At 42.0% G+C, this 288,358-nt stretch overlaps 3 protein-coding genes across 4 annotated transcripts; 2 read left to right on the top strand and 1 right to left on the bottom strand.

Annotated features, from left to right (window-relative positions):
- Nucleotides 1-11,088: 11,088 nt before the first annotated feature.
- On the top strand, nt 11,089-186,555 carry LOC146583786 (nuclear receptor ROR-alpha A-like). 2 transcript variants are annotated; one of them, XM_085277493.1, is made up of 12 exons: nt 11,089-11,420; nt 115,331-115,363; nt 155,417-155,502; nt 159,518-159,659; nt 161,221-161,477; nt 161,563-161,761; nt 173,370-173,491; nt 173,875-174,007; nt 174,196-174,303; nt 175,880-175,990; nt 176,146-176,258; nt 177,115-186,555. In XM_085277493.1, the coding sequence occupies exons 1-12, from the start codon at nt 11,270-11,272 to the stop codon at nt 177,277-177,279; spliced, it is 1,620 nt and encodes a 539-aa protein (XP_085133619.1). In that variant the 5' UTR covers nt 11,089-11,269; the 3' UTR covers nt 177,280-186,555. The 2 variants fall into 2 exon arrangements, with proteins under 2 accessions (XP_085133619.1, XP_085133627.1); XM_085277501.1 differs by lacking the exons at nt 11,089-11,420; nt 115,331-115,363 and adding an exon at nt 123,250-123,537.
- A 52,779-nt stretch (nt 186,556-239,334) lies between these two features.
- Nucleotides 239,335-241,029, top strand: LOC146583787 (uncharacterized). The gene is made up of 2 exons (XM_085281274.1): nt 239,335-240,613; nt 240,701-241,029. Exons 1-2 carry the CDS (start codon nt 239,335-239,337, stop codon nt 241,024-241,026), a joined length of 1,605 nt encoding a protein of 534 aa, XP_085137400.1. The 3' UTR covers nt 241,027-241,029.
- Nucleotides 241,030-277,987: 36,958 nt separating this feature from the next.
- LOC146583788 (uncharacterized) lies at nt 277,988-281,366 on the bottom strand. The gene is made up of 3 exons (XM_085255548.1): nt 280,331-281,366; nt 279,869-280,240; nt 277,988-277,995 (listed from the first exon to the last, which is right to left on the bottom strand). Exons 1-3 carry the CDS (start codon nt 281,364-281,366, stop codon nt 277,988-277,990), a joined length of 1,416 nt encoding a protein of 471 aa, XP_085111674.1.
- Between the last annotated feature and the right edge of the window lie 6,992 nt (nt 281,367-288,358).

A 288,358-nucleotide genomic window follows, 5' to 3' on the forward strand; every position in this document is an offset into this window, starting at 1 on the left:
GATATATTAAATCTCCAGTTTTTTCTTGGCGTAGTATTATTCTTGTGCATTAGTGTTAAAGATACAGGACCATGATCGCTGACAGCTATAGGGTGAATCTCAGTGTCTGAAATGTCGTTCAGCAGTGAGCTGCTGACCAAAAAATAATCCAGACGAGAGTAGGAGTGATGGACATGTGAGAAAAAAGTATATTCCTTACTGGTGGGGTGAAGGGAGCGCCATGCATCGCAAAGACCAAAGTCGCTCATATACTGTTTGATTATATTTATGGACTGCCAATTACGCTGAGTTCCCGCTGTATTGAGCCTATCCATGTCTTCATTTAGTCCAAGGTTGAGGTCGCCTCCAAGAACAAGTGTGCCATCTAAGTGTTCAGAGAGTGCACTGAAAAAACCATGAAAGAATGAGGGATCATCAACATTTGGACCATATACACTTGCAATACATAGCTTTTTATCAAGTATAGATAGTTTAATGATTAAGAATATGCCCTCTGGATCTATAACTGTATCGAGTACTGTGAAATTAATATTTTTATGTATTAAAATTGCTACTCCCCTTTGTCTAGAATTATAACAAGCTGAGAACACATTAGGAAACTCAGGTGTTTTAAGTTCATTCGAACCTCTAAGAGGTCTGTGGGTCTCTTGTAAAAGGACAACATCTGCCTGTAGTTTTTTGAGTTGGTTAAATATTTTTAACCTCTTTACTCTGGAGCCAGCTCCATTTATATTCCATGTAATGAACCTCAGTGTACCCATAGATGTTTGTGTATAACTAGGGATGTATGCTGTGTGCGTCGCTTAGACAGGTGGAGAGAATACGTCACTTGTTCATAAATAAAGAGAAGGAGAGAGAGAAAAAATGTGTGGCGAGATGCTCCCTGAGTCTGACTTTGTGTATGCATAATTACTAATATGAGTAGGCTTGGCTTAAGTGTGTGTATCCTAAACGACTGTGTGCGCTGTCTGACTGATGTAAATGTGCTGCCGTTGAGCGCATGGTGCGTATGTGTCGAAATAAAGGATGTTTGTGGATGAGTGTCGAAGCAGGTGATCGAGGCAGTGAAAGGAATAAAGAAAGAAACCAAGGACAGGGGTGAGCAGCATAAAACCAAGAGGGGGAAAAGAGAGGAGAAAAAAAATGAGAAGAAAAAAAAAAACAGAAACAAAACGTAAACATTCCAATTAAATCACTGACGGAGAGTGACGGTGTTAATTCTGCTATGAAATCACACTTTAAGATGCGATTTGATACTGGTAAGTTAAACAGATGTTAATGCAGATGTTAATGCAAGTTAGTGTGAGTGGATAGGGAAATGGTGCAGCTGATTCTTATCTGGTGTGAGGTTAATACAGCCACGGAGTGATGTCGGGGTCGCGGTGGAGCTGTCCGTCCACGTACAGCCGGTCCACAGCGATGACAGCGCGGGAGCCCTTCTGGATGAAGCCGCGTCGGATTGGAAAGAGGACCCTGCGTCGTTCCAAGATCTCTTTGGGGAACTGGTCGTTCACGCTGAAGTCCGTTCCTTTTAATTCCCTGCCGCGGCTTTTCACATGTTGCTTTTGTTTGAAGTGGCCGAATTTGGCCACGATAGGACGTGGTCTCCCGGCCGTAGCCCGAATGGGGCCGAGGCGATGTACCCGATCGAAGACGATGTTCTTCACAGTGTCCTCCGGCAGCTTCAGGTGGGTTTTGATGAAGCTTTTTACCGTGGTCTCCGCGTCCTCTCCAGCGGCTTCTGGAATACCAGAAAATACCAGATTATCACGCATGCTACGAGCTTGTAGATCGATAATGGTTTCTTTTATTTTTTTATTTTCTCTATTGAGCTGGGTAACATTATCTGTGAGACATTTCACCGACTCCCTTAGCGTGGCATTTTCAGCAGCAAGCGTTTCCACCTGCTGCTGGCTGTACTCCAGGGATTCTCGCAAGCATTTAAATTCTCGGTGAAGAATCTCCACCAAGGACAGCCTTGCGTCGAAACTGGACAATCGCTTGTCGATTGACTCCAGTATGTCGGCAATATCTTTGCCGGCTGGCGATGTTGAGCCGGGGGAATCTGCCGGGCGTTGTCTTTTCGACGATGGCGTCTCAGGTTTGGCCGGGGAAGCTGCACACTGGGTCTTCTTCATCACGAGATCCTGAAAGCACTGATCAATATAATCTTGGAGAGCCTCTAAACTCTCCTCGTTGTTCTCCAGGGTGTTGGAGATTATTTAGACAAATAGTGTTAGTTATAAGACAATTGATAAGTGTATTTGGTAATACTGAAGCTTAAATGAATTTGTTCAAATCTAAACTACCATTTGCTTTAATTTTCCGCCAAAATCTCCGGCGTCTGACGTCAGTTACAACATGAGTCGCTTACCTTGTCCGTCACTTCGTCACTTACCTCCCACACTGCTGATCCACCCATCTTGAGGAGTTTGCCCCCTCACATATACTAATGTGCCACAAACAGGACTTTAATATCACCAACCACTCCCATTTTATTACGGTGTATCCATATAAATGGCCCACCCTGTACAATAAATTAATGTAAAATTAAATAATAATACAAATACAAATCCCTTAAGGTGGTGCTGGAGAGGTGAATGTTGTTCAAGATAAAGACGATGTTGGATAATACCTCCAACCTACTGCATGACGTGCTGGCTAGCCACAGGAGCAGTGAGAAACTGTGAAACCTGTGGCCATCTCCCTGTACAACTCCTGCATCTAACACACTGTAAACACTGCAATAGCTACACCCTTTTTGCACACACTCTTTTCTACTCTGTCATATTCCTGTCAACATTCTTGATATTTGTCTGTGAAGGTTCTCAGTCATCCAGGTCATCGTAGTCGAAATGTGAACATTGGCATCCTCGAAAGAGTGTCCTTTATCCTTAAGATGCAGATGGACAGGACAAGACTAAGCAGTCCATCTGCATCTTAAGGATAAAGGACACTCTTTCAAGGATGTCAATGTTCACATTTTGGACAGAGAGGACAGATGGTTTGAAAGAGGAGTGAAAGAAGCCATCTATGTCCACTGTGAGCGACCATCTTTGAACAGAGGCGGTGGTTTACGACACCAACTCTCTGCCATCTATAATCCAGTTTTGAGATCCCTTCCCAGACGCCTTAACGCCCACTCACATCCTGGGCCATCTGACCTCAGGAATTCGCATGATAAGGTGGGGCCAGGTTTTCACAATGAACTCACCCGAAACTCTGGCTGATTGGGACCCACACCCAGTTTCACACCTTGGCTCAGGCGATTAGAGGATCATCAGGGGGTCCTTTTGTCCCTCTGTGGGGGGTCACTCCCACTAGGTTTATATCTGGGACTCTCCACCATTTGACCTTAGAACTGAAGAAGCTTCTCGGATGAGAGGTGAAACGTCTTCAAGTAACTTAAAGAAGTCCAGACGCTTTTCTTTGCAAGCTCCTTCGATTCTTGATATTTATTTATAATCACGTCTGTCAATCCTTGATATTTATTGAGTGACCTGTATATATTAGTGCTATTTCTTAAATTTCTTAAACCTGTAACATATTGTATTGTTGGTCTGTTTCTGTTATTTATACTGGAGCAACTGTAACCCACATAATTTCCTTAGGGATTAATAAAGTATGCAGCTTCTGAAATAATTATACACCTCTCTGCATTTAATTATTAATCTCTGTCTCTCTTCCACAGCAAGTCTTTGTCCAGTCTTCCTCCCCTCACACCAACCAATCACAGCAGATGGCCCCGCCCCTCCCTGAGCCTGGTTCTGCTGGAGGTTTCTTCCTGTTAAAAGGGAGTTTTTCCTTCCCATTGTCGCCAAAGTGCTTGCTCATAGGGGGTCATATGATTGTTGGGCTACCTTACAATATAAAGCACCTTGAGGCGACTGTAGTTGTGATTTGTTGCTTTATGAATAAAACTGAATTGAAACGAACAATTCTATTGTTTGTTTGTTTTTTTTTTCTTTATGAAAGGTATATTGAGGAATATCTACTTAGATTGAAGAATGCATTGAAAATCTCGTGTTTCACTCCACTAGTGAAAATCTCACAAAGTGCAAAAAAAAGAGATAAATCTTAAACAGGGGTTTTAATGCACAGCTCTTCATGCAGGGCCTGCCATTGTTTTATTATTGAATTGTAACAGAGCAGCTGTTAATCTGACAGTCAGATTTCTTTTTAAAGAAAAAAAAAATTCTGGCATTCCTGTAACGAAAGTGAATCATGTGCACACAGTATCTTCCTCTTATCTCCACATGAATCGCTAATAAAGTGTCACAATCATTTCATCACACCCGGCCCTGATGAAACAAACTACAAAGGCAAGTTTTAAAATTATAATGCCGTGCATTAGCGCTCACTGAATATTTTCTTTCATTTTAGCCAGATGCATTTTAATAAGACACACTGCATAAATTTGCATTTTCCGCAAACTCCTCTCACTCACTTTGTTGCAACGTGGACGGCATTTCAGGAAGTTAGTTGCAGTCGGGTTTTCAATGAAGACCCTCGCAAAGGAACATTGTTCAGTATTCAGCAAAACATTTAAGACAACACTGGTTAATGTGAGCGTAGTTTTTACTACTTTGACTGGACCGGACGACGGCGTGGCAGCCGCAAGACCGGACGAGGATGATGCTGCAGGCGACAGTGTGGAAACCGCAGGTGGAGGCGCTGCAGGCGATGATGATGGCTGGACGGGCTCCTCGGCCCCCGAGCGGAAGGAGGAGTCTGGAGCGGTTCCTCTGACCCCCCAGTGAAAACAGAAGGCTGCTGAACGGGCCCCTCGGACCCTCCAGTGGAGGCAGGCACAGGTGTGGGGACCTCTGGCAGGCACAGAGCAGGCTGGAGCTGCGCAGGGTGTTGACTCTCCTCAGCTGGCTTCTTAGCCTCCAGGGGTACAGAGTCAGCTGAGGGTTTAGGCCCAGGAGAGAGTAACTAACTCTAAGGGGCCCAGCTTTTGAGGGAACTTAACAGTTTTAATGGGTTTGTCACTCTGCTTAGAGTGAGTGGTAAAAAAAAAAAAAACAGTCCTTTACGGATGGTCTTACGATAGCTACCTGTACGGGAGAAGCAGGTGAAGACTGAACTGATGGCTGAGCTAATCTTTGAGCTGCAACCTGAGTAGGTGACTGACCTAGAGACCATGGAACAGGTAACCATGCTCAGGACGGAGCAGGAGACTGAGCTGCAGGAAACCGAGCTGATGACTGAGGTAATGGTTGAGGTAAAAATGGAGCTTCCGGCTGAAGTGGTGGTTTTGGTGGAAGCGGAGCGGTGGTTGAGTGGCTGACTGAGTTACAGCCCAGGTGGCTGACTGAGCTGATAACAAAAAGGGCAGCTGAGCTGTAGGCTGTAGGCTGCGCTGGTGACTGTGGTGGAAGTGGAATAGGTGGTGGTGTAGGTGCTCCTGAGTCTTCAGAACATTCACTAACCAGCTGGACCGGCTAAAAATTTACAAAACCAGTAGTGGCTGACACAAAATTAACAGGCTCACAGTAGACAGATTGTCCAGAAATAAATCCGGGCTTAGAAGGGGCAAAACAAATTGAGTCCTTAATTGAGCTTGCATTAGAATGCAAAACAGTCCCAGATGAAACAGTCTTAACTCCTGGCTCTGAAGGAACATGAGGAGCACAGTCTTTTGAACCCAGAGGGAAGTGATTATTCTCAAAATGAACACCGAGTTAGCTGGGTCCATTATCTGGTCGGGTCATTCTGTCAGGGTCTGTGTGCGGGCTGGCAGAACAGGACTTAAGGTGAACTTAAGCAGCTTTATTGCTGTGCACAAACTAAACTGAACTGGGAATATAAAACTAAACTAGCAGGCAGGAACACACACCAAAGGCCGACAGCAAGGAGACGTTGATAACACAACAGAGAGCAAGGAAAACACAGGGCTTATATACACGGGGAGTAATCAGGGAATGGGAAACAGGAGGGAGACACAGCTGGAAGAGATTAGGGCTAACGAGACAGGGGGGAGGTAAAACGGAACACACTGACATCAGACATGAACCTTCAAAGTAAAACAGGAAACGAGACAATTCACAATACACAGAATTGACACTTAACTAAAATGGACACATGGAAAACCTAAGAAATAGAAATCACATAGCAAAGAACTATACATCCATTCACTTCCGCTTATTCTTTCCCGGGTCGCAGGGGACGCGCCTATCCCAGCTGTAATGGGGCGAGAGGCGGGGTACACCCTGGATAGGTCACCAGTCTGTCACAGGGCTAACACACAGAGACAGACAACCATTCACACTCACATTTACACCTATGGGCAATTTGGATTAATCTATCCCCACAAACTACATTTCTTTGGAAGCCAGAGTAAACACCCACACAAACACCCCGGCTTGATGGTGGAATTGAACTCAGGACCTTTTTGCTGTGAGGTAACGGTGCTAACCACCGTTCCACCGTGGTTCCTCAAAGAACTAGAGCACTAGAAATACAGAGAAAGAAGCTTAAACACTAAGAGTGATAACAATGATAAAAACCAAATATCAAATCAGAACACAAGTCAGAAAAGCAAAGAAATTATAGAACAACAATAATAAACAAAACACTGGGTCATCGACCCAGGACCTCTAGAAAGGAACAGATCCTTTCAACACTATGGGGGAGTAACGCTAACATTCTGGAGCATTTCCTTAACTGCTCCCATGAATCCCATGGATCAGGCTCCTGATATTTGCATTGTTTACTAATATTCGTATGGAAACTTGTGCAAAAAGATTAGATCCCATGCAAATTACCATCAGATTTATGAAAATTGCAGCACAATTGCAAAAAGTGATTTTCAGTATTTGCCAAAAAAAAAAAAGATTGTTGGTATTTAAAAAACTGTAAATCACTTGTCGGCCTATAATCTGTGAAGAGAGAACTGAGCTTAAAAGTAAAGCTGATGATTTACACCCTTTGAACCGGTCACACAACAACTTGCCTTCAGCCTCAGGCTGCTCTTCATTTAGGGGTTTTGCTGAGGTGGGCTTTCTCCACCAGGGGGCAGTTTGCAGGGAAATGCATATCGTTTTTGTCAATGCAAACAAAACTACAAACAACCTAAGCCATACTGATGATGCTCAGTTTGTAAAGCACAAATAAATAATCTGTATTCAAAGAAAAACACTGGACGGGATACGATGCAATCAGCTGATGGTTTTAGTGGAATATGTAAAAAAAATCACAGTTTGTCCAAACTTCAGTTTGAACATTAGGAACTGCCAAAACAGATGCCAATATAGTATATTCTATAAAACAAACTGGTTGACAGCTCAGTTTTTAAGCTCTGTTAAGAACACATACACTGATACACATTTATTTATTTCAGTGTTCAAATAAAGTTTAAAAAAAGTTTTATTCTACAGTAACTTTAATTGTTTTGTTTTTAACCCAATTTCTTACACTCTATTACACACAAGACAAATGTAACTAAATCTGAATAAAAACGCTTTTTTAAAAACAGCTGTAGATTTTACTGTGATTTGAAAAGCTCTGTAGGACTGATGGGGCTCTGACACTTACGTTTACGTTTTGTACTCTTTCCCAAAAAGATTTTCTTTGTTGGTTAATTTGAGCCAAACGTTGCTCTGGACAGCAGACATGCCGGGTGTTAAACAGGCCTTGAGGCACAGTCACAGGTACCAGGACCAAAGCACGACTAATGCTGTCAACAGTGTCTCTTTATTTGCTGGAATTTGTTTTCAATGAACTATTTAGTGCAGGGGTGTCGAACTCCAGGCCTCGAGGGCCGGCGTGCTGCAGGTTTTAGATCTCACCCTGGGTCAACACACCTGAATGAAATGATTAGTTCATTACCAGACATGTTGAGGAGGTCATTTAGCCTTTAGATTTAAAGGCTGTGTTGGATCAAGGACACATCTAAAACCTGCAGGACACCGGCCCTCGAGGCCTGGAGTTGGACACCTGTGATTTAGTGAATCCGTGTGGATTACAGCGCACTGTGGTGGATCTTTTTCACATTATAAACAATCTTTGGCAGAGTTCAGAGTACAGACAGCTGTGTTGTGTGTTTATGAAGACTGTTTGACACACTGACCTTTACAACAACAACAGGCTTTTATTTTGTAGATGCTGCAGATGATCACGTCAACTTTTACACTAAGAAAGTCGCAATTACTGATATACATCTAATCTTTCACACTTGCACACTTTTTACTTCTATTTACAATCACAATGTTTCCCAGTTATTTAGTATTTCATAATGTTGCAGCACTAGTTAAAATGAAGCACATATGATTAAAGGAAACAACAGTTTGAAATGAAAAATAGCGATGTCCACATTTAAAGATCCATTCATCAAGTCCAACCTCCTCTCTGTATCAGCCTGTTTGACTCTTTTTTTAACTGAAGTTAATGCTGAACCTTAAAACCAATCATGAATCAGCTTTGGTACAATCTATGTATCTTGTTTCTAACGGGAGAACAGTCTGGCCTCTCTACATGACTTCAGTAAGGAGTTGATTGTTCTGAGTCAATGCTGAACCACAAGATCAATCAAATCTAAAAAAAACTGAGATGAAAAATACCACATATCCGTTCCCAAACTTTCACACTATGAATATTTCCCACGTTAAAGTCTCTCAGCGTCCATCTGCGGTGGGTCGAAACGAGCAGGGATCACGTTCTGGTCTGGAACAGTCTAATTCATGCAACACTAGAATCACTCAGTTCTTTATTACGTCCAGTGATTTCAATGCCGACAGGGTAAGGCTGACCAAATGGTTTAAATGTACAGTGTCTACTAACTATGGTCTTAATTATCATCAGTACAAGAATTGGTACAATAATTCCAAAATAATCTTATTTAACAGTTTGGGAAATGTTAAAATATGACCTATGGCTATATGGCAATAATACACTTTAAAGTTTACTCAAAATGTGCTTTTTGGAATTTTCTCCAGTGAATTATCACAAACGGGATCAAACGCAAAGGTCTGGTTTAAATTGTGACATGTGGTCATGTGATCATTTTAAAGCTTCTGCATAAAACTATCTATAGTCATTGTCACAGGAAAAAATTGGCATCAAAGATATCACAATTACCTCATGTGTCAAGTACATAATTTATAGGTGATTATACCAGATTAATGCTTAAAATTCAGAGCATCAGTACAATAATCCAGGAGGTTCACAAGAACTGCTGAATTGTTTCTTTATGAAGAGGAGTAAAATGTATGAATGTTCCTGAGGCTTTTCACTCTGGGCTAAAAAAGACTGTCAGCCGCTTTCGTCCTCTAAATAATCATAATATTCAGCTTTTTAAAAAAAATTCATCTGAACTAATTAGAGTGATGAAATCTGTAGTAATATCCTCCCTTTAAAGTCTTCCAGGCATTGTGAAGCTTTTGGCAGAAAGGAAATCAGTGATAGGAGAAGCTGACGATGATGAAAAGGCAAAGAGGGAGGCAGTAAGACAGCTGGAAGGGTTCACAGAGCGGAGCGAGGCTGCAGGAGGGTCTACAGACAGATGAAAGCCGTCTGTGTTCAATCATCACTATGACCCGGGTCAGGCGGCGTGCAGTAAATATCCAGTCTATGATATACTGTGCAACAATTCTACTTTTCAAAAGTTCATTTTGTTCACTTGTCAGGGAGACGCTGTTTAGTGGCCATGTTTTTGTCCATCCCGTCTACATGCACAGTACTTAGTAACTCCACAAAGAGAGACAGCAAATAAAATATATATGAGATGGACGGACAGAGTCAGCTGGTGATCGCTCTTTTGAAGATGGGATATGAGAAGGTGTGCTCCAGCTTCAGGAGTATCATACTCCTTAACCTCCTTTAGAAGGTCTATGCCACCGTACCAGTCTGCCTGTTTGTTGGATCTCCAATTCAAAGGGAACAATATGTTTTTGTCCCTGTTGTGGAAAACTGGAGCAGGTCTTTAACCTCTCATGGATACTAGATGGTGGGAGTTTGGTGGTCTTGAAGAAGGCAAATGATTGCATGCTGTGGTGTTCCTTCCTGAGTGGGGGGTATCGAGCACATTTTACAGCCTTTCTGTCACAGCTGCAGCCCGGTTTGATTTGCTGACAATCAGACTTGTGCCGACGAGCGTTAGAGTTTAGAGACAGGGCTGCTGTTTATCACAGATTCCATTTTTCAACTTTTATGGACAGAATTTTTTTGGCACGGCCAAAGAGTGAAGCTCTCTTGTTTGGTGGTAAAGTTTTGAAGGATAGGTTTTGCTTTTATCAAGTATGTATGACCCAAAAAAGGTCCCTCATTGCTCCATTGTAATGCAAGTGATAGGTAACAAACTGCAGTGATATGTTCTGCGCATCCCTGCGGTGGTGTAGATATATACATTTCATACATTTTGATTTGATTTTGATTTGATTTTATTGATTAGCATTCAAATTCAAATCTCAGTGAAAACAGTGGAAAAAAAAACAGTGAAAACAGAACAAAAATCTACCATAAAGAAAGAAAGCATGAGACAAGGCTAATCAAAAGGTATTGGCTGAAGCATTTGCTTATTACGCCAACCCTTTTCACAAAATATCTCGAAATATACGAAAAGGTTTTGAGTTAAATCAAGTGGAAAACTGCAGATTCTTGAGTGACAGTGGGAAGATAGTAAGACATGAAAGTAAGTCTTTCTTAAAGAGGGAGGCAGTAAGACAGCTGGAAGGGTTCACAGAGCGGAGTGAAAAGTGAAAAGTGAAAAGTCTTTCTCTTTTACAGTTTTGCAGCAATTTTGGTTGGATTGAACTGTTTGAGGGGTTCTGGCCCCTGAGTTGTACGCTTGACAGCATTGCTTTATAGCAATGAGGACCTTTACACGGATATTCATATGTGTTCACAGCAAGAACCTTTACTTTGGGTGCTATTTTACTGATAATGTGTCAGAAACTGACAGTCAGAAACTTTTACATGGTTCACACAGTGTGCAGGAGCCCAGCTGTCTTTGCAACAGAAACACTCCAACCTGCTCGCTACTTTGACAGCGCTCGCTTCGAGACTGCAGCCTGCCCATGTGTCAGCCTCCAGGGAGGGCAGCCGAGCTCTCTACAGCGCCGCCCTCCCTCTCTCTCAGCCCGGCTTCTTCTCCTCCAAACGGCGCTCCTAGTAGCGACCTGACGGCCGCTCAGCAGTCGCGCTTCTGCCGCTGTTCAAACACACCACCCCACCAGCCGTTCGTGGGGGTTTTGATATTTCAGTAGCAGGCACCAACCACAGGGGGAGATCCGGTTCGTTTCAGGGAGTTTTTGTTTTCGGTTGATGGATGGAGTCGTCCCCGCAGGATTCAGCCAGCGAGGCGAGCAGGAGCGGCTCCGAGCCCGCTACATCAGCGAGCCTGGAGACTCCGCACCTCACACCGCCCAGGACACACAGCTCCTGCGGCTCCAGCTCCTCCGGCTCCAGCTGCGGCAAAGGTAGGACTGCTAATTCTAAAATGATGATTATTGTTATTGATCTCGGCTACATCTGTCACAGCTGTGAGTGTGTTTGAGCTGCAGCAGCAACTTCAAACGGTTTGTGTAGCAGTTTGATGTGTTGGAGCGCAGACATCCACTGACACGTGCACATTAACACCTCTGTGTGAGAACATCACTTTGATGTGGACGGAAAATGTCATGTTGAGCTGAAGGCATTTTATTTAACTTTAATTAATAAATAATAAAATAATCGACTTAAAACGTGAAAGTGAATGAATGTCATACCCTTCCTGTTTGGCCGTTTTGCTATTTTTTTGTTCCAGTGAAAGGAAATCTTTTTTATAAGACTTCAGTTTTTAAGACAAACGTGTTCTCACTGTGTTAGCAGCTTATGTACACCTTTCATGTCAACAATCAGCCCGCTCCAAAAATGTTTTTTCTTTTTACAGGTCAGTAACAAAGAACATGAAGCTATTGAACAAAAGTAGAAATTGTTGATTCATAACAGGAACACAGTGATTTGTGGCTCTTTTGTGGGGTGGCTGTGGCTCAGGTGGCAGAGCAGGTGGTGCTTCACCTGGTGGTTCCATCGCCGTGTGTCCATCAGATATCTTGGGCTAACCCCATGTTTTGTCCATCAGTGTGTGAGTGTTTGACAGAAAGCATAGAAAAAAGTGCTGTGTGTCGTCAGAGTGGAAAAGCACCGTATCAGAACTGGTTCATTTGTTAAACCCTGCTGCTCCAGCTGTGTCATCCAGATTTGAAATTATGAGGCGCAAATGTCAATTCCTTGTCATTTAGAAAATGACAATTTTTGTTGAGAAACAACGATTTGCAAGTTGTTGCAACAGTACATTTAACAAAAGACTGAACTGGAGGCTGTTACAACATTTAAAAAAAGATCGTAAGAGATCTAAATGAGTAAGAAGTAGAGTCAAAGGGACACAAAGAGACTTGAAATAACCAAATAAAGTGACTTAAAATGATCACACAAAGTCTCATGACAAGTCCACATCGACTACAGAGACTTAAAACCCCCAAAACACAGAATCAACCACAAGGAGACTCAGTACAACCCCAGGGTCTGAAGACGGGCACAAAGAGACTCCAAACAACTCCAAAGAATCAGAAAACAGCCAAACATTCAACACAACCACAGAGATTTAAATCAGCGACAGTTAAAAGAACCACAGACTCAAAACAATCAAAGAAGGACTTAAAACGACCACGGAGTCTCAAAATAACCACGAAACAAATACTAAGAGGTTCAAAGTAACAGCTACAGTCTCACAACAGCTAAAACTACTACAAAGACTTTGAAAACAACCACAAATATATTGGTGGATATGTTTTGCAGCAGAATTATATTTTATAAGTTTTTATTATTTGATGGCCACCTAAACAGAGTGTCACGCTCTCACTTCCATGCAGTAATTAATACCAGTGAATGAAGCCATACGTCCCCTGTGAGCAGCTCACGGACCTGACGGCAGATTTTCCTGCTGCTCATTATTGGTATGCAGCCTGGAGAGAGAGAGGCGGTCAGATCGAACTTCATTGAGTTTCTCGGAGCAGAGTCGGTTACGTAACAGCTGTTTGAGGAGAAGGAGAAAAATCACAGTGAGTGTTTGAGCGGTGTTGAAATGGAGACGGGCAGATAGTGTGACTGTTTCTGAGACATGCAGTCAAAGCAGAGCCCTGAGGGGCAGAGTAAACAATGAAAGGTAAATAAAGCCAAATAAATAAAGCCAAGTCAATGGGTCAGATGCTGTGTTCAAGTTTGACTTGTAAAAACTGAGATGACTGTAGGGTGTGTGAATAAGAAAGGAAAGGTTCCCGTTGAGATGCAGAATTAGAGTCTTGATAAGGTGATGAAGCTGGTCCTCCATGAAAGAATAGCGACGGGTCCTCTCAGTGCTCAAAGTACAATTTGTCACTGAATGTCAATCCTGAAATCAGGGACTCGGGATTTCTGGGACTCGTCCCAGCCTGCTGTTCAATCCGAGCACATATTAATGGCTAAAAACTGGTGTGATAACATTTCACATTTGTTTTGTGAAATGAATAATCATGTTCAGGACACAATGTAGACATTTTCTCCTGAGCAGTGCTTACTGCATATTTTTTACATAAAAGGTTTTGCACAGAGTCTTGCTGGTACGCTAGTGCAGCTTTATCCACCCACAGCTCTGTGTGCATCAGTCAGTGTGTGGTGTACAGTAGGTCTTGGTGCAGCTCTCACTGCTTCAGCCTTCAGACACACCTCTGCCAGTGTGGGGAGAAAGAGAGCAATGAATGATTTATCCTACAGTAACTGGAGAACATAAGTAGGACCCGCTGAACAACAAATATAAACAAGTCATATCACATGAATACTTCTTCTCCTTTTTTAAAACATCTTAAAAATTCTGATGGTTTAAGATGTTTTAAGGCAGGGGTGTCCAACTCCAGGCCTCGAGGGCCGGTGTCCTGCAGGTTTTAGATGTGTCCTTGATCCAACACAGCTGATTCAAATGGCTAAATGACCTCCTAATCGTGTCTTGAAGTTCACCAGAGGCCTGGGAATGAACTAATCATCTGATGAAAACGGCGTTTTGTCTATCTTCACATCCACACTATTGTTTTTCATCCACACTGAAAATGCTTATGTTCCCGTACTGCGGATGTGTGAAACATAAGATGATTCAACCTGCCCTTTATTTACTTTCCGGCTCTGTGAAACGTCGCGGCAAAATGTCGAGGTGGAGTTGCTGCGAGTAACACTAGAGCACAAAGTTGCAAAAACGAGTGGGAATATAGACTCACTTTATATATATATAACAAAACAACTGCTGTACGATGCCGTCCGCCATCTTAGTTGAATTGGTCACATGACTGCACTACATGACTAAAATGCGTCATCGTTTTCGAAAGCCTCCGTTTTCGCCGTCCACACTGCGACATGAAAACAGTGTTTTCAAATGTATCCACTTTGGAGGGCGTTTTCAAAAAGCTCGGTTTTGCTTGACCAAAGACGCCGTCTCAGTGTGGATGGAAGGCCGAAACAGAGAGAGAAAGATGCGCTTTCAAACGTATTCGTGTGGACATGGCCTAAAGCCTTCAGGACACCGGCCCTCGAGGCCTGGAGTTGGACACTCCTGTTTTAACGTTTTTGGGCCTTTCAGCCATTACTGCTGGATAAGACAGTGAAGCAGACAGGAAAGGACGAAGAGAAAGTAAAGAGGTCAACATGCAGGAAGTGCATGTCTGTGGTGGCTTTGCAGCATATGGGTGCCTACTCAGCCTGGTAAGCGAAACTAGCGCTCAGTTCAAGATGTTTAATTTTTCTTCTTTTAAATACAAATTTACCTAAGCCTCTCTTGCTTAGGCTTGACTGAATGTCAGTGAAAGCCTGGAATAATTCAATAGCAACCATGCGGGATCACAACCAGAATCAGTGAGCACATTCTGGACGTACAGTCTCAGCGCCTTTCAACAGTACTTACAATAGACTGACACCTTGACTCCTCTGCGCTCACTTAATAGATACTGAATAGGCCATTAAAAGTGACTAGTGATTTTATCACTAGTCACTTCATGCACCACGGGTCCCTGATGATGAGATCATTTTACACTGTGTGTTATGTGTTTACTTTGTAATGTAAAGGTATGTAGACTTTTTAAAAGGCATCTTTAGGTTGAGATAAATCAATCTGGCAATTGCTGTCACGGTTTGAGACAATCATATGACCCCGTATGAGCAAGCACTTTGGCGAAAACTCCCTTTTAACAGGAAGTGCAGAGAGGTCTGTTAGGCTTGACTGGTACACCATAGATCTACACCATATTAAAAACCTAAAACTCAAAAGTTTAACTTCATTATGACAAAGATTCTTTGTGTGATTAAGCAAACTGTAAGCTTTCTTACAGAAGCTTTTCTTACAGCTTCTACGTTAACTCCCTCTGTAAATGTTCTTAGTGATTTATCCACAACAGGGTCTTTTGCCTCTTGTATTCAGAGGCAGAGTACACCATGGACATGTCACCAATACGACCCAGGGCTAACACAGAGTTACATCCACAGACTGACCAGGAACCTAATATGCATCTGTTTGGACTTTGAAAGAAGCTGTTGTACCTGTAGAGAACCCACATACCCACAGGGAGAACATGTAAACTCCACACAGAAAGGCCCGTGACGGTGCTGACCAATCAGAAATGTCCAGTGAATTGTTCATTTATCAACTAGACAGCTTGATTTGGAAACTGTAACTGCTAAACAGTGCTGAGTAACAGTTATAAAAACATGAATTTCACGGCTGCACAAACTTCCTGCATGGTCTGTAGCATGCAGCAGCACATTAATTGTGGTAGTCAGTGCAGCTCACTCCTGTAACTGACGCTTACATAATAACACATCAGTCATGAAATGGTGTGTTAGAGATGGATGATTAAAGCAACTGTGATTTTTAAGTTCGTTATGTGAAATGAATGAATGACTGTGTTAAATAATTTACATCACAATTGCCTGATTGTGGTTTTTGCTGTGTTATCGTGGCTCGTGAGGCGCTTTGACAGTCATTCTGTTCAGGATCCAGCCCCACCAGCGCTCTGCAGCAAAGCAGAATATCCATTCGTTTCATCAGCATGCAAAGAAGTCAAAATAACTGAAGCTGCTTTGGAAACCAAGAAGATATGGATATGAGTTTCTTTAATGTGCAAGTTATAATACAATGGAATAGAACTTTTGATCTAAAACAACAAGACTGGGTTTATTAAAAGTCACTTGAAATTTTACTTGAACCTGACCTTTGACCCCAGAGGTGCTGGTAAACAGACACAACTGCCTTGCAGCATATTTACACAAACACATTTGAGGTGTGACGGTTCATTTGGGCAGAGTGTTGTTACACTGACTGACACCAAGTTTGAGCTTCCACGGCAAAGTGTGAAGAGTTGCAGGGTTTTTATCATTTTCATTTCCTGTGTTGATGCTGATGTAGACTTCATGTCTGGCTTTCACTCCCTTGAAAGGACCTCACAATATTTATCATGCGTTACTAATTTTACAGGCTCTGTCTGTCATTTTTACATTTCTTAATAAGTAGTTTTCTTTTATTCTGAGCCTTTGGCATGGGGGTACAGTGATTAGCAGGAGTGGTTAGCAAGAAGGTCCTGGGTTTGAATCCAGGCTGGGGGCTTTCTGTGTGGAGCTTGCATGTTCTCCCAGCGTCTGTGTGTTTTCTCTCCGGGTACGCCGGCTTCCTTCCACAGTCGAAAAACATACATGGGGTTAAGTTAACTGGTGATTCCAAAATTGAGCACAAGTGTGAATGTAGGCATTAACGGTCGGACGTGGGTGAAGCCTGCCTCTTGCTCTGTGATACCTGGATTAGATTCCTGGCAATCCTGAAATAACTGGATGGATGTTTTAATAAATGGCAATCACACAAAATCTCAAAATCTAGTTGTAGAGCATGTATCTATGGAGCTCTATGGAGAACATGTTGTAGTGCTGCAGGAATGAGCTGTAAAAAAGTGTCGAGACACGCCTCATTTCACTGTATTTTGCTAAGAAAATTGCAAAAATGTGTCAGTATTTGTATGTATTGCAAACATGGAAATTCTGATGATCTTGAAAATCAATATTTGGTCTGACCACCTGTGTTCTTCGAACAGTCTGAACTCTTTGAAGCAAACGTTCCTGTAATATCTTTAATATCCTGTCCAGTTGACCCCACATTGCTTCAACAACGTTAAGTCTGGGCTCTGGGGAGGCCAACCCATGATAGTGTTTCTTTTTGTCTCCTTCTATCCAAGTATGCTTTTATATTGGCAGTATGTATAGGATCACCATCATGCTGAAAATACAGCTTTTGCCAATCAGGTGCTTTCCATCAGTTTTCAGGATTTCCCAAACTACTGCCTGAAACGCAGCTTCAGCCTGTAACAGACCTCCTGCTGTGATGTGCTCTCCTGACCTCCTCTGTGCATACTTGAGACATTTTGAACCAAAATTCAAATGTGGATTCTTTACTCCATAAACCTCGTTGACACTGATTTTCAGTCAGGTTCTTGTGGAACATGAAATACATCAGCTTAGTCTTCCTGTTTTCCTTCTTTACGAACAGCAGCTCCTCCACTGAGACCCTTTTTCATGTGAACAGCCGACAGACGGTCCTGTGTCAGGCCTTTGCTGAATTTCTTCCTATTCCTTAAGAACATGACTTTCAGGTATTGTTGATAGCTGTAGATCAGATTTTAGACCTGATACTGATAATTTGATGTAAATTATTGTAATGTTTTACAATACATCACTGTAACAAAGTCTGTAAAGATACTATTTAAAATGTTTTTGTTGTTAAGTTGTCTGATATTTTCAGTAGTTTGCCCTTGAGTTAGATGCCCTTTTAATGCTTGAGTCATGAGTCACATTCAGTGTTAAGTGGTTTAAAAATCTGAACTGGAAATTAGTGAGAATGCAGCCAATGTCAAGAATAAGAACATTGAAAGCCTGGAGAACTACTCCTCGAGACTAATACAAAAAAATACACAAAGGTCTGGCTGCTTGGAAGCAGAACATAAAGACTTGGGCAGTAAAGTAAGTTTAAACAGTTTTACACTTTGAGTCCCTCATCTCAAAGTCATTGTCTGTTGTTTCCTTTTTGTTTTTTTGAATGTCTGAAATTAAATCAGGATTTCTCCTACAAAATAAAACACACAAGCAAGTGCTCCTAAAATGTGAACCTATTTCTTTTTGGTGTGCAGTTTATCTGTATTTGTTTAGTGTTTGTAAAGTGCACTGAGCCCTGCAAATCATTCACAAGATCATACATTTGGCATTACTATTGAAAAAACATTAAAGCAATAACATATCCTTTAAAAAAAGAACAAATATAATAAAAATATCGACGATAATATTAGACGCTGTCAGATGTCCTTTGTGACCCCAAAGAGGATTTGTTTCTCCAGCTGAAAAAGTGAGTGTAATCCACTACTCTACGAGGCAATTAACAACAAACTGTCAAAATATTTAGAAAACAATGTCTGGAAAATATCAATTTTGGAACCAAATAAACTTTTAGAAGAAACAAGCAAATTTAAGAAGATTTATGAGGATTAAAATTAACTACATTTTCTCACTTTGTACATAAACTGTACAACATTAAAAAAAATGTGCCCAAAATATGGTTGGAATAAAAAAAATGAATTATAATCTTCAATGCCAAGTGAGTGTCCAAAAGTGTAAAGTGTTCAACTCATGTTTGAAAAAAGTTAATTTACGATTTGAAAAGGTCATAAAATGTTACGTATTGGTATAAACAAGGTGCTGCGAATCCAGAAAAGTAACTGAGCTGAAGCACATTTTTCTCATTTAAATCAATTCAAACAAAACGTATGCGTAGTTGAAATAGAAAGCACACACTGCTCAGTCGTACACTCTGGTGGCAGTACTGCTATTTCTGACGGTACTTGAAAGCAGCGGGCGTGTTACGTAACAGGTCTCTGGCAGAAGGGGCACAGAGCCAGAGCCTTCAGTGTGGGAGAGTGAAGGCTTTAAAAACCGAGCTGTGAAGAGCCTTAAAGCTGAACGCTAACTTTCTGACACTCATTTGGGAGAAGAGGAGCAGAGCTCTCATTCTGTGTCTTCTGTCACATTGATTTCACTTTGTTTTGATTTCACCAGCTTTTCTGTTTCCCTTATTTCTGATTACTTAATGTTGCCCCTATATGTTACATATCTCACTGTCTATCTGTTTTTCTGCTGCCTAGCCTGTCCTGTCTCCCCAATGTAAGTTTGTATATTGTATGTATTGTGTGTATGGTCGACTAGGTCTGTCGTTTCAGCTGCAGGCAACTGCAACTGACAAATAAAGCTGATCCTTATCCTTCACATTCATTGTGCTGTGTTTATGCTGTTTTCATGGCTCTTTTATTGGGATGTCAGAAGGTAGAGTGAGTCGCGCACCAATCAGAAGATCAGCGATTTGTTCGCTGGCTTTTCCGTCCTACATGTTAAAGTATGCTTGGGCAAGATGTTGAACCCCAAATTGCCCCTGATGCATTCGTGTGTGTCTTAATGTTAGAAAACTCACTTTGGTATAGGGAGGGGAAAAAGCTCGTGTAATCGGGTGCACACAGCTTGAGTGCTCAGTTAGAGTAGAAAAGTGCTAAACCAGTACCAGACCCTTTACTTGTTGTTAATAATGTTGTAGTGTCATACACTTTTTACCTTTTTACTTGTATGCGGTCTCACAAATGAACAAAAGTGCGTCACCCATTCATATTTTACTCATGGCCAAAGAGAATGCTGCGTTCACCTAAAGATGATAAAATAAAATGTATGTCACATGGATCCAAGTGGACCCTCGTCACGGGTGGGTAATGCAGACCAAGTGTGGGTGCCTGGTCTGAACTGACAAAAGCCTCTTCAGGTAACAACAATGACATATTTAACTACTTGATCAGAAGGTTGAGGGTTCGATTCCCCTGAGGTACCCCTGAGCAAGGTACCATCCCTACACACTGCTCCCCGGGCGCCCAATGGCTGCTTCACTGAGTGAATGGGTTAAATGCAGAGAGGAATCTCCCCACGGGGATCAATAAAGTACACATTATTATTATTGTCACAGACGTTCTGAAACTGCAGGTTTAAAATTCTTAGCCTTCCTCAAAAAGCTGGAGGCACACAAATAAGACCACATCTGTTCGTAGTTTTGTACTTCTGCAGTTGTTTTGTCCTCATATTTTCAGCATTTGTGTCCACAGAGCTTTGATGTCATCATGTCTTTGTCATTTTATCTTCTTTTTTCTCTCCCCTGTTGTCTTCTTTTCCTGTGGGACTGTGATGGACCGAGTTGAAAAAGCAGGAGGAGTCACAGGAATTATTAGAAAAATAGGGTTTTCATTTATTTAACCCCCAAAAATTATATTTACAAAAGTAATAAATGTTGAGCTCATAAGAGAGGTCAAAGAAACAAAACTCAACTCAGGCAAAGGACCGCAAACTTAACCATGCAAAGGACTACCCAATCAAACATGACTGACCTCAACATGAAATGATACACAGGGGTTTATATAATGGCTGATCAGACCACTATGACATACGAAGGGTAAATAAACAAAACACAATCGTAAACAACAAACAATGCAGTATAGTCTGGTTTGTTTATAAACTAAACACCAAAGAAGGAAATCAAAACTACTAAACCCTAAATTCAAATATTTAATTAAGTACAACTACTTTGTTTTTAAATTAAAGAAAACACACATTCTCCCCTTCAGCAGGAAGTGGTGGTGCGGTCCAATTATCCCTCTTTGCATTTAGTGGTTTCAAACCCTGTCCACCACCTTTTGTCTGGCAACTCCCAGGGATGATGGCAGGTAAGAGTAAAAGAATGCGAAAAGCAGCGGCGGCGGGGCAGGTGAAGCAACTCCAGAGGCCGAAGGGCAGCGGTGGCGGCCGGCCACGCGGCAAGCGGTGGCGGCGCCAGAGCAGGTCCGGAGGCCGACCATGCGGAAGGCAGCCCGGCGACGACCTTGTTCAGGGGGCCGCCCTAAAGACCTGGAAAGTATAGATGGCATGATACCACTTTTTTATGTCTGATACCAATATCATAAATTTGGATATCTGCCGATACCGCTATAAATCCGTGTGTTTTTTAATCAATAAAATGTTCTTTTTAAATATCTTGCTGCATTTTGTATAAGTTGATACTCAAGTTTAAAAAACAAAAGTAAACTAAATCTATTTTGTTATACCTGTATGCAAAAAATACACTGCAAAATACAAATACAAAAATATTTCATAGTTCAGCAAAACTGATCAATCTAAGAAACTTAAACCTGCACCATCCTCCCTGTTCTGGTATTTTAAAGAGTAAGCAACCTAACTAATAGGGTTGCCAACTCCCAGCAAAAAAAAAAAAAAAAAAAAAGGGAACCACCCCCCACCTCATGATGCTTAATCGACATAATCAACTGTAATTTAATGCACGTGTAAAAAAAAAAAAAAAAAAAAAGCACGGAAATCAATAATTTTTCTACAATAATTAAATAGATTCAACATCTTTCTTCAACAGAACTGCAGACTGCACAGATGGTATCTTCCCAAAGGAAAAAGTACTATAGCTTACTAGGGTATATTAGACTTAATAGTTACTATATACAATAATGGACTTCTATACATGTTACATCAGATGAAAACTTTGGGTGTAAGATTCGGATAATTATTTATTAAAAGTTATACATTTTAAATGAGAATAAGAAAGAAAAGTATGTCTTTGTGCCCCCTTTTCCCTGTTCATGCCGTATTGGCCCCCCTGGCTAAACTTTGCTAGATCTGCCCCTGCACAGTTACGTCAGCTACGTAGAAAAGGCTCCTGGTGTAGAAAGTAATATTAAATAAATTCTAACAACAGATTATCAAGCTTAAACGTGCTGCTGTTGTTCAGCCGCTGGTTTCCTCTATCTGGTGCAAAGTGGGCCAAAAACAAACAAGAGAGACGGGTGACAGAAAAGCCGATCAGCTGATCATTAATCAGTTTCATGATTGAAGTAGTAGCAGCAGAGGGAGGGAGAGAGAAGAGGCAGTCGCTCCCAGTATTCGCTGGGAAATGCTTTACAAGCATTCAGAGATGAAGTTACACACTTGCCTTACTTCTCTCTGGGATAACTTTCTCGGAGATGAAATGCTGGTTTGGCAGCGTGAAGCGAGGATCCAAATGCTCAACCAGACCGCCGACAGGTCTCGCATGCCACAGCCGCTCTATCACGAGACGCATACTCCTCCGACGTGCTAAGGTTATGAGCCGAGTTACGCCATGTCGCAAGTTTTGTAAGGTGCTTTTGTGATATTGAATGGATTGGACATCCGATCCAGTAATTTAAGTCAGTATCAGATCTATACCGATATGTAATATCGGATCCGTCCATCTCTCTTTTTTTTTTTTTTTTTTTTTTTTTTTTTTGTAAGCACGCACTTTATTTTAGTTTGTTATTACCGGGGAAATAGTTTGTACTTATTTTATTGTGTTAAGTACATTTCTTGGCAGCTGCAGTGTTTCAAATATACAATTTTGTGCACTGTTACTCTGGTGTGGTTCTTCCTTATTGATGTTTATGCCTTGGGCTCCTGACGATCCCAGATTCTCTGGTGTTGGCCTAGTGACAGTTTAGTTGTTCTTCTTTTTCTTTTTTTTTTGCCTGTCCCGTTTGGCTCTTTTGCCATCAGAATTGTTGTCTAAAGGCAAAGAAAGATGCCCAACGGATTTACTTGACCAAATTGACCATCCCAGCCTTGCCGTAATGGTCCATTTGATTCACCTTTTATTGTTTATTTTATTTTCACTTACTGAATACGGGACAGACTTGACTGCGGGAAAGAAGGGGAGAAAGAAAGAGGGAAAGAGAAACAGCTGAGAAGAGGGACGGGGGAGAAGGGCAAAAAACAAAAACCAACAGAATGGGCAGGGAAAAAAAATGCATATATCGATCACCTGGATCACCTGCTGAGAAAGAAAAAAGAAAACAAGCAGAAGAGAACAAGAGTAATAGAATAAACAACATCACAATGATATATGGGAATATGACAGTAAATACTAAATATTAAACATTATTGTGCAGCACATAAGATCAACAGAACACAGTGTGCTTTGAGGTAGGAGCCAAAAAGGGTGTCGTTTGTGGGTGTGATCACCCGTGTGTACACCTGTGAGCATGGACGCGCTTGGTTTTTTTTTTTTTTTTTTTTTTTTTAAAGGTTCCTTCATGTAATGATCTGCTAGAGGGTGTGGGGGGGGCCACAGCCCCGTCCTCCAGGGCATGAAGCAGGTATGGAGGAGATCAAAACTCCAGACAAGAGGTCCCCAGAACACAAGAGACCATGGAAGACCAACAGAGGGGCAGCCGCGCCACTGTCCCAGAAAGAGCTGAGGAGAGTCCCAGATGAGGGCTCACTCAGCAGCCGCGGAGCAGAAGCCAGGGGGGGTTGCAGTGACGCGCCCGTGAGCTCCGCCGGCAGCCAGCCGTGCCTGAGTGACCGAGCCCCAGGCCGAGAGGCCGGGGGCACCCCACCTCCGAAGTGGCCCGAGCGAGCCCCAGGCTCCAGGCCCCGATAAGCGGCAGCCAAGGAGTGAGCCGGGGTGTACCTGGATGCCCACCCCCAGACACAAAGAACCACCAATGCACCGATATCTGAGGGAGTCCGCCACTGGCAGGGGAAGTGGTGGTGGGGGGAGATAGACCTCCAAACCTTGGAGGGCCTGAGATGTCCCCAGAGAGGTGGCGTCTGATACCCAACCTGACATATAGACACAGACATACAGGCACACACAAATACAAACATCCATTCCCACCCTCGTCCATCTCTACTGGAAAGTGGCCAGCAAAGGCGAGGTGGTTCAGGCCGAACTGGATCGGACAGTGGTGTAGATGTGGCAGAGGCAGGACCAGGTGAGGCAGAGGCAGGACCAGGCGAGGCAGAGGCAGGACCAGGTGTGGAAGCCAGAGGCAGAGGCGCTGCAGGCGACGGCATGGAAGCCGCAGGTGGATGCGCTACAGGCTGGATAAGATCCCTTGGACCCTCCAGCAGAGACAGACGAAGGCTGAAGCAGCCCCTCGGACCCTCCAGCGGAGACAGATTGCTGAACGGGCCCCTCTGACCCTCCAGCGGACACGAGGAAGTGCTGGACGGCCTCTCCAGAACCCCCAGTGGATGAGGCAGACGGCGGCGTGGGAGCCACGGAGTGAATGATGGGCTCACCCGAGCTTTCAGCAGGAGCTGATGCAGGGCCAGAGGGTATTGGGACCCCTGGCCAAATGTGTAGCTGACCAGGTGGGTGAATGTGTAGCTGATTAGGAGACTGAACTGTTACAGGGGACAGAACTGAGGGCGACTGCACAGGGGACTGGACTGAGGGCGGCTGAGCTAATGGTTCAGGTGCAAATGGAGCTGCTGATGAAAGAGTTAATGGCTGAGCTACAGGGAGCCGAGCTGAGGACTGAGCTACGGGTAGCGGGGACACTGGTGACTGAACAGGTGGCGACTGAGCTGCTCACTGTAGTGATGGTTGGTGTGGACGTAGGACAGGTGGTGGTGTTGGTTCCTCTGAGTCTGCAATGACGATGAAGGGTGCAGGCACCTGCTGGACACCAGCCGCTCCCACCTGAGGAGTAGGTACATGTGCAGAGATCGGCTGGGTCCTGGTGGGCCTCACCTCAGGGGTTGGCACAGGTTTCGGCAGCGACTGGGAAGCTGCTGGCCCCCACCTGAGGAGCTGATACGGGTGCAGGGGCCAGCAGGGCCTCAGCCGGCCTGGAAACCGGAGCGGGGGCCAACTGGGACTCAGCCCTCCCCGCCTGAGAAACAGAGACAGGTGCAGGGGGATGCTGAGCCATAGCCGTCCCAAGAACTGGAGCACAAAGAGACAGAGGAGCTGGCTCAGAAAGACCATTCCCCGTGCGACAAATTCTCTGCTCAGAATGAGCAGATGAAAAACAGTCTCTTTGGTCCACAGGCTTAACATAAACAGTCTCAGACAGTATTACTCCCGGCTCAGAAGGAACAGGACCCAGACAGTCTTTTATGTCCTTTGGGCCAGTAGAAGTGGCCTCCATGGAAACTGTCTCACAGTTTACACTTTCAAAGATTACAGAACCTGAGTTAGCTGACCTAGACTTTAAAAACACTGGGTAAACAGATGCCGAGTTCACCTCAAAGTGAACAGCCTCAGAGGAAACTGTTTTTTTACCAGCAGAAGGGGCACTGGATTCTCTGTCTCTTTTCACGGCAGGACCTGAGGTTGCATGCTGAGTAGAGGCAGGAGACGAACAGTCTTTTATATTCACTAAACCAGAATTATCACACATGAAAGGCTGATTCTTTCTCCAGGCTGAGAGGGAGTAGGACAAACGCAGTTCTGTAACATAAAATTAGCCCCAGGAAGGGGAGTCTCGAGCTGAGCTGCCATGGAGACATTAACAGTCCCAGTAGCTACAACTAGTTGGGAAGGAGCAAAACAAAATGGGTTGTTAGACTCCACTGAGCTGGCACTGGTGTGAAAAACAGTCCCCAAACTTTCTGAACTGGAACCAACAGTCCCAAATGTAACGGCATCAACGTTTTCAGGCTCAGCAAGTGAAAAAAAAAAAGAGTCCCTCTCACTCACCACGTTTGGCGGCTCGGAGGTACTGGAAACCGGTCATGAAGAGGGGCGCCGGCGGCGTGTATGCTGCTTACCCCTGGAAGGGTGAGCTGGAGTGTCCTGGGACGTTATATTTGGTCTTCGAATGGCTGCAATCCAGGCCATCCGTCGGCTCTTTGTTACTTCGGAAACACAGCTTGAGCAATTTCTCTTCCACTACGGAATCCGATAAAAACCGATCTCTTTACCCGTCGGCTTCCCATGGCTGTCATGTCACCGGCTATTGCAGTGAAAAATACAACAGCTTCTTGCCATTCTTTGTGTTTCTTTTTATCGCTGTGTGACTGTTTTCTTGTGCCTGCGTGCGCTAGTACCGCTTGCCACTGGTACCTACAATCCTTTCCGGTTTTGACGTCACATTTTCGATCTCTATGAGTGAGGAGGGAAGACACGGGGAGCACAGCTGAGGACAATTATGCATAACAAGACAGGGAGGATATGTAACTGAAAATGCTAACCCAAGATGTGGACCTTAAACGTAACACAGGAAGAACACAGAGACACAGACAGGAGGGGAGAGAGAGAGAGCACGGGGAGAGCACAGACATCATGGGCTGGGGAAACATGGGATAGAACACGAGAACCAGGCACAGGAGCTCAGAACTATATGAAGACAAATACACAGAGGGAGACATAGGAGCAATTACACCAGGAAATCTGACAACAAATAGCTAAACATAACAACCTAGAGACTAAACCATTAAACTAACAAGGTGTACTCAAACCATAATACAAAATAACAAAACACAAAAACTGAAACCGCTGGGTCATAAGACCCAGGATTGATGTAAGGATGTACTGAGAATACAGATGCTGCTGGGCAGTGGTGGTCCTAGCCCTTTTGGCGCCCTGGGCAAACACTTCCTTTTCAACTTTTCTTGTCCATCTTCCATTGGTTTTAATTTTGCACTCCAGTATGAACACCCATCCCCCAACCCGAGGATCACCACAACATAACCTAATAGACCTACACCTTAGTTCACAGATTTACTGTGTTTAGGGTTTATTTCTGGGATTTCACACAACCCAGGATTCAAACCAAGAATACATAATGGGCTTGGATTTACATCATTATGAATGAAATGTGCTCTATTTCGAAGCAGCCGGCCCCTCCCCTTTCGACAGGTTGTGTGTGAAACTTTAAAACCTCAAACTGTAAAATATAAATTTTAAATTGTAATTGATCCCTTTATCCCAGTCCTAAAGTTATATTTATTTTCTTACTCTTCCTATATTTATAGTTTGTTTACTTTCACTGCTGTAACTGGAGCCTCGTCGTCTCGTCTCTCTATATACTGGACTGTATGTAGTGGAGATGACAATAAAGTTTACTTTGACTTCAGCAGCGAGCAGGCGCACCGAGGGCTCTCGCACTCACTTTTCGCGTATAGAATTTCGAAAAAACATCGGTGCAAATAATAAGTCTGTATCATGATGTCTGGTGTTTTCGTGTTTGTTTTGTTTTTATTTTGTTTTATTTTGCGAGTTGGTTATTAGATGCTACTCCAACCAGCCAGAGAACCCCCGCCCCGCCCTCTCCTCCCTGTGCCGCAAGCAGCAGGCGCACCTCGCAAACAGAGGGCGCCCTTACTCCCAGCAAATGGGCGATAGAAAACCGATGGGTGCCTATGCCATTCCCAATATGCGCTGGCTGACATCGGGGCAGCATGAGTACGAGCAATTTTTTTGTTTTTTTTTTGCCGATGCCTGTGATGCCGCCCCGGGCAACCGCCCGTTTCGCCCTTTATCAAAAACCGCTACTGCTGCTGGGAAAATTCACCAAGCACAGCAGCTTTGTGGTGATGACGCTGAAGTAGGCGACCACAGTAGTGTTACTGTACGTTTTCTTTTTATTTATTTTTGGATCAGTCAATCTTTTAAATGAGCCATGAGTTAAGCGTGATTCATGTCACAGAGTTTAGATTCACTTGTGTTTGCTATTTACAGTGAGGTCCATAATTATTTGGACAGAGCCATTTTTTTGAATGTTGGTTCTGTATATTACCGCAATCAATTTTAAATGAAATGACTCAGATGCAGTTGAAGTGCAAACTTTCAGCTTAATTTCAGTGGGTTGAACAAAAAGTTTGGATAAAAATGTGAGGAACTAAAGTATTTTCTTTAACACAACCCCTTTATTACAGGGGCTTAAAGTAATTGGACAAATTAACTAACTGAAAATAAAAGGTTAATTTCTAATAGTTGCTTGAAAGCTGTTTGCTGGCTTTGACAGCCTGAAGTCTTGAACTTGGACATCACCAGATGCTGGTTTCCTCCTTTTTAATGCTCTGCCAGGCCTTTACTGCAGTGGGTTTCACTTCCTGTTTGTTTGTGGGCCTTTCGGTCCAAAGTTTAGTCTTCAACAAGTAAAATGCTCAGTTGGGTTAAGATCAGGTTGTTTGCATTAATAAACTCCGGGGTTGCTTTGGCCGTATGTTGTGGCTCATTGTCCATCTGTATTATGAAACACCGGCTAATCAATCTGACTGCATTTAGCTGGATTTGAGCAGACAGTCTCTGAACACCTCAGAGTTCATTCATCTGTTTCTGTCCTGTGTGACATCATCAGTAAACATGAGTGTCCCAGTGTCACTGGCAGCCATGCATGCCCAAGCCATCACACTGCCGACACTGTATTTTACCGATGATGTGGTGTGCTTTGGATCATGAGCTGTTTCACGCCTTCTCCATACTTTATTCTTGCATCAGTCACGGAAGCAGTGGAGATAGTTCGTAAGAGATTACAGGATGACATGAGATCAGGAGATCACAGGCTGAGCCCAGTGGGAGTATTCCCCCAAAGAGGGACAAAGGACCCCCTGATGATCCTCTACCTAACGCCCAGTCACACCCTGGGCCACCTGACCTCAGGAAATCACATGATAGGGTGGGGCCAGGTTTCACAATGAGCTCATCCGAAACCCTGGCTGATTGTGACCCACACCCGTTTTCACACCTTGGCTCATGCGATTAGGTAAGATAAGATAAGATAGAACTTTATTAATCCCTCGGGTGGGTTCCTCTGGGAAATTCGATTTCCAAAAAGCACAGCACCGACAGAAGTTACAGAGTTACAGAATATTATATATATATATATATATATATATATATATATATATATATATATATATATTAAAAAAAACACCCAGCACGCCCCTGCGGGCGGTTTATCCTTCAAGCTCGGGTCCTCTACCAGAGGCCTGGGAGCTTGAGGGTCCTGCGCAGTATCTTAGCTGTTCCCAGGACTGCGCTCTTCTGGACAGAGATCTCCGATGTTGTTCCCGGGATCTGCTGGAGCCACTCGCCTAGCTTGGGAGTCACCGCACCTAGTGCTCCGATTACCACGGGGACCACCGTTACCTTCACCCTCCACATCCTCTCGAGCTCTTCTCTGAGCCCTTGGTATTTCTCCAGCTTCTCGTGTTCCTTCTTCCTGATATTGCTGTCATTCGGAACCGCTACATCGATCACTACGGCCGTCTTCTTCTGTTTGTCTACCACCACTATGTCCGGTTGGTTAGCCACCACCATTTTGTCCGTCTGTATCTGGAAGTCCCACAGGATCTTAGCTCGGTCATTCTCCACCACCCTTGGGGGCATCTCCCATTTTGACCTCGGGACTTCCAGGTTATACTCGGCACAGATGTTCCTGTACACTATGCCGGCCACTTGGTTATGGCGTTCCATGTATGCCTTGCCTGCTAGCATCTTGCACCCTGCTGTTATGTGCTGGATTGTCTCTGGGGCATCTTTACACAGCCTGCACCTGGGGTCTTGCCTGGTGTGATAGACCCCAGCCTCTATGGATCTTGTGCTCAGAGCTTGTTCTTGTGCTGCCATGATTAGTGCCTCTGTGCTGTCTTTCAGTCCAGCTTTGTCCAGCCACTGGTAGGATTTCTGGATATCAGCCACCTCCTCTATCTGCCGGTGGTACATACCGTGCAGGGGCCTGTCCTTCCATGATGGTTCCTCGTCTCCCTCCTCTTTCTTGGGTTTCTGCTGCCTGAGGTATTCACTGAGCACTCGGTCAGTTGGGGCCATCTTCCCAATGTATTCTTGGATGTTCCTTGTCTCATCCTGGACTGTGGTGCTGACACTCACCAGTCCCCGGCCCCCTTCCTTCCGCTTAGCGTACAGCCTCAGGGTGCTGGACTTGGGGTGAAACCCTCCATGCATGGTAAGGAGCTTTCTTGTCTTGATGTCAGTGGCTTCTATCTCCTCCTTTGGCCAGCCTATTACCCCAGCAGGGTACCTGATCACGGGCAGGGCGTACGTGTTGATGGCCCGGATCTTGTTCTTACCATTCAGCTGACTCCTCAGGACTTGCCTGACCCTCTGCAGGTACTTGGTGGTTGCAGCTTTTCTAGCGGCCTCTTCATGGTTCCCATTCGCCTGCGGGATCCCCAGGTACTTGTAACTGTCCTCTATGTCTGCAATGTTGCCTTCTGGTAGTTCAATCCCCTCAGTTCTGACTACCTTCCCTCTCTTTGAGATATATATATATATATATATATATATATATATATATATATATACACACACACACACATACACACACATATATAAATACAGAGACAAATATAAATAAAATATACGAAGGGGATAAATAGAATAAATAAAAATAAAAATAAAAATACAAGTGAATTGCACATTTCAAGTATGGTAGAGGCTCATCAGGGGGTCCTTTTGTCCCTCTTTAGGGGGAAACTCCCACTGGGCTTAAATCTGGGACTCTCCACCATTTGACTCTTAGAACTGAAGAAGCTTCTCGGATGAGAGGTGAAACGTCTTCAAGCAACTTAAAGAAGTCCAGACGCTTTTCTTTCCAAGCTCCTTAGACTACGATGACCTGGATGACTGAGAACCTTCACAGACAAAGCTGTAAATTGGCAGAATGTTTGTTCTCTTAAACATTTTCTTCAGCACTTTGAGCCATTTCATCCCTATTCAAACCAACCCATCCTTACTCCCAGGATCGCAAGCACTCTTAATTAATTATAAAGGGGATAAATACTCAGGGGACTTGATTGTATTCAAATTTCTCCCTTTGCTTGCCCCATTGGTGGTTTTCTGAAGGCCCTCTATGAGCTGTCCACAGAAAACCGTAATGGGGCACCAATGTGGGGTGAAGCAGTTTTGACCTTTCGGGTCTCCATGATGAACATCCTGCCCACACAGGCACACAGTAGGCATGGCCCATATCAGTATGTTTGTGGGACATTATTTAGGGAGATGTGACTGTTGTATATCACATATATTGTATATATATCAGACCACCTTTTCTAAGACAGTCTAATTTTTTTGATTGGATTTTTAAAAAATGGTATTATTTATTTTACGCGGGAATGTAATTTGTTATGAATTGAGTGATTCCAATTCCATCATCATATCACTTACAGTGGGGCAAAAAAGTATTTAGTCAGCCACCGATTGTGCAAGTTCCCCCACTTAAAATGATGACAGAGGTCAGTAATTTGCACCAGAGGTACACTTCAACTGTGAGAGACAGAATGTGAAAAAAAAATCCATGAATCCACATGGTAGGATTTGTAAAGAATTTATTCGTAAATCAGGGTGGAAAATAAGTATTTGGTCAATAACAAAAATACAACTCAATACTTTGTAACATAACCTTTGTTGGCAATAACAGAGGTCAAACGTTTACTATAGGTCTTTACCAGGTTTGCACACACAGTAGCTGGTATTTTGGCCCATTCCTCCATGCAGATCTTCTCGAGAGCAGTGATGTTTTGGGGCTGTCGCCGAGCAACACGGACTTTCAACTCCCGCCACAGATTTTCTATGGGGTTGAGGTCTGGAGACTGGCTAGGCCACTGCAGGACTTTCAAATGCTTCTTACGGAGCCACTCCTTTGTTGCCCGGGCGGTGTGTTTTGGATCATTGTCATGTTGGAAGACCCAGCCTCGTTTCATCTTCAAAGTTCTCACTGATGGAAGGAGGTTTTGGCTCAAAATCTCACGATACATGGCCCCATTCATTCTGTCCTTAACACGGATCAGTCGTCCTGTCCCCTTGGCAGAAAAACAGCCCCATAGCATGATGTTTCCACCCCCATGCTTCACAGTAGGTATGGTGTTCTTGGGATGCAACTCAGTATTCTTCTTCCTCCAAACACGACGAGTTGAGTTTATACCAAAAAGTTCTACTTTGGTTTCATCTGACCACATGACATTCTCCCAATCCTCTGCTGTATCATCCATGTGCTCTCTGGCAAACTTCAGACGGGCCTGGACATGCACTGGCTTCAGCAGCGGAACACGTCTGGCACTGCGGGATTTGATTCCCTGCCGTTGTAGTGTGTTACTGATGGTGACCTTTGTTACTTTGGTCCCAGCTCTCTGCAGGTCATTCACCAGGTCCCCCCGTGTGGTTCTGGGATCTTTGCTCACCGTTCTCATGATCATTTTGACCCCACGGGATGAGATCTTGCGTGGAGCCCCAGATCGAGGGAGCTTATCAGTGGTCTTGTATGTCTTCCATTTTCTGATGATTGCTCCCACAGTTGATTTTTTCACACCAAGCTGCTTGCCTATTGTAGATTCACTCTTCCCAGTCTGGTGCAGGTCTACAATACTTTTCCTGGTGTCCTTCGAAAGCTCTTTGGTCTTGGCCATGGCGGAGTTTGGAGTCTGACTGTTTGAGGCTGTGGACAGGTGTCTTTTATACAGATGATGAGTTCAAACAGGTGCCATTCATACAGGTAACGAGTGGGGGACAGAAAAGCTTCTTACAGAAGACGTTACAGGTCTGTGAGAGCCAGAGATTTTCCTTGTTTGAGGTGACCAAATACTTATTTTCCACCCTGATTTACGAATAAATGCTTTACAAATCCTACCATGTGAATTCATGGATTTTTTTTTCACATTCTGTATTATTCCGTATTGTTATTCGAATTCTCACTGTTTGTATTTTAAGTCTCTCACTGCTTTCTGCCACCCAAGAGTTAGGATCACAATATCACATCAGGAAATACTTTGTTCAATTGTTAATGAAGTTATGGGACTTGTGGCAGCTGTCTATGTAAATTGCACTTCCTTTCAGTTTGGAGACAAATGCTTCCACTGTGAGATTGTTACGGACATTTATGAAAGTGAAAACATGTATATAACTGTTTGACCGGTCAGTGAGACACAGCATCTGAAAGGAGAGGTTCTGAGGTCTAAGTGTGAGAGCTGCAGCTCTTATTCAATAGTAATGCTTCTGCAGGGGATGTCCGAAGCTTCATATGTGGGTGAAAATAAATGCATGAATATGTAAAATGATTTGGAGACCCAAGCTCGCAAAATACACATCTGCAATCTGAAAGCTGTTTCTCTCCTTATTAGTAAAGACAAGTGTAAAAATAAAGCCTGTGCTGGTTATTACTTCAGGTTGTAAGGACATTCATATCAGCAGCCTCTAACAATAGTTATTCTTAGTATTCTTCTTAGAAAGACAAAAATTCCTCTTTGCTTCCTTTGGCCTTGCCATCATGGAGTTATTACTTAGTAAATGTGGATGTCTTGTTTTTCAGTTCAGGTCCTGAATTTTACATTTTCAAGTAATCCCTGAAAAATGGATACATTTATTAATAGACAATATTATCTATTGTCCTAATATACATAACCCTTGACATTACCAGTGCTGAAGCTGGTGGTGCTAATGTGGGGATCATACTTTCCCAGCCAGCATTAAAGAACAAAAATAGAAGAAGACCTCACTGACATATTACAAAACAATAATATGATAAACTTTTCAGATTGGAGTGGTAAAGGAATCAAATATTTAGAACATATACTAGAAGGAACAGAATTTATTTCATTTGACAGACTAGTTACACAATATGGGATCAACAAGAAAAGATTTTTAGAATATCAACAAATTAAATCCATAGTAAAAAAGAAATTTAAACCGGGTCAAGTTGAACTACAAACACCACCAAGTGTGGTTCAATTTCTTACTCTTAAAACCCCCAAATTTCTATCCAAAATATACAGAATGCTTTCTAAAACAGATGAATCAATATCACTTCCTATTGCAGAATGGGAAGCGGATTTATCAGTTAACTTAGACCTAAACTTCTGGTCTCAGATTTGCTTAAAAACCTTTCATCTAATTAGAAATCCCAGTCTTCAATTAATTCAATACAAAATATTACATAGAGTGCACTATACAGGTCATCGGATGTTCAAGATGGGCTTTACGTCTACCAACAACTGCTCACACTGCCAAACCAATTCACCGGACAATTATATCCACGCTCTTTGGTTCTGTCCACCAGTTCAGAAGTTTTGGCGCGAGATATGTGAAGACTTATCGAAGTGTCTGAAATGTAACATTCCAACTTCCCCCTTAGTGTGTTTGTTGGGCAGCTTAGATAATGTCACTACAGAAAAGAATATCGCCCATATGGTTTTCACTGCCCTATGCATAGCCAAGAAAACAGTCCTCATGAACTGGAAAAATAAAAATAATCTTAATTCTAACCAATATAGAAATTATCTATTAGATTACATTAGTCTTGATACAGCCTCTGCCACCACATCAGATCAATTGCTCTGGGCTCCTTTGATCAGCTCCATCACCTAGTGGGGGTGGGGGGTCATAGTTTGGTCCCGCCTTCACTGTTGTGATTGGTGTGGGGGTAGGGACAGGCTTAGGGCGTCGGGGGGTTCCCCGGAGGCATCTTCCTTGGGGGGCTCAACCCAGGGTAGCGGTCATGTCCGGATAGGGGCTCTGTTGGCTCTCAGGTGACTGTTTCCTTGCGGCTGCGTGCAGCGGGGCTAGGGGAGGGTCTGTGCTGATGGACGTGGGTTACTGACCTGGTAGCCTGGCTGCCCCTGGGTGGGTCCGGGATGGGCGTGAGGTTCTGGGGGCGCTCCGTCTCTGGGCTGGGGCCCGGGCCGGGCCTCGGGGGCTTGGGTCCTGGTTGGTGTGTTGCCGGGGTTGTGGGCGGGTGGGTGCATGGGGGCCCAGCCCTGGAGCAGGGTGCCGCTGGTGCATCGAGCCACCTGGGGGGCTCTTCAACTGGTGGGGAAGATACAGGAGAGGTGGAGGAAGATCTCAGCCTGGGTGTTTATTGTCTTATGTAGTCTGGAAGAAGAGTGGATGGTGGGGTGGGTGCAGTTTTTTCTGTGGTGGGGTTGGGTGGACTGTCCTGGGCTCTGTGGGGCCGGGGGGCGCTGCTGCGCTGGGCCCCGGTCTGGATGGGCCTGGGCCCCCTTTCCCTGGTGGGTCCCGGAGTATGGGGGTGCCTACTGGAGTCAGCGGGGGAGCTGGCCCCAGGGAGGGGTCACTTGCCCCTCCCTTCCTTCCCTCCCCATCTCCAGCTGCCTCCCTCTTCCCGCTCCACCACAACCACCCACACATGCAGGACCTTGGAGTAGGGGTATGTCACCAGGGTGCAGAGGAGGCCACCCCCCCCCCGTCCCCGTCCCCTTCTGGCTGCCTCTGCCTCAATTTTATCCCACAACTTAGACATTCACATTACTCACTGGAGTGTGGGGCCTCCCTGCTGCTGCGGAGTCGGGGCGGTCTCCCTCCCCCCACCGCAGGGAAAAGGGTAACACCACCTGGGTCTGGGTGCAGTTCCCCCCCTCCAGGGGCAAGGGTACCTAGACCTGGGGCTTAGAGTACGCTTGGGGAGTGTGATCGTGTGTACAGCGTCTCTTTATGTCTGTCTCCACGTTGGTTGAGTGTGGAGTAAGTGTATATGAGAGCATGAGGGTGGGAATGGATGTTTGTATCTGTGTGTGCCTGTATGTCTGTGTCTATATGTCAGGTTGGGTGTCAGGCGCCACCTCTCTGGGGACATCTCCCCCTACCACCACTTCCCCTGCCAGTGGTGGACTCCCTCAGACATCGGTGCGTTGGTGGTTCTTTGTGTCTGGGGGTGGGCGTCCAGGTACACACCGGCTCACTCCTTGGCGGCCGCTTATCGGGGCCTGGAGCCTGGGGCTCGCTCGGGCCACTTCGGAGGTGGGGTGCCCCCGGCCTCTCGGCCTGGGGCTCGGTCACTCAGGCACGGCTGGCTGCCGGCGGAGCTCACGGGCGCGTCACTGCAACTCCGCCTGGCTTCTGCTCCGCGGCTGCTGAGTGAGCCCTCATCTGGGACTCTCCTCAGCTCTTTCTGGGACAGTGGCGCGGCTGCCCCTCTGTTGGTCTTCCTTGGTCTCTTGTGTTCTGGGGGCCTCTGGATGTCTGGAGTTTTGATCTCCTCCATACCTGCTTCATGCCCTGGAGGACGGGGCTGTGGCCCCCCACACCCTCTAGCAGATTATTACATGAAGGAACCTTTTAAAAAACAAAAAACAAGCGCGTCCATGCTCACAGGTGTACACACGGGTGATCACACCCACAAACTACACCCTTTTTGGCTCCTACCTCAAAGCACACTGTGTTCTGTTGATCTTATGTGCTGCACAATAATGTTTAATATTTAGTATTTACTGTCATATTCCCATATATCATTGTGATGTTGTTTATTCTATTACTCTTGTTCTCTTCTGCTTGTTTTCTTTTTTCTTTCTCAGCAGGTGACCCAGGTGATTGATATATGCATTTTTTTTTCTTCTTTTTTTTTTTTCTTTTCTGCTCATTCTGTTGGTTTTTGGTTTTTGCCCTTCTCCCCCGTCCCTCTTCTCAGCTGTTTCTCTTTCCCTCTTTCTTTCCCCCAGTCAATTCTGTCCCATATTCAGTAAGTGAAAATAAAATAAACAATAAAAGGTGAATCAAATGGACCATTACGGCAAGGCTGGGATGGTCAATTTGGTCAAGTAAATCCGTTGGGCATCTTTCTTTGCCTTTAGACAACAATTCTGATGGCAAAAGAGCCAAACTGGACAGGCAAAAAAAAAAAAAAAAGAAAAAAGAAAAAAAAAGAAGACCTCACTGTCAAGCAGGACAGTTTTGAATTAAAATGTCGCTCTGTAGCGATGTTGCGATGAGGTCGGGGGGACTGGATTTAAAGGTTTTAGTTTTCATTACCTTAATTCAATGTGGTTACTGAGAGGATGTCAGAGATAATTAACCTGCTGAGGAGAAGCTTCATGACCATCGCTCACTGCCTCAGATACTGTCAGCCTTTAATGATAAAATAATGAGCCTGATCTGTCTGAGTGATGGGCGACTGACAGCTGACAGAGCAGAAACACGTCACACCGCCGGCTAATCCCAGCTGCCTCTATGTTTTCATTAAAGTAAGTTTTACTGGTTAATGAATTGAATTAATTAAAATGTCACAATTGGGATGATTTCATTTTTGTCTTGCTGATAGCAGACTTAAACTAATTTGGAGCCTGTAGCAGTTTGATCTTTTTTTAGAACACAGAAAGTTCCATGTTGTCATTGCTTGGGTCAGGATTCACTGCCTGACTAAATTTAAAGGGCCCAGGCACTTTTACTTGACAGCTGATAAATCCTTATTGAACATTTGTGTATATAAACCTTTTATATTGGCTGTTATGGAATTATGTGAACATATAAAGATCTGCAAAAGAATTTTAAAGTTGCTTTGTTACAGGCAGGGGAAAATGAAGTTACCTTTACTCAGAATCTATAACTTTCATTGATGCTTATCATGGACACTAAAGGAAGTGATGATTTGTGACTCTGTTATTCTGAAAGCTGGGCACTGGGCAGTTATTTGGTACCTAACTTGCCCCGGAGCAGGCTGGGTGTGCAGCATCACCATCACGATATACTCTGACAAGAAGCAAATCACTTTTGTAAATGGCTTATGTCACACACTTTGTTCATAGCAGCAGACTTATGATTAAGTGTTTGTGGAAATATTTGCTCATGGAGGCGTTTTCATCCACTGCTGGTCAGACTGGTTGTGGGGTTTTTAAACTACAGTATGAAGAACACACACAGCGGCTGCAGTGGACACTGAATAGTTTTTAACACTCAGTTTCAACCCAGCTCTTGTATATTATACCTTTGCTCTTCTCCACCGCTGAGTGATAGATCAACAACAGCAGAAGCAGCAGTGGCCCACTCACTGCTTGCACCACACATTCTTGACACTGCCCCTGCCTAACAGCAGAGCCTGTCTGCAGGTAGACGGGCTGCGTGTAGCTGCCCACAGACTGCCGATATGCTAACTTGATATGTTTTGATATTTGTCATATTCATGCTCTAATTATTCATGATTTCATAAATGACAAAACCTTCAGCTGCAGATCTGTCATCATCAAATCCCAGTATGGAAGAAAATGCTGTTCTGGCATATTTGTGTATGGATTAGGAAATTACAACATTGTCCTCTTAATTTGCATTTCACACACCCAGAAATGTAATTCCCGGCTACACCTTGGCTAACATTTTTTTCCATAATAACAACAGGAACACAGATGTATAAAAGATGAATGTAGCTACTGCGATGTCACCCATTGTCTGTAGACTTTGTAATCTAAACCTTAAACTGCAGCACACACACATAAGTCTGAATTATTCTAAGAAACAGATTCATAAAATACTAGAATTTTACTCACCAAAACTTTGGCGCCTTCTTGGATCGGCTTTGTTGCCTTTGAAATCGAACTATTATAGTTGCCTTCCTAGTCGGATCGTGCAGACAGAGAAAAGCACAGATTTTTCCTGGTCGTATTTTACTCTGGTAAAATGAGTGGCTGTCTAGTGCAACTAAAAGGTAATAAGTGGTTAGTGCCTTAGTAGAGGTAAAGCCAAGAAGAAAGCTATCAGCTATCAGTCAGCTTCATGTGCTAACACAGCAGTCACACACCATGACGCTTTATCTGCTGTGATCAGGGAAAACTATCCACAGTGGCCCAAACCTGTTTTGTTTCAGGCTGCGAACATGATCTTTGTTGCTGTAAAGCCTTTTAACCTGGGACTGACTGACTTGCCTGCCTCAGGTGGCCATTAGAGGAATTGCAGGTTTTACCACTTTGCTTTATTTCCATCCCGTGAGGTTCCCACTTGGGCAGAGCACCTAACTTTCACTGTGGACCTACACTATTCTACTATGGGTGAATCATTACTCTGACTTTGTGCCGGCACATTAAAGACCGTTTGATGTCTGAAATGATTGAGTTGGACATTTGTATTTTTTACAGCTTTGACAGCTATCCTGCATTCCCACATTTCCCACAAATACCACATAAATGCAGTATTAATATTACTCTGATGTTTATGATGTGGGAGCATGTATGTGCTAATGTTAGGTGAAGTTTCCCCGTAGGATCACAGTGAACCATTGTTTAACCGATCAGCCGTTTTCTGCGAGGCATGTCAAACGCTGCCTTTGATGTCAGTGCATTTTTATATCCAGCACTGTAGGGTGGGGTTGGGGGGGGGGATGATTTGCATACAAAGCCTCCTCTTTGTTCTTGGACTGAGTGTGGAAAGAGTCATTGTCTTCATGAGTCAGAAGTGTTTATCTCAGTTGTTGGGTGGAGATTTGGCGTGACGTTTGGCAACGCCTGGAAGTAAAGACTGGGAATAATTCTGGAGCAGGATTAGTGTTGAAGACAGTCGTATTGTATGCTCGGATTGGTGCTGAATGTCTCACAGTGACGTAGAGAAGATGGCGTGCTAACGGTGCTGACAGAGGCAGCTGAGGCTCCTCTGACTGAAGCTGCGTAATAACGGCACTACTGAGTTAATAAATCACTTCGCCACATAAATGATTCCTGCTTTCCGATCCTATTTGTGTCTTAGGTGACCACCATTGGAGTTCTGCACATCTGTAATTCAAATATTTTATTCTAGGCTGCAGAGTGTTGTTTGAATAAGACTCTTGAACTCATTAGTACCATGAACAAGTCTAACTGGAAGCTCCATTAGTTTCAACTATGGAAGACCTTTTTGTAATGTACATCTGAACCTCTGCACAGTTTCATAGCTATGTTTTCTGACCCACTGTCAGATGATCTTAGGTGTGTGCGTGTGTGTGTGTGCATGTTTGTGTGTGTGTGTGTGTTTGTTGGTAGATCCCTGAAGACTCTGCAGCAAAGAGAAAAAAGAAAAATGTTTTTTGCTGTGTATCTCTGTTAGAAACCACCAGGGAGCAGCATGATGCAAAGATGTTTGTTTTTCTCACTGAGTTCAAAAGAAAGCGCTTCTATTACTCACACTGTCTCATCTGCAGTCTGTTCCAGCCATATGTTCAAGGTGACAAACTTATGATCCCCAGTGTCCGTGGCCGCTGAGGAGTGCCTGTCAATCCCGGCGTCTCGAAGTATTTCTAATCTTTACATTAGGTAACACTTTAAGCTGCAGCCGCTTCATCAACTGGTTGATGTTAATTTGTAGAACCTCTTATTAAACAGTGAATTTTACTGTTTTGCCATGAAACACAATGTTGTTGTAACCCAAATACACATGTCAGAAATTCCACAAACTGGGCTCTTTAAATCTTTTTTTTCTTGCAGCCTAGATTCCAGTTAATTTTCATTTCCTCTGGGAGGAGAACGTGGGGCTAAACCCATCAAAAAAAACAAACAAAAAAAAACACACACAAGGAAAATTTCCATGAAATTTTGTTACATAAGCGCAATGTAGAATATTACATTTAATGGAGACTGGTCAATTAAAATTTACTTGACTGGTACGCCCGTCATTTACAGGAAGCACTTTTCCTTAATAATTACTTCTTTGAGCAAATAAACATTTCTACATTTCAGTTGTATTTTAGTCAAAATCATCATTCCTCCTCATTAAACACTCATTAAAAACATCTTTTTCGAGTTTGTATTTCCTGATAAATTATGTAAATTTTCTCATTAACAGCTGAACCCAAAAACAAGAGTTTTTTTTCCATGACTCAACTCGGTTTTCCATTACAATGTAGTACCTCCTTATGTGCGTGGTGGTCAGTGTTGGGAAGGTTACTTTTAAAATGTATTTCACTACAGATTACAGAATACTTGCCCCAAAATGTATTTTGTAACATATTCTGTATACTTTGGATGTAGGGCTGTTCGATATAACGATATATATCGGATGATGATATAAAAACATCTATCGTTTCATTTTACGATATCGTTTGTTTCGTGGTGTCGCAAAATAAACTTACAGTTACAGCAATATTTTCTCATCGTTTTGATGGTCACTGTAGTGGCTATATTAATTTATTAAAGTTCTCTCTTTCTCTTATATTTAATATCACCACACTACGGACAACAAGCGCCTGTTTTTATGCGTTGTCGTTAGCAACAACGGCGGTAAAACCATTGCGTGTCCGCTTGTTTATTTTCCACATAAACCTTTCACAATAAAGCTCAAGATCCTGTTGAGACTTTTCAAAATAAACTAAATCACGTGAAAGAGGATGCAGAGTGTTTACGGATGAGAAGTAAAAAGGAGCCGCCAGGTGCTAAAAAATAAACCTTAGACTCAAACGTTAGAACAGGCTTTTCTCCGCAGCACGCCGTGTAATAAACACTCACAAAGAAAACGGCGGCCGTTACAACTTTTATCTAAAAATGTATCGTTTCATGCATCGGTTAAAACAACCCACCTCTGGCACTGGTGCCCTACCCTCAATTTTAAATGCATATAGACACTGAGGGTTTTGTGAGGAGCCGTGCTGCTCTCTGGCAGGAAGCACAATGCCCTCCTGTGTTTTAAATGCAGCAACACTACATATGAGCGGGCGGAGGAAGGTTTGGGATCTTCACTCACCCCCGTTCTGTTAGCCGTCGGGGCTGAGGGGCTGGGAGGAGGTGCGGGGCCTCCCTGCTACTGCAGATAAGGAGGTGGTCAGCTTTCCTCCACCCCAGAGAGAAGGGTTACATCTCCTGGGTCCGGGTACAGTTTGCCCCTCTGGGGCAGGGATACCCGGACCTGGGATATAGAGTATGTTTGGGGAGTGTGAATGTGTGTACAGTGTCTATTTGTGTCTGTCTCCACGTGTGAGTGCTGAGTATTTGTTTGTGTATATGGGGGTGGGAATGCACGTTTGTGTCTGCGTGCGCCTGTTCGTCTGTGTCTATATGTCAGCTTGGGTCTTAGACTCCACCTCTCTGGGAACATCTCAGGCTCTCCGAGGTATGGAAGCCTATCTCCCCTCACCACACTCCCTGCCGGTGGCTGATGCCCTTAGACGTTGGTGTGTTGGGGGTCCTTGGTGTCCGGGGCTGGGCGCTCATGTATGTACCGACTCACTCCTGGCGGCCGATTGGCGGGGCCTGGCGCCTGTGGCCTGGCTTTTATTATGTTGCTCTTTTTTGTTTGTTCTCTCTTCTGTTTTTTTTTCTTATCTCCATACAGGTGATCCAGGTGTCTTGTTTGTTTTTCTTGTTTTTTTCCCCCCTTTCTCACCATCTCTTCTCCCCTCTATTTTTCTTTCTCTCTCTCTCTCTTTCTTTCATTCTTTCTCCCTGTCCTATCCCCCAGTCATGTCTGTCCCGTCTGTAACAACCAAAAATCAAATCAAATAAATACATAATTATAATAAAGGTCAATCAAATGGACCAATATGGCAAGGCCACGATGATCCACTTGGCATCTTTCTTGGCCTTCAGACAACAATTCTGATGGCTAAAGATCCAAACGGGACAGGCAAAACACCCCCTCCAAAAAAACAAAAACACTTCCCGCAAGTCGAGCTGCCCGAGATTCAGAGAATTTACAGAAAATGTTAAATTTTTGTGATTTATATCGTTATTGGGACGGTAGATGTCTTATATCGGGATATGAGATTTTGGTCATATTGCACAGCCTTACTTTGGATTGCTTAATATATTGTCATGTCTTTTACTATTCCTTTGTGATTTATTACTTTTACTGAAGGTTACTCACCATACCAATACCAACTAGATGTTTAAATCTTAATATAAAATGAGTAACAGTAGGTGGACATTAGGTAAGGCTGCACGTTTTGCAGCGATCTCGTATAGAAAATTATTTCTGCATCAGTAATATGTTTTCTTTCTGTCTGTTAATAATCATGTTAATAATCATGTGGAACTGCATATGATTATTTGCAGCTAGCTTAAACAAATCTACTACATCATGTGTAATTTCCATTGCAAATATTAATCACAGTTAAATTAAGAGGGGATGGAGCTGTGATGTCATCAAGTACACTGCTGTTCCAATTGTGGAACAATCGCTACTTCTGTGTTCTAGTCTGAATTTATGAAGTCCGGACTAGCAAGAACGTGCTTACAAGCTTGTGAACATGAGTATTTAACAGTCTGCAGTCTGTGAACTAACTAGAGATGGACCGATCCGATATTACGTATTGGCATCGGTCCGATACTGACCTAAATTACTGGATTGGATATCGGAGAGAAATAAAAAATGTAATCGATCCATTAAATATCACAAAAGCACCTCACAAAACTTGCGACACGGCATAACTCGGCTCATAACCGTAGCACGTGGCAGCAGTATGCCTCACGTGATAGAGCGGCTGTGTGTATTTGTAGCCTCCCTACCAAACCAGCATTTCATCTCTGAGGAAGTTATCCCAGAGAGAAGTAAAGCAAGTGTGTAAGTTCATCTCTGAATGTTTGTAAAGAATTCCCGCGTTAAGCTTAACAACCGATATATGGAGCGACTGCCTCTCTCTCCCTCTCTTTCTCTCTCTCTCTCTCCTGCTGCTACTTCAATCGTGACACCATCAATGATCAGCTGATCGGCTTTTCTGTCGCCCGTCTCTCTTGTTTGTTTTTGGCCCACTTTGCACCAGAAAGAGGAAACCAGCGGCTGAATAACAGCAGCACGTTTAAGTTTGATAAGCTGTTGTTAGAATTTATTTAATATTACTTTCTACACCAGGATCTTTTTCTATGTAGCTGACGGCTGGTAACTGTGCAGGGGCGGATCTAGAAAGGTTTAGCCAGGGGGGCCGATAGGGCATGAACAGGGAAAAGGGGGCACAAAGACATACTTTTCTTTCTTATTCTCACTTAAAATGTCGAGCTTTTAATAAATAATTATCCGAATCTTACATCCAAAGTTTTAACCTGATGTAAAATGTATATAAGTCCATTACTGTATATAGTAACTGTTAAGTCTAATATACCCTAGTAAGCTATACTACTTTTTCCTTTGGGAAAGTACCATCTGTGGAGTCTGCAAATCTGTTGAAGAAAGATGTTGAATCTATTTAATTATTCTTGAAAAATAATTTATTTCTGGGCATTTTTTCCACACTGCATCAAATTAAAGTCGATTACGTCAATTAAGCATCATGAGGTGGAGGGTGGGGGGTTCCTTATTTTATTTTTTATTTTTTTTGCTGGGAGTTTGCAACCCTATTAGTTAGGTTGCTTAATATTTCTGCTAAGTACTCTTTAAAATACCAGAATAGGGAGGATGGTGCAGGTTTAAGTTTATTAGATTGATCAGTATTGTTGAACTATGAAATATTTTGTGTGCAGTGTATTTTTTGCATACAGGTATAACAGAATAGCTTTAGTGTTTTTGTTGTTTTTTTAACTTGAGTATGAACTTATACAAAAAGCAGCAAGATATTAAAAAAACAGTTTTATTGATTAAAAAACACACTGTATTGGATTCATATCGGTATTGGCCGATATCCAAATTTATGATATCGGTATCGGATATAAAAAAGTGGTATCGTGCCATCTCTAGAACTAACCTCAGCTAACACCAGCTAACAATGTTAGCTCGGTGGGGAGTAGCCTTCAGTAATAGTAATAAAAATCACACAGCAATAGTACATCGAAGATACTGAAGTTTCGTCCGTCCCATTCTTCTTATTAAGTGGTGTCGGAAACGCATTCCTGCCCGTGCACTGCTGCCTCTGGGTCCATGGTGTAACTGACGCCACCAACATTAGCAGGACGTTTACAATATTACATGTTTTGTTTGTGTTTCCAGCAATCAGAATCAGAGAAACTGTATTAATCCCAGATGGAAATTGAGTTGAAAAAGAATTAAAAGACTTAAAGTCCGCGGGTTGGACTCAAACCCGGGCCGGGTGCTCTCAGCCATGTGATATATGACTACATGCTCAGCCAACTGAGCTAAACCTGCAGCCGACTGCATTTAATCACCATAATTGGTGTATTAGTGTATTCTATTTATTTCAACAAAGTAACTGTATTCTGAATATCACCGATTTAAACAGTAACTGTAACGGAATACAGTTACACAGATTTTGTATTCTAAATACGTAACACCAATACATGTACTACGTTACTCCCCAACACTGGTGGTGTTTGTCATGTGTGTCTTGCGTATCCAAGCGTCCCAGGACACAGTTAATATAAGACACGGACGCTGAAATAAAGGTGGACATTGAGGCAAGAATATACCTGCTGGTCGATCCGTGGGTTTGCGTCAGACCTGGGGAACATGGCGTTGTTTTTTGTAGCCATTTCCATCTTTGCTGGGTTTCCAAAATGGTGGTTTTGACTTTAGTGAATGAGAGTGAATGAGACGCTCTCATGACTCACTGAGTGACGCTACTGACCAGCCAATCGGCGACATGCAGTCTGACGACGTCACATTTTAGTACCTGCTTAGAAGCCTAACAGGTACGAAAGCAGTAGCAGATAGTATGAGCTGATTAAAAACCCTGAAAACCATGGCGACCAGCGCCAAATCGATGCAGGTGGGTTAAAATTACACACTACAGGCTTAAATCACTGGGAATCTTTTTCAGTTTCTTCCTTTACTTGTTTAAACTGTAAACGGTTTTAGTTTGTATATACCTTACATCAGCGGTCCCCAACCTTTTTTGCGCCACGGAACGGTTTATGCCCGACAATATTTTCACGGAAAGGTGTCGCGGATAAATACAACAAAATAAAACTAGTACCGGTACCGAAAAAAAGATTTATTCATAACACACGTGAAAAGACCCAGGAAAACCGAGTTAACAATAAAAACGATAACAAAATAACGCTAAAAACCATACGTTTCACACCTGAGCCTCTACTCTCGCGGCCCGGTACCAAACGACTCACGGACCGGTACCGGTCCGAGGCCCGGGGGTTGGGGACCGCTGCCTTACATAACAAGTATGAGAAATTCTGAATTTTGTGCCTTTTTTTTTGCAGTGCTTTTGGTCTTTAGATTCATATTTTAATTGTAATTGGTGGACTGCCCCTTCAAAGGTACACGATGATTAATTTAATACGTAAAGGGTATTGTGAATTTATCAATTATCTGATCAAATGTCATTACCACTACAGTAATTTACAATTAATGTTGCTTTTCTCCACCTGCACAGTAAATAACCTGTAAACAGCCGATTAAGCATCCGTCTGCCTTTGGCTGTATTAACATTAAGCAGTCACAAGAAGACACTTTGGTCACATTTTGCATTCATGAAACAAAATGACTGACCTGCATGTGTCCTTGCTAACTCGTCTGTGGGAATCAGTTAAAGGGTTAAAGCAGCGAGGACCCAATCGCTGATCTCACCAGAGACATCTGTCTGTTTGATTTATATCACAGCACATACCTTCAGAGAGAGAAAGAGCTGAGGGCAAGATGCAACACACACGCGAGTACATGCACAGATGTACACGTCGCTCCCTGGGGGTCCCACAGCCTCGTGTCAGGCCGCAGTTAGTCTGTTCAGGACTAAGGACTAAGAAAACCAATTACTAGATTTTGGACAATAAAAAGAATGCTGCCTTCTTTACCTGTGAAACATGACTCATGCTTCAGAGCAAAGACACCTAACCTGACACAGCCATACTAGAATGACCGCAGCAGCTGAACCTCACTGCCCCCCGACAGCAAGATTCACAGATGATACAGAAACAGAGAAGCAGGGCTTTGATATTAGCAAAATCTGAACTGCCTATAAAAATATACCATGTGGTATATAAACTCTGAGAGCACATCCAGAATTAATTTATATTTTCATTTTAACCCTGAAAGCAATCTCAGTGTGTGAGGTTCTGGAAACATTTAAAAACTCAAAATTCTGTGATGTAAAATTGAAAACTATTTTAGATGCACTGTTTCTAAGTCAGGAATAAAGTAAATGTGTGGTATTGACCACTAATGTGTCCCTGAATTAAGATAATGTTTAGAGTTCCTCCATCTCGATAGCCTCCACGGCCAAAGAGCTTGCTTTTGACATGAACTGTTAGGAACACAGAAACATCTACTGCACTAGACTGGAACTCTGCTAACTTCTGCCAATCTTCAGGCAGTGGATCAAAGACGTGTCAGAGAGATATGAGACAGACAAAGCTCGCCCACATGGAAAAGATATATATAAATCTTATAAAGTTTGCATCTGTCTTGTGTGAAACTTGTATGAAAAGCATACAAGAGTGAAAACAGATATAAGATCCCTTGAAAAATATATAAATGAAACTTGTATGTTTTGGATACTTCCTAAAACAATATGTGAACGTAATGAGAAAGTGGCCACTTTCATGAGTAAATCATATAAGCCTTATATGATTCACTATATGAAGTAGGCCACATCTGATGCAAGTCTTTTATAAGTTTTTACTATTTCTTTTCCATATGGGCGTCTACATGTGCGGCACTTTCTCCTTTCAGAAAGAAAGTGTGGATGACACAGATAACCGGACCAGCACAAGGAAATAAGTGAGATTCTGGAATGTGGGTATATATTTATAAAGGCTCTGACACAGCAACGAGAGATAATAAGGCATAGGTAAACTCTACCAAGACAATAACCAGGGCTGGAAAAACGATCTAACCTTCAATAAAAAAGCAGGCAGTAATTGAAAAGCAGAAACAGAATCTAATGTGTACATTTGGTGCAGTGGCACACTATAAATCCAGTTAAAGCTCCCCAGCATTGTTTCATCTCTTCCTGGACTGTAGAGACTCCCAACCTCTGGCAGCCTGCAGCTCTTTAAAATGTAAAACTAAACCGCTCAGCTAAGATCAAAGCAGGTGTTTCCTGACAGCCTGATCTGATGTCAGCACACAGCTCACCCTGCTGCTGCTGCTCCAAACAAGCTGCGCTTGAGTTTTGAGGCCTCGTCACGCTCGTGACATCTCCTATGAAGAATAGAGTGAAGCGTCTGCAGCCACTGATGACAACATATGACTGCAATCGCATCTTTACAGGAGCCGTCATTGCACTCTGACACTGTAGCTCACAGGAATGCCATGTAAGAATCCCTGTGTGATCATTTAGTCCTCTTTAAATAAACTGGAGTGCATTCATTGTATTCTTTTCTGCAATAGTTCTTAGTAACAGTTGCGTAGCTGTGGCTCAGGAGGTAAAGTGGATTGTCTACTAATTGGAAGGTCAGTGGCTCGATCCCCAGCTTCTCTAGTCTGCATGTATCAATATCCAAGGGCTATCTTCGGGCAAGACACTGAACTGTGAGTTGCCCTCAATTGTAGCAGAGCTTAGAAAAATGTGAGTGTGAAGAAAAGCACTTTGACTGGTCAAATTGAGTATAAAAAGTGCTATATAAGTACCACTTTACCATTCTACAGTGAAAAGGCCAAAAGTAACTAAACTGGACTTTAAAAGCAGGATGTAAGGATCAAATATTACATTTCATGATCATGTTTATGTTCTTTAGGGAACATCTGATAGAAGATATAAACACCATGTATGAACTTTCCAGAAAATGTGTTTCTTTAAAAATGGATTTCATTGACCTTTAAATATAAATTAACTAAAAACTGAATGAACACTGGAGGATACATTGTGATTGGAGCTATTTTTAAACATAAAGCTTATTTAGGAATTCTCAGTACTCGCAAGTTGTAGCCTCACAAGTGCAACACAAGGGAAAGTAATTGGTGGGGTTTTTTGTTCACCGGACACTGCTCTTGTGTGAGGTTTCTTCTCCGTTGCAATAAGCTCCACTACTACCATTGCTTTATGTCAACACTGAGGGTGTTTTCACACCTGCGGGGTTTAGTCCATCTAAATCGAACTCTGGGTTATTTTCCCTCTTGGTGCAGTTCATTTGTGCAGATGTGAACACATTAATCACACTTGGGTGTGAACCAAAACAGCCACATTGAGATTCTTTCGAGGAGGTGTTCTTGGTGTGGTTCCAAATGAACTCCAGAGTGTGTCGTTTAAATGAACGTGATCCTACCTCGATTCAACCCAATAAGCAGGTATGTGTTGCAAATCTAAACTATTAAAACCTCCTGTCGCCACATATGCTTTGAATTCTAGCATGTAGCTAGAAAGATCTGTATGGGGTAGTAACTAGCTGTGATATGAATGCAAATTCTCCATGTTCTTCAACAGTCCACAATACTGCACCTTCTTTCTGTATTTACTTTTGTTCCTCCTGCCCCAGAAACATCTGGCCATTAAGCACATTTGTAGTGATGTGTTTTGATTTGTTTGAAGTTCACTTGGACTTTTCTTGATGTAAAAAAAACAAACAAACAAAAAACCACAGAGAAAACTACAAGTTTACAAACTCATCAACTGATTGGGGCCAGAATAAACTAACTGTAAATGTGAAATTGTCCTTATACACACTGGTAGAAATTCCATGGACTTTTGAAGATTCTTTCAGGGCTTTTTTATGGTGGCCCTGAGAGGCCAAACTGACTACAACTTATGAAAACACCAGCAATAAGAAAAATGCTGCAAAAGCACACAAAACACAACGGAAATAGTCAAAAGCAAACGGAAATAGGAAAAACCACAAAGGAAGTGTTTCTGGGGAGACAATAACCCGACGGACCAGTTGCAGGAACCCAAAACATGGTAGGGTAGGTGTGTTTTATCATGATTCATTTATCATGTTAAGATGATAGTTAGCCTAACACACTTACCTCTCATCTTTTCTTTCCTCACCAAACCGATAGATCCTCCACATTTTTGTCTCCCAGCACAATTCTTAGCATATTTTGGTTCCTGCAACTGGTCCGTCGGGTTATTGTCTCCCCAGAAACACTTCCCATGTGATTTTGGAAATCTGTTTTTTCCTATTTCTGTTTTCTTTTTTCCTTTTCCGTTGTGTTTTGTGAGCTTTTGCAGCGTTTTTCTTATTGCTGGTGTTTTTTTAAGTTGCAGTCTGTTTGGCTCTCAGGGCCACCGTACTTTTTGGTTTTTAAATGCTTCTTTAGCTTGTTTGATACAATGTTAGCACTAGTCAGATTAGACTTTCCTTTGACAAGAGTTTCATGATATATAATTTGCCATTGTATAAATGAATGAACAACTTATTCAAATGTTTTTTCCTCACATTTGAACATATCTCTCCTCAGTACAGCATTTAGAAACCATTTGGAAAAGGTGTCATGTCTTCAGTGTCTCTCAGCACCATGGACAGCTGCCGTCATAACCATTGAGTCATGATTGCTTATCAACCCAACAAAAAGTCTTGTTGCTTATTACAGGGGTGGTTTGACAAGTTTCTATGAATGTGTCACTGCTTTTTTCCCTGTCATTATAACTCAAGCATTAATCATAATAGTGATAATTCTAATTCTATTTTTAAACATGCCAAACATCTAGTTTACTCAGAAACTCCAGAGAGCAGCAGGGAGTCGTTTAGCTGAAAGTTGAATTATAACAATAGATCAGGTTAAACCTTTATAGCAGTTACTGAGCACTTTGCCTTGTTTTCTCAGTGCTCACACACCTGGTGAGAGGTTGATGCAGTGAACATTACTCACACTAAAGCACGGCGTGGCCTGCTTTCTGCTCTCTAAGCTTCAGGCCAAAACTGCAGAGATCACTTTGATCTACCGCTTTTGTGTCTTAGCTGATCAGGTACCTGCCGCTGGAGTCAACCAATCACTGTTTCCCTGCTGGGTGAGCGCAGCGCAGGAGGGCCTTTTTCATCTCCATCCTCTTATCCACTTCTAAAATATTTTCACATTTCACATCACCAAAACCGAGTTTATGTGGATTCTCAGTTGCCTACCACGTGTACAGGTGACAGCAGCCAGTATGATAAATTGACTGGTACCTTTATATCACTATTCATTAAATTTAATTCAGTTTTATTTACACAGCACCAAATCACATCAACAGTCGCCTCAAGGCGCTTTATATTGTAAGGCAGACCCTAAAATAATACATACAGAGAAAAACCCAACAATCATATGACCCCCTATGAGCAAGCACTTTGGCGACAGTGGGAAGGAAAAACTCCCTTTTAACAGGAAGAAACCTCCAGCAGAACCAGGCTCAGGGAGTGGCGGGGCCATCTGCTGCCACCAGTTGGGGTGAGAGAAGGAAGATAGGATAAAGACATGCTGTGGAAGAGAGACAGAGGTTAATAACAGATATGATTCAGTGCAGAGAGGTCTATTAACACATAGTGAGTGAAGAAGAAACATGCAATGCATCATGGGAATCCCCCGGCAGCCTACACCTATCCCATATGGAAAAGATATATATAAATCTTATAAAGTTTTTATCTGTCTTGTATGGAACTTGTATGAAAAGCATACAAGAGTGAAAACACATATAAGATCTCTTGAAAAATTATATAATGAAACTTGTATGTTTTGTATACTTACTAAAAAAATATATATGAAAGTAATGAGAAAGTGGCCACTTTCATGAGTAAATCATATATGTTTTTACTATTTCTTTTCCATATGGGATTGCAGCATAACTAAGGGAGGATTCAGGGTCACCTGATCCAGCCCTAACTATATGCTTTAGCAAAAAGGAAAGTTTGAAGTTTGCTCTTAAAAGTAGAGATTGTGTCTGTCTCCTGAATCCAAACTGGAAGCTGGTTCCACAGAAGAGGGGCCTGAAAACTGAAGGCTCTCCCTCCCATTCTACTTTTAAATACTCTAGGAACAACAAGTAGGCCTGCAGTGTGAGAGCGAAGTGCTCTAATAGGTCATTAAGATAAGATGGGGCCTGATTATTTAAGACCTTGTATGTGAAGAGCAGGATTTTGAATTCTAGATTTAACGGGAAGCCAATGAAGGGAAGCCAATACAGGAGACATCTGAAGGTTGGAGATTGGCCTATAATTAGCTAAGACTGCTGGGTCTAGAAGGCCTGTGGTACATAGCCGATTATTAGAGATAGGTTGATCATATTTAAGATTGAAGCATTAATTAATGGCAGGACTTCTTTGAGCAGTTTTGTAGGAATGGGGTCTAAAAGACACGTTGATGGTTTGGAGGAAGTAATTATTGAAGTTAACTCAGAAAGATCAATTGGAGAAAAAGAGTCTAAATGAATATCAATGGTACTGAAAGTAGCTGTAGATAATATTACATCTGTGGGATGATTATTGGTAATATTTTCTCTAATGATAAAAAATTTATTTGTGAAGAAGTTCATGAAGTCATTACTAGTTAACGTTAAAGGGATGGTTGGCTCAACAGTGCCTCTGACTGTTTGTCAGCCTGGCTACAGTGCTGAAGAGAAACCTGGGGTTGTTCTTATTTTCTTCAATCAGTGACGAATAAGATGTTCTGGCTTTGCAGAGGGCTTTCTTAAGAAGCAGCAAACTATTTCTCCAGGCTAGGGATACCGGTGCCAAACCGGTACTTTTGAAACGGTGCCGGTGCTTAAACGGTGCTCAAACCGGTGCTTAAAGAATGGAGAACACAAAATTGGTCCAAAAACCTCTCATGTTCAGCTGTTTTTTTTGTAAAAAGATAACAATGTTAGCCTTTTCTGCAGCTATGGGGCATATATGGTATCACTCTTGGCTGGAAGCAGTGCTTAATCAATGGAAAAAACACAAAGTTTGTCCAAAAACCTCTTATGTTTAACTGTTTCCCACTTTTTCTTTGGTCATTTTAGCCTTTTTGGCCAGGGTGAAGGCAGTATCTGCCATCAAACAAGAAGACAGCCGCATGTACAGTGGGGCAAAAAAGTATTTAGTCAGCCACCGATTGTGCAAGTTCCCCCACCTAAAATGATGACAGAGGTCAGTAATTTGCACCAGAGGTACACTTCAACTGTGAGAGACAGAATGTGAAAAAAAAAATCCATGAATCCACATGGTAGGATTTGTAAAGAATTTATTCGTAAATCAGGGTGGAAAATAAGTATTTGGTCAATAACAAAAATACAACTCAATACTTTGTAACATAACCTTTGTTGGCAATAACAGAGGTCAAACGTTTACTATAGGTCTTTACCAGGTTTGCACACACAGTAGCTGGTATTTTGGCCCATTCCTCCATGCAGATCTTCTCGAGAGCAGTGATGTTTTGGGGCTGTCGCCGAGCAACACGGACTTTCAACTCCCGCCACAGATTTTCTATGGGGTTGAGGTCTGGAGACTGGCTAGGCCACTCCAGGACTTTCAAATGCTTCTTACGGAGCCACTCCTTTGTTGCCCGGGCGGTGTGTTTTGGATCATTGTCATGTTGGAAGACCCAGCCTCGTTTCATCTTCAAAGTTCTCACTGATGGAAGGAGGTTTTGGCTCAAAATCTCACGATACATGGCCCCATTCATTCTGTCCTTAACACGGATCAGTCGTCCTGTCCCCTTGGCAGAAAAACAGCCCCATAGCATGATGTTTCCACCCCCATGCTTCACAGTAGGTATGGTGTTCTTGGGATGCAACTCAGTATTCTTCTTCCTCCAAACACGACGAGTTGAGTTTATACCAAAAAGTTCTACTTTGGTTTCATCTGACCACATGACATTCTCCCAATCCTCTGCTGTATCATCCATGTGCTCTCTGGCAAACTTCAGACGGGCCTGGACATGCACTGGCTTCAGCAGCGGAACACGTCTGGCACTGCGGGATTTGATTCCCTGCCGTTGTAGTGTGTTACTGATGGTGACCTTTGTTACTTTGGTCCCAGCTCTCTGCAGGTCATTCACCAGGTCCCCCCGTGTGGTTCTGGGATCTTTGCTCACCGTTCTCATGATCATTTTGACCCCACGGGATGAGATCTTGCGTGGAGCCCCAGATCGAGGGAGATTATCAGTGGTCTTGTATGTCTTCCATTTTCTGATGATTGCTCCCACAGTTGATTTTTTCACACCAAGCTGCTTGCCTATTGTAGATTCACTCTTCCCAGTCTGGTGCATGTCTACAATACTTTTCCTGGTGTCCTTCGAAAGCTCTTTGGTCTTGGCCATGGCGGAGTTTGGAGTCTGACTGTTTGAGGCTGTGGACAGGTGTCTTTTATACAGATGATGAGTTCAAACAGGTGCCATTCATACAGGTAACGAGTGGGGGACAGAAAAGCTTCTTACAGAAGACGTTACAGGTCTGTGAGAGCCAGAGATTTTCCTTGTTTGAGGTGACCAAATACTTATTTTCCACCCTGATTTACGAATAAATTCTTTACAAATCCTACCATGTGAATTCATGGATTTTTTTTTCACATTCGGTCTCTCACAGTTGAAGTGTACCTCTGGTGCAAATTACTGACCTCTGTCATCATTTTAAGTGGGGGAACTTGCACAATCGGTGGCTGACTAAATACTTTTTTGCCCCACTGTAGCTATGATGGTGTTTGCTAGTTCACCTTACATGCATTAATTTAATAACGTGGTTAGCCTACTCAACGTAAATTACACACAAACAACATTAAGCTACTCACGCAGAGAAGAACGGCTGCTGCTGCCATCATCACCCGTCATTCATTTCTGCTACACTGGCAGGGCTAGGGGCCAGGACTCTCCTCTTCGTGTTTTTGGGGGATGTTGCTCCGGGTCCGATAACTGGCAACCCACCCGCAGTAGATGTGCTCGGTGTGAGGTCTTGCAGCAAGCTATCAAATACGGCGCATTTTTCGGCTTAAAAAAAAAATGCTATGCGTCGCCAGGTGTTTCATCGGATTTGAGGTGTTACCTCCTTTGACAGTATCACAGTATCACCTTAAAGCACTTGTTGCAGGCTGCTGAGTTTGCATCTTTTGCTGTGAAGTACAGCCAGACTTTTGACCGCTTCGCCTTGGGCATTTTAATCTGTAGCTCTGCATAAAAGAACGTACGTACCTAGACCCGCCTACTATCCTCGGAAATGTAAAATGATTGGCTAGAATCTAAAGTGTATCACAGCTTAGGAAAAAAAAAGCACCGAAATAAAGCACCGAAATGTGGGCTGCTTTTCGGTCTGGTTACTACCGTTTATGTCAGAACCGGTGCCATCATGGCACCGGATACCGGTACCCATCCCTACTCCAGGCTAAATGATGATCCTCTAATTTTGTGACACGCCATTTCTGCTCTAGCTTATGAGTCATCTGCTTTAGGGTACGTGTTTGAGAATTATACCACGGAGTCAGGTACTTCTGATTTGAGGCCTTAGTTTTCACAGGAGCTACAGTATCCAGAGTCGTACGTAGTGAGGAAGCAAAATTATAAGCAAGATGATTGACCTCTGTTGGAATAGTGTTCAGGTAGCTGCCCTGCTCTGTGTTGGTACAGGGCATTGAAGATGATAACAGTGGGTGGATTATCTAAAAGCAAATGGTAAAATGGCCTGTATTTGTATAGCGCTTTAAAAGTGACACAGTTCACATCATTAAGTATCTTGGATATTTGGAATCAAGTGAGAATCCAGTACTGGAACTCATTCTACTGACCTTCTGGTTGGTAGATGACAAACTCTACCACCACTGTAGCTGTCTGATAGGCCATACAAGTCTCGAAAATCCACAAAACATGCTGGCTACATCCATCTTTTTTACTATTCTGTGATAACAAAGTGTGATATGACTGTAACCACAGTTACACTGTGTCACAGAGAGGGAGAAGAGAAGGTTCAGTGGGAGAAAGGCACAGAACATACAGGGGGAAAAGTAGATACATCATACTACTACGTGTATGGACAGCACTGTCCACATAATGTAATGATTTATGGTTTTGATAGTTTTTCCATTTTTTCTGTTCTATTTTGCACTCGGTTTTCAAGGCACTTGGCAGTTAGGTTTGGGTCAAGCATCTTGCAAAACTTGACACTTCTATGGATTCATGCAGTCTGACTGGCTAAGACTGAAAGAGGGGTTAAACCCTGATGCTCACTCTGTTTTACCTTTTCTCCTCTTTGGTTATTATTTGTTTTTATTCCCAAATTCCTGCAATTTTTCTTTAATATGTCTTTAATGACTGCTGGCATTTGGAGAAACATTATTTTTTGAAATGCTCTATTGGAACAACTTGTTTTGAGGGGAAACGTATCACACTTTAAGAAAGAAACAGGATTATAAATCTTTTTTTATTAGTACTTTGAAAGCCTAAATGAGTGCTGAAGCATCTGAGAGAAGTTTGTTTCCTCCATCAGGTCCCTCAATGGGGACTTTGCTCACCTTGACCCTGCTTGTGTTTGAGAATCTCTGTGAAGGACAGACGGCAGCCTTCTTATACTATGAAAGTGGGGCAAAGTTTTAACAGCTGTTGATTGATGAGGAAGTTTCTCCCATCTTTTACACTAGCAGGTCTGAGCTGGTATTCTTAGACTGACCTGATACACACACACACACACACACACACACACACACACACACACACACACACACACACACACAGTGCCGTCTTTGTGTAATCATTTTTCTGAAGGAGGTCGGTGTGTCTTTTTGCTGTGTCGTGATGGATCAACTTTTGATGCTTTATTTGTCTTTGGTAACTTTGAGCAAAGTTAACCGAAGTGAACGAAAGTGATGTCTCACATTGCTGGAGGAGTTTTTTTTTACTATTATTTTCATCTTCTTCTCTCTCGTTCACCTTGAGGAGCTTAGCAGCTTATCATAATGATTTACTTCTGTTTCCCAGATGAGATATTTAGGGAGAAAACCCGACATGCAGTCTCACATAATGATTGACAGCACAAAGTGAAAACAAGCCCAGGTGTTTTTTTAAAAGACGCCAGGGAACTTTTCTCCTCAGGTGACAGAACTTTGTGGAATATTAAAGAGTATTAAAAGCATTTTGATTTTATCAGAAGACAAAGTTAGATATTTTTACTTCTCTGCGTCTTAGAGTTAACAGACTAAGATCAATTTGTAACTGTCTGCGACCGTGTTCTCCAAAAGTGCTTAATGTACCTTTAAAGTAAAAATTTTGAGTTGTTTAAGGCACACATAAAAAAACATGAAAAGACCTAAGTGCATGGTGGAGTTACACAGTTTTTCATTATTGTTGGTGAGGGCTTCCTCACCTCTCCATGGACGATGCCATCACCATCACCCTTCATAGAGCACTGAGAACAGGAAGAGTTATTTGAGGATGCTCTTCATGGACTACAGCTCAGTGTTCAACACGATAATACCAGACATCCTCACCACTAATCCTGGATCCCTGTGTAGGGCTGCGTTCTCAGCCCCCTACGGTATGGCCTGTACACGTATGACTGTGCACCAACCCACCCAACCAACAGCATCATCAAGTATGCCAATAAAACCACCGTGGTTAGGCTCATATCTGTAACATACAGGGCGGAGGTAGAGAACTCATCCCACTGGTGCTCAGAAAATAACCTGAAACTGAACATCTTTAAAACAAATTATTATACTGGACTTCAGATTAGAGAACTGATAGAATCTGTCTCCACCTTAAGGTTTCTGGGCATCCACATCTCCGCTGAATTCACCAGGAACCACAACACCAACGCCCTGGTAAAGAAGGCCCAACCTTGGCTGCATTTCCTCCGAATCCTGAGGAAGAATAACCTGGACAAGAAACTGCTGCTGGCCTTCTACAGCTCCACAGCGTGCTCTCCTACTGCCTGGGTGTTTGCTACGCAGTTCGCTCTGTGTTGTGGCGTACTGATGATACCAAGTTTGTGCTCCATTGGATGATGAGAATCAAACTTTTAATAGATCTGTATGTGTTGGTTTATGGTACACATCAACATGTTAAATGTCCCCTATTGCTGATAGGAATCTCCCAGAAGGCTAATCTGTCATTTTTCCTATCCTCCCTGGTGAACTTTATATGCTGGTTCAACTAGTTTATGTGGTCATTATTCCACAGTGGACGGTTAACACAAGTGCTACACAAGTTTGAGCGATACACGTTGGACATCCTGGGCCTGAGCGAGGTAAGATGGACTGGAAGTGGGCGACAGTGACAAGAAGATCATACTTTACGCGGGACATGTCACCGATCACATTAAAGGTGTGGGATTAGCCCTATCGGAACGAGCGCCGGCCGCACTGGCCAATTGGTGACCAGGCTCTGAATGACTGATCGTGGCTAGATTTATTTCCGCCCATGCGAAAACCACAGTGATTCAAGTTTATGCTCCAACCGAGGACGCTGATGACGTGGACAAGGACGCCTTCTACGACGAGCTTCAAACGGTCCTGGACGAGGTGACCTCATTCATACTCATGGGCGACTTCAACACACAGATTGGACCTGATTGAGATGGCTTTGAGCAGGTGATTGGCCTGCATGGATCTGCCACAAACACCAACGACAATGGCCTGTGATTGATTAGCTTCTGTGCGGTGAACAATCTTTGCATCAGGAACTCATACTTTCGTCATAAGCAAATTCATAAGAAGACGTGGAGAAGCCCGGCTGATCAAACAGCAAATGAGATCGACTATGTTTGCATATCGAGGCGATGGAGGTCAGCTACTGCTGACGTTGTCACTTGGCGTGGCACGGATGTTGGCTCTGACCACTATCTTGTTATGGCAAAGATCCAGTTGCAGCTCAAACGAACAAGAGAAGATGCTTGCCGCGTGCGACCTTTCGACGTTGCCAAGCTCAAGGATTGCGATCTCTGCGACCAATATAGTGTCAAGATCTAAAATCGCTTTGCTGCCTTGGAAGAAGCCTAAGATCTGGAGGCGCACTGGAAGTGTCTTCAAACCGTCGTGGCGGCCAGCGCCAAGAATGCCATTGATCGGCGAAGAGGGACCTTCAAGGAACGTTGGATCAGAGATCGAACATGGCAGCTAGTCGATGAACGACGAAGAGCAAAAATTGCCTGGGAACAGACGACATCAGATGAACAACAGCAAGCCGCAGAGGAGCGGTACCGACGCCTCGATCGGCAGGTGAAGCAAAGCTGTTGAAGGGATGAATGCGAATGGGTCAAGCGGAAAGCAGACGGAGCACAGGAAGCTGCTGATCGGAACAATACGAGAACGCTATTCCGGATCGTGCACGATCTTACCGACACCTTTTCGGTGAGCACTGCTGATGGTGAGCACAAGGGTTCATGTAGAGGTCCACATGCCTGACTGTTTTTGGGAAAGAGGGCTTGGTGAAGAAGCACTGTACAACAAAAATAAGGTCAAGGCTTGAGCCTGAATGCACCACAACCCTCCTGTGGACTCATGATGAGCAAGATGGTGTTCCACAAACTGTGGCAGATTCAGTTGCTCTGGAGATAATGGCCAGAGTCCATATGGAGTAGGCCTTATTTCAATAGCCATTTTATTTGGTTAAATCTCTCTGAAGTGATGTTTTGTCTCCCTAACGTCAAGTTAACTTTATTCTACCCTTACCTAAAGTTAGCCCAATAACTCTAACTTCCACCCCTGTTTAAGACCCTCCATGGTTTAGGATTAGGTTTAATTGATTTTAACCAAACCTAATCCTAATACAATGTTAATCTAGCCTTATGCTAAACGTACCTAATACTTGGCAAGTGTATTCTGGTCTCCTCCCACTAACCCTTATTTGCATTTATGTGACTTGATTTTACAAAAAGGAGGCTGATCCTCCAAATTCTGACTGTGCTAACGGATTTATCCCCACAGTGTCAGTAATACAAGTGCTCACCAAGGGCAGTGCGTGTAAGTTATCTCGCAACCACACGTGTGAGCAGGAGGCTGGCATTTCCAACCCCATTTAAATTCCAATATCAGGTCTGTACAGCTTATCATTCACACCAGTCTGACAGCTGTTTTCTGTATGTTGTTTATTCACAGAAACTGTAATTAGACCAAGTTGTTTGGTCAGATGTCAAAAAAATGTGTCATTACACCACAAAAGTGTGTGAGTTTTTAGTGGTTTATAGCGACATTTAAATAATAAACTTTTTTTGGTTGAAAAATGTTTTACAAAATAAAAGCTTGTCCTCATTAATATTCTCAGTGTCACCTCTCCTCTGTCACCTCTCACTCCTGCAGAAATTAAACTCAGATTGGATGCTTGCCTCCCTGCTTGGTGGAGTAAATTAACTCGGGGAAATTGAATTTTTGGGGTCTGTAATATTTCTGGCCTATCAGTTGATGATTCGTATGTAGGATGGGTGGTGGGGTATCAACTTCAGCTATACAGCACCGGGAGAATCATTTGGTTCATTAACAGCCCAATATCACAGAGATTGTGATTAATCATTTAAAGGATAATGATAACCACTGACAACTATTTCATTCCACCCTAGTTATGTACTTCACTACAAAACACGCCCCGTCAGGCAGTGGAAGGTACTACAAGCAGGCTATATTTACATCATTGAAATGAGCTTAGAGGGAAATCTCAAAATCTCACATCATCTGTTGTTCTGTTCTTTATTTCTGTGTCTGTGCATGCGTCTGTGTGTGTTTTAAAGATTCTTCTTTCCTGTGCTTCCCATGTTCCCTCAGTCATTGTTTCAATGTTGTTGTCTGTATTAGTTTACTCGTGGTCTAGCCCAGCCACTTGGGGGCACGGGCATGGGGGGTGGTGGGAGTGGTCAGGCTCAGATAAATGTGGAGGGTTGTGTAAGGGAGAGGAAGATGAGAAGAGAAGGCAGTGAGAAGATGGAGGCAGTACTTTAAGAAATTCATGAATATAGAAAATGAAAGAGAGAGAGAGAAGGATGAAGGAGGAGGACAGTTAGTAAGAACAGCAGTCCCCAACCTTTTTTGTTAAACAGACCGGTTTATGTCCGACAATATTTTCATGGACCAGCCTTTAAGGTGTCACAGATAAATACAACAAAATAAAACCAGTACTTGTACCAAAAAAAGTTTTATTCATAATACATGGGAAAAGACCCAGGGAAACAGAGTTAAGGATAAAAATTATAAAAGAAAATAATGATTAAAAACCCTGAAAACCATAAATTTCACACCCGAGCCTCAACTCTCACAGGCCCGGACCAAACGACTCACGAACTGGTACTGGTCCATGGCCCGGGGGTTGGGGACCGCTGAGTAAGAAGGAAGTGAGAACAGCTATGAAGAAGATGAAGAGTGAAAAGGCAGGTAGTCCAGATGACATACCTGTGGAGGTATGGAAGTGTGGAGAATGAGAGGAATGCCTGAGGAACAGAGAAGGTGTACTTGTGCCGATTTTTAAAAACAAGAAGGATGTGCAGAGCTGTAGTAACTACAGAGGGATAAAGTTAACGAGGCATACCATGAAACTATGGGAAAGAGGTGTTGAAGCTATGAAAAACTATTTGCCCCCTTTGCTCTTATTTGTTTGCATATTTTTTGGAAATTACAAACACATTTTAATATCAAACAAAGAAGAAGCTATCTAAACCTAACCGCCCCTACTGTAGTAGAAGTCTAACTAATTGCTGTGCCAGCCTTACAGCAAGAACTGCAATCAAGCATTTGCGATGACTGGCTGTGACTCTTTAATATCAGTCAAGTCAAGTCAAGTCAAGTTTATTTATAAAGCACATTTAAAAACAACCAAGGCTGACCAAAGTGCTGTACAATAAAATACAAATATAAAATACAATAAAACACAAGTACATAAAACACCTCACTGATAAAACAATAAATTAAAACAGTAAGTTAAACCTTGCTAAAAGCCAATGAGAAGAGGTGAGTTTTAAGAGCAGTTTTAAAAGTTCCTAGGCTTGTGGAGAATCTGATGTGAGGAGATAAACTGTTCCACAGTCTGGGTGCAGCCACAGCAAAAGCCCTCTCTCCCCTAGTCTTTAGTCTGTACCTGGGAACATCTAAAAGCATCAGGTCTGCTGACCTCAAAGATCTCCTGGGGCGGTAAATGCTAAGAAGCTCTGCCAGGTAAGGAGGTGCAGTACCGTTAAGAACCTTAAAAACCAACAGTAAAATTTTAAAATCAATCCTAAAAGCAACTGGGAGCCAGTGGAGAGAGCAGAGGACCGGAGTGATGTGGTCTCTCTTTTTGGAACCGGTCAGCATGCGAGCAGCAGCGTTCTGCACCAGTTGGAGGCGATGCAGACAGGAATGATCTAAACCAGCATAAAGGGAGTTACAGTAGTCCAGCCGTGATGTAATAAAAGCATGGACCACCCTTTCTAGATCGTTCCTGCACAGGTAGGACTTGACTTTAGCTAAAATCCATAGATGATAAAAATCAGAATCAGAATCAGAATACTTTATTCATCCCGAGGGAAATTAGGGGTTACAGCAGGCAGCACGCTAATGGTGCATGCGCACTCACAAAGGAACCTTCTGACCAACTTTACACAAACATCACATTGGGCAGACATGTCAGAAGGTAGGCTGTTAGGAAAAAAACAACGAAAATACACTACATGAGGTAAGAGGAGGAGAAAAAAAACTCCACTCAGACTGAGCTCCTAGTGGGAGAACAGTTTGATAAAGAAAAAACACCTCAGCACAAAAGCACATGACTATCAATACACCATAGAAACACGAGACAAGCAACAGGGGCGGGTAAAGGGTAAGAGAGAGCCGGCGTAGACAGCGCATCCGGTCCTGCAGCATCTGTGCTGGTCCAGTTGACTGCTATCATCCCCGGTAGGGCACAAGCATCGAAGGCGTTGGAAAGGAAAAGATCCCTTGACTACGGAGCTGATTTGTTTATCAAATTTAAAAATATCACTGTGAAGGAATATTGGCCCACTCTTCCTCAGAGAATTGTTTTAATTCAGCCTCGTTGGAGAATCTTTTGTCATAGCCGAGCACAAATACTGTTTTGCTTGAAGGCTCTAACTCTGACACCAGGATGGGTTTAGCGGACCTTTCTCCACCCTTTGGGTGGATCAGGGACCTCCCACACTTCAGCCAGACCAACCGCACCTCAAAATGGACAAGATTAGAAATGAGTACATCAGAGGACCGGCTCAGATTGAGTGCTTTGGAGGAAGTTAGAAGGAAAATTCCTCAACAAAGGAAACACAAATTAAGATTTTTGCCTATTAAACAAATTTCAGCTGCTCCCACATTCACTGTTGGTTGCCACACTGGATGGATCCACATGTTTAATTTAGAAGTTTGTTTGGTTTTTTTTGTTTTTTTTACATCGGATGCTCATCCTGACGCATCCTTCTCATGGTGTCTCCTAGTCTTAAACCACGGGGCTTTCACTTATTAGGTGACTGTGTGTGTAAATCACTACATTATGGAGTCATTATTCCACAAAGGAAACAACCTTGTGTTATAATTTATCATTAATTTAAATTCATCATTTATTGACTGAAAAATGATCATTTCTGTTAAATGCATCAAGCCAGTATTTGCAGATTTACACACTGTCATAGATCAGGTTAGCTTTAGATCAAGTCTGGGGTTAACATTATGTAAATTAAAGGAAAATGAAAAGGAGAGGAAATTAATTTTTCCTTACTTTCCTCAGTCTAACTCTAAGCTCTCATTCATCTTGTCTCATTTGAAAAGGAAATCTTATTTCTTCCTCCCTGCTTAACTGGAAAGGATGCTTTGCTCATCCATGCTACCTAATTCAAATCCTTCCTATTTAATTCCTTCTTAAGTAGGAAAACTTCTTGCTTCCTGAACTTAAAAGGCTGTTTTTCCCTCTGATTTTTTTCCTTTTTCTACTCATACCCAAATCTTCCTTTCTGCTGCCTCGCAGTACATTTCCCATTGCACTACTGTTTTTACGTCCTACATTAGAGGCTTTCTTTCATTCTTCTATGTTCTCATAGTATATTACTTAGCTTCTTTCTCTTCCTAGCAGAGAATCTCCTGCCTGTGTATTAATGTTAAAGGCTTTTTGTCTTTGTCATTTGTGTCTTTTCACACCAACTGTTTATGACACTGTGTTAATGTCATACTGTAGAAAGAAAATTCATGGACATGAAATGTGTAATTTTAGAGCATCGCAATTCTCAGTGTGAACATTTCCTCTCTTTCCTCAGTTTGTTTGTAGTATTATATTTATTGGCAGCAGATTCAAAATTCTTTACCATTCACATAAAGAAAATGAAAAAGTATTAATGAGAGATACACAAAGGTACACAAAGACTAACATTTTTAAGGTGTGCTACGTCAACAAAAGAGCATTCTGAGGTTTAGCAACAAACACTTATGTGGTACAGGACAGACGTCCCGGCTACAGATGTCATCATGAGAATCTGCAACTTTGAAGAGATCAGAACTTTTAAAAAGCTTTCATTTTCTAAGACAAGTGAACAAAACCTTGGTCTCTTTACCTTCCACATAGACTTTGTGTAGTGTTCTGTTGCAGAGTGTAGCAACTCTGATTAAACACCAAGCTAAACCTTTGTCAATGAATACAGGAGTCCGAGTAGAGTTGACCTTTTACTCTCAGAATCTTCATTTGACAAGCGGTGAAAACTGTAGATGAAAAGAAATACAGAATAGAAAAAATGACCATGTTTACATAAATATTGCATTACGAAAGAACTCAAAATATGACTTTACATCTTCGTATTAGCTTGAGCAACAGTAATGATCATCAAAACGAATGCCTTTTTTAACACGTACAAATCGACTTTCATGAACTACAAATAAAATGTAGTTTTTAACAACTACTGCTATTCATACTTTCTTAACACCTTCATCATGAAATATATACACTTAAAGCGTTGCCTGAACAATGTTCCCAAGTGGATCGCTGTGGATAAGCCTCAGAGAATGACCACATGTCACTCTCCCTCTTAGAGCAACCACGAAGAGGAAGTAAACAGGAAATGAACCAATACAGGTAACTCACCAGGAAGTGAGGTTATTAGCAAGTTCACCTTCAAAATAAAATCTTCTTACTTAACATTTTTTTTAAACCCTTTTACTGTTCTTTCTAATTTAAATACATACAAATGAATTATTTTAAAGATAAATGACATAAATGTCTTTGAGGCATCACACTGCATGGATTAGTCCCAGTGTGTGCGCTCGAGCTAAACGTTATCACTGTCTTGAAACTATGATGTGATAAGTGAGATATTGATGGGAAATGCATTTCCCTACCTAATGTCAGTACGGACATATCATCCACAATTTAGTCTTACTGTGAGCGTACCCTGCTTTATCCTTCATTTTTCACACTAAAGAGGACTGTAGTAGCCCTTCAGATGCAATATTGTTCTGTAATTTCTCTTCCATTAAATTTCAGCTGTGAATAATTCAAATTGTAATACTCAAACACAGCTTTCTGTTCTCCACAAACTGAAGTTCTGATTTTATTAACTAAATACGTAGAAGCCCATATGTTGTTAAAATCTCTGCAGTGTGCAGCCATCTTTCTACTAGCAAAGGCACATCTTTCATAAACTCATGTTCCAGTGCATTTACAAGGAAGCTGCTTTCACTTACACCCTTGTATGTACGTAGTTTAATTGATGTAAAAAGATAACAGGTAGATAACAAAGTTTGAATCCTAATTTCACATTGACCTCTGCTTTATGCTGTCATTTGGCATCTGAGTGGTTGTTATTTGTTTCATTTGGTGACTCGATCCCGACAGTTCCAGATATTCCTGTTCAGTGTGAAGAGTATGAATGCCTACAAAGAAATGCAGACAAAGATTCCTCCTGATCTTATTTTCATGATGGTTAAAACCAGGAGTGGCTGCATACATACTTGAATACTGGGCCAATACTTTTTCATAGCACTGTAGCTTCAACAGTTCTTTCCCGTAGCTTCATGATATACCTCGTTACAGCTCTGTACATCCTCCTTGTTCTTAAAGACATGATGGTGTTTGATTTGTTATCCTGGCTCTCACCTTCTGACAGAGAGGTGGGCAGAGGGCCACCTTTTTACATTCTCAGTCTGCTAGGAGCAGATGGAGGAGGAGACACTGTCACCTCCTCTCAGTCATACATACTGAGGTGACAGAGCCAGAGCAGATTATTCTCCACGGAATCACACTTTTCCCACACTGAACACACAACACTGCACACTGGGTTTGTTATAGATTGGAAATTAGAAGGACGTTTATAAAGCATAGTCAAATAAGCCACTCACCAAGGTTGAGTTGCAGGTGGTTGATGTGTCTGGGTTTATGTGGGTTTGTGTGTGTCTTTTTGTCTTGTTTCCCTTCCTTGTGTTTCTTCCATGTTTCCACGTCTATCATGTTTATCCTACGTTTCCCCAGTCCGTCATGTGTTTCATGCCCTATTGTTACAGTCTACGTCTCATATGTTCCTGTTTTATTCTGACAGTCTCAATGTGTTTAGTTTTGCTTCCTCTGTCTTGTTGTGTCTAATTTGTCTCAGCTGTGTTCCCCATGTTTTCTGTTCCCTCCTCAGTCCTCCTGTATTTAAGCTTTCTGTTTCCCTTTGTCCAGCGTTTCATTCTCCCTCATTCCCCGCCGTGTGTTCTGCCTCCCTGCCTGTTTACTTTTTTATATATATATTCCAAGTTTAGTTAATAAAGTTGTATTTTTGAGTTCATTTTCACCTCCATGAGTCTGTGTTTGGGTCCTCTCCTGCCTGCTTCACATGGCCAGTTCATGACAGATGAAGTGATTTATGAAAAACAAAATGAGTTAGATTTGGGAGCACAAGCTTTAATGTTATTGTCAGATACTTAATTCATCCACTTCAAAAGGAAATAAATGCAAATATGGGCCTGGACTCTTTTGAAGTTTTCAAGGGGGCCCTTCAAAACTTCAATGAGGTATTTGTTGTAAAAACGTTGGTTTTGTAACAAGTGTCTTCTGTGAAACCTGCCAACAGAGTATATTTTATTCTGAAAAGAACAGAGAAACAGTGAGACGGTCCACAGGTCGTGCGTTTTCCTCTCTTACCAACCTTACCAACATCAGACTAAAGTGGAATAGAAACCGATATAAAGTCAAATAATATAAACAAAATCACAAAAAATCATAATTCATGTGTGATTTTATTACTTATGGGAGGTGCCACCTTGTGGCATAACTTGAGCACTTACACTACTCTCAATCTGTCAGAAGATCAGAAAATTAAGGCCTTTATTTAACGAAATTACACACAAAAACTCTACAAAACATACAAAAATGAATTACAAAATGCAACCACATATCACATGGTATCACTTGTCCCCTCCTTGATTTGTTTCCCACAGCAGGTTCAGGATTTCTGGCCTTTGGTGCTTATGTCTTGTAGGCTTGAACATGGACAGATCATGATTTCTCTAATGGGAATCAGCTGTGTTTGATTTGTCTGACTGGTGTTTGAACAGAAGTGTTTTGGCCTTTGATTTCTCTCTGACAGTTTAGAGCTGCAGAGGCAGCTGATGAACCAAATGCTGTGTTCAGGCTCCAGAAACAGCTTTGTACTGTTGGTCTGTGATGTCAGGCTGATGAAATCTTGATGTAACAGGAACCCTCAGAGCTGTTTCTAAAGTATACAATAAACACCATCAAGACAACACATGCAGTACACACCGAGGGGCCCACATGTCTGAGATCACTAATAGGTCCGTTTTTCCTTGTTTGGAATTCAATACAAATGATCATGTCGGTGATTTGAGTAACATGTTGATCATCTGAGAAACTCAGGATTTGTTTGTGCTCATTAGTGGCAAACGTCATCTGTAAAAAATGTCATTCTGCTCTTCTGATGGTGTGTGCTCGTTAATAAGGAGCTGTTGATACAAATACACATTAGCCAAAAAAATGGATCTGTAGGAACATTTGCTATCTGTGTTAAACAAAACCTTTACAAAGCTTATTGTATTTCCATTGACTGGGTTCAGGGTGACTTAAGCCTATCCCAGTTGTCGTAGAGTCTTATGTACTCCCCGGCAGGTTGCCAATATATCACACAGCTAACACAGACAGACAACCATGCATGTGGTTTGAACCCGCTTGCTGTGAGGCATTAGTGTTACCACCACCCTCTGGTTGCAAAGATAAGTTCAACTATATAGAAGAAAATGAAAAGGAGGCTATTTACCTTTCCCAATTAGTTTAAGTTCTTGCAATACAGCATGTCGTAAGACCTGGATCTGGTAATCTTTAATTAATTTAATTAATCTTTAGTTTAAAATCCACGATGAATCAGGTTATGCTGTAGTCTACCTTCTGATTACAAGTCAGGATTAGACATTAGTAACCAACAGGTGACTTCACAGTGGCTGCCATCTTTTCTAATCAGTCCATGCAAGTGATACATAACTCAGTGTCTTGTGTCTCTTATACAGTCCAGGAGAAGGATCCTATAAACGGTGCTGCCTTCAGGGTTATTCTGTAAATGTCATCTGATTTGGTTTAATGCATCACTGATAATTACATCAGATGAGCCTTTAGATGCATCTTCTGTTTCACTTTCACTTTACTCTTCATTGTCCTTCAAACATTGATTTTACATTGCAAACACTTTTGATAAATGAAACCAGTCAGAACAAAGTGTGCGTGTGAGAGCGTGTGAGTGCATGCATGTGCGGACAGATTTTGGGCTACAAAGCAGTAAACCAGGGACGGACTGTTAAAATGAAGTGAAAACTGTTTGGTTTTACTCCTGGTGGATTTAGAAGATGGGGTAACATTCAGGTGATGGGAAGCCTTTGGAATACAAATGGGAGTGAGTGCAGTGTCCCCTATAGAATACTAACACTAACGCTGTGCTTACTCGTATAATATGTGAGCAGAAATGCAAGTCTTTATTTGAATTTTTCCCCCAAAGTCAAGCTGTTTGAGTCAGCTTAGTGTCAGTCCATTTACGGGACACACACTTTAGCTGTTGGCTGTACTAAACCAAAAGATAAGCCATTAATTTTAGGCTTTGTTGAAATTGTAGGTGAGATTTTAAGGGGTCTTAGAAAGAATCCCTCCCAGGGACTCTGGTGTTGACCTGATTGATTCTTGGGTAATTTAGCAGGTACATATCAGCAGGTATTGCCTGCAGTTGCAAAAAGCAAAAACTTCTGTTTAGCAAGAGAACAGATGGTGTCACTTTCACTAGCTGTGCTGTTGAGTGTTGGAAAGAGCACTTTGAAGAACTCCTGAATCTAAGGGACTTGTTTTCTATGAAGAAGAATTTGTCAATGTCTGTTTTGTTGACTCTGTGAGGGTTTGTAATTGTTGTGTAATTGTTTAATTGAACATGGTGCTATGGCCACAACGTGTGTCTCTTAGCCCTGTACACTGGGAAAAGCTGTGCCAATACAATCGAATAGCATCAGACTTGTTATTGGGCAGTGGGCTTCAACAAGGCCTCCTCTGTTTACTTTGCGAGTGTGTATGATTCTGTATCAATCATTCAGTACTCAATAATGATAAGTAATCAAAGTCAAATTCTGACAACATTTGTCTTTAAGTTAATCAACTAAACGACAGCAAGCGATTCAGTTGTGTTAACTTTTTGAGGTCTGCCAACATTTTGGTGTTTACGTGTTATTAAAAGCAAGAAGCTGGCTTTTATTCTAAGAATGACAAACACAGTCTTACAGTGTGGCTTAGAGTCTGGTCATACGTGAAGAAGTAGCATCCACCATTTCCTCAGATTTCATAGTGACCAATCTTCTATTCACTTTCTCGAATGTGTAAGTGCTGGTCTTGTTCTTAAAGTTAGACAACTTTGTGTGTCACAGTGATCTCTTCTTTGGTTCAAGTGTTTTTCTAGTTATTTTCCTGTTGTTCTCGGTCTGCGTCTTAAATAACCAGAGTTCTTGAAGAACACCAGCCCCCTCCTTTTGTGTCTGTCTCAATCATCGGCCTCCTGTGGTGGCAGAGCAAACAGCCTGTTCCTTCATTAGCCGGCTGTTGCTCTCCCGCAGGCTGAACTTCACCCTGAACTGAGAATGAGGAATAGAGCACGAGCTAATCAGACTGTTTGGGATCTCCCACCGTCTGTACATCCACGTCATCAGTCACAGGGCTTTATATGTTTAATGTTACAAACCTCCTATTATTTTTTACTGTTACGTCACTTCAGGTAAGAGGTAAATGTAAGAACCTTTATGCAAGCAGGCAACTGAACATGACACACAATCACAATCAACACCCAGTGTTTAAGAAACATTAATGTTACAATTCTTAGAGAATACAGTTTTCAGTTTTTAAACAGCATCAGAATGACAGAATGATTATTTCCTGTTCCCTGATTTCTAAGACTTGAGAAAACATTTAAAACAAAACAAAATATATTATGATTATTTTATAGGGGTGGGGTAATCACCAATGTCAACCTCAGAGGGTATCTTGTACTTCAAATTCTGTCAGATATCTTGATTCACTGGCTGTGGAAATACTGAACTGAGATACAATTACCGTATTTTCCGCACTCAAAAATCTGTCAAAAAATGTTTTAGTATGACTTTGGTAAGCTACGAAGCCGCACCTCTTGATGGATTGTCGGAGCATTACAGCTACCGTAGTCAGGAGCCTCGCGGAGTAATCTGGGTCCTAAAATCCGTCGTCTTCAGGTCCCAAAGTCAAACGAACACTGCTGCATCACTGAGAGTTAAACTGTCTAAATTCTTTCATCTTTAATAAAATGATCAGCGTTGCTGCTTTACCAGGTGTAACAATTAATTTTAACGTCCAGGCATCCATGAAAACAGGATTTATTAAATTTAATGGAGTTAGAAGTTAGCAGGAAGTTCGCTCGCTAGCTTCCACCTAAACATGATATAACATGTTCTGACTGAGAGATTTCTGAAAAAATGAAAACGTACAGCTCTGCTATCACTTCCAACATAAATGAAGACAGAAAACTAAACAGCAGTGACATTTGTAGGGTTACTGAAGTTGGGCTAGCTGGTATATAATGATGTGGTACGTGATTGCTAGCGACACAGCTATGTTAGCATAACATAGACTTAGACTTACTTCCTCCTACGCCGGGCGGCGCATCAGGCAGCTGATGATCTCCATCGATGTCGGTCAGCAGCGACTGCTTCAGCTTCATCCCAGGCAATGTCGACAGTTCTTAGATCATCCATAAACGTTCGACGCCATGTGATCTTTGGTCGGCCTTGCTTTCGCTTGCCAGTGCGTGGGAGCCATGCAATGGCAATCTTGGCTGGGTGATAAGGGGGTAGACGTAAAATTTGGCCCGCAAAGCCGAAGCGCCTTTCTGCAACAACAACATCACTTAGCATAACATAAACACAGTGAAGCTGGAGGATGAATGCTATCTTTTTTCCACTCGATAAAAGTTAACGTGAGGGTTCCCGATGGACAAATGCAGTCGCATGGCAGGATGCTGTAAACGGACCAAACTTCAGTCAGGAGAACAACTGAGATAATCCATCCACAATACGAGGTTAGTCATTAATATACTGCAACAACATGGGAATAGAGCAGCTGCAGAGAATTCAGAATTAATGAATCAATGGTACGGAGGAAGAAAAAAGAATGAGTTAAGTAAAGTTTGACTTATCTGACTGTTTTGTTTCGCTTTATGTGCCTTATAATCCGAAAAATACGGTACCCTTTTTCAGAGATCAACAAAATCAACATGAGTTTATGAGGTTTGAGGGGTAGCTAAATGTAATCTTAGTTTGTGACCTTGCACTAAATTGTGGGCATGTCATATTAAAATGAACTGCTTGCATCTGTGTTTAGAAAAGGGCACAACTTTTGTGAGTCATCTAACAACACTTGTCAGCATTATTTGGGGTCTGCATTCACATGCTGTTTTGCCCCATTTGCACCCATAAATCTGTTGTCTCTTGTGACCATCAAGAAAATAAAAGAAAAATAAAAAAAATCTTTCAAAGAAACCAAGAACTGTTGAGCATCTAGAATCATCTCTTGTCAGTGTCGGTGTGGAGAGACAGAAGAGATTACCCAAATGCAGGACTTGCAGGCAGATTGAGGATGTGGATGGTGTTTATTATAAGCACATAATTTGAGTGAAACTGAATGACTGGCTGACTGAACGGAAGCGGGAAACACACACGTGGATTAGACAATGACAAGACAATGAACTGGAGGAAACTTAAATACACAGCTGAACTAAATGTAACTCATGACACAGGAAGTGGAACAGAACATAATGCACAGAGAGAAAAGGCTAACACAATAAAACAGGAAACACATGGAAAATAAATAGAGGCAAAGTCTGAACTGAAAACACTGGGTCAACGGCCCAGGAACCCTGACATCTCTCAGTCAAGAATGGGACACTGAGATGTGTGCGACCATCAAACTCAACATGACCTTATTTTTTTGTTAACACCAGCTGTGTTGGGTAAGTTACTTTAAATTAGTAACTTAGTTACATTACTAGTTACTTCTATCAAAAGTAACTCAGTTACTTCAAGTTACTCGTTACTTTCAAAGTAACTAGTTACTAGGGAAAGTAACTTTGGTTTTACTCAGAATTCTCTTGTTAATGTGTTGCTTCTGTAACTGGATACCCAGCCAGTCTGTCAGTCTTCTTGCTTACTTGCCACAAGTGCACTGTGCCACCTACCAATAGAAAGGAAAAGATAATGTGCATATTTCCACGAGAGAAATCCCACGCCTGGACCGTCATTGACCGCCGCCATGATTCTAGCCTACGTCACAGCGTCATGTGTGCTTTTTACATCCAACACGAAAACTGCAGTTGTGGTGCTTTGATTGTACTCAGAACTCTGAAATTCTGCCTTCTGAGTAGGAAGATGTAGGTAACACCAGACTGCAGATGAGCTGCATACAGGGCTGGACTGGGACAAAAAATCGGCCCGGGCGTTTTGACTAGAGACCGGCCTGCCATTATAGGAAAAATCATAAAGCCTTTGAATGAAAACAAACACTGTTGTGACAGTGATGTACACTGTTCTGATGGTATATATGCATCAATCTATCAATCGTTTGCTGTAAGATTCAGATAATTATTTATTAAAAGCGAGACATTTTAAATGAGAATAAGAAAAAAGTATTTCTTTGTGCCCCCCTCTCCCTGTTAATGTCCTACCTGCCCCCCTGGCAACACTTTGCTAGACCCGCCCCTGCACAGTTACCAGCTGTCAGCTACCTAAAAAAGGATCCTGGTGTTATTTGTCTCTCAGAAACAGTTCATAACTTCCCTTCAACTCATTCATGTCACCTAAAAGGTAAACCTGTTTCTCCATCACCTGTTCAGCTCTGATGATTCAGTAAGGACATCTGGTTTCATCTTTATGTTTCCCTCTCACCACATATCCAAACCAACATCATGACCAGCAGCTTTACAGCTGTGGCTCCAGCAAACATCAGCTGATACTAGAAATTAATATTAAATAAATTCTAACAACAGCTGATCAAGCTTAAACGTGCTGCTGTTGTTTAACGCGACATCCGCTGGTTTCCTCTTTCTGGCGCAAAGTGAGCGATAAACAAAAAAGAGAGACGATCAGCTGATCATTGATCAGTTTCATGATTGAAGTAGCAACAGGAGAGGGAGGGGGAGAGAATGAGAGAAGAAGAGGCAGCTGACAGCAAAGACACAGAATAACTCCAGCTTTGTGTCTTTTCATTGTAGCTGAAGTCCGGGACAAACTGTGTTCCTTTTTACCTCAATACGAAATGCGTAATATTTTCTCTGAAAACAGAACGATTTCGTTTTTTAGGGGACGGTTGGCAACTCTACTAATTAACCTTATGAACAAAATAAAGTTCAGCATCAGTAACATCATAGCACCCACCCAGCTGTATAGAAACTCCGTCATGCTAGCTAGGACGCAGTATGAAAAAGTCAGCATAACGAATATAAACTCCACCTAAACTTGGTTTATATCTTACTGTCACGGTTTGCTCTGAGGATCCACTCGCAGGACTCCGGAGTGTGTCGTAACAGAGACAGTTTATTCACAAAAATCTTCACAAGTGTATTTACAGGCAGTGCGAGGACAGTGCTATATACAAGATGTGCGAGGACGGGTTCCAGGGCTCCAGGGAAAACAAGGGGATCACACACACGCTCACGCAAACCTCTCTCCGCTAGTAACCAGCCAGCTCTTACACGCTCCACACGGGGACGGGTCCGGGGAATCTAGAACAGAGAGACAAATGTTACTTTCTGAGGCGGAAGTGTGGGGAAACTAGGGCTCGACGTGTACTGACAGGAGTCTTCACAACAATCCAGCGTTGAACAGCTGATCTCCTCCTTCTGATATACCAGCTGGTCTGATGAGGCCCAGGTGTGCATGATCCGGGAGGGCGTGGGCCGAGGGCGTGAACCCGCCATGAGTCCCGCCCCGGCAAAACAGGGGAGGGGGAGAGAGATTGCTGATCAGTGCCTTGCCGACCCCGCAGGTCGTGACACTGACCCAGATAGACTGCAGGTCATAACGTCTTACCTGAAGGTCAGTTCACCTGACACTCGGACCGGCGGCCGCTTCGGGTCTCTCCTCTTGCCTCCCCTTTCCTTCATCCACCTGCTGGCCTCCAACACTTGCTAATGTTACTGAATCCGTGGAAGCTCCGCGATGCCACCACACAAAGTAACGAATAATGAGCCTATCTAAATCCTAGTAACGAGTAACGTGTTCCTGATTTTGGCATAATAACTAGTTACCATGCTCGTTACCACAATAATAACGTAGTTACTGTAATGCGTTACTTAATAACGCGTTAGTCCCAACACTGAACACCAGTAACAAGTTTTGTCATGTTTTCGATGTTCTATTGTGAATGAAATATTGGCTTATGAGATTAGAAAATTTATACAGCCTCTCCACTGGATTGGATTTTAAATACACACAAGTCAGACTACACTTTTAATGATATACAGAAATGCACAATAGTTCACACACATTAAAAAATATAAATAAAATCTGAAGTAAAACCCCCATAGATCAGAGCTTGTTGAAAGAGAACACACTGCTCTCTGTGTGTTTTCAAGTGTGTGTGTGTGTGTGTGTGTGTGTGTGTGTGTGTGATAGATGTAGTGTGGAGCCTCAGGTAATAATAGCCATGATGGATTCTCACCTGGCTCGGCAAGCTGCGGCTCACTCGAGGAAGATAAAGATGCCCTGCAGCCCCGAAGCTCCTCCCGGCTGCTTTGCTTCGAGTCGAGCACGAGCCCAGGGAGATATTAATGACATCCCTGCAAAGTCCCAATTTCCAGCAAGCCTCCCTGATTCCCATCACACCATTGGTCACTGGCTAACAATACTTTTAGTCTGGTAAGAGCATCAATCTGGGCTGTACCAACTGAGGCGGTTAAATCCACAGGGAAACCATGTAGAGGTGTGCGTGTGAGTAATTAAGGAGAAATAACATCAACATGTTGGATGTTGCATTAGTTTCTGCCGTGCAACAGTAGCAGTTTCACTGCATCATGACACGGCAACAAAGTCTCTGCTGAAACAATAAATCAGTTAATAGAGTAACAAAATTATTTTGGATACAAGTTTTGGACATTTGTCCAAAATCAAAGGAAGGCACCTTGATAGAAACCACTTAGGCTACGTTCACACTGCAGGCAAAAGCGCATCAAATCTGTTTTTTTTGACCCTATGCGATCCATATCCGATCATGGTATGACAGTGTGAACGGCACAAATCCGATATTTTCAAATCCAATCTGGGTCACTTTCGTATGTGGTACTGAATCAGATACATATCCGATGTTTTAGAAAGCGACTGCTGTTTGAACGGTCATGTCGCATTAAATCCGTCTTTTACGTCACTGACACAAGACAGACGCTAATTATCAGCGCAGGAGAAGCACCCAATAAGACATCGCAAATGCTTCCTGGCCATCCAGTGTAGATGTCAGTGAAACTGTTGGGAAGACAGCGTGAACATTTTATTTGTACTGTATAATCGGCAGATTCTGACAGAAATCTGCAACTATCCTTTGAAGCACCGCTCCTCTCTAAAACAGCAATAAGGATAATTATTAGGTTATTTACATTATTATGTAAATAACAAAATAACTTAAAGCAAAAATTGGGAAACGTAAAGTCCGAAGTCTTTATATTAAGGGCCATCAGTCAAACAATACTGTTTGCTCTAAACAGAGCGCGTGGTGTGTGACGTCTGCTTTTGCGCATGCGGGCCGTTTTGAGCGTTCACACTAGAGCACGTTTGCTGTCGCATTTTATCTGTAGTGTGAACAAGCTGACAAAAAAATCGGATTTGATATAAAAAAAATCGGAATTGAGCATTAAGATCTGCAGTGTGAACGTAGCCTTAAACACTCCCTAAATGGACCAGAATATGACAACGTGCCATTTAAATATTTATGCTGCCTGTTTGTCCTGTGTCAATTGTCTCTCTCTTGTATCTTGCTGCACCCTACCTGGACACCTTCAGTCCTAACTGAACAATTGCCCAAAGTGTTATTTCTTTGAACTTGCTTAACGTTTAAAAGATGGAGTATAAAAATTAAATACCTCAAATAAGTTTTGTAGTGATGATCAAAACATTTACTATTAGCTGAAAATGAGCAATAGTGGAGAAAATATGTTACTTTAGATCTCTTTTACTTTGATGTGGTTCTGACTGATGACTGTTTTTAGATTTAACTGTTCAACCATGCAAGCCCATGATTCACACATTAGCAAAGGTTCTCAAATACAACAATCTTTTTTGGTCCTGTCAGAAGGTTAACGTAAGCTTCGGGCACTTTTGTTTTTAAAATTATCCATAGTCTTTTCTCTGGAGTCTATCGTAGCTACTATATGGCAAGAGGGGGGTACACTCTACACAAATTGCCCATCTGACATATGTCTAACACAGAGAGAGACAACCATTCACATTTATGGGCAATTTAGACCCCCAATTAACCCCTACAAATTGCATGTGCTTTGACTGTGGGAGGGAGAGAAACCGCACAGACACAAGAGAACAAAGAGAACAAGCAGCACTGAGTTCAACTCCATCACCTGACTTTGTATGCAAACTCTGCATACAAAGTCAGGTGATGGAGTTGAACTCAGTGCTGCTGTGCTGCCCTTGGTTTTTATTTTTATTTTTGAAAATGACATTAAAGCCAAATATTCTTAAATGGCTCAGAGAAAAGGATTCATTTGATGGATTACTGATCAGTTCATCACTGAATCCAAAATGCTGCAGGAGGAGTCTTGACGGGGACTAGAAAGAGAGAACAGATTTCTCCTGTATTGGCTTCCCTTCATTGGCTCCCTGTTAAATCCAGAATCTAATTTTAAATCCTGCTCCTCACGTAGATCATCTTAAATAATCAGGCCCCATCTTATCTCAGTGACCTCATAGTACTGTATCACCCCAATAGTGCACTTAGACTGGTTTACTTGTGGTTCCTAGAGTATTTAAAAGTAGAATGGGAGGCAGAGTCTTGAGTTTTCAGGCCCCTCTTCTGTGGAACCAGCTTCCAGTTTGGATTCAGGAGACAGACACTATCTCTACTTTTAAGACTTTTAAAACCTTCCTTTTTGCTAAAGCATATAGTTAGGGCTGGACCAGGTGACCCTGAATCCTCCCTTAGTTATACTGCAATAGACGTAGGCTGCCGGGGGTTCCCATGATGCACTGGGTGTTTCTTCTTTAATCACCTGTTTTCTTTTTCTTTTCTCTCTCTGTCTTAAGACCATTTAGCATTAATCATCACTTTTGCCCCGTCTCCTTCCACTCAGCACCACCTGGTCAACACAGATGGATGAGCCTTGTTGGGCCAGAGATTTCTTCCTGTTAAATGGGAGTTTTTCCTTCCCACTGTTGCCAAGTGTTTCCTCATAGGAGTCATCTCATTGCTCTCTATTATTGTAGGGTTTTTACTTTACAATATAAAGCAACTTGAGGCAGCTGTTGTGATCTGGCACTATATAAATGAAACTGAATGGAATTGAAGTAAAACTTTAATGCTTTGATGGTACTCCTGTACTCTAACAGTGGTCCAAGAAAGGACAAACCACATTCACACTAAGGAAATCGCTGTAGCAAGTGTAGCCCACAGTGGATCCATTTCATAACATATCATAGGGTACCTCTGGTTTTGTCAGTTGTAGATCTTGTTTTTTTTTTTTTTGTTTTTTTTGTTTTTTTTGCCTGTCCAGTTTGGCTCTTTTGCCATCAGAATTGTTGTCTAAAGGCAAAGAAAGATGCCCAACGGATTTACTTTACCAAATTGACCATCCCAGCCTTGCCGTAATGGTCCATTTGATTCACCTTTTATTGTTTGTTTTATTTTCACTTACTGAATACGGGACAGACTTGACTGGGGGAAAGAAGGGGAGAAAGAAAGAGGGAAAGAGAAACAGCTGAGAAGAGGGACGGGGGAGAAGGGCAAAAAACATAAACCAACAGAACGGGCAGAGAAAAAAAAAAATTAAAAAAATTCATATATCAATCACCTGGATCACCTGCTGAGAAAGAAAAAAGAAAACAAGCAGAAGAGAACAAGAGTAATAGAATAAACAACATCACAATGATATATGGGAATATGACAGTAAATACTAAATATTAAACATTATTGTGCAGCACATAAGATCAACAGAACACAGTGTGCTTTGAGGTAGGAGCCAAAAAGGGTGTAGTTTGTGGGTGTGATCACCCGTGTGTATACCTGTGAGCATGGACGCGCTTGTTTTTTGTTTTTTTAAAAAGGTTCCTTCATGTAATGATCTGCTAGAGGGTGTGGGGGGGCACAGCCCCGTCCTCCAGGGCATGAAGCAGGTATGGAGGAGATCAAAACTCCAGACATCCAGAGGCCCCCAGAACACAAGAGACCAAGGAAGACCAACAGAGGGGCAGCCGCGCCACTGTCCCAGAAAGAGCTGAGGAGAGTCCCAGATGAGGGCTCACTCAGCAGCTGCGGAGCAGAAGCCAGGGGGAGTTGCAGTGACGCGCCCGTGAGCTCCGCCGGCAGCCAGCCGTGCCTGAGTGACCGAGCCCCAGGCCGAGAGGCCGGGGATACCCCACCTCCGAAGTGGCCCGAGCGAGCCCCAGGCTCTAGGCCCCAATAAGCGGCCGCCAAGGAGTGAGCCGGTGTGTACCTGGACGCCCACCCCCAGACACAAAGAACCACAAACGCACCGATGTCTGAGGGAGTCCGCCACTGGCAGGGGAAGTGGTGGTAGGAGGAGATAGGCCTCCAAACCTTGGAGGGCCTGAGATGTCCCCAGAGAGGTGGCGTCTGATACCCAACCTGACATATAGACACAGAAATACAGGCACACACATATACAAACATCCATTCCCACCCTCATGCTCTCATATGCACTTACTCCACACTCAACCAACGTGGAGACAGACATAAAGAGACGCTGTACACACGATCACACTCCCCAAGCGTACTCTACAAACCGGGTGTAGGTACCCTTGCCCCTGGAGGGGGGAGCTGCACCCAGACCCAGGTGGTGCTACCCTTTTCCCTGCGGTGGGGAGAGGCAGACCGCCTCGACTCCGCAGCAGCAGGAAGGCTCCACACTCCAGACCGCAGTCGGACGGCCAACTCCTCCTCCTAGCCCCCCCGCTCCAGCAGGCCGCAGAGAATGGGGGTGAGAGAAGACTCCAAACCTCCCTCCACCCGCTCATTGTAGTGTTGATGCATGTGTGTTCTAAGGTGCATTTAAAACCCAGGAGGTCATGGAGCTACCTGCCAGAGAGCAGCAGGTAAGCGCATGGTCCCTCCTGCTAGCCCTCAATGTCTACATGTATTTAAAATTGAGAGGTGGGCAACGACGCCAGGGGTGGGGTGTACACCCTGATGGTACTTTGGATTCCGTGTATCGTGGCCACCCCCAAGATCCTATATGTATGTGTAATGAGAGTGTGAGTAATGTGAATGTCTAAGTTGTGGGATAAAATTGAGGCAGAGGCAGCCAGAAGGGGACAGAGGGGGGGGGGGGGGGGGGGGGTAGCCTCCTCTGCACCCTGGTGACATACCCCTACTCCAAGGTCCTGCATGTGTGGGTGGTTGTGGTGGAGCGGGAAGGGGGAGGCAGCTGGAGATGGGGAGGGAAGGAAGGGAGGGGCAAGTGACCCCTCCCTGGGGCCAGCTCCTCCGCTGACCCCAGTAGGCACCCCCATACTCCGCGACCCGCCAGGGAAAGGGGGCCCAGGCCCATCCAGACCGGGGCCCAGTGCAGCAGCGCCTCCCGGCCCCACAGAGCCCGGGACAGTCCACCCAACCCCACCACAGAGAAAACTGCACCCACCCCACCACCTCCTCTTCAGTTGTAGATCTTGGGTGGTTGGAGCCATTTGAGTAATATGTAATAGCACTGTAGGCGTGACATATATATAAACTACTTACAAAAGAGTGCGTGTCACAGTAAAGACAGAGGTTAGAAACTAAAAGTGCAACAATAATGAACAGTCCAATAAGTTATGTTGCTTTGCAGAGATCTTGTTCTGGGGCAGCAGCAAGGACTTTAGATCCATTTTTCTTGGCATAGCCAGCAGCGCCACAGCCTGCGGCCTTTGCAGGGCAACAAAGATATTTCAGGTGTTGTATGACTCTCCTCGGGGACCAGCAAGCCTGCCTCTTTCTGTCTCTGCTGTCCTGCTTTTAGCTCCCGTGATTTATTCAGTCTCTCCACAGCTGCTTTCACTGCTGCCGTTCAGATGAGAGTCGACTGAACCATCGGGATGAATGAACAGCTGTTACACCTGCTTGCTGTTTTACTCACACACACACAAGTTTCTTTCAGGCTAAAGGAAAAAGGCACTGTGAGCTTTTATAATTGTATGCTTTAAAAAACTGAAAACCATTTAAGATTCAAAATAGCTAGAATGTAAAGAAATGAAAACTTAAAAGAGTGTAAAGCATCAAATGGAGTGCCCTTTGTTGTGAGTGCAGACCCCTCTGAAACCCTAACCTGCCTATAAATGCATCTACACATCAGATCGACGCACTCCACAACTATCGTGGTTGGCCTGTTCAGCACCGTCGATTTCTCCCGTGCACGTCTGGGCAGCTAACCGCCACACGGATTTATCAGCAAGAACATAACAATCATTGTCTCAAAGTAAGAGAAAATAATGATCTCATCAATATAAGGACTCATAAATATCAGCAAATTCCTGGAGGGACAATGCTGAAACCTGACATGATGAAAGTTGTGAGACTAAAAAGTTTGCACCTGAAATAACCCGTGACCATGTAGATTACATAGATTTTGTTGTGGGTTCTACAAAAATCAGGTGTCAGTGTGGAGAGGGTCATTTTAGGTATATAAAGGAAGTTGTCAGCAAATGTAACCACTTAACCCTCTCAAGGCAGGCGTTGCAGATTTGCAACAGTTAAAAACTAACAACCTGATTACCCCACATACATATTTTATTAGTTTTTTTTACTCAGAAGTACCACTGCAGGACTTGGCTGTGCATTAGCAACAAAAAGTTTAATTTGAGCCTGAGAGGGTTAAATCAATTAAAGTGTCAGTGTGTGTTATAAAATAAGGGTCTTTACTGAAAAGTGAAAAAGTCGGTTTAAGTGTTGAAAGAGGACAAAGTGTATCTTTAAGTATATGAGGTTATGAGGTTTTTACAAACTTAGAGGTTTAAAGTAAAGTAAAAGTCAACTTACTGCATTCATCCAAACATCCACAGTGCCCTCACTTTCTACATGGAAACTAAGCTTACTGGCAATTTTATTTGTGTAGCACTTTTCATTATACCTAAACTCAGTGTGCTTAACACAGAAGATAAAAGCCTGTGGAGGTTTTACAATGCCTAAAAAGAAGTGAAAACATACAAATAAAATACAGAAATGACACAGGTGTAGCTGATCCCAGGTCAGCAGGCAGCTTGTTCCAAAGTGTTTGGCACACTGAGGAGCAACACGTGAAGAAGCATGCTGACTTGGCTAAGAGCTAAGCTATTAGCTATAATCCATCCATCCATCCATCTTCATCCGCTTTATCCGAGGCCGGGTCGCGGGGGCAGCAGCCTAAGCAAAGAGGCCCAGACCTCCCTCTCCCCAGCCACCTCCTCCAGCTTATTCGGGGGAACACCAAGGCGTTCCCAGGCCAGCCGAGAGATATAATCTCTCCAGCATGTCCTGGGTCTGCCCTGGGGCCTCCTCCAGGTGGGACATGCCTGGAACACCTCACCCAGGGGGCATCACCCGATGAAGCCAACAGAACCACATCATCCGCAAAAATCAGAGATGAGATTCTGAGGCCACCAAAGCGAAAGCTCTCCGCCACTTGGCTGCGCCTAGAAATCCTGTCTATAAAAATTATGAACAGAACCGGTGACAAAGGGCAGCCCTGGCGGAGCCCATCACCCACCGGGAACGAGTCCGACTTATTGCTGGCAATGCAAACCAAGCTCTTGCAACGGTTGTATAAGGTTCGAATGGCCCGTAGCAATGGGCCAGACACCCCATAATCCCGCAACACCTCCCACAGGACACTAGAGATGGACCGATCCGATATTACGTATCGGTATCGGTCCGATACTGACCTAAATTACTGGATCGGATATCGGAGAAAAATAAAAAATGTAATCCGATCCATTAAATATCACGAAAGCACCTCACAAAACTTGCAACACGCCGTAACTCACCTCAGAACGTTAGCACGTCGGAGCAGTATGCATCACGTGATAGAGCGGCTGTGGCATGCGGGACCTGTCGGTGGTCTGGATAGCATGTGGAGCTTCGCTAGCAACCCGGCATTTCATCTCCGACAAAGTTATCCCCGAGAGAAGTAAAGCAAGTGTGTAAGTCCATCTCTGAATGTTTGTAAAGCATTCCTGCGTTAAGCTTACCAAACGATATATGGAGCGACTGCCTCTTCTTGCTGCTACTTCAATCATGAAACTGCTTAATGATCAGCTGATCGGCTTTTCTGTCGCGAGTCTGTCTCTCTGGTTTGTTTTTGGCCCACTTTGCACCAGAAAGAGGAAACCAGCAGCTGAACAACAGCAGCACGTTTAAGCTTGATCAGCTGTTGTTAGAATTTATTTATTATTACTTTCTACACCAGGATCTTTTTCTACGTAGCTGACGGCTGGTAACTGCAGGGGCGGATCTAGCAAAGTTTAGCCAGGGGGGCCAATAGGGCATTAACAGGGAAAAGGGGGCACAAAGACATACTTTTCTTTCTTATTCTCATTTAAAATGTCTCGCTTTTAATAAATAATTATCCGAATCTTACACCCAAAGTTTTAATTTGATGTAAAATGAATAGAAGTCAATTACTGTATATAGTGACTATTAAGTCTAATATATATACCCTAGTAAGCTATAGTACTTTTTCCTTTGGGAAGGTACCATCTGTGCAGTCTGCAATTTTGTTGAAGAAAGATGTTGAATCTATTTAATATTTCTTGAAAAATAATTTATTTCTGGGCATTTTTTCCACACTGCATCAAATTAAAGTCGATTACGTCAATTAAGCATCATGAGGTGGAGGGTGGGGGGTTCCTTATTTTTTAATTTTTTATTTTTTTTGCTGGGAGTTTGCAACCCTATTAGTTAGGTTGCTTAATATTTACGCTAAGTACTCTTTAAAATACCAGAATAGGGAGGATGGTGCAGGTTTAAGTTTATTAGATTGATCAGTATTGCTGAACTATGAAATTTATTTTTTTTTGCCTACAGGTATAACAGAATAGCTTTAGTGTAGTTGTTGTTTTAAACTTGAGTATGAACTTATACAAAATGCAGCAAGATATTTAAAAAAAACAGTTTTGTTGATTAAAAAACACTATATCGGATTCATATCGGTATCGGCAGATATCCAAATTTATGATATCGGTATCGGTATCGGACATAAAAAAGTGGTATCGTGCCATCTCTACAGGACACCCCGAGGTACACGGTTGAATGCCTTCTCCAAGTCCACAAAACACATGTAGACTGGTTGGGCAAACTCCCATGCACCCTCAAGGATAAAGAGCTGGTCCAGTGTTCCGTGACCAGGACGAAAACCGCATTGTTCCTCCGAGGTTCGACTAGTGGACGAACTCTCCTTTCCAACACCCTGGCATAGACTTTACCAGGGAGGCTGAGGAGTGTGATCCCCCTGTAGTTGGAACACACCCTCCGGTCCCCCTTCTTAAAGATGGGGACCACCACCCCGGTCTGCCAGTCCACGGGTACTGCCCCTGATCTCCACGCAACATTGCAGAGGCGTGTCAACCAGGACAGCCCTACAATGTCCAGAGCCTTCAGGAACTCGAGGCGGACCTCATCAACACCAGGGGCTCTGCCACCAAGGAGTTGTTTAACTGCCTCAGTGACCTCGCCCCCGGAAATTGGCGGGTCATTCCCCTCATCCCCAGACTCTGCTTCCTCCTCGGAAGACGTGTCAGTGGGATTAAGGAGGTCCTTAAAGTATTCCTTCCACCATCTGGCAATTTTCTCAGTAGACGTCAGCAGCGCTCCGCCAGCGCTATACATAGTGCAGGTAGAGCACCACTTTCCCCTCCTGAGACGCCTGAAGGTTCGCCAGAATCTCTTCGAGGCAGTCCGAAAGTCTTTTTCCATGGCCTCGCCGAACTCCTCCCACACCCGAGTTTTTGCTTCAGCCACTGCCCGAGCCGCATTCCGCTTGGCCTGTCGATACCTGTCGGCTGCCTCTGGAGTCCCACAGGCTAACCACGCCCAATAGGACTCCTTCTTCAGCCTGGTGGCTCCCTTCACCTCGGGTGTCCACCATTTTGTTTGGGGATTACCACCACGGCAGGCACCAACCACCTTGCGGCCGCAGCTCAGTGCAGCAGCTTCGGCATGTTTAGCGTCTCGCTAAACATGGTCCATTCGGACTCAATGTCCCCAGTCTCCCTCGGAATGCTGTTGAAGCTCTGCCGGAGGTGTGCGTTGAAGATCTCGCGGACTGGGGCCTCTGCTAGACGTTCCCAGCACACCCTCACTATGCGTTTAGGTGCACCAGGCCTGTCCAGCGTCCTCGCCTGCCCCTCTCTTTACCCGAGTGTCCAGAACATATGGTCGCAGGTCTGGTGATACGATTACAAAATCGATCATCGACCTACGGCCTAGAGCGTCCTGGTGCCACGTGCACTTATGGACACTCTTATGTTCAAACAAGGTGTTCGTTATGGCAAAACTGTGATTAGCACAGAAGTCCAATAACAAAGCACCGCTCGGGTTCAGATCAGGGAGGCCGTACCTCCCAATCACGCCCCTCCAGGTCTCGCTGTCGTTACCCACGTGAGCATTGAAGTCTCCCAGCAGGACAACAGAGTCTCCAGGTGGAGCACCTTCCAGCACCCCCCCCCCCCCCCCCCCCCCCCCCAGGGACTCTAAGAAGGCTGGATACTCCGAACTGCCACTCGGCGCATAAGCGCATTAGAATACCCACCCCAGCCCGCCGCCTCTCACCAGGGGCAACTCCAGACTGAGAATGAGTCCAGCCCCTCTCCAGGAGACTGGTTCCAGAGCCCAAGCAATGCGTAGAGGTGAGCCCGACCATATCTAGCCGGTGACTCCCAAGCTAGGCGAGTGGCTCCAGCAGATCCCAGGAACAACATCGGAGATCTCTGTCCAGAAGAGCGCAGTCCTAGGAACAGCTAAGATATACTGCAGTAAATGACGTCCATATGGAAGAATACTGATCGCTCCAATGCAGTATTACAGTATTGGATTAACCACTTCACACCACAGATACCTCGTGTAATCACATATTATGACTGCATCAAATTATACCTTGCACTAAGGAAATACTGAGGATTTTAGCCCAGAATCACCACATTCTTAAAAGCATCTGGTGTTTGAAGAAACCTTTTTTTCCACATGAACTGACTTTAATATTCAAAGATTTTTAACTGTAAATTTCCAACTTTAGTGCAGGACACTCTCATCTCTCTCTAACCCCCTCTGCTTGCTGTATAACGATGTTTTTTACTCCAACAATATTTTCATTCACCTCTCATTCAAATAAAAACGAACATGTCCTTCATCTTTATTAATTCCATCTGGTTTTTCCCATTCCTTACTCTCCCATCACATCCTTTCTACTTTCCTCTGTCTCCAGATTTCTCTCAGCTCCCATTTCAGCATCTATTTCAGTCGCCCTGCAGCAAGGATTTGGATAAAAGGATTAACTTATCGTCTACCAGTTTAGGGCTCTTAAACTCAGCCTGACGGCCCCCCTGAAAATTGAAAAGATGGAAGCCATTCAATACATGTTAAATTCATTTCCCCTGTTTATTACACTGAAGGATTTTGGTGTCTAAAGCTGGAAGAGTTTGGAGGCAAGAAAGATGAAGAAATCGAAGCAGCAAATGTTCATCTGTAGAAATATGAGCAGGCAGCTCAGTATTCTGTTTTTTCCCTAAAATTATGGGTTGTTTGATAATCGTGAAAGGGGCCCGACTCCATAAAATTTTAATCATAATTAGGTGGAGAGCAGATTTGAGCCAAAAATGAGAAAAAACTGAAGTGAACAGTCACCTTAGATTCATCAGTTGCACAAATCACATCTTTCTTTGTCCAGTAACATGAAGATGACCACTTAGAATAAAATAATACTGTGTGATTGTCATGACTGTGTGCAGGCAGGCAGGGAGGAAGGACCCAAAATGCAGGACTCGGAGGCAGACGTAAACTCAAAACACTCAGCTTTATTGCTGGGCAGTAATACAACATAAACTTAACTAAACTAAGAATACACCTGATGTTGCTCAGGTGTGTCACTGCCCACTGAGCTTGCTGCTAAAACAGCTACAAATGTGTATTTATATATGTAAATGATTATTTACAGCACCAAACAAACAAGCTAAACCCACAAACACAGACACACACACACACACACACACACAGGGACGCAACCATGAAGCTGCAGCCCATTACCATCACCCACTCTATTCCCAGCAGATGTCAGTCTTACATAATGACTCTCTGATGTAACACTGACCACACACACAGAGCATGTGTTCACTGGTGAGTTAACACAATGATTTCAGGAACGAGCACAGCCATAACACCTGAAAACATCAGGTAATTGCTACACCGTTTGGTTTGATGGAGTAGAAAATCTTTAGGTGTTTCAACATAATGGATACAATTCTTACTCCTGTTTTAATGAATTAGAAAAACTTTTGCATACTTTAGCATTCCATGTTCATCTTTTTTGCTTTGACTTTATTTTAGCTGCTTTCTGGAGATTCACCTGGATTATTGACAAGTTTTATGTCACAACTTCTATTTTTGGGCAAAACCTCATGTACTTGTTTCGTATTTGTGGGTTTAGGTCACAGGTTAACGGATGAGTAAGCTTCTAGGATGAGAGGTGAAACGTCTTCAAGCAACTTAAAGAAGTCCAGATGCTTTTCTTTCCAAGCTCCTTTGACTACGATGACCTGGATGACTGAGAACCTTCACAGACATGTCACAGGTTAACATGAATAACATGACAAAAGGTGAAGCTCCATGGTGTCCCTCGACACACGTGAACAAACAGGGCATGAACCTAACTTAAAAACAATCAAAGGACACATCAAATAAATGTTAGCCAAACATTAAAGCACTTAGTATGATTGTTTGTTCAAGAGTTGATTTTGATCACTTTGTTTTGGGGGTTTGCCCTTTACAAAGTGTGTTGGTTGTCATAAATCATAACTGTGGTCATGTTAATAGTAAAGATACCACTCGAAAGCTAGGAGCTCAGTCTGTGGGGATAAGTATATAATATGTTGCCAGACAGCTTACAGTAACTACTATTTTTCAGTCTATTACAACGGTCATAAGGTGAGACATAACATAGACAGGTAACCATGAGAGATATACTGAACAGCAGTCAGCGTGTGATTCTTTCACCTCGTGCACTTTGTGCTCCTTTGCAATGCAAGATAAGATTTATATTGCAGATAAAAGTTGAGGGAGGTGTTGTTTCTGCAGTTGGTGTTGATTTAGTCAATGACATTATAAGAATGTCAAATTTACATGGCTCCATACACCACTATACTTTTAAATAAGTTGGTGTTAACCTTGTGAGATGAAAATTGGCCTTTTGATTTATGTCAGTCCCATCTGTCATAAGGTAAGGGCAAAGTACTGCACAGGACAGAGCCCATTGCAGAGAGTGGGTGAGAAGTGTTACAGCTGAAGTTTAGGATTTAGATTATTTCAGTGCAGATCATAAAAATGTAATATATATTATAATTACTAATAAAAAGAGCACATCAAACAAAATAATATCCAACAAATGTAAATAATTAAATTCTTCTAACATCAAAGAATGTTAAAGTAGATAAGGTGTGGTTTTACTTACACCAAAAAAGCTGGGACCAAAAAATAAAAAACACATTGAAATGTATTAATTATTGTCAGTGTAGAACAAAAAAAGTTGATTACCAGCAGCTGTGCACAGCGGTGCTCCTCAGGTCTGAAACCCGTCCGATTTAGATTCTCTGGACTCTTATCAGTGCTGCACAGTTTACGCCTGCTGCTCTGCATAGACATTCTCATCCATCGGCTCTCGCTAGCTCTGCCTCGTGTGTTAGTAGTGTTCATATTAAAATGTGTATAGAAATGAATCTGAGTTGCTAAATTAATAAAGATTTTTTAGGAAAAGTCATGAAATACGAGATGATGGGGTTTACATCAATTTTAAAAAAAGGTCAAAGTTTGCAGGCTCACGTTTTGGCTGAGCGCAGGAACCTTATGTATGTCTTATACTTACAAGTACAGTTTGTACATTCACATCACAGTGAAAGGTATTACTATTATTACTACTATTATTATTAGTAAAGCACTTATATCACAGAGAAAACTGCTATCAGGAAAACTGTATATCTGGGATAATGATATCTACATATTTGTTACATGTATTAATGTTTGATGAAATTACATTACATATTATTTTTATAGCACCAAATCACAACAACAGTCACCTCAGTGCGTTTTATATTGCGATGTAAAGATGCTACAATAATGCAGAGAAAACATGAAAGAGCAAAGGAAGCTGTCAAGTAAAAATATTTAAATCTGCTTTGAAATCTCTTCAGATGAATTGATATTTGTTTAAAGACTGGTTAAAGGGTTTACTTTGTAGTTTGTAACTTTTTTAAACTTCCACAAATGTTTGGACCTGTCTGATTTGTCGCCACAGGTTTCAGAGACAAGCAGAACAACAATCAGTGTGTGAGTCTTTTCCCTCATGCACTTTGTGTTGTTTTGCAATGCAAGATAAAATTGCTGATAAGAGCTGAGTTGGTTTCTGTAGTTGGTGACAGCTCACTAACATCACCAACACAGCAAGTAGTTCTCTGCCATCTGTACACTCCGTTACATGTTCCATATGTATGGGGAATGACCCCCCCCCCCAACCATCAAATCATCTGATTGGCTCTGGAGCCTTGTGTTGTGGATTGGTGAATGTCTCGTTCACTTTTGGCATACAGCTTCATGTCATCCGTGTACAGGAGGTGGCTGATGCCTGCTCCGTTCCGTAGTCGGTATCCGTAGCCAGTCTTGTCAATGACCTCACTGAGGGGGTTCAGGCCTATGCAGAGAAGCAGTAAAGAAAGGGCACCTCCTTGGTGGTGACATAGTATATGCTTGAAGTTGGCCTCTAGTGTTGTTGATCCCACTGAGTTCCTGATGAAACACTGACTGTGGCACATGTTTTTTCGCTTCTTTCATCTCTTTTTATGTCTTTTTATGCCATCTTTTTATTCCCTGGTGATTAATACATGAACAGGACTGCCTTTCATGTGTCTGACTGTTTAGGCTCAAATCAGTTTGATGTTTGAAGCCCGGCAGTGAGGTAAAGTAAAAACTGTCCTCAAATGTTAAATCAAAAGTAACAAGCCTGTTTCAAAACTGTAAGGAGTAGAAAGTGCAGATATGTGTTTTAAGATGTGGGGAGTAAAAGTAACATTTTTCATTTTAAAACTTCTCAAGTAAAGTTTATTTATGTACAGTAACTAAGTATTTATACTTACTTTCCACCTCTGAAAATGAGCATGGGAGATCCCTTAAAATGCACCTGACAGAAACATTAGATTGTGCTCATCATCCTAAGACAGATACTCAACACACTGAAATGAGTCACAATCACAAAATCAAACCTTTGCTTTCGCATAGTTATCTTGTAAACACAAAATGTCTTTCTGAGAATCACAGTGGAATGATATATTTAAAAAAAAAAACGCTGATAAACAACATTGGGTTTATTGCAAATGTGGAGGGCATGAACATATAGAAGAACAAAGAGAGATGGAATCTCACACAGGCATGTATGCAGCTGGAGTATCGTCAGTCCCTGAGCATCTCATCTATCTGCACAACGGAACAGCTAGTGCAGATAACATACACTGCACTGTCACAGAGCTGTTTACCCCCGAGGCCTCCCAACACGCAAACACACACACATGCACATAGATCTTGTCAAAAACCTAGTAGCTTTAGCATGTCACTTGTCTAAAAGGCAGATCTATTTACATATTAAGCTCAGTGTTTTCTGGAGTTCTTGAAACAGCCCTTCTTTTAACAATGCAACTAAATGAAAAATGCATGTTCCAAGTTACATTCAATGCCCTTGCATTATTGTTCAGTCATGCCTTTCTGCATTTTCAATCAAATTTGTTGACTAGCTAACCCCACCCATCACATAAAACCACACTTTTCCACACATTTGCAAAGAATGCGGCTGAGGTCTAATTTATTCATTTAACCCTCGCTCCCTCCTCTTGATCTCACAAGTGAAGAATGTGTGGGTGGAAGTAAACAATCCTGCAACAACACTATTTACGACAACTGCAAAAGCTAGTGGGAGGCGAATAATACAGCAAAAATGACATTTTCACTGTTTTTCTATCTGCTCAGAGTGCACTGTCTGAGCAAGGCTGGATAATAATTGGTATTCTAATTTGAGCAAGCACTTCCAAATGAAATTGAAATCCTTCAATAGTTTTATGGCCAGGTGGCTAGAGAGAGAGAGAGGGAACGTGGACCCAAACGCGAAGGCAGGAATTACTTGTCACTAGTTTATTGTGTATTTACAGTAATGGTGATGTGGTGTGAATCTGGGAGCTCTGGTCCAGCCATGCAAGTGATTAGGGTCTCTGGGAACAGACACTCCAACACAGGAAAGAACAGTTAATGATCAGAGGTAAGAGGATCAGAAAACTAAGTGGGTGTGGTGAGTGGCTTACTTGAATCTGCAGGGAAGTGGACGTGAGTGGAGGAAATCTAAGTGAGTGTCCAGGATAAAGCTACTTCCAACCTGATTTCCAGATGAAACTGAAACCGGTGGGCTAGAGTGAACTGGCTTGATCTGTGAGATGGGGAATGTAGGATGAATGCGAAGAGCTGTAGGTAATTTGAGTTTAACGGCTAGTGGGCTCATGACTGTCTCAATCTCAAAAGTGCCTATGTAACAGGGTGCGAGCTTGCGTGACAGTGCTTTAAGGGGCACATCGTCGATGGCAAGCCAAACCCTTCAACCTGGTTCATACCTAGGGGTAGGCGTCTGGCACTGGTCATCATAATGATGCTGCCAGCAAAGCCTCCCGGGCATGCACCCAGATTTGTTGTGTGCATTCCATATGGTGTTGCACCTAAGGAACACCTAGGTCCAACTCATTTTCCAGGAATAGTGGTGGTTGGCATCCAAGAGCCAGAGGAGGTGAGTGAATTCTGGGTGTATTCCACCCAAGAGGTGTGAGGACCAGGTGTCTGGGTTATGGGAGGTGACACTTCGGAGGATGGTCTAAAGCTCTTGATTTAACCTTTCTGTTCGACCATTGTTTTGGGCGTGGAAACCAGAACCTAAACTAACCTTGGCACCAATCGAGGTGCAGAAGGTCTTCCAGGTCTGAGAAGGGGCCACAGTCAGAGATTATTTTTAGTCAAATTCCATGGAGCCTGAAAATATTATGGACAAGGTTAGCTGTTTTTACTGGCCAGTTCCACAATGCTTGAAAACCAGCAAGCATTGCAACAGGAATACCCTGCACCCACCCAATTCCCCGTAGAAAGCATCAGGTGCGAGAGAAACTGGGTCACGGAAAATGGGCTCATCAGGAACGGCTGCGGGAAAACTGAGCAGCTGGCTAGGGTTTCCCCTTGCTTATCACTAATGAGTTTACATTGATTAACTGTAACGTTCACTCTTGTTGGCCTATTACAGTGCCCTGTTTGGTGAGTGCATTCGGGATTGTGTCTGCTGGGTCCATAGTGGCCAGTCCGTACTGTTAGTGCTGGGTGGCCAGAGAGAGAGAACGTGGACTCAAATGCAAAATACAGTGCGGAGGCAGGAATTGCTTTTCATTGGTTTATTGTGTATTTACAATAATGGTGACTTGGCGTGACGGACTGGTGGAGAAGTGGTGGAGACGCTGATCTAAAATACACCTCCTGCTGATTGCCGGTAACGAAACGCAGAGTTTGCTACAAAGAGCGACTTTCCCGTCTGACTTCAAATAGATCATCACACACACATCCACACGGAATTTCAGTTTTATTTGACTTATACAAGAACTTAGAAACTGTTACTACATCCTTCTGAGCTGTTGCAGTGTAGTCTGATTGTTGTGCTAGCATTATAACTCTAAACTATAATCTGATTATAAATGTGGTTGTGAGAATAATTTGTACAGAAAAGACTGAAATGGCTTCTGGGTATAAAAGGTGAAGACAAAGTGCCTAAAGCTTGTAGCTTTTCTCTGGCAGGGGCCGACTCTTGCACAGCTTGCATAGAAATTTTTGGGAAAACAGCCCTCAGCTCTTTTGATCGTTTCAATTCAATTCAATTTTGTTTATGCAGCGCCAAATCACAACAACAGTTGCCTCAAGGCACTTTATATTGTAAGGTAGACCCTACAATAATACATACAGAAAAAAACCCAACAATCATATGACCCCCTATGAGCAAGCACTTTGGTGACAGTGGGAAGGAAAAACTCCCTTTTAACAGGAAGAAACTTCCAGCAGAACCAGGCTCAGAGAGGGGCGGGGCCATCTGCCGTGATTGGTTGGGGTGAGAGAAGGAAGACAGGATAAAGACATACTTCAAGCTTGAAAGGTTTCGAAAAGTCTGGAGCAACAAGAACAGGTGAACTCGACAGAAGACCTTTTGCACATTCAAAAGCATGTTGACACTCAGGACTCCAAATGAATGGTACCTTCGGGCTGCACAGGTTTGTCAGTGGTGTTACGACTTCAGAAAAATTCCTACAGAAACACCTGTAGTAACCAACCATCCCCAGAAATCTACGCAGCTCACGGCATGTTGTTGGCACAGGAAAGTTAAGAATGGCATTAACCTTTGCACTGATAGGGCGAACCTTGCCCTGCCCAACTTCCTTTCCAAGGTAGGTCACTGTAGCCTTACCAAACTCGCATTTAGCCAAGTTGAGGGTCAAGGAAGCATCAGCTAAACGCTTGAACACAGTGGTTAAAGTGTCGACATGCTCTGACCAGTTGGAAGAATAGATGACCACATCATCAAGATAAACATTACAGTTCGCCACACCAGATAATACAGTTGACATTAACCTCTGAAAGGTAGCAGGAGCATTTCTCATTCCAAATGCCATGACTGTATATTGTAAAAAGTGATCAAGTGTTACGAAAGCTGAGATTTCTGATGCTCTTTCTGTCAGAGGTACTTGCCAATAACCTTTAAGAAGATCAAGCTTACTCACATAAGCAGCAGATCCGACGCTGTCAACAGTCCTCAATACGGGGCAGTGGGAAGGAATCAGGTGCTGTTACTGCATTTACCTTGCGGAAATCTGTGCAAAAGCGAGGTGTTCCATCTGATTTTGGCATAACCAGGCACGGAGAACTCCATGGACTATAGCTTGGGATAGCCAATCCATGCTTCAGAAGGTAGTCTACTTCTGTGTTCATCATTTCCCTTTTCGCCATATTCACACGGTAAGCATGCTGCTTAATAGGCACTGCATTCCCAACATCAATGTCGTGCTCTATTACAGTAGTACGGGAAGGCATGTCCCCAAAGAGTGTTAAATGAATGTTGACGAACCTTTCAATGTCCAACTGTTGCTCACGGGTCAAGTGGGACAGATATATAGACAACTGGGACAGTACCTCAGAATTAAGCATTCTGGCATTCTGGTAGCTGGCATCACAAAGTTTGAGCCCGTCTTCATCTAAACTTGACCTCAATCCTGAGGAAGAGTTCAACAAGAGAGTTTCTGGAGATGAGACTTGCTCTGACGGAGATGCCACAGGCTTATCTGCAGTGCCACAGAAAGAGTCAGCTCTAGAATGAAAGGATTTGAGCATATTGAGATGGCACAAGCGTGTTTTACGCTTCCTATCTGGTGTTTTAATCACATAGTCAGTGTCATTTACTTTCTTATCCACCTGATATGGTCCACAGAAGCGGGCAGACAATGCAGAGCTAGCAGTTGGTAGAAGAACCAAAACCTTGTCACCTGGATTGAAAGATCGAGGAACGGCTTTCTTATCATACCAACTCTTCATCTTCCCCTGAGCAGAGGAGAGGGCTTCTGCAGCTGCCAACCTGGCCTTATGGAGGCGCTCTCTGAACTGTGAAACATAATCCAAAACATTAGTTTTCACAACATGATCTGTTGACAAGAACTGTTCTTTCAACAACTTCAAAGGTCCCCGAACAGAATGACCAAACACTAGTTCATTTGGGCTAAACCCAAGGGACTCTTGCTTAGCTTCACGCATGGCAAACACCATCAGGGGTACTCCCTCATCCCACTCTTTTCCAGTATCCAAGCAGTATTTCTGCAAAGTTGCCTTGAGTGTCTGATGCCAGCGCTCTAATGCTCCTTGAGACTCCGGATGGTATGCACTTGACACAACATGCTTAATCCCCAGAGTCTGCATGACCTGCTTGAAAAGTTTAGACAGAAAGTTAGTTCCTTGGTCTGTCTGGACTACTTTTGGTAAACCAAAAGTAGTGAAGAACTTTGTCAAAACTTTAATCACCAAAGGTGCAGTTATTCTCCTGAGTGGGACAGCTTCTGGAAAACGAGTCGAAGTACACATTGCAGTCAGTAAAAACTGATTACCATTCTTTGTCTTGGGCAATGGACCAACACAGTCCACAATGACCCGTTCAAAAGGTTCACCAAGTACTGGTATAGGATGAAGAGGAGCTATAGGAACTGTCTGGTTTGGCTTTCCTGCAATCTGACATGTTTTACAAGTGCGGCAAAACTCAACTACATCAGCCTTCAATCCTGGCCAAAAGAAATGGTTGAGTATCTTGTTGTACGTTTTTGTAACTCCCAAATGACCAGACAGGGGGTGCTCATGTGCAAGGGAGACTACGTAGTGACGATACTCAAGAGGCACAACAATCTGATAAGTAGTGCTCCAGTCACAGTCATCAGAACAGCTTCCCTCTACGTCCGCTGTTAAACTTGGGTGGGCAGTCCACTTGCGCATCAAGACCCCATCTTCCAAGAAAGAAGCCTTTTTATTTCCTGTTTCAGAAAGAGAAGTAAAGCATTTAGTCAATGAGGGATCAGACTTCTGAGCAGCAACAAGGCTTTCACGTGTGACTGGCAAGTCTAACTGTGGGAGATGGAGATCCTTCCACTTCTCAGTAGTATCCTTTGAACCACTTTTAAGATCAATCAGGGTTTGCAAATCATCTGTAGCCAGAGCCTGAGCCAACGAAGAGTCTGACAAATCAATTTCTGCAGCTTTACGTCTTGCTTGAGCCCCGGTGAGAACACAAGCAGGAAAAACAGATGGAAAACATGTTGCTAGGTCGTTGCTCTTCAAGTTTGATTCTAGATCATTTGTTACTTCGGGAACAGGTTGCACTTTTCCACCAGCAATATCATTTCCCAAAATAAACTGCACCCCTTTTATGGGCAATGAGGGGCGTACTGCCACAGAGAAGATGCCATTAACCAACTTTGATTTGGTGTACATAATGCAAAGGAGCTTCAACATAGCCCATTTCAACTCCTTGAATCAGAATACTACCATGACAAGAGGAATGGTCACTCAGGGGTAATACATCAGATAAAATCACAGATCGTGACCCTCCCGTATCTCTGAGTATTCGAATGGGTTTTTCATCCTCAGGCTTCCCAGTCAATGACACAGTGCCATCTAAGAGGAAGGGTTTGAAGCAGGGATCAACTCCTTCACATTGATCCCTTCTCTCAGCACAGATGGTTTTAATTAAGCCTACTCCTTTTGGTGACTGGTTCTTGCGCTTCAAAGCGGGACATTCAACAACAACATGACCAAGTTTATGACAATAGAAACATTCCCTTTCAGTCCTTGGAGCAAAAGTCTGTCGTGGGCTTGAAGGATCCTTTCGTGGGGGAGGTTCTCTGGTGGTAACTTCACGTTTCTGCACAAAAACAGTTTTATGAGTCAGCACAAATTCATGAGCTATCACAGCTGCTTCTTTCAAAGTGGAAACCTTCTGTTCATTAAGGTGTACAACAATGCGTTCTGGCAGGCCATTTTTGAACTCTTCCAGCAGTATCAGTTCACGTAAGGAGTTGTAGTCAGGAACTTTACTTGCTGTTATCCATCTATCAAAAAGAGTAGCTTTTTCACGAGCAAACTCTACAAAAGTCTGATTTGCTGTTCTTTTGTGATTGCGAAAGCGTTGCCTATACGCTTCGGGAACAAGTTCATAAGCAGCAAGGATAGCAGACTTCACTACATCATATTTCAAACTTTCTTCCAAAGACAAAGCAGAACAGACTTCTTGTGCTTTGCCTACCAATTTGCACTGAAGAAGCAATGGCCAAACTTCTCTCGGCCAGTGCAATGACGCCGCAACACGTTCAAACACATTGAAATATGTATCAACTTCTGATTCACGAAATGGAGGTACCAACACAATGTTTTTACTCACATTGAAACCACCTGGGTTTACATGGGAGGAGGTTGTTTCATCAACAGATGAATTTGCAGAACTAGGTTGAGTAGTACTTCCTGAAGTCTGTGCCTGCAACTCCAACTGACGCAGTCTGACCTCCCTTTCAATCTGCAACTCCAGCTCCAACCTTTTCAGCTTTAACACCTTTTCTGTCTCTGTTTCCAACTCCAACCTGCAAAGTTCCAACTCTGCCTGACGAGCTTGGGCTTTATCCTGAGCCTCCAATTGTAATTTAGCCAAACGTACCGTGAGTAATACTTCTTGTCTTGAACGAGGAGAAGATGGAGTAGCAAAAGAAGGTGAGCCATTAGTGCTTAACTTTTCCACCGTTTGTTGCTCCCCAGCAGCAGGGTTTTGCCCTTCTTCCTTTAACACAGCAGGCTTCACTCCTTCATTAGGGGACCTGTCAAGAGGAACTGGCAAACGAGGTGATTTAGAAACAGGAAGCAGGCCTTCTTCTACAAGTTTGTTTGAAACAGCAGTTTTCAAGTCCTCTTTCACCATTTGCCTTGATACATTTAACTCAAAGTGTGCTGCTATAGCAAACAAATCATGTTTTCTACATACATTTAGCTCCTCCCAAGAAGGATTACTCAAAAATGCACTCAAAGTGAAAACACCAGTTGCCATACTAACTACCTCTGCCAAATACATCAGCAGAAACAAACTCCAAACCTTCACCATCCACAAATGGATTAACCAGGACTTTTATCCCGGACGAGCCGCCAATTTATGTTACGTCCCCTGGCTAGTCTAGGGGGTTGAAGGGACGAACATAAATGTGGATAGAAAAGGAGGAGCCAAGATGGTAATTCTAAAAGGTTTATTTAATACTGGTGATGGGATGTGGGTTCAGACCGAGGTGGGTTCAGGGAGAGCCAAGGCCAACATAACAAACAAAACATCCCTGACGTAGAAATAAAAGAAACTTACCTAACTCCAAAGAAACAAAATATACAACCTATAACCATAACCTACCTAACAACACATAAACAGGAGAAAACAGGGTGTCAAAACAAAAGGCAGCTCTCCCCTACAAGCAGTCTGAACATGAAACAACAATGCTCACACAAAATACAAAGGCATGCAAGCCTGGACAAGTATGGCAACCAAAATGGCCAGAGGGCACAGAAGCACAGCTCCACAGGCCTTAAGTAGTGCTCTGCTGATTACCAATTAGCCGGACTCTGCGCAACATCCAATCAGGACAGAGGAGGTGGAGCCTGGACAAAACAAAGGGTTAATAGGGAGAAGAGACATCCTCCTGGGGGATGTAACAAGGAGTATCGCCTGTTAACGCCTCTACACTCAGAGAATTTTGTGAAAAATTCATCCATAGAAAACACACTGTGAAAAAAAAAGTTGAAGTTTATGGCGTCATTTTTGTGCCTCTGTTCTGTAAAAAAAATTTGCAAGTACAAATGTTGCATTTTGAGGAGAAAATTATTTTGAAAGAAGAAACGTTTAATTTGAGAACAAATTTCATTGCTGCGTGCAAGAAATATATTTCAGTGTTTGCTATTATCCACATACACACACTATAATAGCACCTCTTGCTCAGATCTTTGCTCTGTGTGCTCACAGACATCTGCAGACCTGCTCTCACTGTGTCGCTCGCTCACAACATCTCTGCTCCGTGCACGCTCAACTCTCTGTACACCGTTGTAAGTGTGCCACAAAACCAAACAATCACAGACTTGGATGCAAAAATTCTGATTGGCCGTTTTTGGTCTCCAATCAGATCGCTAGCTACTGCATTCAGGAAACACGGTCAAGAATGTAGCTAAATCCATTTTCGGTTAGTATGTTTAATTATTTTATTTTTAAATATATAATTTTTTAAGTCCATTGTTGGTTTTAATCTAGTTTAAACCAAACCACTCCACTGGATTTAGCTACATTCATCTGAACAAATATATGCTGAAAATGTATCCTGTTTTTTTGCAGGTTGTGTTAACAGCTGCATTAAGAAATTTTACGTGTCCGGTATGTTAAGGCCTTAAGGGTCTGCTTTAGACCAGGACTAACTTCTAAGCCACCGTGGCATAGCAACACTCGGGCCATATGCCAATATATCACTTCAGTTTCAAAGGGTGGAAGGATTTTTGTCTAATTTGATCTAACAATAGTGTACAGATTGCCTTTATACCAGGGGTGGGCAATGCCAGGCCCCGAGGGCCTGCAGGTTTTACATCTCACCTTGGGTCAACACACCTGAATCACATGATTAGTTCATTACCAGGCCTCTGGAGAACTTCAGGACATGTTGAGGAGTTAATTTAGCCATTTAAATCAGCTGTGTTGGTTCAAGGACACATCTAAAACCTGCAGGGGCACCGGCCCTCGGGGCCTGGAATTGCCCACCCCTGCTATATACCCACTGAGTTCCAAACACAATAACCAACTAAATATGTCAAGTCTAATTACCATGAATTCTCCTTGTGCAGATCCAGTAGCATTTGAACTGAGGATATTCTCCTGCAAAGCTTTGGTGACCCTTACATCCATTATCAAATCGATTATTCGAATATATAGATTTAACATACAAAATGTGTCTATTTATAGTCAAGAGAGCATTAAAGCGACAGCCATATATTATCTGACCTTCTAAATCAGTCACTGAAGCTGCATAGGCTCCATACTGTCATGTTTGTCATGTGTAGGGCTGTCTGCTTATGTCTGAACAGCTTTCAATCAGATCATCCATCAGGTACATATGGGGGCCTTGAAGGCATGAGTGGGATATCGTATGTATGTGTGTGTGCATATGTGAGCTTGGAGACGGGCACAGAAGGCTGAGCAGCATGCTTCTCTCTCAGAATGAAACCATCTATTTAATATATTTAATAAGCATGGGAGGAAGTGGTTATGGTGTGTGAGTTGAGGAGACCAAGAGGCTCTGTAGGTATGTTATGCTGTATTTTTGTGTCATCAGTTCTGGACAGATACAAGCTAAAAATGAATGTGTCTTCTAGCAGGTGTGCATCAATACCTCACACATATCAAAAGGTTTTGACACACTATTTTTTTTTGTCTAACAACCAGAAAAGGCACATCTAAGCATTACTGTTCAGCCAACTAATGTGTCAATATTTCCCCCTTTGTGTCAGGATGACAAAAGAGGAAATCTTTATTGAAAAACCAATTGATATGTTTCAACTTTTTCCAATGGTGGGCCTCAAAGATCCTCCACTTCTTTTAAGGGTTCTTCACATGTTCTGGGTTCTGTTGCCATGCTAATGTCTCCCCCACATCAGTTCCACAGTGTTTTGTTTTTCCACTGTTGTGTTGTATTCAGTTTTCTGTTTGGTTTTCTTCAGTGTGTCTTTTCATAGCATTTTTCTATTTGCTGGTGTTCGTGTAGGTTTTAATATGTTTGAAATCTAAGGGCCACTGTTGCCTACATCACACAATTTTTGAACATTTATCTAGCAACTGATATCAGTGAATCACATCTTATTATTCAAGCAGCTCAAACCTCAAATAGTTCCAAGAGGCGGCTCCTGGTGTCCAAATAGGTCTGTATCATCAGGTAGAATAGAAAAATGGCCCCTTCTACCATACATTATGGTTTTATTGAACACATTTTTTTCCCATAAATTTATGGGTTGCTACCTTGAAGTGTAAATTATGGCACCCATTGTACTTGAATCAGTACCACTAAAGTTGCCGCTCTAGTTCCCCTATGTTTAAACAGCTAACTCAACCGATCTCGGCACCTGACTGTGCCTCCCTGAGCCTGGTTCTGTCGGAGGCTTCTTCCTGTTAAAAGTGAGCTTTTCCTTCCCGCTGTCACCAAAGTGCTTGCACATGGGGGTCATCTGACTTTTTTTTTTTGGGGGGGGGGGGGTTGTTAGTTTTCTTTGTATTATTGTACTTCTATTTACAATATGAAGCACCTTCAGGCAACTGTATACATATAATTGATTTGAATTGAAAGGCTGCAGTGGCGTTGAACTGAGCCCACCGCAAAACACTTCCTGTTTGTCATTCCCCCTCATTCTCTCTCTCTACGGTCTTTCCAAAAATCAATAAAGAAAAAATAAAGGCTTAAACTCATAAAGTTAAAAAATTAAGCAAAAATGTTATTGGCCAATGAGTGTGCAGTGTAAGTAGAAACTTGGAGGATTTATTTTTTACAAGCTGCAATGGCCCATTCACACACAAACTCATACAGCACTGTATTCTAAGCACTTTCTAACTATACTGCATGTGCTCACACTCCTCCTTTGGGGTTCAGTGTCTTACCCAAGAAACCGAGGGTCTGTGCATGCATGGTGTCACAGACCCTCGCTTTCTCCTTCGTAAACATGCCTTGCTTATAATGTCAGCTCGGAATAGCTGGAATATATTTTAACACCATGACGTTCCAGGCTATAATCTAGTGTGTACAACTATCTTGTAAAATGCTTCTAATACAGTCATCATTCCCTTAATTATTTAATCCATTCACACAGAATTAGTCTCAATACTTAGAACAAATATGCTGATTCCAAATGATGTCCTACACCAGTCTACTGCACTCACACACGTCTCTGTTTGTCAGCATCAGCGCTGCCTTCATGAGAGTATTCCGAACATTCCAAGACTCCAAATGTGGAAGTTTAGCAGATATGTAGTGCCAGGCTCTTTCTAGTGATGGCATGTGTTACGCAGTGTTCAGATGTGCACAATAAATAAAAAAAATATGCCGTAGGAAAATAAAATGATTAATAATGGTTGCCATGCCATAAATCTATTGTAAACAATAGCTTTCCCTTATGTCTCTGACCCCCGATTACATCAATGCTGAAAATATTGCACGAACTGAGACGACTGCCTTTGTGACTTTTATGAAAAATTAAACAGGTTTTATTTTTGAGACGTGTTAAACAGCTGCTAGATGAAAGAAGAGCGTCTCATGTCTGAGTGATTTTTAGCTCAGCCCCATATACAAAGTCCTCGAACTACATGAACACCAAAACTTCCCTCTGTTAGTGCAAAACTGCTGAACGATTTCCTGATTTTGAATGAATTGTTCCGACTATTCTGTACTGAGACTGTTTAAGATGTTTTAGTCAGGTAACAAGCATGTCGAATAAAACAGAGCTGTGACTATAAGCGACCACAGACAACTTTCTAATCATGTGTGACGGCTGCTTTGGTTGATTGGTGGCACTCGCCTGGGTTGTGTACCTGCGTCGGAGCAGCTTCAGTTGCAACAGCAGAGTGTCAGTTGTGTTTGGCTGCTGGTGATAAGCCGCTGCTCTTTCATGTGAGGCTGTGTGAGGTGGCAGTGAACGTTACTGCGGTTAAACAGGAAACAACTACCACAAGCTATGTGGGCCTGTGAGTGTGTTTGTACACTCATTATACTTTTGTCATTTATAGACTTTGTACATCTTCAGCTCAGGGAACTTTAGAGTGTATGTGGGCACGTTAACTGATCACAAATTATGTTGCCAAACTATTGTACTTTACTAATGTTTTGAGCAACCCCATATTGCTTTATATAATCCTGGGAAAATGAGAAATATGTGCTGCAATTTATTGAAACGTGCAAACGTAAAGGGAAATCCATTATATAAGGCAAAAACAGAATTTTTACATTTCCGAATAGCTTGAAAGTCAATATTTGGTGTGACCACCTTTATTCTTCAACACAGTCTGAACTCTCGGGTCTTCTTCAAAGACATTTAACCTCCTAGGACCTGGCGTCCACATATGTGGACATCACATTTTGGGTTGTCTAAACCAAAATACAAAACTTTGCTCTACAAGGGCCTGATATCCCCTTACGACGACACTATACTGACACTGTTCTATTGACATTTTAAACAAATATCCTCATATGTGCATCTCATTCTTGTCAGAAACAAAAATCAGGTAAAAAAAAAAAAATCTGGCAATTCTTTGTTTTTACATTCATCAGGTCCCAACATGCCTAAATATCAAAGAGAAATTAAAAATGCATGCCATGGAAGAGTTCGGGTCTTAGGAGGTTAAAACACCAAAGCTGGACGATGGCTGCATTTGGTCCTGTTCTCTGTCACGTTGATCTCAAACTGCTTGAATAATGTTGAAGTCCAAGTTCTCAGGAGGCCAATCCATGGCTCATTGTGTTACACTGTATGTATTATTATCCAGGTATGCTTTTACTGCTTGGCAGTGTGTTTGGATCTAAATGGTACTTTTGTGCATTCATAATTCCAATTTTTACAATTTTCCCAACACTACTGGCTAAATCTGCCCCAATCCATGACAAAAAGGTGGTACACAAATAGAAAATGAAGTTATGATTATCATTTACTGAAGTTGTGTGTTTTATCTGTTTTATTTCTCTGTGTGGTGACTGGTCAGTAGGTGTTTGTTATCAGGTGCCAAATGAAAACTGTTGATGGAAAATTAACATCAAGTGAATCAGCAGCAGTGAAAATATTTGGAACCAGAAGTCTCTTTTGTTAATTAGAAATGTAATTTTAAAAAGTTTTGGTGGGTTACAAGATATTTTCAGGAAACACAGTCGACCGTGGCAACACATTTGGATGCTTGACTCTGACCAGAAAAGTGAGTCACTGCCATGAATCCTTGTTACCTCAAACTTAAAAGTCGTGTTGACAGCCTGGTACAGAAAGCGGTTTGTGCTTCTAAGGAAAGCTTCTCACTTCAGTTCCTCACAATCATCTTAGTGAAGTGAGACGTGTGGTTCCTGTGATTGACATTACAGCAGGTGGACCTGTTTGTGTCAGGTGTTGGACCTGTTTGTGTTATTGGTACCTTTTAGAACATTTATATTAATATTATCTAACAGATAACATGACTTGCTTTTGTATTTTTTTAAATTTAGCGTTAATTGACAGAATGTCTGCACGTTGCATGTGTACAATTTATGAAATAAAAATGAATAAATTTAAAAAAAAAAACACTCAGACTGAGGCTTCAGAAACCAGCGGGTAATGTCATGGCTCCCATTCAAGGAGCTGCAGTTTTCAGCACTTGAGCCTGATATTTTCCAGAACGCACTTTTTGGCTGCTTGTCAGACAACGTTAATGTGTTGCCTTTTCTTTGCTGACCGACATTACTAAAACAAAAGAGTAGTTAAGCTTTATGTGGGTCCTGTAAGCAACTGCTACACAGACCTGCTGCTTACAGAAATAAAGGTTTTACAACAAACTGTCCCAATTTAACCTTGGATAATGACTGAGGACACGTCACAGTGGAGAGTCTGTGGTGCAAATTTAAGAAACATTTGCGTTTAATTAAATTATGTGAAGTAAATCTGGGCCGTTGATGATGTCATAGTGACGCCATCAGCCTCGCTTTGAACTTAGAGACAAACAGTGCATAACAGGAAGTGGATTGGGAAAGACTTGGGTGTGTAGCACTGCACATCCATGATCTGAGTTGAATTCTGGGAAGTGTTTAACCCACGACAGGGAGAAACTTCTGGATTTGTGCTCTGCTGCTTTAATTTGGACTTTTCTGCTTTCAGTCAGCAGCGATTCTGCTGTTGAGATGCACTTTGAAAACTACAAAGGACATGGCTCTTTATCTTTCATGTCATCTAAAATGAACTTTAAATCCACAGACATACATGTTATCATAGTGTTGTGGGTACTGCCTCCCTGCTCAGTGTTGGCAGGTAAAATATGAAAACTCATGTTAAAAATATGGCTGCATGAGTCATTAATATCCTTCGCAGACTGATTTATCCTTTTTTTCAACATGAGGCGGTTTTATTTTAATCATCTTTGTTTGTTTCATTTCAGGTGATATTTTGGCGGAAGCTTTACTTCCTCTTGTCATTTTTAAGCAAGTCACTGAAAGTTCACACACATCTCTAATCCTTAAATCACATTTTATCACCACCATCTTAAACCCTCATTTCATTTGATGCTGCGGGCGACTGAAGGCAGCGAAAGAAAGGGTGTTTCTTCTTCTTTCTTTTTGTTGTGAGCTCCCTGATGAGTGGCGGTGAAATGACTTTGGTGGCTGCTGCTAATGCGCTATAATTGGTACGAGGAGCCACTCGCTCTGAACAATTATATGATGCAGGAGCTGCAATCTCTGTTGAGAGAGACAGAAACAGATTCCCTTCATCTTTGGTGTGTCAGCCTGCCGTGTTTTACATCCTTCAGAGCTTTAAAACAGATTTCAGACACGGCGTAGCAGCTCTGACTGCGGTGTTTGACAGCACAGGTTGTACCTGCTGCAGCCTGGAGGGGTAAATTTGACTTTTTTGTGTGTCAGATATATTTGTGTCAGATATATTTTGGAGGAAGACGAACTGTCAGCTAGTCGACTGTAAGCTGACACAGTGACCTGACATGTCAGCTTACAGCTTACAGGTTTTCTTTAGGTTATTAAATTGTCTCAAACACAGTCTGGTTAAGATCGTGTTTTGAAGGTGCCCTGCGGAGTTTTCCTGTAGACAAAGTTATTTTTACTTTACACCCACAAAACCCACTTTGATGACGAAGAAAATAGCATTTTCAAAACTCCCTCATACACTTATAAGATGCTTACTTGTGTACAATTTTCACAAAATATAATGAAATGAAAATATATTTGTTTATTATCTAGCTGTCTTTATTTTATCAAAAAACAAGGCAAACAATTGAGGCAGCAAAAACATTGGTAACTGTGTTTTTGCCTATCCCTAAGTAACTATTTATGTAGCACCAAATCACCACAACAGTCACTACTTTATATTCTAAAAAGGCTAAAAAAGGTACAGAACCCCCCCCCCCCTTCCCCCCAAAATCAGATGAGCTTCTGAGTAAACACTCGGTGACAATGGGAAGGAAAAACTCCCTTTTAACAGGAAAAAACCTCCAGGGGAAAGAGCCAGAGTCAAGGAGGGGTGGGGCCATCTGCTGCAATTGGTTAGAGGTTAGAGGAGGGAGACAAAAGGCATGCTGTGGAAGAGAGACAGAGGTTAATAATAACTAATGATTAAATGCAAAGTGGTGTATAAACCCATAGTAGTGGAAAGAGGTGAGTGAAGAAGAAACACTCTCTGCACTTAAAAGTAGAGATAGTGTCTTTCTCCTGAATCCAAACTGGAAGGCTGGAAAACTGAAGGCTCTGCCTCCCATTCTAATTTTAAATATGCTATTAGCACCGGTAAGCCCACAGTCTGAGAGGGAAGTGCTCTATCGACATGATATGGTACTGTAAGGTCATTAAGATAAAACTGGACCTGATTATTCAAGAAGGATTTAACAGGGTGCCGGTGAAGACATTATTATAAAGCCTCATTGGCTACTTCACAAGGTAATTCTTCCCAAACAATAAGAGAATGGTCTGAAAAAAGAAAATGGCCAATGAGCAGCACTTCTCTGACTGAAAATTTCTGTCCATAAAACAGGACAGAGACATTGTTAGATTGCTTTGAGTTGATTGGAAGGCAGCAGTAAGTCAAACAACCGTCTCTGAATGAACAACACACTGAACACTGAAGCAGATGGGCTGCAGCAGCAGAAGACCACACTGGGTGCCAAACCTGTCAGCAAAGAACGGGAACAATTCACGTGAAAGATTGGAAGAACAATGATACCTGTGCTGATGAGCCTTGATTTCTGATGTGATATTTGGATGGCAGGTTTTAATAATGTGGTCTAAACAACACGAAGCCATTGTGTTATCATGCTGATCTCTAGAGATTTTCTCCAGCACCTTGTTGAATCAATGCCAGGAAGCATAATGGTTGTTCTAATGGTAGAAAGGAGAAACCCAGTACTGGCAAGATGTACCCAATGAAGTGGTTGATGAGTAAATGTTTAGAAATCTTGTTGCTTTAATCACATATTTAAGAATTTAATACTTCGCTGCTAATAAATGACAGTAAAGTATGTGTCAGGGGCAACATGGGTGAGGCAGGTTGAAGACCATGACAGAGCTATCCATCCATCCATCCACCCATCCATCCATCCATCCATCCATCCATCCATCCATCCATCCATCCATCCATCCATCCATCCATCCACCCATCTTCTTCCGCTTATCTGAGGCCGGGTCGCGGGGGCAGCAGCCCAAGCTGAGAAGCCCAGACCTCCCACTCCCCAGCCACCTCCTCCAGCTTATCTGGGGAACACCAAGGCGTGGGACATGCCCAGAACACCTCGCTCAGGAGGCTCAATGTGGAGGAGCAGTGGTCTACTCTGAGCCCCTCCTGGATGGCTGAACTCCTCACCCTATCTCTAAGGGAGAGGTCAGCCACCCTTCGGAGGAAGCCCATTTCTGCCACTTGAATCCGTGATCTCATTCTTTCAGTCACCACCCACAGCTCATGACCATAGGTGAGGTTAGGGATTGACCAGTAAATTGAGAGCTTCGCTTTTACACTCAGCTCTTCATGACAACGGCATCACAGCAGCAGCAGCAGCACCAATCTGTCTGTCGATCTCACGCTCCCTTCTCCTGTCGCTCGTGAACAAGACCCCGAGATACTTAAACGCCTCCACTTGGGGCAGGAACTCGTCCCGACCTGGAGTGGGCACTTTTCTGGCTGAAGACCGTGGCCTCAGATTTGGAGGTGCCGATTCTCATTCCCACCGCTTCACACTCGGCTGCGAACCGTTCCAGTGCGAGCTGGAGGCCATCACCCGATGAAGCCAACAGAACCACACCATCCGCGAAAAGCAGAGATGTCTCCTGGCTTCATGACGGAGCCAGAAGGACAATAAAGAGAGAGAATTAATATCGGTATGTTTGCGGTCTTGCCAGTTTCCTAACTAATTCAGAAATATTATTGACTTTCCTTTTGGTCATCTGTCAGCTTCATTGAAGCCACGAGGCTACAAACACAGGTTTGTGATGCATTTTGAATGTGCAGGTTTTGAACATAAATAGAAATCTTGCTAATACAGATCTGAACAGTTAAAATGAGTGAATATGACTTAAGAGATCACTGAGGGGTTACAGTCACCGATAAAGCATCATCGGTGATGCTTTGCAGGGTAAGAGATGCGCTGGAATGTTCTGGAATGTGTTGTTTGTGGCCAGAGACTTTCAGTCAAATGTTGGTTTTAGACCAAACTTCATCACAGTCCAGCTCAAAAAATATCCAGTGAAATGAAAGCATTGACTGGTGGGAATAGAATCAAAGTATTCTTGTTTGTGTTGTTAGTAAAGCTACTCTTGCTTATGAGGCTTCTGGTTGAGTAGATTGTTGTCAGAGCATTTTTAAAAATATTTTTCTCCTGCAGTTTTGAGCCTCAGCTCATTGTGAGCAAATGTTTCCCTGCTTCATCCATCAGAGCCCTGAGGGATCCTCTCACTCTGTCGCCAGCTTTTCTTCTTAAAACCTCGTCTGTCCACTGGGGCATCCAGCTGGAAGAAGCTTCTACGTCCCTCATGTGTTTCCTTATGTCGCCGCTTTCTGCTCAGCTCTACAGATGAATTATGGAGGAGAGCGAGATGACAGAAACACGCCAGTACTGAGTGCATACTCTATGTTTGATTAGATTCATTTAACTGTTTATTTTAATGCTTTTTGTTTGCTTTATTTTTCCAAAGCTCACATATTATTCCTGTCCGCCTCAGCCTCTGAAGGACTGCCGGGCATGCCGGTAAAACACAAAGAAAAACGTCTATTTGACAAAATCTATAATAATTCTGGAAAGGTGTGGTTGTCACTTACAGGTTTCAAGTTGTTCTTGTTGTTACATCATTCTGCAGCACACGAATCAAAAGTAGATAATCCTTTGTTTAGTTATAGTCGACCTTCAGAAGAAAATTTGCCATCTTTTCTTCTGGAAAACAACATTTTTAAAGTCATTTTTGTGTCCTGGATGATATCAAATAATATTTTGGAGGGTTACTCAGGCAAAATGACACATTTAGGGGGTCACTGGGGGACAGATAATAAAACAAAAGAGGGTTTTAATTCTGTTTTTCACTCCTTCATGATTTCTTAGACCTTCCTCTGTAAGTTAAACACAACAATAAGTTTAACATTGTGTCAGCTGTGGGGTTTGCATTGGTTTTGTGCCAGCTGGCTTTTGTACTCGCGTGCTTACAGAGAGCGTGACTGTGACCTTAATGTTGTCCATAATGATTCCCTGGCTGTCTTCTTTCTGCTAACAGGCAGTCAGAGTCGACTCCTCTCCTCTGTAAAGCTTTGAATATTTCAGCAGTGAGCTGCAGGTTTTGGGTCAGTGTGTCAGTGTGTGATCCACTGTGACAGACTGCAAAAAGACTGAAAGAGGAAGAGGGAGGAGCAGTCTGAGCAGACTGAAGAGGTGGAGAATGCCAGTCACTGAGGGAATCACTGGCTGTTCTTCACAAGCATGCACCAGTGTTGCAGACAGATGTTTATATGTATTTGTCAAACCAGACTCGTGTAATTGTGACAGCTGCAAACCTGTTGTTTCCACAGCTCAGGCTGGGCTGGACAGAAACTCTAATACATCGAGCCCAGTGTACTCCTAAAGCCTTAGAAAGTACGTTATCCTAGTTATTCCTAATGTTTACTAAATCCTTCTGATCCAGATTCTGCTGGATAACAGGCCAAAATCAACACTTTGTCACCAGAGTGTTCATACTGAAGAGTCTTGGAAAAGAAAATGAACATTAATCATCCTCAGAGAAAGCTAGAAAATGGCTACAGAGTAGCACAAATCATCCACAAAGACAGAAAAAAATGATTTGACTTCAAAAAGGTTAGTTAGAGAGGACAAAATAACTTCTGAAATACAAATTTAATTCAATTTTAGTTTGATTACATATGTCATCAATTCACAGCAACAACAAGGTGCTATATATTGCAAGTTTTAAGACCCTACAGTGTTATTGTACCAATAACATCACGAATCGAAAAGACCCACAAAATAGTTCAAAAAGAAATAAATGATCCAAAAATTGACAAAATCAGAAAGACAACAGAAATACACCAATCGTCAAAAAGAGGTATCAGTTTATCCCCATCAGGGTCATCTGGAGCCTATCACAGCAACCACAGGGTGAGAGGGAGGGTACACCTTGGGTAAGGCTAACACAGAGAGGCAACAGTGCTAACCACCATGCTGCCAAAGAGACAAATCAACTTCAATAAAGTTAAATGCAACTGGCTAAAACAAAGCCCAAGTAATCCACCAGGAGATACAAAGTAAATACAAAGTGGTCAAAAAAGAGCTACAATGTCAACAACAGGCTACGAGTGGAAATCAGTCTGACCGCGGCCCATGCCCCCCCCCCCGTCCCTCTGCTTTCCTGTCTGTCTTCACTGTATGATCCGATAAAGCACAAAAATAAAACAAATACACACAATGTCCACCAAGAGACACACAAGAGATTAATTACACAACAACAAAAAAAGACACTGACAAGTTCACACAGCTGTTGTGTTTTTCTCAGGTTGTTGTGTTGCTCTGTGTAAATGTGTCGCTCTTACAGCCTAAAATGTTTTGGTTGGAGCTTCTCCTCTTCCTGCAGCCAGAGTTGAAAGGCCACAGCTAATGAATATTCTAACTTGACCCAGATTCTGTGATAAAGCCTTGTAGGTGCTTGAGGACAGCAGTTATTGCACGTCTTTGAAATATGAAGTTGTGTGCCGGGTGTGTATTTGTGTTGGTGTGCAGACAGGATTAATTTTCGGAGGAAGTCAAAGGTCACTGTAGATAAACGACGACAACTGCTGGAAACGGAGTAAGTGTATTTCTGCTGATGAGGCATTTTCTGGCCACATTAAATCAAGTTGTGTTCCAGGCCAGGGTTTGATGATCAATGAAATCATCTGAATCATTTGTTTTCACATTTCCTCGCCTTTCTCTTTTCTTTTCTTTTCTTTTTTCCCTTGCTGCGTACATGACTTTGTGCACATTCAGGTTTGCTCAGTAATACCACAGCATTGGTTCTGACTAATCTGATAGGAAGCAGATTGGATGGAGAGGATGTAAACTTTATTTGTGAGTGTTATCAGCCGCCATCAGGAGCAAACTCGTGTACATCACTGTATACTGATGCTACTGTTGTTTGAGAACCACATTATTCTAGGGCTTAACCTAGAATAAATAATGTCTTTAAGATCAAACTGACAATGAGCAGTTTGGGAACTACTCATGAGCAGAGATGGGCAGTAACGCGTTACTTGTAACTTGTTACTGTAATCTGATTACTTTTTCAGGTAACGAGTAAAGTAAGGGATTACTATTGCAAAAACTGTAATTAGATTACCGTTACTTTCCCGTAGGAACGCTGCGTTACTGCGTTACTAAAACCGTGAATTTTTTGCGAGAACATCTCATGACAGTGACATAAGCGAGTGCGACGTTCGTGACAACAGTGGATCATATATCGAGTGCGGGAGAGAGTATGAGTGTGCAGCGTTTAAAGCGTGGAAGTACTGACCTTACTTTGAGTTTGATTCCATAAAAAGTGACAAAAACATTAGTGTCCGCTGTGCGTGGGAAGAAAACTTCTTTTTACAGCGAAAAAAACCCCTAAACTTCCAAGCAAGCACCGAGTAGCTACCACGTAATGGGAAACTCACAGAGAAACTCGTGGATTCTTCCACTGACCGCTGCGGCACACCTGCACCAGGGTAAACCTCTGCCTACGCCACTCCTGCTTTACAGGTGAAAATAGAGCAACAGGACCACTAGTCTTTGATGTTATTTATTTTCTGCTGTGTTTTACTTGCATCTATTTGAAAGACTGAGTGTAAACACAAAATATATATATATATTTTATGTGCTGGAATGTGCAGAAAATAAGTTTAAATGTTAAACAAATTTCTTCCAGTCAGAGAATGTTGCATATAATTAAATTTTTGCTTGATGCATAAAGTTAAAAGATTAAAACTAATAAAACAAGTTTTAAAAAGAGACTTTTCCATTTGATTACATTTTGTATGATGGACTATGCAGAAAAAGTAGAATTGGGCTGAAAGAGCCATTGCTTTATCACCTATTCAGGTTGTAAATATTTTTTTTAAAAAGTAACTAAGTAACTAAGTAATTAATTACTTTTGAAAATAAGTAATCAGTAAAGTAACGGGATTACTTTTTGGGGAAGTAATCGGTAATTAGACTTGACAAGGGGAGACAGCAGACGGGGGAGAACGAGCAACTATGGAGCACAGACAGAAACCAAAAGAACAGAATTGATAAATAATATGAAAATCAAAGTTCAATAATAATGTAAAACTGAAAACTGTGGGTCGACAACCCAGGCACCCTATCAACCACTAAATGTGTCCACACTCCTGTCCAATCCTAACTGAGACAGGATTTAGAAGTATTTAAGTCAGAAGTTGGGTTATAAACCTTCCCGTCACATGTAGTGAGTCTGTTTGAAATGCCAATGGTCCCCATGGCTACTAATGTTTGGGTGCACAGAGGGGTACATAAAGTAGCTCATTGTACACACTTTCTGCCATAAAGTCAAAACAACGGCTTTTGAAGAGTAGTGAAAAATTTGACCCAGAAACAAAAACGAAGCCTTTTACCCTCCTAATGCTCATCTGGAGTACAGGCCTCCACACACAGTGTGAAAAAACAATGTGAAAAATTTCACATTTTTCAGATGTGAACTTGTCATGTAATGTATATACACACTGAAAGCTTTGTGTTCTTGTGAAAGATTTGCCCTCAAAAAGCAGCAGGGAGAATTTTATGGTTTGATCCAGGAACTGAATCTTTTCAGGAGGTTAGTGGGGCAGTTTGGGCTCACGTTGGCAGAGTTGGGACTACATCCGTGGACTCTGAAATCCTTTCAGAGAGCCGACGAACCAGGAGCAGGGTCTGGATGTGTGCCTGAGGTAACACAGTATTCTTTTAGTGTTTCCATATGATTGTATTTTCAGTCCCAGAGCCTATTTTAACCAGTTCACACTGTGTTCACAATGCATTGTGAAATGCAGTGATTAATTTGTCAAAGCTGTTGTTTTGCATACAAAAAAAGTTTGAGCCCGTCCCCAAAAATAAATGTTAAATTATGTGGTTGCTGTGAACATTAAGAATAGGTGAGTCTGAAAAATATTTTGAACACCAGAAATATTCATGTAAATCTTAGGCATCCAGTATAAAGAGTACATACGGCCTTGTAATTTTCTGAAAATGCAGCTTTTCTGTTGTTCCAATGTTAGTAATCACTGTAAAAAAAAAAAAAAATGAATAAAGCTAAATAAGCCGAACTCTACTTATGCTAGGTGGGGGTTAAAAGGATCTTACTGTAAAACATCCACGATAATGGAGTTGAATGAATATGGTTAATTCTCTCAATGAAATATTTTAAGATTGGTTGGATACGTTCAGACAAGCGGAGAGACGGTGGAGTCTGAGTGGCAGTTGGGAATGTGGCAGGAGGACCGTGAGTGCCCAGGAAAAACTGTTTAAAAATGTCAGCTATCAATGGTTGTCACTATGGTAACTACATTCATTTTTATATACAGTCTATGCTCTGATGCACACAAAGCCACCAGAGTTTCACCACAATCTCAAACAAACAGGAGGCAAGTTAAATGACAATACAGACGTCCGGGTGTAAATTTTGCTTGTAAAGAACCAATCTGAATACTCTGAATTTCCCCACGGCTGGATGTGGAAAGGTGACTTCTCTCTAAAAGGAGTCAGTTTTCTCCTTTCGCTTTTAATAAGCTGTCAAGGTTGTTGCACTCTTTATTTTAAACTGTTCTCTGGTAGATTAAGGACAAACTGCTGTCAGTCTCAATCACAAAGACACTATTTCCCACTTTAACACCACAGCATCATTTTTGCCCTTCAGGAAGTAGCTGGAGGTAAAACAACAATTTAAAACTGATATCTCATTGCTGAAGATGGTAGCGGCACTTTTTCTTCCAGTGTTCATGAAAATAAATGTGAACAGGACGGAGTAATGACATTGTCCACTGCTCTTAAATCCCTGAGGTACTCCTGCTTCAGAATGACTGTTTTTCCTCAGCCCCATTAGTTTTTCAGCTTTACAACAGTATTATTGTCTGTCTGAAGAAAGGTTTGTGTAAACCATGGGTGCATTCCCCCCGAAAAAAACAAAGATAGCAGAAACAGACGTATCTGGTATAAAAACCTGCTGTTTGAACTTTGTCCAGAACATAAAATCTGAAAAACCAAAACCAAACATCTACATGGTTTTAAAGGCTTCTTTATACGCCCTTAGGTGACTGCAAGGACTGAACAAGGAGAGTCAGGGCTGTGTGCACACCTCCACAGGCTGTGCTGGACAGTGATTGACTGTCCTGTTGTGTTGTGTGCATGTGTGATGGTAGACGACCAGATGGCTGATGGGAGGACTTGACATTAGAGGTGAACTGTTCCTGCGCTGAATGAAAAAATATGCATAGCACACACACATTTGTACCTATAATTTTGAAGTTTGATTTTAAACATTTACTTGCAGCACAAACGCTCAGAGAACCACCACAATGCTTTTTCCCTCCGCCATGATGAACCCAGCCACACCGAGTGTTTCACGTCTTTGTGTTATGATGGATCAACACATACACAGGAAAACTCAAGAAAAGCACAGTTTACACTATGATTTCATCTGTCATAGAAGTTGTTTTACTGAGCCATCCATCCACCCTGACTTCCTCTAGCCTGACACTATTTGTTTTAGAAGACAGTCCTGAGAAACTCACACATTGTGAAGGTGAAACAATTTTAAATAATTACAGTTTGATCAACAGAAAAAAGGCTGGTTTCCAAGCAGATATATATATAAAAAAAATACAGTATTGTGCAAAAGTTTTAGGCAGGTGTGAAAAATGCTGTAAACAAAGAACGCTTTCAGAAATATAAATGATTGTTTATTGGCCCCAAATGTATTCTGGACAACCACCCCAAACACCCAGCCAATGTCATTAAGAACTATCTTCAGTGTAAAGAAGAAGAAGAAGTACTGGTTCAGTTCAACTTTAAAGTGTTAAAAGAAAAAACATCTTAAAAAAGCAGGTTACCTTTGTAAATTATTATAATAAAATTATTTAAGCTCTCACAAACATTTTGTAATCTAGGCTGAATATTCTAAAAATGTCGTAAATCCACCTCAACCCTTTCCTGTCACTACTGATATACACATACACACTAGTGTACACACACGTACACACACGACACAGTCACTGCAGTGACCTCGTCCAGATGGGCAACGCGAGCCTATCAGAGGGTCGAGTCACTGTGGCCCCAGAGCGTCTCCAACCACCACCCCGTCACTCCCACAGCCCTCTGGAGGAAGCTAGAGTATGAAGAGCTGTTGCAGCTTTGCATCATTCTGCTGCTGAGTGTCCACATTTACCCCAAAATAATGAGCCTCACTTTATGTTTGATGACACACTGAAATGCCTGTGGAAACTCAAAGGCCATTTCTTTCTTGGTTGTTATGGGTGTTCACTGTTCTTTGTGAGCCTCAAACCTCCATGGCAGCAGCAGATGTAATTATAAACAAATTTATAGACTGTCAATTACCTCATGGTTGAAGGGCTGACAATGCAGTTAGGGAGGGGAAAAATTGTGGACCACCATCAAACTTTGGGTTTACTCACATTTAAAAAAAAAATGAACCTATATTCTTACTGAGATAAAAATTCAGTTCCTAGATCAGCCTAAATTCATTCTAACTAAAAAGTAAATACAAAGTTAACGTGACCGGACACAGCAGGGTGGTGAATGAGTTCAGGCTTCGGTGGAACAGTTAAAGCCAGAATAGTAAAGGTATAGGATATGCTTTCAGGTTATAGTGTCATGGTTAATAAGTCAGTATTGTACAGAAATGTACAACTAGTTGTAGGAAAGCCACCGCCGTAGACAGACTCCCGCAGAAGTGATCTGTAGGGGATGGTGGATCTGTCACATCAGCTTCATAAATGTGGATGTGTATTTCAGCTTTGGGAAACTATAGGAGGTAAACATTTGATTTGGGTTTGTTTTTTCATTTTATTGGCAAAGTATGAAACTTTCCCAAACACACTCTGTTCTCTCTAACATTCTGTGGAGTGACGTCTATGGGAAGAACAAAAATTCCCAGCAAAAATCCACAAGATGAGATACTTACACTTGCTCTTGCATCGACAGTGAGCTAATAGTCTCTCATTCTACTTTCATTAGCAACAATAGCTACCACAATGCTGTGCACAACACAGACTCCAATGCAAAAACCACCAGAGACAAAAACATGAGATTGGAAAATCTGGATCTGTTCATTTGAAAAAAGGGGAAAAGCAACACTTTATCTCTGTTGTGTCTTTCAGGTTTGTCGGCAGCTGTGAAGAAGACACACTCATGTGAGTTCTGTTTTTGCATCACTGTGTATTGGTTGGTAAAACTGTTTTATCTAGAAGTTGTATTAATAACACGAATGCTCCTCGTTTTTAGGCACACTGGAGAGTGTTGAAGAATAGGTGAGACTAATCAGTAAGAACAAGACAGCAAATGTAAAACTAAATCCAAAGCATGAGGGCCAAAAGACTATCAAAATTTTTGCATGAATAGATTTCCTTTGTTTGCAATCTGGCCGCTGTCCCCTGAACTAAGATTCTGAGGGTAGGTGGTCTAAGTCGATTCACTCGATGAGTTTTTAATGAAGTTTCCATTCACTGTGGAACACTGAACGTGTTTCCCCCACAACATTATAAGCAGTTTTTACTGTAAAACATGCAAGCACTGTGAGAGTGAAGGATAGATGAGGACAAATGTGTGACAGGGGACTTCTGCTAGAGTGGAGTCTCTCTCATTAGAGCTGATAAGGCTGGATAATGAATGTGAGATCCTCCTGCAGTCGTCTGTGCGTGGGACTGTCGGAGGGAGGAACGCTGATCCTCCAGGCGCTGCCCAAACAGCTCCTAACATGCTGCTGTGAATCTACTGACTGGGCCTGATGAGGGGAGGTGGAGAGCTCCGACATCGGCTGAGCGGCTTTTCCAAGCATAAATCATTCCCGTGTTCTGCCAATTTGGAGGAAGAATGAAACTCCTGCTGCACCTCAGTTTCCTCTCTCTGCTGGCAGGAGACACTCTCGCCTACAGCACTCTGATATTTACTCAGCATGGCTGTTTTCAGGAAGCTTAATCGTTTTCACTGATGCTCCACAGCTCAGTTGGGATTTGTTTTATGAAGCTGAGTGGGATGGTGGGTGAGGTGCCCTGTAAATATATCTTTAGCTTTATTTTATGAGGGAGGTTCTCTGTCACTGCACAGATTTGCTGAGACAACATGAGAGGAGGAGAGACACTTAAACACCACACTGCTGTGTTAGAGGGGATATTGCTGCAGGTCAACTGGAGGCATTTTGTAAAGTTCCTATAAGCTATGACCTAAAGGTAGGTGCTTTGTGAGACTTACTCATAGGTTCAGGTTGTTATTTCGAACTGTGTAAGTGGTTAGTGCTTGAAAAAGGGAAATCCTACAACGATCAGAGTGCTATCCAAAATAGTTTCCTCAGGCACTGATATTCTGTAGGAGTTTGAAGATTGGTCTTAGCTGAATGATTAGATGGAACGGACTGTTGTGGTACTTTTCACCACTGAGTGCCTACAGCACTTCTACGTTACAAGCCACATTTACCCATTTATACATGGAGCATCTCGCTCATGGATATTTCAACATGCAACTGTGGAACTCCCCTTTCTGTCAGTGGAAATGAAGTTTAACTCAACAATGTATCCCTATGAACATATTGGAGATAATTTATCTGAATTTTAGGAGAGGGACCAAACCTCTATACATGCCCCTACCGGTTCTCTATCTTTATTTCATTGGATTCTCTTTCAGGCAATCCAAGAAACCAAAACTCTCTGAACAACATGTCAGGTGCTTCAGAGAGACCAAACTCCACCGGTCATCCTTGGGAACCTCATAGCACTTTTTCTCACCGCTCGGCAATCCGGTTGGCTACATCCATCTTTCCGTACATCAGAACTCCTCTCTTCACTCCATCCAGATATAAAGTGACTTTTACCCAAAAAGCCGACACATGTCAACGCTGACTCAGACAGCATGCCGTTCCTATGTTCCAGGAAGGTCTCATAAAAGTATTCTTCTGATGAGGATCAAGACTGGACTGTAGCTCGGATACTAAAAGAGAGAGGCATTTTTTTTCATTGTTGTTCTACCTTTGTAGCTTCTTAACACTCACATATCTAAAAGTCAGTTGACCAGAAGCAAATATAAAACTTCCAACAGCAGCTGCTGTGCGCCTTGCAGCTTGACCCACCCACCAGCACCATGTAGCATAGACAAGCTCTGGTAACAGAAAAAGAAGCATCCCATCACTGTTCCATGCAGCCGCCCCCTACCACAATTTCATGCGCTGCTGGAAATCAGTCACTACTTCCATGCTCTGCTGCCCCTCCATTGCTGTTTATCTTGGATAGGCACTAGGAAGCCAGTTTTTCTGTTTTCTATCCCTGCTTCGCCAAAGTGGAGAAGCAAACCTTTCCATCGCTGGGATGGCAGTTTTGCTGTTTTCAATGCCTGCTTCACAAAGTGCAGAACCAACACTTTTGGCACTGGGATGCCAGGTGCTGTCTTCTCTATCCCTTGTTCACAAAATGCAGAAGCAAGTTTTTCAACCACTGGGATGCCACCTCCTCTCTTCTCTATGCTTCATTATCAAAATGTAGCAGCAAACCTTTCTGGCACCGGGTTGCCAGCTTCTCTACAACCTATCCTATCTATTATTTGCAAAAAACAACAATAAACATTACTGGCACCGGGTTGCCAGTTTACTGCTCTACTATCCCTTCTCTGCAATATGCAACAGCAAACTTTTCTGGCACTGGGATGCCAGTTTTTCACCATACGTAGTAGTATGAAGGTAGGTCCTTCATATTTTCCAGAGCTGTCCACCGGACCAGATTGGAGTCTTTGGTGGTCCATTTTTGGTGTGGTCTATGTCCTGTTTTGGTTTGGTAAATGTCTTTGCTCATGGGTTCCTCTCTTGATGGTTTCCACCTTTGTCTTGTCTCCATTGGTGTCTGTTTTCCCTCCTTTGTGATTGCCTGTCCCTCCCTCATTGCTTTCATTTGTGGACAGTGTGCCCTGGGTGTGTCAATAGGTATGTTTCTCCCATTGTCTAATGGCCATTCATCTGTTTTTCCTCCCATGCTAACAGTGTATGTATCTGAGTTCATCCTCTTCTGCTTAGTTTGGTTTTGTATGTTTCTCATATGGACTCTGGGTTTTTAACTTGTGTTGCTTAATTTAATAATCTTCCTTTTAAAGACTTTAGGAACTTCTTTGAAAAAAAGTGCTGAGCAGAATTTTGGATACACAATCCATCCATTGCCTGAAAATGTTCAAAAGAGCTTATTTGTGATATCTTCAAAGGCATGGCTTTTTTTTTTCTAGTACCCCCTTAAATGTTCAGTGGTGTTGAAGTTGGGTAACTGTGTATGAAAGTCTATGACTAGCAGGACTCCTTGGTCGTCTTTGGTCTTCAAGTAGTTCTCAGATCTTTGAGGTTTGTTTTGGCTCATTATCTGGCTGTAGTATGAATTTTTCTCCATAAAGATGAAAACTGTTGGTGGTTATCCAAAGCTAAAAGTGAAGGTGGACCTTTCATAACAGTTAATTGGAGTAATAGGTTCTTATTTTTGACAATTCTGCATCTGATTATCTGAACAAGCCTTTAATAATAACAATAAAATGATAATAATTAATAAACTTTTACAAGGGTGATGCATTTCAGAAACTCCATTTCTATATTTATGCGATGGGAAAAACAGATCTTTTACACTGTTTTCCTTGTCCCTTCATCTCCTTGCTTGGCATCAGACTGTGTGCTCTGTTAATGTTTGTAACTGTTCCCGACATCTCTGTAGGGTTATATCCAAACCTGTTGCTTTGGCATTAAAGTGCTTGACATGGGTTTGCCGTCACCCCGCCGAGTGGGCGGGTAGCATGGTCGCCAATATTTGGGAACATGATTAGAATTAGAATTGGAATTAGAATTCAACTTTATTGTCATTGCACATGCACAGGTACAAGGCAACGAAATGCAGTTTGCATCTATCCAGAAGTGCTTTAGTGATATAGATATATTACAATATATATTAGCAATAATATAGATATGTGAGTATATTACAGAAATGGGTCTATTATGTTATAATGTACACGGTATGAAGTATGTTGTGAATATTCTATAACTATAAGTATGTACAGGCTGTAGTGAGTACAAGCTATGTACAGGCTATGAACAGGATATAAATATGAAAAACTATACAGAATATGAAATAAATAACTTTACAGAATCTGAGATATACAGCTATACAGAAATGGGAACTATGCAAGTTGTAAACAGTTGTAGGATTAAAGATTATCGAATGTACAGAATGATTATTTACACAGAGCTATATAGTAGTGCAGTTAAGATAAGTGAGGGTGTAGATAGTTTCTACAGAGGCTATATAAAGTGCTAGTGGTTGTGAGTGGTGGTTCAGTCCATGTTATTATTGTGTGTTTGAGGGTACAGTTGTCCATTGTGGGTGTGTGTATGTTCAGTCCATGAGTTTAACGTGGGTCAGATGTCAGGAGGCAGAGTTCAGGAGTCTGACAGCTGTGGGGAAGAAGCTGTTCCGGTACCTGGTGGTCTTAGTCCGGAGGCTCCTGTGGCGCCTCCCAGAGGGCAGGAGGGTGAAGAGTCCATGTGATGGGTGACTGGGGTCTTTGATGATTTTCCCAGCCCTTTTCAGACACCACTTCCTGTAGATGTCTTTTATGGCAGGAAGTGGTGCTCCGGCGATGCGCTGGGCAGTTTTCACGACCCTCTGCAACGCCTTCCGGTCCGAGGCAGAGCAGTTCCCGTACCAGACTGTTATACAGTTGGTCAGGATGCTCTCGATGGTGCAGTGATAGAAGTTCACCAGGATGTCTGAGGACAGGTGGTTCTTCCTCAGAGTCCTCAAGAAGAAGAGGCGCTGGTGAGCCTTCTTGACCAGCTTGGAGCAGTTGGTCGTCCAGGTGAGATCCTCGGAGATGTGAACTCCCAGGAACTTGAAGCTGCTCACACGCTCCACAGCCGTCCCCTTAATGTGGATGGGTGGATGTGGGTCAGCATTCCTCCTGTAGTCCATGATGAGCTCCTTGGTCTTCTCGGTGTTAAGCAGCAGGTTGTTTCTGTCGCACCACTCAGCCAGACGATCCACCTCCTCCCTGTAGGCGGCCTCATCGTGGTGTCATCTGCAAACTTAATGATGGTGTTGGAACCATCAGCAGGTCTGCAGTCGTGGGTGAAGAGAGAGTAGAGGAAAGGGCTCATCACACAGCCTTGTGGTACACGGTTCATTGTGATTGTAGATGAGCAGCGGTTATCCAGCCGGACATGTTGGGGGCGGTTGGTCAGGAAGTCCAGTAACCATTTGCAGATGAGGGAACTGATACCCAGGTCTGTCAGTTTCCTGATGAGTTGTGAGGGGTGGGTTGTATTGAATGCTGAACTGAAGTCTATAAAAAGCATCTGGCGTAGGTGTTGTTATTGTCCAGGTGTGAGAGGACAGAGTGCAGTGCGATGGAGACTGCATCCTCTGTGCTCCTGTTCTGGCGGTATGTGAATTGGTGGGGGTCCAGGGTGGGGGGGAGACAGGATTTGAAGTGTGCTAGGACCAGCTGCTCTAAGCACTTAGATGATCACTGGAGATTGAGACAACGTAGGAAAAACTGATTCTAACTCATCCGAGGATTTACAAGATATTTAGAAGACTTGATGGTTAGAGGTTTTAGTTTTCTGAAAACCTGTGAACATGATAACTTAAGAGACCTCCTAAGATTTTGAAATTGAGAACATAATGTTTGAATCTCAGGAGATCAAATTTTATGAAAATCTTGTGAATGTGAGGCAGAACTAGCAATAACTTAATTAAGAAAATCTCAACATTCATGTCAGTTTTATTGTGAATGTGTGTGTAATCTATGAACCAGTTTTTGCCATATAAGACATGCTAGTCCTTTGTTCTCTGCACTCCAAACCCGGGTTTGGTGGATATCTTTAGACTCGTGCTGCTGGAGGCCTGGATGTAACTGGCTGACAGATTTCTGCTGAAGCTGCGTCTCTCAGCGGTTTCTTGCTGCGTCGTCCTCTGTTATCTTCCTCTTTGCTTAGTTTTTGCTGTTCGTTCTGTCTGTCTTTGCATTGTGCTCTCTTCCTTCCTTTTCATGTCTCTCCTACCTCTTGTTTCTTTGAACTGTTTGTTTTGTCAACCACAGCGATGGAGGGCAGCAGCACGACACCACATGACTGTGTGCTTTTTTTCTTTGTCACATTCCTCTGCGTCTCTCCTGAAAGGGAAAAGTGTTTTTTTTTCAGTACAGCAATACAACTCTAAATCCAACTCCAACTGAACACGAACTCCACCATTTTTTCTGCTAATCACTTTCAGGGCTTTTGTGCCTTTATTGTCATTTTCTTATTTTATTTTTACGTTTTTTCTTTGTGTTATTTCCTGTCTCTATTATGTCATTTTTCACATGGTTGTGGACAATTAAGTCATTTTTTTTTTATGTCTGTTTGTTTCAAATGCAAAACTGTGATTGGGTGTTGTTTTGTGTTTATTTGACATAATCTTGCTATTTTTAGGCATTATTGTGCATCTCATTTGTCTCTTTGTGATGTATCTGTGTCTGCACCGCTGCAGATCTCATGCCAGGGTTTCATTACCAAAAACTATCTGAACTAATTGACCTGCGACATGACAGTTTTTTTTTTCTTTTTAAATTATGGGGCACAGTGATAGTGAAGAATGTTGTTTTCTTCAATTTGACCTAACAATAGCAGTGCCATCTCGCTGCTATAATGACCAAAATGCAAAGATAGCACAATAATGAGAAAGCCTGTTTAATAACTTATTGTCACAGAGAGAACCAGTCAAACATCTTTGGCATGTGGTAAAAAGTGAAACTGGCAGCATTAATCTGCAGCTGACAAATTGGTAGAAATGATGCACCACGGTTATGTTGACATCTCAAAGAAAACTTTCCAACGTCTCAGTTAGAGTCGAGGCTGTTTGAGAGGAAAGAGAAACCCCATTTCATTTTAGCTGTTGCTTTTAAGAGATCTGATAAACTTCCCGTCTAAATGAAACCTTCTGCCTCACCAGGAAGCCAAATGGAGGAAAATACATAACTATAAATAAAAGAAACCAAAAAATGTTCTTATTTTTATTTTATTTTATTTATGTGTAAGAGACTGCTGCATTTTGTAGTAATTTTGTGTTCATGCTGATTTGTGTGTGTGAGGTGGAGAGGAGGGGAATGATGCAACACCAAAAATGACTTAAAAATACAGTCGGTGTAGAATATGGCTTCCTTCTGCAGAGTGTTTCTCGAGTGTTTGTTTCCATACACTCTCCTGTTTAAATGTCCAACTGTACAGCATTAACAAGCATGTTTGTACTGCAACAAATTTTGGAATCGTTGACGTTGGAATCAGTCTGGATTACCTCACTGACGTTACTGTTTAGTATCTTAGATTGCAACATTATAATTATAATATTGATCAGGACCATAATGCCATTACTTTACCAGCGAATAACTGGTAAGGTCAAATAAAAACTGTTCTAAAAGTATGACTGGAGGCATTTAAAAGCATCTCTTCTTGAGATTTTATTTTTTCTTTGCTGGATCAGCACCTCACAGGTGGTACAGCACTACTAGGCTGCCTGACTACGGTCTACCTGATATTGCTGGTGTTGTTCATGCGTCATCATAATGTTTGTCCAGGATCAACATTGCAACTGGCCTCTCACCTTGTTGCGATGCCATATCTTTGGAATGTGGAAGAAGGAGGAAAAAAATGTCTTTGTTTATGTAAAACGCTCTTCTGGAACAAGTGCTCAGCATTTCAGGGTTTAAAAAATAATTATTATTAGGTATTATCAAGTTATGTTTGCTATTAACCAAATTTAGGTTACTCATGTTCTTTTGCTAGTAATAGTTTTTCATAGCATTAGCTAACTTCTTGGCTAATGCTAACTGCTTATACAATGTGATTGGTCAGTTGCAATGTTGATCCTGGACAAACATCATGATGATGATGTAAGAACAACACCAAAAGTTGACTGACATGAATGTTGCAGATTGGTCATTTTGTTGATTTTGTGTCCCTCTGTGGTACTTTGTGTTTCTTTGGTGTCATTCTGTGTTCCTTCTCATCAGTGGTTCATATTTTTGTGTTGGGTTTTTTTTGTTGTTGTGTGGTTTTATATAATTTTGAGATTGTGCGCTCACGGTGTTTTAAAAGTGTCCTCTCATTGGCTGACAGCTGTGTCAATAAGAGGTGCAGGTAAGTGATGGGGCGGGGCCAGAACGATGACGTTGCAGTCACATGTATCCTCATGCTGTGCCGAGCAGCCGGAGGATGACAGTGCTGATAGAGCTGCCGCTGGTCTCACACAGGGAGCTGTGTTACTGTTTTCTCCACGAGCCTGGATTATAACTATGTATTTTGTCATTACTGCCATGAAAGGTGAGTGTAAAAGGTGTGTGTGTGTGTCATTTTACTTTGGGTTTAGAGTTTTCTTTCAGCGCTTCAACATGATTGTTGGTCCACGGAGAAGCTCCACTCTGCTTTTTGTTTTGTATGGTTTCCCTGGTTTGTGTGCGCTCATCCTCACCGAGCTGTCAGCGCTACTCTACATGTGTTGTTGTGTCTGATAACTGTTGGAGCGCAGAAACACGACACCCTCACTGATCGTGGAAATGCTATTTTGGGAAATGTGAGTCAAGTTAGTGGGACTTTAAAGTATGGGAGGTGGAGGATGAGGCGGACAGCAGACGGGGTGTCTGTGAAAGTTGACGATACGGTCTTGAGATGCGCTCCGTGTAAATGAAAGTTGTGGGGACGAGGATTAACTATTTCTTTTTTAAAGCTTGTGGCATTGCTCCAGGTTTCGTCATGTGCTTTTGTGTGTGGAGCTCTTTGCTCCACATCGAAATGGAAAAGAAAATCGAGGTGTGGGCAGGGGCGGACTACAAGACGGTGTGTTCCTGGGCAGTCGCGCATAAAAGCCCCCCAAACCAACTTAGACTTGCTGAATGTGCACGTTCTCCTCAGTTAGATAAAAATGGGACAGAGTTAAAAAGCTCCACTACATTTGTGGCTCTGTCTCATGACCAAAGCCCAAGTTTATGTATGCAGTATACATTCTGAAACATTTGGACGGCTGATGAGCATGCTGGGAAATCCACTGCTTGTATTTCCTTTGTGTTTTTGTCAAGAACTGAAAGGCTGTTCCGACTTATATGTTGAAAATATGCAGTCATATGTATGTATGTATGTGTGGACTTGTGTGTGGTTGATTTATATAGAAATTAGTCCAGTGGAAACAGTTATTGATTGAGTAACTCTATGAATGAGTGTGCTTGTTTGGTACAATCCCCTGTCCACTCAGCCTGTGAGGACCTGTGGTTCATGGGCTTCTCTCATTTGTTCCATGCTTACAGACTTTACACTTGTCTTCAGGTTACAATAGCAAGGCTCAATCTGTAGCTGAGTAGTCGATTCATTGTGAGCTTGTAGCATAAACTTATGTTAAATGTGTCCATTCGCCTGACCTCTGACTGCAGTTGTTGTCCATGGTACTGATCAGAAGCTGGAAAAATGCTGTTGGTGTTATTGATTATTGCTATAAGATATTATTTTTCAGTTTCTGTGTGTGTGTGTGTGTGTGTGTGTGGATGCGTGAGAGAGAGAGAGAGAGTGAGTGAGTTAGCAATAAGGTCTCAAAACAATGATCTGCCCTGGGGTTGATCACATGATCACAGACGTGTGGCACGCTCCGGTCTCATTTGACATATTACAGGGTTGTTTTTGTTGCATTTGTAGCAGTCAGTCATCTAATTTAATATAATTTATCAAAACTGTGGTTTGGGTTTTTTTCCTTTTAGGTCTTTGCTTTATTTCTTGTGTAGAGATGCAACAATGCTTATATGTTGACATTACACACCGCATAAAAAGGAAGTGCCTTAAACCTGCATTCTGTTTAATGGTTACTGGAAGGGCAAACCCTGTGGTTGCACTTTTGGGTGTATAGAGGTTTATGGGAAATGGACCTTCAGCTCCCTTGCTCTGTGTGTTTCGGGTCTCAGTGAATCAAAAATGAAGTGCACTTTGTAAATTACTTTGGTCTTCTGAATGCAGAGTGAAATATCTTGCCACAGGCTTCAGCACTTTTACTGTGGTAAAAGTTTTCCCATCAAATACAAACACTGGAGGTCTGGCTGATCACTTCTTCCCCACTGAGAGCGAGACCTAGAAGTGCACTGCCCTTTGTAAGGAGATTTGTGGGGTAAATTCCCTGAAGGGTTGTTGAACTGGAAGTGCAAACTCAGGTCTTTCATAATCTTTTAAAAAGCCTCTATCTGCAGAGTTCATCTAGAGTTTAGCTTCAAGCTAAATTTTTAAATCCAGCTGTTGATGTCACTGTGATGCGTCGCCGCTTCTGATACGAGGCCAGACTGTCATGTTTAATGTGTCTGCAATAAGTCATAAAGACACGATTATTTAATTGAGTTCAAACTGTCAGTGCTTTAGTCTGCCCAGCAGATTCAAAACCGTCATTTTTCTTTATTTCATGAACGATTTGAAACACATGCTTACATTTAGCTCATCATTCATTTAGCCAACACCCAGGTGCTTCTCCTTTAGTAAGAAACTTTACAGCTGTTCAAGTTGATTTGTATTTTCTTGAAAATTGCAAAGTGTGTGTGTGTCTGTGGTTTAATGCTGTCTGTTCCAGATTCCCAATCTGTGAAAAAACACTGCAGGAGGCATTTAGCCAGCCTGTTATGTCAGAGGATTACAACAGCCAGGAGATTATTTAACTGTTTCTTAGGGGGAGGGGGAGCGTGGTGACATCACTGGTGACATTGTGATCAAAAAGTGCGCGCAGTTGTTTACATAAACAGAAAAGACAGAAAAAAGTAAGAATATTTGAAACAGTTTAGAAATATTGTCGATTATGGCAGAAAGCATTTTTAAATTCTGCACAATAATTCTAATCTCAGCGATTTAAAAAAAAAAAAAAAAAAAGAGAAAAAAAAGAAGATGCTTGGGCTCGCTGATTTTACAAAAGGGCTCCAGTGGATGGATCCGCATGTTGATTTCCTTGAACTTCAAATATAAATTATGATATAAAATAACAAAGTGCTGTCTGGTATTTGGAGCTCGATGTGACTCTTAGCCCTTTCCCACTAGTGCCCACTAGGATCGGCGTTGCTCGACCCGAGTCAGTTTTTAAGGTTTTCAATTCAATTTTATTTATATAGCGCCAAATCACAACATAAGTCGCCTCAAGGCGCTTCATAGATACAGAGAAAAACCCAACAATCATATGAGCCCCTATGAGCAAGCACTTTGGCAACAGTGGGAAGGAAAAACTCCCTTTTAACCTCCCTGCCGGAGTAAACCTCCGGCAGAACCAGGCTCAGGGAGGGGCGGGGCCATCTGCTGCGACCGGTTGGGGTGAGAGAAGGAAGACAGGATAAAGACATGCTGTGGAAGAGAGACAGAGGTTAATAACAGATATAATTCAATGCAGAGAGGTCTATTAATACATAGTGAGTGAGAAAGGTGACTGGAAAGGAAAAACTCAATGCATCATGGGAATCCCCCGGCAGCCTACACCTATTGCAGCATAACTAAGGGAGGATTCAGGGTCACCTGGTCCAGCCCTAACTATATGCTTTAGCAAAAAGGAAAGTTTTAAGCCTAATCTTGAAAGTAGAGATTGTGTCTGTCTCCTGAATCCAAACTGGAAGCTGGTTCCACAGAAGAGGGGCCTGAAAACTGAAGGCTCTCCCTCCCATTCTACTTTTAAATACTCTAGGAACAACAAGTAGGCCTGCAGAGCGAGAGCGAAGTGCTCTAATAGGGTGATATGGTACTACAAGCTCATTAAGATAAGATGGGGCCTGATTATTTAAGACCTTGTATGTGAGGAGCAGGATTTTGAATTCAATTCTGGATTTAACAGGAAGCCAATGAAGGGAAGCCAAAACCATTAAGTGGTAGTACCTGGTGCCGGTTCCTTTTTAAGAACCTACTCGCCGGAGTTCCATGCGCTTGGAAAACCATGATCGCAACAGACTGCATGCCACCGATTGGCTAGTCACTGATGTCACTGTGAGTTGTGAGAGCAACTCCTTCAAGAAAATCAAAACCACCATTTTTGAAAAACAATGATGGCAATAATTGAAAAAACAACATGTGTCTGACGCACATAAGGTGGGACTCAATTGTAATGGAAAATGACAGAGACTGAGACCGAGTACTAGCAGAAAAGGGCTGTGTGAGAATAACCGTGGTTCCCCGGTGTTGTGTATCCTACACTGCCTATGTCAGCAGGTCCAATTGTGGCCTGTACCCGGCTCAGGCTACACATCTCAGGAAACCCGTGCTGTACGCACGCAGGGAGTGATTTAGAGCTGCGACCAAGGTGACAGACCCTTCGTGATCCAGAACAGAAGACTTTTAATGGCTTTTAGTTCCTCTTAATAGATCTTGTTGGCCAAAGGCCTTTTTGTTTTCAGTCATCTTTTTCTGTTGGAAGCCAGAATGGAAATTTCAGTTCAGTTCCATTAATTCAGCAGCCGTAGCTCCAAGTGCACATCAGATGAAATTACATGGAGCTGATGACATCATTGTTTCTGAACCAGCAACGTTTTACACAAACTCGTTAGCAACATTTTGTGAATGCATTGCATGACTGTGCCGCATGTGCTGCACACTCAAACTGTCTCTGCATTCATTTGTGTTTATAAATATCTCCCAACATGTGCAGGATACAGTAGCTATTAAAATACCTACAGGACAGCGCTGGCTATCTAAACCTCACAGATATCCAGGATTTATCCATGAGCACATGATAGTCTTTTAGGAAATATCTGTTGACATATCACACTCTGTCAGCTGTCATTTATAAATCAGCATGCTACAACTGACCAGGAACTCTGCTCTGCGCTGTATGAATCACTGCCTCTAGCAGAATATAGGACTGTAGTTTTTCAGGAGTGCGATAATCATAAGTAACCATAAGTTACTGTCCATTACAGTTTGGCCTTATATATAAATGGCAGCTGCCTGTTTTATATTTCCTGTAGGAAGTAGTTTTTTTTTTTCTTAAGACACAGAATGGATTCATCCAGCTTTCTGATGGATCCAAGTCTGGCCTGGATTTTACACTCTGCATTTAGTAGCAGCTTTCCCCCCCCAAACAACTAAGCTGGTCACAGTAAATGATAAAACGCCACACAAAAACAAAACACGTTTTGTAAAAATAAATTCCTCAGTAAAGCAGAATGTAAAACCACGCATGCATTTCAACAGAAGACAAAGAAGGAGGCCCTTTTATTAACCACCAAACAAACCTTGACACATTTCTGAGGCTGAGCGGCGTCTGCTCGGCCCTCCTCTCTCCCGCTGCTTTGATCCAGTGTCTGAGAAATGCTATTTTTTTCTTTCTTTAGAGCTCAGTTTCTGATAATTTATCCATTAGGGATTTGTTTTGCTCAGGCTTTAGCATTTTTGGAGTAAACAGCAGTGGCTCTTGTGATATTCTTTCTTGCTCATTAGCCTTCACTTAGTGCTGCTATCTTGCTAATTACACATTATACTGTGGTATCTGTACAGTAAGCAAATGCAGCATCCCGAGGGAAAACTCTGGAAGTTCATCTGGATTCCTGGTTCAAAGTGAAAGTAAGATATTTGTTGTGTACTGATAAATAAAGTAAAAAAGCAGTGCAGCGTTAGAGTGAAACAAAAAAAGGCAGGAGGTGTGGGAAAAAAGACAAAAAGATAATGAAAAAAATAAAGAAAAATGAAATCTTCTTTCATGTTTATTTATTACTAAACTCTTCATTTTAATCATTCATTTTTGTATGTTTTCCCCCCATTGTTAAAATTCTTCCATGTTTTTAGTTATTTAAGATAAGATAAGATAAGATAAGATAACCTTTATTAGTCCCACACTTGGGAAATTTGTTTTGTCACAGCAGGAAGTGGACAGTGCAAAAGTTATGAGGCAAAAATTAGAATACAATAAGAATAAATACAGTACACAACTGTACAGAATAGAATAAAATAAAATACTATATACAGTAGAATAAAATAAAATAAATATACAATAAGATAAAAATAGAATACAAATACAAATACTATATACAACTGAGTAAAAAATTTGGGCATTATTTCACATGGTTCCCTTTTCTTTGTTTTCAAAAAAAAGGTTAAATATCTTTTTTCTTCATTGTGTCTGCATGACAGTGGCAGACACCGGGTCATTGTGGCTTCTCACATGCAGAAATGTGGCTTCTGTCGGTTCATTTAAGCCCCCTGTATGAACCAGTGCAGTCCAAATCAGCAGTGAGGTCTTTGAAACAGAAATATGGATGGTTACGCATGTGGAGGTGAAGCAGAGACTCACGGTTTGGCGATTAGTGTGCCGACCTGCTAGAGAGGTGACTAATCGAACCACCAACTGTGGCTGATGAACAAGCTGCTGCTTCATCTGCTCACAGCCTGAATGGGTGTGTTGGTGCTCCATGTGTGGCACCATATGTCTGCCGTTTTTACATCGACTCTGAAAATTTGGAAGCTGGACGAGGAGATTAAAGAACGGAGCCTGTTAGCAACATCTGAGCAAGAGCAGTTGAGGCGAGATCTTGGGTCCTCCTGGGAGTGAGCATGGCCTTTGCAGTGTGGTGAACTGAGGACTAAACTCACGCTGGCAGCAGCAGCGTTTCATCTGTCACTCACTTAATACAGTGATTCAGTTTTGCAAGCTAAATCACAGAGGACAGAATTTTTAACTTCATATATCAGCCAGAGGCCAGCTGAGAAAAGTGTCCTATGATATGCTCAACAGCATAATGAGCAATGGGAGGGATCTGCACCGGAAAGCTGACACAAATCCGAAAAAAAAATCTTATTTTGAAGGATATTTAGGCATGCAGACTGGAGAAGCAAGGGGTCAAACAACCACCAACCCTCCCATTAGTAGATGACCTGCTCTGCCCACCCAGACTCAAAGTGCTGAAACCTATTTTAGGGACATGTTCCACATCTTGGATCAGCGTCACAATAACAGCCTGGCCTATGAGACAGCTGGTGAGGGAAAGACAAAGTCTGGAAAGGTCTGGGGCTGGCTCCTTAGCAGTGACCAACCTTTTGAAGGAAAGGTGAGTAAATCAGTTGTCCGTAGTGTGTTTGTCTCAGATGAATAACAAATACAAAGACATTACCCTAAAAGTTCCGTCCATGTACACTCATATTACTGTTAATTTACCTGGGTCATCCAGCCAAGTCCACATGTGGGAGATGCAGATAACTACGACTGAGCTGAAAGCCTTCAGTGTCCAAATCAGGATTAATTTTTCAATGAGAAAAAGAGATGCCAACATTATTCATTATCCCTCAATTAGAATTATTATCACTAATCACCACTCGTCTAGCCCTGACACGGGGACAGGGATACATAACCACGTGACCAACATTTCTTTGATCAGGCTGTTGGAAAAGTCAAACATCTGGAATTAGTCTGTGGTCTGGAAAAATAAGTACTATTGTATTTTTGCCTTTAGCATTTTCTTTTTCATAGATTCAACTAGAGCTGGGCGATATGAGATTTTTTCATATCACGATATGTTTTTTTCATTTCAGGCGATAACGATATCTATCACGATATAAGCCAAATAACTATATTTGTAAGATTTAAATGTGCCGTTGCTCACAAGTAAAATGTGAAATAATCAGCAGCTTGTTTTTATTTAAATATTTATTTCCCATAATAAGTTCAACAGGGTAGATGTACTTAAGGAACATGAGACTTTTTCAGATACAGTGGGGCAAAAAAGTATTTAGTCAGCCACCGATTGTGCAAGTTCCCCCACCTAAAATGATGACAGAGGTCAGTAATTTGCACCAGAGGTACACTTCAACTGTGAGAGACAGAATGTGAAAAAAAAATCCATGAATCCACATGGTAGGATTTGTAAAGAATTTATTCGTAAATCAGGGTGGAAAATAAGTATTTGGTCAATAACAAAAATACAACTCAATACTTTATAACATAACCTTTGTTGGAAATAACAGAGGTCAAACATTTACTATAGGTCTTTACCAGGTTTGCACACACAGTAGCTGGTATTTTGGCCCATTCCTCCATGCAGATCTTCTTGAGAGCAGTGATGTTTTGGGGCTGTCGCCAAGCAACACGGACTTTCAACTCCCGCCACAGATTGTCTATGGGGTTGAGGTCTGGAGACTGGCTAGGCCACTCCAGGACTTTCAAATGCTTCTTACGGAGCCACTCCTTTGTTGCCCGGGTGGTGTGTTTTGGATCATTGTCATGTTGGAAGACCCAGCCTCGTTTCATCTTCAAAGTTCTCACTGATGGAAGGAGGTTTTGGCTCAAAATCTCACGATACATGGCCCCATTCATTCTGTCCTTAACACGGATCAGTCGTCCTGTCCCCTTGGCAGAAAAACAGCCCCATAGCATGATGTTTCCACCCCCATGCTTCACAGTAGGTATGGTGTTCTTGGGACGCAACTCAGTATTCTTCTTCCTCCAAACACGACGAGTTGAGTTTATACCAAAAAGTTCTACTTTGGTTTCATCTGACCACATGACATTCTCCCAATCCTCTGCTGTATCATCCATGTGCTCTCTGGCAAACTTCAGACGGGCCTGGACATGCACTGGCTTCAGCAGCGGAACACGTCTGGCACTGCGGGATTTGATTCCCTGCCGTTGTAGTGTGTTACTGATGGTGACCTTTGTTACTTTGGTCCCAGCTCTCTGCAGGTCATTCACCAGGTCCCCCCGTGTGGTTCTGGGATCTTTGCTCACCGTTCTCATGATCATTTTGACCCCACGGGATGAGATCTTGCGTGGAGCCCCAGATCGAGGGAGATTATCAGTGGTCTTGTATGTCTTCCATTTTCTGATGATTGCTCCCACAGTTGATTTCTTCACACCAAGCTGCTTGCCTATTGTAGATTCACTCTTCCCAGTCTGGTGCAGGTCTACAATACTTTTCCTGGTGTCCTTCGAAAGCTCTTTGGTCTTGGCCATGGCGGAGTTTGGAGTCTGACTGTTTGAAGCTGTGGACAGGTGTCTTTTATACAGATGATGAGTTCAAACAGGTGCCATTCATACAGGTAACGAGTGGGGGACAGAAAAGCTTCTTACAGAAGATGTTACAGGTCTGTGAGAGCCAGAGATTTTCCTTGTTTGAGGTGACCAAATACTTATTTTCCACCCTAATTTACGAATAAATTCTTTACAAATCCTACCATGTGAATTCATGGATTTTTTTTTTCACATTCTGTCTCTCACAGTTGAAGTGTACCTCTGGTGCAAATTACTGACCTCTGTCATCATTTTAAGTGGGGGAACTTGCACAATCGGTGGCTGACTAAATACTTTTTTGCCCCACTGTAAATAAAGGCAAATATTGCAAACTACACAAAAGGCAGCCGCTAAAGCGTTTAAGTTTCAAAATAGAACAAACGAAACAGACTAAATTGTCAATTCCACTTAGAAACAAAATATTAATTCTAAAAACAAATCTTAGTTTGTTTTACAGAAGAACAGACAAAACTGACTAACTTTTGTCAATATCAAATAAACTGAGAACTAAAAGGAAATTCTCAATCTCTCCTTGTTGTATAGCTTAGCTTTTCAAACAGTTTTAACAGTTACTTTAGTCTGACAAAAGCCGAATGACGAATTAGCGCTTCCAGTCAGAGACTGAGGCTACGTCCACACGTACACGGGTATTTTTGAAAACGGAGATTTTACGTTTTCGTTTTAAAAAATAATCCCGTCCACACATAAAGGCAGAAATGAAGGAAAACGCTGCTATGAACATGCCAAAGCAGCAGGTGGCGCTAGATTCCTAACCGTGCAGAAATATTGGCCAATCAGAAGTCTAGAAGCCTCGGTGGGAAAAAGTAAACAAAGCTGGGGCATAGAAGCAGAACCGAGTCGTATGTGTGGAGGGACAGTAACTGTGTGTATATGTAAGCATTTAAACACTGCAGAGAGTAGAATTAACAGTAACAGTATTGTAGAAATTCATTTCACCGAAACAATAACGTGGCGCACAGTGTGACGCATGCACCAGTTTATTGTATTTCCAGACTTGCTTTCGGCACAATTTACAGTGCACGCTACTCTGTTTTTTGTCAGACTTGAAATAGCCGAAATACCTTCACACTACGGAACTTCTATGGCTCTTCCGTTCGACAATCTCTCCGGCATTGGAACCATCATCTGTTTTCTCTTCGGTCACGCTCGGTTGATTTTTCTAGTCGGCACACTCATTTCCTCCATTACGCGCTGGCTCCATTACCCGCTGGCTGCTTCCCAAACAAACACACGTGCGGCTTGGCACTTGTGCTGTACGTAACAAGTCACGCGACGTGACGCTGCGGCTGTGATTGGTTCGGCTCTGCGCTACTTAATTTGGATTGGCTGACCTTTTTTTTTTTTTTTTTTTTTTTTTTTTTTTTTTAAGAGGACAAGAGCGGCGAGGTCTATCACGATAGCTTAATTTCTCTATCGAGTAAAAGTTATATCGCGATACATATCGTTATCGTTCTATCGCCCAGCTCTAGATTCAACTAAAGAAATGTCAACAAATTGTTTTTTTGACAACCTGAAAGTGCCTAAAGATGCATTTTAATGTATTTTGCATGATTATTTCCTATGTGTAGGCACAACATGGGTTCATCTCTTGAATTACACCCAGCAAGAAGATCATTATGAACACCTGACTAATGCTGTGTTTGGTCCCCCTTTTGCTGCTATTAACAGCTCTGACCCATCAAACCATGGACTCCACTAGTCCATGGTTCTCATGCTCAGATGCCCATTGTTGGCTCGTTTGGTAGTCCACAGGGTCAGCGTGAGCATCCTGCTTTGTTTGTTGCTACGCAGCGCCATACGTAATAATCTGTGATGCACATCAGTGAGCTTTGGCCGCTTATGACTCTGGTTCACCATTGTTCCTTTCTCTGATGACTTTAGATAGATCCTGACCACTGCGGACCAGGAACACCCCACCAGAGCAGCATCTTCGGAAATGCTCTCACCGACTCATCTAGCCATTAATATTTGGCCCCTGTTGAAGGCGCTCAAGTCCTTACGCCTGCCTGTTTTTGGTGATTCTACACATCAACTTTGAGGACCAAATGTTCACTTGCTCTCTAGAAGTGCCACCATGACGAGACGATCAGTGTTATTTACTTCACCTTTCAGTGATCACCTGATCGGTGGACATGAGTTTTTGTTCTTTGGTAGCTTAGCAAATAAAAATTGCTCTTATTGTTGAGATAAAAGGACTGGATTGAAAATGATGAAGATGACATCATAATTGGTCTTTAAGTAGTGGAAATTCATATGTTGAGTGGTACGCAAGTTTATCCTTGTTCCAAGTGGTCTTTTTACTATGTTATATTAAAAACCACCAATGCAAGCAAGTTATTCATCAAGTAACTTAAAAATATGTAGAAGATCATGCAAAATGTATAATATGAAGAACAGTGCTGGGTACATGTTAGGGCCACTGAAGGTAGGAAAAAATAAGAGTCAAAATTTTTTATGTTAAAGTGGCAGATATGTGAAAAAAAAACTTCTCTGTACAACAACCCAAGCACAACGCTTTAAATATGAGTCAGCAACAACCTTGGCATCGTTATTTGTTTTTGATGCCTCCATCCAACAACGGAAATCATCAATGCATCCAGGAATCCCTATACCATAAGGTTTATCCTAAGAGTCCATCTGCCAAATAGCATATGGAACTTTAGTGCTGTTGCCTAAGATGTTGACCTCTTTGAGTCTCCACACTGTGGGGATCAGTTGCTTTAATAATCAGTCAGATTGTGTCCTGTGGTACCACAAGTCCCATTCGAATAGCTCAAAGGTGTAACCAGTAATATCCTTGCATCTGTTCATTGTGCTTTTGTTCTTGTCTGCTCTTTTCTTTTGGATAGACCCAGGTCACAACAGCATCTCTGCAAAGTCTGCATGCTTATGATAATATGATGTTTGTGATTTTAGCTGAGAATCATTTCTTTGTTGCTAAACCCAATTCAAAAGCATAATTTAATTAGGTCAACGTTGGCATGGTGCATGGCAAACCTGATGCCCAAAGTGATGAGTTTCCTTAACCAAAAAACACTGTTTTCCGAGTTATCCATTACAAATCTGCCACGTTTTTCTCACAACTTTGAAACTTCAGTATCAAAGATTTTCCTTCCATCATTGAGCTTCATATGCCGTCGTAGTTCATTAGAAGATTAGACACATGGATTAATGTGGGAATATTAAAGTACACAACTGTAGAAGAGCTTACATCACCTTCACTTTGGCCATTTAGTGAGGAAAAGCTGCTAATTTCAGTCTTTCAGCACCTCCAACATGATCATTTTCTGCTTTTTTTTCTGTTTTTATTTTTTAAATTAAATTGCTGTAAACTGATTGTATATAGGTCCAGGGCTAAGCAATGAAAAAGCATCATCTTGGGTTCTGTGAAATTTTGATGGTCTGACATTGTAATGATGTAAAAAAAAAAAAGAGCAAGAAAATGTAACAAATAGTAATAATAGCAGTTGGTGGAAATAAATCCCAGAATGATCAGGATGAAATAGCCTTTATGTGACCTGGGGTTTAAATAAAATTAAGGAGTGATAATTATCATGATATTGATTTTTACCCTGCAGCTTAAGTTGACCTTTGGTTTTGATAAGTAAGCTGTGACAACGTGCCACCCCCACCTTCTTCTTCTCACTCTTTACATCAGTAACCCTCGGAGGAAATTGTTTTAATGACTCATCAGCTGTCATAGATGCAGCCATAAACTTTCACAAAGCTTTAATGTTTGTCAGCGTCTGCTCACGCTTCTGCTGTGAAAACACCCGTCAACCTGCAGAGCATGTGGCGAAGCCTCTGTTTGTGAATCGGTTTAAGCAGTACAGAGTTAGACCTGTGTATGAAGCTCCCTCAGAGAGAGCTCAGCTTCTGCTTCACCCTTTTTCTACCTTTCATCTTTTCTGCTCCTCTCAGATAAAACAGTGTTCATGGTCTCTGTCATCCTTAGTGCAGTCTAAGTGAGTAGATATTTCTGACAACATTTCACCAAAATAAAATGGTGAAATGTTGTCAGAAAGGTGGAAGGAGGAGGACGAGGTCTGACTCCTAACACTCGCAACAGCAACAAATGAATTGAGAGACCAACATTTGTCCATTTCTAAACAATCTTCCAATGGGATGATGATCAAGGATTAGGATTGTGTTGATGGTGATGAAATCTGGGATCCATTATGTTTAAAGTGGTAGCCATGTTTTCCTAATAATGGAAGAAGTCAGGACTGACTGTGTTATTCAGATCTAAATCTGCCTGACTATGGTTTCATGTCAGCAAGCATTGACACAGATGTGTTTGGGCAAGTTCATGTGGTGTTTGTGTACTCTTTGAAATGAATTTGAGTGCATGAGACAATTATACTGATCTGTCGTCACCTCAAAACAGGAGAAACCAGAAAAGTCATGTTTCTGTCTTGTTTTGATTTTGGAAGTCCAAGTACTGTATTTATGAAGAAATGCTATTCAGCTGTTTGTTTTACTGAATGTCCTGTTCCTGCTCAAACACAGTGGTGTTTTTGAGTAGCTTATCTGCTCGGCAAATTAATTAAGAACTTTTAGATACCTTCTTATTTCATAGTATAATCTTCACGTGCTTCACCCGAAGCCCACTTTCTGTGTACTCACTACCTAACTTATAGGCAAAGTATTCACTCACTGTGTCTTTACTGTTTCGCTAGCTTAGCTTAGCTCATAGCCGACTCGCTAGCAGCATGGTCTCTTCACCTGTCCCTCCTGCACTTTCCTGCTCATTGTGTCAGATGTTTAGTTACTCCTTGGCCTCCTTTAGCAGTAATGATACTTGTAACAAATGTATCATTTTTGCAGCTCTGGAGGCCAGGATTACTGAATTGGAGACTCGGCTTCGCACCCTTCATTCACCCCTAGCTAGCCAGGCCCCTGTAGCTGGTACAGCCGAAGATGGAGTAGGCCCCGCTAGCTGTTCCCTGGCAGACCCCAAGCAGCTGGGGAAAGAGGGCCGCTGGGTGACGGTGAGGAGGAAGCATAGTTTTAAACAGAAGCCCCAGGTACACGACCAACCTGTTCATGTGTCTAACCGTTTTTCCCCACTCGGTGACACACCCGCTGGGGGTCAAACTCTGGTAATTGGTGATTCTGTTCTCAGACATGTGACGCTAGAGACAACGGCAACCATAGTCAATTGTCTTCCTGTAGTTTTCTCTGGTCCCCTCCCCAATCAGACCAGGAGTGACATGTTTAGCCGCATGTTCTCCTTAAATTGCTGGCTGTCTGAGTGGTGTCCAAGACACGATGTGGGCTTCATAGATAAGTGGCAAACCTTCTGGAGGAAACCTGGTCTTTAGGGGTGCAACGATACACAAAATTCACGGTTCGGTTCGGTTCGATACTTTGGTGTCACGGTTCGATATTTTTTCGATACAAAATAAAATGTTCATGCCTTTTTAATTTGTCATTTATTAAAATTATAAATATATATTTTAACTCAAAAGTACAGTTTTTAAATTTAACCCTAACCCTTGTGCGTGTTTTTTATTTTGACAGCGAATGCGCACCTGCGGACCACTTATCTGCACCCCTGGTTATTTAGCTCATCATATCGCAACCACAGAAATTATTTTGTCCATGAAACCATAAAGCTGCACTTTCTTTTTGCCTTATAGTCTGATTTGTCATAACTTTTCCGTTTTGCGGTAAGCTTTTCTTTGGCTGTCACTTCTTCACCCTGACCTGTCTTATTTGGCTCAGCAGAACTAAAATATATATACTGCTGCTTTTACACACGCACTCACATAAGCTCAGCGATTCTCTGCGCGATCAACCTCTCACATGTTTAAGCTTGCTGCAGGAGATTTCACTTGTCATGTTTGCATAGTAAGCTAACGATTGATAAGACGATGTCAGAGGAATTGGTGCACAAATTATCATCACTCACCAATCAGTGCTGTCGCTCTCTATACACAGTTCACGCGATTGCAAAGTGAAAGCAAAAAAACAAGCGCAAATTCAAACGCGATTTCAATATGTCACATATTGACAGTGGCTCACCGATGCCAATGACATAATTACCCAGCTACATTTCCGAAAGAATTCAAAAGCATTGACATATATTTTTCCTTCCTACAATAGCCGGACGGGCAGGGCAGAGATAGATTTTGGTAGCCCGACTGGAAAAATCGCTAGCCCCAGGACATCGGGCTAGCGATTTTGCGAGCCCTGTATCTGATTGAGAAATCACTCATCTTTGGAAAAGAGTTTATTACAGAGAAATGGCTCTTTCCAAAATAAAAGCTATACTATCCGCTTCTTCTGGGCTATATTCTCAGCAGCATATTAAACATATCAAGTCCCCATAAGGAGAATCATGTGCTAACGGCTGTCTAAATGACTCGGGTAAAGTTTGTAGCATGCATGCTTGTTGTTTTTGTCTTTGCACTAGGATGATGTCGGTGTAAATGTGCAGTCATATTCGTTGTGTTCCCACTAGTGCTTTCAGGTTAACCTCGTTAAAATGACCTTAACGCCACAACACGGCAAATCTCCGTTAACGAGCTACCCCGATCGCCCTGTGCATGGGGCTAGACGGCCAACACGTTAACGAGCTAACTGCGCTAACACACTAGCTCCCACCCATGTAATTGAGCATTGCGTGGCACATGCAACATACTGTTTTACTTTAGTCCATGACGTGCTTACCTTCAGGGTCATACGTCACATGAAAACCAAAATAATTCCAAACGCCAGATCTGAATGAGGGTGGGAGAGGTTCAACTTGCCATGTTGCAAGGAGAGCTTAACTTCTGTCTCGCTAGCTTGCCCTGCGCTCTTCCTTCTGACTATGCTGTCTGTGTGGAGCGCTCAGTGGATCTGCGCTCGACAGTGCAGCCTAGGCGGAGTAGTCGAACGCAGATTCACTGAGCGCTCAACACTGACAGCATCGTCAGAAGGAAAGTTGATAAAATAAATTACAAATGTTGTATTGTTCGATACATATGCGTACTGAACCGAAAGCACTGTATCGAACGGTTCAATATTGATACGAATATCGTTGCACCCCTACTGGTCTTGTTAGGAGAGACGGCATCCATCCCACTTTGGATGGAGCAGCTTTCATTTCTAGAAATATGGACAAATTTATTAAACCCCCCCAAAATATGACTATCCAGAGTTGGGACCAGGAAGCAGAGTTGCAGTCTTACACACCTCTCTGCAGCTCCTGTTACCCCCCCCCCCCCCCCCCCCCCAAAACCCATATCCATGGAGACTGTGTCAGCTCCCAAACAGACAAAAAACAAACTAAAAACCAGCAACAAACAACTTAAACATTAAAAAATCACAAAGAAAGAACAATACAGTATCCACATCTGAACCAAAGAGTAAAACAGTGAAATGTGGATTATTAAATATTAGGTCTCTCTCCTCCATGTCTCTGTTAGTACATGACTTAGTAATTGATCAACAAATCGATTTACTCTGGTTGCAGCAGGATGGTTATGTTAGTTTAAATGAATCAACACCCCCGAGTCATTCTAACTACCAGAAGTCTCGAAGCACAGGCCGAAGGGGGGGTGTGGCAGCAATTTTTCACACCAGCCTATTAATCAACCAAAGATCCACACAGACTTTTAATTCATTTTAAAGCCTGATGCTTAGCCCTGTCCACCCCAGCTGTGAAACTCAGAAACCAGTCTTACTTAGTTATCATCTATTGTCCACCTGGGCCTGTCTGATTTCTGAGACTTTTTATCTGATTTAGTGCTCAGCTCAGATAAAATAATTATTGTGGGTGATTTTTAACATCCATGTAGATGCTAAAAATGACAGCCTCAACATGGCATTTAATCTGTTATTAGACTCAATTGGCTTCTCTCAAAATGTAAAAGAACCCACCCACCACTTTAATCACACTCTAGATCTTGTTTTAACATATGGCATAGAAACTGAACATTTAACAGTGTTTCTCTCCTGGCTGATCATTTCCTGATAACATTTACATTTACAATAATTGATAACACAGCAGTGGAGAGTAGACTTTATCACAGTAGATGTCTTTCTGAAAGCGCTGTAACTAAGTTTAAGAATATAATCCGCCCACTGTTATCATCTTCAATGCCCTGTACCAACATAGAGCAGAGCAGCTATCTGAACGCTACTCCAACAGAGGTTGATCATCTTGTTAATAATTTTACCTCCTCACTACGTACAACTCTGGATACTGTAGCTCCGGTGAAAACTAAGGCCTCAAATCAGAAGTACCTGACTCCGTGGTATAATTCTCAAACATGTAGCCTAAAGCAGATGACTCATAAGCTGGAGAGGAAATGGTGTCACAAATTTAGAGGATCATCATTTAGCCTGGAGAAATAGTTTGTTGCTTTATAAGAAAGCCCTCCGCAAAGCCAGAACATCTTACTATTCGTCACTGATTGAAGAAAATAAGAACAACCCCAGGTTTCTCTTCAGCACTGTAGCCAGGCTGACAAAAAGTCAGAGCTCTGTCGAGCCAACCATCCCTTTAACGTTAACTAGTAATGACTTCATGAACTTCTTCACAAATAACATTTTAATCATTAGAGAAAAAAGGACTCATAGTCATCCCACAGGAAACTGCTCAAAGAAGTCCTGCCATTAATTAATGCTTCAATCTTAAATATGAGCAACCTATCTCTAATAATCGGCTATGTACCACAGGCCTTCAAGCTGGCTGTAGTTAAACCTTTACTTAAAAAGTATCTCTAGACCCAGCAGTCTTAGCTAATTATAGGCCAATCTCCAACCTTCCTTTCATATCAAAAATCCTTGAAAGAGTAGTTGTCAAACAGCTAACAGATCATCTGCAGAGGAATGGCTTATTTGAAGAGTTTCAGTCAGTTTCAGAGCTCATCACAACACAGAAACATCTTTAGTAAAGGTTACAAATGATCTTCTTATGGCCTTTGACAGTGGACTCATCTCTGTGCTTGTCCTGCTAGACCTCAGTGCAGCGTTCAATACTGTCGACCATAATATCTCCAATTTGTGCATGTAAATGGAGAGTCCTATTCGCACACAGAGGTTAATTATGGAGTTCCACAGGGTTCAGTGCTAGGACCAATTCTGTTTACATTATACATGCTTACCTTAGGCAGCATCATTAGAAGACATAGCATACATTTTCACTGCTATGCAGATGACACCCAGCTCTATCTGTCCATGAAGCCAGATAACACACACCAATTAGTTAAACTGCAGGAATGTCTTAAAGACATAAAGACCTGGATGGCCACTAACTTTCTGCTTATTAATTCAGATCAAACTGAGGTTATTGTACTCGGCCCTGAAAATCTTAGAAATATGGTATCTAACCAGATTCTTCCTCTGGATAGCATTACCTTGGCCTCCAGTAACACTGTGAGGAACCTTGGAGTCATTTTTGACCAGGATATGTCCTTCAATGCACATATTAAACAAATATTTAAGACTGCTTTCTTCAGTTTGCACAACATCTCTAAAATTAGAAATATCCTGTCTCAGAGTGACGCTGAAAAACTAGTTCATGCATTTATTACTTCCAGGCTGGACTACTGTAATTCATTATTATCTGGATGTCCTAAAAACTCCCTGAAAAACCTTCAGTGAATCCAAAATGCTGTAGCAAGAGTCCTGACAGGGACTAGAAAGAGAGAGCATATTTCTCCTGTATTGGCTTCCCTTCATTGGCTCCCTGTCAAATTCAGAATTCAAAATCCTGCTCCTCACATACAATGTCTTATTTTTTTATTTTTTCGCCTGTCCCGTTTGGCTCTTTTGCCATCAGAATTGTTGTCTAAAGGCAAAGAAAGATGCCCAACGGATTTACTTTGACAAATTGACCATCCCAGCCTTGCCGTGATGGTCCATTTGATTCACCTTTTATTGTTTGTTTTATTTTCACTTACTGAATACGGGACAGACTTTACTGGGGGAAAGAAGGGGAGAAAGAAAGAGGAAAAGAGAAACAGCTGAGAAGAGGGACGGGGGAGAAGGGCAAAAGACAAAAACCAACAGAATGGGCAGCAAAAAAAAAAAAAAAAAAATTCATATATCAATCACCTGGATCACCTGCTGAGAAAGAAAAAAGAAAACAAGCAGAAGAGAACAAGAGTAATAGAATAAACAACATCACAATGATATATGGGAATATGACAGTAAATACTAAATATTAAACATTATTGTGCAGCACATAAGATCAACAGAACACAGTGTGCTTTGAGGTAGGAGCCAAAAAGGGTGTAGTTTGTGGGTGTGATCACCCGTGTGTACACCTGTGAGCATGGACGCGCTTGTTTTTTTAAAAGGTTCCTTCATGTAATGATCTGCTAGAGGGTGTGGGGGGGCCACAGCCCCGTCCTCCAGGGCATGAAGCAGGTATGGAGGAGATCAAAACTCCAGACATCCAGAGGCCCCAAGAACACAAGAGACCAAGGAAGACCAACAGAGGGGCAGCCGCGCCACTGTCCCAGAAAGAGCTGAGGAGAGTCCCAGATGAGGGCTCACTCAGCAGCCGCGGAGCAGAAGCCAGGGGAAGTTGCAGTGATGCGCCCGTGAGCTCCGCCGGCAGCCAGCCGTGCCTGAGTGACCGAGCCCCAGGCCGAGAGGCCGGGGGCACCCCACCTCCGAAGTGGCCCGACCGAGCCCCAGGCTCCAGGCCCCGATAAGCGGCCGCCAAGGAGTGAACTGGTGTGTACCTGGACGCCCATCCCCGGACACAAAGAACCACCAACGCACCGATGTCTGAGGGAGTCCGCCACTGGCAGGGGAAGTGGTGGAAGGGGGAGATAGGCCTCCAAACCTTGGAGGGCCTAAGATGTCCCCAGAGAGGTGGCGCCTGACACCCAACCTGACATATAGACACAGACATACAGGCACACACATATACAAACATCCGTTCCCACCCTCATGCTCTCATATGCACTTACTCCACACTCAACCAACGTGGAGACAGACATAAAGAGACGCTGTACACACGATCACACTCCCCAAGCGTACTCTACAAACCGGGTCTAGGTACCCTTGCCCCTGGAGGGGGGAACTGCACCCAGACCCAGGTGGTGTTACCCTTTTCCCTGCGGTGGGGGGAGGCAGACCGCCCCGACTCGGCAGCAGCAGGGAGGCCCCACACTCCAGACCGCAGTCGGATGGCCAACTCCTCCTCCCAGCCCCCCCGCTCCAGCAGGCCGCAGAGAATGGGGGTGAGAGAAGACTCCAAACCTCCCTCCACCCGCTCATTGTAGTGTTGATGCATGTGTGTTCTAAGGTGCATTTAAAACCCAGGAGGGCATGGAGCTACCTGCCAGAGAGCAGCAGGTAAACGCATGGTCCCTCCTGCTAGCCCTCAATGTCTACGTGTATTTAAAATTGAGAGGTGGGCGACGACGCCAGGGGTGAGGTGTACACCCTGATACTTTGGATTCCGTGTATTGTGCCCACCCCAAGATCCTATATGTATGTGTAATGAGAGTGTGAGTAATGTGAATGTCTAAGTTGTGGGATAAAATTGAGGCAGAGGCAGCCAGAAGGGAACAGAGAGGGGGGGGGGGGGGTAGCCTCCTCTGCACCCTGGTGACATACCCCTACTCCAAGGTCCTGCATGTGTGGGTGGTTGTGGTGGAGCAGGAAGAGGGAGGCAGCTGGAGATGAGGAGGGAAGGAAGGGAGGGGCAAGTGACCCCTCCCTGGGGCCAGCTCCCCCGCTGACCCCAGTAGGCACCCCCATACTCCGCGACCCGCCAGGGAAAGGGGGCCCAGGCCCATCCAGACCGGGGCCCAGTGCAGCAGCGCCTCCCGGCCCCACAGAGCCCGGGACAGTCCACCCAACCCCACCACAGAGAAAACTGCACCCACCCCACCATCCACTCATCTTCCAGACTACATAAGACAATAAACACCCAGGCTGAGATCTTCCTCCACCTCTCCTGTATCTCCCCCTCCTGCAGAGAGAGCTCCTGAAGAGAGGAAAGCTCCTGCAAGATGTGACAATCTCCCCCACCAGTTGAAGAGCCCCCCAGGTGGCTCGATGCACCGGCGGCACCCTGCTCCAGGACTGGGCCCCCATGCACCCACCCGCCCACAACCCCGGCAACACACCAACCAGGACCCAAGCCCCCGAGGCCCGGCCCGGGCCCCAGCCCAGAGACGGAGCGCCCCCAGAACCTCACGCCCATCCCGGACCCACCCAGGGGCAGCCAGGCTACCAGGTCAGTAACTCACGTCTGACAGCACAGACCCTCCCCTAGCCCCGCTGCACGCAGCCGCGAGGAAACAGTCACCTGAGAGCCAACAGAGCCCCTAACCGGACATGACCGCTACCCCGGGTTGAGCCCCCCAAGGAAGATGCCTCCGGGGAACCCCCCGACGCCCTAAGCCTGTCCCTACCCCCACACCAATCACAACAGTGAAGGCGGGACCAAACTATGACCCCCCCACCCCCACTAGGTGATGGAGCTGATCAAAGGGGCCCAGAGCAATTGATCTGATGTGGTGGCAGAGGCTGTATCAAGACTAATGTAATCTAATAGATAATTTCTATATTGGTTAGAATTAAGATTATTTTTATTTTTCCAGTTCATGAGGACTGTTTTCTTGGCTATGCATAGGGCAGTGAAAACCATATGGGCGATATTCTTTTCTGAATTTACATTATCTAAGCTGCCCAACAAACACACTAAGGGGGAAGTTGGAATGTTACATTTCAGACACTTTGATAAGTCTTCACATATCTCGCGCCAAAACTTCTGAACTGGTGGACAGAACCAAAGAGCATGGATATAATTGTCCGGTGAATTGGTTTGGCAGTGTGAGCAGTTGTTGGTAGACGTAAAGCCCATCTTGTGTCTTAAATAATCAGGCCCCATCTTATCTTAATGACCTTGTAGTACCATATCACCCTATTAGAGCACTTCGTTCTCACACTGCAGGCTTACTTATTGTTCCTAGAGTATTTAAAAGTAGAATGGGAGGGAGAGCCTTCAGTTTTCTGGCCCCTCTTCTGTGGAACCAGCTTCCAGTTTGGATTTTGGAGACAGACACTAGGGCTAGGCGATATGGCCTAAAATCCATATCGCGGTATAATTTGAAGCATGTATGGTAACGATATATATCGCGATATATTCTTCTCTTCTCTGTAACGTATTTTACACACTATAAGGCACACTTAAATTCCTTTAATTTTCTCAAAAATTGACAATGCGCCTTCTGTGAATTCTGGTTGTGCTCACTGACCTCGAACCAATTTTATGTAGTACACAGGTGCAGAAATTTGTCAAAAATGTTTTAGTCTGACTTTGCTAAGCTACGAAGCCGCACCGCTTGATGGATTCCCGGAGCATTACAGCTGCCGTAGCAAGGAGCCTCGCGGAGTAATCAGGGTCCAAAACTCAGTCTGCTTCAGGTCCCAAACGAACACTGCGGCATCACTGAGAGTTACAAACTTTCTAAATTCTTTCATCTTTAATAAAATGATTAGTGTTGCTGCTTTACCAGGTGTAACAATTCAGTTTCACATCCAGGCATCCATAAAAACAGAATTTATTAGATGTAACAGAGTTAGAAGTTAGCAGGAAGTTAGCTCGCTAGTTTCCACCTAAACATGATATAGCATATTCTGACTGAGAGATTTCTGAAAAAAATTAAAAAGTACAGCTCTGCTATCACTTCCAACATAAATGAAGATGGAAAACTAAACAGCAGTGACGTTCGTAAGGTTACTGAAGTTCGGCTAGCTGGTTTAAAATGATGTGCTACGTGATTGCTAGCAAAACAGCTATGTTAGCATAACATTAGCACAGTGAAGTTGAAGGATGGCCGCTAACCTTTTTCCACTCGATAAAAATTAACGTGAGGGTTTTTGGTGGTTAGGGACAAATGCAATTGCATGGCAGGATGCTGTAAATGGACCAAACTTCAGTCAGGAGAACAACTGAGATAATCCATCCACAATACAAGGTTAGTCATTAGTATACTGCAACAACATGGGAATAGAGCAGCTGCGAGAGAATTCAGCGGTTAAGGAATCAATGGTACGGAAGTGGAGGAAGCACAGTTTTCGGCTTTCCCCATCTTCCAAAAGTGCTTTGTCTCTTTGCTATTACTGTCGCCCGGCATAATTGGCAGATGATGTTGTTGCTAGCTGCTGCAATGCTTTCGACCAAAACGGGCGCAACTTGATGACACTATCAACATGCGCTATCGTGGTATTGTCAAAATCTCTACAGTTGGCCAAATTTATATCGTTTATACCGCCCACCCCTAACAGACACTATCTCTACTTTTAAGATAAGGCTTCAAACTTTGCTTTTTGCTAAAGCATATAGTTAGGGCTGGACCAGGTGACCCTGAATCCTCCCTTAGTTATGCTGCAATAGGTGTAGGCTGCCGGGGGATTCCCATGATGCATTGAGTTTTTCCTTTCCAGTCACCTTTCTCACTCACTATGTGTTAACAGACCTCTCTGCATTGAATCATATCTGTTATTAATCTCTGTCTCTCTTCCACAGCATGTCTTTATCCTGTCTTCCTTCTCTCACCCCAACCGGTCGCAGCAGATGGCCCCGCCCCTCCCTGAGCCTGGTTCTGCCGGAGGTTTCTTCCTGTTAAAAGGGAGTTTTTCCTTCCCACTGTCGCCAAAGTGTTTGCTCATAGGCGGTCATGTGATTGTTGGGTTTTTCTCTGTATTTATTATTGTACGATCTACTGTACAATATAAAGTGCTTTGAGGCGACTGTTGTTGTGATTTGGCACTATATAAATAAAACTAGGGCTGCTCAATTAATCGCATTTTAATCACGATTACGATCTGGGCTTTCAACGATCATTAAAAATGACTGAGCCGATTATTAGCCCCTCCCTCATTTATCCGCGACACTTTAAAGGCCGGTCCGTGAAAATATTGTCGGGCATAAACCGGTCCGTGGCGCAAAAAAGGTTTGAGACCGCTAATTAAGAGGACCCGAGGGAAGCTCGGAAAGCTAAGCAGAAGTTATTTGGAGAGGAGAGTGACTGCCGTTGGTTGAAAAGAGAGGTAAAAAAAACTTCAGTGGTGTTGCACACTATTTTATATTATTTTTTAAAGTCATTATTCAATACATTGTTATTGTTAACCCTTTAAAGCTGGTCAGAGCAGCACGCTCCATTTTGTGTAACTATTTTTAAATCCCTGTAGAACCTGAACCGTCTAAGCTAGCGCAATAATTTGTTTTGCATATGAAACCAGAGGAGTTGTACTTGCATCTTATGCCATCAGCTTGTCCTAGGTCATGGTTTCCTTCCACATAAAGCTTTGCAAAAATTGCATAAAAAGCGCTTGCAGGAACAAAAACATAATATTCCAGAAACACTCTTTGCCGATCCGATCAGCTGTTCGTAACACTTCTGTTAAGTCTAATTGTTGAATGTTGCCATTGTGTTTCTTAAATTTGTACAGTCTTAGTTCAAGCAGTAGGATCAAAGCCATTCCTTTGATCCTGACCACCTCTCCAACCACTCTAAGCTGGGGGAGGTTTTATTGTAGATACATCCTATCTGAAAGATCTGTTTCTTTTGATGTAAACTTCCTGGGTTTACGACCCTTTGGTCAGCAGGAGGTCTGACACACACACACACACATTCTCACATAAAACACACACACACACACACACACACACACACACACACACACACACACACACACACACACTCTTACAGAAGTTCACACATATACATAAAATGCTTTGTCTTAGAACCAAGGGGGCGTGGCTTTGTTCTGACGTGTTTTGTGTGAACTGTCTCTCAATAAAAGGTAGCAGGAGGAGGTCAGATCTGGGGGTCATTTTCGTGGTGGACACAGACGAGGCCTCCCTTGCGCAAATAATCGATCGATCGACTGTCTTGTTTTCTTCATGATGAACAAGTCTCTAGAATTAGCGGGGCTTGTGGAAACACAGACCCAACATTTATTTGGTCCTTCGAGCCGGAGCCGAACGCATCCACCGAGGAGAGGGAGAGGACGCCACCGCAACGTCTGGGATGATTGACGTAAAGCCCTGGTGTTTCACTTTGCTTTGTCACCAGGCCGGGAAGTTTGCGCCTGACCTCCTCTCGGGATGGATGACGATTGACGGGATCCAGAGACTCTTCCCATGAACGTAAACAAACAGTGAGTACAGAAGGCCTTAGAGAGCAGCTACGTGACCCTGCGTTGACTGCAGGTACGGGAGCGCGCTAGCCGCGTGAGAGAGACGCAGGCTTCTCCGCCGTGTGGGGCGTAGAGATAACCTAGGTTCGGTGACTCCGCCGTGAAGAGAGTCCGGAATCTCCGCCATTTGGGGCGTTAGAGAGTGTCCGAAGGTTGAATTCTCCGCCATATGGGGCGTTTGAGAGTTTTCAACAGAGAGCGCTAGCTGTGTGTGCAGACGCAAGCGATAGGCCTATGTTGTGTGTGTGTGCGGGCCAGACGTGGTCTGCATGAGTGTGGCTGATTGTTGTCTTGTAATGGGGAATAAAATGTGTAAGTCTGCCTTAGAAGGGGATGTAAAATTTATGGAGAAATTTTCACCGGGCAGCACGCAGTATGTAGGTTGTTGGTGTGAAAAATATGGATTTGAAGGGACATTAGTGGAAGTTAAGTGTAAAATGCTTGTAGAAAGAATAGCTGTAAGTGTAGCAGGTAAAACAGGGAAAGCGAAGCAGAGGAAGGAGTTGCAGTTAGCAGTTGCTAAGTTGTGGCTGTAGCAGGCTCAAAGATCTGTTTCTTTTGATGTAAACTTCCTGGGTTTACGACCCTTTGGTCAGCAGGAGGTCTGACACACACACACACACTCACACATTCTCACATAAAACACACACACACACACACACACACACACACACACACACACACACACACACACTCTTACAGAAGTTCACACATGTACATAAAATGCTTTGTCTTAGAACCAAGGGGGCGTGGCTTTGTTCTGACGTGTTTTGTGTGAACTGTCTCTCAATAAAAGGTAGCAGGAGGAGGTCAGATCCTGGGGGTCATTTTCGTGGTGGACACAGACGAGGCCTCCCTTGCGCAAATAATCGATCGATCGACTGTCTTGTTTTTTTCATGATGAATAAGTCTCTAGAATTAGCGGGGCTTGTGGAAACACAGACCCAACAACTTCCTACAGTGAAACAGACGTCAGCGTGAACTATCGCATGTCCGCCATTTCCTGGCCGAAACCGGAAGTGACACCATTTTGTGGAAAATGTAGTTTTTTACTTGTAGGCCTTAAAAGCCTATACTGGTCATCTTTGACTTTTCTGAATAGTTTCTGGGAAGCTTAGAACTCGAATTGCATTGCTGGAAATAGTTTATTTTGATGCACATGCTGTTTTCTTTGCTAATTTGCATCAAAGGATTGTTTTTTCGTTTTTCCTGCAGTATATAAAAATTGGTGTATCTCCAAAATAAAACTATGAAGACACTCAAAATAAATTTCCTGTTGTTGTAAACTATTTTTTGCAACTTTTTTGTATTTAAAATTTTGAGGGATAAGCCTCTTAAATTTCTCCAAGTAGAAATATATGTAAAAAAAAAAACAAAAACGATTTTCAATTCTTTTGTAGTTTATTGCACTTTTTTGCAAGTAATGTAGTTACTATATACTTAATGCATATATATTATTAAAATATGGGCTATAACAGTTGTATAGCAACTTGAAATGCTCCCACAAATGGCACTACAACATGTAACAAAAAAAATATATGCTCTGGCGGACTTGGTTCTATAGTAGGTCTTAAAGGGTTAAATAAATATCGTCAAATAATCGAGATCTCAATTTCAGTGAAAATAATCGTGATTATCATTTTTGCCATAATCGAGCAGCCCTAAATAAAACTGAATTGAATTGAGTTGTTTGTAGAACTCTGCTTAAAGAAAAAAAAATCACGTAGACTCGAATAAAAAGCCTTGAGGACATGTTCGTGGACAGTTATATTGCAGTCCGAGTCATCATTTGTTCATCATTTGTAATGCAGGTGGTTTTTCATTAAGCTGTTGTCACATTTTGGTACATTTTGACCCCTTATATTACCTGTACTCATTTATTGTAACTCAGATATATTGGTGCCACCCTTAGGCTCTGATTCATTCAGTGTGTAGCTGACTTCGCTAGCTTGCCAAACATGGTTTGCCAGCTAACATGATCATGGCAGATAATCGGTGTTATCAATGGTGTTGATATTAAGCAAAAATAGGTAGTATAAGCGAACAGTCGCTTTCTCAAATAATAACGAAGAGCAGTGTTAGCCAAATTATTTGTGCAGCATGTATCTGGTAACTAGTCACAGTGTAAATAGGAGACACTTTTATGTGGATGAGTGTCTCCTATGTGAACATAAGGTAGAACACTGCGAGGCTTAACCTTAGCCGAGGCTCAGAAAATGCAGATGTGCCACATTCGGTCCAACTATTCCTTTCTCTTTGAGAGCTTTCTGTAATCTGTTGTGATACCCTTTCAGGTCTGTTTGGCCCTTTTCCATCCCCATGTAGCCCTCCCCTCAATGATATTTCCCAGCATTGCGAGTTAGATCTGTTATAAAACCTTTACCTGTGAAATTTGACCCTGTAAATATTATCAGTGCTTTATTTAATTTTGCTATGAGCAATGCTGCCACATGTTTTAAACATTTAATCAGTATTGCAAGTTAAAAAAAGCAACCCTTCTGCATAGCATTATAATAATTAGCTTTTAATTTGTCCTACTTGCCTCTAATCCCAGCTGTACGGACAGAGTGGTGTTAATCTAGAAAAAGTGAAGATGGAAATGATTAATTAGCTCAGCCGTGATTCAGACTGAATATTCATCAGGATCACTGGTCCTGCCTGTTATATGCTTCGAGTTATGTGTTTTCTAAATGCATTGTATATTTGAAAGCACATCATACCTCCTGTAGAGTTGGCTCTCTCTGACTAAACGTAGCGAAGTTCAGTTATTAAAACCAGCGAGTCACATGACAAGTGTTTGTTTTTGTTTTTTACAAAAGTGTCTCGATGGACTTTAAACACTTAAAGTACAAACAGCTTGCAGTGTCGTGTGGTCACAGAGTAACATCTTGTTCACACTCCACTGATGCGTCTGCTCACGCTAACCACTACTTTATGAGCTGCTGAGTTTACCACATATAACATCTGGTTTGAGGGCTTCCTGTGCATTTCCAAGGACTTGAGAAGCGCTACCTTTGGGCTTCTAAGAATCATGTGGTTGGTGTACTGTTCGGGGGAGCGCTGACAGCTGTATGCACTCTGAGCTGAAGCTGGTGATCGGGTGTGATCAATGGGTGGTAAGCCCATCCATTGAACTGTGGGTTTTGAGATTGTCCCTTTCTATGGTGACCTTACCACACTGATTGTGTTTGTGCTGGATTTGATTTGTATTAAGATGATGAAGGATGAATGCTGCTCATAAAAGTTATCTTAATACATAACTGAGAACTTTCCAGCACTTTCCAGGTCTGTAGAAAGACAAAACCTCTGTGGACTTAGCAGTACAGTAAAGGAAATATGACATGTGTGTGAACACATTAAGTTTCACCCCTGTTTTAATACCATTAGATGGGCAATGAAGTTGTTGTTTCTGTCAGCCTTCAATTCCACCTGCATCAACCCAAACCTAACCACATTGTTTATTTGGCCTGTAATCAATTTGATTTATGTAGCGCCAAAGCAAAAACAACAGTCACCTCAAGGCGCTTAATATTGTAAAGACCTTACAAGACCTTAAATAGGGAAACCCCCAAAATAGACAACTCCCTGTGAGTAAGGATTTTGGTGACAGTGGGAAGGAAAATCTTCCTTTTAACAGGAAGAAACCTGCAGCAGAACCAGTTTCAGGGAGGGGCGGGGCGGGGTGGGGCCGGGCTGGGCCATCTGCCACGACCAGTTGTGTATTGAGGGGAGGGACAAAAAGACATGCTGCAGAGGACAACCAGGGATTAATAATAATTCTTAATGAATTACAGAGTGGTGTAGAAACACATGGTCAGTGAAAAAGGAAGGCTCAGTGCATCATGGGAATCCCCTAGCAGCCTGGGCCTATTGTACCATAATTAAGGGAGGATTCAGGGTCACCTGATCTATAAGCTGAACGATATGCTTTACCAAAAAGGAAAGTCTTTATCCAAACTGGAAGCTGGTTCCACAGAAGAGGGGCCTGAAAACTGAAGGCTCTGCCTCCCATTCTACTTTTAAATACTCTAGGAACAACAAGTAAGCCTGCAGTAAGAGAGCGAAGTGCTCTAATAGGGTGATATGGTACTACAAGGTCATTAAGATAAGATGGGGCCTGATTATTTAAGACCTTGTATGTGAGGAGCAGGATTTTGAATTCTGGATTTAACAGGAAGGCAGTGTGGGAGAAATGTGCTCTCTCTTTCTAGTCCCTCTCAGTAATCACTGCCAGGCTAAAGGTCTGTGGTGCGTAGTCGACTCATAAAGATTGAAGCAATAATTAATGGTAGGACTTCATTAAAGTAAAAATGGTTTTAAAAAATAACCACTGTAACATTCTTTCTGTGCTGCTTTCTGTTTTATATTGCTTAAATTGAAAAACCTGCATATACATGCTGGGTTTACAAAGGATATAAATCTCATTTATCAATGAATACACACTCGTGCAGATTATAAAATCATTTTAAATACATTTAAACTCTTCTACTAACAAATTAAAATGTGTCATTTGCATTTTAAATATTTGCATGGAGTCTTTGTTTTGTTTTGTTTTTCTGTGGAAATGACCAAACTGTCCAAACCCCACTTGTCCTCTGAGTGGCTTCTGCTTAGGAGGGTTGTTGGAGATTTTCCTAATCTGAGTCCCGCTGTGGTCGACTGGGTTCAGCAGCGATCGTGCAGCCCTTCATTCACTGGGTCAGGTGGCCAGTCATTCTGTAAGGGAGGGGCGAGAGACTGCAGCGCCATACAGGTGTAAAGTGAGGGAGCAGAGTGAAGTCACGCCATACAAGCTGGGTGTCGTGTGTGCGCGTGTGTCACTGGAAGGAACTAACAAATATGCAACAGCTTTATTGATGTTGTTTTATGGTCATTTTTGTGTTTGTTTCTTTGTACTGAACTGACTATTATGGGGTTGTTCAAGCAAAACAAGACGTTTGAAGAGGTCGCCTCAGTAAATATGCAAAACTGTACATATCAATTAAGAATTCATGTTTTTTTTAATTGATTGAAATATAATAAAAATAATGTTTCTTGCACTCCTAGTTTCATTCACCTAGTGAGGCATTCTTTATGCCTTTTATTAATTTTGGGGTTTATGATAAGTAAATAAATCTGTCTTTTTTATTATTTCAAATAAATTCAGGGTGAAGAAGAAGCTGATCAAAATACTTAAACCAAACCTGATGGTTTCCATCTTCTATAATTGTAGTCTAATAATTGTACAAAGGCGGTTCTTCTCTGCGTCTTGTTTGTTGTGTCTCTACGTGAAGAAAGCTTGTGATTGTGTGTGTGTGTGTGTGTGTGTGTGTGTGTGTGTGTGTGTGTGTGTGTATGTGTGTGCTAATGTGACTGCTCACTTACATAACTTTGCTCTGCTAAAAATAGCATCTCAGAGCTGAGCTGTCACTCTGTTCCAAAGTGCTGGGAGTATAAATACATGCAGTGAGTGAGTTTTCAGCTGTGCTGCTGTCTGAAAGATGAGCTCCTACAGTTTAATCAGTGCTGCATGTACCTGCTCTCTACAGTAACCTGTAAAATGCTTAAGAACTCCTCACCTAATATTAGGGGCTAATTTTGGCAGGAGCCTGAGTGATATTAGACAACATTTGCCAATATTTTTGTATTGGTAAATTGCCAGTAAGTGAAAGAAGTAAAGAACAGACAAGAGAAACACCCTTCAACCCTTCAAAGCTCCTCCAGAGGGCGCTCTGTAACTAACTCTGTAACTTCCTTGTTAGCAGCTGGTGTTTGGCACAAATACATCCAGCCGAGCCCAGCAGAGTGAGACGAAATGTTTAAAATACATTATCATAGTTCGGACTACACATTACAAATGTTCAGAAAATCTGTTTGTTTGATTTGTCCCAGAGGATATTGAGTTAATATAAAAATATCGCAGAGTTACATCCACCAAACGCAGATTATTCAGCACAGTGATTACCAAGCATATGGGCTCAAAATGTGGTCATAAATATTTTGTACTTGAAAATCGGTTTTGTACTTGTAAAAAAGATTTGTATGTGTAAAAAAAATTTGTGCGTGCGTAAAAAAGATTTGTGTGTGTGTAAAAAGCGCCCCTCCGAGAGCCAAACCCATCTGTTCTCTGATTGGATTGTTACATTTGTGATTGACATGACATTCACCAATCAGATGAAAGGAAGAAAAATAGGGTCAAAATTCGTAGTTGTAACTTGCAGGGTTTTTTTTGGCGAAGTCCACACACAAATCTTTTTTACACATACAAATCTTTTTTACACATACAAATCTTTTTTTTACACATACAAATCTTTTTTACACACACACAAATCTTTTTTACACATACAAATCTTTTTTACGCACGCACAAAATTTTTTTACGCACGCAGAAATCTTTTTTACACATACAAATCTTTTTTACACATACAAATCTTTTTTACGCACGCAAATTTTTTTTACACATACAAATCTTTTTTTACAAGTACAAACATTTTGAGCCCATACAAGCACACTGTCCTGATTACTGCAGAGAGCGCGCACTGTTCTACACCCGGATGGACAGATGAGTTGACTCCAGCATTTTACATGGAGATTTTCAAAGTCTCCTTTAGCTTTTGTAAATGGTGGCACCTCTTTCTTTTTTCCAGCTGTGACCACAGAAGCTTAAGGCTTGTGTTTGCTAAGGTCTTACAATCTTTCATATGAAGCTAATTGGGACTATTTTTTTTGTCCTGAATTTCTTCCAGTAATGCGGTTCTGCACTAGATCTGATTCCCAGGGGTTGCATGATGTTGCTGTGGCAGTAAATCACACTGGTACATTTTGTTGTTATTGTGTCTGGTTTCGACATTGTAACAGCTGGACAACTTTGAAATTAAACATTTCATATACCGCATGTAACAAGGTGTAGTGACAGTTGGACGGTTAAGTGGGGACCAGTGGAAAACGCCTTTATTTGCACATAGATGAAACCTACATGACAAACTGTGATATATCAGCTGTTCTGATGTTCTGTGTGTGACCTACTGTCTTTATTTTCCCACTGCAGCTCAGATTGAAATAATCCCCTGTAAGATTTGTGGAGATAAATCATCAGGGATCCACTACGGGGTCATCACCTGTGAAGGCTGTAAGGTAAGCTCCTCCTCCCTCCCGTTGTCTGCTAAAGTCAATTTGAGCGTGTTATAACCTCAGTTAAACCCAACTCTAAAATACAGTAAAGGGTCCAAAATGTATGGCCTCCTTCACATCGTCCAAAGTTATCCAATGAGTCAGTTTGGATTCTGGCCCCCGGTGCTCATGTTTGATGTCCCTGCTTTAAATGATAAGCCTTTCCAAGTCGTTCAATCACAGACAGATCTTTGTTACATCTGTGCAACAATTAATGTTTGAGAATAGTTTGCACTTTGAACCCTCCGTATTTTGTCTTTTTTTCTTTAACCAGGAAAAGGCCTCTGCAATCATCCATCGCTGGCGTTTTTATGTGGCACAGCTCACCAGTGCATTTATTGTGATGTTAAACCAGTTTTCATTTGAGTTTAAAGTAGTTACATGTATTGCAATATGATTTTATACCCATACCTGACCAGGCACGTTTGTATGTTTCGTACAGAATTTGGTCTGAAACATCAGTCACGAGCATCGGGCTCTAAACCATATTCTACCTGGTGAGAGCGGTTCTGTGAACAGGCAGGTGTGTTCAGCCACAGCAGCTGCTGATGTGACAGCTGGAGGCTTATTTCACAGCCAGTATGCAGCTGAAGCAGCCTCCAAACAAACCACAACATCTGCACTAAGTCGCACGTTAGATGTAAATGATCTGCTGCTAATATGACATAATGATATTACATAATGTCATCTGAGAGAAATCAATGTTTTCCCTTTAAAGTTACTACTGTTCCCTTGAGCTTGACACAGAGTGGCATCATTTGTTAATTTAACTATAATTTGAATTACAGACATTTTTATATTTTATAATTTTGATGCATTTCCATTCAGATCTATACAGGCTATATTGGCTCTATGAGAAGAAGGGTTATAGGCCATCTGTGATGCATCTATAAACTAGTGTGATCAGGAAACGTGAACAGGTACTATAAACGTACCGGGGATATGGTGATCGTGGGCTGAACCCCAGTTTGCTTCATGTATTTCTTCACACTTTCAAAGTGCTGTGAATGTTTCCTTTTCACTACATGGTGCTGAAGGTAATGTTGACTTTTATTCTATAACTATGATGCTGACATCTCTAAAGCATTCTCACACATGTTTTATGTGGTTCCCACATTTCTTGAGGTAAAATGCAATAAAATAGAAAAGAACAGAACAGAATAGGACTTTATTGTCATCGTGCATATACAATGAAATTCTGCTTTTTTTCCCCCATCAGGTTGATAAACAGTTAACAGCTTCTTTGTGCTCTACATGGCACATGGTCTCCAGTCTTTGCCTTGTGATTACATTCACATTTCTGCATTGCCTGTTATATATTCACTGACTGCTTGTGAGAGTGAGCTGCTGACAAGCAGACTGAAGCTAGCAGAAATAACTTTCATGTGTTTGTCATCTGATAGCCTTTGCGCTCCTTGGTTTACCAATTTCTCTGTATATGCTAATAGGCCAGTCTGCCATTACTCTGTAAAATGGCTCATACAGAGGTACACGGGTGGATACGGTTTGTTTGTTGTTGTTACTGTTGTTGGACATCCAATGAACACTATATTGTGAAGCATTTGCTCATCTGCCTTCACACAGTGACATTCATTTCTTAACCCAAAGAGTTTAACGGGATGTGCCTCATCCTTTGCAGCTGTAACAGCTTCAACTCTTCTGGAAAAGCTTTCCACCATGTTTATGGGAATTTTTGAACATTCTTCTGGAATCGAAAGGAGGAATGCTACATCAGGTTAGACACTGATGTAGCATGACAAGGCCTGGCCCTGGCTCACAGTCTGCGCTCATCCCAAAAGTTGAGGTCAGGACTCTGTGCAGGCCAGTCAAGTTCTTCTTTGTTTATGTCTTCATGGACCTTGCTTTGTGTACTTGTACACAGTCATGTTGGAACAGGAAGGGGCCGTCCCCACACTTCTCTAACAATTGTCTAACTTGGATGTCTTGGCCAAGATATCGTCATCATCAGTGATGATGTCAACCCCAGCCTCAGCTCCAGTTCCAGCTCCAAAGCCTAATCCTTTGCTTAAAAAAAAAAAAAAGCATAGGGTTGAAAAAACAACAAATTAATATTAAAGATGAATTTAAAAAATAGGGTTAGGATTAGGATGACTCTAAATCAACCAGTGGCCATTAGTTGGAGCCTGGAAGCGGCAACTTTAAGCTGAGTTTTGACAAGATAACTGGCTTTGATGAAGAGGAGCCGTGGCTCTTAATATGATTGGAGACTGATGAGACCACCTTGGCTTCACATACTTCCATATTTCAACCAGACCGTGCTCTGTGTATGTTTCAGAGAGTGAAATGTAGTGTTGTGTGAACAAGTGTTTTAAGTCTAGGAATGTTAGATTAGTAACTTTGTACATATTACAAATATTCTAACTATATTGTAAATACTAAAAAGCAGTCCTAGGGAGGCAGTTTAGAGGCCTGTAATTTAGTTCAGTTTTTATGCTGGTAGGTTAGTTAGTTTTGTTCTATTTTATATTTCTACAAAATCTCACAGTAGCTCCAGTCCTTGTGTGGAAGTCACATTTGCGTTGTGCTCTGGACTCCAGAGTGCAACACAAGACAACCCCCTGTACCCTAGACAGTCCCCCAGACTCTGATGATAGTCTAAAGCATTTGTCTCTTTGGTCATTGCAGTCTGGATTAGTTTATCATTGCAGAAAAATGTAAAAAAAAAACGTTTCTTTTTCTCAAATTGAATTTTTTCTTATTACTTTTTGTTATGAAGAATATTTTTGTCATTCATTACACGTGTTTGTGAAAGACTTGATTTTATCTATGTTTTTCAGTATGTTTGTTAAAAGATAACAATGTTAGCCTTTTCTGCAGCTATAGGGGATTTATTGCATCACTCTTGGCTGGAAGCAGTGCTTAATCAATGGGGGGGGGAAAACACCAACTTTGTCCAAAAACCTCTCATGTTTAGCTGTTTCCCACTTTTTCTTTGGTCATTTTAGCCTTTTTGGCCAGGGTGAAGGGAGCATCTGCCATCAAACAAGAAGACAGCCGCATGTAACTACAGTATGACGGTATTTGCTAGTTCACCTTAAGTGCATTAATTTAATAACTTGGTTAGCCTACTCAACGTAAATTACACACGAACAACATTAAGCTACTGACCCAGAGAAGAACGGCTGCTGCTGCCATTATCATCCGTCATCATTTCTGCTACACTGGCAGAGCTAGGGGTCAGGACTCTACTCTTCGGGTTCTTGGGGGATGTTGCTAACTCCGGGACCGATAACAGGCACCACACCGGCAGTAGATGTGCACGGTGTGAGGTCTATCAAATATGGCGCATTTCTCAGCTTTTAAAAAAAACGCTATGCATCGCCAGGTGTTTCATCAGATTCGAGGAGTTACCTCCTTTGCACAGTATCACCTTAAAGCATTTGTTGCAGGCTGCTGAGTTTGCATCTTTTGCTGTTAAGTACAGCCAGACTTTTGACTGCTTCGCCTTGGGCATTTTTAATCTGTAGCTCTGCATAAAAGAACGTACGTACCTGGGCCCGCCTACTATCCTTGGAAAGGTAAAATGATTGGCTAGAATCCAAAGTGTATGACACCTCAGGAAAAAAAAAGCACCAAAATAAAGCACCGAAATGTGCGCTGCTTTTCGGTCTGGTTACTACCGTTGATGTCAGAACCGGTGCCATCATGGCACCGGATACCGGTGCCCATCCCTAATGGTAAGTGATAGTGGGGCTGTGCATCCTTCAGGAAATCCATTTTGAATTGTAGCTCCATGAGTGCACTGAAGATGCCAAAAGATTGTAAAGCAAAGAGTAACCAGATTTGATGTTTTTATACTGGGGGAAGGTCTCACAGTGACGCACATTTCATCCTTTGCCTCTATGATCTCCAACATGAGCACAAACATGAAGGCTTGACTGTTGTTTCAGTGATCAATCATAGAGATATTTTGGTATGAAAACAATGATTTTAATAGAACTCTTTCGTGCTCTCTCAGGGTTTCTTCAGGCGTAGTCAGCAGAGTAACGCCACCTACTCGTGTCCTCGCCAGAAAAACTGTCTGATCGACCGAACGAGCCGAAACCGCTGCCAGCACTGCCGTCTGCAGAAATGTCTCGCTGTGGGCATGTCCCGAGACGGTAAGGCAAACACATGCACAGCAGATCTACACGTTACGAACATATCGAACCCACCTCTATGTCCAGAATAACCCTGAAGTACAACAACTGTGTGCTGTATGTGTATGTTAACCCTAACCCTGACTCTGATCCAGTTAATTCATAAAATGTAAATGAAAAATGTATATTTGATATAGTGATGCAATGATAACAAATTTTTCAAATCTATACTATACCGATACTTGGATCTGAGTACTTACCAATACTTCTACTACACACACACACACAAAAATGCAATGAATTGGAAGACAGTTTTATTTTATTCTCTAAAATAATAATAAAAATGACCACAAAAATAAAGTTTCAAGTGAAAAATAAGCACTTCTGTTAAATTATTGAATTACAAGTGTCCACATTGTAATTCAACAAAATATCAGTGAACTATTTGGCTCTGTCTCCAGCTTTCAGAATAATAAATAAACACTTCTGTTTGGAATAAAATCAATAAGTCGTCGCTTTTCCAAAACCTGAGTTAAAGTTGGCTGTTCTGGTCTTGCGTTAGCCTTAGCGAACTCGGTGCATGATGTGTCCTCAGATCTTTTATTAAACTGCTTGTATTGAACGATTCCCTCCCCTGGACACCTTACCGGCCTTGCTTCTGTCATCTTCACATATTATAGGTAAGTCCACACGGCTGACCTTTTGTTTAGCATAGCTACAGCAGCCTCCAGTTTTCTTTTTTTTATCTGGACCCGCCAGCCTCACTCGCCTAACCCTGCTCTTGTTTAGCACGACATGTCCCCCCAGCGGCCAATCTAAAAAATTGCAACAGAAATGACAAGCCACCCTCTGACTCATGAAATAAGTTGGCATCGGTTAACTTTACAAGTATGAGTACACACACATTATACCGTACCGGCCTGATACCCGATACCAATATTGGTATCAGTGCATCCCTATTTTGATATCATATAGATTTTTTATGTTGTTATTACATGAAAAAACTTTCGTTTTAGACTAGAAAAGCACTACATATGAACCAGTGTAGGATATGATATAGTTTCAGTGTCTGTGTAATTTCTTTCTGTTTTCTACAATGAGATGTTCTGTAATGTTGGACTCATGTCTGCAGCATAAAGGTGTAGATTTGCAGACGGCTGTTCGATCAAAGATGCCACTCCCCTAACTTCAATATTTAGGTGAATGAGAAATTTCAAACAATCCCATCTAGAATATTACTCAAGGCTGACACTATCCACAGTTAACATGGGCGTCTGTTGGGACTGACTTGCTCTCACGAGGTCTCTGCTGGATTGTAACGGGTGAAGTGTATGAAATCCTACGTTTCTGTCAGCTTGGTGATCTAGTATGAAGGCAGATAAGGAGGCTAATCAATGTCAGCTCTACTTGAACACTGGTGGTGAGTCTTGTTAAGCGAATGAGTGCTCCGCCTCTGAAACCATAACGGCTAGCTTTCACTTTGGCTGAACTGTCACAGAAATCAGCATGTTTTTGTTTCATTGTTCCCAGGTCTTTATTCTCTGTCAGGTGGCTAACTGAAATCCTTTCCTTCTCTCCTCAGCTGTAAAGTTTGGTCGCATGTCTAAAAAGCAGCGGGACAGTTTGTACGCGGAGGTGCAGAAGCACCGCCTCCAGCAGCAGCAGCAACAAGGTCACCACCTCTTGTCCCATCCCAGCCTCGGCAGCCCGAGTCCAGTCGAGTCCGAGTCGCTGTCCTCTCACTACACCCTGTCCTCCACCGGCCTCACAGAGCTACCTGATGAGGGGGGACATTACGTGGAACAGAACTCGCCTGAAGGCGGATCTTTGTCATCTAAGGTTTGTTGTCTCTATTTTCAGGACAGTTTATAAACTCAACGATATTTCCTGTGTTTTCTACGTCAATCTTTTCCTCCACAAACAGGGAGACTCTGCAGGAGGAGGGGAAGGAGGTGGTGGGGGGTTCTACTTGGATATCCAGCCGTCTCCGGATCAATCCGGACTTGATATTAATGGCATCAAACCAGAGCCCCTGTGCGACTATGGATCCAGTAACGGCTTTTTTCCATATTGCTCCTTCAGCAACAGAGACGTGCCACCCACGGTGCCCATGGCTGAGCTCGGTGAGTGGAGGGCTCAGGAGAGTGAGATGTTTGTGCACATTTTACTGGAGTTTGTCTGTAACCTGCCTCTTTAGCTCCTTTCAGACCTGCTTCCTTTACTTAAACTTGTCTGGCTTTTCCATTAAAGTCATCGATGTGGCTCAGTAGGCACCTATCGAAGGATGGATGGGGTAATCGTCAACAAACATGCTTTACATAAATACAATCAAACCATAATTTCTTCCTTTTTTTAGGTCAGCTGTCAGTCAGTTTGTGTTCCTCCAGATTAAAATAATTAAAAACACTGAAACTAACGTAAAAATAAACATTTAGAGAACAAATTCTAACAAACTCTGTACCTGAAAAATATTGTCAATTGTCTGTTACGTATAGCAAAAAAACAGGAGGCAACACACCAAGGAAGGAGCACAGGACTTGTATCGATGGCTTTTTCATGAGATAGAGCTGGAAAGGTTGTGCAGCAGGTTGGGATGATTAAGCAAGGAGATGGAAATGTACCAAAGAGTCAAGAGGGAGTGTTGAGAAGATGAACGGAGCTGATGGAAGACGGTGGAGGATGGATGGAGGGCAGTTAGTGAATCAGGAAGTGTAGGTGGAAGAAAGAAGAAGAATGAAGTGGAAAGGCAGTTGAACCAGGTGACGTATAGGGGTGGGCTTTAATAATCGATTCATCGATTAAAATCGATTCTGGCTTGGATAACGTGAAATCGATTCATTAAAATCCTGAATTGATTTTTTTAATATAAATGTATTTTGCCCGAAATTCCAGAATCTCAGGTGAAACGTCACAAAATTTTGACAACCACCAAACAGCTAAAACAGTAAATGAGAGCAGGTACACGGATTCTGCACAAAGACGTGAACACAAAGCGCGGACTCGCGGATCAGAATCAGTGAGATGTCGCCTTTCTCACCCGACGGCATGGACACGGTCGGGGCTGAAAGCCGACAGCTGGCTGATTCTGATGTTTCGGCGGGTCCGCGCTTTGTGTTCACGCCCTTTATGCGCTGATTCTGAAGCTGTTAGTTTTATCTCCCAATATTGACCAAATATTGACCGAACCAGCAGCAAAAGAAGAGCCAAACTGCGCTTCACATAAACATCGTCATGAATTTTGCTGTTTTGCTTCCACCACACTTCATGCACAGCTCTCTCTCTCTCTCTCTCTCTCTCTCTATCCCCGAAATCTGTTTTCTGCATTATTCGCTTGCTTGTTACGCACAAGACTACCCTTATTTACCCTCATTTTATGTTTTTTTTCCTTTTACTTACTTACGAAAAGAAAACCTAATTTCTGCCTTTCAATAGGCTTCTGAACAAATTTAAACTTTTTAAAATGATGCAAAATGCAAAACGCTCAGCAGTGACTCTAATGAAACCGCTGTAACTTCAGAGGTAATGTTCATATGTTGATTAATGGTTTTCTTTCGTTTTTGATGTACTGTGGAATATTGTTATAAAATCCCAGGCCAGGAAAATCACCTTCATGTTTTTCTGTGTTTTATCTTCAGCTACTTTGACACAATGGCATCTGCTGTGACGCTCACACCTTTGATAAAGTCTGGAAAGTGTCAGCTTCCTTTTTATAGATACAAAAATATGTAAATGGAAAAATTTCCCAGATTCGAATCGATTCAGGACCTTGTGAATCGAATCGATTCTAGAAATCAGTGACGATACCCAGTGGACCTCAAAGATGTGGGAGGAGTTGTTGAAGCTAAATTAAATCTCTTCACCCCCTTTTAACCATGTTTGCTTTGCTGATGGAGAAGGTTAGGAGTTGCACTTTGTGGATCTAGAGGAAGTGTGTTACTGTATGAGGAGGTCTACGTATGGTAGACTGGTGCATGACATGTATGATTTTTACCAATATCAAAACCCACTTTATCAGACGAAGGGCACACCTGAAAAGAAGTGGAGAGGAGTTATTTGCATTGTTTTAATCCTACACAGCTGCTCAGCAGCTGGAGATTCAGTTTCATGTTTATTTCCATTACGGCCTCTCAACATGAATTTAAAAAAAAAAGTCCTCCACCTCTGACTGTGCAGTGCTGAGAACAAGACAAAATAAATACAGTAATAAAAAGACTCATCATTTGGTCGAATGTTGTCGGCAGCTGCACAAAGATGAGGAAATATCTTGAAATACGTGAAGCAAAAAGAAAAGAAGGGGAGAGATGGAACGAGAGGCTACAAAGGGAGTCAGACAAAGAAAGAGAGAGAGAGAAGTGAGGGGCAAACGGAGACAGAAAGGTGGTTTAAAATAGCAGGAGGTTGGAAACTCATCTTCAGAGCTCATTAAAATCTCTGTGTGGTAATTAGCTGTCTGTTAATTAGGGCCAATTGGGACGTGGCAGGGCGCTCGTTGGGGGAAATCTTTTTTTTTTTTTCTTTTTTTTTGGTCCTGTGAGATTTTGTGATTCACTCTTTATTGTAATAACCCCCACCCTCATCCAGTGTGAGTCTTTGTTATGTGACTGTGTTTTGTTTTTTGTTTTTTACCGTGTATTGAGTTGTTTTGGTTTCTAGTGTTTTATTTGTGCTTATGATAAGCAACAGCACAGCGGGACAGTCTGTACGTGTGTTTATTCTGGGTTTGAGTTGCATTCACAAACATTTTGTCAACAGTTTTAGATTTTACAGTAAAAAGTTCAACATACAGCTGGGAGTTCAGGATATTAGTGTTGGCTTGATGTAGAAGGAGGTTTGTGATTGGAATTATCATCACTTAAACATGGACTGGCCTTCATTTTGGTCACAGTTAAAGACGGGCTGGGCTAATATCATAAACAGTTTCACTCTTCATGTTATCTCAGTGGTTTCCAAAGTGTGTGCCGCTCTGACAGGTGGGGCACAAGTTACCTGGCAGAGAAGTTATGCAGAACTAATGTTTAACATCGAATCATGTTTACGGCGGAACAAAGAAATTTGTGGCAGTTACGTTAAAAATAATATGCGCATCCGCGTGCGTAAGTTGACAGCCGCAATAAAGAAGTGTAGTGAAAAGTGCAAACATGTGGTCGGGTCTGTCGTGCATCGTTTGCAGTGGTGCTGAAACCCAGGACTGGGGCACGAGTGACCACGTGTTCGCACTTCTTTATTGCGGCTGTCAACTTACACACGCGGCTACAGCGTACACACGTCATCATCATCAACAACAACAACAGGACCCAGTTCATTCTGTTTTAAGCCGGCGAGGCGTGATTGGGGATGCCGCTCAGGTGGGTCCGCCTCCCCTGCAGCCACGCTGCAGTCAAACACAAGCTGACTGCAGCCACTAACAGTGAATAATATTAAACTCTCACTAAATTATGTATTTTTCATCTCTGCTCACAAGTTTCTAGATTTCTTTTTTTATAAGACTAAGACTGGACTGTAGTTTTCCCATGTTTGGCGTTCACGTTCTGTTTAACTGGTTGCTTTTTTGAAGATGTGCTGCGGACGAATGAAGCAGTCGTGTGCAGCGGTCCCCAACCTAAAATCCACAGACCGGTTTAATGTCAGACACTGTTTGCATGGACTGGCTATTAAGGTGTCGCAGATAAATACAACAAAATAAAATGATACGACCGAGACAAAAACTGTGGTGTTTTGTAAATATAATAATAAATGCAAATTCACGGGAAAGACCCAGGGAACTCCAGTTAACGATAAAAACCCTGAAAATCATCAATTTCACACCCGCGCCTCAACTCTCGCTTCCCGGTACCAAACGACTCACGGACTGGTACCGGTCCATGACCCGGGGGTTGGGGACCGCTGGTCTAGTGACAAAAGTTAAATAGTTGTTTGAAATAAAAGTTGTTTATTTAAAACAGAAATGACTGTAAGATTCATTGTGAATGAGTTTATCATGTAAATAAAGTTGCAGCTTGGCTTTTCTGTCATTGTTTGTTTAGATGGGGGTGAAAATGTTTTTTCCTGTCCTGAGAGAACCACTGGTCTGGGAGTAGGGTTGGTTTTTGGTGACAATCTCAACTTTTTATAGAATTTTCTCCCCTTTCACACTCTCATGCTTCATGTGATGTGGTTCAAATGAAACCCAACCCTGAGCCTAGTTATGCTGCTGGGCGAGGTTACCTTTTCGAAGCACACTGTCTGAGGCCACTTGACATGGCAACATATCAGAGCAATGGCACTTGCTAGGATCCAATATTGAGACTAATCTGATGTAAAATATTGTACGTGACAGCTTCTTAAAGTTATTGTGCGCCTCGCTACAGCGTATTCGTTTATGCTCCTGCCACCCATGGAATTAAGGAAAACTGGGAACTGCACTCAATTCAATGCATTTCAATTCAATTTTATTTATATAGCGCCAAATCACAACAAAAGTCGCCTCAAGGCGCTTCATAGATACAGAGGAAAAACCCAACAATCATATGACCCCCTATGAGCAAGCACTTTGGCGACAGTGGGAAGGAAAAACTCCCTTTTAACAGGAAGAAACCTCTGGCAGAACCAGGCTCAGGGAGGGGCGGGGCCATCTGCTGCGATTGGTTGGGGTGAGAGAAGGAAGACAGGATAAAGACATGCTGTGGAAGAGAGACAGAGATTAATAACAGATATGATTCAATGCAGAGAGGTCTGTTAATACATAGTGAGTGAGAAAGGTGACTGGAAAGGAAAAACTCAATGCATCATGAGAATCCCCCAGCAGCCTACGTCTATTGCAGCATAATTAAGGGAGGATTCAGGGTCACCTGGTCCAGCCCTAACTATATGCTTTAGCAAAAAGGAAAGTTTTAAGCCTAATCTTGAAAGTAGAGATAGTGTCTGTCTCCCGAATCCAAACTGGAAGCTGGTTCCACAGAAGAGGGGCCTGAAAACTGAAGGCTCTGCCTCCCATTCTACTTTTAAATACTCTAGGAACAACAAGTAGGCCTGCAGAGCGAGAGCGAAGTGCTCTAATAGGGTGATATGGTACTACAAGGTCATTAAGATAAGATGGGGCCTCAGGGCTCTAGAGTGCGACCAATTTGGTCGCAAATGCGACCAAATTTTTCAGTGGTGCGACTAAAAATAAATATTTGGTCGCACAGGTGCGACCAACTGTTCCGGTAACAAAAAAAAGATCTCTGTAACTCTCCGTGTGGTCAACAACAGACACACATTATGCCCCTATCGTGGACTAAACCAATCAGAGATAGTCAGGGGCGGGACCTCTCTGATTGGCCGTGGTCCAGTTGAAAGTGCAGGTGGAAGAGAGAGGTGAGTAGCTTGAATAAAGCGATATCAATTCATTAACGGATTCCACACAAAGACCTAAACACGGAGCGGACCCAACACATCAGAATCAGCTTCGTCTTTCTCGGCTTTCTCACCCGAAGGCCCGAACACGGACACGCTGTCGGAGCTTAGCGATTCTTCGGGTCCGCGCTGTGTTTACGTCTTTTTGCGCTGATTCTGAGCTGCAGGTTTTGTCTCTCCAACCAAAATTCACCGAGCCTGCAGCAAAAGAAGCAGCAAACTGCGCTTCACATTTGATCAATGTCGTCATGAATTCCCTCTGACTTTTGCTGTTTTGCTTCCACCACGATAAAAATCACACTTCCTGCACAGCTCTCTCTCTCTCTGTACTTCAGGAACAGTTTCCCGTCTCAAATCTGTTTTCTGCATTATTCATTCGCTTATTACCCACCAGTCTAGCGTTGTTTACAGCGCTTTTTCTTTTTTCACTTAAATGACCTCGGACAAGAAAGCCTAATTTCTGCTGTTCAATACTGAAGAAATTTAAATTTCTTAAAATTATGCAAAATTGCACAATATTTTTAAGGTTATCTGCTATAAAAAGCCAGACCAGGAAAATCTCCTTCATGTTTTCCTGTGTTTTATTCTCAGTTACTTTCACACAAAGGCATCTGCTGTGATTTTCACAATTCTGATGAAGTCTCATGTGTATCAGTACTGATAAATGATCAGAATTATAATATTTCTGACTGTCTGAGGCTAAATTGAATCAAATCAGGACTTTGAGAACCGGAATTGAATGGATTATAGAAATCAGTGATGATACTCAGCCCTAGTGAGCAGCCTAGGCCTGAGAGAAGTGGATGTACTGTAGCTGTGGGTAATAAGAAAAGATGAAAAGAACTATTGATAACTTTTTTGTTAAGTTAAGGCCTGATCTGTCTGAAATTCATAGCCAGTGCTCTGACACGGTGCCATCAATATTTGAATGCTGAAAAAGCACAGTGTATCCAGAAAACACATTATATGCTGCAGTAAATGCACTGCCCAAGTGTCCCCTCTCCCCACGGCCTTTCAGCAGCAGACAGCAGCAAACAGGTCGTCAGAGGAGGCCAAGATGATGATTAAGTTTTTAACATTTTCTACAATATTGACAAAGCACTTTAAGCACAAGTTTGTTAGTTAATAATTTAGAAATTAATATTGTCTGTATGGACTTCCCCCCCCCCAAAGAAAGTGCACATGTAAAACTGCGGTGTTAAGCGATGCGGTTGAAAAATTTGAGTGCGCCTAACTTTTGTGCCGGTACGCCTAACTTTTTAAAGTTAGGCGTACCGGTGCGCCCATGTCAAAAAGTTAGTCTAGAGCCCTGGGCCTGATTATTTAAGACCTTGTATGTGAGGAGCAGGATTTTGAATTCAGGCACTCAGAGATGGTTCAAGGGTCAAGGTTCTTTATTTGTCACATGCATAGTTATACAAGTATAACACACAGTGAAATGTAGCCTGACACGCTCCTTGACATGTGCAAAAATTGGGGGGGGGGTGTAGAGGAAGAACATATATATATATATATATATATATATATATATATATATATATATATATATATATATATATATATATATATATATATATGTATATATATATATGTATATATATATGTGTATATATATGTATATATATGTGTATATATATATGTATATATATATGTGTATATATATGTGTATATATATATGTATATATATATGTATATATATATATGTATATATATATATGTATATATATATATATATATATATATATATATGTATATATGTATATGTATATATGTATATATGTATATGTATATATGTATATATATATATATATATATATATATGTGTATATGTGTATATGTGTATATATGTATATGTATATATGTATATATGTATATGTATATATGTATATATATATATATATGTATATGTGTGTATATGTGTATATATGTGTATATATGTATATATGTATATATATATATATATATATATATATATATATATATATGTATGTATGTATATGTGTGTGTGTGTATATGTGTGTGTGTGTATATGTATATATATATATATATATATATATATATATATATATATATATATATATATATATATATATATATAAAATGGGAGTGGTAAACTAGTCTGGAATCCACAGATGACTGTCCTGTCGCGTGGGAGAGCGGTGTGGGTGCTCCGCAGTGGATCTGCGCTCGACAGTGCAGCCTAGGCGGAGTAGTCGAACACAGATAAAGCAGCTGGATAGCGTAGTGGTTAGACTACACGCCTTTGGAACAGAGGATCGCAAGTTCGAGGAACCAGGGCACCCTGACGAAAAGTGGGCTACTGGAACAAGAAGGCATCGGTGGGCAAGAGACGAAAACAGGGCGTTGTTGGAATGCTACTATGCAAGTAACCCCGGCGGAAGGGGCTACATGAATAGGATGAGGGACCTATGGATTCTTCGATACCCAACATCCACAATGACGGCGAAACAACTAGTAGCTCAGTGTTCCAACATTCGAAAGAAGGGACTGCTCTCACAGCTAGAGATTGACGAGGTACAACACAAATGCTACGGCAAGGAGGAGTCAGGACGCCAGGTCAGGGGGGAGATATCATCACCCCCACCCGAGATTGGGTACATAGCCCCAAGTGCGATAGGAGAAGGATCGTTGAGTGTGAGAGGAACTGACCTGAAAAATAGGATCATGGCCAAGCTTGAAACCTGGATCCCCCGTAGCCGGTTACCAAGATTACGTGAAGTTCCCTCAGAAGGTCTGCTAGATGATGTTAATGCAGCACTACGGGCAATACCTACAACCACGATTACCGACACTAACAAGCTGATCTACAATACGGCAACAGTGATCAGTGAGATGCTTGGCTACAAGTTGAACAGCGACAAGGGGCAGTACCCTCCATGGAGAAGGAGGCTAGAGGGCAAGATCAAAGTAGCACGGAGGGAGGTTAGCCAACTAACGGAGTTGCAGAAAGGTGCGACAAATAAGGTGCCTAAGAAATACAGCAAGCTGTCCATACCTGAGGCCTTGGAAACTGCCAAGCAAAGACTCACAGCCTTGGCCAGCCGCTTGAGGAGGTACACCAGAGAGATAGAAGGCAGGAGAATAAACCAGCTGTTCTCCACAGAACCAGCAAAGGTGTACTCTCAGTGGCAAGGGAACAATAAGAGAACAGCACCACCAAGGCTGGAGACGGAGCAATACTGGAAGAGCATATGGGAGAAGGATGCAACCCATAACGGCAATGCTCAGTGGCTAGAGGATCTGAGGGCTGACCACAGCGACCTCCCTGAACAGGGTCCAGTAACCATCACAGTGGCAGATATCCAAGAAAGGGTCTCCAGTATGAAGAGTTGGACAGCACCAGGGCCCGACATGGTTCACGCCTACTGGCTGAAGAAGCTGACTGCACTCCACGAGCGTCTGGCAGCACAAATGAACCAGCTGCTAGTTAACGAGAGACACCCGGAATGGCTAACTGAAGGCCGGACGGTCCTGATCCCCAAGGACCCCAAGAAGGGACCGGTCCCCTCCAACTACCGACCAATAACCTGCCTCAGTACTACATGGAAGCTCCTGTCAGGCATCATATCGGCTAAGATGAACAGGCACATGGGTCAATACATGAGCGGGACACAGAAAGGAATTGGCAAGAATACCAGAGGCGCAAAACACCAGCTACTGGTAGACAGAACAATCAGCCGAGACTGCAAGACCAGACTGACCAACCTGTGCACTGCCTGGATTGATTACAAGAAGGCCTATGACTCAATGCCCCACAGCTGGATACTGGAATGCCTAGAATTGTACAAGATCAATGGGACCCTAAGAGCCTTCATCAGGAACTCAATGGGGATGTGGCGTACAACACTAGAGGCCAACTCCAAGCCCATAGCACAAGTCACCATCAAGTGCGGGATCTACCAAGGAGATGCTCTGTCCCCACTGCTGTTCTGCATAGGCCTGAACCCCCTCAGTGAGATCATTAACAAGACTGGCTACGGATACCGACTACGGAACGGAGCAGTTGTCAGCCACCTCCTGTACATGGATGACATCAAGCTGTATGCCAAGAGTGAACGAGACATCGATTCACTGATCCACACTACCAGGCTATACAGCAATGACATTGGAATGTCGTTCGGACTGGAGAAGTGTAGTCGGATGGTATCAAAGAGAGGGAAGGTAGTCAGAACTGAGGGGATTGAACTACCAGAAGGCAACATTGCAGACATAGAGGACAGTTACAAGTACTTGGGGATCCCACAGGCGAATGGGAACCATGAAGAGGCCGCTAGAAAAACTGCAACCACCAAGTACCTGCAGAGGGTCAGGCAAGTCCTGAGGAGTCAGCTGAATGGTAAGAACAAGATCCGGGCCATCAACACGTACGCCCTGCCCGTGATCAGGTACCCTGCTGGGGTAATAGGCTGGCCAAAGGAGGAGATAGAAGCCACTGACATAAAGACAAGAAAGCTCCTTACCATGCATGGAGGGTTTCACCCCAAATCCAGCACCCTGAGGCTGTACGCTAAGCGGAAGGAAGGGGGCCGGGGACTGGTGAGTGTCAGCACCACAGTCCAGGATGAGACAACGAACATCCAAGAATACATTAGGAAGATGGCCCCAACTGACCGAGTGCTCAGTGAATACCTCAGGCAGCAGAAACCCAAGAAAGAGGAGGGAGACGAGGAACCATCATGGAAGGACAGGCCCCTGCACGGTATGTACCACCGGCAGATAGAGGAGGTGGCTGATATCCAGCAATCCTACCAGTGGCTGGACAAAGCTGGACTGAAAGACAGCACAGAGGCACTAATCATGGCAGCACAAGAACAAGCTCTGAGCACAAGATCCATAGAGGCTGGGGTCTATCACACCAGGCAAGACCCCAGGTGCAGGCTGTGTAAAGATGCCCCAGAGACAATCCAGCACATAACAGCAGGGTGCAAGATGCTAGCAGGCAAGGCATACATGGAACGCCATAACCAAGTGGCCGGCATAGTGTACAGGAACATCTGTGCTGAGTATAACCTGGAAGTCCCGAGGTCAAAATGGGAGATGCCCCCAAGGGTGGTGGAGAATGACCGAGCTAAGATCCTGTGGGACTTCCAGATACAGACGGACAAAATGGTGGTGGCTAACCAACCGGACATAGTGGTGGTAGACAAACAGAAGAAGATGGCCGTAGTGATCGATGTAGCGGTTCCGAATGACAGCAATATCAGGAAGAAGGAACACGAGAAGCTGGAGAAATACCAAGGGCTCAGAGAAGAGCTCGAGAGGATGTGGAGGGTGAAGGTAACGGTGGTCCCCGTGGTAATCGGAGCACTAGGTGCGGTGACTCCCAAGCTAGGCGAGTGGCTCCAGCAGATCCCGGGAACAACATCGGAGATCTCTGTCCAGAAGAGCGCAGTCCTGGGAACAGCTAAGATACTGCGCAGGACCCTCAAGCTCCCAGGCCTCTGGTAGAGGACCCGAGCTTGAAGGATAAACCGCCCGCAGGGGCGTGCTGGGTGTTTTTTATATATATATATGTATATGTGTATATATATATATGTATATGTGTGTGTATATATATGTATATATATATATATATATATATATGTATATATATATATGTATATGTGTATATGTATATATATATATGTATATGTATATATGTATATATATATGTATATGTGTATATGTATATATATATGTATATGTGTATATATATATATATATATATATATGTATATGTGTATATATATATATATATATGTATATGTGTATATATATATATATATGTATATGTGTATATATATATATATATATATATGTGTATATATATGTGTGTGGCAATTGGCCAGCCAGTGACATCACTGTAGTCATGAGAGCCACTCCTTCACAAGAATCAAACCCACCAACGAGGGAAGTGGCTGCATACAAACTTCCTTTACCCCGAGTCTGACAACAGCTGAGCAGCAGGTATACCATCACCTTGTGTTATGATGATGTCACGGGCCTTGCTGTAACAACCCCACCCACAGTGAGGTGGTATTCAATCATAATGGAAAAGGACCAAAATTAGAGTCCATGCGAGTTGAAATGAGGAGGTGCTAATGGAAAAGAGGCTCGAGTTCTTCCTCATTGTGTTGGTATATTTGTAAACTCTAAAAACCAAAAGTCCTTTCTGAGTGAGAAATGTAAAACTTGACCTTGTCAGAGGTTGATCGTGTCTTGTTTACAGGTTTCCAGACTTTTCTTTTAGACTTGTTGTCTCTCACACTCGAGTCTCCCGTGACTTTGCAGGAATCCGAGTAGGCCTAAAATTTGTGAGCAGCTTTACGTTCAGCTACTGCGTTTGCTTTGTTTCAGATTACTTGGCCCAGATCGTCTCCAAGTCTCACCTGGAGACATGTCAGTACCTCAGGGAGGAGCTGCAGCAGATGAGCTGGCAGAGCTTCCTTCAGGATGAGGTGGAAAGCTACCAGAGCAAGGTGTGCTTCAATATGTCCACCCATGAATCCGTAAAGCCAAAAGCCTAGCGTCAGGTGATGGTGGCAGCAGGATAAGCGGGGTAGTTTATCCATTTGTCTCCTCAGTACCTTTATTTAGGTCCCCCTGGAGAATCCTGCTGCGGTCCCTTTAGATATAAAATAATTTAGCATGTTCTTAACTCCGCGCAGAAAACATCCAAAACACATCTGAACTGGATTCTTTGACCTACATCTAGGGGAAGCAGTAATACTTTGCTCCAGTAATATTTTTTTTATTTTAAGCCCATTTATATTTTCTAGAGACGGTTAGATGTTCTACTTTGACAAATTCTTAATTCTCTTTTGTTGAGCTTGTTAAACTCTTGCTGCTCTGGTGTGCGCAGCCTCAGGAGGTGATGTGGCAGCTCTGTGCTGTGAAGATCACAGAGGCCATTCAGTATGTGGTGGAGTTTGCTAAACGTATCGACGGCTTCATGGATCTGTGCCAGAATGACCAGATCGTACTGCTGAAAGCTGGTGAGAGCACAGATTGGATTCATTTTCATTTCGCTTTTTTTAAACTTGTGAAAAGCACAACAACGACGTCGCAATAATCCAGATAAGGAAATCCCAGCAAGTAGATTTAATGCCCCGGGTGTTTTCAGCTGGAGGAGCCTTTCCTCTCAGTTTGTGTGTCCTCAGCATCTCCTCGTTTTCTCTGCCAGGCTCTCTGGAGGTCGTCTTTCTACGAATGTGCCGAGTGTTTGACTCGCAGAACAACACTGTCTTCTTCGATGGGAAGTTTGCAGGTCCTGAAGTCTTCAAAGCTTTAGGTGAGCAAAGTTCATTTTCTACTGAGGTGTCATAGGGTTTTTATCATCGATAAAACCCCTACATAAGCTCCAATTATAAATTAAAACCCCAAATTTATAAATTTAGGGTTAAAATAAATTAAAAGTATGAATTAAAAGTATAGATATTTGTGTGGGCAGTGCTACTTTCTAACAGCTGATAATAATCTGCTAATGTAGAAAGTCTGGTCGGATCTACTTATAACTGAGATGTGTCAAAACTCTACAGGTGTGCACCTATAGCACAGTCAGCTGACTGGACACAGTCACTCAAACTACTTCTATTTCTAAATATGAGGATTTTATAAGTGCCAGTGCAGCTCACAGGTCTGGGCTGGTATCCACACACATTCTGAGAATCCTTTCAGAGAGTTTCTAATGTGGGGCACGGAGGTGCAGTGGTTAGCACTGCCACCTCACAGCAAGACCAAGTGAATAGTTCAAAAAGTCAGCCGTCTCTCCAACCTCCCCTCCATCTCTAACTGTCTGCAGGTGGAGAAGGAACATCCTCTGAGGTTTAAACACTGCAGATATTCTTCTTCCTCCAGTACTGTTACACTTGGTTCTTCTGCCATTTTTTCCTCTCCTAAAGAAACTCTTAAGCCTCCTAAAAGTCTCCCTAGCCCCTCCTAACGGTTTTTCACTTCAGGAACTCTCTTAAGGGCTCAGACGCTTTGTGAATAACTTTTATCTCTACCAAGATTCAGTGCTAACTTTCAGGGGAAATATTTTCTTGGAATTTCATCACTACAGGCTTCTCTTAGTACTTGGAAGCTTTATCTGTTCCTGTATTGATTCCTGAGAGTCGGGTGGGGTCGTGTAACGCAGAAACAGAGTTGGAAAAAAGCCTCAGGTGTGCAAAAGCTGGTGCTTTCCTTGTTTTTCACTGATGAAAGGGGTTTGTAAGGTTGGACACATGTGGACCAGGTGGCTTGTTTGGTTCAGGTTCCTGGTTTTCATGTGTGGAAAAGTTGGTGTAGCATGGGACCTGAGCAATGGAAATGTGACATTACTTCCTGTATTACTCTGAGCAGGGTTACTGCTCAGAGTAATACAGGAAGTAATGTCACATTTCCATCAGGTTTTCTTCCTGATTTTTCATCCTTTCCTGTGTGCCCTCTGAACAGAGTGGAATCAGATGCCTGCTTTTCTTTCTTTCTCAGACTAAAGTTTGAACACTCGTGCAGCTGCTTTGACTTGCAGCCTGCCACAGAGGAAGACCGTGCCTCCAAATCACATGTCCTCCTTCTCTTTAGTGCTTCTCTTTGACTGAAGATGCGTCTTTTTAACATTTAACTACTCCAAACATCTCAAGATGCATCAGAAAAGAAGCCACCCCAAAAAAAGTAACAGGGAACGTTTGGCTGCTTCTTTGGATCATCGATCACAAAAGCACAGGAATGATGTCGCAGTTCTTGTCTGTTGGATTGTCTTAAATAATAAAATATGTGTTGATGTGATAATTACATTTTCTACAACGCTACTGATGCAATCTGACGTTTCTGTTGGCCTCTGTAAGTCACTGAGCATGTTTCCGGTGTTTTCCGTGTTCTCCCAGGCTGTGATGATTTCATCACGGCGGTGTTCGACTTTGCTAAGAGCATGTGCTCGCTGCACCTATCAGAGGACGAGCTTGCTCTCTTCTCAGCGTTCATTCTGCTTTCTGCAGGTACGTCCTTCCTTCACCATCTGATCAGATGTTCTACACTGACTTGTTGAGTTAAATAACTGTGTGTGTGTGTGTGTGTGTGTGTGTGTGTGTGTGTGTGTGTGTGTGTGTGTGTGTGTGTGTGTGTGTGTGTGTGTGTGTGTGTGTGTGTGTAGATCGGTCGTGGCTGCAGGAGAAGCTGCAGGTGGAGAAGCTGCAGCAGAAGACTCAGCTTGCTCTGCAACATGTGCTGCAGAAGAACCAGAGAGAGGACGAAGTCCTGAACAAGGTACCCGTGGTGCATGCAAACCTCTGTGTGTGTGTGTGTGTGTGTGTGTGTGTGACACACACAGAGTACATGAATGGAGCGTAAACATGCAGACGGGAACTAAACTAAAAATTATACTCAAATTTGAGCCACACAGACTTTTCTGAAAAGTTCGAGCTTAACATCCGAAAAAGTGCTTAACTATTTTTTTCAGCATTTTACTAAAACAGTTAATTTGAAAATGAATAGATAACAATGATAACTAAACATTTAAATATGATTTTGATTAAAGTCTTTGAGCAGACTGTTAGATTCATAATTACAGAAACATACACAGTGATGTCTGCAATGAACGCACTGTATTGTGCTTGTCGATGTACTTGTCAACTCAGAAACAGTTTGACGCACAACTGAAAGTTGTTGTGGTTATCAGTATTCTTTTGTTGCACCAATGAGTTGGTTGTAGATGCAAAAAATCATAATAATGTGCTGGCAGAGAAAACTAACCAAAAACATGGTAAATATAATCCAACAGGGCATGCCTAATGGAGAAATAGCTCTTTGCTGCCCTGTTGTGGACAAGTGTGGAAGTACAACTGTATAACTCATATTTCTCCACTGAGCACCAGTGAAGTTAAGGGTGTAAGAATACTCATGAGACTGTGTATGGTAGACTCTTTGTGATCACATTACACATTATTCTAAAGAGCTAAACATTAATTTATTCCCACTTCCTTTCTTCGTCTTTTTCTTCTTCTTCTTCTTTTTTTCACTTCTCCGCTTCTATCCTAATTTCTCTTTATTGTCTCCTCTTTTCTATTCTTGTTTCCTTGTCTCCTCCCTTTCCTTGCCTCTTTCTTCTCATTTCTCCCATCAGCTCAGATGTGAGGCGTCAGCGTTGCGTTCGCTGTGCAGTCGACACACTGAGAAGCTGTGCACGTTCAGAGCCGTTTACCCGGACATCGTTCGATCGCACTTCCCTCCTCTTTATAAGGAGCTGTTCGGTGCTGACCTCGAACTGACCCTGCAGAACAGCGACTGAACTGTCACTGGCACCAAAGCCGGTGTATCCAGACAGATTGCGCCCAGTTTCCATAGACACTGCGGACGGGGCGGCGTCCTACACAGCCGAAGATGGCGACTGTGCAGCTGCTGTACTTCATCTCCTGGACACCTGACACAGACACAAAGAAACCCGAGTTCATCTTCTCCTCAGTTTGTTTTTCCTCCTCCTCGTCCTCCTCTCGTGTCTGTGAGTTTGCTCTGAGGAGTCAGGTGGTCTCATTAGCCCACGTCATGTATCCAGGCTTCTGAACCTGGATCAGACTCACCTCTAACAGTACTCACACTGATACTTGTTTTTTGTTTCGTTTACCTGATTGTTAAAGCTTTGAGTTTCCTGCGTTTGTTGGAGAGAATGATGTTGGATCCATTGACTTGTCCACAGACAGTTTTACTTTATGATCAAAAGATTAAAAGGTAGCAAAAATAATTTCCTAATTTTAATTTGCAAAGTAAAATTGTTCTTATCCTTTGTGAGAGTGAGTGCATATGAAAAGCACCACATTCACACAGCTGCTTCTACAACTTTGGATACTTTGTGGAAATGTTATGTTACATTGATCATAGTCTCAGCTGATATTAGCAAAATGATCAAATAATCCCAACGTCCTCTTGACTTCTATCCAGTGACATCAGTTGCAACATTTTCAGTGCTATTTACTGAAAATACTGTATGAGTCATTGCTCAGATACATAGCACAGCACCACAGCCGTGATCTCCAGTTCCAAAGTGACAAAAACTGCATTTCCTTTAATCACCACTTGATGCTAGCTCTGAAAGTGAGTCGGTGCATAGAGACTCCTATGTTGGAATGCCAAACTTACAAAACAATACAAACATTTATTTTGGAATCTGTAGTTTTTTAACTCATCCATTTAGCTTAAAGTCATTCAATTCAATTTTATTTATACAGCGCCAAAGAAGTCGCTTCAAGGCGCTTTATATTGTACAGTAGACCCTACAATAATAGATACAGAGAAAAAAACGAACAATCAAATGACCCCCTATGAGCAAGCACTTTGGCAACAGTGGGAAGGAAAAACTCTCTTTTAACAGGAAGAAACCTCCGGCAGAACCAGGCTTAGGGAGGGGCGGGGCAATCTGCTGTGATTGGTTGGGGCAAGAGAAGGAAGACAGGATAGAGACATGCTGTGGAAGAGAGCCAGAGCTTAATAACAGGTATGATTCAGTGCAGAGAGGTCTATTAACACAAGTCCCATGATGCATTGAAGAAACACCCAGTGCATCATGGGGATCCCCCAGCAGCCTATGCCTATGACAGCATAACTAAGGGAGGACTCAGGGTCACATGATCCAGCCCTAAATATATCCTATTGTCATGGCTGCTTAATTGATGGCTGTCTGCCTTTATTGAAATTATGTGACAACTGGTATGTGCTGCTGTGAGTTGCAGACTGTACAAGCTCTGTGCTTTGTTTTTGGTGAGTGAAATTATAGTCATTTATACGTCTATTACTAACTAGCAGATAGCACATGTGTTTCTGTGCATTGCATTCATAGCAGCTTGCTAACCAAGCTTTCTACCATCAGCTCATACCTCATACTCAGCAAATATTGTGACATCCATCATCAAAAAAAAAAAAAAAGGTTCAAAAACGATGGGTAGTCGTCCATCTTTTATATACAGTCTATTAGGCCCACTAAGGAAATATCAAATCAATAACTGAGAAAAGAAGAAAACTCAAATGAATCCATGTGTTAAATTAAAGCTGTTCCTGTTTCTGCAGTGGTCTGGGACCAGTCTGCGTTCGTTTCCAGTCTCTATGAGGCATACAGTGCAAAATCTGGTTCTGTTTGTGTGCCATGATGTTCGTACTGCCATCAAAGCAACTCGGTGGTTGTTCACAACACTTTCGATGAGCTCTTCTCCTTTGTACCAGGGTGCCGTGTTCTGGTGTACATGTGTGGCCCCCTGTGTATGCAAACCTTTTATTTTATGTTATTTTTAGCACAAGCTGTCTGCCGTGTCGAAGAGTTGTAGAGCTTTCACATCATGTTGTATCTGCCCTCTGTGACTGTCATTAACTCTGTCCTAACTTTCACTGCAGGGCCCAGGGTGTAGCTGATGAAATAACACAGGATAAATACAGATTCTGCTTCATCAGTCACCATTTCTTTCAATTTACCTGAAGATGAGTTGTTTTTTGTTTTTAAATCTGATTTGATGAGTAATAAACTACTGTGCAGTGCTGTCAGCAAGATTATATTGAGGCCTCATCCCTTCTGAGGCATCAAATCCCCAAAGTTCTCTGTTTTAGATGTTAATGTTGTGTCTTTTCTTGTAGCCAAGGAGACAAACTAAATAGTAAACATGATGAAGACAGCTGATTAATTTTACCCAATATAACGAATGATTTTTATCGGTTAAATTGTGTGTAATTAAAACACCCATGCGACAGGTCCTCCTCCCTTCAGCAGCAGAGATTTAACAGCCATAGAATCAGTCTCTATGATTTCACCGTGACCCCCATCCTCCCTCGCATTCATCCAGCCTCCTCCTCCTCAGCTGCCCATCTGTTGCATGTGTCCCGGCACCTCCTGCAGATATTCACAGCAGTAAATCTTTAGCACCACCTGGTGGCTGTGACACTGAGCTGTATATTTTACTTTGTGTGTGCTTAAAAGCTTTTTACTCTGTTAGATGCTGGAAAAAGAATGCAACATTTAAACTTTTCCCTTTCCTGTAAAACAAGAATATGCAGCAAGCCTCCACTCAGATTAGCAGACACACTTTACAAATTACACAGAGGATTACAAAAGTAAAAACAAAGAAACAATTAAACATGTGTTATCCCTCCTGTATTTCCAAAAGAAAAATCATGTTAACATGATTAGAATTCAATATAATAAGAGCAATACTACAAAAAACAAGCTTTGAGGAGCAATACTGACCCTGCCTCATAGGAAGAAACAACAACTATGCAGTGTGAAGAAAGGGATGTGTTGCACTAAAGGCAGTCTCTCCACTGCCTAGAGTGTGTGTGTGTGTGTGTGTGTGTGTGTGTGTGTGTGTGTGTGTGTGTCCACCCCTGTTTGTGGAATTTTTACCCACGTGCAGCATCAGAACAGAAGAAAGTCACAGTGAATGAATCCATGAGACTTGCTGTCAAACGTCTGTTTGGTTGTTTTTGTGCCTCTTAGGCAGCAAAAACACACCAGTCACAGGTCCCAGACTGTGGAAGTGAGCTCCTCTGAATCTTAATAAAAAAAAAAAAAACACAACGCATGGCTTCAGACTTGAGAAAGTCACAGATAGTGTTGGGTCTGTGTTTCCACAAGCCCCACTAGTTTAGAGACTTATTCTCGTTAACGACAAAAACAAGACGAACATCTTTTACTTGCTAGCAAGGGAGGCCCCAGCCGGTGTCTCAGAAAGTACTCTGAATCCTTTTTTTTTTTTTTTTTTTTTTTTGCCCGTCCCGTTTGGCTCTTTTGCCATCAGAATTCTTTCTTCGTCTAAAGGTGAAGAAAGATGCCCAACGGATTTACTTTACCAAATGGACCGTCCCAGCCTTGCCGTAATGGTCTATTTGATTCACCTTTTTTTTTAATTGTTTATTTTATTTTCACTTGCTAAATACGGGACAGATTTGACTGGGGAAAAGAAAGAGGGAAAGAAAAACAGCGGGGAAGAGGGACGGGGATAAAGGGCAAAAAACAACAAAATAAGCGGACAAAAAATCCATCTATCAATCACCTGGATCACCTGTTGAGAAAGAAAAAAGAGAAAACAAGCAGAAGAAAAAAAAAGAGCAACATAATAAACAACATCAGGATGATATATGTGAATATAACAGTAAATACTAAATATTAAACATTACTGTGCAGCACGTAAGATCGACAGCGCACAGTGTGCTTTGAGGTAGGAGCCAAAAAGGGTGTAGTTTGTGTTTGTGAGCACCCGTGTGTACAGCCTGTGAGCAAAACTCCAGACATCCAGAACACAAGAGGCCAAGGAAGACCAACAGAGGGGCAGCCGCGCCACTATCCCAGAAAGACCTGAGGAAAGCCCCAGATGAGGGGTCAGTCAGCAGCCGCGGAGCCAAAGCCAGGGGGGGTTGCAGTGACGTGCCCGTGAGCTCCGCCTGCAACCAACTGTGCCAGAGTGACCGAGCTCCAGGCCGAGAGGCTGAGGGCACCCCACCCCCGAAGTGAGAATCATTGAGAATAAATAATTTATTTTTGGTAAGACCATCATTTTTATAGCGGCAACCCTTCCCATGAGTGATATGGGTAGACATTTCCATCTAGCCAGATCGCCTTCTACCTTCTTTAAAAGTGGGATATGGTTTAATTTAGTTAGATCTGCAAGCTTGGGAGAAACATTAATACCTAAATATTTTATATTTCCCGATTGTGGTAGTGTTGAAGAAGAATTATGGAGGGAGAAATTAATCGGGAGGACTGTAGATTTTGACCAGTTAATTGAGTAATCTGATATTCTTGCAAAAGAGTTTATCAATTCAATCACCCCAGAGATATTGGTTTGTGAGTTTTGGAGAAAAAGTAACACATCATCCACATAAAGGCTGATTTTATGTTCCACATTATTTGTGGTGAATACAACGTTTTATAGAAATTCCTGAAAATGTTGTTTATTTGTTTCGGGTCATATACTGTGTTCCCAGATGAATCTTGAACAGCACATACAGTTGTTTTTTCTTTATTTATTTTTGGCTGGTGTGCTAGAAATTGACCGGATTTATTACCATGTTTGTAACTTTGTAAGCTACGTACTAAGAATTCTGTTTTTTTATTTTTATTTTATCAATTATCTCATTTAATTCTAGTTTTGTTTTGCGTATTTTGTTCAATGTTTCCTGATCTTGGTGGGACGCGTAGGCTTTTTCTAAGGATTTGATGCTTTTTTTCTAATTCCTGAATATTCTCTGAATCCTACCACAAAATGACCCCGGCGACGGCCTCCGCTTGCTGCCTTTTATTGGGAAGACAGTTCACACAATACACATCACAGCAAAGCAACGCCCACCATAACCCCCCAAAAATGGTTCTAAGACAAGGCACTATGTGTGTGTATGTGTAAACATCTGTATGCATGTGAGAGTGTGTGTGTGTGTGTGTGTTTGAGTGAGTGTGTGAGAAGTTGTGTCTCTATGTATGCATGACTTCCTGCTCACCAAAAGGATCATAAAAGCAGGAAGCAACATCACAAGAAACAGATCTTTCAGATAGAATGTATCTGCAATAAAAGCCTCTCCAGCCAGTGGTCAGAGACAAAGGAATGTCTTGATCCTATAGATTGAACTCAGACCTTACAAATTTAAGAAGCACAATGACAACATTCAACAATTAGACTTTACAGATAGCATTACACCAAAGAGTAGAAGTTAACAAAACTAGTGATTTTACTTTGGAAATGGGATGATTCAACAGTCTCGTTTGATCTAATGATAATTCTTTCTCTTTTTGTTGTAAGTTCATTGTATATAAATATTCTTATTTACATATTAAAAGAAATGTTCTGTGATACATACACAAGATACTGGCAAGCGAAAAAATCCAGGTTTCAGTCTCTGTGATCAAAGTCACAGTGCATGTGCCTGTTCAGGATGGATGTGCAGGATTGTTCAACATCCTTCACTCTCTTCCTCCAGAGTCGAGCTCTACGCCCACATCACTGATCTATGATTAGTTACATGTCAGAGGGTTAATTATATTTTTAGTAATGACCTAGTAAAACTAAATTTTGACCTTATTTGAAAGAAAACTACCTGGATGATGATCATCACTGGATAATCTGCTGGGTGGTAGGGTCGTCTGTATGTTTTGTGCTGTAATTTAAAGAAATGTATACATTTATAGAAGGCTGAAACAATGTAGAGATGCAGAATCATACATCGTTTTTATTACCTGCACCACCTCCCAGGTGGCTCAGTCTGTGGCCGTTCCTGGTTGATTCTTTGTCAAGTGTGTCATCGAAACATCTAAAAACTGAGATTAATGCTGATACTTCAAATTTAATTTGCAATCTTTACACAAAGTCTGATATTTTTGTAGCTCAGGATGCTTTTCTGTTAAAACAGGATGTGTTTGTGTTGGTTACTTTCGTTGGTTACATTTTCAGAATGTACCTGCTTTACCTGCTGGTCAAGTTTTATTGTAAAAGCACATTACAGACGATTGAATTTGGTTAATGGGTCACAAAGCTTGCAGGTTTCGCCACCTGCAGACTCAACTCTATCATAGTCCTAATCATATCAGTCCACCTATGTTGGCTGCCATCCCTATTACCATTGTACATTCTGCTTCATCTCATCACGTCTCAGTCTTTAGCCCAGTAACAGTATTTCTATACCTAACTTTAGCCATAAATTATGTAAAGCAATAATGTAAATCTTGCCATTTTATGCTTTGTCTATTGGTTAGAGTACAAAAAACCATGTCAATGCAAATTTTAATTGATAAGTTAGGAGCAGGCCTAGATAGACTCCACTGTGGACACAGGAGCTAACGGTGAAGCAGTGCTTTCGTTATCTGGTTGTTAAGTGATGACGTATTAACCCTGCTTCCAGGTCCAAGCTCCTACTACGTTCATCAAGGGTCTTGCCTTTTTAACGTGTTGTGTTACTTTGTATCTTGTTTTATTTAATATAAAAAAGCCACTAATAACCCGTAGTCATTGTGAGCTTCTGTGGGGTTGTTTTTTTTTTTTTGTTTTTTGTTTTTTTTTTAGTGCTATTCATGTGCAGCACCTTTTTATGCTCATATTTAAAAATTTTACTATAGCCCATGTTCTCACAGCTTGCCAGAAAGCAATTATTATTAAGAAATAGGTGTTTAAGTTTTATTATTGGAACGCTTCAGAAAAGAGTCACTCTGTGCAGAAGATTTCAACGGGTACATGAAGCTTAGGATTAGGAATTTTCCTCGTGTCTTCCAAACCAGCATAATAAAGTGGACATGAAATGTATTAAGGCTAATTTACACCATAGAGCCCTACTCTACTCTAAATTAACTTTTAGGGTTGTCCAACTCCAGTCCTCGAGAGCTGCTGTCCTGCAGCTTTTTGACGCATCCTTGTTCCGACACACCTGAATCACATGAATGGCTTGTTATCATGCCTTTGCCAAACTTGATGCATGCTGAAGAGGTAATCCAACCATTTGATTCAGCTGCGCTGGACAGCAGCTCTCGAGGACTGGAGTTGGACACCCCTGCTATACGTGAAGCTGGATTTAAGAAATACGTGTTTTAAGTTTTTAGAGCATGTTTAGTGCCATCTTGTGTCAGTGCAGAACGTGGTTGTTTGCAGCTAATAGACTTACTTACATTACTCTATGGTAGATAACTCAGCAATCTAAGGGGTCACTTTTGTACTGCCTCTGACTACAACAGTGTTTTTTTTTTCTTAAAAAACCAAGCATATGATGTCCACTTTTACTCTCTCCCACTGGGTCTTCGTTGTTGGCTAGCTTAGCTGAAACAGGAAAATCCACCTGTTAGCCAGGATGTTGGGGGTTTGTTGAGCATTTTATGAATGAAAGCAGTGTGGAGGAGAGCTTGTTTGAGTCTGGTGCATCACGGATTTGAGTTTATTGAGCAATGTAACCAGATGATGTCTAAAGATGTAATCAGTACATACAGTACAGTAGTCTTTCTTTTACTTAGCACATCAAAGGAGTTTACAGTTATAACAGCTTACTTACATGCACATCAAACCGCAAACATAACTACCCTTTGTACTCAACCCAACAAGGAAAAATCTCTTGTGTCAGTGCTGTACTGGCACAAACTGGCACTAAACATGTGTTTCAGTTTAATGACTAACCTTACAGATGCATTAGGTGTTCTTCATTTTCCACGTCTTTTCCCTGCCATAAGGTTTCCTTTGTCTGTGCCCATCGGGGACGCTCACATTGAATTTATCGAGGGGAAAAATGTTGTCGTTCATCCCCTTTACCTTTACTGTGTTAATAATTATCCTAACTGTAGCTCTGTAGGTAGCCACCAGCTAGGCCAACTTCCAAAAACCTTGAAACATTGCTGCTGTTTAGTTTTCTGTCTTCATTTAAGTCCAAAGTGACAGAGTCTGAACACGGTTTATCATCTTTAGACGGAGACTAGTGAGCTAACTTCCTGTCATGTTCAGCTCTATTTGTAAATCTTCTTTTTCATGGATGTTAAACTTTATTGTAACCTCTGTTAGAGCAGCCACAGTAAACATTTCATTGAAGATGAACAAATTTGGGCCATTCTTAAGTCTCAGTATTTGAGTTGGGAAACCAAGGAATAGTCTGGAACCTGAAATGGCTAATGATGCCAGACTTAAGAGGTGGATACTTCTTTGAAGTGTGCCACCTGGGCCACATGCTAGTCGATGAGTTGTAATATGAATTCTCTGCCGATGAGTCAACGCAGTCCCAAAAAATGGCCGGCATACAGATGTCCTTACTCACGCTCACTGTTTAATGATGAATCTGACCGTAGCAGACTCACAGACATGAAAATTCTTCATTTACCTGTTGAATAGTTCTGTGTTATCACTTTACATTTTTCGTTGTCATTATCCATCACCTAAATGCATACCCTCCATGGCCGCCCCTCGTTCTGTAAGTAACTTCATCGATTTTTCTGTACAGGCCACAAGAAAATACTGCTATAGATGCTGCTGAGCATCAGTCTTTTTAGAGTACCTGCTGATTTATATGCATCATAATGTAAGATACATGGTTTGATATGCACAGCTCTGTCTTTAGTAACAGTTGTTTTTGTGTTTTTGAAATGCGTAGGTGCTAGGTTAACAGGGTCTCGATTTTACCAGCTTTGCTACATGTATGTTTCCTCACAGGAGGACACATTAAAGGAAACCTGTGTTTTACTGTTCGTTTATTATAACTGTCCAACAGTGACATTTAGACAGGTCGCCATGTTTAACTTTTTAACTGATCTAAATTTTCCATTAAGTTTAAATAATATGAACTTTCACAAAACTTTCACTGTCAGAAATAAAATGTGCAATCTGACGACATATTCCTTCTAAGAAATATGCACCTGTTTACGGTCCTTAGTTCTACAAAAAATGAATTTTCCTTTAAATTATCAAATGTAATTATGATTATGAAATATCATAGTACAGTAATGTTATTTCCCAGCCTGTACCTGTATCAGTGTGTTAGGCCTGGGGCTGTCAGTTTCTCATTTCAACTGGTCAAACATGACTGCTTTTGATACAAACAGAGCTGCTGTATGTGAAATATAAAAAAATAAATAAAACTGGGAAAGAGAATTTTTGGCTTTTTTTTTTTTTAATTTCTCTTATTTTTGCTGGTGGTTAAAAATAAATCCTCAACAGCTGGTTGGCACACTGAACCAGCATGGCTACCACAGCATCCTGCAGTGACATGCCATCCCATCATTTATTTTTCAACAGCACAGTGACCCCAAACACACCTCCAGGCCGTGTGAGGGCTGTTTGACCGAGGAGAGTGATGGAGTGCTGATGGCCTCCACAGTCACCTGACCTAAACCCAGTGGAGATGGTTTGGGATGAGATGGAGCGCAGAGTGAAGGCAAAAGGACCAACAAGTGCTCAGCATCTCTGGGAACTCCTTCTGTTGGAAAACCCTTTTCAGGAGATGACCTCATGAAGCTCATGGAGAGAGAGGCAAGAGTGAGCAAAGCAGGAATCAAAGCAAAGGGGGGATATTAGGAAGTAGCTCAAATATAAAACATTTCACACTTTTTGGTTTATTACATAATTCCACATGTGTTCATTCATAGTTTGGATGCCTTCAGTGATAATCTGCCATGGAAATAGTCATGGAAATAAAGAAAAACCATTAAATGAGAAGCTGTGTCCAAACTTTGACTGGTAGTGTACATGTGTATATATATTTCTTGGTGAAATTGCATCAGGTCATCAAAGCAATGATGATTCTAAAGCGGATGAAGAAATGGAGTTGCACAGATCAGGAGTGGCAGCATCTGTTTAAGCTGGGTGGAGTACCTCAGTATTTGTATATTCCAAACAATGACAGGAACACTTTGTGCTTCTGTCTGTCCTTCCATGTGAGGAGCAGAACCAGCTGCATAGCTGTATGTATGGTGATGCTGAGGCTACAAAACAGGTTGTATTGATGAAGTATGGCACTTTCCCAATAAGACAGACACGCTGTTTAACAATTACATCCAAACTTTTTTACAGCATAAGCAGGAGGCATCCAGTTTCTCATTCCCAACATACCGATGATTTATCATGTCCTGAGGCATCTTATAGTAAGGCAAGAGGTACCCTTCAGCATCCTTACGATACGCTCCAGATTCATAATTGAATCCAGTAGAATGCTGCTCGTGGCGGTAACACTTGCTCCAGCTGTCTATTCCAGCCCTAACCCTAACCTTAACCCCATCAGACAGTGTTTTCCAAAGTGATCATGATCAGAGCGTAAAACACATTTACATGTATAGATTCATTCCAAACTGCTCTCATGGCACCAAACACGTAACATACAGACGATTGCTCCCATGGCGTCGGTGTGTTGGTTATCCGGAAACTGTGAAAGCTCCTGAGGAGCAGCAGAAGCACGTCGATGACTATTATGAGAAAGACTGTGTCAGAGGAGATCCTGCAAGCATATTTATATTTACCTCACAACCAGGTGAGTGGATTCCACCTTTAGGACCTTTCCTGGGTGATCTCACCAGTGAATTAGATTGTGGAGAGAGAGAGGAGAACAGACACACACCCGGTTGCTGTCTCTGATACCGTCGAGTGTGATAAAAAGTTTCATCTGAAGAAGGATGCAACTGTGAAAAAAGTCCAAGTGGTCGACAACAAACGCAGAGTGCTGCCTGATTATATAACACTACCAGACTACAGCATCCATACTTAGTGCAGTAGTGGGCTCTGGTAATTTTGGTCGACAGTGTTATTGAAAATGCATCCAGAGTTATTTCATAATTTCATAATTTAATAAATGATTTTGCCAATGATTTAGAAGTACAACAAGTTTTTGCTGCAAATGTCCATCATAAGAATTTAAGTTGTATTTATTTAGTTCAAAACTTGTTTATTCAAGTAAAATCTATCAGACTAATTATGTTGAATAAACCCAGACTGAGGAGGTGAAAGGATGCTGGAGAGCATGCAGACGAATGCTGGAGCTGATATACAAATCATCACCAAGTGTGAGCAGGATTATTATCAGTAATGCAAACATAGATTTTTTTAATGCAATGCATTAAAAAAAGCACTAAAAAGTACTCCAGTATTCTTCATAGATGCCTGTCACTTGTGAGATGGGGCGAGCGTGAGGAGAATGCGCTGACTTATGCATCTGTGCATCGAGCTGATGACAGTGCCAAACATACAGGAAGGAAAAATGTTTTATCAGCTGTGACCAGATCAGCAGACGTGACGTGGAATGATTGTTATTGACAGACAACAAGAGTGTTACAGCCGCTGCAGGGTGGTATTTATTTTTACAAACCCTCGCAGGTTTAAACACACTGGTACGTACAGCTATTGGTCCATATATGAATGTTTTTCTTTTTTATTACTGCTAAAAGATAACAGAACAAATGTTTTACCAGTTTTGTAATGCTAAAGATGAGAGGATTTTCTGTTATTGTTAAAATATGTCAAAATTAATGTTTTTCCTGTTATTGCTCAAGGTTACCTCAATGTTTCTTTTTTCTATTATCATTGCAGAAAGATGTCCTGTTTTATTTGTATTAAAGTTCTTAATAAATAGTTATTGCTCAATGTAATTATTTACTTGTATTGTTTTTATCTGCATTGTACACGTGCACAGTTATAGTTATGACATACACAAACATATAGGCTGTGTCCCAATTCAGTGTCTGCACGCTTGAAGTACGCGCACTACGCGTACTACGTACGGTGCGTACTATAAGTATGAGAAGTGCGGAAGTGAGAGGCTTGTGAAATGGGACGGTATACGCTTCATCTCGCTGTTCAGGTTGCCTAGCAACCATGATACTAACCGTGAGACACGTTACATACAGCTTTGTGTGACAGAAATGAAGGAGAAAAATGTTTTGTTGGTCATTCATTTTTGTTATGACATCACTTTGATTAGTTGAGTATCTGAGGCTGAGACCACGGGACTGTAAAACATGATTGTTGGGCTTCATTTCATTTAAGATTAGTTAGTAAATAACAATTAGTTAAAGTTGTTCATGAGACTAAAGTCATCTCACTGTGGTAATGTAAATATAATATGGCCAATATTATAGTATTGTCAGATTATTATGATATATATATATACACATATATATACATATATATATATATACACACATATACATATATCACTGACTTTCAGCTTGTTGTGTTTGTGGATATATGACTGACTTTCATTATTAAACATTCGCACATAAATAAGTGACGTCATATTCAGTACTTTTGACAGTTCACTCTTCGGCCACTCCATCTTATTAGGGAAATTCCATATACATAAATTTCAAAACTAAATGCCATCATTTAATTTGTTTTTGATTGAAATTGAATATTACTTAAACTCTCTTAAATTAACTTCCAATAAAAAAGGTTTATCATTGATTGAAATTCATTCAGAAATGTTTAACGAATGAGCTGTTACAACTTTCAAATACAAAGTTGTTATGAAGTCTGTCACATTCCCCCCTTTTGTTCTTTTTTCTTTTTTTATCCTTTATTTATTCATCCTTCTTATTTCATTGTACTGTATATTGTTACTCTTATTTGCCTTGTATGTCTACTGTACAAACTGAACTGGAATGACTGACTGTTCGCTTTATAATTTCAATAAAGTTTTGAAAAAAAAAAAAACCTCTTCGGCCGCTCCCTTCTGCCATATTTTGCGGCAAAATTATCCACACCCACCGCCGCGCTATGAATTGTGGGATATATGGGACCACGAAGCGTGCACCGGACCACGCTTGATATTTGGGGAAATCGACGGATTTGGAGTATGCATTTGAAGTACACTTCGAATTGGGACAGCCGTCGTCGCGTGGCGGTGATGTAACCGCACTTAAAATACGTACTTCAAGCGTGCAGACCCTGAATTGGGACACAGCCACCGTCTGTTAAAAATATGACAAACCATAGCAAAACTACAAGCAAGATTAGTCCCATACATATTTAATTCAAATTAATTCAATTCGATTTTATTTATATAGCGCCAAATCACAACAACAGTCGCCTCAAGGAGCTTTGTATTGTACAGTAGACCCTACAATAATACATACAGAGAAAAACCCAACAATCATATGACCCCCTATGAGCAGCACTTTGGTGACAGTGGGAAGGAAGAAACCTCCGGCAGAACCAGGCTCTGGGAGGGGCGGAGCCATCTGCTGCGACCGGTTGGAGTGAGAGAAACCAGTTGTCATTACTTTTAGTTAAATAAAGGACCTAAATGTAAACAGCACTGCTGCTTCTGCATCTGCCTGCCATCTTTTTTCTGTCCGGTAGATGGCAGTAGTGTACAGGTGTAGCTATTCTCACCTGCAGTTGATGGAAAGCAGCATTTTCAGCCTCAAACAGGGAGATTAAACCAATTTTCTTGCTGACATTCTCCGCAGAGCTCATCACGGTCCCGATGCTTGTATCACACACTGTTTGAATCACATTGCTTTGCAACCAACAGAGGTTGCGTCTATGTTTTTCTCAATTATAGGATATGTTTTTCAGTGTTTTACACAGTAGGAATGTCACTTGTCATGGAGCACAGTTTCTCTTCTGCTTATTTTGTATTTCTCCCCCGCTGCTCACATTTCAAGCTTTGAGATTTGATCCAGGTTTTGAAGGTAGAAGTAGCCTTTTGTGAGCTCCTGTCTGAGGATTTTTCAGTCCTCTGTCAGACCCTTTGTTTTCACTTCTTACTTCAGTTCTTCCATCCACACATTGTCACATTTTAGGGCAAAGACAGAACTAAAAATAAACAAAGGCATAAATGAGGATTTCAGGGTTTTGGATGACATCTTTATTTTCTGATTCCCAAAGAGCAACACTGCAGTCAAGGTGAAATAGTACCCACTGTGTCCTCCGTGAACAAACACATATATCGAACACACACTGTGTGAACACAGCCGAAGCTGCTTTCATTGAGCAGACCTTAAATTACAGGTCACAAGGAACACGTGACATTGTCCTCATCCAATCAGAAAGCCTAAAATGAACTGGAATGAATAACACACCTGTTTGAAGTGTGACTACGAATCATGCGAGCTGAGAATCTTGTAGTTAGGTTTAGCGTACATGGGTGTAGCCACCAGCCAGCTGGCTGTGTTAGCGTAGCATGATAGATTTTTTCTCTCTCTGAATCATTTTGTCTGATAGTTAGCATTTTCCAGGCTGCATCTCTGAGTCATCATCAGTGACAGTCGCAATTCTTGGATGCTTGATATGATTTGGACCTTTTCCCTTTCTACAGAGAAAATGATGGGAGATGTCCAACTCATTTTAACTTTCGGTGGATTTGTTTTCTCCATAGCAAATGTAGGGAACCTGTAGGGAACTCAGCTGCAGCTGAGACTAAACTAACCAAGGCTTTGCAGGACTGAGTCTGAAAGATCAACTCATCCTAATGCCAGGACGGAAGATACCTTGGTGCTTTAATGCAGGGACCCCTGCAGTACCAGCCACAAGGAATTCATGGTCCTGATGGAGAACTGGCGGTCGCATAAATCACAGGTTTGCTGACCCAGGTGATTCCTGTTCGTGGCCACTTGGAGCCACAAAGTGGACCAAAGTTGGCCGTCATGCATATCAACTTGTGTGAATTTCCATAAATCTTATAGATTTTTCATCATTGCCATTGCTTGTGGGCATAGCTGAAACAAAGCTAATGAAAACAAAGCTCACACATCCAGTGGCAGTATGCAAGTGTGCAAGTGAACCAAACAGTGGGCACTGTGGGTGCTCCACAAGGACGAGCTTTGTCTTTCAGTTCAGCAGTACAAGCAAGATGATAGGATGTGTCAAAGTTTAGGCGAGTCCACAGGACACATGAGTGGCAGCATGCTGTGTAGCAGTCTCCCCTGCTGCAGAGGGAAAAACAACAGAGATGGACATTGATGATGGAGTCAGTGTGTGTGAAAGGTCCCAACATTCACAGACTACATGTTTCTGTCCAAAATCTCTGTCTTTATCATTACCCTTTGGTTGCCTTGAGCAGCTGCTGTCAAGCTCTAAAAACTGTTCCACATCTCAGCATGAAGCTTTGTAGGACCATCTCTTATTTACAGTCTATGGGAAAATCATGCATGTATCCTTAAAGAGACACTTCAAACATCATCGGGAGATCAGTAGATAATTTTTTAAGGAGACAGGCTTTTATATTAGACAAGCTGACAGATAATCAGTTAGTGCTGACAGCAGAACTTTCTCTCTTGTACACTTCCTGATAAATGCACTACTTATAACACTGCTCATGTTTACCGACTGTACCAAACTCTGAGCTAAAATACACTGAGTCGCAGATTCACAGGGTTTGGTCATGCCTCTTTAAATCTGTTGGAGAGCGACGAGGCCATGCCACGTTTTGAGCCACTCCCACATTAGCTCTTTTTCTTTGAATTGCATGTAATTGGATTGGACTTGCTTGGTGCTTGGGCTTAATTAAGTCCATATTCTACATCCACCTCTCATGCTGTGTGGGTTAAGAATATATCCAAAGATGCTATTTCCATAAATGTGTCGACTGGGAAGCAAACACATTTACCAAGGCATGGACACCCTCAGCTCTGCAACAGGCATACATTTAATTTTGATATGCTACCCTATTTTTTTTTAATCCTTATAGAGTTATTAAACCATTAGTTTATTTCTATTTAGAGGTCAAGTGCACATACTTGGTGACAAAAGACTTCTGTAAGTTATTCATGCATTCTTTTTTTTCCTGTGTTTGATCCTTGTGATGCTGGTGCAGACAGTTTGGCACATTGGCAGATGCCATTAATGTAATTGCTTTATGTGCTGACAGTTTATCCCAAGCCTTGAAAACAGACAGGAAGATAAAGTAACTATACTCTCATAAAGGATGAGTTGTAGTTTGGCACCATTGCTGATTTTCAAAATTGGATTGAATCCATGCTCCTCAAAATGTTCCGCTGTCTGTATCACTTTTTCAGTAATGATGATTTGGCGCTGATGGTGGCTGATTGTTAGCTGGCAACTGTTTGGCAGCTGTTCAACACAAATGAATACTGATTCATGTGGACTGAGGCAAGGCAATGAATGAGAGTGAAAAGTTCATGTCAGTGAAATCTTATCAACTGGTGACAAGATGAGCAGCAGGAAAGGTGTGTGGGGGCGGTGGTGGTGGGGGGGGTTAAAGTTAGCCATCCATAATTGGAATTCCTTTGGCAAATTAGTGCCTCACTAATGAACACGTATCAGAAGATGTAAATGGATTTTAATGAAACGGGAAGTTTTAAACAGGTTACATCAACATCAGCTCACACTTTTAATCTGCTGCTCATTTACTTCATTATCACTTGTTTAGCCACACACAGCATAAAGAACATCACTGTGTATTAAAAACATTGTAAAAACCATGTCCTTACATACAAAGTAACAGGACCATAATCCTTGGAGTGCATATATGTGTATTTTTCTACTCATTGACAGACTTTTAAGAAAATTTCACACACAACTAAAAAGCTTTTACAAACTCTAATCCAACCTTTACCCAGACCATTAAAACACTTCTGTACATCACAGAAAAAGATCAGTTTAAAGTTTTGCTGAATGCTGTGATTATGGCAACTCTGCCTATTGTTGAGATAAAATGATTTGCAGTGCTTCAATAATGCTCTGCTTTTACATTAATAAGTGTTAGAAAGTCATGTAGTAGTATTAAGTGGACACAGCCCTGAAAAATAAAGGCATGAGACTACGTGTCCTTGGGGAGTAGAAAGCTGCAGACTCTCGCTCACGCCTGAGAAAAAGTAGATAAGAGGGGACCATCTCTGGTGGAAAGTTACTGAGACACTGTGGTTTAGACTAGAATGAGAGAGCTTCTGTAATAAAACTATCAGGGGCACACCAGCATTTTGAGGTCCGCAGCAGCGTGTCATGCAGGACGCATCTCCCTTCTAGAAGCAATAAAGTGTTAAATGGTCTACTGAGCAGTGTTTGGTCTTCCATCGGATGCCTCTGAGGAATCAAAAGAACTCAGTGAAGTGTTGATATTTACACTATGAAGACGTAGTAATAATGTTAATTGTCAACCTGTCAATACCAGATGTAGGTCGTGCATCGAGCTGGCTCACTGCCTCTACAATTACATAAAACTATGCATCTTAGCTTTGTACAGTTAGCTGGTTTATTTCACATAATAGCACCAAGAATCACTTTGGCAGGTGCGATTAAATTAGCAAACTAGCCATCTAGCATTTGGACTCACTCAGGTATGATTTTGCTACCAATAATAAGGTAATATTAGCCCCTTAGCTAGATGTAGATCAGGGGTCGGCAACCTTTCAGATGATGAGTGTGACAAATCAACCATTGCATTAGCAATACATTTAATAATCTATATCTATATCAACAGTTACACACTATATAGAACAACTTTACAGAATTATTTGTTCGCAGATGTTGGCAAAGTGCAAATCAGCTATTTTGAAGCAAAAAAAACTTTATCCATAACAAGATCATCATAACAGCAAATGAACTGTACAACAGAAAATGCAAATGTTATTTATGTTCTCCTCACAACAATGATAAGAAAAATAAACTGAGCCAATATGGCATGTTTGTTAATACAGAGATACACATGTTAATGTGATCTCTGGTCTCCCACTCAGAGACACAGGTCTCCGAGTGTCCAGCATTCAGACGGCTACCTGAGGACACTCATGTGAGAGAAAATCTGCTCACACAGATATGTTGAGCCAAATACTGTCAACAAGGCCTCTGCAATGTTCTGAAGACAGTTAAACTTGTCAGGTAGTGATGTCCAGCAGGTGAAAATGCAGCTCCATGAACACACACAGCTGTGGATTCCAGTCGAATCGAGCTTTTCAGTTCAATCAGCTGCATTTCGATGTCGCATTAACTGGCATTAACTCAGCCAGTTAATGCGACACAAATCCAGCTGTTCATTAAAGCTTTCTGGTTCGATCAGAAAAGAAAACATTGGTCCATACACCTGAAAGTCCCAAAAACACATTGTGAATTCTGTCTCGAGTCTACAGATGTACACAGCAAATCCAGCATGTCCAAATTAACACTCTCGGATTTGATTTCAACACTATTAAAGTGTCTATATGGGTCCACACCAGAGAGTGTTAATTTAACTCTTTTTGGAGAGTTGGTACGTTAACTCTGATTTAGTGTTAAACACCAAATCTGTCTGGAGTTGATAATTTAACACTTGGTGTTAAGAGTTTATATATTAACTCTCAAAGAGTATTTTAGTTCAACTACGTAAGAGTTATCTTCTAATTCATTCTAAAAAGCGGGAATTTTACTGTTCTGAACTTCTAGAAATTTCTTTTGGAAATAAACATTTACTAAAAAGATGCAAAGGTTTTTGAAAAACATTTATTCTGAACTGTGCACCACAATTTCAAAACATTTTCTGAAAGATGTAACAGTATACATGTTCTCACTTTCATTAGAATTTTGTTTATCAAAAGGTCTGACATAGGTGAGCTGGTAAATGCAAATAACAGCATTCTCATCACTTATTTCTTCAATACAATATGCATGTCCTTCATTCATCCCTTTGTGGAACTTCAACGCACTTCTGCTCTCCCCCATATTCCATCTTCACAAGCATATCCTGTGCGGAGATTGAATAAAAATTAGTTGACACTAATTAATGGCACAAATAATCCAGTATACAATTGCAGCACAGTAAAAAAAAAAAAAAAGGAATCCTCTTTGAGCCATTACTTGTGTAAAGTATTTTCCCAAAAGACAAAGACACAGGCAACAGGTAATACTGAACTAAATGTAAAACCGCAACCTTTTTCATTTTTACCTAAACCGTGTGCACAAAACTCTGGAGGGATCTATGCTAACGTAGAATCCAGTCAGGACGTCTGCTACTGCTGTTTGCTCGTTTTTTATTTTATTTTTATGGGCGATCGTTTTCAGGCTTCAAGTAGCACCATTATACCAACATTTCACATTCTAGACATTGTTTTAGGTGTATTTGACCAAAAGTTTGACTGAAAATTCACATGCAAGCTTTTTTTCAAGGCTGTGGTATTTGCCCGCAAACAATACCTTTCAGCTAGCTAAAACAGAATATTATGCTATCAGCGAGCAACATGGCTAATGCCTTCCACACAGCTTTGTCTCAACTCCAAAGAGCCACAGAAGTAAAAGCTCATAATAATAATTGAAACAATCTTTGAAAAAATGACTTACCAAGCATGGCAAACAACTCAAATATGTAGAGCAAAATGTTCTGAAACGGCTTCACTTCAGCTTCGATTGGAGCCGTGCTGGGGGCGGAGTCTGTGAATTTACTCTGTTGGTGTCATAGCCCCTGTAGGAGTTCAGAGTTAAGAGGTCAAGAGTTAATGTTTCCATTGTAACACCTCCAGATTTGACAGAGAAACACTCATTTTTAACACTCGATTTTAACTACTATCATTTTACACCTCAGAGTTACATTAAAATAATGTGACTCTGCTTAGAGTAAAATTAACTCTACTTTTGCAAGAAGACTATTAACACCAAAACATTTAACACTTTTGAATTTGTTGTGTATCCGTGTATTTCCGTGGTGCTGATGCTGCGCTGAGCGGACAGCTCCTGATGCATTTGAAGTGTTGGAATGTGGAAATTTCAACATCGCTTGAAAAAACTGCCACCTAGCAACGCCCCTCTCACCGGTAGGCTAAGCTAGTTTTAGCCAATTACAAGTTGAATCCGGTGGTTGGGGTTGTTAGCTAAGATACCGTCATTAAGAAGAGGCACAACTAATGTGTCTATGTGAGCTAATTTCCGGCCGTGAATATTTCTTTTTTAATGCACCCTGTCAGATTAATTCAAGCGTGTCGTGCCATCAGTTCGCGTGCCAGCTGTGGCAGGGTTGCCGACCCCTATGTAGATAAACTGAATGAACATTATGATGGCTAATTGTCAATTTAATTGATAGTCATATGAAGTAGGCAAGCTAATCAAACAGGTCAGCCCAAGAAATGTTGTTGAATTAACAGATTTTATCTGCTCAAGGCAGTGTTTGTGTAATGTGGGGTGGCTTTCAACAATAACCTGGCAATTCTTTTCATGAACCTGAGCTTCACATGAACAGTGCTCAAGAGAAACTGCAGATGGAAAAACTGATAAATAAATCATTTTCTGGGACCTAACTACAACAGCAGAAAAATAGGGTCAGTATGGCATGCTTAACGAAGGATAGCGTGTTCGATAAGCATATAAAATCTTTGCATTTCGTTCTGGTAACAGGGACGTTAGCAAGAATAACTGCACATGTTTGTGTGAAGCCACACAGATAGACAGATACATCAACAGTTTGATATTCCCAATAACGTTTAACACCCCAGTTAAAACATTATAGCCATGAACTGAAAGAGTACGTGATGTGTTCATTATTAATTGTCTAAATTCTTTATCCTCTGAGCTTGAAGTTGTCATCAATGAAGACCCCACCCCTAGCCCCATGTTTTGGAGACAAGACAGCCAATGATTCTCAGACCTCAGAAGGTTCAAAACATGCCTTAATCAGTTGGTATGACGCTCCATTAATGGGAGATATCAATAAAATACATGTAAATCTTTGCAAACACAGGATGACTGACTCAGCTGAAGAGTGGCAGAAACATGAAATGAATCATATCCCACATCTGTCTTGTTTCAGAAACACCAGGGTAGCAGTGTGTCATGATTTTTGAAATCAATCATTAATTTGCATATTCTGAAGACACTTTAATGACCACTAAATCACTGTGATTTTTACATTCCACAATAATTAATACGATAAAACACAGCTTTCAGCGTCTCGTGTATTTTGAAACTGGGTTTTCTGGGGACCTGGAATGTAAATGTGCCTGCTTCTGTTGTTCACATGTGCTATGTGCTATAAATAAGTTCAGACATTTTTCATTTTCATTTCCAAAAAAACATTTATTTAACATAATTCAGTGAGCTAGATGATGAACTCGGAGGATAGAAACAAAGTATCAGTACTACTGTGCTGTAGTATCGATCTGATACTAGTGATGTGCCAAACCACTGATTTCCTTTCTGATCTGATACCAAGTAAAATTCAGGATGGGATCGACGATACTGAGCCGATACGATACTTTGTACAAAAACTTAATGTGTGATTGTATTTCAAACTATAGCTTCATAATGATTGCAGGACATCAGACTACTTGTTCTTATTGTTTAATAATGAAGAATTATCATATAGAAATAAAAAACCTGAAGTTGTGTGTTCATTGATGCTATTTGAACACATAGATCTTATCATTTAACATGCGTATACTTGCATAAACATTCAACATTCACACTCTCCCTCATTCACAGTAGTGCTGTGCCACACTACACACTCTGGCATCTAGTAAATACAGGGTCACTATTGCTAATATCAGTACCAATAATTTGAAGTTATTCAGGCAGCTGATTGGAGGAGAGTAGTGCGCCATGACCTATGAACTGAATTCTCAATTTGCAAATTCTGAACACATTTCATCACTGTGATTGTTACTGTCCACAATAATTAGTTAACACTTTCAGCTTTTCATGTGTTTTGAAACTGGGTTCTTGGTAAAGTTTTCTGTCTCTAAAGCACAAAATAGTTCGGACATTTTTCATAGTCCTTGTTTCAGGTTCATTTTTCTTCCAAAGAAATAATTAGCACAGCTCAGCGGGCTACATACTGAACTTGAAGTATCGATCCAACCATGCTAGTCTTGATCCGATACTAGTGTTGGTATTGATACTATCGATATTTGGATCGATCCATCCATCTCTACCCCCTCAGCTCTGAGCACGTTCCCAATGACTCACCATGTTAATTGGTTGTAATGATAAAAGAAATCAGCCCAACAGTTGCTGTGGGGTTGATTTTCTTTTAATCCTACTGAAACTGAGCCTCGTGCTTTTTTGATTCTTTTTCCTGACAGAATATTGAACAGGTCTAAATCACAATCCTTTGCACGCAGCTTTTCATGGTTGCATGTAAAATATGTGAAATGGCTGGTAAATTGCTCAGTGAGCCAACTTTCTTAACCGCATTAGCGTTCCCCGCCCCCTCTGTGTTTGCGGCGTACAAAAAGCAACGGTTTACACTAAGCAGCTGCCTCTCGTCTTCTTTGTCTTCGTCATGGCTGTAGACAAATTCCGTTAAATCCTGTGAGAGACCGTATTAGCACAATGAGGATACAAGACACAGCCAACAGGGCTCAGCAGCGCCTGTCCGTTCATGCTGGAATGACCAAACACTCCCTCCATCCCCCGAATGAGGCTTTGATTCACACAAACAACTTACACGAGCCTCCTCTGCGTTTACCTCTTTACTGCTTCATCCAGCCCTCCGGCTCTAATTACCCGGACGCTCAGGAGAATGTCACCAACAGACTAACAGAACGAAGAGAGGAAAGGGGGAGTCTTTTGGGAGGGCTGTTTGTTAATGAGATGTATCAAACTTGGCAGGCGACAGAGCCTGGCAGCAAAGTGTGGGCCGAGAGAGACGGACGTCCAAATCTGAGAACTGCACTCACACTTTACCAAACAAATCTGGAGCAACAGCAAAGACCTGGACTGTAAACAGCCTCGGAGCAATGTTTTAGACTCTGGGAATTATCTGGAATTTTCATACCATCAGTTTGGTATTGCACATGATTTCACGGTGAGGGGGTCAGGGCTCTGCTTATCAGAAGCAGGAATAATCTCGCTGAATAATCAGACAGAAAAACAGAGCTGTTCTCTGTGTTTATCACATCAGAACACACCCCTACCAGTGATGTAAGTGCAGGTGTTTTTATGGGAAACATGGTAGCAGTACCCATATTAACATACTGTTTAGTTTACCTTATTCAATTCAATTCAATTTTATTTAGACCTCCCCGCCCCCTCTGTGTTTGCAGCCAAATCCCAACAAAAGTCGCCTCAAGGCGCTTCATAGATACAGAGAAAACCCCAACAATCATATGACTCCCTATGAGCAAGCACTTTGGCGACAGTGGGAAGGAAAAACTCCCTTTTAACAGGAAGAAACCTCCGGCAGAACCAGGCTCAGGGAGGTGCGGGGCCATCTGCTGCAACCGGTTGGGGTGAGAGAAGGAAGACAGGATAAAAGACATGCTGTGGAAGAGAAACAGAGATTAATAACAGATATGATTCAATGCAGAGAGGTCTATTAATACATAGTGAGTGAGAAAGGTGACTGGAAAGGAAAAACTCAATGCATCATGGGAATCCCCGGCAGCCTACGTCTATTGCAGCATAACTAAGGGAGGATTCAGGGTCACCTGGTCCAGCCCTAACTATATGCTTTAGCAAAAAGCAAAGTTTGAAGCCTAATCTTGAAAGTAGAGATAGTGTCTGTCTCCTGAATCCAAACTGGAAGCTGGTTCCACAGAAGAGGGGCCTGAAAGCTGAAGGCTCTGCCTCCCATTCTACTTTTAAATACTCTAGGAACAACAAGTAGGCCTGCAGAGCGAGAGCGAAGTGCTCTAATAGGGTGATATGGTACTACAAGGTCATTAAGATAAGATGGGGCCTGATTATTTAACACCTTGTATGTGAGGAGCAGGATTTTGAATTCTGGATTTAACAGGAAGCCAATGAAGGGAAGCCAATACAGGAGAAATATGCTCTCTCTTTCTAGTCCCTGTCAGTACTCTTGCTGCAGCATTTTGGATTAGCTGAAGGCTTTTCAGTGAGTTTTTTGGACATCCTGATAATAATGAATTACAGTCGTCCAGCCTGGAAGTAATAAATGCATGAACTAGTTTTTCAGCATCACTCTGAGACAGGATATTTCTAACTTTAGAGATGTTGCGCAAATGGAAGAAAGCAGTCTTACATATTTGTTTAATATGTGCGTTGAACGACATATCCTGGTCAAAAATGACTCCAAGGTTCCTCACAGTGTTACTGGAGGCCAAGGTAATGCCATCCAGAGGAAGAATCTGGTTAGATACCATATTTCTAAGATTTTCAGGGCCGAGTACAATAACCTGAGTTTGATCTGAATGAAGAAGCAGAAAGTTAGCGGCCATCCTGGTCTTTATGTCTTTAAGACATTCCTGCAGTTTAACTAATTGGTGTGTGTTATCTGGCTTCATGGACAGATAGAGTTGGGTGTCATCAGCATAACAGTGAAAATGTATGCTATGTCTTCTAATGATGCTGCCTAAGGGAAGCATGTATAGTGTAAACAGAATTGGTCCCAGCACTGAACCCTGTGGAACTCCATAATTAACCTCAGTGTGTGAAGAGGACTCTCCATTTACATGTACAAATTGGAGTCTATTAGATAGATATGATACAAACCACTGCAGTGCAGTACCTGTAATACCTACAGCATGTTCTAATCGCTCTATTAGGATATTATGGTCGACAGTATTGAACGCTGCACTGAGGTCTAGCAGGACAAGCACAGAGATGAGTCCACTGTCAGAGGCCATAAGAAGATCATTTGTAACCTTCACTAAAGCTGTTTCTGTGCTGTGATGAGCTCTGAAACCTGACTGAAACTCTTCAAATAAGCCATTCCTCTGCAGATGATCTGTTAGCTGTTTGACAACTACTCTTTCAAGGATGTTTGATATGAAAGGAAGGTTGGAGATTGGCCTATAATTAGCTAAGACTGCTGGGTCTAGAGATGCTTTTTGAGTAAAGGTTTAACTACAGCCAGCTTGAAGGCCTGTGGTACATAGCCGATTATTAGAGATAGGTTGATCATATTTAAGATCGAAGAATTAATTAATGGCAGGACTTCTTTGAGCAGTTTTGTAGGAATGGGGTCTAAAAGACACGGAGGTTTGGAGGAAGTAATTATTGAAGTTAACTCAGAAAGATCAATTGGAGAAAAAGAGTCTAACTTAACATCAATGGTACTAAAAGTAGCTGTAGATAATATTACATCTGTGAGATGATTATTTCAAATTTTTTCTGTAATGATAAAAATTTTATTTGTGAAGAAGTTCATGAAGTCATTACTAGTTAATGTTAAATGGATGGTTAGCTCGACAGAGCTCTGACTTTTTGTCAGCCTGGCTACAGAGCTGAAGAGAAACCTGGGGTTGTTCTTATTTTCTTCAATCAGTGACGAATAGTAAGATGTTCTGGCTTTGCGGAGGGCTTTCTTATAAAGCAGCAAACTATTTCTCCAGGCTAAATGATGATCCTCTAAATTTGTGACACGCCATTTCCTCTCCAGGCCCAGGTGGACGATAGATGATAACAAGTAAGACTGGTTTCTGAGTTTTACAGCTGGGGTGGACAAGGCTAAGCATCAGGCTTTCAAATGAATTAAAAGTCTCTCTTCGGTCTTATCCATAGCATGTTAACACTGGGATGCCTTGCTTCATCCAGTTGCAGAATGAAGGCTTCCTTTCTAACCCTCAGCCCAGTGCGAAATACATCAAATCATTGATCTGCGTCTCTCGTAATGGAAGTTATTTAGCAATCATAACCAGCAACATAGCGTTCTTCTTACTTACATTTTTGGTAAATATGTTTGTACAGACGTACGTGTGCAGGACATTACAAAACCTGCTACCTCTGGGAGCCAAACGCTCCCTGTTTGTGTCTGAAATGCTTTTCTTCCAAAACAACATCACACGACTTTAGAAAGAACAGAGTGAGGCTGAGGAGGATGAGTGGCATAAGAACACAGAGATGCAGGACAGACACCCTCTGGCTGCCATTCACCTCAGTTGGATTGCATTTAAACGGCTTTCACCCCTCGACATTTCTTTCTCCACTCTCCATTTTCCTGTCTCCCTCTGCATTCATACACACTCACACTCAGCATCCATTTCTGTCCATCATATTATCCTCTCAGCAAGGCCACATCTCCTGTCTGCCTGCCTTCCATGTCTTCAGCAGTTTATCACTACATCAGCCCACTCAGGGCTGATCGCCTGATGAAATCACCAGACCTTCTGTCCAGCGGCATGCCTCAAAGTGCTTCGGGCAAAGCTATTAGCCACACTTCCTGGAATTTTTCTTTTAGGTCCTCGTGCACCTCTACCACTGACTCCAGTTATTTTACTCTCATGAGCCTCTGACATAAATGAAATATAAATTCTATTTCAGAGGTTAGTTTTCACACTTTTCTTACATGTAGTGGACAGCAGGTGATGCTAATGAAAATGCAGAAGATATGACACAGGTAGAACACCTGCTGGTGTAAATATGTAGGCCTGCACCTTTACACACCTCTGTAATCAGACTTATAGACGAGTTCTAGGGAACTGCTGGTTAAATACTATTTAACATCCAGTTTGCTGTGCCAGACCATTTATATTCCCAGGGCTAATACTGCCAGTTTTATCACAGCTTACTAATTTTTTTCACAGACCACGTGCAAAACTCATTGATGTCCTTATAGAAAACATAGATGCAGAGAGACTGCTGCCACGGTGTGGCTGTGGCTCAGGCGGTAGAGCAGATCAGCTACTGATTGGAAGGTTGGTGGTTTGATTCCTGGCTTCCCCAGTCTTGGGCAAAATTAACCCCAAGTTGCCCTCCGATGCATTCATCAGAGTGTGAATGTTTACACTTGTGTTTAGAAGTACTTGTATGAGTGGGGGTGAATGAGGCATGTTGTATAGAGCGCTTTGAATACTCCGGGAGAGTACATCCAGACACACTAGGTGAGCATCATCTTTAACATGCATGGCTAATGGTGTGTGTGGACATGTTTAATCTAGAATGGATTAATTTTGTTAAACCTAAGCAAATAAGTTAGTAAATATGAGGGAATGGGGTCGATTTATTAGTTTGATTGTAGTAAAACAGTAAAATGTAGCTCTTTGAAGTACATATCTAACAGCTATTTTTGTGCAAGGCTAAATGTGCCTCTTGCTACGGTAATATAATAACATTAGTAAATAGGAATACAAACTTTCTTTGACTTTTCATCCAACCCTAAATAGAAAAATGAGTACAGTCAGGAGTTGAAGTGAGGTCATAGGGTGGTGGAGCCCCACGACTGGGTGTAGTGGCTCAGCGTGGGAAAAGACTCACAACTCACAATTGTTTCTATTGAGCACTCCAGTAGATGTGATTGTGTGTGCAGGCTGTGATCAGTTGACAGTGTACAGTTGGAGTAAAGGTGGTTCATTAAGCGTTGTGAGTTTAGGATTCATCCCTACATCACTTGATGTAACTCAGAGCCTCTCAGTGGAAGAATGGAAGAGTCACGTGACCTTTGTTCACTCCAGTGGAGCTTCTGTTTTACAGCAATGGCAGACGTCTGTATGTTATCAGCACAGATTCCAGCAGCCGCTAAACACTTGCAGGAACTTCATGACCCACATGACAACCCCGAATTACTCAACTGTAATCAGAGTAACAGCTAACCTGCACTGTTCCAAAAAATAGTAATGTCAAAGTATCTTACTGTATATTTTACAGTTTTGTACTGTCTTTCTAGGATATCATTAAATTTACATAAGTAGACTGTGATTTTACATGTCAAAGGTAAAATAACATAACTATTACGTAAATATAGTAAAACACAATTTATTTGTTTTTTAAATATATTTTTTTGTACATATGCATATTTAGATTGTAAAAATACATTCACAAATGTATCATAATTTCACAAATATTTGTCTGTTAAGTGAGAGAATGACCTGTTAAATTCGAATGTAATACTATGGAAAAATATATAAAATGATAGAAAATTAGTGAGAATAATCAATAATTAAAGGAGTATTTGAATTATGATTGTGCTGAAAATTTTGTGTCATCTAGGTCTGATTCAATAATTCAGAGGTAACAAGTGAAAATATAATTAATAGGAATAAAAACTAAAAAAAAAACATATAAAACATTGCACGGCCACGCTGTGCTAATTATATATTTTAAAAAATAAATGTAGAGGTAGGAATTGCAATTAATATAAATCTCAAAGTATTCACAACATTCCTGAACAGAAATAGGCCTTTGCACCTGGGGTGAGGGTGTGGCCATGAAAACAATGTGACATCCAATCCAATCCAATTTTATTTATAAAGCACTTTAAAATACCCAGCACAGGAACAAAGTGCTGTACAGAAAATAAGTTAAAACAATAGAATAACAGAAAACAGCAAAATAAATAAATAAAACAGATAAAACATAAAATTAAAACAGCCCTATGTTAAAACAAAAACAAGATAAAACAGCATCGAATCACCTAAAAACAACTAAAATAAAAAACCAACATCTCAGGTGATGTCAAAGGCCAGGGTAAAGAGGTGCGTTTTCAAGAGTGACTTAAAAACAGATAAAGAACTGGCCTGTCTAATCTCTAAAGGAAGCTTGTTCCACAGTTTGGGAGCACGATCTCCTCTAAGTTTACGCCCAGTCCTGGGTATCTTCAGGAGCAGCTGATCAGCTGACCTGAGAGAGCGGGTGGGTGTATAAGGCTGTAGCAGCTCAGAGAGATAAGATGGAGCTTGGCCATGGAGAGCTTTAAAAGTAAATAAAAGAATTTTAAAATGAATTCTAAAAGAAATGGGCAGCCAGTGAAGTGAAGCTAAAACAGGGGAAATGTGCTCAAACTTTCTAGTGCCAGTTAAAAGACGAGCTGCGGCATTTTGCACCCTCTGTAGATGACTAATATATAATGCACTGACCCCAATATAAAGTGCATTACAGTAATCCAGCCGAGTGCTAACAAAGGCGTGGATCACTGTCTCAAAGTGCTGCCGTGAAAGAATTGGCTTTATTTTTGCCAGCTGCCTGAGGTGAAAGAAGCTAGATTTTACCACTGCCTTAATTTGATTATCAAACTTCAGATCACAGTCCACTTTGACCCACAGGTTTGTGACAGTTGGCTTAACATACTGTGCCGGGGAATCTACATACACATTGGGGGTCTCAGTGGGGCTGCCAAAAACCATCACCTCTGTCTTTTTATCATTGAATTTTAAAAAGTTAACAGACATCCAAGCCTTAATGTCATCGAGACACTGAAGTAATGGCTGTGTAAGGTATCTGCCTTTTTTCTTTAGAGGGACATAGATCTGACAGTCATCAGCATAAAAGTGGAAAGGAATGCCGTGCTTTCTCAGTACAGAACCAAGAGGAAGCAGATATAAAGAGAAGAGGAGGGGAGAAGAGGAGGGGGCCTCGAGAGAATAAAATGGCATGATCCACGGTATCAAACGCAGCTGTCAAATCTAAAAGCACAAGAACAACACAGTCCCCAGCATCAGTCGCTAAAAATATGTCATTAAAAACTTTTAAAAGGGCTGATTCAGTGCTATGAAAGGGTTTAAAACCAGATGCCATTGGATGGTGGGCCACATAATAACATGACTCTTAAGCATCGGCCAATGAATGTGAACTAACAACCACAAGGTCACAGGTATGGCTGCACTGTAGGAAAAAATCCTAATATAAAAGTGTTCTACTGTGCATTTCACAGTTTTGTTCTGTTCTTCTAGAATATCATTAAATCACTGTAATGCAATAAAACATAATTTTCATGATTATTAAATGTATCTGTCTGTACATATGCATATTTAGATTGTTAAAATACATTCACAAATGTATCATGATTTCACAAATATCTGTCCGTTATTTGAAAGATTGAACTGTTGAATTCAAATGTAATGCTATGGAAAAGTATATAACATGATTCCTATAAGCTTGTGTTACATCACATAAGTATTATTATCATTGCTAGTTAGGGCGATCGTGGCTCAAGAGTTGGCAGTTCGCCTTGTGATCAGAAGGTTGCTGGTTCGACCCCCGGCTCGGACACTCTCGGTATTGTGTCCATGGTCAAGACTCTTCGCCTACTGGTGATGGCCGATGGTGCGATATGGCAGCCTCGCCTCTGTCAGTCTGTCCCAGGGCATACAATCCATTATTATTTAAGTTAACTGTATATTTCTGTACATTTACATATTATGATTCATATTGCCACATTCATTGACCTTGTTTATAGGTAATTTCATTGTTTGATCACATTAAAATGTTCCTAATTTAATGTCTAAAAGCACTTGGAAAAGGCAGAATCCCATGTAAAATTAGCGCAACAAACTCTATTTTCATTACTGAAAATAACTTTATTTTCATGAGAAAGTTATTTTCTGTTATTTTACGGTAGTATTTTGACGCCCCAGCTGCTGGAATATTACTGTATTTTTAGGATTTGTTTTTTTCCTATTTACAGATAATTTCATTGTTTAATCACATTAACATGTTCCTAATTTAATGTTTAAAATCACTTGAAAAGGCAAGATCCCATGTAAAATTAGCGCAACAAACTGTATTGTCATTACTGGAAATAATCGTATTTTTACGAGGAAGTTATTTTCTGTTATTTTACGGTAGTATTTTGGTGCCCCAGCTGCCGGAATATTACCGTTTTTTAAGATGGTTTTGTAAGATGTTTTTTTAAGATGTTTTTTTAGCAGTGTGTACATCTTGCACTGAACTATCAAGTATTTGAATGAAACAAATTTAGTATACATCAGTTTGTTTGGCACAAAGTTTTACAACATGAAAAAACACAAGTTCACATCACACACTCCAAATGAGCTCATTTTAAATTCCCGGTATATGAAATACCTCTGAGCAGCCCTTACCTTCACTGTAACGTGAAGGTAAGGGCTGCTCTTTTGTTTTTCTTCCTTCTTCCTTCATCTCTGAGTGAAGTCATCTCACACTCTTCTCTCTCTCTCTGAGTAATACAGCAGCTGGATCTGTAGCTAGCAGATACACTGTGTGACAAGCTGCAAACAAACAGTTTGTGCGTTTACTGATGTTTGTTGAGCTGTTACAAACCTTGCATGTTAAATTACCTGCAACTGTGAAAAAGGTATAAATCATGCCTAAATTATATGGTTTTGCATCTTTCATCTCTCAGTGTGCAACAATCACTGTTGATTGATATTGCAATAGGACTGTCTTTATGTGTTACTGCTCTCTATATTTGGGTTCAGAGCGGTTCGATGTGGTGCACAGTGCTGTGAAATAATATCTTACCTCAAATGAACCTAAATGTAAGAAGTAGAAAGAACAAATATTTGTGTTAAAATGTAGACAATGAAAGTAAAAAGTTACCAGAAAGAGAAATACTCAGGTAAAGCAGTAACAATGTATTTGTATTTTATTTCTTCCCACCTCTGAAAATAAAACACACACCTTTGTGGCTGACAAACTTCTTAATCCACTGCAAACCTCCAGTTGGTTACTTTCTCACCCTTTAAAAGAGAAAAGTGTCGAGTATTCATGCAGCTGTTATGTAAGGGCTCTTATCCTGCAGGACATCTCTCGGTGACACCAGCAGCATCTGACAGAATAACAGTATTTGATGAAAGCTGTATTTGGCTTCTGCTGCAATCAGATATTCCAAAACTTTAAAAGTGTCTCTCAGGAGAAATCTCCAATAAAACAGGATAAAGAGTCTGCTGCAGGAGAGGAATGGCTCCCATACTTGGTCACAATCAGGACAAACAGCTTTGTCCTTTTATTTAACAGGCGTTACAGTTGTTGTCTTATGAGATAACTGAAGTTTTAGGAACTGTAGATTATTATGTTACATCACTGCATGAGACAGTTTGGCTTTACTAGTCAAGATTTCACCGTTCTGCAGAGTCATGGAGCGATCTCGTTATCTATTTCCTGTAATTCACAGACAAACGGCATAAGGCACTAGTTCTTTCATCTTACTATCTGCCATTATGCATCTTTTTCCCCTCTTGCTTTGTTTCTCTCTCAGTCATGTTGTGGAAGGGGTGTGGTCTTTTCTCCGCTGCAAGCATCTTTTCAGCCATTATTTTGATGTTACCTGTACCTGTACTTAACAATCTAACTGTTAACTGAGTTGTTTCTATGAAAGTTCCCACTCTCACCCCCCTCCACTCCAGTTTCTCCACATTTTGCTCTGTCCCTCTGGCCTCCTCATGTTTCAGACACAAGTATGCAAGTAAATATATTTTTACAGCCTCTGTACTGCAGTCCTTCCAGAGAAGGCCTGCTACAAGAGAGCATAGACGTATTAATCTAGCAGGTGTAACACCACACCTCTGTTTAAAGGTAACTATTTCTGAAACTATAATATTATGGATTGTATTTACTCACTTTTAACTGGACAATAAAGCAGACAGGTCCCGCTTTTGTTTGTAAATAATCTTTAAATTGTGCAATAATGTTAATTCTCTTTGGCTTTTTTAGAATGAATAAATTACTGAATTATTCTAATATGGCTTTCTTAACCAATTACATGTTTGTCATTGACATGTGTTCATGTTCCTGTATATTGGCCTACAACACAAACTCTAGGACTGTCTTCTCAGCCAGAAATGTTTCGTTCTACTCAAAATATTAGTTCTCAGTGTTTCTGTATGATTGCTGATTACCTTGTTGAGTCCTGATTGTTATTCAAGTTACTTTAGAAGTTGTCGATGAAGATTTTAAATTAAGTGAATATTTCTTCACATTCTTCATGCAACATGAGAATTTCTATGATTTTTTTAACCCAACAACGTTTTTTCTTTTTAATTATTTAATTTGATACAAATTCTCAACAGGTTTTTTGAACATTGTATCAAAGTGCTTTCTTGAGAGAAACATTGTTAGAACATTCACCAGTGTTTTGTTAGCACTCACAGTTTCAGATGCTCTAAGACATTTGAGGGCTTTAAGTATATAACAAAGAATACAACGCTATAATGTTAGCAACGTATAGAAGCATAGACATAAAATACACAATCCCTCTAGAAGAAGAAGAAGAAAGTGTGTACATTATTGTACTTTATTGAGCCCCGTGGGGAAATTGCTCTCTGCATTTAACCCATTCACTCAGTGAAGCAGTGGGCAGCCATTGGGCGCCCAGGGAGCAGTGTGTAGGGACGGTACCTTGCTCAGGGGTACCTCAGGGTAGCTGTTAAGGGGAATCGAACCCCCGACCTTCCGATCATAGGGCAACCACTCTACCTACTGAGCTATCCCTGCCCTTACTGAGCTATCCCTGCCCTTCTCTACTGTATCCCTTTACTGTAACTTATCAATGCTTTGTATAATGAGTCCTAATGCGTGTGGCCTAGTTTTATATGTTTTATGTTGTGTGTGTGTGTGTGTGTGTGTGTGTGTGTGTGTGTGTGTGTGTGCGTGTGTGTGTGTGTGTGTGTGAAATGTGGCAGGCTGTATTTAGCATGCATACAGGTGTCTTCTGCTGCAGTGCTTGATGAGCTGAATACAAATACTTATTAATTAGGGGCTAATTTTCCACTCCATTGATTCCAGCTCCCACATAGCTTTGGTCCTCTCCTCACTGGATCATTGAGTGCACAGACCAGCCTCCCAAGATAAGTACTGTACATGCATGCAGACTGCTCTGCCAGTATTTCTCTTAAGCTGAGGATTTTTTTCACTGTCATGGATTTTTAGAGTAGAGTCAATAAAGTGGGAGCTTCCAAATACTCCTGATATCAGGGGAGAATGGTATAGCCTCAAGGTTTTTTGAAGGCGGGGTCAAGAAAAACACCCCACTAGGTCAGAATACTGATCAGACTTTGCCTTTTGCCTGCAATACTTCTTTAAGAAGATACATGTCTTGTAATATATACAGAAAAATAAATGGCATGGTTTTCACGTCTCTTTTTTACTTGAATGGCTGCTTTGGGCAACCATTCTTATAGCAAACAGCAGTTAATTACTAAATTAATTAATGAACACTTTTTAAACATTTCCAAATCTTCAAGTAGGAAAAATGTTTTAAACTCAAGAGATGAAGTCAGTGTTTTATTAATCACTTTGACCTTGATGGAAAATAATAAGACAGGAGGAGGTCAGGAAGGACATACGGAAATACTTTTCATAAATGTTTAAAGTATAACACCAACTACTCTGTATACTGTATTATTTATATAGAGAAAAACCCAACAATCAACAACAATGGCCACAGTGGGAAGGACAAACCCCCCTTTAACAGGAAGAAACCTCCAGCAGAACCAGGCGAGGAAGACATGCTGTGGAAGAGAGCCAGAGATTAATAACAAGTATGATAATTATTATGATATTACACTTTGAGTGTAATAAAACGTTATTAACATAAACGCACTGACAAGAACCCAGCACCTTTGAACTATCAAACCATTTCAAAACATCAAAATAAAAACATTGAGACTTCCACTGCCAAAGTCAACGTCATCACCCTCCGTTCTCTCTGTTCTTCACACGTTTCACTTTGATCCACACTGAACAAGCTTTGAAATTCCTGCCACAGTATAATGAAAAGAAGTCAACACCAAAAACTAAAGAGTCGTAAGACGTTTTGTTGCCGCTAGTATTGGTTTTGGTTGGAGGTTCCAAGCCATCTCTGAGCTCTTGAGCAAATTTATAATTAGCAGGTTTGTTAATGTATGTGTATGTGTGATCCCAAATAAACTGACATATATCACTCTTCAAGCATGCACTCTCACATCACTCCAACGCCTCCTCTGTGCAACATAACTCAATAAACTCAAGCAGAAAAAATACAATGCTTTTACTCCGTGTTAAATATCAGCACAATTATCAGTAAACTGTGCTGCACATATGTTCATAAACCAGTTTCTCTATATATATTTTCCTTCTTGAGTAAGCATCGCCCAGAAATGTACAATCAAGAGGGCTCAGTTGCGAAACCTGATTTCTTCCCTTCAATCCTCTCACTGTGCACTTATTGGAAATATGAGTTTTCTGCTGGTGCATTAGTAAGTCTTGCCCAACATAGAAGCCTAGAAACTCATGCTTTATGAATAAAACTGAACTGAGATTGAATGGAACACATCCAGTGCAAATGATTTACTGCACAAAACGACAACTCCTAATTCTGTTCTAATTCTTTAAATGTGGTCTGAATGTTCTCATTTTATCGCTGCTGCAGCAGAACTCATTGATGTATTATATGTTAAAACTAGTTAGACATAATCTGCACAGCGTAATTCAAACTGTGCACAAGGAGACAAAAGTGTCCTTAGCCACAGAGCCGCACATAGGGGATGTTTTAAATGTCACATGTCTGAAACATCCTGATAAAAATAAAAACACAAAGAATTTGGAAGTGATGAGATCAACCTGAAATTGAAATCAATTGAAACATACAGCTAAAATTGGACTTGTTCTTTAGAAACAGTGAACCCAAACAAGCCCGACACAAAAACACAACTTTTCCACTTCAGCTCTGACCAAAGAGGACCTGCTCTGATTTGATTTATTGCAGCATGTTGTGCACCAGACGAGAAAGCAATTCTTTTTTCTTTTTTGTAAGTTTAAAGGCTTTCCACTCCCTGACATGCTACAGCTCTATCACTTAGGCGCTGTCAGTTTGTGGACGGGCAGCCCACAGAAGGTTCCTACGAGCAATCAGCAGGTGGGATCAGTGTGCTCATGGTAACTAGATGCCAGTCAGAGTAAAAGGATCACGCCATTCTTCCGTTCTTTGAGGGGAAAAAAACCAAACTGTTCAGTCACAACTCAAACTCAATTAGCTTTAAAAGAGCTGTGTGCTGATTAAGTGATCAAGTGGGACCATCTCTGTGAAAGCTGAATTTCTGGCTATTTTCAGGTGTGAAGTGTTCGTGTGGTTTAACATGATGTCACATTTTCCCTGGAATGAATGTCCTAGGAAGTTTACCCAAGATCAGATAATACTCTGACCCACTTACTTACTTAGCACTTAGTTCCTCCTAGGCCGGGCGGCACATCGGGCAGCTAGTGATCTCCATCGATGTCGGTCAGCAGCGACTGCTTCAGCTTCGTCCCAGGCAATGTCGACAGTTCTCAGATCGTCCATGAATGTTCGACGCCATGTGGTCTTTGGTCGGCCTTGCTTACGCTTGCCAGTGCGTGGACGCCATGTCATGGCAATCTTAGCTGGGCGATGAAGGGGTAGGCGTAAAATATTGCGTGGGCATGAAAAAAGTTGTTATAACAGACTTAAACATAGGGAATTTGTTTAGTTGTAGTATGTATCATATGTGTCATACACACAAGGTAGTGGGCAAAAGACAAAATCCAAAAGCATGCCAAAAACAGAAACTTGAGTCGTAGAGTTTGATTGCAACCATACATGACCTGGTAAACAGTTGGTGGTACATTTACTGAAGTGGGTGTTAAACCGATTGAACACAAGTGTGACACAAAAAGGGTTGGCAAACAGAAGTACAAGCACACGTGAAACTGAAGGGAGTACAAGGAGATGGAGGATTTTAAAAAGCAGTAAATGATAAATATTAGAACCAAAATCCAGAATCATAACAGGTATGTTTTATCAGGGGTAAACAAATTTGTCTTTATCAAGTTGCAGCCTAAATTTGTGACATGTGTAATGAACAAAGGGACTTTGTGACCGTTTTATCAGACAGCAGTATGAAAGCAGATTTAACTGGATGAGGATATCACCATCTGTGATAAAGTAAATAAACAGCATTAAATCTGCTTAGGAAAACATCCTCCCTATGCTTTTAAATCTTGAGAATCTTAAAAGTTTAATAAAGGTTTTTGTTATTTTGACATTAATCAAGTTCAATGGTTACCTAATTTCAGTCAGCACATGCCAATAGCTAATAGCATTGCTTTGTTCAATTCAATTCAATTCAATTCAGTTTTATTTACATAGCACTAAATCACAACAACAGTCGCCTCAAGGAGCTTTATATTGTAAGGTAGACCCTACAATAATACATACAGAGAAAAACCCAACAATCATATGACCCCCTATGAGCAAGCACTTTGGTGGGAAGGAAAAAACTCCCTTTGAACAGGAAGAAACCTCCGGCAGAACCAGGCTCAGGGAGGGGCGGGGCCATCTGCTGCGACAGACAGAATAAAGACATCCAATATCTGTGCTGTAAATAAATACAGATAAACTCATCAGCAACAAAACCATAACCTCTGAGCATCCACTGAGTCACCAGCAGCCCATCTCAGATTAGGGGCAGGGTTTGGATCACACTGGGAATTGTGATCCAAAAAAAAATTTGCAGAAAGTTATTACAAAAAGTGGCCTTTTTGTAATCAATCACACAGAAAACCTGTACAACCAAAAAGAATACATGAGACTTCATTTGAAAAGTAATATCTCCTAGTTTCTGGATATGTGCCTATATGAAATATGTGGTTAAACTATGTGGATATTAGGAGGTTAATGCCTATAAGTTGATGTTTTTTTCCTCTTATATTTACAGTGGGTCCTTTGGTTCGATTAAGCACCTGCTGGGTCTCGTACTGCTCAGCGCCAAAGTGATATAGACGGCAGTGACGACCTGGTTGTACGTGTTTCTCAGCTGTGTGTGTGCTGAAATGTAACTTCATCTATGTGCACATTTGTCTCTGTGAGTCTGTAAAAAAAGGTTTCCCATCACCGAGAACAGACGGCCTGTCTGACAGTGATGCGAGCTGTATTGAGAAATCTGAGCTGTTGTCACTTTTTTTTCATGCCTGTTATCTTCTATATTTCCTGCCTGATCACAGTGAAACAGCATTATGCTCAGAGAAACCCACCAAGCTTATCAACACTGTTACCATCTTGTAATGTGTTTATCCGGCTTCCTGGACTTTAAAGTAGCTTTGTGCTGCTCGGATTTATCTCAAATGAAAGTTCTTATCTTGCTGTACACGCTGCAGGAATAGTAAAAAAATAAATAAATAAAAAAAAGTTAGATATATTATAACTGTCAACATTATCTTGCTGTAAACATATTTTTTTGCAGCATGAATATACAGGCATTCATACAAACATGTGTAACTGTCCAAAGTTCTTAAGAACTTTAATCTGTGCTGTCAGTTTACACACACACACACACACACACACACACACACACACACACACACACACACACACATATATGATTTGCCTGGAATCTGGTGAAACCAGTCTTCCAGTTTGGGGACTACTGGTCCCAATGCTCCTGTTACCACTGGGACCACTTTGATGTTCCACATCTACTCCAATTGTTCGTTCAGCCTGTGGCACTTCTGTGGTTTCTCATGCTCCTTCATGTTGTTGGTGTCCAATGGGACTGCCATATCTATCCCAGCTGTAATTTGCTTATCAACCACCAGTATGGCTGCTTGTCTGTTTGGAGCTCCTATAGGATCTTAGGCCTGATGCTGTCGACCACATTTGGTGGTGTTTCCCATTCAGAGTTGGGGACTTTTAATGCATATGTGGCAGCTGTTTCTGTACACTATTCCAGCCACTAGGTTGTGCCTCTCAGTGTACACTGTCCCACCTTGCATCTTAAATCCCGCTACTAGGTCTTGGATAGTCTCCGGTGCATCTTTGCAGAGGCAGCAGCTTGGATAGGGTGAGATTAGGGTTGGATTCTGCCAGCTGTTGTTGAGCCCTGCCTCTATGGATTTGGTGCTTAGGGCGTGTTTATGATTAAGAGAAAATGACTTTTGTGCATTAACACCAGCGGAATTTACCTCCTCCTGTGGTCAGCTTATTATTCCAGCTGGGTACTGATAGAGCATATGTATTGATGGCTTGGATGTTATTCCTACCACTGATCTGGCTTCTCTGCATCGATTCTATCTTCTGGAAATATTTGGCTGCAGCTGACCTTTGTGCATCTTCGTCATGGTTCTCATTGCCCTGTGGGAGATCCAGGTACTTCTAACTGCCCAGTATGCCCACTATTCTGCCTTCTGGCACCTCTACCCCTTCAGTCCCTCAGGTCCCCGACCTTATAAATATCCACCCACACTAACCAAGTCAAATCCCAATGTCCTCGCTGTAGAGCCGGGTAAGGTGGATCACTGAGTAGACATCTCACTCACTCTTGGCACACAGCTTAGTATAGCAGGTACACAGATGACCATCAACTCTTGGAGTGACCAGGAGTTGATGGTCACTCCACTCCTGAATTTATATCTGTATCCACTCTTTATCATGAGCTGGCTTGGGGGGTTAAGGCCTATGCAGAATACCAGTGAAGACAGTACATCAGCTTGGTATTCCACACTTCATGGTAGCTTGTGTGATTGCCTTGGAGTTGGCCTACGGTATTGTCTTCTAGAGTCCCACTGAATTCTTGATGAATGTTATCAGCATACTATTAGCCTTGTATTGTGCCATGCACTTCATTATCTATATCACTGATTCATAGGATTTCTTGTACAAAGTCCTGCCAGTGCTCAGGTTGGTCTGCCTGGTTTTAGAGTCCCGGTTGAGTGTGCAGCTCTGGGAACCAGGAGCTGGTGCTTTGACCCTTTTATTCATTCTATTAACCTAAATGTGTTCAAGTTTAAACGCTGGAGCAGAGTGCACTTAATTCTGTTTCTCTGGTAGGTTTGAGAATGCCGTAGCTATTTTTCCTCTGACCTGATATTTGATGCTGTTTTAATGAATGCAACTGTTTCCATTTCTTTAATACATTTCTGGACTCTTTTTCATTTTAGCCCACAGTAATCAGTTGGTTTGCTCAAGGAGCTGAAGCCTATCCCGTTTTCAAGATCTGTGCTGTCAATCAAAAAGTCCGTGACTTCTCTCAGATGGTGATCAGTCATTTGGGAAGAGAGGGATGCTGTTAGGTGTTTGGTGTGATCAGCGCTGCCATCTAAAAAATGTCTTTCTCTTTTTTTTTTGCTTTTTGTCTTCTGAAAACCTTGAGTAGGTTTGACTGTAACACATAATAGAAGCACACAGCTGCTAATCTGCTCTGCTCTTGCCTTTAAAAGGGGAGAAGGAATTGGGATGATTAATTAGTCTGGACTGCCTAATTAGCCACAGTGCACTGCAGGCTCGTCAGCGTGTGACTCGCCGTGTTTGGTGTTTTTACCTCCATCCAAATCGAAATGCAGGAAACACAGAGCGGCATTAACGCCTCATTAAAGGCCCAGGGGACTTTGATGACAGCCATTTGAAGAAATGTCAGAGATAAAAACACAAGAAGGAGTCTGACTACTTTTTTTGACTACAGATGCTGCTTCTTCTTTCCTCTTTAACTGCTTTCAGATTCATATATTGAATTTGAAACTCAAGTTGTTAGAGTGTACATTTTCCAGCTGCTCCTACGATTTTCATTGCCTGATGCCTGGCCGCGTATTTTCTCTGCTTTGCTCTGTTCTTTGGTATATCAGTGCACCGTAGCTCCTTTACTCTTCCTTCATTTCTTCCACCATTGATTCTATTCTATTTTTACCAGGTGATTCTTCAGTCAGCACCACATATATATAAATGCTGTCCCTTACTCCTTCTTTTAAACAGATGGTCTTCAAACTGTGGGAGAGCCACTCCAGGTGGGGTGTGGACAACCAGATTTAAAAAATAAATCAAACTAAGTTGAATAATGCTATTGTACTACTTTATTTGACTGCAATTCATTCTGATTCCTGTGTTTTATTGTTTAATGTTAGTGATGTTTTGTTAGCATTGCTAAATATAAAACTAAACAGCTAATTAAATAATTCTGGTGTGTGTGGCATGAATGCTTTTGGGTTTTTGAAGTTGGGCACATCAGAAGAAGTTTGAGAGACACTTTTTCAAGGCAGCTTTATTTTAATTGTCTGTCAGTCTCAATCAAAAGATATCAGCAGACGAACAGCGCTGCTATTCTCACAACCAATGCTGTTTGTCTGAGTGGATATCCATACTTTGGATATACACTGGGACTTTCATCTCATACATTATTTTTCAGCATTACATTTTCTTTAAAACTTTGATATTTGTCTTCCACAGAAGTCCAAAGTAACAAAGTTACTTAAGTACAAATACTTTGAATTTTCAGGTTTTTACATTGACAACAGCTTTTAGCAAACATATCAATACTTTCCACTCTTTACATTTTAAAACAGGCTTGTTTGGTTTAAGACATTTAAGGGGAGTTATTTCACACCACAGTGAACCTTCAAACATGAAACAGTAGCACATGAAAAGCAATCCAGTGGGTGAATCAGTCAACAGGGGTTATTGTATACTAAGTAATTAAAGAGGCAAAACTATGTAATTTATGCATAATACTAACTGAATTGTATTGCTTTAATAAAGCAGAGGATTCCGTTAGCACAGTTTGCAGATAAACAGCATCCTCAAAAGATCTACTTTTTACTTTCTTACTTGTCTACATTTCAGAGCCTGTATTTTTTTTGAATCAGTACTTCAACTTGTACCACAGTATTTTTAACACAGTTATCTCTACTTCTACTTCAGTACAGAAAGTCTGTATTGTTGCCACCTCTGCTGATCCGTAGATTAATCTTCTTCTTACAGAACAAAACTCAAACCCTACCCCTACTTGATGTTTTATAATAAGCAACACAGAGTTAAAATATTTATTGTGAAAAGTGCATTAAAATCAGACTTTCCACTGTGGCGTAAAAGTGAAAACCAAAAACAAACTTTAGCTCGCACACTTTTAGCCCATTTCAATTAACTGTACAAGGAATCCAATTACAGTTTTGTCAGAGCTAATTTTAGCCTGGACACTGGTTTTCCTGATAATGTTGTTTGCCAGGAAATGAATGTCAAACCACAAGAGCTCCAATCAAAGCTCTGACTCCCATTAAGCCTTTGTTGAAGCTGCACATCAACAAGGCCACAGGCGCTAATTCAATTAGGCAAACACAACCTTTGGAGTGTGCCTGATGTACTGAGAGCGGGTAGACATTGGGCCGTCTGTCGGGCTGGTTTGTTTCCCATCCCAGTATGCTTCTTCTCTGCTGCTGTCTCACTTTTCATTCCTTTTGCCTCACTAATGTCGCTTGCATATGAAGGTGATGGCCCACTTAACATTTTCTCAGGCCAAATGGATAGAAGAGCCGGGGCATTCAGGAACAGACTGTTGCAAGCCAAGAAGCCCTCAAGCCTTCATCCCAACAAGGAAAAGCATGAAACACACTCAGCCACTTTTGACAAACTGAAATTTAAGATGTAAATTGTTTCCAAAATATCAAAACTTTGAGGAGTAATTATTCATGGAAACATACTAAATGTATGTTTGTATGTAACTATAAGAATGTAAAGAATTGTAGTTATTATTATCAGTGAAATGCCTGATTGTTAACAAGTCACAGCCTTCACAGCCAACACAATAGTGTTAAATGTTAATATGCCTGGTAATAAATTTCCTTCTACCCCTGTCTCCTCTTTTGCTACCTCTCCTGAGTGCTTGCTCTTTGCATAATAGATGTCCTGAGTGGACGAGGAGTGTAAAATTTTAAAATGAAAGCATTAAATTATCTTAGCATGTTTTCCCAGCTCAGCAGCTCATGTCTAAATTTGACAGCAGCAAAAGCTGTCAGATTTCTGACCCAGAACTCTGAGGGCACATTTATGTTGCTTTAGTTGGTCTCCGTGGAGATTTCTCGCAGCTCTTCCTTTTTTTCTTTGTTCGTCACACCGTACTGGTCGATGCGGTGCTACATAACAAGGACGGCGGCTGTGCAAATTGGTTTCAGGGAATAAATTATACTTGATTTTTGTAAATGCAGTTCTAAACTAGCCGGTGCAAAGACTCATGGGATTGTTTTGTTTCTCTTCAAATCCTCAATTTTGTCCTTTTTTCGGTTCTCTTGTGTTTGATTTTTGTTTCCAGTGTTTGTGTGTATGTTTGAACGGGTCACCACGACTGCACCAGTCAGTGTTGTTGCTCACGCTTAAACAGCGTTATTTGTGTCCTGAACACAGAAATGTGACAAAACCTTCGATTTCTGCCTCTCGAAATTCATGGTGACTTTTATTACATTTACTTCAGTAAAATAAGTATGAAATGCAGTTCCTCCATTTTCTTGGTGTGCTTTTGAATTCTTAATCTCATTGGGTACATATACTAATAACAAGCAGGTTTGTATGACTAAAGACTTCAAAGTTATTTAATTTTGAGAGTTTCAGATGTTTGTATTATTTTCACCAGCAGCAGCAATTTGTATGTTACACATGTTTCTGCTTTTTTTTCAGTTTTACATATTAAATACAACAAAATCCTGTAAAATGCAACAAATCATCTGCTTCTCAGAGGATGGAGTGCTGAACAATATAATGTTTAGATATCTATATACCTGGAAATATAAAGAGTGCAACAGTTTGTAGTGGGGACAGCATATGTGCATGTTATTTTGAAGGCTGTAAGTGAATATATGAAGAACCTAAATACAGGGAGTGCAGAATTATTAGGCAAGTTGTATTTTTGAGGAATAATTTTATTATTGAATAACAACCATGTTCTCAATGAACCCAAAAAACTCATTAATATCAAAGCTGAATGTTTTTGGAAGTAGTTTTTAGTTTGTTTTTAGTTTCAGCTATTTTAGGGGGATATCTGTGTGTGCAGGTGACTATTACTGTGCATAATTATTAGGCAACTTAACAAAAAACAAATATATACCCATTTCAATTATTTATTTTTACCAGTGACACCAATATAACATCTCCACATTCACAAATATACATTTCTGACATTCAAAAACAAAACAAAAACAAATCAGCGACCAATATAGCCACCTTTCTTTGCAAGGACACTCAAAAGCCTGCCATCCATGGATTCTGTCAGTGTTTTGATCTGTTCACCATCAACATTGCGTGCAGCAGCAACCACAGCCTCCCAGACACTGTTCAGAGAGGTGTACTGTTTTCCCTCCTTGTAAATCTCACATTTGATGATGGACCACAGGCTCTCAATGGGGTTCAGATCAGGTGAACAAGGAGGCCATGTCATTAGTTTTTCTTCTTTTATACCCTTTCTTGCCAGCCACGCTGTGGAGTACTTGGACGCGTGTGATGGAGCATTGTCCTGCATGAAAATCATGTTTTTCTTGAAGGATGCAGACTTCTTCCTGTACCACTGCTTGAAGAAGGTGTCTTCCAGAAACTGGCAGTAGGACTGGGAGTTGAGCTTGACTCCATCCTCAACCCGAAACGGCCCCACAAGCTCATCTTTGATGATACCAGCCCAAACCAGTACTCCACCTTGCTGGCGTCTGAGTGGGACTGGAGCTCTCTGCCCTTTACCAATCCAGCCACGGGCCCATCCATCTGGCCCATCAAGACTCACTCTCATTTCATCAGTCCATAAAACCTTAGAAAAACCAGTCTTGAGATATTTCTTGGCCCAGTCTTGACGTTTCAGCTTGTGTGTCTTGTTCAGTGGTGGTCGTCTTTCAGCCTTTCTTACCTTGGCCATGTCTCTGAGTATTGCACACCTTGTGCTTTTGGGCACTCCAGTGATTTTGCAGCTCTGAAATATGGCCAAACTGGTGGCAAGTGGCATCTTGGCAGCTGCACGCTTGACTTTTCTCAGTTCATGGGCAGTTATTTTGCGCCTTGGTTTTTCCACACGCTTCTTGCGACCCTGTTGACTATTTTGAATGAAACGCTTGATTGTTCGATGATCACGCTTCAGAAGCTTTGCAATTTTGAGACTGCTGCATCCCTCTGCAAGATATCTCACTATTTTTGACTTTTCTGAGCCTGTCAAGTCCTTCTTTTGACCCATTTTGCCAAAGGAAAGGACATTGCCTAATAATTATGCACACCTGATATAAGGTGTTGATGTCATTAGACCACACCCCTTCTCATTACAGAGTTGCACATCACCTAATATGCTTAATTGGTAGTAGGCTTTCGAGCCTATACAGCTTGGAGTAAGACAACATGCATGAAGATGATGTGGACAAAATACTCATTTGCCTAATAATTCTGCGCTCCCTGTATGAATGTTTGTAGTCTTAGAATTATATAAAACCCCAACTTTGATGAAAATGTTAAATATAACTTATCTAAAACCAACTGCAGAATTCCAGAGGAATTTTAAGGACCACATCAGTAAGAACAGTTGAGGCCTCAGCTGGCTTAAATGAAAATAATGCATGTCTATAAAACAGCTGTGACAGTGAGGAAATGTATCGACCCCACTCAAACTAGTGTTTGTGAGCTGTTACACACATCTCCAATGTGCTGTTTCTAGAAGAAACCTAAACAGCTGCGGGGTCATACGCGTCCGCTGTTTTCCTCTCGTCTCCTGCTGTCAGCAGCGGGAGGGCTGGGAAAGGAGCATGCAGGGACACACTTCTCTGTGAAATGAGAGGTTTCTGGTTGTTGAAAATGGTCCAAAACACTGACTGGTACTGAGGCTCCTGGGCTGAGGAGAAATAATGAGAGCATTTGGTTCTGTTATTTCCCCAATTTACAAGTGAATGAGTCGTGACGGCTGCTTGGCTGTCGCTGCACCCACCTGACTCCCAGGAAGCCACTCTCGGTCGAACTGCCCCCCAGGGAGTCGGCCGTCATTGCAGCAGAAGGAATTAATGTTTGTCATGTTTCATAAGAGATGTATTTGTGGGGGAAAAATATTTGGATGGCGGGGTTGTTTTAATAATTTTGCTTTTGTACACCAGCACAAAGGGTTTAATTAAAATGAAGCAATCAGGATATGATTGAAGCACAGGGTTTCAGGTTTTTGTTTTTTATTATGAATTACAGCCAGTTCTTCTTTTGCTCAATGCTGTAATATGAATGAACAAGCTTTGTACTGTAAAAGATTCCCACTATCTAACAATGGTAAAGAATTCTTCCAACAAATATTTTCTCTACATGGATCCAGGTTGACTTTAAAAGTTCATTCCTAGTTGGGCCGAGCTTCACTTTGACAAGAGAGGCAAAAAGTGCATGCAGGGTGGGGTAGGTGGATTAGGTGTGATTTGTGACAGATGGATAGGAGCAACAGTAAAATCCAACGTTTATGTTACACCCTGAAAAGGGGCTGAAAAGGGGATAAGTCAATGACGACGCTCAGACGCGATGCTTCTCTTTTAGCAGCTTCATTGCAAATAATTCAGAAATATAAACATACATACAAAAATATTAAACATCTTAACAACAATGTACAGTCTCTGTTAGTTGTAAGACAATATACAGTCAGGTCCATAAATATTGGGACATCGACAAAATTCTAACATTTTGGCTCTATACACCACCACAATGGATCCCAAATGAAAATAACAAGACGTGCTTTCATTGCTGATTGTCAGCTTTTATTTGAGGTTTTATTTTTAAATAAAGCAGTGGTGCTGCTGCTGTGGGCCCCGGTCCGGATGGGCCTGGGCCCCCTTGAAGAATGTGGGGGTGCCTACTGGGGCCAGCAGGGGAACTGGGAGTGAAAATCCACTTGCCCCTCCCTTTCTTCCCTCCCCATCCTCAGCTGCGTCCCTCTTCCCGCTCCACCACAGCCACACACATGCAGGGCCTTGGGGTGTGTCACCAGGGTGCAGGAGAGGCATCCCCCTCTGTCCTCTTCTGGACGCCTGTGCCTCAATTTTATTCCGCAACCTAGACATCCACATTACTCATACTCTCATAACACATACATATAGGGCCTTGGGGGTGGGCACGGTATACAGCGTCCAGAGGATGGTCTGTGTATTCAAACCCACCTCTGGCACTGGTGCCCTACCCTCAATTTTAAATGCATATAGACACTGAGGGTTTCGTGAGGAGCCATGCTACTGCAGATAAGGAGGCGGTCAGCTTTCCTCCACCCCAGAGAGAAGGGTTACATCTCCTGGGTCCGGGTACAGTTTGCCCCTCTGGAGCAGGGGTACCCGGACCTGGGATATAGAGTATGTTTGGGGAGTGTGAATGTGTGTACAGTGTCTATTTGTGTCTGTCTCCATGTCGGGTGAGTGCCGAGTATTTGTTTGCGTATATGGGGGTGGGAATGCACGTTTGTGTCTGTGTGCGCCTGTTCGTCTGTGTCTATATTCTCGGGACACAGCTGTGCGTCACTACAACCCCCTCAATCCCCAACAATTCTGATGGCTAAAGATCCAAACGGGACAGGCAAAAAAAACCAAACAAACCCCCCCCCAAAAAAAAGTCATGAATTTGATCGTATGTTGATCCAGCGCAGACCAAATTCAGTCAAAACATCCAATACAGTTGAGCAAAATAACCAATGTTGGCCAAGTCACTTGAAAAAGAGTAATTATTAACTGATTACTGATTACTTTTCCAAAAAAGGAATCCTGTTACTTTACTGATTACTTCTTTTCAAAAGTAATTATCTACTTTTTAAAAACAACCTGAATACGTAATAAAGCAACAGACCTTTCAGCCCAATTCTATTTGTTCTGCATAATCCATCATTCAAAATTGTTTAACATTTAAACCTATGTTCTCAATATTCCAGCGTATAAACTAAAATCATGTTCTGTGTTTACACTTTTTCAAATAGATGCAAGTAAAACACAGTAAAAATAAATAGAATCGAAGACTCTTTAGCAGGAGTGGGGGGGGTGGAGGTTTGCCCACAGCGGTCATGTCAGTGGGAGGATCCGGGAGTTTCTCTGTGAATGTTACGTTCCCGTGGCGGCGTGCTCGCTGCTCGCTCAGATTTGAAGTTGAATTTTTCGCTGTAGAAAGAAGTTTTCTTCCCACGCAGAGTGAACAGCAGACGCTAATGTTTGTGTCACTTTTTACTGAATCAAACTCAAAGTAATGTGATTACTTCCACGCTGTAAACGCTGCATGGTCGTACTCTCTCCATCACTCCATATTATCCATTGTTGATCTGCACACGTCTGTTTTTGGCACGGACGTCGCACGCTCGTACATCATTGTCACAAGACACTCTCACAAACAAAATCACAGTTTAGTAACGCAGCGTGCTTACGAGAAAGTAACGTTCTAATTACTTTTTTGCAATAGTAAAGTGTCACAATCAGTGTTGGGTAAGTTACTTTAAAATAGTAACTTAGTTACATTACTAGTTACTTCTCTCAAAAGTAACTCAGTTACTTCAAGTTACTCGTTACTTTCAAAGTAACTAGTTACTAGGGAAAGTAACTTTGGTTTTACTCAGAATTCTCTTGTTAATGTGTTGCTTCCATAACTTTGCCAGTCTTCTAGCTTGCTTACTTGCCACAAGTGCACTGTGCCACCTACCAATAGAAAGGAAAAGATAATGTGCATATTTCCACGAGAGAAATCCCACGCCTGGACCGTCATTGACTGCTGCCATGATTCTAGCCTACGTCACAGAGTCATGTGCGCCTTTTACATCCAACACAAAAACTGCAGTCATGGCGCTTTCAATTGTACTCAGAACTCAGAAATTCTGCCTTCTGAATAGGAAGATGTAGGCAACACCAGACTGCAGATGAGCTGCTTACAGGGCTGGACTGGGACAGAAAATTGGCCCGGACATTTTGACTAGAGACCAGCCCACCATTATAGGAAAAATCATAAAGCCTTTGAATGAAAATAAACACTGTTGTGACAGTCATGTACACTGTTTTGATGGTATATATGCATTAATCTATCAATCGTTTGTTGTAAGATTCAGATAATTATTTATTAAAAGCTAGACATTTTAAATGAGAATAAGAAAGAAAAGTATTTCTTTGTGCTCCCCATTCCCTGTTAATGCCCTACATGCCCCCCTGGCCACACTTTGCTAGATCCGCACCTGCACAGTTACCAGCTGTCAGCTACCTAAAAAAGGATCCTGGTGTTATTTGTCTCTCAGAAACAGTTGATAACTTCCGTTCAACTCATTCATGTCACCTAAAAAGGTAAACCTGTTTCTCCATCACAGCTCGGATGATCCAGTAAGGACACGCGTAATATTTTCTCTGAATACCAGACGGGACGGTTGGCAACTCTAATAACTTATGAACAAAATAAAGTTCAACATCATTAACTTCATAGCACCCACCCAGCTGTATAGAAACTCCGTCATGCTAGCTAGCACGCAGTACGGAAAAAGTCAGAATAACGAAAATAAACTCCACCTAAACTTGGTTTATATCTGACCCAGAGAGACTGCAGGTCAGAACTTCTTACCTGAAGTTCAGTTCACACTTGGACCGGCGGCCGCCTCGGGTCTCTTTTCCTTCATCCACCTGCTGCTTCCACCACTTGCTAATGTTACTGAATCTGTGGAAGCTCCGCGATAGCCACCACACGAAGTAACGAGTAACGACCCTATCTAAATCCCAGTAACGACTAACGCGTTCCTGATTTTGGCATAATAACTAGTTACCGTGCTCGTTACCACAATAATAACGTAGTTACTGTAACGCGTTACTTAATAACGCGTTAGTCCCAACACTGGTCACAATACGGCTGTGTGCAGGCAAAAGTAGGACCAAACGCAAACTCACAGAGACAAAAGGTAAACTCAAAAAACACAGCTTTATTGCTGGCGTGGAGTGGGACACGAAAAACAATACAAAATAAACTAAACTGGGAAAACTAAAGCACAAGGAGCCACAGGGAAAAATCACACAGCTATGATGGAGGACGCAACACTGACAAAGAGAAACATGGGGCTTAAATACACTGAGAGATAACGAGGGGGAATGAGCCACAGGAGGAGAGCACAGCTGAGAGTAATTAAGCAGGATGAGGCAAGGGAAGCAAAACTAGAAACATTAACATAGAACAGACTGTGAAAGTAAAACAGGAAACACACTGATGGAACTCAAGACATGTGAACTTAACAGACTGGGGGAGACAGAACATAGGGATCTGAAACATGGAACAGAAAGGCACAGTAGATCAACATGAACATTACGCCACAGGGGAAGAGTAAAACTGAACATGATGAACACAGAAACACCAGACCTCTTCACAATAAAACAGGAAACATAATGAGACGTAGACATGACAACCCGAACTTCACAATGTAAGACACAGACATGAAACACACGAAGAGCAGGGGAGATTTACCATAGTTGGAAACACGAGGGGGAAATAATAAGAACTAGAAACACTTAAGCATGATAACAAATGAACTTAGGAACCTGAAGGGCTTACATGAACTAAAACATCAAAATGAACTAAAACTCAAAACACTGGGTCATAAGACCCAGGATCGTGACAGTAAAGGGTTAGGGTCCCTTACATTACTTGTTACTTGAAAAAAGTAATTGGATTACAGTACTGCCCATCTCTGCCTATGACCCCATCAACCGTAGCTACATGTTACATTTGGGAAAGCAAAGGTATAATGTTTGAAAAATATGAGATTATCAAGAATGTCCTGATATATTTGGCACAGAAATTAAAATCCAACTAATAGTTTTTGTGAATGATAGTTCAATATAAAAATGGCAGTCATTATGCACAGGAACAACCAAACATCCCTCCTGTTGTCTAACCTTCCACACATTTTAATAAGCTAATTGTTTAGTAGCCTTCTGCAGGTGACACTAACAGTGAAATCTATTACCGACCTTCTTCTGTACTCTCAGTGTGTCTATAAATATAATTTCTTTGGAGAAAAGAACCTTTCAACCCACCATAAATAAAACAACACAGAGCAGAATGAACTACCATCTGAAACCTTGCAACAATCAATATTTTTATCGTTTATGGCATTAATCAATAGTCCTTCCCAACTCCTCCTTTCTTGAATGTTATTTCCAGTTACCCTCTTACTCAGGGAGCAGATTAGGATGCCCGAGGCATCAGTGTAATGGGAAGTGTGGTGGGATGGGCTGCAGGTCGATGGACATTGATCTGCCTTATTTTTCCGCTCCATCGAACGCTTACCTGGGTCATTAATGGAAAAATAAAAACGAAATACTCTCCCTCTCTAACCTTCAGTAATATTCTGATACCCTCCTCTACTTTTAGGCTCTTCTGTTGGTTAAAAAAGACAAAATGTTATTGAGTCATTGTTTAGATGGCGTGGCGTGGCATTCTATCGCAGGGGATGTAATTACTGGTTGTTTCATCTTTCACTTCAGGCAGAGATGTGGAGCTTAGGAGGCAACTGTCAATGGTGCCCGGCAGCGCAGAGCTCTTATCAAGAGAACAGAGATGTAATTCAAACTCTCAACTTTCCACTTTGAGCCACCTCAGGAGGAAGGAATGAGTACCCGAGCTTTTAGTGCTGCATTTGTCTGCACTCAGAGAAAAGACCATAACCTAAAAACTGGCAGGCCATACAAATACACCAGCGGTAGGCAACCTTTCTGATGGCGAGTGCCATTTAAAATTTCCTCAGAGATCAGCGTGCCTTATGATTGCATTAGCAATAAATTTAATAACGCTCTATATTAACATGTGTGTCTCTGTATTAACAAACATGCCATATTGGCTTAGTTTATTTTTCTTATCATTGTTGTAAGGAGACCATAAATAGCATTTGTATTTTCTGTTGTACAGTTCATCTGCTGTTATGGATAAAAAGTCTTCGCCTCTGTCAGTGCGCCCCAGGGTGGCTGTGGCTACAATGTAGCTTGCCATCACCAGTGTGTGAATGTGTGTGTGAATGGGTGGATGACTGGATATGTAAAGCGCTTTGGGGTCCTTAGGGACTAGTAAAGCGCTATATAAATACAGGCCATTTACCATTTACCATTCTTTTGTTTCAAAATAGCTGATAACTATTCGCTGATAGCTGCCAACATCTGCGAACAAATATAATTCTATAAAGTGGTTCTATATAGTGTGTAACTGTTAATATGATCTCTGGTCTCCCACTCAGAGACACAGGTCTCCGAGTGTCCAGCATTCAGACGGCTACCTAAGGACACTCATGTGAGAGAAAATCTGCTCACACAGACATGTGGAGCCAAATACTGTCAACAAGGCCTCTGCAATGTTCTGAAGACAGTTAAACTTGTCAGGTAGTGATGTCCAGCAGGTGAAAATGCAGCTCCATGAACACGCACAGATTAACTCACTGCGTGTCGTGCCCAGGGCGTTTGAATGAAAACAAACGCTGTTGTGACAGTGATGAACAGTCTTGTTGGTATATGTATGATTTCTATACATTTTACATCGGATAAAAACTTTGGCTGTAAGCTTCAAATAATTATTTAATAAAAGCGAGACATTTTAAATGAGAATAAGAAAGAAAAGTATTTCTTTGTGCCCCCTCTACCTGTTAATACCCTACCTGGCCCCCCTTGCAAAACTTTGCTAGACCCACCCCTGCACAGTTACCAGCTGTACTTAGAAAAGGATCCTGGTATTATTTGTCTCTCAGAAACAGTTCATAACTTCAACTCATCCATGTCACCTAAAAGGTAAACCTGTTTCTCCATCACCTGTTCAGCTCTGATGATTCAGTAAGGACATCTCCTGGTTTCATCTTCATGTTTCCCTCTCACCACATATCCAAACCGACATCATGACCAGCAGCTTTTACAGCTGTGGCTCCAGCAAACATCAGCTGATACTAGAAATTAATATTAAGTAAATTCTAACAACAGCTGATCAAGCTTAAACGTGCTGCTGTTGTTTAGCGCAACATCCACTGGTTTCCTCTTTCTGGCGCAAAGTGGGCGATAAACAAACAAGAGAGAAAAGCTGATCAGCTGATCATTGATCAGTTTCATGATTGAAGTAGCAACAGGAGAGGGAGGGGGAGAGAATGAGAGGAGAAGAGGCAGCTGTGCAGCAAAGACACAGAATAACTCCAGCTTTGTGTCTTTTTCCATTCTAGCTGAAGTCCGGGACAAACTGTGCTCCTTTTCAGCTCAATATGAAACTCATAATATTTTCTCTGAATGCGGGACAATTCCGTCTTTTTACCGGACGGTTGGCAACTCTACTAACTAACCTTGTGAATAAAATAAAGTTCAACATCAGTAACATCATAGCACCCACCCAGCTGTATAGAAACTCTCTCATGCTAGCTAGTACGCAGTACGAGTTATTGTAACTGAGGGTAAAAAGTCAGCACAACGAAAATAAACTCCACCTAAACTTGGTTTATATCTGACCCAGATAGACTGCAGGTCATAACTTCTTACCTGAAGTTCAGTTCACCTGACACTCAGACCGGCGGCCGCCTCGGGTCTCTCCTCGTCCTGCCTCCGATCTCCCTCATCCACATGCTGGCCTCCACCACTTCTTAATTTAAATTTTACTGAATCTGTGGAAGCTCCGCATGCCACCACCAAACAACTGAGTTATTTTTACACACCGGCCTGCATCTGGCCAATCTACCACCTTTCATTGTTTATACCGTTACAAAAAAAAAAAAATTTAATCATTGGCCCACCGAGCAAATGCCCGGTGGGCCGATGGCCAGTCCAGCTATGGCCGTGCCATCAGTTAACCCTTCGGTGCCAACTGTGGCACGCATGCCTAGGTTTGCCGACCCCTGATCTAAAGCAATGCATTATCAGGGACTGTAACATCTAGTCCTTTTTACTGAATCTTTAAGGTGCACATTTGAGAATTATACCAGGGAGTCAAATACTACTGATTTGAGGACTTAGTTTTCACAGGAGCTACAGTATCCAGAATGATATGTAGGTGAGGAGGCAAAATTATTAACAGGATAATAGTTTAGCTCTTTGACAGGTTTTTTTATTGGATTTTTCTGCTGTTTTTGAGTAATTTTTGTTTGGGTTTTATTATTTTTTATTAGTTCACCGGCTTTACCCTGTTTGTTGTTTTCACCATCACCTTCTATGATTGTCCCTGATGTCCACTTACAGCTTACAGTCCTCCTGTGAACCTCTGCAAAAGCATGATTTTTCTCATTTTGTGAAGATGGCTGAAATAACTGCCTCTCTTATTTTAGTTTTGCTTCAGTCAATTATTCAAGAAGTTTTTGCTACATTTTATTTGCACATGAGTAACCGGAGAGCATGTTTTCCCCTCTAATAAGTGCCATATTTTGCGTAGTAGATGTTTCTTTGAGATATGGGAAATGAAAACATTAGCTTGATGTAAAGAGGCTTTCAGCAGGGCAGTGATGTTAAGTGAATACAAATGGAGCTTATTTTTAAATAGGAAAATGTGATGGCTTATGTCCTAAATTTATAGGCTCTATTTGTCCCATTACTGTTAGAATGCATTACTCTTCAGTCTATTTATACCTTGCATGTTTCACAGCAGCAAGCCGATCATTTTACATTTGGGTAATTCAAGCGGGAGACGAAAACTATAGCAAGAGCCGCTGACAGGTGTGTTAGTTTTTGTGATGTTGTGTTATATTAATTTCAGTTAACAAATCAAGACTTCATTGATCTGTGTTTTTATTTCCCTTCTCTGCTCCTTTCTTGCCCTCCCTGGCGTCTGATGGAGGTCGTCTTTACATTATTCTTTTTCCCTGCTGGGTTTTTGAGGTTGTTGATTCTGTCCGTCTGTTTCAGGTTGTTTGTCCAGAATCCCTCCTCCTATTCCATGTTTTGTTTTGTCTTCCTACTTTTGAGCCTCACCAGTTGCCTTTGTGTAGTCAGTGTGCAGGTTTTCCTGCCAGTTCAGTGCATGACTTGTTTTACCATAAGGTCAAATAACAGATCCATTGATGTGCTACACACCGTCAGTCCTGTTGTGCCAACTGTTGCATCACTCAAGAAATTTTCTCTGATGTAAGTTTCCTTTTCAAAAAACGGAGTCTTATTTTTGTAGTCCTGTCAGTTATTTCTGTCCGTCTGTCTGAAGAGGGCATGTGGATTGCAAATTGCATGAATAACACACACACACACACACACACACACACACACACACACACACACACACACACACACACACACACACACAAAATCACTGTTATAATCTCAGTGATAGAGAAGCTAGAAAGGAAAAGAGGAGACCGTTTTTTATTAGGACATTTTTCAAATGTCAGAGTCCAATATTTGTGTAACTGCTATATTTCTATGATTAAGACTATGTCTCAACTATGTCTCTGAGTCGGACTCTTGTTTTGAGTCCGACTCAGAGACACAGTTGAGGTGCAGATGAGTCCTGAAACACAGATCTGTGTGACAGGAAAGTACATCAAGTTTTGAACACGAGCAGAAATACTGCAAAAACAAACCTTAGCTGTTTAATATGGGGACCCTGAAATGTCAAAGGGACTGCAGCGTAAGAAAACAATAATGTGACAGACAAGCAGCAGAAGATACATAAACCACAGCATGCAGAGGACTGCACTCAGACACACTTCAAAAAAGGAGAAGGTTCATCAGTGTTGTGAGGGAGAAGATGTGGAAAATGTGTTTTAATTACTGTATTTTTCAGACCATAAGGCGCACTGTCGATTTTTGAGAGAATTAAAGGATTTTAAGTGCGCCTTATAGTGCAAAAATTCGGTAATACTGTTGATACATATATGCTATTAGCCATTTACGGTTTGCTTCTCACTTCCACAGACACATTGTTGTCTCCCCAAAGACACTTTGTTTTGTTTTAATGTTTTTTGTTGGGTTTTTTGTGCTTTTGCAGCATTTTTCTTTTTGCAGGTATTTTTTTTTAAGTTGCAGTGCATTTGACGTCTCAGGGCCACCAAAGTTAATGACATGTGGTGAGACTAATAACTTAAATAACAAACTTGAAATGTACCCGTCCCATTTATTGTTTTTTCTCTGTGCTGTAAATCTTCTGTCTAAGAAGAAATCTGAGGCTGCTGTTCTGAGAATGAGCTACCAAAGCTTTTTCTGAATAAATCAATAAAGATCTTTATGGAAAGCTGCTTGAAGGCAGTTTTGTCTTTAATTATATTCAACAATATAACATATTCGACCACTTTTAAGTGACTTTTCTAACTTTAATACAGTAAAGTTAAGGTTGTACACCTCATTTCTAGTAAGTGGCCCAGCCCCTCCTATATTTTTATGTGGCTTTTTTTTTTATGTATGATCAACCTATCTCTAATAATCAGCTAAAGTGGGGCAAAAAAGTATTTAGTCAGCCACTGATTGTGCAAGTTCCCCCACCTAAAATGATGACAGAGGTCAGTAATTTGCACCAGAGGTACACTTCAACTGTGAGAGACAGAATGTGAAAAAAAAATCCATGAATCCACATGGTAGGATTTGTAAAGAATTTATTCGTAAATCAGGGTGGAAAATAAGTATTTGGTCAATAACAAAAATACAACTCAATACTTTGTAACATAACCTTTGTTGGCAATAACAGAGGTCCAACGTTTACTATAGGTCTTTACCAGGTTTGCACACACAGTAGCTGGTATTTTGGCCCATTCCTCCATGCAGATCTTCTCAAGAGCAGTGATGTTTTGGGGCTGTCGCCAAGCAACACGGACTTTCAACTCCCGCCACAGATTTTCTATGGGGTTGAGGTCTGGAGACTGGCTAGGCCACTCCAGGACTTTCAAATGCTTCTTACGGAGCCACTCCTTTGTTGCCCGGGCGGTGTGTTTTGGATCATTGTCATGTTGGAAGACCCAGCCTCGTTTCATCTTCAAAGTTCTCACTGATGGAAGGAGGTTTTGGCTCAAAATCTCACGATACATGGCCCCATTCATTCTGTCCTTAACAAGGATCAGTCGTCCTGTCCCCTTGGCAGAAAAACAGCCCCATAGCATGATGTTTCCACCCCCATGCTTCACAGTAGGTATGGTGTTCTTGGGATGCAACTCAGTATTCTTCTTCCTCCAAACACGACGAGTTGAGTTTATACCAAAAAGTTCTACTTTGGTTTCATCTGACCACATGACATTCTCCCAATCCTCTGCTGTATCATCCATGTGCTCTCTGGCAAACTTCAGACGGGCCTGGACATGCACTGGCTTCAGCAGCGGAACACGTCTGGCACTGCGGGATTTGATTCCCTGCCGTTGTAGTGTGTTACTGATGGTGACCTTTGTTACTTTGGTCCCAGCTCTCTGCAGGTCATTCACCAGGTCCCCCCGTGTGGTTCTGGGATCTTTGCTCACCGTTCTCATGATCATTTTGACCCCACGGGATGAGATCTTGCGTGGAGCCCCAGATCGAGGGAGATTATCAGTGGTCTTGTATGTCTTCCATTTTCTGATGATTGCTCCCACAGTTGATTTTTTCACACCAAGCTGCTTGCCTATTGTAGGTTCACTCTTCCCAGTCTGGTGCAGGTCTACAATACTTTTCCTGGTGTCCTTCGAAAGCTCTTTGGTCTTGGCCATGGCGGAGTTTGGAGTCTGACTGTTTGAGGCTGTGGACAGGTGTCTTTTATACAGATGATGAGTTCAAACAGGTGCCATTCATACAGGTAACGAGTGGGGGACAGAAAAGCTTCTTACAGAAGACGTTACAGGTCTGTGAGAGCCAGAGATTTTCCTTGTTTGAGGTGACCAAATACTTATTTTCCACCCTAATTTACGAATAAATTCTTTACAAATCCTACCATGTGAATTCATGGATTTTTTTTTCACATTCTGTCTCTCACAGTTGAAGTGTACCTCTGGTGCAAATTACTGACCTCTGTCATCATTTTAAGTGGGGGAACTTGCACAATCAGTGGCTGACTAAATACTTTTTTGCCCCACTGTATGTACCACAGGCCTTCAAGCTGGCTGTAGTTAAACCTTTACTCAAAAAGCTTCTCTAGACCCAGCTGTCTTAGCTAATTATAGGCCAATCTCCAACCTTCCTTTCATATCAAACATCCTTGAAAGAGTAGTTGTCAAACAGCTAACAGATCATCTGCAGAGGCTTATTTGAAGAGTTTCAGTCAGGTTTCAGAGCTCATCACAGCACAGAAACAGCTTTAGTGAAGGTTACAAATGATCTTCTTATGGCCTCTGACAGTGGACTCATCTCTGTGCTTGTCCTGCTAGACCTCAGTGCAGCATTCGATACTGTCGACCATAGACAGACTCCAGTTTGTTCATATAAATGGAGAGTCCTCTTCAAACACTAAGGTCAATTATGGTGCTCCACAGGGTTCAGTGCTAGGACCAATTATGTTTACATTATACATGCTTCCCTTAAGGTGCGTACACACGAACGTGATAGATGCGAACAGAGCTTCAGGTTTACATGTAAAGTCAATGGAGGAGCACGATAAAGCGCGACTGGCGGTCCCGCGAAACTTCACAAGCAGATTTGCGTCGCAAAAACGCTTTTCTGCCTGATTCACGCGACCAAGTAGCGTGACTGACGTGTTTGAAGCGCAAAGTAAAATACGCGCTGCAGTTTGTGCGGTGGATTTTGTGCATTCGCGCGTATCGCGTCTACTGCTCAAGTTGGAAAAATCTGAACTCCAGCTTCAAGTTGCACCGCGACAACCAACAGGAGGATGGTGACGTGATGCTCTGACCTAGTTCAAAGGGGCAGGTCCAGCCAAGGCCATTCATTCTTCAGTCTTTTTTATTCCTGTCTCTCTGTAAATAGTTATATTTTATATATTTATGTTTAATGTTATTCTGTTTGAGAATTTTAATATTATTTCAAATACATTTTTTGTAATGACTAATGTCTTAGTTCTACTACACAGCAACAATTGGCACACAACTTGACACATGTATTTATTTCATATTATACTAATGAAAAAATATACTACTATATAGGAACATAGTAAAGACCAATTCCTTAAGAGAATAAAGTGAGATTAGTTTATTTTGGAGGCAAGCTCCATTTATTAAGAAAATTAAAAAAAGGCAGGAACGCTCGACGCGGGACTGCAGCTCCTCAAACTTGGCGAGGGAAAGACGGTGGTACCGCTGAAAGCAGCCGTGATCCAGATGCAGCTACTGGAGCAAATGGTGAAACTCACCAAACTGCTCGTGCTTGTGGAGGAACTGATGGACCCAGGTACGGTGAGGACGTTCTTTACGCCGCTGCTCTGCTCTCCAGTAAATAGTAAATAGTAAATAGAGAAGGGAGGATCGAGATGGGGCGACCGTGGTTCAGGGGGCTGGGAAGCTCATCTGTAAACAGAAGGTTGCCGGTTTGATCCCCCAGCTCTCTCTGCCCTGGTCGTTGTGTCCTTGGGCAAGACACTTTACCCTACCGCTACAGTAAAGTGTTGGCCAGAGGGGCCGATGGCGCAATATGCCAGCCTCGCTTCTGTCAGTCTGCCCCAGGGCAGCTGTGGTTACAACTGTGGTTTGCCTGCACCAGTGTGTGAATGAATAGGGAAATTGTAAAGCGCTTTGGGTGCCTAGAAAAGCGATATATAAATGCAGTCCATTATTATCCTTCAAACATACCATCTGGCACAGATGAACAGCAGCCTCAGATTTCTTCTTAGACAGAAGATTTACAGCACAGAGAAAAAACAATAAAGGGGAAAATGGGACGGGTACATTTCAAGTTTGTTATTTAAGTTATTAGGCTTAGCAACACACCTATTAACGTTCATTTGAAACCGTTATCAACATTAACAGACTGAACTGGACTTAATAACAGGAGTCCATAATTTTAGTAAATTATTCTGGTGAGTACCAGCAGCGCTGGGTATGTAAATCGGGCCATCCAGCTGCGGTGCTGATCGCCACTTGTGGCAAAAATCCAGACAAATGTCACTTGATCAAGGAGCAAATCTGCATCAGATGAGATCAGCTGACTGCGTGTGCATGCACTGTGCACAGCGGTGTGTACTCTGTATGTTAACAAGAAAAACGCATATAAGAAAGTGGTGCGCAAAAGCAGAGTAGTGACAGAATTGATGCGTATTATTGATATTTGAAGCATGTGTACCTGCACATTAACACACGGGTACTGTGGAATATATTTTTTACTCACCTAAAGCGCTCGTGGTCTCGTCCACTCAAAAAATTAGCATCTGTGCGGCGTCTGTGGCATCGGTGCTCTCATTGCATGCGATGGAGTAAAAATCAAAAGCACAGCTTTATCAGACAGTTGCAGTTTAATGTTGGCTGACGAGTCTTCAATGCGTCGCACGACTGTATTCCTGGACATGCTGACGTTGTTGAAGTCCTGCACTTTTTCCGGGCACATTTATGAGGTCTCCATCTGAAAAAGGCTTGCCATGTCTTGCGATGAGTTGGGCGACCTCATAGCTGGCTATTGGAGCCTTTTCCTGGACCTTTTGAGCACGAACAAAAGAACTGTTTCTGACCCTGCAGGAGAGCTACCATTTGCTTTAATTTCTGCTCTCGCTCAGCACCAGTGTCGGATGCATAGGCCTGATGTTTGGTTTCATAATGACGTCGTACATTATACTCTTTCATAACTGCCACAGTTTCAGTGCAGATCAAACAGGCACACTTCCCCTTGAATTCTTTGAAGAAATATTCACTCTCCCACTATGTCTGAAATTTTCTGCACTCACTTTCTACCTTTGGCTTCTTTGGTTCTGCCATGTTTAGTAACTTAGGGGTAAATTTCTTCTGTGATGTCCTTTTTGGTGGAGCAACTGCCTTGATCAACAGCAGCTCCCCCTGGTGTTGAAACTAAGAAGATCAATACACTCAAGCAAAAGTTGAAGTGCGGCTATATTCTATTTATAAAATGGGACACCCCTGGCCTAGACGAACTGTAGTCAGAATGCATATCTGCGGATAGATCTTAATAGACCAGCACGACAGATCTGGTGCAGTGGCGTATATTTCCCGCAAATATAGTGTAAACAGAAGAGATTTCATAACTGGTGTGCTTAGTTTACTGATTCTGTTTCCCTTTAAAAACACACACACACACACACACACACACACACACACACACACACACACACACACACACACACACTACATTGCTTTAGATAAGGATGAACGAATTGCTTGGATGGTACGTTCTGATCAACACCCACATCAGGATTCTCTTAGCATTTATTATCCCTATTGGGAATCTCTCTGGTGTCAGTGTAAGGTGAGCCCCACAGCAGTAGCAAGCTGCATAGCTCCGATTTTAAACTCTGATACTTCCCTTTTAGAGAGCACGTATTTGACATCAGGTTCATCTGGATAAATGCTATTCAGGAACAACAGCTTATTAACCATTCATTGGGCATTGAGCATTATTGTGTTGAGTTATTATCTGAGCCAGCTGAAATCAGCTATTTTGCTGATACTATAGAAGTTTATGAATGTGCATGAACAGTAAGGTGACCATGATCCACCACCCTCACTCTGACAACAGTTTCTTTTTGCTGTAACTGTGATGTTTACTGTAGTGGGTTTTTAAACTTACTGAAGTTTACCATTCTAATAAACCTATGCTAATTTCTGCTGGGTACAAGGAGAATGTGTCACGGTTGATAGCAGGGACTCAAGCGCAGAGCAGGTTGACGTTTCCAAACACAGTTTATTTACAACACCAGTGCAGAATATATACAGTGAGAGGGGAAATTGAAGCTCTCTCACACTCTTTCTCATCTCCACGTGCAAACTTATACACGTTTGCGCAGCAGGAAGGTCACAGGTCCGGGGAGGAAAACTATCACACAGGAGAGGGAAATTATTCACAAGTCACAAACACTCAAGCACAGATTCACGGGAGATGAGAGGATCACTAACGTGTCTTGCACAATCATCCAGCGATGAGAAGGTCTGCATCCCGGCCTTAAATAGTGGAAAGGTAATGATAGCTAATTGTGAACAGGTGTGTGGGCCAAGGGCGGAGCCCACAGTGAGCTCCGCCCAGGCAGAGCAGTGAAGGAGAGAGAGAGAGAGAGAGAAAACACATGTAGCCTTGCGGGGCCGGCTGTCAGGGTCCTGGGACTGGGCGACCCAGGACCCCTGGGCAGTCATGGACCTGTGTTATTGTTGTGTATTTTGGTGTTGCTTCCCCTTCTCTGTGCTTGTGTATATGTGTGTGTGTGGGTGGCTGAGCACTTGTTTATAGGCGGCGTCAGGCCTGGAGGGTGTGGCCCTGCAAGGGGACTGGCCACACCCGAAGCCACACACCTGCTGCTGATCAGGCCTCGTCGGGGGAGCTACTTAAGAGAGTCTTGGAGCTCCCACCGACGCGGGATCATTGCTTGGGACTCCACGTTAGTTACCCAGTTTAGGTTTTGGTCGTGTAGTGTATGCCTGCCATTGTTCAGTGTCCTGACTGCTGCCGCTATTGTTTCCCGCAGGAGGAGCATGGAAGGCTTAAGGAGCAGCGAGCACCGGGAGTGCAGACACGGGAGCAGAGAGCACTTGGAGGACACGACATGGGAGTCTGGGGAAAAACACGGGGATTTATTGTTGTTTGATATCACCCTCTGTAAATAAACGCACTGCTTGAACTTTGAGCTCCGCGCCTGGGTCCTCCTTCCCCACATCCCCACGGTCTGCCAGCCAGACCGTGACAGAATGATCCCGCCCGGCATGGACCCAGCGGACTCATCGGAGAGATTCAGGAGGGAGGTTACGGATAAAGTTTATAGACTCTGTGACCTTTTGCTGGAGGCGCACGAGGAAAGATTTCATCGCACTGTGGAGAAGCGGCTGAAAGAGACGGTGTCTTGCTTCCCGTGGGTACTGGATACGCTCTACCCGATCATCACGGACTTCCTGGTTAACACGCTCCACCTCCACTCTCCTGTTCAGGCTGCTCACCGGCCCGGTCAGCTGGTGGATTCACAGCCTGAGACGCCGGCCCCGACGTCTACTCGGAAACGACGTTCGCGCCGCCGGCGTTCCTCACCGCAGCCACATCCACGGTCATCTCAAGAGCCGGCTGTGGTGAGTAGTACGGACAATTTTCCATTTCCCTCACCATCTGTGTTTTTGTCTGCAGTGGACGAGCTGACGGCGCAGGTAACATCACCTCGGTCAGAGGTCTCCACACCACCCGCTGCTTCTTCACCATCTGCAGCTGTAACACCGCCATCGTCTCATCTGCCTGCAGCCACCGTCCTAATTTCTTTTTCACTGCCAGCTGCGGAGCCCTGCGAGCCGGAGCAGGAGCTCAGTGAGCCGGAGGAGCTCGCGCTGCCAGCCGAGTTGCGGCTCAGCGAGCCGGAGCCGGAGCTCGCGCTGGCCGAGCAGGAGCCCAGCGAGCCGGAGGAGCCCAGCGAGCCGGAGGAGCTCAGCAAGCCCGAGCAGGAGCTCAGCGAGCGGGAGGAGCCCGCGTCGCCAGCTGTGGAGTTCAGCGAGCCGGAGGAGCTCAGCATGCCCGAGCGGGAGCTCAGCGAGCGGGAGGAGCCCAGCGAGCTAATGCTGGAGGAGCACAGCGAGCCGGAGCAGCTCAGCAAGCCACCCACTGAGGACCCCGCACCGCTACTGGCGAACCTCAACGAGCCGGAGGGACTGGCGTTGCCGGCAGAGGAGCTCAGCGAGCCTGGTGAGCCCGCGCTGCCACCGGAGGAGCTCGGAGGTCCGGAGGGATCCGCGGAGCCAGAGCTGGAGGTCGGCGTGCCGGAGGGGCCGCCACGTCCTGCAGCCCGGCCGCCATATCGGGAATCGTGGGTTGTGCTGAGGCGGGAGCTGCGACGCCGCCGCCACCGGACCCGTGGCCACCCGCCGGAGCTGCGACGCCGCCGCCACTGGATCCCAGGCAGGCCGCCTGGGGAGCAGCGCTGCCGCCGTCGGACACGGGGCAGGCCGCCGGAGGAGCAGCAGCGCCGCTACCGCCACTGGAGCCCGGCAGGCCGCCTGGGGAGCAGCGCCGCCGCTACTGGGCCCGGGGCTCGCCACCGGAGGGGCAGCAGTGCCGCCGCCACTGGAGCAGTGGCAGGCCCCCAGAACTGTTTTTCTGCTGCTGCCGAACCCGTGGCCGTCCGCCGGAGCTGCAACGTCGCCGCCATTGGACTCGAGGTAGGCCCCCTGAACTCTTGTGAACTCCTGAACTGTTGTGTTGATGGGCCGCCTGAGACTGTTTTGTGGCGTTTTTTCTTTTTTGCTCCGCTGCCGGATGCGCGGTCGGATTTTGGGACTGTGACCTTGGGGGGGTTATTTCTTTGGTGGTTGTTGCTCGTTTTTGTATCCCTACGGCTCTACTCATTGAGTGCTGAAAAAATGACCCATCAGCCCTCTGATGTACATGTAGATGTCTCTATTTAATACTTTTACTGCTGCAGATATAACACCGACTGTGAAAGCTGCCATAGGAAAATACACCGAGCTTCTTATTTTCACCAGGAGTGCTTCATTACTGTAGTCTAAACAAGACTGGGTAGTTATCCATCTGCACTGTCTACCATCTGTTTCTGCCTCCTGATCATTTCTCTTCTCTGTACCATCCTCTTGTGTGAAGCTGCTGCTGCTGCACGTTTCCTGTCTCCATGCATGTTCATCCTGTCTGCGCCCTGATAATGCAGACTGAATAACAGAGCAGGGACAGCCCGCTGTATTAAGAGATAAGAAGCTGCAGATGAGGGCAACAACGGAGGAAGCAAATGTCAGCCTGTCACAGTGATGATGAGTCACAGGGTGTAACAGCTGTGACATTTCACCACAGCGGAGGTGTGAGAATGAAGATGACAAAGGAGGGCTTTCATGCTGGTTGGGGTGGGGAGCAAAAATCAAATGTTTTCTTCACCCAGCATGTTTACTTAGTGAAAGATATGTACAAAATGTATATGTGGCTGGTTTTTTACCTCCGATCGAGGTGTCGAGGAAGGCCTAATCTGGGTTTAAAAGATCATTTTGAGTTATTTGCAGAGTTGCACAATCTGAAGGAGATTGCAGATTTCACATCAATCATTTCAAACGTGAGAACAAAACATGTAACAAAAACAACAACCCTAACGCCAAAGTACAGTCATGTGAAGAACGTTTTCATACTGGACTTTATGCAGCCCAGTATGAAAAATTAAGCACATTCTTATTGCCCCCATAAGAATTAAAGGGGTAAATTATCAGCCATGTGCTGATAATCGGATGCACCTGATTGGTCATCAGCAAATGTGAGACCACTGATGTTTTGGCAGCTTTGCTTTTCTGGAGCAATCGTATGTGCATTCACACAATGATGGAGTCCTCCCAGCAAATATATCCCATGGTCAGACTGTTCAAACGTTCGTGTAGGCACAATTAGAAACACTCTGAATATGCATGTTTGAAGGGGTTGTCACAAGAAAGCCTCTTCTCTCTATAAAGAACATGGCAGCGTGGCTTACAGAGGCTTACATCTGAACAAACCACAAGACCTGTGGAACAACGTCCCTTGGACTGACGGGACCAAAGTCAAACACCTCTGTCAAGCACGGTGGTGGAGGGGTGATCATTTGGTAATTAACTGTTTACCAGAGTATTTTAGGGTCAAACATGAGCAGTCTGTCTGACTGCTAAAGCTTGGTCAAGACTGGATCATGCAACAGGAAAGCGATCCCCAGCACAGCAGCAAGTCTATAATACATTTATCACAGCAGAGTGTGGTCCGTGTGTACACAGACCATTAATGTGAAAAAAACTCAAACAAAAGTATCATGGTCCTGAGTCTGCCGACTCAGTGTTTTGTGTTTCTTTATGCTTTTGTCTATCCTGAGTAGGTATTCTGTTATGATTCGCTATTTGTTAGGTTTCTGTTCTGTGCCTGCCCTGGTCCCACTTCTGTGTTCTGTCTGTCTATGGTGTCACACTGTCTGTTTGTGAATCTGTCTGTTTAGTTCAGTGTCTTGTCTGGTTCTCTGTGTCTGAGTTTCCTGTTTTATTCTGAAGGTCCCCGTCTCGTGTGAGTGTGTTCAGGTTACGTTTCCCCTGTCCCGTCAGCTCTGACTTCTCCCTGGTGTGTTGCCTTCCTGTCTCTCATCCCCTGATTACTGGTGCGTGTATTTAAGCCCTGTGTGTTCTCCTGACTGTTGCCAGTTCGTCTGTGTTCCACGGTGTCCTGTTCCTCGTCTGCGTCTCTCTGCCACTCACCCCGTTTCGTATGTTCTCTGGTTTATTATTTTGTTTTCCCAGTTTAGGTCTTCCCTCACTGCCTGTTTTGCCACTCCACCACTTGTAAATAAACGCCACTCGTATCATCAGTCATTTTGGGTCCTCCTTTCCTCCAACACCACATGGCTTTCCAAAAGGAAACATTAAAACATAATTTTTTCTTTTGAATCTGTACGATTACTGTGAAATAATCAGCCCTGTGGGCCCTTTAATTCCTCCTACTGTTGCTTCAAATTCAAATTTTATTTTTCACACACACAACCATACACAGTATGACATGTGGTGAAACGCTTATTGCTGTGACAGTAAGATTTACAGTGTTATAGATTACTACAAAAATGTACAGATTTTATCTTAGAAATTTATAGTAAAAATGTGCAAATAACAGTTTACATAAGAAATTATGAATAAAAAGAAATTATAAATTATAAGAGGTGTGCAAAAAAACCCAGAGTGGGTGTGGTGCTCCACCTGCTCCTTCCCTACATTTAGATGTGACTCATTGACTGTTTATAAGTCTATGAGTCTGATGACACCATTGTGATGTCACTCATTACTTTGGACTTTTTGATGTCCTGAATCTTCAGAAATCGTGTTTGGGTTCCACCGTGTGTTTTTGCTTGTTTGTTTGTTTTAAGCCATATTTGAATGACAGGATGCTAAGCTAACAGTGGAGAGGTTAAGTTCAGTGACTCGTATTAACTGTGGTAGAGCCTAGCATACAGTTACAGCTCCATGTGTTCATAAACCAATCAGCCAAAGCAGCCACACTCCTGACTTTAAAGCTGACAAGGATCCAAAAGATGCTTTTAAAAAAACATTCACCCCCTGTGGTTGTTATGAAGGGGAGCTGTCCACACAGACCAAAAACTAGTTTGTGTAGCAGGCTGCAAACTTCTCACTGTGTTTAATTTGTTTCCAGTGCTGGAATATTGCTACTACATTTCCTTTTCTTTTTACTATTGATCTACATGACTCTAATGTAAGCGATTAATACTCTGTTAAAGAGCTCTGTTTGGTGATATGTGCGTTTAGTGATACCGCTGAGTCGAGCAGCAGTTAAACTAAACCTGCGTTCTTCTTAAATGAAGGTGAGGTTCTCGCTTCAGTTACTCATAATGAGCAATTTAACGTTCATCTGTTGTCTGAACAAACACCCTGCTCTTACCAGATAAGGCCTGGGAACATTTTCTTTCTCGCCTGTCACGCAGAATGAGTCTGAATGCAGTCATATTGACAGATAGATTAAGGAGTATTGATGTAGGATGTTTTTACCCACAGTGTGCCTGCCAATAAAGACAGCCAAAGAAGCGACACTTAAAAGGCTGTGACCTAATTACAGATAATATTCTGAAAGTCTGACTGTAAAAGGGATTTTTTTTCTGGCTGTCAATGAACCCACGAGCAGGACTAGAGTGCTACTTCCCCATGACGCTGTAGACAAGATGACTGTTTGGTTAAAGAGGTCCATCAGTGTCTCGTACCACACATTATACAAATTTCTAAAATGTTCAGCACCAAACAAAAATAAATAATAAAAATATGTCTGAGTAAAGTCATAAGCAGAATAAGAATAAGAGTTAAAGACATAAAGCCAACACACGATGCACATTCAGTGTCTTAAAGAGCTTAAACCTTCAGCAAACACAGATCAAGTATTTGTGTCCTCAACCAATAAAGTCTGACAGAGGAAATGGGCTCAGTGTTGCTATTATAGTAAATAAATCTGCAGATGTATCAGTCACACTGTGTTTTCTGTCACTCTCAGGATTTCTTGCCTTCTTTAAAAGAAGCTGACAGCAGCGTAAGACATGAACTCTGTCTCACACACAGACACAAAGATGCTCGGGGCATCAGACTTCATAGCTCTCGCAGCTGCAACGATTTCATATTTTGCTGTTCTACAGGCTAAAAGAACAAAGACTGACAGGAGATGACGTGACATCACTTCAACTGTTGAGCAGTGTTCTCCAAGGAGTTACAGTAGCCTGCCGCTCAGCCTCTCAAGAAACCACTTACATGGCAAAATAAACCTGCGGGCACAATGTTGACATACGAGGTGCAGATTAAAGAACAGTTTTGAAATATTTTAGCAGAAGTTACTAAGAAAGTTTTAATTCTCTGATGTGCATGAAATAAAGCAGAGATAGTGTCTAAGTCAAATTGGTTTCTATAATTAAAACAGCCAGTGTGGTCCTGGATACACTGACTTAAACAAGCAATGCTAAATCCTGCCTCAGATCTCTCAGATTAGGATTCATTTCTGGGGATTTGTGTGCCAGTTTGCCTGGAGATAAGGATGACTTCAATAAGCAGATGCTGTGAGTGTTTGACATGATGATCATTTTAAACATGCAGCACGTTGGTAATGCAGACATACAGTAACACTCTAAGAATGACTTTTCTATTTACTGTTGGGAGTCTTCGACAGGTGCTCGTAACAAAACGTAACTCGAATCTACTTCCATAAATGCCCCATCTCATGAGCAAAGCTGAATATCAATCGTCCTGGTCGTTCCTTACAAACAGTATGACTTTGAAATTTATATTTCACTATGAGCTGTGTTTCGTGCCTACAACAAAGGGAACAGACCTGTAAAAAAGCAGCAATCATTTTATTTTACCTAATCGCATCTTAACCCAAAGCAGGATTTTTGTCTCTGTCATCAGGCTTCCAAACAACCCTAGTTTAAGAACTCTGACTTACACCATCAACCCATGGAGTCTACACATGCTGATATTTTTTTTGCCTATTAAACAAAAATAAAATCACTTACATTGATAGGAATGCATGTCTTTTATCCCGCCCCTCCCTGAGCCTGGTTCTCCCGGAGGTTTCTTCCTGTTAAAAGGGAGTTTTTCCTTCCCACTGTCACCAAAGTGCTTGCTCATAGGGGGGTCATATGATTGTTGGGCTTTTCTTTGTATGTGTTATTGTAGGGTCTACCTTAAAGTATAAAGCACCTTGAGGTGACTGTTGTGATTTGGTGCTGTATGAATAAAATTGATTGAATCTACTGTATGTGTTGTGGCCCAGCGGCCAGAGGAAAATGAGATGGTCACAAGCGTGGGATCCAAACCGTAAGCAAGGTGAACAAAAGTTTATTTTCCCACGAGGTAAACATAAAATCCAAATTTAAACTATGGCACTATATTAGTTGGCGTGCTATCAAAACTAAGACATGTAAGATAAAACTAGTCAGCTCTAGAATACAGTGGTACAGCTGTGACTGTTGGGGGTGGAAGCTGAGCCGGGGGGATACTATGAAGAAACCGGGGCACTGAAATGAGAGGAGAACACAGTCAGAGTGGTCCAGCAGTAAATCAGCGAGTTCCCAAAGTCAAACCGAGTCACCTTACTTGGTTACAGGTGGAGGGAAGCAAGAGAGGACGGGTGGAGCCCAAGGTCCAGGTGAGCATGAGGCCGAGGCACAGGGAGGCAGGCAGGTGAGTGACAAAAGAATTAGCAATGATTTACCAGCAGGAGGTGACCAAGGTCCAGGTAAGCAGGGATGACTGAGGCAAGAAACCCACTCCACGAGCCCACTATGAAGACTGGAAAAACAAGTAAATGTTCACTCTAGATCTGGACTGAGCGATAGTAACACCACTGACTAACATGGGTTAGCAGACACTCAGGCGATGACTAATTGAGCACGCAGGTCTTATATGCTGCTGGAATAATTGCCCCCAGGTGGCCGGCCAGGAAGGAGCAACCAGTCTCCACCCAGAGGAGCAGGGCTGCTGCTGAATAACTACAGAGACCCACGCAGACTATGACATGATGCATATGAGGCTGTTGAGGGAGCAGAGTGCCCTGAGCCAATCAATGTTACATCTCAGATACCTGACATCATCCTAACAGAATTGTAGTTTTCAACAATGTTTCCACCACTTCCATGAGACTGACCAATAAGAGCAAAAAGTGGATTTCCCCCCCCTTTCGTTGCTGTTCAGCTTTGGATAATAAATCACGCTAGTGAAACCCTCTGTTACCAGCTTATGTAATCCAAGGGAATCTGTCAGTCCGCCTGTAGAGCGCTGCGTTTGATATTCAGTAAAAATCCAGTAAAAAATTTGTATTAACAGGACATACATACTTTGTTTACATGAGTAAGCTATGGAAGTTTAGATGGGCAACACTGGAACAATTTTTTTTAAGTGGGGGCGAGTACTGATGCTGCATAAAAAGATCTGGATTTTTGTCCAGCTACTCACTGACTGTACCTGACACACATAACTCCAATGAATATCTTGATGTACACATAAGAATGAAAGAGATGTGTGCTGTCACACAGTATGCATAATAACTTATTGTAAGGAAACTGGAATCAGCGCCAGTGTTTTGGGACAACGATGCAAAGGGACAAACGTAATAAAACACATGAATCAGTCAGACGGGTGTTTTAGATGCGATTTCTGCTCACTCAATGAACTCACAGAGGTTCGTGTGAATGGCAAACCTCCCTCCTTTCTTTCTCGTGAAAGCATCCCAGGGGACCTTGATGTTTCCAAACTCTCTGCTCTCATGTGATTGATGGTTCTGCTGATGGTGTGCTGTCAGTTTCCATTGGCAGCGAAGCTCTGGCGGGCCGCTCGTCCTGAATATCAAACGGCTCGTGACCTTCCCCAGATTTCTCCCCAGCCATGTGAGACATACATGGAAGGTGACAGGAATCTGGTGTATGTGTCTGGTTATGTTTGCGGTACACACAAACATAACCAGAGTACTGACCGTCTGCAAATCTCATCTTCCTGATGTCAGGCAAAGATCAGGGTCTAGCAAAAACCCTTTATTATGTAAAATGTGACAGATTTTTTTTAGCACCACTTTCTGCACGCTGTCTTTTTTTCCCAACAAAATGAATATCCAAACTGTTTATATCTGCTGGTGACAGAGTGTTTTTTTCTTTAAAAGGCTGGATACTGTTGCTCTGAAGGTCTAAGACCCTTGGGAAAGATCCAACTTCAACCACAGCGCTCCTCCTTCTCTGTTAGTGATGTTCGAATACCTGTATTCCGTGCCCCTCGGGATCTTACTCTACCGAATATACCTGCTGTGCTAAGGGCTTTATTCATTTTCAAAGAAAGACTGATCCAGTACGCTGCTAATAATCAACTGTCCCTGCAGCTCCCATGAAGGGTACCCTTGTGGGGCTTTTTGCTCGTGTACACATCCACTTTCTCTGACAAAAGTTTCTAAAAACTTTTATACTCAAGAAGTTCTGCCAATATGACCTCTTGTTTTTTTAAATGTCTAAGTCAAAAACTTTTTAGTTTTTTAAGTTTTTTAAAAGTCTAAGTCATCATAGGTTGTAAAACTAACATCATATTTGGAGAAAGGCATAACCTACTTTTTGGGGAAAAATGTAAATAGCTTTGAATGTATGTCACCTAGAATAATTATTTTCTTTCTTCTGACTTGCCAAGACTTGGAAGAACGATTGGAGTTGTCGCCAATGATGATTTACACCTACACAAAGGTGAAGGTATATGAAATATTAATATATTAGCATTGTGGAAGAAACCTTGCTCATCCTAAAAACTGTAGGATGAGTAACTCAAAGCTTCCCTTCCACTTCAAAAATGTAAAAGATATTGAAAAAAGAAAGGTTATAAGCAGAGACCAAACCCGGGTGTATTTTGTGTCCTCTCAGTGCTGGAGCTCTTTCCATGGAGAGAACGTCTGTCCCAGGTTCACACTCTTAACACCTGCTAGTTTGTTACAATTGCAGGAATGTTGTTGATGTAGTTTAAAAAAGATAAAAATAAAAACTGTCACTTGCTCATATTAATAGACACTTAAATTTATATTGAATTAAGATGCTCCTTTGCTACAATAATGATACCAACAGAGCTGCCTTTGTAAAGCAGAGCAAAGGATTTCAAGTCTCTTTTTATTTACATGACTGGGTCTAGTTGTCAGGTAGTCAGGCAGGATTAGTCTTCCCTGTTTTCATAGGCTGCAGATTCACCTAAGCTGATGCAGTTTTACCTTTATGAAAATCAACACAGGAACCTGTTCACACCTACTACTTTTACAGGGTTTTGCCTTTATGGAACAACCAGATATAAAAGGTTTTTATAAGAAAATTTGTAGTTTCAGAATCAAGAGAATTCATCTAAAAGGTATCTCTTCTAGAAAAAACTCTTATCTTATAGCAACATAACAAACAAAAAACAAAACAAGTGATAGCCTAACCCTCAAAGGACCACCAGTGACCTGGTGGATGTTAACAGGTAAGAAGTTAACAGGTGAGCTACAGAACTCGCGCAAAGCTAGGAACAAGCAGGCAAAACAAGTAGCCTCTTTCTCTTTTGGTTTCCTTTTCTGTTTCTGTTCTGTGTTTGATATTGTACTGTACTTTAGACAGCATTGTGTAGTGAAAGCAAGGCTCATACCTGGAAGCACAACTAGATCTTGGTTCAACTGGCGATCATTCTAGAATTATGAAGAACTACCACCATTGCCTCACTCCTCCAATGTCTGGACTACTAAGTATAACTCCTTTTGTGAGAGTAGGAGAAAGTCTGGTGGTCAGCAATAGTGAGCATGTCCTTAGTAGTAGTTTCATTTTTAGTGTGCCACTACAGTGTGCAATATACACTACCAATTTAAGAAAACATACAATGCAAAGTGAAATGTGAACACTGCAAATGGTCGCTTTGAAGTCAAGGACCAGGTCAATGGCTGCTCATAATCAGATGTTCTCTTCAAAGTTACCCCCTTGTACCAAGGTGGTAATAAAACAGCAGTAAAAAGGAGTCAGTCTGCTGTTAGTTTGTGATCGAATAGAGTCCCACTGATAATTAAATACAGTGTTTTCTAATAATAGGGTGATACTGTAATAAATAAGCAAAAACTACAAATCTGTTTCCATTTACTTTTCAATAGAAAATGCTTTGATTGCCCTTCCAAGTCAGTCTCTAATTTCATATGTACCATGAAGCGTATTTAAAGTACAAATACTAGAGATGAAAACATTAATAATTTCAAACATATGAGAAGGAAACGCAGAGAAGGAAAGACTGGTCAGATGAATGACATCAACAATGAAAGAAATGCGAGTAGAAAGATACAAAGACAAGCGAGAGCAGCAAGTCGTTTCCAGAATTTCTACAGCAGGGCAACCTGGACTGTACTCTAACTCTAAGGCACAATAAAATCACTGAGACTGAAACAAATCTGCCAAGAGATAGTGTTAGGCCTGAAGTGTTAAAGAATAGGCAACTAATTAAAAAGTAAGACATAAAAATGAAGTCCAAGCTTTGATTGAAAAGGGCTCCACAGCATCTGATGTATGCTGAGGTTAGTTCAAGTCCTGTGTTTCGCTGACTTCTGGGGACAGGCAGGGACTCTGTATTCTACGAGCACATTTTAAAAAAGATCATTAGCGCTTATAGGACTTGATGGTACAATCCCGATGTTCTGTGTTTGAAGAAGGATGTAACAACCTTGCTGGGGTTGTGATGTAGGTACCCTGTCTTCTGTATTTCTTTGATAATATCTTCTGCAAAAATGACCACAAGATGAGGTGAAATTAGTTGCTATTATCTCTGTTGGAAAGACCAGATTGTGATCACGGTCAATGTGATCTTTCAGGTCTTGTGCCAGGTCAAGGAAGGATGTGCTCACTATTGCTGATGACCACCAGACCTTTTCCTACTTGGTAGTCCAGACATTGGAGACAATGGTGATAGTTCTTCATACTTCTAGAATGATCGCCAGTTGAACCAAGATCTAGTTGTGCTTCCAGGTATAGCAGCCGTGGGACGGACTGGTTTTGCCAGTTGGCTCACTGGCTCTGCTTGGAGTGCCTTTGTGGCTATTCCTGCTTTCTCTTGGGACCAAATCTGCTCGTTTATCGGCTTTCTTGTCTGGGTAGATGAAGCCTTATGCCAGAAATCAACAAAGTTCAGCTTTTTCTACATTTCTTGATACTACAGTGATGCTAGTATTAACAGACTCCTTAAAACTCTTTGTTTTATCGAGACTACAGATGTTTTACTGTTTTTATCACTTATCCTAAAATGTCTTCAGTTGGCTGAATGTTCCTCTGCCCACCTGAGCTTAAAGTTATCATGAGGTTGTTGTAAAGTTGCACTGGGTGTGACTTCTCATACTGTTATACTCCTTTAGTGGCATTTGTAATTACCATAGTTTTTATCATCTCTTGCACTTCTTTGGTTAACAGTCTCTTTCTCTACTCTGTTTTCTCTTGACCTTTTTTGTTAGCTGAAATTTGAAAATTAGCTCAATAAATGTAAGAAATTAACTATGGAGCCAGAGTTGTGTTCTATTCACATGTAGTATTTTTGGAAGAATCATTTGTCCTTGGTACACATGAAGCACACCAAAAAATTTTGTACCAAGAACAAAGACAGCATGTTAGAGTACTCCCTGTAACTCTTTAAAACCTTGTTAAATCAAAAGTGCAATCTAACCACCTAAACTTAAATGGATAAAAAAAAAATCACGTTTCAATTATGGATATTTTCTTTCAGCCACAGAATTCAACTTCAAAAATATCTTGACTTTATCAAAAGACTAAAAGTAAAAGAAAACTCAAATTAACTTAAAATTCATGAAATCATCTGTGTTACGTTGGGTTAAATGTCTGCTTTTGTTTTACAGTGATTTCTGCTTTCAGATTAATCTATTAATGCTTAGGTTGGTTTCTGCATATTTAATATTAATATTTAATATTTTCCATGATCTCACTGAAAATAACTTTTCTTGCAATATGTTTCACATATTTGTAGGCTGTGATCACACTTCAGGTATTTCTGTATGTTCTGGGTGATCAAATCAAATCAAATTTATTTATCAGCACATTTAAAAAAACAATATAGGTTGAACCATGTTTGGGGTGACCGTGGCTCAGGGGTTGGGAAGCATATCTGTAACCGGAAGGTTGCCGGTTCGATCCCCGGGCTCTCTGTCCTGGTCGTTGTGTCCTTGGGCAAGACACTTTACCCTACTGGTGCTGGCCAGAGGGGCCGATGGTGCGATATGGCAGCCTCGCTTCTGTCAGTCTGCCCCAGGGCAGCTGTGGCTACAACTGTAGCTGCCTCCACCAATGTGTGAATGCAAGAGTGAATGAATAGTGGCATTGTAAAGCGCTTTGGATGCCTTGAAAAGCGCTATATCAATCCATTATTATTATTATTAACCAGAGTGCTGTACATAATGAAAATAGTAAACATTCATAGAAAATATAATGGAAGACTAGTCATAGTTGAAAGCTAGAGAATACAAGTGCATTTTCAAGCGGGTTTTAAAAATGTCAAGTGTTGGCGAAGACCTAATGTTAAGGGGCAGACTGTTACAGAGCTGCAAAAGCTCGGTCACCTCGGTTTTTCCGTCTGGTTCTGGGGATGTCCAGGAGCAACTTATCTGCCGACCTAAGTGCTCTGCTTGGAGTATTTTTATTCAAAAGGTCCGAGAGATAAGATGGAGCTAATCCATTCAGAGATTTAAAAACAAACAACAAAATCTTGAATTTGATTCTACGATGTACTGGTAGGCAGTGCAAACGTGCCAGAATTGGGGAGATATGATTTGCTAGTCAGGCCGCCACATTCTGAACGAGCTGCAAATGAGAGAGTAGGGCCTGGTCAATAGCAAAATAGAGACTATTACAGTAGTTAAGCCTGGATGATATAAATGCATGAATCACTCGAAATCGGCAGATGACAACCTGGTCTTGGTTTTTACAATCGCCCTCAGCTGGAAAAACCTGGTTTTAATAACAGAATTTATTTGGTTCTCAAATGAGAAAAGAGCTATCGAGAAACACTCCTAAACCTTTAGCAAACAGAACTTGTGGGACAAGGTCAACATTAAGGGAAAAACGGGGGTCAGGTATAATCTCAGCTTTTTGATCGTTTACATGCAAAAAATTTAAAGCAAACCATGACTTCATATAATCAACACTGTCAAGTAAAACTTTAAAAGGGTCTGCAGAGTTCTTTTTCAAGGGAAAATAGATTTGAAAATCATCATCAGCGTAGCAGTGAAACGAGATTCCATGATTACTAACAATAGAACCTAGCGGGAGCATATAGGGGAAAAAAGCATTGGGCCAAGGACAGACCCTTATGGGACCCTACGCGTAAGGAGGGTGGATGTAGAAGAGGAGCAATTGAACCTGACAGAAAAACTCCTATCAGTTAGGTAGGATCTGAACCATTTAAGTGCAGTACCCTTAATGCCCACACAATTTTTCAATCTTGATAGCAGAATCCCGTGATCCACTGTATCAAATGCCGCACTCAAATCTAAAAGCACTAAAATGAAGAATCTGTAGTCAATAAAAGATCATTAAGAACTTTTAAAAGCACAGTTTCAGTGCTATGTAGTGCTTTAAAACCAGACTGAAATGACTCTAAGGTGGCATTAGTCTCCAGAAAGGCCTGGAGCTGAATAAAAGCAACAGAAAAGAAAGTTTAGAGATTGGTCTAAAATTTGAAATAACGGTTGCGTCAAGGTTAGTTTTTTTAAGAAGTGGGTGGGCAATAGCATGTTTAAGATCAAGTGGAAAGGTTACAGTTAAACGGGAGGTGTTGATAATAGGTAAAACATGAGGGCCAATAGGTTATAACAACAAATAGCAGAACTAGTCCTTGTACTATATACACTGAAAATGACAACAATATTTACAAATGCAAAAATAGAAACAGGAGTCAGCCAAATTAATGTATCCGCAACATCTGGATCAGATGTTTGTGTAATAGCTATTGTGCTGTTTAATCTAATTCAGAGTTTGATTGGCTAAACCTGTCAATGTCCATGTGAAGGGTCCAGTAGAACTGTTAAACACTTGGAATCAACTGCACCTTATTACCTGCTTGATTCGTCAACCTCATTACCCCATGTTTAGCCTTTGAGTCAATTGTCCAACTCCTTTTTTTAGCCTCTGAAAATTGTTTTGTTTTTTTAAACTTCTTTAATGCAAGCTGCAAAATATGCTGTTGTAGAGTGGAGAGGCACTTCTACTTATGGACCTAACTGTACATACATTGAATAAATAATCAAGTACACAGTGACATTTTTGTTGTACACCAAGTACTTAAAGTCTACAAACTGTAGCAGGCCGCTTGGACTACTTCCTAACTTTAGCAAAGGTAAATCAGGTGCACAAGATGCTAGCTAAAGGAATAATTTCCCGTTATCCTAGAAGTACACTGAATGAATTTCTATGTAAATCCCAAATGGATGTGATAACAGCACTCGCCCGCTGCTATCACATCCATTTGGGATTTACATATACTGCGCATGAAGCATTTTATTTAAAACACTGGCCGAGGTGAGATGTAGCATGATAAATGTGCATTTCACTTTTACTGCCTCCTCTATATCTGCTTGTGTATGTCTGTGTGACCTGAACAGCAGGTGCTGGGGGTGGATGTGACAGTTATTACAGGTGATAAATATTTAAATTCCTCCCTCTGCCTCGATGGCAGCTGGAAAATATTTACTGTGGATGGGAACTGAAGCTATTTGCTTTACAAGCCTGAGTGCACTTCTCAGTGGGATTCAAAAGAGTGAGTGGGATACAGAAGGCAGATATTTGTGTGTGAGAGAGTGAGCACAAGACAGAAATGGCTCACCAAGGAGGCAGGGAAGCAGTTAAAAAGAGAGGCAAATTTAATTATGGAGACAAAATGGAACAGCTGCTGATGGAAACCTGCTCCTTACGTGTTAACCAATCTCAAATTGATTGCAGAATTGGATTTTCAAGCAGGGATGCCTCCGTCTATGCTGACCTTGAAAACTCTTGCTTTTTCCAGTGAGGGTGAGGTCATCAAAGTGTGCGCTGTAAGACAGCAGCAAAAACTGATTTCATAGAGATTTAGAAAATATTTAAAGCTCCTTAATGCACCCAGGACATAAATTCTCTTTTATCAATATTAATATTGATTATATTAGACAGTATCATTTCTGACATATAGTTCTTCCTGTTCAAATTGATAAAACCTCCTTTTAACATGAAGACACCTCAAGCAGAACCAACCTCAGGGAGGGGTAGCCAGGGGACAAAAGACAGGACAAAAGACACACTGTGGAAGAGCCAGATATTAATAATAACCAATGAGAGTGATGTATAAACACACAGAACGTGAAAAGAGGTGAGTGAAGAAGAAACAAACGAGGAGCTGGATTCAATATTAATTTTAGTGGCGTCCAGTTGATGTAACAAGTGTCCTTACCACCAGTGTGAATTATAATGTTATTGTATCAGCGTTTACCCTTACCCAGCAGTTTCTGGGTTCCTTTTATGCCACCTACAGCTACCTAAATGGCTGCAGGTGTCTGTAGGCTGTTTCTCAGAACTGTCACCAATAACCAGACTGTTTTCTCCACTGAGTGGAGAAAGAACTTGGTGGTGTACCGTTTGGGCTTCCTGCTCACCATCAGCCAGTCCCCTCTGGTTTCCCAGCTGCTTGGGACAATCTGCTGCCACAGTGTTAATGGTGGCTAAGCTACCTTTACCTGCATCATGCACAGGAGCCTAGCAGGCTACACTCAGAAAAATTATGGTTCTTAAATGGTTCTTCAGATGTCTTCATGGTTCTTTAAAGAACCATCATACGTCAAAGAACCTTTTTATTTTGTTGATGGTTCTTCAGCTATTACAAATGGTTCTTTAAAGAACAAAAGGTTCTTCATCCTTAGCAATCTAAGTTTGATGGTGTAAATGGCATAAATATTTATTCACTATAATGAGGCTGTGAATTATACTGTGTGTTTTCTTTGTGTGCATGTGTGTGCGAAGGGAGAGGGCGGGATACCTGGCAATTACCCTTCAAGAGAAGATGGTAGGAAACTGAATATTCAAATAAAAGTTAGAAATATTTGCTTAAAAATATACTGGTGGCAGGGGTGGGGGCCAAAGCCTAAAGACCCTAACCCCCCCCCCCCCCCCCCCACACACACACACACACACACACCCCTAACCCCACAAACACATTATGAATATGGTGAGTTAACAAACAGTAGGCACAATACACACATTCAAATACTGTACTTTAGTTTTTAATTTTAATAAAGCATTACTATTTTCTACTCCAAGGCATTACTTTTGAGATTATTATATATTTTTGAAAATATAGCATAATGATAATACTAGTTATTGTAAACTTTACAAACCACCCAGCAGTATGTAAAGTCAAATTATAAAATACAAGTAAATAACAATTGCAGAACAGAATGTCAGTGTAATGAACACCAGGGCCGGCCCGTGGCATAGGCCGTATAGGCAAATGCTAAGGGCGCCGTCCATCAGGGGGCGCCACGCCAGTGCCACAAATGTTGAAGTATAAAAAAATTGGTACTATTATTTCTAAATACAAAAAATAATCCCACGTTAATTAAAATGCAAAGTAAAGCTTATTTAATAGAAATATTATTTGTTACAACATTACGCCCCCCCCCTCCCCGCACGGTGCGCCCCCTCCCTTCCCGTATCATGGTTCCTTTTGGACGTCACCACATCAAAAAATCAACACAAGATGTCAAAAAGGCCAAAACTGTCAGGTGCCCAGGGAAGAAAAAAGAGAAAAGAAGAGGAGGAGAAACGAGAAAAAGACAGAGGTAGGTAACGTTAGCCTACATGAAATTATTTGTCTGAATGTGATAGTAACCTAAATTTTTAGCATTAAGCTAATGTTACATGATTCGCTAATTGCTAATCAATAAATAGCTAGTTAACTGTTTTAACGTCAGTTAATATTGTGGAGGGGGCTAAATTGTTATGGAAAATAATAATGTAACGTTAGGTAATTACAGTACTCCCACCTTTCCCATCATTCCTCATTTGTATTCATCTTTTAAGCAGGTGTTTTTTGTTTACATTGTTATTGCCTTCTGGTTAGCTAACGTTTACCCTGCAGGTAATAGTCACTTTTCCACCCCTGTATATATTATAGTTGTAAGCCTAGTTGTTAAAGTGCACATCATTAATGTTAATTAAGCAATATCACATGAGAGGGAATGCTGTTTTTTAATATGAGCACTGCTGTGATTCGGTCAAAGATAATCATAACATAACATTCTCATATGATATTATACTGTTACTTTGCATTCTGCTATTCAGCATTTCACTGTAATGATGACAATAAATTGAATCTAATCTAATTTGCATATCAGTTAACATCATACATATATCTCTTTGGTTTTTCATTTATATTATATCATTTCATTTTATTCCTGGAATCATATGTTTTTATTATTAGACTTTAATACTCAGTGGTGTCACATACTCCTCTCTTCAGATGCACTGTTGAAGTTTCTAAATCCCACCCCTGGGCCATCTACCACATCTACCGCTGCTGCCTCCACCTCAGCAGCACAACCCACCAGTTTTGCAGCAGCATCAAGCGGTCTTCCTGTTACCTCCACCTCAGCAGCACAACCCAGCAGTGATGCAGCAGCATCAAGCGGTCTTCCTGCTGCACCAATAGACCCTGCTGCCTGGCCTTCTGCTTTAACTGAAAAGGTACGAACAGAGTTAGTTCACAGAGGTCCATTTGTAATTGATAGTGACTTCACATTCCCGAAACAGAAAGACGGGCGAAGGTGTCAGCATGATTATTTTAACAGACTCTTAATCAATGGGGAAAAGGTGAGAAGAACCTGGCTTATGTATTCGAAAAAAGAGGATAGCTTGCACTGCTTCTGCTGCAAAATGTTTTCCAAGAGAGATTACAAACTGAGTAGGGAAGGTCTGAAGGACTGGAAAAATGCAAGCCACTTGCTCAAGGTCCATGAGGATAGCCAGGAGCATAATGCTCACATGGCAACATGGAAGGACTTGGAGGTCCGTTTTGCGAAAGGACTCACAATAGATAAACAAGAGATGGCACTTGCTGAGGCTGAGAGAAAAAGGTGGCGTGAAGTTCTACATCGTTTGGTGGCAATAATTCAGTCCTTAGCTGAAAGAAACATGGCTTTCAGGGGGTCCACAGACACATTAAATAAACCAGACAATGGCAATTTTCTGAAAGAAGTGGAGCTTATGGCCAAATTTGATCCAGTGATGAAGCAGCATGTCAGTAGAGTAGAAAGTGGAGCTAGCAGTCACATACATTATCTGGGAAAAACAATCCAAAATGAACTGATTGACACCATCAGTTCAAGAATAATAAAACGCATTGTGGAAGATATCAAAACATCAAAGTATTTCTCCATCATTTTAGATTGCACACCTGATCTGAGTCATAAGGAACAGCTCTCTGTCATAGTCAGGATAGTGTCACAAGAAGACATACCACAAGTTAAAGAGCATTTCCTGGGCTTTCTTGTTGCAGAGGAATCAACAGGAGATCATTTGTCAACTCTCATGCTAAAACGGATAGAGGAGCTTAACATTCCTTTTGAAGACTGCAGAGGACAGTCCTATGACAATGGGGCCAACATGAAGGGAAAAAATAAAGGTGTTCAGGCAAGGTTGCTTCAGCTAAACTCAAGAGCTTTTTTGGTCCCATGTGGTGCCCACACTTTAAATCTGGTAGTAGCTGATGCTGCAAAAAGCTCACCAGATGCCCTTGGCTACTTTGGGCATTTAGCAAAATTATTCAAGCTCTTCTCAGCCTCCACCCATAGGTGGGGTGTTCTCCTGAAACATGTGAAAACCACCTTGAAATCATGGGCTGAGACAAGATGGGAAAGCAGGATAAAAAGCATTGAGGCAGTCAGATATCAGGCTTGGCAAGTCAGAGAGGCTCTTCTGGAGGTGAGGGAAACAGCTACAGACCCTGTGGTCAGAGTTGAAGCCCAGTCTTTGGCTGAGGAGATTGGATCCTATCGTTTTTGCATTTGTACAGCCATCTGGTATGACATTCTCAGCAAGATCCAGTATGTGAGTAAACTCATGCAGTCGCCCTCCATGCAGCTAGATGTGGCTGTCGACTTGCTGAAGAAAACCAAAGATTCCCTCACCAGCTACAGAAACACTGGATTTTCTGATGCACAGACAACGGCAAAGGAGATGTGTGAAGAAATGAATGTGGAGGCTGAACTCAAACAAAAGCGAGTGAGAACCACCAAAAGGCACTTCGGTTATGAGTCTCCAGATGAGCCCATACAAGATGCACTTAAAAAAATGGAAACCACATTTTTTAATGTGGTAGTGGATACAGCCATCTCTTCACTTGATGAGAGATTTCAGAACCTTGGAGAGGTGAATGACAAGTTTGGAGTACTCCTCAATTTCCACAACTTACAAAAAGAAGAGCTGCTACAGCAGTGCCAAACACTGAGTACTACTCTGACCCATGACAGCCAGCCGGACATTAATGGCACAGAACTTGCAATGGAAATGCAGAATTTCCCACCATTGCCATCAAAGAACATGACAAACATGGAACTCTTGACCTTCCTGCATGAGAAGAAGCTGGCAGAAATTTACCCCAACATGTGGGTTGCTCTGAGAATCTTTGCCACTCTTCCTGTTACAGTGGCTGCTGCTGAAAGAAGCTTCTCTAAGCTCAAACTCATTAAAACCTACCTGAGATCTACTATGATGCAAGAACGTCTCAGTGGACTTTCCATCATAAGCATAAATCATGTGGTCTCAAATCAGTTGTCATATGATGATGTTGTAGATGACTTTGCTGCGAGAAAGACTAGGAGAGTAAGGCTGTAGCAGGTGATGTGAGGTTGATGAGGGGGTGGTGTACAGTAATTTGTAAGTCATTCTAGTTAATGCAGTATTAAAAAGCACAACTAGAGAACTCTGTAGTATCCCCTTTTTTGTAATATAGTTGTTAAAGTCATACTGGTTTATTTAATATCTTGTTTTGTGCAGTGCCTTATTTATATTGTATTTTTAATTTATTTTGTCCAACTTGTTGACACGTTTTATTGTGTTTATATATGTAAAATTTATTGTATTTCATATATTCATTTTTTATTTTTTGTATTCATTTATTTATTCATATATTTTTTTATCTTGTTAATTATTCTGATTGTGAATTTGCTTTCTTTAAGTAAAAAAAAAAGGTCAAAGACAAAGCTATTCGGTTTCTTGTGAGTACATACACTACACTGCCGATGTAGGGGGGCGCCACCTAAAATCTTGCCTAGGGCGCCAGATTGGTTAGGGCCGGGCCTGATGAACACACTTCGTTTTGACAAAGCGCACTGCTTAGGTAAATGATCTGAGTAGTTCTTCATCACTGAGCAATTTGTTAATATGTGTTTCGAGCCAAATAAATGACAGGGAGAGAGAGAGTGACGTCAGAACACGTCATACTATAACCTCCCGGGAGCGGATGGAGAGGGTCAGTTGTTGGGATGCGCATGCGCAGACAGAGTGCGCGAGCGGCGGGCCTTGACCTTTCGGGGAAAAAAAAAACACTTTCTCACGGACGGTGACAGCGAAACGGATAACAGTCTTCAGTACCTGCTGGACTTTGAAGCTGTGGATTCTGGGACTGTTGGAAAAGGTAAAACATTTCCATTAAAACCTTATTACTGTTTTGTTTTTGTTACTCGTCATTGTAGCTTGCTGTTAATGTGCTAACAGTAGCGATTAGCTAGATACGTTAGCCGTTGAGGTCAGCGCAATTTAGTATCCGGTATACAGAAACTGTTTTCCTAACAAAACCACTGTTATAATTAAGTGAAGCTGCTCCCAGCTAATTTGAACCTTTGGCTTCTAAAATATGTGGTTCAATTGCGTGCTGCGTACATAACCTAATGTCAGCTAGACCGAAATTAAAATTTAATATATTGTTAAAGTCACTAAAATGGCGCCTGAAGCCTGTTGTGATGTTAGCTCTGTGTCTGCTCTAGAAACTCTGAAATTCTGTAGATCTGAGCCGTACATTAAATACTCACATGAACCTGTACTTTGAATTCTGTATGAGCTGTATAAAATGCAGCTATGCATAAGAGTTTTGAATGAATAATTAGATTAGATACAGTAACTCTTTATTGTCTAATCAAATTATATAGAAATGAATAGAAATGTGACATGAGAAGGTGTGTCTTTGACTGTTCCTGTATAACTTATTTTCGGACTAGTTGACAAGTTATGCTCCGGTCATTTGATGTTTCCAAGATAGATGTTCTTTTGTAGTATAGTTAATTTTTTTGTATATTTCATTTATCCACCATCATACATCATACATACAAGCTAAGAAGAGGTCGTTATACTAACAAGAGGTATCAACGCTGGGCCAAAGTTGAGCACATGGTTAAAGTTTGTAATCCAGCCAGGGTGTAAATATCACTCAGCAGCCAGAGCTGAAGCAGGTAGCATCAACACATAAATCTACTCTACCCGGCTTAAATCACAAGAGCACCTCTGACCAAAAAGCTGTAGATTTTTCTTGTTTGCACAAATTAATCCAGAGTCACATTAATTGTGTTCACAGCGCCAACAAAATGAGGAAGAGGAGGGGCAGAAACACAATTAGGTTGAATTACAATTGGATGGAAGGCGAGGACAAGGAGAAGGAAGCTTAGGATGAGGAGGAAGAGAAGCAGCAGGAGCATCTTTAGGGATCCCTATCATGTCATTGAGGTTTGTTTCATTAATATGGTCCTCTCACAAAGAAAGATGACTTGTTTTAGTTCGCCTACTTCCTGTATTAAATAGTGATGTGCAAAATGTTGTGAAAAACCATGGAGCAGGTACGTATAGTGCATCTGCAGGTAAATGAACATCAAATCTCTAAGACAGAGTGAAATCTGTATATTTATCACCTTTATGATAACACCCATGTCAGCCATTGGTTTATGGACTTTGTATTTTGAAGCCTCAACATTTGCTTTATTGCTGTTGCTATGTTGGGACCATATTAGGATGAGGGATCAGAATCTGGAGTCATGCACACTATTGTTTCATTTAGTGTGTATCCATAAGATTCGTACAGCAGATCCAAGTTGTGCCTTGAAAACAGGAAAGTCGTCTGCATAGAGGAGAACTGTAATAGCAGGCTTGTACAAAGTGAGGCTTTGTGCACTCGTTTTACTTCTGTCACCCTGTTTTGATGCTATAGTAGCTATAGTATTTATATATATTTATTTATAGTATAGCAAATATATTTAATTATTACTGTTTAAAACACTAATATGTGACATGTATTAGTAGTGATGTTGTGCTGAGGGTTAAAATGCCTTTTTGTCTTTTGGTATACTACAAAATGACAATAAACCATTAATATATGTCTATGCTGTGCTATGTCTACTCAAATTCAATTTATGATGCATTTTATTTTGAAAGATTTAAAATGGTTTTTTAAAGAACCATTTGAAGGACCTTTTTAAAAATGGTTCTTTAAAGAACCATTTTTAAAAAGGTTCTTTGAAAAACCATTAAAGGTGCCCCAAAGAACCATTTCTTGATGGTTCTTTGGGGCACCTTTAAAGGTTCTTCAATGAACCACTGAAAGAAATGGTTCTTCAAAGAACCATTGTTTGAAAGGTTCTTTGTGGCACCAAAAAAGGTTCTTCTATGGCATCAGTCTAAAGAACCACTTTTGGTTCCAGTTGGCACCTTTATTTTTCTGAGTGTACAATACTTTACAGAGTACAGAGTCCGGCCTTTAAAGCTATAAACAGGTTCCTGTCTCCTCTATCAGAACAGTGGTAACCCAAGCACCTCACTGATGTCTTCCTTCTGAGCTGCATCTCCATTATTTTATTTTTTTGTTTTACTCAGCCCAGGCCTGCTTTGTCATTTTGGTCCTTTGCATCACATTTTTCCAGCACTTTCCCACACTCCCTCCTTTCAGCTTCCAAAGCTTGAGTCACACTGACTGAATATCTCGTCTATCTATCGTTCTGTACTAAAATACTAGTCTGGTTAGCATTATTACAAATAAGAGACTACAGCTATCAGGTCTGAAAACTAGAAGTGCCTCTAAACTGTGTTTTTAATTTCCAACAGAGGTGACACATCTAGTCTGTAAAAACCCAGCCTGCCAGTTTCATAACCACCAGTTTCATCTCTTGATGGATATAATATCATGTTTTTCCAAACATTATATAGTTGAAAACACAATAATGCAAGCTGTGCTTTACAGTGTGACTGGCCTGGGAAGCCTGTGCATGTCTCTCAGTTTCTCTCTCAGCTCTTGGTTTGGGTCACAAAGTCCCAAAAGTCAAAAGTTGTAAAAGGGAAAATGCTCTGCTTGACTTCACTAACTGAAGTCTACGATCCTAGACTTTATTCTGGTCACTTTGTCACTAATGTTCTGGAAACAGGTCAGCTGTGCTTTTGATCACCTGGGAAACTGCCGGTTTCAGGTACTCTGTAAAGAATAAAAATCAGTGGTTGAGTTAATGAACTCAACTTTTTTTTAAGGTAGAAAAGGAAAAAATAAATGTTGTCAAAGACAGACTGACCTGGCTTTTCATTGCTGTCTTTGTGTCTGAAGCCAGCCCATCAGTGCTGCTCACACAAAGGACAACACTGCTGCGTGTTCTGACTTGTGTTTGCTCCAAGCTGTGTGTGCATTTGATGTGTGTTTACAGTCTTGGATCCACACAACAACAGCAGCAGCAAAATAATCAAATATAAAAGTAAATGTAGAAAATCATCTTAGCTGAGAACACAGAAGCTTCATTCTAATGCAAGCCGAATATACTCTTGCATGACAGATGTGGAAGCTCTAAGTCAACAGTTACTGGCTTTGTAAACTAATGATACACGCTGAGATAAATAGATGAAGCGCTCAAAACAAGATGAAGAAGTTTTGCAGCTATTCGAATCAAACTTTTGTCTCTGGCAGCACACCATATGTTCATTCGCTCTTTAAATGCAATATTGACTCGGCTGGGGTTTAGGCAACATGCTGTTATCTGAGACCGTCTTGCCACACTGTGGTGATTTCTTGATGGGAAGATGGCTCAGTGATGTCTCATAATGAAAACTCAAACGCAAATAACGGGAGAAGTGACGATTTCGCTCGCACATCACTCGTATCAGCTCACCTCTGTTTTCAATTTCACTCAATGTAATCATGGATATGAGTGTTTGCAGCCGCTCGCCTCCCCTGACTCTCCTCCCCCCTCAGATTAAACTGCAGCCAGTGGGAGATAGAATGCCGTCAGATGGAGCACCAGATATCAAAAATATCACAAATCAATGCTTATTCCCCATACAGCAAAAAGTAACACACAGTTTAACTCACATTGAGAACATAAATGGATTTACGGTGGGCTCACTCAGCCAGTCAGCAGCTCTTGATCAAATGTACTGAAGGGCAGCAGTGGGCATGTACTGTGTGTGTGCAGTAATCTTATAAGCACAAATAAAATTCCTTTCTGTTTGTGTTTGGCAACAAAAAGTTAAACCCAACAAGTAAATATTGGTTGTAAAGCATTTTCTTCATGTGAAAGTAACAAAAACATAGGAAGTCATTTTTCGCAGGATTAAAAAGGTTCTTCACTCATAAACAAAAAACTCCAGCGAGGCTAAGAGGGGGATGAGTATCGTTTTCAGTTTTGTACCTTTATTTGTGTTCTCATCTTATTATTGTTAAGGTTTTGGGTTCTGTTTTGCATTTCTATTTTCTCCAGTTCTTCTTGGTGTGTGATTATGTAGTTCTTACGTGTTGGTTTCCATACTCCCTCTGTTCTGTGTCCAGTCAGTGTCTGTGTCTGCCCTGGTTCTTCGTCTCTGTTCCCTCTGTTGCAGTGCCTGCTTGTGAGTCTGTGTCTGTAGGTTCAGTCTGTGGTTCTTGTTTTACTGTGAAAGTCCGTGTCTCATGTTAATGCATCTGGTTTTGCTTCCTTTGTCTCATCAGCCCTGATTTGCCCCAGCTGTGTTTCCCTCCTGTCTCTCATTCCCTGATTGCTCCCTCTGTGTATTTAAGCCCTGTGTTTTCTTTGGTCTGTCTTGCGATCTACCTTCATCTCATGCTGTGTGCTTTGGCTACCTGTCTGTGTAAGTTTATTTGGTATTTTCAGTTTAGTTAGACTGGGTATCAGCAGTAAAGCTGTTTTTCAGAATGCACTTTTCACCTCCATTTCACCACTTCTGCCTGCACACAGCCTTCATATGACATGATCGGGATAAGTAGTCAAACAAAGTTGGTTATGAACTCATTAGTTTAATCGAATCCCCAATCCCTGTGAGTGCCACCTACTGCAATCAGAGACATCACAGAAAATGATGATAGAAATCTCTAAAGAACAAAAATATAAAAGCAATAATGATAAGGGGACTAGGACGAGATTAAGGCTGAGTGCGCTCTTGGTGCTGCTGTTTCTGAGGTTGCATGTTAGAGCTCAGAAACTTTAATGTGTCAGTGGATGCAATTCAAAGTTCACTGCCCCACTGTCACGGGCAAAGGAGTTTACTCAGGTGCAGACCGGGATTCACAGTCCAAGACAGTTGTTTCTATTCACACAGTCACCAGGTGCGATACATATATATATTCAAGAGGGGGAAATCCGGGGTTCCAAGGGTCCAAAAGGGATTTCCGGGAAAGGGAATGGCCCTCTCACACTCCACCTCACGGTTCCACACACCAACTCACTCACGTCCCAGACGTCAGATTTGGGTGCAGGTCTGGGGAAACTGTACACAGAAGAAGGTAGTTACAACAAAGACGCACACTCACAAAGAAAAGCGTTCAGGAAAGCTAGAGTCTGAACACTAACGTGTGTCGCACAATCATCCAGCGATGAGAGGATCTGTGTCCCGGCTTTAAATGGCAAATAAGCACAACAGCAGCGTGACTGGAAACAGGAGTGTGGGCCAAAAGCAGAAGCCCGAACCATGTAGCCTGGTGGGGCTAGCCGGGCAGACTCGTGAACCATGACACCCACATACCATCCGATAAAGGAAAAACAAAACCTCACTGAGGTACAGTTTAAGAAAATGGCAGTCATGTTCCCCCAGCAGAGAGTCAATAATGACTTTCTTCATCTCCATCCAATCACCAGTCACCTAGAGCTCAGCATAATGTTAGAACATCATCGAAGACATGGAGGAAACACAATATACAGAGGATTCAAATCATGACCTGGGCCCTATTTCAGGAAGCCGGTTTAGAGCAAACTATGAGTAAGTATACCCTGAGTTAACGAAAACTCTGGGTTTTCGGTTTCACAAAGCGAGTTTAGATTAATTCCGAGTGAGTTACTATGACGACACACTCCGTGAAGCTAACCTGCCCCCTAGCAGGTTTACTTCAACTAACCCTAACTTTCTCCGCCTCTTTGTCGGAAACCTGACTGTAGGAAGTGTCAGACATGGCGTGCTCCTTCCTTGAAGAGCCAGTAGATGTTGAAGCCCAAATTCTCCACAGAGCTCTCCGCCGGGAGAGAGTGATTAGAGCGCGTTCGGACATTTTATCATTTCCTGATGATTTTCTGTGTGAACGTTACCGTTTTTCAGCACAATCTATAATTTATTTGAATAACATCCTCAGGCCTAATATTGCTCATGTGACACATCGCGGACATCCTCTCAGTTCTGTGCATATTATTTGTATTGCACTTCGGTTTTTTGCAAACGGGAGCTTTCTGTATAATATTGGTGAAGCTGAGCACGTTTCCAAGGCTACCGTCAGTCAGGAATGTTACAGTTGCACTGAAACGTCTCCTGTACTCGTTTGTGGTGTTCCCCGGTCACAGACCCACAAGATTTATCAAAGAGGGATTCCACAAAATTGCAGGTATCAGGATGAACAAAACTTAATTCATGATGTGGTGATATTTGAACTACTTCAATTTTACATTTATTCCCACGGTTCCCAGGCGTGATTGGCTGTATAGATGGCACTCACATTCCAATCATTGCTCCTTCAGTAAATGAAGGAGACTATGTGAACAGGAAGTCTTTCCACAGCATTAATGTACAGGTACATAGCTCCCTGTAGCATTTCAAACTAACAAATTATTTCATTATAGTAATGGATGCTAATTTGTGTTCTCTGCACTGTGAAGATCATATGTGATGCTGCCAACATTATCACAAATGTGGAAGCCAACTGCTCAGCCTCTGTGAGTGGTGGTGGTGGAGGACCCCCACCTGTTTTTCAGGCCTCCGCTTGTTTTCTGTTGGCTATAACAGGTCACATTTGAGAATACAGAGTAAGCAAATATGTACTTGTAATGTGCTCAGATAATTTCAATAAGTGCTTACAGAGGGGAAATTAATGTAGCCTCTAACTGCAATTGATTTACATCAGACAAACAGACCAAGCACTATGGCTCATAATACAATTACACCTTACCTGTTTGGACTATATTTTTATATTTCATTTTTACTTGCTGCCAGGAACGTTTGGGGCCTGTTGGGTTGCACCTGCGCTCACATCACATCACAAAATAAAATGTATGAAATAAAAAATAAAATAAAATATAATAAAATAACGTGTTAAATGGGTGGAAATCCCTAGATCAATGTTTAAATTAACACTCACGCATTGACTCTGTCGGCTATGTTTTGCCATGCATGCTCCCTTTCTTTTGCAGCTGAGGCTGTGTTACTTTTTTTCCGCAAAATTTGCATGTTATCGCCCACCCCCGTGACATCACGCTCCAAAGCCCTATACTGCCATCAGAATTTCGGCCTCAAGCGCTGTAAAATACATTGACCGCGCCTTCTTTCCCTCCATCTCCATGGTGACTCGCTTAATCTGTGCTCCACTAATCAGGGCTTTATGTATCCTCGTGCGCGCGCTTAACTTGGGGTTAAAGCAACTCCACGTTGATTGAACTAATTGTTATCAGCCTTTATGAAACCGAATATTCCGAGTTGGACAGTTCGGGGTTACTCAACCCTGAGTATCGTTTTTCCCTCTGAGTTTTCTAAACCGGCTTCCTGAAATAGGGCCCTGGGTGATAACACTTGTGATCCAGAAACACAGCATGACTACACGCGTGAAGACAAATCCCTGTTTATTTCAGCTGAGAAGCTTTTGAGAAGCAGGATAAGGCTCAAGGCCACGTGGGGCAGCCATCAATCAGAACTCTGCGTTTTTTCACCTGGGATGTTCAGACTTTCTGCCAGATCAGTCTGGAAATTGATTTAGGGCACAGGAAAAATATTGTAGATATTATCTTTAAACAGGACTTTCTATCTTAAGAAAAAAAGGTTGTAATTATAAAATAAGCTTAAGGCACTTGTCAGTCACAGTTACTAATGGCAACGGGGACTTTGGAAACTCAAAAGGGTTCACTTGTGTTGACAGATGAAAAAATGTTCAAGAACCAGAAAGTTTGACATTGATAAGGATGCAGTGAAATGCACTGTGTGCAGCTGCATGAAGCCACATTTGGCCTGTACTGGTTGCATTTTACTCCCACAAAGTTCCTGCTTTTTTTTTTTTTTTACATGCTCTTGGCTCTGTTGACAAGACTCACTGAGATACAGAAAAACTTTCTCAGCAAGTCGTAAAATATTGTTCCATTAATTTGGAAATATAAAGTAATCATTTATTCTTTGTGCACCAGAATCCAGCAGTGATTTTACAAACAGCGAGTTTACGCAGTTCCAATATTTAAGATTTATAGAGAACAAATCACTCCAACAAACTGCCAGAAAGAGAATACTTTTCTGTTTTAAAGTTAAGAAGTACCGTTAAACTTTGCTGTTAAACAGAAGCTCATGTGCTTTACAGCTCGCCATCTGTGCTTCAGACAGAGCAGCACTCAGCTGCACTGCTACAGCCTCTCAGCTCAGATGTGGATCTAAAACATCCCCATGGAAATGAATCTTCTTTCTGCACTGATGTCCATTTCCTGTAAGCACTCTCCACCTATCGGTTTTATTCTCTCCTGAGCTTCTCTGGCACACCAGAGGACCTATCAGTCTTTGCTATTGCCTGCTGTGCATCTGTACTGATGGAGAATATGTAAATGGCCTAAGTGCACTTCCTCACATAATACGCTGATGATACGTGAATAGAACTGGAGCATCTGACATCAGGGTGTACATCAGCATCATGAGAACAGAGGCTTTGGCATTTCTTTCTTGTACCTAAAGTGGTAACATATGTGCTATTAAAAATACTTAGACTGCTTAAAATACTGAATCATTCCAGGCTAAATGAAGGTCATAGATCCAAACATCTGTTTTGGATCTATGACCAGATGTTCTGGCCTTGGAAAAGTGAACATGAACGTGCTGACTCTTTCCTGTTTCACTGCTGTGCCTCTCTCCACAAGCATGCTGTTTAATATTTCTCATGATGTCAGTGTTTTTGAGTAAAACCATAATAAACAATGTAACACTTCTTCTCCATAGGTGAAGTGTGCAGTTTCTTCTTCTCTTTGCACATGAGCCATGAAAGGTTTCAGAGAAACAATACAATACAATTTTATTTATATAGCACATTTAAAAACCCGAAGGCACACCAAAGTGCTTCACAGTATTATGGAGAGTCAACATAAGTCAATAACAGGGTACAATTCGGGCACTAGCACAGACAGGATAGAGGCACTAACAGACCAGGAGAGTTAGATAAATACAAAAATCTGCTAAGAAGACAAAAACAGCAGTAAAATTAATTTAAAAAAAATGAAAAATTTAATAAAATCTAATAAAAGATTTAAAAGTTTCAAATTTAAAAGATTTAAAAGGGTATTAACTGGTCAGGAAAGCCAAGTCAAATAGATATGCTTTTAATCTTGATTTAAAGGATTGGATAGAGTCCAAGGCTCGAATAGAAGCAGGGAGGCTATTCCAAAGGTTGGGTGCAGCTGAAGCAAAGGCATGATCGCCTCTGGTCTTCAGTCTAAACTTAGGTTGGGCCAGGAGTAATTGACCTGATGATCTTAACGCACGACAAGGAGTGTACAAATTGAGGAGGTCAGTGAGGTAGCTGGGCGCAATGTTATTCAGGATTTTAAAAGTGAGTAGCAAGATTTAAACTCAATGCGATATTTGATTGGTAACCAGTGTAGATCAACAAGAGCCGGAGTAATAGGGTCAAATTTTCTAGTTCCAGTAAGAAGGCGAGCCGCAGCATTCTGAACGAGTTGCAGCCTTCGAAGAGAGAAGGCTTGGAGACCACAGTAGAGAGAATTACAATAATCTAACCTGGAGGTCACAAAAGCATGGATAAGTTTTTCCAGGTCCCTGTGCGGTATATAATGCTTAGCTTTAGAAATCTGGCGCAGTTGAAAAAAAACCAAACAGATTTAACTACAGATGATACTTGCTTGTCGAGCTTAAAGGAGTTATCCAAATAGACACCCAGGTTACGCATAGAATCAGAGAGAGAGTTAGCTAGGGGCCCCAGCAGGGCAACAAGCTGGTCTCGAGGAATATGGCTGTCGAACACCGTAACTTCAGTTTTTTTCTCATTTAAAACAAGAGAATTTTCTGACAGCCAATCTTTAACCTCTCTCAGGCAATCGTACAGGGAGTTCAGTGATGCTGACAAATCATCAGTCAGTTGACAATAGATTTGAATGTCATCAGCGTAAAAGTGATAAGAAATATTGTATTTTTCAAATATTGAGCCCAAGGGTAGCATATACAAAGAGAATAATAAAGGGCCCAATACAGACCCCTGGGGCACACCACTGCAGAGAGGGGCAACAGAGAGAGTATCCTCCCATCACAACAGAGAAGGATCTATCTGTGAGGTAAGAATTAAACCAGTTAAGGGCAGAACCCTTGATGCTCTTGATGCTAAAACATGCTCTAGCCTCCTCAAGAGGCTATTATGATCAACCATGTCAAAGGCTGAAGACAGATCCAATAAAACTAAAACGGCAGGGCGACCAGAGTCAGCAAATCCAGGAAGATCATTATAGACTCTTAGCAGGGCCGTTTCAGTGCTATGGTGTGGATTAAAGCCAGACTGGTATTTGTCAGTGATATTATTTGCAACTAAGTAAGCCTGTATTTGGAGAAAGACGGCTTTCTCTAAAATTTTTAATAAAAACGGAAGCTTCGAGATTGGCCTATAATTGGCAGATTCTTTCTGATCGAAATTGCTTTTTTAAGAACGGGGTGCACTACCGCATGTTTAAAGGCAGTCGGGACACAGCCCACAAATAATGATAAATTCATTAAGAATAAGATGCAAGGCCCAATTTCCTCAAAACCTTCCTTGATAATTCAGGATGGAAGGATATCGTGCACAGAATTTGAGTTTCTCAGTTGTTCAATTATTCCCTTAAGAGTGGGGAGTGATAACAGCTCAAAGTGAGAAAAGGTGGACATGCATCCTAAAACCGGAACAGGATTCAGCACAAGAGAGTGAGAGTGTGAAGCCTTCAGTAATAAAACTTTTCCACTAAAATGATTAAGAAATTGCTCACAGTGAGCCTGAAAGGCTGAGCTCGAAGAGTCCGGACAGGGATTTATCACTGAATTAAAAATTTTGAATAACATTCGAGGGTTGTGGCTATTAGTCTCAATAATGTCCGCTTCTTAGGCGGGGAGCAGAGAGGGGAACCGTATGAACCAGTAGAAGAGATGATACGTGGAAAGGTAGCGTCTCCCAAATTCCAGCCTTGATCCAACCTAGCATGGGGGGGAAATGAAGATTCAACAGAGTATCCCGGTCATAGGTGATTAATGCATAACCATCTGGGTGGCATAGTGCCAGAAAGATAACAAATAATAAACAAATATCAAGGAAAAGAGATCGACAACAGAGACGAGGATGGCCTGCCGTACACACTGGCGCCATCTTCGTGGAGAGAGGACGCGCATTGCTATCATGACAAATTTGGTAAAACAGGCAAGTGCAAAGGTACACCAGCAGTTTCGTTTTAGCATGTACATGTGGCTGTAGCTCAGGAAGTGCAGCACATCATCTGTGAAAAGTTAGCGGTTCAGTCCTTGGCTACTCCAGCTTGCATGCCCTGGGCAAGATATTGAACCCCAGGCTGCTCTCTGATACACCCATAGGAATGAGAATATTAGATAAAATATTAGATAAAACAATGCTCAGGTGAATGCAACAGGTTTATAAACTGCTTTATATTGAGTAAATGAGAAAAGTGCTATGATAACCAGTCGATTTACCAGGTGTGAGAAACCACTTGACCAGTAGGTTTACCAATATTGTTGATCATAGTTGTTTTTTTTATATATAGTGCTAAGTCAAGAGTCATCCTTCATGTCTCTATGGTTTGGGAGGAATATAAAAAATATTTAAAGTAGTAAGAAAAAAAAGTAGGGTTACCCAAAACTGAAAAATAATGAATTATACAAAAAAGGCCTTTTTTCAGGGAACAAAACGGGTTAACAATTTAAATCTGTTCTGCAGCAATGGAGGTTGATCAGGCCTTGAAAGCTGCTGCTACTGATTCCTACAGCTGTTACAACTTTTCCAACCCCCTCCGTCTGCATAAAAGCAGTGTTGGCACACACTGGTGTTACCAGACCCTCGTGTGCATCAGCTGAACAGTATTGTACTGCTGAAAGTAGTGTGTTGGTACAAAAATGTTGAGAACAAGGCAATTAACAGTGGAAGAGAGACAGATCATCATAACACTTAAAAATGTAGTTCTGTCCTACAGAGAGGCTGCAAAGAAAGTCAAGGTGTCAGTGAGTACAGTTTCCTTCACCATCCAAAGGCTCAGAAACAAACTGTGACAGGAAGAGGTCTGCAGACCCAAAGACACGACTGAACCAGAGGACACGTTTCTGAGAGTTAACAGCTTGTCTGATAGGTGGCTCACAGGACAACAGCTTCGACCTTAATAGTGGTCGTAGTAAGCAAGTCTCAGCTGTGAAGATTCAACTGTGAAGAGAAGACTTTGAGGTGTGGGTTTGACAGGACAAGTTGCAGCATGAAAGCCAGACGTCAGAATAAGACAGAGCCTGAACTCTCTTAGGCTGCCTTCTGTTCCATCCTCTGCCATCCTGCTTCAGTAATGTTGAGGGGAGGCCAAGCCATGACTGATACTGCTATCCTTTTACTGCATCAGCACGTGGGATCGCTGTCATGTAGAAATGCTTTCTTATCACAAGCTTTTTGGCGTTCATGATTGGGAAACTGAGTTCCAAACCATGACAGACCTTTAACTTCAGTTTACAGATGGTTGTAGACACTCTGTGAAATAACTCTCTTGACCTCTATAGATCAAGAAATGGCTATTCCAATGGTAACTACATATGTATTGATCATGATGGTACTTCAGCCAGAAGGTAGAGCAGATTTACAGGCAGAGTGCAGCTGGTGGTCAGTATACAGTTAATGGTAAATGGTCTGTATTTGTATAGCGCTTTACTTGGTCCTAAGGACCCCAAAGCGCTTTACACTATACACGATCATCCACCCATTCACACACACATTCACACACTGGTGATGTCAAGCTACAGTGTAGCCCTGGGGCGCACTGACAGAGGCGAGGCTGCCGGACACTGGCAAGATCTGCTGCACAAACTCATTAAAAAGTATTAGTCATTAACACTTAAACTCAGAAGAGAAGAGTGCACCAAAATCCAGCAAGGACATGTCATTGCACACCTTTTAGCACAACTGTAAAGTTCTTCATTTGTAGTTTCATGGTTTGCAGAAAACGTATTACTGTGTATATCTGATGAATGAAAAATTGCCTCAAACATTTTTGTCAATAACCCTTACCTGTACTGGAAATTATGTCATCACCTGGTTTATGAAAATGTATCTGCAATGACCCTTTACTTCACATACGCTCACTGTTAAATAAAAGCTGTTTTGCTGCGTCTGCTTAATCTTCTGTATAAAGCCGGTCCCAGCTGAAATAAACTGGAGAAATACAACATGATATAAATAGTCCAGGATAACACTGCAGTGTGTAGCTATTGGTTGTTACATCTATATACACAGTGTGTATATATATATATAGATGTTTGAGACTATTATCAGCTGTAATCACTAGCATCCTGTTTTCCTTTGTGATTTTCAACAGAATCGTTTTTTAACTCTGTTTTTGTTCTTTGAGAAAAGAAACGAAGGCAGCAATGTGTCTCCTACAGACTCGAGCTGCTGGAGGTTGTTAGTAGCTATAAAAGAACATTGATTCACCAGCCAGTGCATTACCGTCTCAGTGGACATGCTGTCTAGATACAGGTCCACCACGACAAATCAACACAGTAATGTAGTTCTCTGCAGCGGCGTCCGGCTGCTATGAGTCTGGGTCAACAGACGTTTTTTCAGACCTTTGTCAGCTGCATGGTTGCTGATGTTCCCCAAGTGTTCCTGCATTTCCTTTTTATGATGGAGTGTTGTCATTAACTTTTCAAAGATGGATTCATTTTACCTCTGTCTGCACCATGTGCTTCCACTTCACTTAGTCATTTCCCGCATTTTCCAAAATGCCTTCTGACAACCTCCAGAGAGGGGATTTAATGTGCTGTGTTCTGCAGTGGGGTGCAGTGGGTTTTGCAATTTAATGACAGAGAGACAAAAACAGGGTTGCAAGTGTCACAGCTTTGATTGATCTTAAAGTTTCTGTGGCATACTTAACGGACATCAGTGATTGGCTGCTGCCCTTCCTCCATGCACTGAACATGTGATCAGTGTTGGGCTCATAAACAGTAATTACTACATGTACATGAACACTTTACTCCCAGAAGAAAGTAATACGTTATACTACTCTTCGCATTACTTTTGCATTTCTCCATAAAATGATCTGAAACGCTTTGTCTCATAATTACCATTTAAGAACATAAACCTATGGGCCCCACACACCAACACACATCCCTGTCCCCATGAAGACATACAGCCAATCTTTTTCTGAGTATTTATTTATGAACACAAAGCCAAAAACACAAAACAAGGATGAAAACTAGCACAAAGAGCCACAGTGATTCTACTTTAGACACATAAACAGGTAGAAACGGAGGCTGACTGCTCATCAGTTTGTTACCTGTTAAAGTTCAGGCTCTGGCTGCTGGGCTGAGGTCCACATTCACTCAGATTTAACATCACTCTGGCTTCTTGGCTAGCTTAGAGCTAGCATGCTATCCTGCAGGTGCTTTCAAAGAGTCAAAGTTATAGATTAGCGGTACAATACAGTTATTTCTTTCCTGAATGCAGTTTGCACTTTACCATCATGCTCTCATTCCTTTGTGCAATAAAATATAAATAAAATGTCCACACTTTAGATTGTGCCACTATTCTCCTCCAGCACACAAACTAAAATCAGCTGACCCCAAGTGCAAGTGGAACCAATAAGCATAATCAATATCCAAGCAGACTAACAATTCCGAGACCGCCCATATGGAAAAGATATATATAAATCTTATAAAGTTTGTATCTGTCTTGTGTGAAACTTGTATGAAAAGCATATAAGTGTGAAAACAGATATAAGATCCATTGAAAAATTATATAATGAAACTTGTATGTTTTGGATACTTACTAAAACAATGTATGAAAGTAATGTGAAAGTGGCCACTTTCATGAGTAATCACATATAAGTTTTTACTATTTCTTTTCCATATGGGCGTTCTCACTCCTGAGGCGTAACATCCCGTCGTTTTGTCACGTTCCGCAGCGTTCCTGAGGAACATGAAAGATGACCTTCCGTGTTGTTATGGTACGTGCCAGGTTATGGATGAAATCCAGTGGAATGACGCTCCCGCAGTAATAGACGTTCCAGCCATGTATTCCAGCCCTAACCCTAACCTTATTCCTAATCTTAACCAGGACTTTAATGACGTTAGCTAGCGTTTTCCCAAGCAATTTTAAGAAAGTGAACGAACATGTGTAGATTGAGTGCAAACGGTTCTCATATGTCCTCATTTTTCTGAGCTCGTCATTTAGGAACGTGATGGGGGCCCGAAAACGTAATATGTTGACTTTTTGTCACCTAGCGTAAGATGTTACGCTTTGGGAGTGAGAACGTGTTGCAATTCCAAGGAAATGAACTACTGGGAACTGGTCCTCTATAAGAACCGGTTCTTGATTCCTACCTCTAGGCACGTGTCTTGTTTTTGTAGACAAATAATATAAATATGACTCTATGTTAGACATATGTCTGTAAATAACCATTACATCATCACATCATTTCATAAGGATTTTGCAGGTGGGGATTAAATACACTACAGTATATTGTTTGAGTCTTTCGGCTCTTCGGACATACTTCAGTCTGAAAATGTAACTATAATGAATGTGAAGGCAGGGCGGAATAATATTCAGGACGAGATCTGAAACAGGAGAACAAAGCTTTATAAAAACATTTTAAAATCACATTTCCACCTGCAAAACGAGCAGAGACGACCGTCAAATTATGAAACAAGGTTACAATTTGTGAAACAGAAAGTGACATTTTGAAACTTTGGAAGCTCAGCGGACATAATGTCGTTAAAGCTAATAGTTATTACTGCTGCATAGATAACTAATAAAAAAAATGAGCAGTAAATGAGAGTAAAGTAAAAGAAAAGAAAATAATTTCCTCATAATGTTTTGACTAATTTGTTGCCATTAAGACAGAGCATTTAGATGACAGGAAGCAATAAATGAAGTCAATGTTTTGCTCTGTGTTTTTGTAAATGAGATGATTTTGACCCTGCTGTGAAAACATTAATCACAATGTTCTGCTAGAATTTCTTGGATATTATTAAAGTTCCCAGAGCTGTTGCCGGCAAGGTAAAAGCTTTCAAATTCACAAGTTTGCACTCTTGCCCAAACTTTCTTGACACCGCTGACCTTTAAAGGAAACAAAGAAAAGCAGAAACTCCAAAATGGGAAACGCTGTATCATATTACTCGTGTCACCAAATTTAATTTTAAACCATGCTCTGCCGACTGTAACACAGTGCTGCTGGAGCCTTCCTGTTTTTGTGATAAAAGATTTTCATGAGGGTTTGACAAGCCTTCCTCTGAAGGATTTATGTGTTTTCATTCTCTCTGCCAGGCGGTTCCACAGGCAGCAGCTAATGTCTCTCAATCAACCAACAGTCAGGAGCTAATGGCAGCTATTTTTGTTCTCAAAGACTCATTTAAAAACCCTCAAAGAGCAGCAAATTGCAACAAATGACTAGTGTGGCAGCAACCGACTCTCATCAGCGTTTGTGCTGACTGATAGTTATTTCTCTCCGGAGAGACAAAGATTGCATTAAAAAACTATATCTAGTCAGTTTTTCTCCCCTCTATTATTGTAAGTTATATATTTTTGATTAGCAGTACACGTGGACGTGACTTTGACTTGAATTTTGACCTATTAACTCCTGATGTGTAAGTTATAATCTGTGATGAGCCCAGTCCAAGTTTTGGAAAAAAGCAAACATGTAAATAGTTGTTTTGATGTAAATAAGTTATTTATTTCCCCCCCCTTTGCTTCAATTGCCCAGGAAATTTGAGTAAAAGAAAATACGTATTTTAAAGGCTTCAGGGTCGGGTATTGATTTAGAGTTCACAAAGTTAATCTCCAACTGATGAGCTGCATAGAGCTAGGTGTTACTAGTGATGGTAAATTCGATTCTTTTTACTGAATCGAGTTTTAATGAGTCACTCATCAAAGTGAATCGGGTTTTTTGAGTCCTTTGAGTCACTGAGTCAGTTGACCAGAGAGTGCAAAAAATTTACATTTTCACTCAAACTTAATTTGTTTCTCTTTTCATGTAAATCCTACTGCTAAGATGAGTGATTGAAAAAGAAAAACAACTATTTTTATAGAGCAAAAAAGAGCAAAGGGAACATTTATTTTATTTATTTTTATTTCATTTTATTAGTATTTTCCACAAATGTGTCAAATATATATTTTCTCATCTAAATGTCCACTGAGCTGTGAGCCAAGGGGTGGTAATGCTGCTTAACATTGGTTGCTAACCAAGAAGAAGAAGAAACTGTGAGCCAGGAGGGAGGGGGTGAGTAACTCAAATGTGCTGTTAGCATGTTAGCAGAGCGATGCTACTGTGAACCAAGGAGCTATTGTCTTGATGTGAGCTTCTACTCAGGGTTTTTTTCTTCCAGTTCAGAGCAGAAATGTTTTTGTTAAGAAACTGGCTGTTGCTTTTTTCCCACACAATTTTAATTATAAGCTAGATATATTTCTACTAATGAAATTAGTTTGCTAACAGCAACAGGGATGAGTCAGTGAGTCAGTTGGGCTTGTGAATCATGATTCACGAGTCAGTAAAGTGATTCTCGAGTATTGAACGATTCGTTCATGATTCGCGCATCACTAGGTGTTACAGTGTTACATGTTCTGACTGTCTAGGATTGCGGTAAGGCTGGGTTCATTACTGATGATGTCTTAGATCTCATAGAGTTTCTGTTCATGATGCTGTTGGAAAATCAGGAAAAAGTCAGTGATTATGCTTTGGGAATTATTGTTACTGCCAAGTCATGTAAAAGAAAAAAACATGCTTCGTAATGAAATTTAACAAAAGAGGGAAATTTGCAAAGAAAAACTTCTCCTGACACTGTTGGTAAATCAAAAACTAAACCCAAGAAATTCCTACGGAGCTCTGCGGTCATCTAATCTACCAGCTATGCTGCCTACACACACTGACACAACAGCAGCAACAATCTCCACACCCCCAAAAAAACATTTGTGTGTAAGTGAGCAGCAGTGAAAACGAAGCCTGGCCCAGTTTCCAGGCAGCAGCACCAGTAGCTCATTACACAAAATCAACAACGCTTCAAGCTACGAGTATCAGTACGAGTACAGAGAACAGTATGTGGGAGGCAGACACAGAAAAACATAAAGCTGCTAGCAAGTGTTACAGACTGCACAAAAGCACAGTTTCTGACAGATTATACGCAACTGCAAATGTTGAGATCGCTGCAGCTTGACTGGACTTTGGGAAATGGAGCAGTCAGCAATGATGCCAGGCCGGGCGATGAATGATGCACTGCACTGAACATAAGAATGGGAACCAGCCCTGGTCAGCAGCCTGCACTTACCTGTCTTTGGTATATGAAACAAAAAAGGAAGATATGAGGGCAGTGTGGGCTGTAAGAATGGTGAATCGCAATTTCCCCAGTATCTGTAGATATCAGTACAAGGCTTAGAGTTAGAGTGTGATTTTTAAAGACTTGGCATTAATGTATACTTTATAGATACTTTATAGATCCCTGTGGGAAAAATCCTCTCTGCATTTAACCCATTCACTCAGTGAAGCAGTGGGCAGCAGTGTGTAGGGACGGTACCTTGCTGAGGGGTGTCTCAGGGTAACCGTTCAGTGGATTCAAACCCCCACCTTTCCGATCTAGGGGCCACCACTCTACCCTACCTACTGAGCTATCCCTGCCCTATTTGCCTTAGATGAACTGTAAACCCTCTAAAGTATATTTTCTTATTGAATAATAACCCTGACCTTAAATTTAACTTGAACCGTAAGCAAAGAAACCAGTCACAATATCTATCTGTGTCAGGCTTTGTGTTTTGCTAAGGGAAAACTTACTATCATTATAGAGAAGTGTACATGTATGCATCCAAGTAAGCTTTTACTTGTTAGATGACGGCTGTGTGCGGACAGGGATAGGACCCAAGATGCAGACTCCAGAGACAAATTTAAACCAAAACAGCTTTAATGTTGAACGCAAACATAACATAACTGGAAAAAAAAACTCAAAATAAACTAACACCGGTGGACTGGCAAAACACACAGCAAAATAAACGGTAGATCGCGACATGGACACAGAGAAACACAGGGCTTAAATACACAGAGGGAGCAATCAGGGAATGAGTAACAGGAGGGAAAAACAGCTGGGGCAAATCAGCCCTAACGAGACCAGGCACATTAAACCAGACACATTAACATCAGACATAGACTTCCAAAGTAAAACCAGACACATTACACAGACTCACAGGCAAGCACTAAAACAAAGGGAACAGAGACGTGGGACCAGGGCAGACACAGACACTGACTGGACGTGGAAATACAGCAGACAGGGAAGACAGCAACAAAGGAACACAGACAGAAAACCAAAACACTAAAACTCTAACCAAACCCCACCCAGAGGACCTTAACTTAAGAAAAACCCATAAAGCAAAGCTAGAATATAAAGAAATAACAAAATCAAATAACCAAAAACACAAAACACTGGGTCACCGACCCAGGAACCCTAACAGTACCCCCCCCCCCCCCCCCCCCCCCCAAGGGCTGGCTTCCAGACAGCCCAAACCAGAACACCAAAAAACAAAAAACAACCCAACCAGGGCGGGCGGTGGGGGAAACAGGACGGAGGGCACGAAACAAATGAAACACATCGAACCAGAAACCAAAACACAGGAAACAAAGTCCAAAACAACAGCACAAAGGCCCAGGAATAGTCCAAAAACAAACAAACAAAAGAGCCCATGAAAGGCACAGAGGCACAGGCAACAGTCTCGAAAAAGTTCAGGGGGCCCGGAGGCTGACGGAACAACAGTCCAAACCCGGGCAGGTCAGGGGGGCGGCCCGGAAGCTGATGGCCCAAGAGCCCAGAAAACAGATCAGGAGGCCAGCCGGGCGGGAGGCACCGACGGCGACCGAGCAGATCAGGAGGCCGGCCGGGCGGGAGGCACCGGCGGCGACCGAGCAGATCCGGAGGCCGGCCGGGCGGGAGGCACCGGCGGCGACCGAGCAGATCCGGAGGCCGGCCGGGCGGGAGGCACTGGCGGCGACGTAGTTCAGGGGGCCGTCCATGACGGCGGCGTAGGTCAAGGAGCCGGCCATGACGGCAACGACATTCAGTCATCGGCCGGACAGGACGAGCAGGACGTGCAGGACGTGCAGGCCGGACAGGACGTGCAGGACCAGACGGCATGGGGACCCCAGGCGCAGACGAAGCTGAACACTCGGAGGCCGGACCGGGCGGAGCTGCAGAGGCCGGACCGGGCGGAGCTGCAGACTCGGAGGCCCGTGGTGGCTGAACGGCCTCGCCAGAACCATCAGCAGACACTGGGACGTGCTGGCTGGGTCCTCCCGGACCCCCAGCTGACGAGGCAAGTGGCTGAACTGGCCCCTCGGATCCTCCAGCAGGAAGAGACGGCTGAAGCGGTTCCTCGGACCCTCCAGCGGAGACAGGAGGCTGAACGGGCCCCTCGGACCCTCCAGCGGAGACAGGGGGCTGAACGGGCCCCTCGGACCCTCCAGCGGAGACAGGGGGCTGAACGGGCCCCTTGGACCCTCCAGCAGAACCAGTTCGCAGAACAGATGAAGTGGGTGTGATGTCAGAATGTCCAGAGTCAGAATGCTCAACAGTTCTGTTGTGGCGGCGGCCAGAACGCCGTTTCCTTCGGGATGAGGAAACAGGAACCGGTGGAGAAAAAGAGACCTCCTCCTCATCATCTGACCACATAGCTGCCAGAAAAAAGGCAGGTGAACGAGAACCCAGCTGGTGTGGGGAGGGAGAGGAAGTCCGTGGCAATGTTGAGACAGAAGGAGAGTGTGTGTTGTCCTGGGGTAACGGTGGGGAAGATGTAGAGAGTGAGAGAGCAAGCTCACCAGCCTTGACTTGCTCTCTCCAGGCAGTAATGGTGTCGTCCAACTTAGTGTCCTTAGCAAACTGAAACAGCTGAGGGTTATGGCGAATGATGGCATCCACTGCATTCAGCCCAACTGCCATAGTCCGTAGATCCCGTGACTGGGCAATGCGGTCGAGCAGACTCACCATCCGCCTCATCTCGCTGTTGAACTCCGAGGAAGAGGAGTCTGCAGGGTCCATGTTCTGGTCGCGATCTTCTGTTAGATGACGGCTGTGTGCGGACAGGGATAGGACCCAAGATGCAAACTCCAGAGACAAATTTAAACCAAAACAGCTTTAATGTTGAACGCAAACATAACATAACTGGGAAAAAACTCAAAATAAACTAACACCGGTGGACTGGCAAAACACACAGCAAAATAAACGGTAGATCGCGATATGGACACAGAGAAACACAGGGCTTAAATACACAGAGGGAGCAATCAGGGAATGAGTAACAGGAGGGAAAAACAGCTGGGGCAAATCAGGCCTAACGAGACCAGGGGAAGCAAAACCAGACACATTAACATCAGACATAGACTTCCAAAGTAAAACAGGAAACATAACACAGACTCACAGGCAAGCACTAAAACAAAGGGAACAGAGACGTGGGACCAGGGCAGACACAGACACTGACTGGACGTGGAAATACAGCAGACAGGGAAGACAGCAACAAAGGAACACAGACAGAAAACCAAAACACTAAAACTCTAACCAAACCCCACCCAGAGGACCTTAACTTAAGAAAAACCCGTAAAGCAAAGCTAGAATATAAAGAAATAACAAAATCAAATAACCAAAAACACAAAACACTGGGTCACCGACCCAGGAACCCTAACAATACTATGATCTGTCTAATTCTTTTGTCCATTTTCTAAAGTTTAAGCTGAAAGAAGAATGTCACTTTTTCTTTTACTATATAAACCTGTTTTCACTCTGAAACAACTTCAGAGTTCATTGGTGGCAACTCTCATAAAGGTCAGCAAATAATAGGAGAAATGCGCACTGCTGCTGCACTCATAGTTCAGTTACTGTGTGTTTGCTGAGCTGTGTGCCTGAAAAGACACAGATGGGGTGAAACGTGTTTATATGAACAGAAATGTCTCTTTCTTTTGTTGCTATGTTCCCCGTACAAACATAAAGACAGAAAGATTTGTATTATTTACTTGCATTAAGACTGACTGATGTGTTTCACACTCATTCGGCACAAAACAGATTGATGCCTCTTGTTTTTTACTATATCTTCATAATGTCTTCTGAGGTGAGTGAAATCAGTATTTTCCGAGTGTGCTTCAGCATTGTTGTGTTGCATTTATCATTTGTCAGGAATTTTAAAAGTGATAACATGTTAAACTTTAGTTCCTTGGGGGGTGCAAACAGTTCCAGCATTAGTAATAACAATAACAAAAATAAGAATAATATATAATACTGCCATATGCAATACTTGAAGAATGATCCTTAAGCAGCAATAATCGTTTTATCTCTAAACCACTACCTATATTCAGTGTGTCTGTTGGTGTAACACAAGGCCATGGTGCAAATGCGACCAAATTTTTCAGTGGTGCGACGAAAAAAAAAAATTTGGTTGCACCTGTGCGACCAACAAAAAAAAAAAAAAAAACTGCAACCTTCCTTGTGGTCAACAACAGACACACATTATGCCCCTATCGTGGACTAAACCAGTCAGAGATAGTAAGGGGCGGGACCGCTCTGATTGGCCGTGGTCCAGTTGAAAGTGCAGGTGGAAGTGGGAGGTGAGTAGCTTGAATAAAGCGATATCAATTCATTAAATCTTGAATCGACTTTTAAACATAACTGTGTTTTGCCAGAAACGCCAGATTCTCAGATTAAAGCTCACAAAACCATTTCAACAACAACCAAACAGCAAATGAGAGCAGGTACACGGACTCCACACAAAGACGTAAACACAGACCCGACGCATCAGAATCAACTTTGTCTTTCTCGGCTTTCTCACCCGACGGCCCGTAGACGGACACACTGTCGGAGCTTAGCGATTCTGATGCGTCCGGTCCGCGCTGTGATTACGTCTTTTTGCGCTGATTCTGAGCTGCAGGTTTTGTCTCTCCAATCAAAATTCACCGAGCCAGCAGCAAAAGAAGCAGCAAACTGCGCTTCACATTTGATCAATGTCGTCATGAATTTTGCTGTTTTGCTTCCACGACTATTAAAATCACACTTCGTGCACAGCTAGCTCTCTCTCTCTCTGTACTTCAAGAACAGTTTCCTGTCTCCAATCTCTGTTTTCTGTATTATTCATTTGCTTATTACCCACCAGTCTACCGTTGTTTACAACGCTGTGGCTGCTGTCTTTTTCTTTTCTTTTTTTCACTTAAATGACCTCAGACAAGAAAGCCTGTTTTTTCTGTTGTTCAATACTGAAGAAATTTAAACTTTATGTGCAGAACATTGTAGAATATTTTTAAGATTATCTGCTATAAAAAGCCAGACCAGGAAAATCTCCTTCATGTTTTTCTGTGTTTTATTCTCAGTTACTTTCACACAAAGGCATCTGCTGTGATGTTCACAATTCTGATGAAGTCAGTACTGATAAATGATCAGAATTATAATATTTCTGACTGTCTGAGGCTAAGTTGAATCGAATCGGGACTTTGAAAACCGGAATCGAATGGATTATAGAAATCAGTGATGATACCCAGCCCTAGTGAGCAGCCTAGGCACGACAGAAGTGGATGTAGCTGTAATAGGAAAAGAACTATTGCTAACTTTTCTGTTAAGTTAAGGCCTGATCCTTCTGAAATTCATAGCCAGTGCTCTGACACGGTGTCATCAATCTTTGAATGCTGAAAAAGCACAGTGTATCCAGAAAAACACATTATATTATATAAATTATTATAAAATTTGTGTGCGCCTAACTTTTGTGCCGGTATGCCTAACTTTTTAAAGTTAGGCGTACCGGTAAGCCCATGGCAAAAAGTTAGTCTAGAGCCCTGCCACATTCAAGGACCACAGTACATAAACCAGTTCCAGGTTTATTCAAAAAAATATTTTTTGAGATATTTTAAGATATAATAATAATAATAATAATAATAATAATAATAATAATAATAATAATAATGGTGTTACACCCCGGCCTAGGCAACCGGGGTGCAACGCAGGAAAATAAAAATAAGGAAAATAAAACCACGAAGGCCCTCCACCAAAATCCCAAAACGAAGGTGTCTCAAACGAAAATATTTACAACAGACCATTTATTTACAACAAAAACACCAAACTATTTACAACACGGGGGAGATCGCGACCATGACATACTGAAACACAAGGCTTAAATACATAGAAGGAGCAATCAGGGAATGGACCACAGGAGGGAAACACAGCTGGGGCAAATTAGAACTGACGAGACAGGGAAAATGTAAACTGAACACACTAAGATAACACAGACTTTCAAAGTAAAGCAGGAAATACATAACAGTCACGCAAAAACAAAACACTGACACACCGAAACGTAACATTTCCCCCTACCCAAAAATCAAACATGTAACCCCAAGTGAAATGTTTGATCAAAACCGGATGAAGGCTGGTGGAGGCTGGAGCGGTCCCACGGACCCTCCAGCGAAGACGGATGAAGTCTGGAGCGGTCCCACGGACCCCCCAGCGAAGGCAGACGAAGGCTGGAGCGGTGCCTCGGACCCTCCAGCGAAGACAAACGAAGACTGAAGCGGTGCCTCGGACCCTCCAGCAAAGGCAGACGAAGGCCGGAGCGGTGCCTCGGACCCTCCAGCGAAGGCGGACGAAGGCTGAAGCGGTCCCTCCAACGGACCCTCCAGCGAAGACGGACGAAGGCTGATGAAGGCTGGAGCGGTCCCACTGACCCTCCAGCAGACGACGAAGGCTGGAGCGGTCCCTCGGACCCTCCAGCGAAGACAAACGAAGGCTGACGAAGGCTGGAGCGGTCCCACTGACCCTCCAGCAGACGAAGGCCGGAGCGGTCCCTCGGACTCTCCAGCGAAGGCAGATGAAGGCTGGAGCGGCTCGGACCCACCAGCGAAGACAGACGGCTGAAGCGGTCCCTCCCTCGGACCCTCCAGCGACGGCGGACGGCTGAAGCGGTCCCCGGGCCCTCCAGCGAAGACAGACGGAGGCCGAAGCGGCCCTCGGACCCTCCAGCGAGTGGACGAGCCCCCATATGTTACACCCCGGCCTAGGCAACCGGGGTGCAACGCAGGAAAATAAAAATAAGGAAAATAAAACCACGAAGGCCCTCCACCAAAATCCCAAAACGAAGGTGTCTCAAACGAAAATATTTACAACAGACCATTTATTTACAACAAAAACACCAAACTATTTACAACACGGGGGAGATCGCGACCATGACATACTGAAACACAAGGCTTAAATACATAGAAGGAGCAATCAGGGAATGGACCACAGGAGGGAAACACAGCTGGGGCAAATTAGAACTGACGAGACAGGGAAAATGTAAACTGAACACACTAAGATAACACAGACTTTCAAAGTAAAGCAGGAAATACATAACAGTCACGCAAAAACAAAACACTGACACACCGAAACGTAACAAATGGATTGGATTTATATAGCGCTTTTCAGGGGCCCTCAAAGCATTTTACAATTCTCACATTCACACACTGGTGGGGGCAGCTACAGTTGTAGCCACAGCTGCCCTGGGGCAGACTGACAGAAGCGAGGCTGACATATCGTGCCATCGGTCCCTCTGGACATCACCAGTAGCCAGCAGGTGAAGTGTCTTGCCCAAGGACACAACAGCCGAGACTGACCGAGCCGGGGCTTGAACCGGCAACCTTCCAGTTACCAGAAGAACTGCCAACTCTTTGAGCCACGATCGCCCTGCGAATCAGTTGATTAAATGAAGCCAGAAATACTTGGGTTAAGGTTGCAGAATAACAGAATAACAAGTATGAAGTATGCAACCAGGGCCTAGAATACCTGCGAGCAACCAGTTATCCACTTACAGACTGTTGGAGGAGTGATTGCTTCTTGTTGTTCACTCATCATGGGCATGAATGTGATGGTCTTTTGTGATTTTAATAAATTTTTTGAATTGTTCTTTTTTCACGTTGGAATGGTTCTACAGCACGTATCGAACTTCAGAAAATCACTGGATTCACAAGTTATTTTGGATTGTCTGCAAACCACACAGGGTCAAAAAGTATATATATATATAGACTCAAATATATACATACAGTAAACCTTAATAATATTTGGTTAAATATTGGACTAAAACATTGAAGTGGGACCTCGATCTGATGTTTTTAGTAGCTATCAGTAAGGTCTAAGGAGCTTGGAAGTTTGGACTTCTTGATGCTAAGGAAACTTACAGAAGTCCAGTTGCTTTTCTTTCCAAGCTCCTTAGACTACGATGACCTGGACGACTGAGAACCTTCACAGACATACAGCCGTCATTAAACTTAATTCTGCATAATTCTGTCTGGATATTTGACTACTTGGTAGAATTGGTACAGTTCATTTAAACCAGTTGGCTTCCTCAGATAGAGCCAGGCTTTAAGCATGGATTTTCAGTACTGGCTTTGGGGAGGCCAAAGCTCCAGAAGCTTCTTGTTCTGCTATATCCATTAAACAACCACTTTTTAAAATTTTAATCATCAGAGAAAAATCATTGCATACAACTACTTTCATTACAACTACTGATTATTATTTAGGCTCTCTCTCTCTGTGATTAATATAATATACATGCAATCCATTATTATTATTTAATATTTCTGAGTTAACATCAATAATCTACTTTAAATCATAAACATGTGTATTAGACCCCATTCTTATAAGACTGCTTATAGAAGACCTTCCAGTAATTAACTCTGGGGTCCAGGCTATAATTGGCCGTTTTTGACTACTTTTGATTTTACCTCTATATTTCACCTTTAAAATATGTTTTTCTTGCCTTATTTGGTATCATTATTTTCAGCACAACCTCAAATATCTGAAATTTGAGTTATTTTTTCATTTTCAATCAATTTTCCTGTTGACTCCTGGGGGAGCATAGGTCCGCAACAACACCACGCCAACGTACTCTGTTCTGGGCTGCTCTCTTTAGTTGGGTCCACGTCATTCCCACGGCTTTCACTTCACTCTCGACAGATCTTCTCCACGTCTGTTTGGGTCTCCCCACTTTCCTTTTCCCTTGTGGGTTCCAGTCCAGTGCTTGCCTTGCGACGTTGTCGAGTGGTTTTCGAAGTGTTTGGCCTATCCAGCCCCATTTTCTCTTCTTGATGTCTTGACCGACCGGGTTCTGACTGGTTCTCTTCCACAGGTCTGTGTTTGAGATCTTCTCAGGCCATCTGATGTTGAGGATGTGTCTCAAGCATTTGTTGATGAAAATCTGTATCTTGCTGGTAGTGGTCTTGGTCACCCGCCACGTCTCGGACCCATACAGAAGGACTGCTTTCACATTGCTGTTGAAGATGCAGATCTTGCTGTGCTGAGATAAGGCTTTGGAGTTCCAGATGGGTCGCAGGGTGTTGAACGCAAGCCTTGCTTTGTTGATCCGGCTCCTAACGTCTTCATCTGCACTGCCGTCGCTGTTGACTATGCTTCCTAGGTAGACGAAGCGGTTGGTTTCCACCAAGTCTTCTCCCTGTAGCTGCAGTGGATGTTCTTGTCGGTTGTTCAACCGTATCACCTTCGTTTTTCTGACATTGATCTTCAGGCCGATCTTTTCTGCCTCCTCAGCGAGCCGGGTAAGCTTGGACTGTGCATGTTGCTGCTTATGAGACAGAAGGCTGATGTCGTCTGCAAAATCCAGGTCCTCCAGCTGTTTGGTGAGGGTCCACTGGATACCGGTGTTGCTGCCCTCTGTGGTTCTTCTCATGATCCAGTCCATGACAATCAGGAAGATTGTCGCTGACATCATGCAGCCTTGCCTCACTCCGGTTTTCAATGCAAAGGGGTTGGTCAGTTTTCCATTGTGGATGATCTGGCAGGACGAGGATTCATAAAGCTGTTGGATGATGTTGATGAGCTTCTGCGGGATTCCGTAGTGCTGCATCAGTTTCCACATGGTATCCCTGTCGACGCTGTTTTCAAAGTCGACGAAGGTTGTGTACAAGGGAGACTGCCATTCGATAGACTGCTCGATGATAATGCGCAGAGTGGTGATGTGGTCTGTACATGATCTGTCTTGTCTAAATCCTGCCTGCTCTGATCTCAGTCTCTTGTCC

This window comes from Mchenga conophoros, linkage group LG1 (assembly GCF_057382185.1).
Source record: "Mchenga conophoros isolate Kocher_MC1m ecotype Shallow Benthic linkage group LG1, M_conophoros_male_GT1.1, whole genome shotgun sequence".
Classification (NCBI taxonomy): Eukaryota; Metazoa; Chordata; class Actinopteri; order Cichliformes; family Cichlidae; genus Mchenga; species Mchenga conophoros.

Bases quoted from the DNA above. Each gene is read 5' to 3' on its own strand.
- LOC146583786 (XM_085277493.1), top strand. From the start codon at position 11,270: ATGGAGTCGTCCCCGCAGGATTCAGCCAGCGAGGCGAGCAGGAGCGGC. The intron at 175,991-176,145 runs GTACGTCCTTCC...GTGTGTGTGTAG, and splicing joins GTTCATTCTGCTTTCTGCAG to ATCGGTCGTGGCTGCAGGAG. The intron at 176,259-177,114 runs GTACCCGTGGTG...TTCTCCCATCAG, and splicing joins AGGACGAAGTCCTGAACAAG to CTCAGATGTGAGGCGTCAGC.
- LOC146583788 (XM_085255548.1), bottom strand. From the start codon at position 281,366: ATGGACCCTGCAGACTCCTCTTCCTCGGAGTTCAACAGCGAGATGAGG. The intron at 280,241-280,330 runs AACTACGTCGCC...GGCCTCCGGATC, and splicing joins CCGTCATGGACGGCCCCCTG to TGCTCGGTCGCCGCCGGTGC.
- LOC146583787 (XM_085281274.1), top strand. From the start codon at position 239,335: ATGATCCCGCCCGGCATGGACCCAGCGGACTCATCGGAGAGATTCAGG. The intron at 240,614-240,700 runs GCCGCCTGGGGA...GAGCAGTGGCAG, and splicing joins CCGCCACTGGAGCCCGGCAG to GCCCCCAGAACTGTTTTTCT.